The 288,358-nt window shown below is 38.2% G+C and overlaps 2 protein-coding genes, 2 long non-coding RNA genes and 2 pseudogenes across 9 annotated transcripts; 2 read left to right on the top strand and 4 right to left on the bottom strand.

Moving 5' to 3' along the window:
* Positions 1-39,543: 39,543 nt before the first annotated feature.
* LOC110216687 (ras suppressor protein 1 pseudogene) lies at positions 39,544-44,737 on the bottom strand (annotated as a pseudogene). The gene is made up of 2 exons (XR_013487496.1): positions 44,605-44,737; positions 39,544-41,704 (listed from the first exon to the last, which is right to left on the bottom strand). The product of XR_013487496.1 is annotated as a ras suppressor protein 1 pseudogene (transcript).
* Positions 44,738-110,564: 65,827 nt separating this feature from the next.
* Positions 110,565-202,495, top strand: ABCD3 (ATP binding cassette subfamily D member 3). Of its 3 annotated transcripts, none has more exons than XM_020999359.2 (23): positions 110,565-110,784; positions 136,006-136,042; positions 150,464-150,562; positions 154,546-154,634; positions 162,175-162,244; positions 171,160-171,257; positions 171,672-171,795; positions 177,225-177,281; positions 178,989-179,131; positions 181,222-181,291; positions 183,211-183,280; positions 183,383-183,480; positions 183,565-183,656; positions 186,480-186,571; positions 186,654-186,726; positions 186,860-186,923; positions 188,865-188,942; positions 189,037-189,102; positions 189,201-189,290; positions 190,764-190,883; positions 196,390-196,494; positions 198,908-198,964; positions 201,024-202,495. In XM_020999359.2, the coding sequence occupies exons 1-23, from the start codon at positions 110,648-110,650 to the stop codon at positions 201,099-201,101; spliced, it is 2,007 nt and encodes a 668-aa protein (XP_020855018.1). In that variant the 5' UTR covers positions 110,565-110,647; the 3' UTR covers positions 201,102-202,495. The 3 variants fall into 3 exon arrangements, with proteins under 3 accessions (XP_020855018.1, XP_020855022.1, XP_078011132.1); XM_020999363.2 differs by lacking the exon at positions 162,175-162,244 and adding an exon at positions 160,746-160,815; XM_078155006.1 differs by lacking the exon at positions 136,006-136,042 and having other exon boundaries at positions 110,699-110,784.
* On the bottom strand, positions 111,415-164,936 carry LOC144457527 (uncharacterized). Of its 3 annotated transcripts, none has more exons than XR_013486891.1 (3): positions 164,858-164,936; positions 159,650-159,717; positions 111,415-111,522 (listed from the first exon to the last, which is right to left on the bottom strand). It is a non-coding gene; the product is annotated as an uncharacterized LOC144457527 (long non-coding RNA). The 3 variants fall into 3 exon arrangements; XR_013486893.1 differs by lacking the exon at positions 111,415-111,522 and adding an exon at positions 157,497-157,573; XR_013486892.1 differs by lacking the exon at positions 111,415-111,522 and adding an exon at positions 158,548-158,626.
* A 1,726-nt stretch (positions 202,496-204,221) lies between the features above and the next one.
* On the bottom strand, positions 204,222-220,444 carry LOC110216306 (argininosuccinate synthase pseudogene; annotated as a pseudogene).
* On the bottom strand, positions 219,410-233,005 carry F3 (coagulation factor III, tissue factor). Its single transcript, XM_020999398.2, has 6 exons — positions 232,906-233,005; positions 231,108-231,219; positions 226,500-226,690; positions 223,969-224,147; positions 222,692-222,851; positions 219,410-220,580 (listed from the first exon to the last, which is right to left on the bottom strand). Exons 1-6 carry the CDS (start codon positions 233,003-233,005, stop codon positions 220,444-220,446), a joined length of 879 nt encoding a protein of 292 aa, XP_020855057.1. The 3' UTR covers positions 219,410-220,443.
* Positions 232,417-278,575, top strand: LOC110217190 (uncharacterized). The gene is made up of 3 exons (XR_002326982.2): positions 232,417-233,492; positions 237,657-237,757; positions 275,331-278,575. It is a non-coding gene; the product is annotated as an uncharacterized LOC110217190 (long non-coding RNA).
* Positions 278,576-288,358: the final 9,783 nt, after the last annotated feature.

Raw genomic sequence — 288,358 nt, 5'->3', positions numbered from 1 at the left:
TTTCATTACTTAGTAACTTCCTGGCTGTTGGTTATTTGTACCTCCTGTCCATTTCCCTTAGAAGAATATAAAGAGTGCTGTGTTCTTGCTCATTCATTCAAGAAAAGAATGTTCAGGGACAAGAAGGAAAGAATCTTCTTCCTGATTTGCAGTGAGCCTTGGAGGAGAGGAACCCTGAGAACAAGGGGCCCAATCCCTGCCCCAGAGATGAAAAAAAAATGAGAATGAGGAACCACAGGGAAAGGTGTCTGGAGTTAACAGCAACAGCTGTTCCTCTACAGGCTTCTCTCAGCAGCAAATGATTAAGCCAAATCACTTAACCTCATTTCTCTTTGTTTTCTCATTTGTTAAATGGGATTGAATCCCCTTTCATAAAGGGGGTGACTTGTATCACACTACCATACTACTTAATATTACAGCATGTTGAAACCCAAGGAGCTCAGAGGTCGTATACTCTAGTGCCCTCATTTATAAGAGGAGCTATCTGAAGATGGGGTTGTCCAATGGTTTGCCCAAAGTCTAATACCTAGGTAAGTGGCAGAACCGGGATTAGTACTCTGGTCTCCTGGATTCCAGTCTCCTGCTCTTTCTACCACACAAAGATGAGCAAGTAGAAATTTTTTATATTTTTTTTGTTGTTGTTTGTTTGTTTGCTTGTTTTTAAAAAAAAAGGTTAAGTGACTTGCCCAGAGTCACACAGCTAGTGAGTGTTATGTGTCTGAGGCCACATTTGAACTCAGATCCTCCTGACTCCAGGGCTGGTGCTCTATCCACTGTACCACCTAGCTGCACCTAGAAATTTTAATAAATATGAAAATGGCCTATGACCTTAGGATTGTAAATGGTATAGGAAGGAAGGAAATAAGCATTTATCAAGGGCCTTTTGTGTGCCAGGCATTGTGCTAAGCACTCTACAAATTTTATTTCATAGGATCCTCACACCAATCCTGGGAGGCAGGTGCTATAATTATTGCCATTTTACAGTTAAGGAAATTGAGGCAAATTGAGGGGAAGTGACTTGCGCAGGTCACACAAGTATTAAGTCTCTGAGGCCAGATATGAACTCAGGTTTTCTTAACTGCAGGCCCAGTGTCTTATCTGCTACAACACCTAGCTGCCTTCCCTAAGGGAAGCAAGCTGGTTGGGGAATCAAAGGACCTAGTAGTCCTGCACCTCATTACCTGCTTGACCTCAGGCAAGTCTCTTAACTTACATCTCAGTTTCCTTAACTGTCATATGGGTTTGGTTGGATTGACTGAATTCCAAGGACTCTTTTAGATATAAATCTGTGATCCTATTCACATCTCTAGCTAGTTAATTGCCTCATCAAAGAACACTAGGAAAATGTGGGAAGAGGTGGCATAAAGTTAGTTGCCTAGTAAATTTTGTTAGTTGGAAGGTTTTTTTTTTAAACATGTCTGCATGGTATTATTAAAATAATCATACTAGTTACACTTGAGAGACAGTATGATGTCAGTGCAAAGATTTTATTTAGATTTAGAGGACCTGAGTTCAAATTCGGATCTGCCACTTACTGGCTAGTACTGCTAGGTTACTGGCAAGTATTGTCTCTAAGCCCCATCTTCCTCATCTGTAAAATGAGGGGCTTGGAGTAGATGAGCAAAATAATCCTTTCCAGCTCTTGTTCCTATGAACGCATAAGGAAGAATCATTAATGTCAATATCATTCATTTTTCTTTCTGTCCCTCAAAAAAGCATTCGAATGCTCTAGTAAATTTTCAGTGCTTATAAGAGACTAAAGTAAACCTATATTACAGTATCCCTATCCAACCTCACAGGATTATATTAGCATGTCTGAGAAAAGGTGGTAAACAGAGTTCAGCAGAGCCTTTTCTTTTCCTGAAAGCCTTACTGCCTACCTAGTAGTATCAAACTCAAATAGAAACTGATTCCTGTGAGCCACATCTTGACTTAGAAAACCACAAATTAGCATTATCTATGCTAATATCTATATTGTATTTTCATTTATTTTGTTAATATTTATTTTGTTTATAATCTGGTTCTGGCCCCACTTGGAAGTTTCCAGAAGTTTGCCCCATGGAGATTGACTTTGCAATTTATCAAGGAGCCTCTCTTTATTAACTATTTTCTTTTTCTTTTTTTTTTTTAAACTAGGCAGTGGGGTTAAGTGACTTGCCCAGGGTCACACAGCTAGTAAGTGTCAAGTGTCTGAGGCTGGATTTGAACTCAGGTCCTCCTGACTCCAGGACCTGTGCTCTATCCACTGCACCACCTAGCTGCCCCTTTATTAACTATTTTCAATCAGCCTAGCTTGCTTTTTATGATGCTTTTGGTTTTGGTTTTTTTTTTTAACAAGTTTTTCCCTTTTGAATCTACTCCTATAACAAAGAAAAATTTAAACAAAAGCAAACAATTTTGTGACTGTGGTAGCCTATGCAACATTCTGCTCAGTCAGTCCCCCACCTGTCTAGCAAGGGAAGGGAAGTTTGTTTCATCATCTGTTCCCCAAGATTGGTCATTATACTGAATCTGATCCTTTCATCGTTTAGCTTCCCAGTATTGTTTTATTTACATCATTGTAGTCACTACATAATGTTTGGGATTGAAGACGTGAATTGGATGAAAAGACTTAGGCAGTGAAGTGATGGAGTAGATAGAATGCAGACTTGGAGTCAGGAAGACCTGAGTATATAATCTGGCTTCAGATACTCACTGTGACCTGCTAAATCACATTCTCTGTCAGCCTCAGTTTCCTCATTTGTAAAATAGGGATATCACTTACCTCTCAGGGTTATTGTGGGCATCAAATGAGATACTTATCAAGCACTTTATAAGCCCTAAATTGCTATGTAAATGTTAGCCATTTAGGTGTATACCTTCCCATGTTTCTATGGAAATAGATAATAAAAATCCCATACATAAAGGGTTTGCATTTGATGGCCTCTAAGTATACAATGTTATGATTTCATATACCCTGATTAGTTCATCCATTTTCTAATCAAAGGCCACTTTCACTTTACTCTCTTACCACCCCTTCTTCGATAACTTTGCTGTTCAGACCAGAGATTGTGCTCTATAGAACTAAACCTTTTTATCTCTGAAATTTTGGACCTAGGGTTTGCTGTAGTGGTTGGAGAGTGCTTCGAAAGGCGCACTTTATAAGGCCAAGTTGGCTCCAGCTATGCTTAAGTTTACTTTCTGGCCATCGCCTTGTTGATGCTTGAATATTCTGTTTCTACTTCAGAAAACATTCAAATCAGTCCACTCTTCTAAGTCTCTTCTCACCAATCTGGTAACTGTGCAAAAATACCCCCTTCCTGGTCACAATTCCTGTTTATATGATGAATCCCCTATTACAATGTAAGCTGCTCGGGGGCAAAAATTGCCTTTTCTTTTGTATTTTTATTCCAATCCCCTAGAACAGTATGTGGCACATAGTAAGTGCCTAATAGATGCTCTTTCATTCATTCATTCATTTACCTACTTTTTTTTCTAATTGTTTTTTGCTGCCACCAAAAAAAAAAAATACTGTTTTGAATATTTGGGCATACGTGAGACCCTTCTTTCTGTCTTTGACCTTGGAGTACGTACCGAGTAGTGGAATCACTGGGTTAAAGGATATGAACAATTGGGGGATAATTCCAAATTGTTTTGCAGAAATTTGTTCAGTCCCTAGCTTTTCTGATAGTTACAGTGTACCTGTCTTCCCACAGCTCTTCTGAAATCAGCTCCTTCCATCTTTTCCACTTTCATGGGCATGAAGTACAAAATCAGAGTTGTCTTAAAATGAATTTATTATTAGAGATTTGGCACAATCCTTCATATGACTGTTGATACCGTTTTGCCTTTTGAAAACTGTAAATCATTCAAAAAAACGATTATCCCTAACCTTTGAGCACTTATCTTTTGGGGAAGGGTACTTATTGTTAAACATGTCTTACCTTGTCTGTTGATGTTGGTTTAGTTCTGACATCATACTCTGCAATAGCTAAGAGTGATCATTTGGAGTTTCAGCTCCATCCCATCTTCTCCAACAAATTTCCCCCTCTTAGACTTTCCCGTCCCCTGGTCACTGGTCTTCAATCTCTGCTTCAAGCTGCTTCCTTGTTGCCTACAAACACATCCATATCTTCCCCCACCCTCAAAAGACCTTCAGTTGATCCATCCATCACCAATTAGCTATCATCCCATCTCCTTCCTTTGTGAGAAAGTCATCTACAGTGGGTGTCTCTGCTTCCTTTCCTCTCATTCTCTCATTCTCTTCTTAACTCTCTGCAGTTTGGCTTCCAACCTCATCATTCAACTGAAGTTGTTCTCTAAAAAAGTTACCAGCAATTTCCTAACTTGCCAAATCTAATGGCCTTTTTGTCAATCCTCATCCTTCTTGACCCCTCTGCAGGATTTGACACTTTTGATCACCCATTTCTCCTTGATACTTTCTTCTCTTTAGATTTTTGGGACACTTCTCTATACTGGCTGTCCTCCTACATCTCTGACCATTCCTTCTCAGTATCCTTTGCTCAGTATCCTCCTCAGCAACACACCTTGCAAGTGTTTTCTTAACTATGAGTATCCTTCAAACATCTGTCCTGAGCCCTTTTGTCCTCTATGCGATTTCACTTGCTAATCCCATCAGCTCCCATGGAAATAATTGTCATCATTATGCAAGTGATTTATTTATAGGTCTATTTATCCAGTCCTAACATTTCTCCTGATCTCCAGTCTTGAATCTTGAACTACATATAAAACATTTCAAACTTGATGTCCTCTAGACATCTTAAATTTACCATATCCAAAACTGAATGCATTATCTTGCCCCAACCCCAACACTACCCTACTTCCTAAGCTCCTTATTAATGTTGAGGGTACCACCATCTTCCAAATCAGCCAGGCTCCAAAACTAGGTGTTATCCTTGATTCCTTACTCCCTCTCATCCTTCATATCAAATCTGTTGCCATGGCCTGTCAATTCTACCTTCATAACATCTCTGGTACAGACTGCCTTCTTCTTTCCTCTTATACTGCCACCACATTGCTACAGGACCTCATCACCTCACCCTTGGACTATTGCAATAGCCTTCTGGTTGGCCTCTTGGCCTCAAGTCTTTCCTTCTCCAATGCATCCTTTCACTTAGGTGTCCAACCGATCTTGAAGTGCAGGTCTGACCATGTAATCCCCCCAGCTATCAACCGTCCAACTCAAGAAACTCCAGTAGTTCCTTATTACCTTCAGGATAAAACATATCCTCTGTTTGACTTTGAAAGCCCTTCACAACATGGCCCCTTCCTCCCTTTCCTGACTTCTGATGCCTTACGTGTACTCTGTGATCCGATGCCATTAGCCTCCTTGCAAGTCCTCATGCTTAGTACTCCATCTCTCAACTCCAGGTATTTTCACTGGCTGTCTTCCATGCGTGAGATGCTCTCCCTCTTCCTCTCTGCCTCCGGGCTTCCTTCGTGTCTCGGCCCAAATACTCCCATTCTGCATGGTGCTTTTCCTTGTCATTTGTTGTTCAGTTGTTTCAGTCATGCCCAACTCTTCGTGACTCCATGTGGGGTTTCCTTGGCAAAGACATTGGACTGGTTTGCTATTTTCCTTCTCCAGCTCATTTTACAGATGGAGAAATTGAGGCAAACAGGGTTAAGTGACTTGCCCAGGGTCACAGAGCTAGTGAGTATCTAAGGCCAGATTTGAACTTTCATGGGTCTCCTTGATATGAGAGTCTTCCCTTTGAGATTATCTCCAATTATCCTCTATATAGCTTGTTTATAGATACTTACTTGTGTGTCATGCCCCCATTTTGGTTGCAAATTCCTTTAGGGCAAGGATTATTTTTACCTTTCTTTATATCCCCAATGCTTAGCAAGTGCCTGGCACACAACAGGCACTTAATAAATGCTTATTGACTTGGCTACTTTAAGTGACGCACATCAACACATTTTGACAGGAGAGGATTTTCAGCTTGTTCCTTTCAGTGGAACGATTGAGCCCATTGTCAAATTCTGTTTTCTCTGCCTTATAGAAATCTGAAAGGGAAACACACATACACACCCCAGACCCACCCCAAATGTGTTTTGCAGATGGGTCTATGGGAAGCCAAAGTAATTGTGCAAAGTAGGAAACATTTCAATTTTTTCTCTGCTGAGATTTTAATAACTTCAGGGGAATTTTTCACCCACAATACCCACTTATCAGAACATTTGTCAGGGATTCCTCCTTAACAGGATCTGGAAGCAGCCCTTTCTCAAAAAAGCCTGCTAAAAATTATAAATATAATTTTCTCAGCACTTTCCTACTTTGGTTCTAAAGTCTCTTTTTGTCTTTTCTTGGGGGCTGGGATAGGGAACTGGAGTAGAAATGTAGAGGATTAGTTGGAATAAGGATGCCTAGTATTTTTTTTTTTCAGATGACAATCCTCAGCTTAAGTACACACTATGAGAAAAGCTTGATCTGAGATTCATGGAGCTAGAAGGAATCATAGAGATCTAGGTGGATAAAGATCTTAGGTAGATACTAGGTAGAACCTGAGAGATCTAGGTAAGACTTGAATTCAAATCCTGCAAATCACTGTGTGAACCTGGGCAACCTTTTTTATCTTTCTTAGTCTATTTCTTCATAGATAAAAGGGGGATACTAATAGTACCTACCTCACAGGGTTATATTGTGAATATCAAATAAGATGCTAAATGTAAAATGCTTGGTAAACCATAAAATACTATATAAAGTTAGTTATTACTATTATTAATCAAATCCTATCATTTTATAGATAAAAAAACTAAAGTCCAGAGAGGGTGTGACTGTCTCTATCTGTGATTTCATCGGAGCACAGAACTCCTCTTATGAACATACCCTCCAGCAATGGAGGTCAATATCTTATTTGTAATATATAGTTTAAGATTGCTGATGGGTCACTGAGAGATTTGAGTGATTTGTGATCTGGTCACACAACTAGTGGTTGTCAGGTCAAGTCAGCAAACATTTACCAAGCTCCTACTAAGTGCTGGGCACTGTACTAAGAGTTAAGTATACAAAGAAAGGCAAAAAAACCAGTCCCTGCTCTCAGAGCTCACAGTCTAACGGGAGAGACAATGTGCAAACAGCTATATAGAAACTAGCTGTTGACAGGATAAATTGGAAAAATCTTAGCGAGAAGGCACTAAGACGAAGGAGGACCAGGAAAGGTGTCTTTTAGAAGGTAGGCCTTTAGCAAGTAGTATATGAACCCTGGGTCTTCCTGACTATAAAGCCAGAACCCTAACCGCTACGCCATCCTGCATGTTTTTGCTTTTGCTTTTTTTTTTTTTTTTTGGCAAGGCAATTGGGGTTAAATAAGTTGTCCAGAGTCACACAGCTAGTGTTATGTGTGTCTGAGGCCAGATTTGAACTCAGGTTCTCCTGACTCCAGGGCCAGTGCTCTATCCACTGCACCACCTACATTCTGTATTTTTAAACCCAAGGTTATACAGGTAATTGGTCATAAAACTGGTATTAAAACTTGGCTTCCCCAACTCCTGATCTAATGCTTCTACTATACAACGTTGTTATTTCAAGTCCTAGAAATTCATTGGGCCAGCTAGGCGTTCCAGTGGATAGAGTGCAGGGCCTGAGTCTAGAAGACCCAAGTGCAAATCCAATCTCAGACACTCACTAGCTGTGTGACCCTGGGCAAGTCATTAAGCTCTGTTTGCCTTAGTTTCCTCAACTGTAAAATGGGGGTAATAGTAACACCTACCTCTCAGAGTTGTTGTGAGGATCAAATGAGATAATATTTGTAATGCACTTGGCACAGTGCCTGGCATATTGTAGGTGCTATATGTAAATGTTGGCAGCCTGGTGCAACTTGGGAAAATTTGCCTCCCAGCTCTCTTTTATGGCTTTAAAGCATTGCCATTGGACTTTCCCTTTTCCTTTGGGTTTGGGGAATGTTTCTGAAGGAGAGAGAGAGAGAGAGAGAGAGAGAGAGAGAGAGAGAGAGAGAGAGAGAGAGAGAGAGAGAGAGAGAGAGAGAGAGAGAATGAGAAACCGAGAAGCAGAAGGGTTTCTGATGAGTCTGGTACAGAAGAAGAGTGACCTCCTCTCTTAGCCCACATCAGGACTGAGTGATAGCTTATTTCACAGAAGTAGAAGTCACTTGTACAAATAAGGAGGCATCATCCGTATGCTGTGACATCTTTGAAATTTCTGCCTTCCTTCTACTGCCCCTGGGATTCAAAATTACAGAAGAGAGAAAGGAGCTGTAGGAGAGGGATAAACACCTCAGTAGCAGCTAGCCCAGATGTCATGGCGCCATATGAGTAAGATGCCTGAGAAATGTGATTGTCAAATTTACAATGTGAGCATTGGTACCTTGGAAATTGGCCAACTCTGTGAATCAGGGCTTGATTTATTGTCTCGTTGATTGTGTAGACTTAAGAGAGTGATGTAGAAAATGTTAATAATTCAGATTAAACTTATAAATGTGTTGTGAGTACAAGTCCCCCACCCCCCAGCTGGTTGTTAAACATTTACCGACACGATCCTCCTGGAAGCCAGTTCAAGCACAGAGCCAGGAATCAAGAGCTAGGAGGAGAACAGAACCACAGTTCCAAGAGAATATATTGAAACCATCTAGAGCTGTTGAAACTTTAATATAAAATATTAGTTTTGGAATCTCTAATTCAAGACCTTAATATGTGGATGCAGGTATAGAAAAACAATGTGAAAAATAAACATTCACATACAGAAAAAAAAAAGTGCAGCAACCTCTCGGATTAGCTGTTGTGCTCTCTCTGTGGAGGTTTATAAAGGACCTGACAACCATTTATTAGTTATTAAGGAGGGGATCTATCAGTTCAAATAGCATTCTTCTGAGAAGGGATGTTTTTGTGTAACGAGCTCAAGTTTATCCTTGCTGATTCTTAGTATTGGCATGAAATTCCCAAATGTGGCCTCACTTGAATATTTTTTTTCTTAAAGATGAGGGTGGGGAAGGGCCTGGACCTGTGATTTAATCCATTTAGGGACAAATCAGATTTTTGAAGCATTACAATTTCCCCTGCATAGTTTTTCTATGGCCTAGAGTGATATTGATGGTAATAGATAGGAAGGAACATTGTAAAGGAAAAACTAACACAACTCAGTGACCGATCAAACATCAGAGTCAAAGACAAGCCTGATATTTATAGAAGTAGGAACATCAGGAGGCAGAACTGACTTTCACCTGCCCTCCCCAGTACCACTATTGAATACTCTGTCTGGTTTATGAGAGGAACCTTGATAGCGATGAAGAAGAAAATGAAGTGTGCAGAAAAACAATCTGAATATGAAAAGCAGATGGGTTTGTGGTGGTGATATTAGGGAGGGTGAGGTTGCTGTCTCTATTTTAAATTTTTGTAAGGGGAGGATGAGGTTGGCTGCCCGATGATGAATATCTTGGCTGAAATAGCTCTTGGAGATAATTTGTTTGGCTGTGCCGGCAGGGAGTGAAGGGAGTGGCCACAAGAACCTTGAAGGACTTTGGGGGGAGTGAGTCCAGCAAGAGGAATGAATGTGCTTTGGGTCTAGAAATCCTCTTCCCTTTGGGTTTCCTGATTGGTTCTGATCTGGAGATGACCCTTGACCTTGGAGCTGGAGGATCTGGGTTCAAATGTGACCTCCTCTGTTTTACTGCCTGTGTAACCCATGAGGAAGTCGCTTTCCCTCCGGGTCTCAGTTACCTCTTTTGTAAAAGGAGGGGGTGAGACTAGATGGCTAGTGAGATCTTCTCCAGCTCTGGATCTATAATCCTCTGTTCCCGTGACCCTATAGGTCTTAGCTCTTTCAGCAGTCTGCTGCTTTTGCTCCAGGGGCTGAATGGTTCATTTAATAGCACTGAGTTTTTAAATTGGAGAAATCCCAGAGATGATTTCTGGAGAGGACAACAAATTACTCCTAACAAGTTCTGTACACATGGGGAAAAGTTGAAGCTACATTTTCTATCCTTGAAAGAACATTGAAGAGAAAGGGTTTTTAAATGGTACCATTTGTTATGGTACGAGAGTAACAAAAACTCCACTCTTTAGTATAGTGATAAGTGTCAGATCTGTGATTTTGTTGATATGGGAAACTGTCAGGTGAGGAAACTTCTTCGCCCAATACGAATCAGCATCTTCTGAGCAACATAGTCACACCAATTGCCTAGAGCACCAAGAAGTTAAGTGGTTAGCCTAGGATCACACAGCAGTATGTGTCAGTCAATAGTCAACAAGCACTTATGTGTCAGTGTGTGCCCGTACTATGTGCTAGGCACCGTGCTAAGCACTGGGAACATAAAAATAAGCAGAGAGAAAGATGATACCTGCCCTCAAGGAGCTTACATTCTATTGGGGGAAGACAACACGTAAAACAGGGAGTTGAAGGTGGGAGGGTGGGATGTGTGTGAAGGTATCCAAGGGAATGTGATAGAGAAAGTTAGCAGTGCAGCCTGGAGAAGGATGAAGACATGGCTAGATGGGACCCCCTCCCTCAAAATGGCAGCTCTGGGAGAGCCAACCGATCCTTGAGAGGGAGAGGTCAAAGGGGTGGCAGGGTATTTCCAGTATGAGAAGTAGTCCAGGGGTTGTGAGCTTCCAGAGTGAAGAGTTTTCTGTGGCATGGTAGAGAAAGTCCTGTCATATGACAGAGGAAGGATTTGAATTCAGGTCTTCCTTGCTTATACCACAGTCCCACATGGCCTCCCAGCCTCTCTAGGTTTATGCACCAATTAATCATTCATTGGGTCAGCCAACAAACATTTGTTCAGCACTTATTTTGTGTCAGGCATTTTGTTAAGTGCTAGGAATACAAAATCAAAGAAGGAAACCACAAGGTCAAAGAGAGGAAGAAAAGCCCCATAGACGCCAAAATATTTAAAGAGCACTTCTCGTAGCAAAGAACTGGCCACAAATATGCCCTTTACTTGGAAAAGAGCTAAACAAATTATGGTACCTTATTGTCACAGACTATTACTGTAACCATAGGAAACGATGACTGTGAAGAACTCAGAGAAGCATGGGAAGACTCATATGAACTGATGATGCCAAGTGAAGTAAGAAGAACCAAGAAAATAATACACACAATGACTACAACAATGCAAATGGAAAAACCTAAAACCTAAAACTGAATGTTTTATAATTAAAATAATTAAGCTTGACTTCAAAGAAGAGATAAGAAAATGGACCATCCTCCTTTCTTTGTGTAGGCCCTCCCACCCCTTTGGCCTCTCCTTCTGGTTGATTGCCTGGTTCCTCTCAGAGGCGCCATTTTCAGGAAGAGGTCCTGGGTAGCTAGGCGGATAGATTGCCCGGTCTTATAAGTTCCCATCTATCCTCAGACACTTATAAGTTGTGTGACCTGTGTAAGTCACTTGACCCTGTCTTTTTCCTCCTCTTTTTCTTTTTTTCCCCCATTCTGAGTAACAAACGATATATCTCTGAGAGGTGAAGGGATATGTCTAGAAATGAAGGTGATCTAAAAATTAGACACCAATAAGTTAAAAAAAAAACTGGTACAGTTCCTTAAAAGAATCAATCTAGCCTCATGTACTGCTCTTTTCTCCCTGTCTTATGGGGGGAAAGTATCTATATTTCTTTTAAAACTAAACCTTCTTCTTGATTACATTCCCTCAAGGACCTTGCTCCCACAATTATCTTCCTTTTCTCATTAGTCTTCAACCTCTCCCTCTCTTTTGGCTTCTTTCCTCTTGACCACAATCATGTTTAGGTTTCCCTTACTCTAAAGGAAAAAAAGATCTTTCCTTGATTCTGGCAGTCAAGCCGGTAATAGTCACATTTCTTCTCTTCACAGCTAAATGTCTTTTAAAAGTGGTCTATAACATGATTCTACTTCCCCATAAACCACTGTCCTCAACCTCTTAGGCTCTGGTTTCTGTTCGTGACACTTCCCTGAAAGTACTGTTGGTGGCATTACTGATGACATCACTAATTATTTCCTATTTACCATATCTTTTTTTTCTGAGTCCTCACTCCCCTTGACCTCATTCTCTAGAGAGCCTAATACTCTCAACTACTTACCTTTAATGCTTTCTCCTCTGATTTCAGAGATATTACAATTTCCTGTTTCACTTCTACCTCTCTCATTACTCATTTTTCTTCTTTTTATCTCCTCATTCTCTTCTCAATCTCTTAATGTGAGTGTACATCAAGGCTCTACTCTTGGCCCTCTTGTCTTCTTTCTGTACACTCAGTTCTGGCAATGTCATTCATTGCCATCATTTCATCTATCACTTCTAGGCAGATAATTCCCAAATCTGTATCCCAAACTCTGACCTTGCTCCCAAGGGCTTCTTAAACTCCTTCCACTCTAAACTCCTTCAGCATTTCTGAAACTGTGGGTCATGGTCCCATGGTGTCTAGACAACACCAACGACCTACAGACCACCTCTATTTGGAAGTCCCACCTACATCTCAAGTTTATGTCCAAAAGTGAGCATATCTTTCCCCCTAAAGCTACTGTTCCTTATTGATTCATAATGTGTTTTAGGGGCATTATCATTCACCCAATCGATTGCTTAAGAAAACTTGGTATTTTATAAATCTTTCTTCTCTCTCACCTCTCATAGTTAGTCACCAAATTCTATTAATTATATCTCCATAGTATCTTTTACATACAGAATCAGAGAATTTCGAAATTAGATGGAATCTCAGAGGCTATTTATTCCAACTTGTACCTTTACAAGCATTCCTTCCACAACACCCTCCAACAAGTGATCATTCAGCCTTTTCTTGACAACCTGAAGGGGCTGTCTAGTCCATTTTTTCTAATTGTTGGAAGTTTTTTTCCGATGTTGAGCTGAAATCTGCCCATTTCTACCCATTGTCAGTTCTGTCCTCTGTGGCCAAGTAGAATATATTTATTCCCTCTTTCACATGACAGCCCTTCAGATATTTGAAGACAATTATCCTGTTTTTATTAAGTCTTCTTTTATTTGGACCAAAGCTAACAGATCCTTCAATTCATTCTGTACGGCATCCTATCGTGCCCTTTAATTATCTTGCCATTCTCTTCAGGACACTTTCTGGCTCGGTAATGCCCTTCCTAAAATGAGCTCCAGATGTGGTGGAACCAGGCCAATCTATCGCCTCCTTAATCTTTGTGCCGCAATTCTAGTACAATCTTTCACTGCTTACCGCCTGAACATAATACTTGTCTTCAAGGAGTTTTCAGTCTAGTAGCAAGACAAGATATGCATACAAATAACTTGGATTACTCATGTGAGAAAGGTCTGTTTGTGATGACTAGTCAAAACAAGCACTTATTAAACGATAACTGTATGCCAGACATGGCTACTAAAAAGAGTTTATTAATTGTTTAATAAGAGCTGGGGAGTTCTTAGTTAACAAAACATGAGTTTAAGTAAATAGGTCAAACAAAAGGGTGAGAGGTTGGGGATGGTTGGATTGTTTTTGTTTTTGTTTTTGTTTTTCAGATGGGGGAGATTAGGGTCAACTATCTGGAACAAGCAGCTCCTGAGATAGATCTTAAAGAGGATTTGATGAGAGTGAGATTTGGAGTAAAGTGTGAGAGGATATAGCCTGTTCAAATTCCAGGAAAAGGCAAAATGAGATTGGGGAACAGCTAACAGTTCATTCTGATTACAGTGTAGAGTTCATGAAGAGAGTCAACAAGTCAACAAGAACTTATTATGCTCCTACTAAATGCCAGGCTTTGTGTTAAGAGCTGCATTCATATGCAATAAGGCTGGAAAATAAGGTTGGGGCCAGATGGTGGAGGTATCTGAATGCCAGGGCAAAGAGTTTACATTTTATTCTGTGGGCAATGGGGCACTACACAGTAGGGGCCCAAAGCAAAAGTCCTGAATGGGTGACTCCAGGATAGATGTTTTCCATGGCTGTGTAATCAAGAGATTGGCTGCTAGGTGATAGATACAATGGATGCAATGGATACAATGGATACAATGCAGGGTCTGAGTCAGGAAGACCCAAGTTCAAATCCAACCTCAGAAATTTACTATCTGTGTGACCCTGGGCAAGTCATTTAACCTCGGTTTGCCTCAGTTTCCTCAACTGTAAAATGGGGTTAATAATAGCCCCTAACCCCCAGGGTTGACATGAGGATCAAATGAGATAATATTTTCAGAGTGCTTAACATAGTTCCTGGCATATTGTAAGCATGATATAAATGTTAGCTATCATTACTCTCCTCCTCTTCATCATCATTATCTGTTAACAACAAATCTTGTGCTAAAAGAGTATAATCTTCCTTAGAGCTTCTTTTAATTGAATTCTTAGAAAAGGGCTAGCCAGCATAACACATTTTTCTTTTGAATAAAATCCAAGAATTTACTTAAAAAAAATCTGATAAGGAAAGTAAACATTTTCCTCCCCAGGGCAGTCCTGAGCCTTAGCAAAGAGAGCCAATAGGCAAACAGACCTTTCTCTCGTGTGAATAATTCAAGTTATTTTTAGCTTTGTAGAAACAGGTGAGAGAAACCGAAGTTGGAATCAAGGCACCCACTCATTTCTTGAGGGAAGTCACCTTAAAGTTACCACAAATTCACTAAATATCAGTAACTCAAAACTCCTTGAGAGAGTCTAAGTTTAATAGTATGTCACCAGTTGGTTCTATATCATAATTGTAGCCAGCCATCACCAACTCCAGAGCAGAGAGCAGTTATAATCTTTCATGTCATCTTTTAAAATGGACAACTTGTCCCATAGGCTACAGTGCTCACATTCTCCAGGCAGGTTGAAGCCAGTGCATGTATTAATCTCCAGCCATGAGCAGGACGAGTAATTATAACATTAATAACAACCAAGTTTGTTTCACCAGAGTTTGCTGCTCAAAAGCTAATGGTCTTTCAGTTCTCCCAAATGACTACATATACCATTGTGCTTGAATACCAAATACAGCACAGTTGATACAGTTGCCTTTTGGGCTATTTCTCTTAATATTGCAAAGTTCTGAGCTGCCAGGAAAAATGTCAGAAACTAAGTGGGTGACCTTTGTCTCTTGTAAGCTCGTACTTTGAGGCATCATCTATGCTGTTATTGTTTGTCCTTTGGTTTTGAAGAGAACCAGTGACATCATAGGATGATGTCTTGACTTGTACATGAATTGGATTAAAGCAAGGCAGAGTTGCACTTCCATAGTCATTGAAGTCCAATGGCAAGACGAAAGTCAAGATGACTGGCTATGGCCTGGAATGTAATGGATGATCCTGGTGTCTTTTGATGTCTGACCAACCTCTAATCACCCCACAGCACCTGCTTCAGCCATCTTCATGGCCCTTGGAACAAATAGCTTAGGGAGTATCACCTATGCAACCCACCTATCATGGAGGGGTTAAAGGTTCCTCTTAAAATCTCTGGGGCTATAGTATCTGCAACTGTCTTCTAGATAGCTGGAGGAAAATGTATAGAAAGAATAGAGGGATTTGTGAAATTTCCTAGATGATGTCACCTGGACCTAATTAGGTTTGGAATAATAGGTTACCAAACCAGCAAGCATGTTGTGAATTACCCAGCATCCTGAGTGTTCTGTAGTGTTCCCTTCCTTCTACTCTCAGTGGGAATAGAAACAACATTCAGTTTCTTCTGTATCAAGACTTGAGACTTGATTATGTGAGCACAGGACACTGATGATGGAAAGCACAGGTTGGTCTTTTGTTAGATATATAAGATAGGGGCTGGAAGTGTGGTTTTATTGGCATAAGAAACAGATGAGAAAGCTCCCTCTACTAACATAGGTCTGCACCTTTCCTCAATTTTTAGTCGTGAGGGAGGGATGTTTCGTTCTGGGGAGGTGACAAGGGTGAGGGGAGGCAGCAATGTTAATTGCTGGATGGGAAGCTAAAGCATTGTCTGTTATATAGGGCCAGACAACAGATACAATGGTCTAGGTGGCTTGGTTTATACATAGTCCACACATTTAGTTTACAATCCAACTTGGTTGCGCCTTATGGGTGGAAGTTTCAAAAGGAAACGTAAGCATTTATATAGCACCTACTGTATGCCAGGTACTTTAAAAACATCTTGTTTGATCCTCACTATACCCTGGGAGGTAGGTGTGGTTATCATCATCATTGATATCATAATAATTATAATAATATTATCATCCTTATTATCCTCAGTTAAGGAAACCGGCAGGCGAGAGTTGAGTGACTTGCTCAGGGTCACACGGCTAGGAAGTGTCTGAGGCTATATGTGAACTAAGATCTTCCTGACTCCAAGCCCAGTACTCTATCCACGATCACCTAGCTGCCTTCAAAAAATGAGTGGTTTATCTTTTATGGGGACTAGGGCCCGGATTCTGAAAGAAAAACTGTAGTATAGAGGTCCAGGTCTCAGGTCCAGTGGGGAGTGTGCTGTTTCAGGTGGGGAGGAACAGGTCAGTGGGGCAGGCAGATGGTGGGCAGGTCCTGGGCAGATGGCTGAATTGAAGCTGAAGGGATGTATTCCATGATGCAGGCTCCCCCTACTCGCCTGCAGGGCATATATTCTTTCCAGGATAGAAGAATTGTCCTTTCCTTGGGCCTCTTTGGCAGCTAGGTGGTGGAGTTGCTATAATGACAGACCAGGTGTCAGGAAGACCTAGTTCAAATCCAGATTCAGACACTTGCTGGCTGTGTCATCCTGGACAAGTCACTTAATTTCTGTTTCCTGAACAGTAAAATGGGGATAATATTAATACCTATTCCCAAGACTATTGTGATGATAAGATGAAGGTCAAATGAAGTTATATTCATAATGCACTTAACCCCGTGCCTAGGCCATTTTAGGCATTAAATAAATGTGTGTCCCCTTTCCCTTTCCCCTCTTGACCTAACTGAGGGCCACACCTACCTCTGTCAGGATAGAGGATGATCCCCTGCCCAGCGACCCAGCCCAGGCAGCACATATCTCACTCCCAAGTAAATAGGCCTTATGAATTCCAGGAATGCAGCCCTCCCTTATCCAGGCTTGGGCCCCCCTACAGTCTGAGAAAGGCCAGTCCCAGAAGACTATAGCCTTCCCTCCTCTCCTCCCCACCCAATGTCTGCCGCAATTGATCCAGTTTTTGAGAAGACTAACTACAATTCTCTGTGTAAGCCAACAATAGGAAAAGGAATTTTGTTCACAGCAGATTTGTCTGTTTGGAAAACTCCTGATCATCTTGGTTATCTGTAACATTTTAAAAAAAGAATTATTCTCAGCTAGCTTTCCCTCATAATTGTTAAATTTTGGGGATACCTCTCTTGCACAACTAATACCAACTATAATAATAAGCAAAACACACTTAGGAAGGTAAATCTAATAGTTTCATTGACCCCCAAAATCCCAACATGAATTTTAAAGTCAAATATTTCACACTAGATGCTAAAAAAGTTTTATATTATTTATTGTTTTGGGCCATCTCCATTATGTTTGACTTTTCATTTATTAGTATATATAGTTGAAGATTGACTAGGAAAGAGAGAAAAAGAAAGGAGCTGATAGAGAAAGGGAGAGAGAAAAGGGGAAGGAGTGAGAGAGAAAGAGGGAAGAGAAGCAGAGGAAAGTTAATGGAGGAGAGAGAGAGGAAAGAGAAAAGGAAAGCATAAAAGAGAAAGAAAGGAGAGAGATAGAAAGTGTAGAGAGAAAAAGAAGATCAAGAAGGGGGGAGGGGGAGATAGGGATGGGGAACATTTTGGACTAATGACTGGGGCCTTAAAATGTTGGTCAAATATTTAATCTGGCCTGTTTTCCACAACCAAGAACTCTGTAGGGAATAGGCCTCACATAAACTCCTGCATCATTTTGATGATTTCACTTTAAAAAATGCAGGCTTGGTAAAAGCTGTCAATGTGAGCTATACTTAAGGTATGTGTTTTCAGGTTGAGAAAATATTTTGCACACGGTTTTAGAAGTTTTATACGTGACAATGCATGGAGAATTCAGCACAGTAATCGTATTGTTTTAGCTGTTGCTTTTATAATTGCTCATGTGTTGTGACTGGAAAAAAACCTAATGGTGGGTTGGGTTTTCTTTTTTGTTGTTGTTTTAATTTCAATTTGGGATGAATTTCCCCTTCCCCCCCCCCCACCCCCCACCAACAATGCCCGTTGGCTGCACAAATATTTTTATGAAATTCAATCTAAATGCCACCAAACCATCGCGGTGACCCAAGTTGGGACTTTGTTTTGGATAAACTTTAAACTGAACTAAATGTGATTACTCCTACCAATGAAATCCCCAAAAAAGAGCAACAGGGATGTAAAACCACTCCATCAATCCAAAGTAAACAGAGATGGAGGAGAAAACTCCCAGTAGAGGAAAAGGGGAACATTTCTTTTTGTTAACTAACCAAACAGTTTGCAAACTAAATCAAAGTGGCAACTTGTGTTACATTCCTGCTTTAATAGTCACTGGTGAAAGCAGATCCAGTGAGTGTTAGAACTGGGGAGGATCAAGTTTCTCAATGAACGATGTCAGGTGTAACCAGAGCCCTTGTAGTAAAAGAGAGAGAGAGAGAAAAAAAAAAGCTATCCTTTCCAGTTCCCCCAAACTCCAGAGAAGGGTTCAGTTCTGCACCCATCAGTAGTATAAATTCAAAAGTATCATTTCTAGAAGAGGGGGGAAAAGACCTGTGTGTAGTCTAAGAAATCTCAGTCTAATTTAGAGCCTGGGTATAAATGAGCAAAGCTCTGTTTTTGTTGTGGGGATTTATTATTTGATAGAATAAAGGGATGCCCAGCAAAGAGTGCTGGTTTTGGCACTCAGAGAACCCGGGATTAAATACTGCTGCTGCCACTTACTCCATGTGACTTTGGGCAAGTCACCTAAGTTTTCTGGGCTTCAGTTTCATCACCTGTAAAATGAGGGATCTGGACAAGTGACTTCCAAAGTTCTTTCCAGTTCTCAATATATGACCCCTTAGCCAACAATTTGGAAAACTCGGTTTGTCCTGGTGAGGGGGGGAAGGGAAGGCAGAGGCAGATAACCTTCAAAACAACACCCTTCTCCCAAAACAAAGAAAACCCCAGACCACTGCACTTGACCTCTAGAATATTTGTGATCAAGGAAATGGGGCTCTCTGTGCAATACGTTATGTCTTTTCTGGGTCATCATGGCTTATCCTGATGGGGAAAAGAACACACCCCAATGCCTATTATTTGGCTGTGCAAAGATACGGTGTATTTTCCAAAGGTTCACAATATCAGTCTCTGTCAGTGAACATGCCCTATTACAACCTTAGGAAAACTTAAAAAAAAGATTCTCGGGTGAATTCCTGAGTCAAGTGAAAACAGAGGCCAAATAGACCTGAAGGGTAGGCTAGGAAGAATAAACAGGCAGCTGAGAGCTAAGGAGAAAGAAGAAGAAACAAATGATATGTAGCCCAGCCGGTCAACCCGGGAGCGGGGCATATGGAACTAATTGGAGCAGGCATTTTAAACACCAGCATCTGCAGCACTTGCACAGTCCTTGGCATGAAAGGCTCTCCAAAAATGCTCATGGTTAATACCCACTATTGCTTTGTAAGAAAAGGAAATGAAACTATTCCCATTTTAGTGATGGGCAAACTAAAGTCCAGAGGAAACTAAGTCTCAAGAGGTCACAGAGTGTGTCGAGACTGAACCAGGAATAGGTAGTTCAGAGAGAGACAAGGAAATGTAGACATCGGTGATGATGAGATAGCATGAGGAAATTAAAACCTAGTAGTGTGGGAAAACCCCAGTCAGCCAAGAAAAAGGAACAGGAAGGAATACAGAATGACTTACAATAAGAGGAAACGAGGCACCAACAAAAGAGAGGGAGGGTGGTCTGGTGGGTTTTTCAAAGAAGTGACTGGGGAATGCAGGTTTTATTTCTGGTTTTCTCACTGTCTTCTTGTTGGATAGCTTTGGGCACATAATTAACCCCTTGCTGCCTCCAGTTTTTCCAAGCGGCAATGCAGGGCTATGTTCCAAGGAAGAGCTCTTGGAGATTATAAAAGGTTGTCAATGCTAAATATGGATGGCATGTTTAATTAGTTAATTTAATTAGTTATTTTAATATTTTATTTAATTCATTTAACTAATTATTTTAGGAAAGCCTAGCAAGAAATGGGAGAAATATGTTATGTGAATGTAATGGAATATTATTGTGTAATAATACGAATATGATGAATTCCGAGAAATCTGGGAAGACTTATATGAACTGATGTATACGCATACAAAATGACTGCAATAATACATGTGAAAAGAAAATAAGAGCAAGCTAAACTCTGAGTAACTACAATGAACCACGTTGGGCACAAAGAATAATGGAATCATAGATTTATAGCTGAAACTTAGAGATTATCCAATGCCCTCGTTTCATAGATGAGGAAACTGAGGCTTAAGTTAATAATAGGCCACATTTATATATTAGTTGAGGTTTGCAAAGCACTTTACATACTTTTATTATTTGATCCTTATTATTATTATTATGCCCAATTTTTATAGATGGGGAAACCAAAGCTCACAGAGATTGGTTGACTTTCCCAGAATCACATATCTGAGGAACAATTTAAACCCAAGATTTCTTGATTCCATGTCTAATACTCTACTTGTTTCCCTATACCTTCTTCCTCTCAGCAAAGTGGAGGACCATGTGGGCAGAACATTGACTACATGATCATTTGAGGTTAGTATCAGTTGTTGTTGTTGTTCTTTGTTTTGGGGTTTTTTGTTTGGTTTTTTTTTTTGCTAGGCAGTGGGGTTAAGTGACTTGCCCAGGGTCACACATCTAGTAAGTGTCAAGTGTCTGAGGCTACATTCGAACTCAGGTCCTCCTGACTCCAGGGCCAGTGTTCTATCCACTGAGCAACCTAGCTGCCCTAGTATCAGTTGTATTTGCTTAAATGTTTTTTCTTTGTTACAAGCAAGGGTTCAAAGTGAGGACGTATGGTGAGAGAGGGGCCTATCTGGAAATAACTTCAGTATAAAAACAAAAGTCATAAGTAAAACGTTTTTTAAAAGAAAAGAATGAGAAAAGTAGTGAAACAGCCCATGAAGAAACCTAGAGTGAACAGAAAGGAAACTAGGATAAAAGGGTGGAGGGACCGTAAGATGAAGGGTGAAACACACACACACACACACACACACACACACACACACACACACACACACACACTCCAATCAAGTAAAAAATATAGTGTTAAGGAATAGTGCCCTCAGAATCTTAAAGAAAGTGATGCAATAATCTACAAACTGTTGAAAGATTTGGACCCTTGTCCCTCCCCACACTATTTAATAGTGGTTAACAAAGTTGAGAATTAAGTTTAATTTCTCATGATGGTATTTTTCACCCAAGGAGGCTGACAGGACCAGAAAAATCTTACTGCAGGCATAGCATGAAGTTGTTCTCAGACATACAATCATGAAAAATCAGTTGGCAGAAAGATAAGAGGAAGCCCAGTCTGAATCATCTGAGATGGACATTCTCCAAGGCAGAGATAAGTAGAAGAGTAAACCCTAGAGACCCCTGAAAAAGCTGGGAGTGGGCAGGATGAAGTCATTGCACAGAATCAGAGCATCTCTGGAAGGAAGAATCCCAGATAATCATGAAGAGCCAAGAGAGTTAGTAAAAATGAAGAATTTTTTAAAAATTAAGCCTCTTTAAATAAAAAGAGATGAAACTGCTCAGGCAAATACCACAGAGGAGTAATAGCATAAGAGAAAACTGGCAAAGCTGGCATGGGAAACACCGAAGGCCTCTGAACTACAAAAATGCTGTCCTACAAAGGGGATGAAAACAGGGGAGGTTATAAACAAAGCTTAAAGGGTATAAAAGTTAACCTAAAGCATCAAGCTGCCATTGATGGAAAGACAGCCCTAGAATGAGCCAAAACAATAAAAGATTCTTTAAATACCTCACCAGGAAGAGATGGGTGGGGGAAACGCTGACGGGCTTGAAAAATTAAACTACTTTTTTTCTTTTCTATGTTCTTTGAACTGAATCAAAAATGATTTTCTTTACATGTCAGAAGAGTGATAAATGAAGGCCTCTTAGGTATCCCCCTCCAACAAATTCAGATGATTCAAGAGAAGCCAAATTCTTCAGCTTTTGTAAAAAGGTTGAATGTAAGGAATACTGCCACAATGCAGAGTTTGGCTGGATCCTTGGATGGTTGATTAGTATAAATGAAAATGAAAGACATCTAAAAAACTTTTAAGAAATGTTTCCAGTGAGGAAAGAGAACAGTACTGGCTATTATATCATGAGAGCAAGTGTTGTGCTAACATCTACAAAACGCGAAAAAGAACAGACTAGGGGGTTCTTAATCTTTTGTGTGTGTCACGGACCCCTTTGGCAGTTTGGTGAAGCCCAAGTACCGTATCTCAGAATAATGTTTTGGAATGCACAGTATAAGATTTGCAGGACTACAAAGGCAATTAATGATATTGAAATCCAAATATCAAAATAGTTTTTAAAAAGTTTATGGATCCTGGGTTAAGGGCTTCTGAAGGAAAGGAGGGTTCTAGTGTACAGCATAGATCTTCCATGGATAATTTACAGAAAAGCATGGACAAAAATTGAACAGAAAGAGAGAGTATGTGGGATGAGTTGCAATCTGTACCATTGGACAGAGCACCCATATGCTGGTAATTTAGTGGAAACATCCCTATATTTGGAGTCAGAGGGCCAGGATTTGAACCAAGGCTCTGGTACTTGTGACCTGTAAGACTGTGGGTGAGTAACTTTTTTTCTCTGGGCTTCGGTTTCCTCATCTGCAAAATTGGGGGGCTAGGCTTACATTGTCTCTAAGGTCCCTTCCAGTTTGAAATACTATGATCCATATGAAATCACACCTGTCAAAATATCTAAATATATACTCCTTCCGTGATAAATAGGCTTCTAAAAGCTTTAATACAGGTGGTGGTGATCACTGTATAACTAGAAAAAACTTGCTCCAGGAAGTTGAATTCGCTGATTTTAATTTGCTAAAAGAGTTTTACTGGATTTAAAAGGTGGAGATATTCATTGACTATGTTGACTATACAAAAGCACCAAGCAATTTGAAAATACATTCCAAATCAAGAGTTTAACAAATTAACAATATAAATATTATTAATTATTATAATTAATTATATAATATATACAATATAATTAATTATAATATTAAAATTATCAAATTAATAATAATAATAGCTAGAACTTATATAGTGCTTTAAGGTCTAGGAAACACTTTATGAATATTATCCCATTTTTATCCTCACAACAACCCCGGGAAGTAGCTGCTATTATTATCCTAATTTTATAGATGAGAAACTAAGGCAAACAGAGGTTAAGTGATTTGCCCAGGATCACAACTAGTCAGTGTTTAAGGTTTAATTTGAACTCAAGTCTTCCTGACTTCAAGTACAGAGCTCTGTCCACTCACTGTGCCACCTAAGAACCGTGACTTCATTGATGGAGTTATTTCAGAAGTTCATTGATTTAGAGTTGAAAGGGACCTTCGATGTCCTCTAGTCCAATTCACTCATTTCCAAGATGAGGACATTAAGGTCCAGAATGATTGTGACCTGTCCAAGGTCAGGAGGTAGAGGTGGTAGGGCCAGCAGAAGAACCCAAATCCTCCAAAGCCAGTGTTCTTTCCATTGGACCACACTGCCTTTCCAATGACACAAATGGTAAGCCATCTATGCCTGCCTATTGCTATTGCCTATGTCCTTTAGTAAGTTAACCTATGGACTTTACCCAATAAGCTTGAGTTCTCCCTTGAATTCTCTTGACATCAAGAGGATAATAGGGGAGCACCCAGTTATATCTTTCTCATGCCACACGACTGGCTCATGTGTTCATACATTTGCTTTGTGTACATACATTTCTTTGACAACCTCCTTTAAGCTGCCTCCACAATGTAATAACCTGCTCAACCCTCTGATCTTGCTCACAGCAAGAATGTTAAGGTGGGTTTAATTCACTTCCTCTACTAGAATATCCATTTGGAATATCACAACTGATGGTCATCATCCTGATAGTTTTTAAATGCCCCTATGATATGGTTTTGCATTAAGTACTTAGAGAATTTCGATATGGAAGGAATCTTAAAGATCATTTAATCCAACTCACTCATTTTATAGATAAAGAAAATGACATCCAGAAAAGGAAATTACTTATATTGGTTTGAGCAAGGGGTACAGACCTATTTGGAGCAAGTCAACAGGTGTGATTCTTGTCCTCTGATATCCTAAAGTGGATGACATCAATAGGGACCCTTTGAAGGGACCATATTGCAGAAAGATAAAGAAATTGCACAGAGATCAAAATATGGCAGAAGGATAAAACTTTTTGCAGAAGGATAAAGCAAATACACAGAGATCTAAATATGCCAGAGAAGAAAGCAGTTATTTCCCTGTTCTCATCCTACAGAATAGTAATAATAACAATATTTATCATTTACGTAGTGTGTGAAGTTTTTTAAAATTAACTTTAAATATTATTTATTTGGCTGAAAAACCATGAACCGATTGGGTTGATAAGCTCTCTGGCTGTTGGTGTCTAGGGACCCTCAATACTGGCTGAATTAGCTTGGAGAGCAGGGAGGCGTGTGTTAAGTTTTGCAAAGTACTTTATATGTGCTGTCTCATTTGATCCTCATAGTAATACTTTGAGGTAGGTGATATCATAATCCCCATTTTCACATGAGGAAACAGAGGCAAGTAGAGGTCAAGTGACTGGCTTGACCGTGCATTTAGCAGTGAATAGTATAAAGAAGACAGTAGGGAAGAGCTTCCATCCATCTGCTCGGAGTGTGCCTATTAGAAGAGAGAGGCATTGCTTCGTTGACTGGCTGAAGAAAATGCTGGAATGGGTACTGAGAAGCTCGTTGGAACAGAGCTGCATCTTGATGCTGTTTGAACTTACTGTTCTCTGTTGAAAATGAAGAAGGTTTGTATCTCACATCCATTTAGGCAAGAAATTTCATACAGTGCCCGATACAGAGCTGGGACTCAATAAATACCTGCTGACTTGGGACTTGTTCTGCAACGTTCTAATTCCAGATGAAGCAGTTAGGCCTAAAGACTGGTGTCAATTTTATTCTCCCCACCTGCATGCTATAATACCCTATAATAATTAGTTTTATGATTTTTCCACAACCTATTTCTTTAATTACTTTAATTAAATTGTTCACTTAAGTTGTTTGCGCGCACTTTAAAAATAGTGTGTCAGTAAACAGAAGATTTAAACTACCTCCTTGTAGAAAGTTGGGCAATTTTTACTACCCAGGCCATAGGGTGGCTTCTTTGATCTGTTGGTAACATGGACTAATTTATTATTGGTGGGGGTGGGCCCTAAGGAGAAAGAGATTCACAGGATTTCAAGCTAGAATGGACCTTAAGTAAATAAACAATCTCAGTGGTGTCAAACTTAAATAGAAATGGATCCCTGACTGCTGCATATTGATTTAGAAAATCACAAATTCACAGTATCTATGTTGTATTTTTATTTTGTTAAACACGTCTTATGTTTAATATGATTGCACTTGTATAGCCTGTATCAGGTTGCATGCCATCATGGGTCAAGGGGAAGGGAGGGAGGAGGAAAAATTTGGAACTCAAAATCTTATAAAAGTGAATGCTGAAAACAAATAAATAGATAGATGAATGAATAAATTAATTAATTAAAAAACCAGCCGTTTCTCAATCACAGTTCAATCTGTCTCAGGTGGGTACATTTGGGAGTTTCTGCAGCTGGTGAGTCTGTTGCCTCTGCTTTAGCCTACCTCCTACCCTAACTTTTTGTAGAGGAGGAAAGCTAGGCCCAGAGAGGTAAGTGACTTCTACAAGATCACAAGGGTAGTAGGTAACAGAGGTAAGATTCAAATCCAGGTCTTCTGGCTACAAATCCAGCACTCTTTTCATTGCAGCGCCCTACCACCAACTTAGTCATGGTCCTGCCTTATTTAGGTCTATGGGCTGTATTTTAAACTGGAATCATTGATTGTACTCCAGGCAAAATCCAACAATGTTCAACTCTTCTGCTGCTGCTGGCTTCTTCCAAAAATGATTAAATAGTTAATGTGGTTCCTTGTGAGGCAGCTAGGAGCTGCCACAGCTCACAAAGTGCCAGGGAGTCAGGAAGACATCTTCCTGAGTTCAAATCTGGCCTCTGATGCTTACTAGCTATGTGACCCTGGGCAAGGGCAAGTCACTTCACCCTGTTTGCCTCAGTTTCCTCATCTGTAAAATGAGCTGGAGAAGAAAACGGCAAACCACTCCAGTATCTTGGCCAAGAAAACCCTAAATGGGGTCATGGAGAGTCAGACATGACTGAGAGGACTGGACATATTATGCTGTGAGCTCATGTTGCCCTCTTCTGGCCAATGGTTCCTCCCAAAGTTTCAAGCTTTGGAATGGAACGAAGCAGGGACTGAAACCAGCAACCTAGCCTTATTAGCACTATGCTTTAGTCAATCGGGTCATCTAGATAACAATTTCTTTAGCTCTTTTGTTTGCGTTTATAACACAATTTCCCGTTTCTGAAGCTTCCAAAAACAATAATTTGGCTCCATCTGGTGGCAAGTGAAGGAACGGAGGGGATAACTCCCTCTGTCCCCATAGCATCTTGAACATGGGATCTTAACATGCTACAAATAATAATAATAATAATAATAATAATAACAACTCACATTTCTAAAAAGTGTTTTCAGATTCCAAAACTACGTTCCCCACAACTGTCCTGTGAGGTAGTGAATGCAAATATTATTATCTCCATTTTGCCAAGAAGTGAAGAGACTGAACCCAAACACTGTCACCCAGCCTGGTATCCTGCCTCCAAATTCGGTGCTCTTCTCTTTTGCCACACTGCTTTTGGTGTGTATCTCACACATATTGGACAATGAGGCTGAATTCTTTTGAATGATCGTGGGTCTCACTCTGGAGGCTTTGCAGTGTTCTAGGTCTTGATGCAATCTGCAAACAGGATCATCTGGAACATCTCACCATCCTCTTCAATCTGGACTCTTGGCTGGACATTCTCCAGGACAGTGGTGAGCACTTCTGGCAGGGAGACGCCACTCTGTTTTATACTCTGCTTGATAATGCAATCTGCTTGTCAAACTAAGTTATTGCTTTTGTTGCTTTTGAGCAATCTGCTATGACTTTTGACATATACATGAGAAACAGTTTGTTAGAGAACCTTTAAGACACCATTATTCTTCTTGTAATGTACCTATTTTTCCCTTTAAGCTCCTTTTCAGCAGTGTTTTTCCCTGAGAAGAGCAGAAAAATGATTTTTTGTGTAAAGGAAAAGATTCAAATTAAAAGCTTAAAGGTATTAGATATTGCTGTTGTTATAGAAGAAAATGTTGATGCCTAAAACAGTGGGAGTAAAGAACTTTGTCTTTAATAAAAACTCACATATGTATGAAGAAATATAGGTTCCAAATGAGATTTGAGTAGTTTTATATAGAAAATGAACCATGGTTCAAATCACCTACTGGATAATATAGAATAATAACTTGTACCAACTGTCTTTTTTTTTTCTTTCTGGTGAGGCAATTGAGGTTAAGTGACTTGCCCAGAGTCACACAGCTAGGAAGTGTTATGTGTCTGAGGCCGGAACTAAGGTCCTCCTGACTCCAGGGTCACTGAATGTTGTAAGGCTATAGGAAGTATAGGATATCAGCTTAGTCTCAAGATGGCAGGGGAAAAGCTGGGAAGAAATAGCAGACGGTCAGAAAAAAATTTGTTGGATCAGAAGGCTTTGGCTACATGGTTCTTGATCAACTGAATGAAGACCACAGTTTCTACTGTTTTTTTTCAACACTGACTAAAGCTTAAGTGAGTTGAATCTTCTCAGATGTGTATGTTGTTCTCTTTTCTCTTCTCTGATTTGAGAGGGAAAAACAGAAAGGGGAAAGGCTGGGCTCATTAGCCTAGAGAATTAGCCCCGGGCTGTTTGCTATGAACTCTTCTCTAATGATTGGATGATGAAGCATCATGGTGAGTGAATAAATCTCTGGAGAATTGAGAGGATTAGGACAGCAAGTGATTAATTGTGGGGTGATAGTGTGTGAGATTGTGGGAAGGTAGGGCCATGAATTCCAGACATCCATTTTAGAAGATACCTCAGCTCAGCTCCTCATTTCTCACCTGGCTACAACTGTTAATTGTTCAGTTGTGTTCGACTCTTCATGATTCCGTGAACCATACTGTCTATGAGGTTTTCTTGGAAAAGATAGAGGAGTGCTTTGCCGTTTCCTTCTTCAGTAGATGAAGCAAACTGAGGTTAAGGAACTTTGCCCAGGGTCATACAGCTATTAAGTGTTTGAGGAGGGATTGAGCTCAGATCTTCCTGACTCCAGGGCCAGGGCACAATCCACTAAGCCATCTAACTGTTATCTAGTGCTTGGTTGCACTACCTTGGGACTCCTCTACCATTAGATACTTCTGCCTGCACCCTTCATCCACCGCTTTTCAGCTTCGTTTTGTTTTGTTTTCCCCTATTAGACTATAAGTTTCTTGAGGGCAAGGACTGTCTTTTCATATTTGTATCCCATTACTTAGAACAGTGCCTGGCACATAGTAGACACTTAATAAATGTTTATTGACTATTGTAGGAGTGTCTATGCCATAGTCACATTAGAGGCTAATGACTCAAATGGCTGTATAGAAATGTGTGCATGCACGTGTTTATGTATGTATGTGTGTGTGTGTGTGTGTGTGTGTGTGTGTGTGTGTGTGTGTGTGTTGATGATTTTGATGATGTGGGGAACTCCTAATGATGAATGTCACCAACTGCTCAATAATTTAGGTAACCCAGGCTCAAGCCTGGTCATTTGCATAAGATTCTTCTCATTGGTTATGAGAATGATTTCTTGATACTCCACCTGCAGGAAGGGCACAGTGGTAAGAAACTTTGGGAGAGGAGAGACCTTCCTTCCTTCTTACTTCAAGAGAAGTTGAAGCAGGAAGGAAAAAGTTCCTCTTTCAAGCTCTTGGGTCAATTCTGCCCTTCACACATGATGGAAGCATCATGATCTCCACCACTGAGGAGAGACTTATGCAAACACACCAGGGCTTGAACCTTAGGTTGCCACGATAGCCCTAGAGGGCCTCTCTGAGGCAGAGAGATTAGAAATAACTGCTATAGCATATTATTTGTGAGAGCCTCTCCATTCCCTTCTCACATCTTCTTTAAGGATAGCCTTACTTAGTCTTAGAAAGATTTTATAGAAATGGAAAAGCAGTTATAAGGATAAAGAATTAATGGCATTCCTTTTGGTGCTCATGTTCAGTTCTTTGTGAAGCAAGTGTTCATGATATATGTAGATAAAAAGTTTATTTGTAGTCTATAAGCCTTTGGCTACTGTCATTCTCACTTTTTGCTTCTAAACCATATATTCCAACATGTCTTTCACCATTGTCCCCTATGCCTATTTTTTAGAGGAAGTTAACCAAGTAGAAAGTTAGATGTTGATTTCATTTAGAGTCTTATGGAGTCCTTCCCTAGAATTTCACTACCTCCTTGTCCTCCACAACAGCTGTTGGCATGTATGCTGCAATTATTTTCAGATTGATCTTTATTTTTTACAAATGCTGATCTAAGGTACTGTCTGTTTTATACGTGGACATCTTTTTTTTGCAAAAAACAGAAAAAAGGACATCCATGTGAGAAAAACACCTTGAGACAGTGCTGAGGACCTAAGTGAAAAATGCCTCTCAGATAAATACAGTGTCCTAAAAGTCTTAGTGAGGCTACAAGTTTAAAACTGGCAGTTAGGTGTTGCAGTGGATAGAGTGCTGGGCCTGGAGTCAGGAGAACCTGAGTTCAAATCTAGCCTCAGACATTTACTAGTTGTGTGACCCTGGGCAAGTCACTTCACCCTGTTTGCCTCAGTTTTCTCATCTGTAAAGTGAGCTGGAGAAGGAAATGGCAAACCACTCCACTATCTCTGCCAAGAAAACCCCAATGGGGCCACAAAGAGTTGGACGTGATTGAACAACAACAAGCTTAAAACTATATAATTGAGAGGACCTGTTTGAAAGCACCTGAAAGGCACCAGGACAATGCTGCAAGACATTGTTGTCTATCGGTTCATTTACAAAAGATTGGGATTTGGGGGGGAAGGGGTGAAGGACATAACTAAGAAACCATAAATCACAAAATTGTCTGGAAACTAAGGGGAAAATGTATATTGTTTGTATTATACCTACTTGAACTACGGATTTTTTTTTTCAACCTGAGTTACAGATGTGTCACTATTCAAAAGGAGACCTTAATATGAATCTTTGGAAGCTATAGAAGAGAAATGGAAAGACAGAAGGAAGAAGATGTGGAGACTTTCCCCGTGCTTGAAAAAAGCAGAGCTGGAGAATTGGAAGAAAAGAACAGCTGCTTCCCATGGAGGTGGAATGCAATCATAATGAAGTCAGCTTTGGAGAGCTCAGGGGAGGAAAGCTGAATCCTTCTGCTTGAAGGGCTGGCTGAGTTTAGCACCTTCAGCACCACCTACGTCTGATAGAGTTGGAAAACCCACTCCTGGGATTATCTCTGTTGCCCTTTTTAATTTTCCCTAGATTGAGAGGGAGAAAGAGCTGGAGAAAGGTTGCTTGCCTTATTACTACCATTTGAAAGAGGGAAAACTTCTCTGGGGCTGGGGAAACCTTTCAGATCTCATAGAGAACAGACCTGATTAGCTTGGCAAATACCAGACTTAAGGAATCTTGTACTTGACTGAAGGAGTGTAAAGCTACCACTGTATTAAAAGAGCTTACAGCTGCTGCTGTAGCCCAGAGGAAGACCACGTGACACTCCTTTCGTGGGCCTTATTGTTTGCTTTCTGTGGGCTGGAAAGGCACAGTGGTGAGAAAGCCTGGCTGAGGAGATACCTTCCTTCTTGCTCCAAGAAAGGTTGAAGAAGCCTTCTCAATGGATACTGTGTGCACTGAGGGGAGAGTATGACCCAGGTTTATGAGTGGATTGCTATATTTTAGTTCTTCTTGATTTTGTCTTCTATTGAATAACAGGATGTTTTGATTATTCCTGCTTTTGCTTTTTGTTTAATTGGTCAACAAACACCTATTAAGCACTTATGTGCTAAGCACTATGCTAAACATTACAGATACAAGATAAAGCAAAAACACTGCCTCAGGGCGCTAACATTCTAAAAGAGGAGACAAAATATAAACAAATAGGTACATACAAGATATTAATGGATGTAATACACAGAAGGTAATTTCACAGGGAAGACACTAGGACCTAGAAGGACCTGTTTAAGAGGTAAGATTTGAACTCAGGTTGTGTGTGTGTGTTTTGGTGAGGCAGTTGGGGTTAATTGACTTGCCCAGGGTCTCATAGCTAGTGTCAACTGTCTGAGGCTGGATTTGAACTCAGTTCCTCCTAACTCCAGGGCTAGTGCTCTATCCATTGTGCCACCTAGCTGCCCCAATCACTGAGCTAAGTTTTGAAGGAAACCAGGAGGTAGAAGCAAGGAGGGGGAATATTTCAGGCATGGGGAAAGAGAAGGAGTCAGGAGATGAGAGATTTCATGCAAGTACCAAATAGGCCAATGTAACTGGGTTAAAGGGGAGTAAAGTATAAGAAAACTGGACGTGTAAGAGGGGACCAAGTTATAAAAGGTTTTAAATGCCACCAGAAAGAGTATTTTATTTTTGATCTTGGAGGTAATAGGTAACCACTGGAGTTTATTGCATAGTTAATGACATAGAACTTAGATTTAGGAAAATCACTTTGGTATAAAGATGTATTAGAATGGGGAGAGATCTGAGTCAGGGAAACCAATCAGAAGATTGTTGCAATGGTCCGAGATGATATGATAAAGGTGGGCACCAGGGTGCCACCAGCTGTGGGAGTAGAGAGAAGGAGAGTTATGGGTGAGATGTTGCAAAGGTAGAAACAATAAGACTTGGCAACAGGTTAGATATGTTAGGTGAGTTCTACTAAAGGGTTGAGGATGACCCTGAGGTTGTGAGCCTGGATAATGGAGAAAGTGGCAGTGCTCTCAATACTGATAGGAAAGTTGGGAAGAGGAGAAGGTTTTGGGGAAAGACAATGAGTTCTGTTTTTACACACTAAATTTGAGATACCTAGGAAACATCCAATATGAGATGTCTAAGAGGTAGTTGGTAATATAAGATTGGAGCTTAGGAGAAAAGAAAGGCCTAGAAATATAGTTCTGGGAATCATCTGCTTAGAAATGATCATTGAACCCATTATCAAGTTTTGAAATAGTACAGGTGGAGAAGAGCACAGGATAGAACTTTGGAGGATATCAGAGTTAGTAGGCATGACATGGAAGAAGGCCCAACAAAGGAAAAATGAAAGGGAATGGACAGAAAGGTAGGGGGACAGCCAGGAGGGAGCAGTGTCACAAAAACCAAGACAGGGGAGAGTATTCAAAAGGAGGTGGTGATCAACGATGTCAAAGACTGTAGAGAGGTCGAGGAAGGATGGATGAGTATAAAGGAAAAGCTATTCGATTTGGCGATTAAGAGATCATTGCTAACTTGGAGAGGGTAGTTTCTGTTGAATGATGAGGCTGAAGGACCAAGTTGTAGAGGGTTTAGAAGTAAGGAGGAGTAAATAGTAAGAGGAGAAGAAATGGAGGTACCTAGTATAGATGGATTTCTCAAAAAGTTTAGCCAAGAAGTGGAGGAGACCTGTTGGATGATAGTTAGAAGGAGCAATTGGGTCAAATAAAGGTTTTTTAACTATGGAGGAAGATGGCGTGTTTGTATGTAGCTGGGAAGTTAAATAGGGAGTGTATATAGGAAGAAATGGAAGATTAGGGAAAGAGTGGGGAAAACCTTATTGGAAAGAAAAGAGGATATGGGATCAAGGGTGCCTTGATAATGAGAAGGTAGGAGATAGTGGGGAAATAGGGATAGTATCTGAATGATGTGACATGAGAAGGGCAGAAAGGGGAGCCCTTAGCAAATGGCCTCAATTTGGGGGGGGCTATGTGTGAAGTAGGAGCTGTGGTCTTTGGCTGAGAGGATAAAGAGGTTGGTTGCCATGGGAGATGAGAGGAGAAATAAGTTTGAAACAGCTGCTATAATGATGGGATAGTGAAATAATTAAGGTGAAATCTAATATTTGCTTTGCTTCAATGACAGTCAAGATTAGGTGACATAAATTTAGAATAAACCCAATTATTATGTCACAATTTTTTTCCAGCTCCATTCTGAAGCATATGAATGGAAGTGAAGGGGTGGATACTAAAGTAATATAAGGTTAAGGTTTAACAAGCTATGATTGCCAGTTTGGACTTGAATTAGTTCACCAACAGTTCAAGATAGGAAAAGGACCTGTCGCCCACAACCAGATAGTACACCGAACAGAGAGGCATGAAATAAGACATGAAGTGGGACCAGGAGGAGCAGAAAACTGACTCAGTCTATTTTTCTGAGGGTACAGGATATATAGAGAAAATCCATCCTAACTTCAAAGAGTCCTCCCTGTGAGACATTCCCCGAAACATCTGCTAAGGATGTGATAACATACATTTCCTCCTTATCAGAGTTCCTAGATAGAGTTGTAAATTCCAAGGCTTTTTCCTGGTGCCTGTATAGAGGAGTGAATATGTAAATCTAAGGTTCAAAGAGTGAGAAGGAATGTCTCAGGAACCTGCTAACAGGGAGAGATTGGAGAGCCATACCTCTTAATCATTGAGCCCTTTTAGGTAAAAGCCTGGCCAGAGGTCAAACTCTGCCCTGGATCTTAAACCCATATCAGACTCTTAAGATCAGCCCTCAACAAGCTCCTCCCTTTACGAATTAGCAAGCAGCTTGAGGCGGTAAACATCATTCCCAACACTGTGATCCTTGATTTAATTAAGGTAACAATACAGGGGATAATAACACTGCCCAAGAAAATGCATGAAGTAACAAGGCAGGTAAATTCTTAAATATATTGATTGCACTTAATTTCTCTAAGATCTCTACAGCCAGATTTTTTGGGTTAATCCCTGGGGAGTGACTATCTGCAATCACCTGGGTGGCATTCAGAATTGTGCCAGGCCCCCAGTAGGCAGGCACTTGTCTTGTCTCATGAGATATTAGGATCTGAAGCATCATAGGGTAGCAGGATAATGTAAATATGTGAATATCTGTAATCACATTGCAATAGCAACCTTGTTTTCAAGGGTTCTAACTTATCTGCTAAATACAATACTGATTGTTCTAATAAATTGACTTTATACAATGTATCAATAGCTTCTTGTGCATTAAGTACTAAACATATTTTTTGCTAAGTCATATACAAATTATGCAGTTTAGATTTCAGATTGTAGCACAATAGATGAAACAGCAGTAGATACAATAAAAGAAGCAACAATGATTAAACCAATAATAGCGAGACAAATAAATTGTTTTGATTGACTTAAGGAGGAAGTAATAATTTGAAGAACACATTCACCGCAATTCTGAAACTATTCATATAAAACGTTGGTAGGGAAAATAGCAAATGATAATTGTTCTACCAAAAATACAATATAGTCATTATTATCAATACATTGTTGGAATATAATTGACACAAGCAACATACTATTCAAAAGTAGTATTAGATTGAATAAAAGTTACATATCCATGAGACAAACTGGTATTAAAAACTGATATAACAAGGAAAAAACAGGATTCAATATTGTTGCTAAATTTCGAAAAACATATAGGTGTCCTGGATGCTAGAGATCTGAGGGCAATTGTAATCTTGACTTTATCCTGGAGATAGGGATCTTCTTGTCTTCCGAATATACAGGTGTTATTAGTGTATGTATAGTCCCAATTTGTCCATATATGTGAGAGATTGCATCCAGGGTGGAAAAGGAAAAATAAGTCCAGTGCTGAGCAGTCGTACATTACACACTTGAGCAGAAAGTAAAGCTACTATTACTAAAAATACAAGTTCAGGAGTCTTTTATCACTCGATGAGAGGGAGCTTTCATTGGACCCCATGTGGGAAGGCGACTTGTCACTGTAGACTGGCTCCTTCTGCACTTTCCCTGAATTGTCATACTCTGTATTCAAGCTGTGAGTTGTTATACATGCTCTGACATCTTTTTCCGGTATCTGGACAGGTTTATCAAAGTTTTCTGAAAATATATGAGCACACTCTCATCCCCTTGTTAGTAATGGATCCAGTAATGGATCTGGGCCTCTGGATGTTTTTAGGCTGGAGTGTACTCATTTTTGTTAATATTTACAAACTTAATAGCCAATTATAAAAATTAATAGCCAATTGTCAAATTCATAACCAATTATCAATGAGGGGGAGTAGCCCAGATTCCCCCTTCTTTTTTTTGAAAAGAATAATTTTAATATCTTTGTTTTTAATAATATAAAGTGTTTGTGATCAGAGAAATGTTATAAAAAGCATAAAAGGAAGAAAATGTTTTGCTAATGGAAGCTCCTCAGGAGCATTATCCGTTTTGATTCATTTAAGTACACTCATAACTGTGAAGGCTTGTAAAATATGATTGATCACATATTTAATGTACCACTTGTTTGTAAAGTGGCAAAAATGAAAGGAAAAGTATCCATTATAACATGAGTATAAGAAAGCTTTTCAAAAGAAGGCATATAGGTTACATCCAATTGCCAAATGTGTTTGGGATAAAAGCCTCTTGATACGTTTGAAACAGGCTGTTAATTAAAAAATAATCATTATTCTTTATACTACGTTTCTAATACTGTAGGAGTTTATTCAAACATAGTCACAAAATGTTTTCTTCTCTACAGTTAAGGTTGTTGTATTGGCAGAATATAGTTAATGAAAGGCTCAATGAAAGCTTAATAAAAGTTAAGTGGCAGCATTGTAGTTAGGAATCAATAATGCCATTGCTTTCAGTATATAATTGTGTACTAGTAATATATTTTAACTTTGCCCTCTCTATATTCTGAGAGACATAAACAGATTACTTGTTATCAGAAACATTAATAGGCTCATAATATCCTGCTATACCTGTACTTAACCCACCGATGAATGACATGGGTGCTGAAGGAATGGGGTTAAATCTAACAATCTTTTTGAAATACCTGTGAATAATTAGTAAAAAAGGTTAATATCTTAAGAAATGGTAAGTAATTATCAATATCAATATGACCAGAAAAAATAGTAATAGCAATTTGCCAATTCTTTAAGAGGAAACAAGAGTGTCTATTTGCCTTTTATTATAAGGTTAATTAATAACAGAAAGTAAATTTCCTGTAAGTTAAAAATTGTAGGGAACCCTGGAGTACTAAGAATAGCACCTGGTACCTCTTCATTTAAAAAAATATGGGTGAGTTGAGCTTCAGGAATTTTTCTGTTTGACTAAATAAAGCTCCTTTTTTGCTTCAAGAGTTAATGTCCTAGGGGAATTTAGATTAGGATCTCCTCTAAATGTAAAAAAGAAATTAGCCAGTTGTTCTGTAGTAATTTGGAATGATGTTCAAAACTAATTAATTAGTGTCCTCTAAAAGTTTTTGAAAATCATTAAGTGCTTCACTGTTGTTTCGGTGACAATATGACCTAGGTAGGAAAATGGAGATTTTTCTTAAACTTTTTCTTGGGCTATAATAAGCCCATATTCTTGTAAAGCTAATTGAGGCTGAGGAAATAAATGTGTGAGTTTTCAATGCAACAGCTATAAAGTATGTCACTATATAGTGTATTATTTTTGCATTGAGAAATTTTTTCCTAATTGGTTGTATAGCTTTATTAACAAAATTTTGACACATTGTAAGGCTGTTTTTCATGCCTTGAGGAAGGACTTTCTATTGAAACCTGGTTGCAGGGTGTTCTACATTAACACTGGGTAAAGGAAAACAACATTTGTCAGCTTCTTACAGTGGAACAGTAAAAAAGCAGTCTTTTAAATCAATAACTATCAAAGGCTAGGAAACAGAATTCATAATGGGTGAAGGGAGACTTCATTAATAGCTCAGAGGTCATGAAGCATCCTCTATTTTGCTGACTTCATTTTAATAACAAAAACAGGTGAATTCCAAGGATTTGTAAAGAATTCTGTATGTCCTTTTAAAAGTCTTGCTCAACTAATTGCTTTACTGTAAAAGGCTTCCTTTTTGTCAAAAGCCACTGTTTTACCCAAACTAACAGCTCCCCTTAGATGGAAAATATCTTGCCCCCACAAATTAAAGGGAATTAATTGAGTTTCAGCTGTCCATTATTCTAGTTAGTTTAAATTCATCTTAAAATAATTGATTAGTGGTGATCTACTAGGCAGGCTAAAGTTAATTAATATCCTTAAGAGTTTTTAAAGAATCTTGCCTATTTTGGGGGTCTAATTGTAGACTGTGAAACAATATGTCTAAAGCAAGCAAAGGGTGGTTTCTTTTGTGCCTTATCAGGAGTAATTATAAATCTTTGAGACTGAAGAGCTTGTTAAAGCTCATACATTAATAAGGAAAGTTCGCTAAGTTTATCATCCATATAACAAATTATTTTTGTCTGGGAATATTTTTGCCCAACAGGTTTAATAGTGTTATGAACAAAATTTTTGCACATGGTGGAAAGCATTCCTTAATAGGAAAACTTCAAATACTAATTTAATAGAGATGACTATACCCAAATTAAAATTCAAAACAAAATTAGTTATAGTCCTAAAAGTCTTTTACCGTAAGCAGTAAGTTTCACTAATTGTGGCTTAAAGCCAGATATAGTTAATTTTACTCTCACGGAGTTGTAATAAGTAACAAAGATTTACCATGAGTCACATACATAAGAGATTTCACTTAACATCTTTCTATCTCAAATTTAAACTTTTTCTGGTAAAAAAGCCAATTATTAGAAATCATTTCATATAGTTGCAGCTTCTCAGCAAGCTAGATTAATTGTTTAGGAACTGCATGATCCTAACAAGTTCTCTCTCTCTCTCTCTCTATCTCTTTTTTTTTTCCAGGGCAGATGACCTTGCCCACAACAAATAGTTTTCAGGAGCCCTGGCAAATTTACAAAGTAGAGGGAATTGCCTTGTGCCCCTCCTTTTCACTCCTAAGTTATTAAAAATTCTAGGTTTTAACATTAAAACAGTAACTTCAAATAACTTAATTAACAATCTGGTAATTTTCATAAGTGATAGTCAAATTGTTTTAACTATAGGCTGTTTTTTAATTACAGGTAAAGATTGAAATACCTGACTTTCTAATTGACAGTTATAAAACATTACAAAGCAAGATTAACCAGACTTGATAAAATAATTTAGCTGGATTTACACACTACCTTTCTCACTACCTTTCAGTTTCTTTTAGTTCACATTTTAATAACATCAAAATTATTAAAAATTACTTGATATAACACATAAAAGTGTATCAATTTGTAATGAGACTAGATTTTTAAAACTTGAAACATGCATATTACTAATGTGAATGAACTAAATTATCTTTAGACTGTGTTCCAATACTTAAAAACTTTTCTTTTTGAATTGAAGAGGAAAACTCCTCATCTTCTCCTTCTTTCTCCCCTACCTCAACCTGGCCAGGGTTGGAATTTGAGAGAAAGGAAGAGAATATTTTAAACATAATCTTTCAATCTTACACCCACAGCTTTGCCCAGGGCCTTAGAATGCAAAAAAAAATAAAGAAAGAGAATTTTTTCCTAGCAATTCTCAAAAAGTTTCAAAACCTTTTTACTTTCAAAACCTTTAATCACACTGTGCAAATAAATTATACCTTCCTTAAGCTTGGTATACATACTCCTCTCTTCTACATGCTTAAACTTATTTGCCTAACTAATTTTAAGTCCATGCTCACTTCTTCCCCTCTGCTTTCTGCCCTTTGTATCACCTTTTCTAACAAGCCCTTGTATTTAAATTTTCTCCTAGGCAGTTGTTTAACTGAAGGTAAATGTACATCTTTCTGTTGCTCAGGGGAACGCACATCTCTCTGTTGTTTAACAGAATGAACATCTTCCCCAACCTCTTCAACTATGCTCAACTGTTCCTCAAAGGCCTTATGCATTTCTTCTTCCTCTTCTGTTCCTGGCCCCTTATCTACCCGAATCACTTTCTCAGCTACTAGTAGTTGCTTGGCTACAATCTCCCATTTCTCTAAATCAATTGTTCCTTCTTGTGGAAACCATGGGCAGCATTTTTCTACACTTTCTAAAAATTCTTGTAGCTGACTGTTTGGAATAACTAAACCTCTTTCTTTCACTATTTTCTTTAGTAATCTTAGGTAATAATCTCTATCTCTTTTTCCACTTTGTACCTGACCCATACTTTTGATCTTAAGCACGCCTCTTAAGACCGAAAGTATGTATGTGGGCTTTTCCAAAGAGACACTATTTCTTATGCTCTAAGTACCGAGCCTGTTTCTAAACTTTTTTCTAATCAATTTCTTGTAATTTATAATCTCCCCCATAAGCCTGGTGATTGTTTTTCCCCCTCTTAGTCCTAATATTTCTAAGGGGAAACCTGTAATGACCCTCGTTCCCTTTACCTTAGTACCGCAGTGTCCAGCCACTTAAGGACCTTGTTTCCTGGCATAGTAGCCAGCAAGGGTTTCTTTTCCTCTGGAGCGTTCAAGGGAACCATCCTCTCTCTAACTTTGTCACTGTTTGAGGCGCCATTTGTTGCCCGCAACCAGATAGTACACTAAACAGAGAGGCGTGAAATAAGACATGAAGTGGGACCAGGAGGAGCAGAAAACTGACTCGGTTTATTTTTCTGAGGGTACAGGATATACAGAGAAAATCCATCCTAACTTCAAAGAGTCCTCCCTGTAAGACACTCCCCGAAACATCTGCTAAGGGTGTGATAACATACATTTCCTCCTTATTAGAGTTCCTAGATAGAGTTGTAAGTTCCAAGGCTTTTTCCTGGTGCCTATATAGAGGAGTGAATATGTAAATCTAAGGTTCAAAGAGTGAGAAGGAATGTCTCAGGAACCTGCTAACAGGGAGAGATTGGAGAGCCGTACCTCTTAATCATTGAGCCCTTTTAGGTAAAAGCCTGGACAGAGGTCAAACTCTGCCCTGGATCTTAAACCCATATCAGATTCTTAAGATCCGCCCTCAACAGGACCAAAGTGACAGGGTGATAATCTGGGAAAGATCAGATAAAGAAATTTCAGAGTTCATTGACATGAAAATAGAATAGTTATGGCTGATGGCAAGACTGTAATCATGTGGGTAGCTAAGGTAGAACGGAGGATTAGGTCATGAAAATTGAGTGGAATTAACAAATTTCATGTTTAAGAGTTAATGTAGCAAGGTGGGGGGGCAGCATTATTAAGTGCCTATTATGTGCCAGGAATTGTGCTTAACACTTTTTATGAATAAAAGATTTTATTAAAATCATTTATAAGAAAAACGATCATAATATTTTGGTAGTACAAGGACACAGATGAAAGCACAAGGGGTATATATATATGTGTATATATATATTTTTATATACACACACATATATACATATATGACAATAGAATAAAAGCCATTAAACATATGTTAATATACATATAAATAGAAAAATGAGCAGTGTTAAATTATGGTAAATGGTTACATAGCTTTAATTTTTCTTGATCATATGGAACTCATTCATATAATAATTATTTGTATTCAGGGATTTAAAATGGAGCCTTCTTTGGAATTTGCAGTCAAAATAGATCTTGGCTTCCTTTATTTGGCACCTCTAATAAGACACACAGAAACAGGTATTTGCAAAAATCTAGCATCTTCCCAAAGGACTAAATGCCAAGAGAAGAGAGGAGAGGTTAGAGAACTAGAAACAGAAAGCATGTAATGCATGTGTTTGTGTGTGTATGTATGTGTGTGAGAGAGAGACAAACAGAGACGCTTAAATCCTTGTTTGTTTCCAGCTGATCTTCTTTGATTTGTCATTATTGTTCTTCAGAGCCATCTAGTTATAGGTGCTCTGGAGGAGAGAGTGAGGCTGGTGACTTTGCACAGCCCTCACTTGCACATCATGGCGTCATCTCCCTGATGTCATGGTCCTCTGAGAACGAAGGACAAACAACATTCTTCTTCCGGAGCTCTGGGTTTGCCTGCATGTCTGCCATAGAGGTATTTGTATGTTTCAGAACAGATGTATTCACAGACATGAGACACTCCAAACTGGAAATGGCCTGCAATTGGGGTAATGCAGGATTATTCTCTTCTTTGAAGATGGGCTTCTGACCAGTTAAATCCAAGTTTTCAAGCTCGGGGGCGGGGAAAGAGTCAGGCAGTTCCCCTAGATCTGTAGTTCCTTCAGTTGTGTAAGTTCTCCAGTTTCTTTTGGCAGTGATATTATTATATGGCCAGTGATCATTATCTCTAAGACTGAGTATCTGCCACTTTCTGAGCTTCCCAGTACCTGGTGGCAGGATTTCAAAATTGTTGTCACTTAGAGAAAGTACATGCAGGGTGGTAAGATAAAAGAAATTTCTAGGAAGAGAATTTTCATTTAAGTTGTTTGTAATACGTCAAGTCAAGGACCTCCAGGGCTGGTAAAGAGCCAAATCCTCGGAGCAAAGTATTTAGGCTGTTTGTACCAAGGTTCAGGTGTTTGAGTTTCTGGAGGCTGCTGATGTGCGTGGGCAGCTCTTCAATTTGGTTATTGAAAAAGTTCAGCACTTCCAGAGTCTACAGGCTGCCAAGTTTGGAGACACAGCTGTGAGCTTGTCATAGCTGAGAATCGGTTGTACAACGTGGGGTAAAGTAAGCAAGCTGTGGACATCCAGCATGTTGGAGACGCCTTGCTCACACCAGTCCACCTTGGGCTGGTTCTTCTTCCAGCTCTCCTCCATCAGCTTCTTCAAAGACCTGGACATGGTTGTGGAAGGCAGCAGCACTGGGGGAACTGTACCAATAAGTCAGAAGGGAAGGTATTTGGGCTGCCCAGAAGAGTAAATACGCCATCTGGGCTAAGTACTTTAAATGTACCTCATTTGATCATCAAAAAAACCTTGGGAGGGAGGTCCTATTATTATCTCAATTTTACAGCTGAGGAAACTGAGGCAGCCAGAAATTAAATGACTTGCCCAAAGTCACACAGCTGGGAAGTATCTGAAGCTGGATTTGAACTCATGTCTTTTTGACTCCAGGCCCAGCATTCTATCCACTACACCACCATCTGGCATTAAAGGAATAAACAGATAGATAGATAGATAGATATAGTCAATCTGACCAAACCAGCCTCTAACTTGCAGATAGTCAGAGCCACAAACAGAGCAGGCCAGAGACAGCAGAGTCAGGAATCAAATGAAAGTTTAATTTCAAAGTGAGGGCAATGGCTTGTAAGCAAGGACATATGTGTTGGCAACCCCCCCCCCCAGCTTGGGGAGGGGACCTGAAGCAGTATGGGGAGATCTCGATACTTACACCAATGGCTACCCAGTGAGCTATAGCCCTGACAATGAGAGGTAACAGCAAAAATGAGATAAGTGGGAGTCATAGCATAGTTCATGACCAGAACATGGGTACTTGTCTGGTGCTTGTCTGAGCTCAGAGAATACCTGGTACTAATCAAAGCAATACAATAATTACATGATTTTGCCAGAGGATGAACACAAAGGATTTTTGTTATGCCAAGCTCAAGGCACAGCTTGCTTGATGGGTCTTAGCTCTGGAAAACAGGGTGTCTCCTAATATTCTGACACACTCTCTGTCTCTGTCTCTCTCTGTCTCTCTCTACATATATATATATACATGTATATATATGTATATGAATAAAATTTCTATATAACTTTTCAGGAACAAAGTTGCCTATAATATGGCCTACACGTCAATTCATTTTGCTTGACTATTTGATTATACGTATTTTCCTTGGTGAGAAGAAGGGGAGGTACACAAGAGTCATATTGTTGAAAATTAAAAAACTAGGTTATGAAAGACCTAGGTTATATTCCCATATTTGCCTGTGAAGTCGTTAGAGTTATCAGAATAATGACTGCTGCCATCTTCTGAACTTAGCAGGGTAACATGAGGATGAACAAGGTGCTCTTTGTAAACAGAATAATTTAAATCTCTGGAGTACTAAACCCCAAGTGTGATTCTTATAGGGAAACTGGAAGTCAAGTTGAGGGAGACAGAAGAAAAGAAATACAGGACTAGATGCAGGTATCTTGGCTTCCAGTGCAGTGTCATGACTTTGTGACCCTATGCCATAGAATTCCCTTCAGTGGAATGTTGGACCTTCAAGGCAGGAACCGCTTTGGTTTTTGCTTTTGTATCCAAACCTACCAGGGGAGAATTTGGAGGAGGGGAGGATGAGTAGCTATGTGACTTTGGGCAAGTCACTTAATCCTATTTGCCTCAGTTCCTCATCTATCAAATGAGCTGGAGAAGGAAATGGCAAACCACTCCAGCATCCTTGCCAAGAAAACTCCAAATGGGGCCACGAAGATTCAAACTTGACTGAAATGAATTAACAACAACAAATTATAGTAATGCCAAAAATAAGAAAAGAACATCAGCAAAACATTAAAAAAAATACAAAAAAGAATAGAAAGACTCAAGAGAGGAGGGACACAGCCAAGCAGGAATGTGTTAAATTTAATATGCATTTTAAAAAAAACAAACTCTAGGGGCAGCTAGGTGCCACAGTGGATAGAGCACCGGCCCTGAAGTCAGGAGGAGGGGAGTTCAGATCCAGCCTCAGACCAAACACTTGACACTAGCTGTGTGACCCTGGGTAAGTCATTTAACCCCAATTGCCTAAAAACAAACAAAAAAAACCCAAACTATACACAATAGAGAAGAATCTTGGATTCATATACAGTCTTTTCCTGTTCTTTCTATTTTAAAATGTTCATGTTTGTTAAGTTCATACCAGACAATTGAAAATTGAAAAAAAGGGGTCTATGCCTAAGACATCCATTTCCTCACTAACTCACCACCTCCTGAGCAACTTGATATCTGGCTTCTACTCCACCAATAGAGAACCACTGAAACTTCCCCTTGAAAGGTCACCTCTGACACCACAGTAGGTGCTGGGACCTACAGCATGATCCTTATCTGCAATTGGCACCAGAACATGTACTATCCGACAAAGCTTTTCATCCCACTTAGCATGCACCATCCAGCACCAGACCAAACTCTAGGGTAACTGCCAAGCTCTCTATACATATCCAGGACTCAGAGAAAAGAACTGCTTCTTACCCATTGGCTTTCTTCTTTTGTGGGGAGTGTCTACATATTTGTCTACCTAAGGGTATGGGTTGCTGTTTCCACCTGTCAGATCATGGCTCAGTCCCCATTCAACTTGCTTCTCCCTCCATTCTTTACCTCATGTTTTCCTTTAGTGAATTTTCAGCTATGCACATTTATAGCCTTTAAAAAGCTTAGAAATTTGAACCAAAACCAGTTAACATCAATTAATCCAGTCCATTTGGGGGAAAGATCTTTCCTTAGTTTTTGCATCAATCCCCAGGCAAGTCAGAAGCCTTTCTTCCCCTTTGCCCTATTTCCCTCCTTGCCAGTGGAGAACTAGCAAAGACCTTTTCTTAGGGCTTTTCACTCATGACAAAATCTCCATGATAGAATAGTATGCAGGCCATTAACACAATATATGAACTTGGAGCACTCTTCTGGTAAGACAAGGGCATGGGAGGCACAGGCAGAAGGACTGTATCTGGCCAGCCCCCTGCTCCTCTCCCATCTCCCCAAGCCTTATCAGGTGAATACATTAAATTCACATCTCTGACCTTTGTACCCAAACTATCAGGCTATCACTGTCCTGCTAAACCAGCTCTCCCATACCTGTTGTCGTTTGCTACTTCCTCCATTCCAATTGTCCCAGTTCAATTCCCATGCCTTTATGTTCTTTTAGTAAATGAAGTGCGATATACTGGGAAAGTGCTGGAATTGAAATCAGACCTGGGTCCAAAGGAATCTCTGACTCATTGCCTGTGTGACCCTTGGGACAATTTCCTCATATGCAAAATGGGTAGGGAGGATTGGATAATCCCTGGTGTCCCTTCTGATTTTAAGTCTATGATCCAGTGGTTATTTGCATAGTGGCCCTCATTTCTGCTTAGACCTAGGGTTCTAGGGGAGAGGCATGAGTACTACATACCAATGACTGAAAGGTCACCAAATTCAGTGACCTTCTAAAAATACTCATCCTCCTTGACCTTTCTGCTGGTTTCAATGAGGCTGAACCATCCCTTCCTTCTACTAGATACTCCCTGCTTCCTTGGCTTCAGAGATGCTATATTTTGGTTTTCTCCCTACTTTTTTTACCCAATGCTTCTCTCTCCTCTTTTAGACCTCTGAATTCCACAAACGTCTGTCCTTGGTCACATGATGTAGGTAAGCTTCTGGGGGTATCTCTCCTATTATTTTTGTATATTGTAATTTACTAACAGAATCTAAACTCAAGGGTGGGAACTTAAATTTCCCCCACACACACACACTTATCTCCCTATCTGATGCCTAGCACATTGAAGGCTGTTGATGAATATTTATTGAATTGAATTTATTTTGTTGCTGAAATATAGAGATCACATTTTTAAAATAGCTCATAGGCAGAATTATATGAGAAGATTTTGAAAACTAATAAATGTTCCTAAAAATTACTTAAAAATTTAATTGTTTAGAAATCAAGTTATATATTTAAATGTCTAGGAAACCTATTTAAAGGGACAGGCAGTAATTCTTTGGGATGCAGGGTTTTACGTGATAGCACATGTATAAATTATATCAAACTGCCTACCATTTTCAGAAGAGGGGAGGGGAGGGAGGGAGAAAAATTTGTAACTTAAAATCTTGCAAAAATGAATGTTAAAAATTTTCTTGACATGTAATTGGAGAAAAAAATAAAATACTATTTAAATTTTTTTAAATATAGGTGAAGGACTTTTTTAGGATTATAATATTTGGAAGTATAAGGTGTCTTAGAAATCTAGTCCAGTCTTCTCATTTCACTGATAAGTGAACTGAGACCAGGAGAAGTCAATTGACTTGTCCAAGGTCACACAAGTACTGCATAACAGACCTGGTAAGTAGCTTAGCAACTTCACACATTGAGACTCTTGTCAAGTTCAGTCAACCATTATGATCTTCTCGGCTTTGGTCTTGAACCTTATCTTTGCTCATGATGACCACCCTTACCCCCATCCCACTGTTACCTCCAAGCTATTAAAGTCTCTGCCTTCTTTTTTTAAAGTTCACCCCAGGTGTGACTTGTCCTATTAAGTTTTTCTCACCCACCCTTCATGTGTTTGTTGTTGTTATTTTATTGGCAACTTTTGCCTTTATATGATAGTCATTTGTGAACATATCTGTCCCATACCAGTCAAGCCTTCACCTATATTTTAAAAAATTTAAAAAGTATTTTATTTTTTCCCCCAATTACATATCAAGAAAATTTTTAACATTCATTTTTACAAGATTTTAAGTTCCAAATTTTTCTCCCTCCCTCCTCTCCCCTCTTCTGAAAATGGTAGGCAGTTTGATATAATTTATACATGTGCTATCATGTAAAACATACTTCCATATTCATCACAGTTGTGGAAGAAGAAATAGATAAAAAGAAAATAAAACCATGAGAAAGAATAAAGTGAAAAGATATGATTCAATCTGCATTCTGAGTCCATCAGTTCTTTATCTGGATATGGACAGCGTTTTCCCTCATGAGTCCTTTGTACTTGTCTTGTATCATTATGTTGCTGAGAAGAGCTGAGTCATTCATAGCTGATCATTACACAATGTTGCTGATACTGTGTACAATGTTTTCCTGGTTCTGCTCATTTCACTTTGCATCAGCTTGTTTCCAGGTTCCACCATATGTTTTTATTTAACTTTTCATTTATTTTTGATTTGTTTTCCTAACCAGAGTTTAAGTACTTGGAGGGCAGGAATAGTGTGCTGCACATAGCTGGTAGTCAATAAATATTTGTCAACTGATTGATTATTATAGATAGGTCATAGTAGACTCTTCTCTCCTTTTATTGTAGTGTCTTTACCCACATTTCTATTTTGAAAGCCACAGTATTCTCACACTGGCACTCTGAAAGCAAACTCTCCAAAAAACTGCCTTTCTTGAAAAACTTGAAAAAACACCAAATAAAAAATGCCTCGAAGCAATGGTCACTGAGATGGGAAGGAAAACAAGCAGGCAGAGATGACATTCCGAGCATCTAGCTGCTGATAATCATCATTTCTTGCTTGGACTATTGTAATAATCTGTTGGTTGATCTCTGCTGAAAGTCTCTTCCCACACCAGTCTACCCTTCTCTCATTAGTCAACTGATCTTCCTAAAGCTCAGGTCTGACCATATTCAGTTAACTCCAGTGGCTCCCTATCTCCTCTTGTATCATATGTCAAATCCCGTTTGCTATCTGAAGCCCTTCCTAACCTGTCCCCTGGTCCTGTTCTGGTCTTCTTATACCTTACACCTCTCCACATACTCTATAATCCTGTTATGCCAGCCTATTTGCTATTTCTTGCACAAGATACTCTATCTCTCTACTCTGAGCATTTTCTTGGGCTGTTTCCTATGCCTGGAATTCTTTTCCTCCTTATCTCTGCCTCCTGGTTTCTCGGTCTTCTTTCAAGCCCCAGCTAAAATCCTACCATAATTATTTCCAATTTATCCTGTATATAGTTTGTTGTATATAGCTGTTTGCATATTGTCTCCCCTATTAGATTATGAGCTCCTTGAGATCAGACTGTTTTTCTTCTACCCTCAGAGTTTAGCACATTACCTGGTACATATTAGGCACTTAATAAATACCTATTGGCTTAGGCAGCATTTATTTTGTTCTAAGCACTATGCAGGGATTCTGGGGACACAAGGAACTTATATTCTAATGGGGGAGATAACTTACGTAAATATAGGTATATACAATATATTTACAAAATAAAATACAAGGAAATTTGGGTGGAAGGCTGGCACTAGCAGCTGAAGGCAGATAGCAAGTCCTCATTTAGGAGGCTGGTACCCACAAACACCTGAACACCTGACAGCAGATACCTGCCATGTACCAACATTCCTTTGTGAATCAGCTGACCGCACACCAACACACCTGACTTACCAGTCATTGCCTTTCAGGTCACAGGATTCCATCTCCCTTGCTCATGGCAGAATTTTCATTGCTAATGTTCTATCAAACCAATAAGCTCCCTAGAGGCCCCAATCTCCCCTAAGGCTTCAGCTTTCATGTTAGTCCATTGCATGAGAAAGACTACCTTGAGACAGTCATTTATCCATGTACCTAAAATTTCCACAAAATGCAGAAGTACTTTTCCATTCATGCAGGCATGTAGCAGCTAGAAATACCTTCTGCTGAAGGCTAGATATCTCTGTGGACTTGGCAGAGGGAGTTGGCTACTCAGTGGGCTAAGTACCAAGCCACATAATAGGCTTGGAAGAGAGGTGCAAGATGACTATTTCATAATGATTTCATCTCACAATTTAAAAATAATCTCTATGAAGAATTTCTAAAGAGATTAAGAAATTTGCCTCTCTGAAGGCAAGTATTGAGGCTTAGGCTCTTTCCTGTCTGACTGGTCCTAAAAAGGAAGGTGATGCTGAGAGCCTCTGGTTAGGGGAGAAGCTTTAGGTCCTCCCTTACCTGGAGCCCACATGATGTTCAGAGCAAATGCCTTTCCTTTTTTCATCTCGGTTGTATCCATTCTTCCCTGCTTTTAGGTGAAGGAATACTGGAGATGGCTATGACTTTGTGAACATTAAAAGATCAGAAGAATGAGCTACCAAAAGTCTGGCAACTGGTATCCTTGCTGGGATTTGCCAGAAGCCAGACAGTAAGGATTGAAGCACCAAGGGTCTGACCAGCAGTAGTAAAGCTATAGATTCATCCATCTATAAGCTATGATGATGCTTTTGGAAGTGAATTTGGTGGGACCAATGCTATGTAGAAACTGCTTTCAATTGACCCCTCTTCTCTCAGAGACTAAGTTGTTATAGAGAAGATTGTGCCCCCAGATGTTTGGGGGGAATGTTGATACTACAGTTCCTGCTACATCTCAGAATATTTCCCTTTGTAAAAATTTTTACAAAGTGTTACATTATCAAAAAGACCTTGGTTTTACTCCCATATTAGACTGGGAAGCTATTAGATTTCTTTTTTTTTTAAAGTTTTTAATTTACTTTGTTTTTCATTTATCAAAAATCTATTTTCTCTCCATATTCCCTCCCTAATTAAAAAAGAAAATTCCCATATTGGTCAAGTCCAGAAATACATCAATCAATCAACAAACCAAGTCAATAATCATTTATTAAGTGCCTGCTATGTGCCTGGCACTGTGCTAAACACTGGGAATACAAAGAAAAGAAAAAATCCTTCTGTCAAGGAATTCACAGTCTAATGGGCGAGACAACACTCAAAGAACTATATGTACTCTGTGTGTATATACATATATACATATATATATATATGTATATATATATATATATGAAATGGGAGATGATCTCAGAGGAAAAGTACAGGCATTAAGAGGAACTTGGAAAGCCTTTTTGCAGAATATAGGATTTGAACTGAGAAGAAAGAAGCCAGAGAAGCCAGGAGATGGAATTGAGAAGGGAGAGAATTCTAGGCATGGGGGACAGCCAGTGAAGACACACAAGTCAGGGAATGGAGTGTCTCATGAGAGGAACAGCAAAGAGGCCAATGTTACTGTGTGGGACAATGGCCACACTAGAATTAAAAGTTCGGAGGCTGAGTAAGAGATCAGAAAAGGTTTTATTTTTTCTCATGAGAAAAGGCACAGCCCTCGTCGTTCAAGCAGCAATATCCAGGGAGTGCAAAGTCTGTTAGTGGGGAACAAAGTTTTATAGTCCTAACGCGATACCCCCTCCCCATTCCTGAACACTTCTTCCCATTGGCTGAGTTTCAGGGTACACAATCTAACTGAAGCTGTGTAAGACCCTTAGTACAATAATATCTTTATTTGGAAATATTTGCCTAGAGACAAAGGCTCAGGAAGACTTTTGATAATCTACTTAGAAGTTCTTCCCAGAGTCAAAGGATCCAGAAGACTTTCCATAATGATTTAGAAGTTCCTCCTAGAGACAGATAAGCAGGAAGCCCCTGGCGGTTAAACTAGCAGTCTTTGCAATTTTTACCTTGCCAGAGGAATTGGAGCACAGGTTAGCTCTTGCTTAATGCACAGCAAATGTTTGCAGATTTCATAAAGTTTTACTGCTTTGGGGGTACAAAGGGAATTTATGAGTTTTAGTACTGAGGAAACTTCATGTATCTCACTCATTACCAAAGCACAAAACAAAGTTGTAAGAAGACTGGAAAGGTACGAAGGGACCAGGTTAAAAGAATTTTAAAAGCCAAACAGAGGATTTAAGTACTTAGATGTGCCAGGCACTGATGCTATCTTATTCTACATCCTGAGTCCATCACTTCTTTGTCAGGAGATAGGTAGCAAAACTATTTTAGAATTCTGAGAGTAAAAACTTCTACCACTTTCTGAACTTGCAAGGGTAACACAAAGATGAACAATCTTTATTCTCTTTTAAAAGAAAATGATTTTAAGTCCTGGGATCACTAACTTCAAAACATGATAAGGATAGGGGTTCATAGAATGATACTAGCTCTTTGAAGGTGGGGACTTTTGGTCTTTTGTCTTTGTTACCTGATTTATATCCCCTAAAAAGCCATGAATAAATACTTGTTGAATTGAACTTAATTACTTCCAGGGCAAACAAGAGCTCTTAAACAACAACAATAACAACCACATCTCATTTTATTATCTTTAATGAAGTGTTTGTTGATGCATCTATTGGGGGGGGGGAGAAGGGAGAAAGTCATAGAAAATTCCATTAACAGGCGTTCACTTCAGGTGAAGCTTTCTCCTTTGTTTCAAGACCTAGATGAGAAAAGAATGGGTGGAGGAATTTGAACTGACAATCCTTACAGCTTCTGTGCTGGCTTTCACCTACGAACACAACTTAAATCCTATTTCCAGGCTTGCTCAACTTTTATTGCTTCATTTATTATCTAGGTTCTCACATTACAAGTGCTGCTATTTGGAACATCTTTAGTATGTAATCCCTTCTTTTTGCTGGCACTGCAACCACTCTTGCATATGATCTCATCACTTGACAGCTGGGCTATTAAGATAGCCTCCTAATTGGTTTCTCTTGCCTCATCTCTCCTCATTACAATCCATCCTACCAACCCTAGCATGCACAGATATTCTCTGCTTGCTTCTAGTTATATATAAAGCATATCTGGGTTGAGTAACCTAAGTGATTGTTGAGTAAGAAGAGCTGATGATGTGGGTTGCCACTCCTGGTAGAAGAAGAGGAAGCTTCTAGCTGGCATGTCTCTTGGAGGCAGCTTTTGAGAAGACAATATACATATTTGTGTCTACTGGTAGCCTTTTCTAGGGTGGGGGGCAAGGGGAAGGGAAGGGAAAAAAAGGGAAAAAAAGAAAGCTACATGATTATTATATATTTAAAAGGAATAACAAGTTGTACACAATACATTTGCAGTTTTGTGTACACTCATCTTTTTTTCTATTCTACTGTTATGAAAATGCTTGTTTTATACTTGCTTTATTTCTCAAGTTCAGAATAAAATAAATAAAATTAAAAACAAAGAGATAGAGAGAGACAGGGAGGGAGAGAGAGAGAGAGAAAGAGAAGAGAGAGAGAGAGAGAGAGAGAGAATATAATATATGACTGCAGTGGAGGAAGGTCTTTCTTTACTCTGGGTCAGAGGGCTCTGTACCCAATGGTGAATGTGAACTCAACTAGCTGGGATTGTACCAGGGGCCCTGGCTTCCTTGTCTCTCCTTTCGGATTTCTGTTCCTCTAGCATCAATGTTGTGAATATCAAAAGGTCTTGCAAGGATTAAAAGTGCATGAGACCACAGCAGTAGGATTGAGCTTGTGACAAGGAAAACATCAACAATGGAGAAGGAGGCCCAGGAAAGAAGATCTTTCTTGGAGTTTAATCAGACTGTGCTCAGTGGAGAGGAAGTATGAACTGACTAGCAGACTTGCAAAAATTCTTCATAGCCCAGTAAGGCTTAAATATTAACTTTCTAATTCAATAGTATCAGTGATGATAAGTTAATGGATTCTGTGTTAATAATTCTCTTTCCTCATCACTTAGTATTCCATTTTCTGTGAGGGAATAAACTCCATGTTGAATGCATTCCTACCCCAAACTCTGTGTGTGTGTGTGTGTGTGTTTGTGTCTACCCTCCTTTGACCAGTTCATATGAAAATGAATTTTCAGTGATGACTGCTCCTTCAACTATTTCCTCATTCATACAGCTTTCTCCTTGCACCCAAATGATGTGAGATAAAAAGTTTCTCTCATTCCTCCCCTTTTCCTTTCCCTTTCTTTTATTCTTTTATGATCATTTAAACATAACAAAATCACTCCTAAACCCTCTGTCTTATTTGACTCCCTTTATAATCCTTGATGACATTAAGGTTCTTAGGGGATACTTGTATCACGTTCTTCAATAGAATGCAAACACTTCATTCTTATAAAGTCTTTTCTGATTGTTCACTTGTATTTACATGTTATATATTTTATTTCATTAAAGATTCATTTTTTTTCCTCACCTAGGATTACACTTAATTTTGCTGGGTAACTTGTTCTTGATTATAAGCTTATATTTTTGCCTTCTAGAATAGCACATTCCATGTTCTCCACTCCTTTGTAATAGTTGTTACTAGATCTTGTGTGATTCTAGGTGTGGTTCCTTAGCACTTGCATTCTTTTGGGATAGTTGGGGTATTTTTCTTTAAGCTGCTAGCACTGGATTTTGGCTATTAGATTACTGAGAGTTTTCATTTAGGGGCTTCTTTCAGGACCCATGGATTCTTTATATTTTTCACTTTACCTCTTGTTTTATTATGTCTGGACAATTTTCCTTCATGATTTCTTGAAATACAGTATTTGCACTTCTTTTTGGGTCATGATTTTTAGATAGTTCAATGATTCTTACATTATCTCTCCTTAATCTGTTTTCTGGGACAGCTGTTTTTTTATATGATTCTTCTATTTTTGCAACATTTAGACTTTGTCAAAAGATTTTATTTTGTCACTCTTTTGACTTTTTACTATTTCTTGATGTCTCATGTAATCATTATTTTATGCTTGGGCCATTTTACTTTTAAAGAAATCTGTTTCTTAGGTAAAGTTTTTTACCTCTTGTGCTAAGCTGTTATTTCTCTTTCCAAGTCTTTCCTCTAAAATTATCATTTCTTTTCTAGTTCTTTAGTGATCTCATTTCATTTATAATATCATTTTTAAAACTTTAACAAGAAAACTCTTGCATCATTTCTTCTAAGAATTCTAATTAATCTTGTGGCCAAGATTCATTGAGGTACTGCAGAGTTATTCCCTTCTTCTGGGTTTGTGTCTTGGGCATCTATGGTATCATAATAGTTCTTTATCTTTTTTTCTAGCCTTACTTTCTGGTGACTTTGTTTAGTACAAGCCTCTGAGCCCCTCTGGTGGGACTGCTGTGGCTGTATGATCCTAGCCTGTCTTATTTAAAATCCTACCACTGGATTCTTTGAGTATTGAGTGCTAACATAGCACTCTTTAAGGATCATGGGGCAGCTGTAGCCACTTTGCTACACACTTCCAGTGTGCCCTATGCAGTCAGATCAAGAGCATGGTCTAATCAATGCCTCCCCAGGCTTTTTAGGCTCCTGACCCTGGTTTCTATGTAGGTGACATATACTGAAGACCTACCCCTGGGTGGTGCTGTAGAAGATAGTACTTAACCCCAGTCTCTGTCAGCTAGCCAAAAGGCCCAGTAGGTTCACTGCAACTGCGCTGCTAGCCTTGCCCTGATTTGGGCTTGGGGCTACACCCTAGATCTAGCCTCTCTGGAGACTTGGGACCTAGTTTTTCGACAACCGAACTTGTACTGCACTACTGCCCCAGTCTTGTTCAGAGCCCTGCGTAATGAATCTATATTTCCATGCTGTTGACCTGGGTCTGGGACTGAGTCCAAGACCCCAGCCCACACTATTCCATCTGCTTTGGTTACTTGCCTGTAATTTTTTTTTAAATCTTGGGCTAGAAAGACATCCCATTGAATTTTCTCCTCAGATTTCCATATCATTACCTAGTCTGTTTTGCTTAGATCTTTGTTGGAGGACACATACAGAAAGTTGGTCTGTACTGTTTTTTATGACTCCACCATCTTGGCTGGCATCAACTTAATTAACTTTTAGCAGAACAACTTACTTAAGATGATATAGTAAGAACAGCTGCTATAAAACACTACTGTCATAAACCTGGAGCACCTTTATCCACAGATATACACAGTGCTTGCAAGAAGAAGAGGATCAAACAGTATATAGTGTGGCAGTGAGGCCCATATGCAGGATACACATGTAGTAAAGGCAACCTCCAACTCCTTGGAGTATGGGACCCAGAAGCTGTTTCATCTTAGAGTCCTCATGCTGACTTCCCAGTATGAGGACACTTTCCTTTCTGCAGACCTACTCTTCATTGTCCAAATCACAACCCTTAAGACTGCTTCCTTGTTCAAGTGACCATCTCTCTGTTTCCATGTCTATCCAGAGTGTGTCTCTGCTCCCCACTGGATGCAGTGTCTGTTACTGGTCCAATAGCTCCCATGTCTTGGCCAATGAGAGGGAGAAGGAAAGAAAAGATTTTCTTTCCTTGCTTCCCTCTAGTAAAGCAACAGGGATCTCTTTTCACCACTGTCTTTAGCTCTCAAGTGTAAACTCAAACTCTTCAATTTCACTGAGCTTCTCAGGATTTAGTTATTTAAAATTCCCAGAGGTATGGCCAATTTATTTTCTTAGCTAATAGCATTACTTCCTTTATTAACTTAACCAGAGAGGCTTGCAACTCATAAAGGGAACAGGACTTATATGTATCTTGTATACACATTACAGCCTCATCACAGACTCACTAGATGATGGAGAAGCAGAAATAATGGTTTCAATAACTATGTTCTATAAACCTCCAAACATAAAATTTCATATAAAATTCTTATGTGTTAAGAACTGCTGGGAAAACTAGCAAGCAGTCTTAGACCAGTTTTTTATATCACATTCTATAATAAGTTCAAAATGGATATATAACCTGAATATTAAAGATCACACCATTAAAAATTAGAAAAAAAGCTGATCATATGGTTTTCACAGCTACGGGCAGCAGATGAATTCTTAACCACATCATGGATAAAGACAATTATGAAAGATAAAATGGGTAATTTTGGTTGCATTCAATTGAAAAACTTTTGAAAACAAATAAAATTAGTGTAGCTAAGATAGGAAGGGAAATGAATACAGGGGGGAAAATCTTTGTGTCAAATTTCATGGATAATGGTTTGGTACCCAACATATATAGATAACTAACAACTAACTAATATAAGAAGAAAAGCCATTCCCCAAAAGATAAATGGTCAAAGGATTTGAACAGTTTTAAAAAAAATTATAAACTCTTAATAACCATATGAAAGAATGTTTCAAATCACTAATAATAAGGAAAATGTACATTAAAATATCCCTGAGAGTTTACCTCACAACCAGCAAATTGGCAAAGATGACAAAAGATGAGAATAATCAATGTTGGAGGGGAACATAAGCCCGCAATGCATTGTTGGTGGAGCTGTGAATCAGTATGAACATTTCGAGAAGCAATTTGGAATTATACAAATAAAGTAGCTAAAATGTCCATACTTTATGACCCAGAATTTCTACTACTAGGCATATACCATAAGGCATATAAATGATAAGAAGAATGTTCCTATATACACCAAAATATTTATAGCAGCACTTTTTATGGTAGCAAAAAATTGGAAACATAGTAGATGCCCTTTGACTGGGGAATGACTAAACAAATTGCAGTATATGAATGTAATGGAATGGTGCTGTGCTATAAGAAACAATTATTATGAATACAGGGAAGCATGATTCGATATAGAGGGAAGTAAGCAGAACTAAGAAAACAATATACATAGTAACCACAACAATGTAAATGGGGAAAAAAAACCCAAACACAAAACATCAAAAGTGAACATTGCAAAATTAAAAGAATAAGCATGGCTCAAAGGAGAAATATGAGAAAACATCTCGCCCTACTCCTTTGTACACATGGGAAGGCCATAGGTGTGGAACATTGTATATACTGTCAGATTTTTTTGGATGTATTATTCAGTCTTGCTGACTCTTTTCTCTTATTCTTTTTCTTTTAAAAATATTCTTTATGATAAGAAATGGCTCTCTGAGAGGAGATGGAAAGGATCCAGGGAGGAATTGAAGAAATTTTTAAATGAAGTAAAAATAAAAACGTATCTTTAAAAAAAGGAGGTATGCTCCTTGACAGGGATATGATTGTCCCTGTCACTTAAATAATTAGTAAATGTTTAAAAACAAATGTCATTTCTAATTGCATCAACTGAGAGGGGTGTGTGTGGCAGGGGGAGGGGGGGTTGGCACCACAGCCCTCCTGCCTACATTTTATATTATTCTCCTATGAATATATATTTCATATCCTATGTGACAGATTAGCTAAAATTACTTCCACTCTTCATTTTTATTCTTTCTTCTGAGCCAAAATAGCTACTAAGTATTTGAGCGGTATAAGTAGTAGTTTATACAAATTTTTAATTATTTGGTGTTTTATCATCTCTTTGGGCCTGTTTTTGTCTTTTTCCTTTTCTCTTTCTTACTTTAATAAGTTGTTTTAATCATTCCACTGTTGATAGTGTCTCCATGAGAAATTGATTAGGGTCAAGTATGGAGCCATAACTAGGGTGAGGTTACCAAAGTCAGCCCAATTATTTTGTCCCTGTCTAATGGTGGATGAGGTGTTGAGGGATTTGGCTCATCGTCTTGGCCATGAAATCAGGCTGTAATGTTTAGGGAAGAGATTATAGCTGATAAAAGTGGAGGAGACGGTGGCCTAGAGCCCTTGCCAAGTCTGAGCTATGACAGTTCAATAGGAACTCTGTCAGTTCAGGGAAGGGACACAGGCAAGAAGCGCTGAGAAAGAAGTAGGCCAAGCATATTGCCTAACTAGCCAAATGCAGAATAAGAGTCTAGGTCAGAAATAATAAATTTTGCAGAGATCGGAAAGGTTTTGCAGATCTGGCAAGAATGAAGAAATACTCTGAACCCACACACTCAGCTGGCTTTTCAAGTCTGTCCTGCCTACTAAAAACTAATCTACAAATGAGTATCAGTTGGCACTGATACCACCCCCATCTTGGGTGTCCCCCTTTGGCACCAGTGACAGGGCCTGTGTGGTCTCTGTTGGTGGACACAGTAGCTCCAGTGTTCAAGTGGGTTTCCATTTGTATGCTTTGGGTCCTTATCAGAGACTGCAGAGGTCTGCATTGTCACCTGAAGTCAAACACCTCCCTTATCACAAATTTATCCCTGCTGTCTATTCCTATCAGGCTAGTTGAGGAGGGGCTAAAGGAGCGTGAGATCAATGTGGAACTTTGGAACAATGATTTTTCACAGAAGTAAGAAGTTCCAGTCACAACATTCTAGGACCAGCTTGGTGGTTAGGCAAAGCACTAAGGCTGCATGGAAGATTCCTTTTGTTTTTGTTTGTTTGAATAAAGTTTCTTGTATTTTTGTTCTATGAATTACTTTTTCAATCGACAAGAACTGATTTTATCTCTCCCATTCCCTCTATCACTGAAAATAAAAGAGACCTATAATAAACACATGCATTAATCAAACAAAACAAATTTCCTCACTGGTTGTATCCAAAAATATATCTCATTCTGCACCCAAAGTCCATCGCCTCTGTCAGGAAGCAGATAGCATGCTTCATCATCAGGTTGGTCATCACAGTAATTAGAGTTCTTACAGCTTTTGAAGTTGTTTACTTATACTGTTGTTTTTATTATATGAATTGTTGTTATATAATATTATTATACAAAGTTGTTATGCAACTTTGTTACATTCACCTTATTTCACTCTGCATAATTTCATACAAGTTGCAAGATTCCTTTTGGATAGCCACACCCTGTTTCCAACTTGCATGGGCTCATTTGCATCTGTTGGTGACCTCCAGCCTGCCTGTGAGTTGTCTTAGCAATATGCAGAATGGTTTGTAGGTCTGCTGGTGTGGTTTCTAGTTCTTCCAGGTAGAGGTGGGCACGGATGTATAGAGTTTGAGATCAGGACAAAAGTCAAGGATGAAAACTATAGCGTATGAAGAATGGTGGGTTCTGTGTGGTGGTGTTCTCTCGGTTCTTAGAACACAATCTTGTCATGGCAAAAATAAGTGGTACAGTTTTCTTAGGGGTGGGAAATGTAACAACAAATATACTGTTAGAATATCTTATCATCCAAGTGGGGTGGTATTCAGTGGATAATTATCCACTGGGAGCAATTTGGGGCTACAGCATATATAGATCTTTGGATCTGGAGTCTGGAACACATAAGTCCAAATTCTTTTTTTTAATTAAATTTTATTTTATTTTCAAAAATCAGCCTTCTTTGTCTCCCATTTCCCTCAACCTTCCCCACACTGAGAAAGCAAGAAAAACAAAACCCCCATTACAAACATGTATAGTCAAACAAAACAAAGTTTTTCACTGGCCATGTTTAAAAAATAAAAGTCTTAATCTGCTTTCAGTCCATCACCTCTATGTCAGGAGGTATGCAGTATGAATCTTCTGGGATTGTGGTTGGTATTGTGTTGAACAGTTCTCAAGATTTATATGCTAGATATATGTATATGTATGTATATATGCACACATACGTGTGTTCAGTCAAGATCCAACTTCAGTCAAGATCTGACTTTTCATCACCCTCAAACTACCCCCTCCCATTTACAAGAAAAATAAAACTTGTTATAAACATGTGCTGTCAATCGTAAAAAATTTCTACACTGGTCACGTATTTAAAAATATTTGTCTTATTTTGCATTTAGTCTTTCATCTTTCTATTAGGAAGCAGGTAACATATTTCCTTATCAGTCCTCTGGAATTCTGGTTGGTTATTATGCTGATAAGAGTTGAGCACAATAGTATTTCATCACATTTATATACCTTTAACTTGTTCTTTGATTCCCCAAGTTATGGGTACCCTCTCAGATCCCAATTCTTTGCCACCTCAAAAAGACCTACAGACATTTCTGTACATCCTTAAAATTTGTTTTGCTTAGTATTAATTCCTCCCTTAATCTACTTTATCTCTAATTGTCCCTTCCCACTTCTCTTTCCCTCCTATTTCTTTGTTGAATGAAATATATTTCTGTACTCTTTATGTGTATATGTGTATTCTTCCCTCTTCAGATCAGTTCAAATGAGAGTGAGGTTCAAGTGTCAGCCCCTTCCCCATCCTCTTTATTGGTATTGCTATCTAGTTGTGCACCATAATTATGCGAGATAATTTTCCCTAACCTTCTTTTCCCTTCCCCCACAATATATTCCTCTTCCCCTCCCTTTCCATTCCTTTCTTAAGATCATTAAGATATGAGAACCACTCCCAGGACTTGTCTGTTTGGACTTCCTATATGAACTCTGATAGTGATTGGAATCAGAGGGGACACATGTATCATCTTTTCATATTTGAATGTAAACAGTTTATCATTATTTAGTCCTTTATCAGTGTTCATTCACGTTTACCTTTTTATGTTTCTTTTCACTCCTGTGTTTGTACTTCAAAGTTTCTCTGCAGCTCTGGTCTTTTCATCAGAAATGGCTGGAAATGCTCTATTTCATTAAAGGTCCATTCTTCCCCTCACTACCTACCCTGCTGGTAACATTATACTCAATTTTTCTGGGTAAGTTATTCTAGACTATAACTCCAGATCCTTTTCCTTCTGGAAAATCATATTCCAAGTTCTCTGCTCCTTTATAATGGTGACTGGTAAATAATGTGTGATCCTGACTGTGGTTTCTCAGTACTTGAATTCTTTTGCTCTGGCTGCTTGCCCTATTTTTTCTCTGACCCAGAAGCTCTCATTTGGTTACGTTTCTAGGAATTTTCATTTTGGTGTTTCTTTCAGAAGGAGCGGATCCTTTCTATTTTCACTTGGCACTCTGGTGCAGAGATCTGGACAGTTTTCTTTCAAAATTTCTAGAAATACATCCAACTTCTTTTTTTGTTGTTGTTATGTCATTCAGATAGTCCAATGATTCTTAAACTTTTTTTCTCCTCAATCTGTTTCCCAGTTCAGTTGTTTTTTGCTCTGAGATTCCTTATATTTTTCTCCTTTTTTTCCTTCAATATTTTAACTTTGCTTCAATATTTGTTTTTGCCTTGTGGAGTTTTTTGCCTTTCTTTGTATCCCCAGCAATTCGAACAGTGTTTGGCACATAGTAAGCACTAATAAATGCTTGTTGGCCAATCAACTTGGAAACTGTATAAAGGATAGATAAGAGAGGTAAGGGAATGAAAGCAGGGAGACTCACTAGGGGGGCTATTTCAATAATCAGTGAAAAGTAATAAGGGTAGACAGGAGAATAGATAGAAAAGATATTGTGGCTGTGGAATTGACAAGACTTAGAAACCATTTAGATATAAGGGTTGAGGGAGAAGGAAGAATTAAATCTAATTCCAAGGTTGTATTCCTGAGTTATTAAAATGATAGTGCTCTCAAGAGAAATAGGAAAATTTTCAGGGGTAAGAGAATGAGTTTAAGGCAAAATACAGTAACTTTTGGATATATTGGTACCATTCAGCAGGGGGCTGTCTTTGGTAAGAACCCAGGGGCTACTATTTGGGGGCACAGTGCTATATCTTTGAAAGGTGCCCTACCTGAGGAAAGGAAGGCATTATTCCCTCCATCTTGTGGGAAAAGGACTACAAAAGGGGAGAAATGAAGTTTGGAAGCACTGAAAATGTCACCAATCATTCTGGCCTGGCCACTGCTACAAACTAGTGGGTAGGGTGGAATTTCAAAGATGCTGAGTCATAATCTTGGCCAGTGAATTGGTTTATCATGTCAGGCATGGCAAACAAAGGTAATAAGCAATGAGGCAGGCATAGGACAGGAGAGCCTGCCAAATCCAAGCCTTAGTTTTTCAGCAGGTGATCTATAGATACCAGTACAGGGAGTACATATGAATGGTGATAAGAAGGGAAAAGCCCAGGGAGTCTGTGAAATGAAGGTCCAAGATATTCAAGAGTTCAATGCCGCTAGAATGGGTTCTGTGGAGATAGTAGCAGTGGAGATGTTCTTTGAATGCTCCAAGAATATGAGTAGCTGTATGTTCAGTTCTGTTCCATCTACATGAAGCTGACCTGCAAATGAGCAGAATCTGGTGTGAACATTTTCTTTTTCAATTCACTTTCTTCTTCTTCCACTGCCCTGCTACTTATTCTTTAATCCTGCCAGTAGACCATGATCATTGCTGACCCACACAGTTTGTACTCAGGACTGAAGAGGCTCCTAACCTCATATCCAAAGCATTCTCTCAAATTATTCAGTCCTTACTGCACCCAGCACAGTATTCACCACATATATATTTTCTTCGTTGAAATTTATTCAGCATTGCAGAAACTACATGCTCAAAAGCTGCCTGATATTAGAAGATCTGGGTCCAAATCCCATCTTCAGTGTGTGAACTTGGGAAAGTCATTTAACTCTGTTTGCCTCAGTTTCCTCATCTGTAAAATGAGCTGGAGAAGGAAATGGTAAACCACTCCAGTATCTTTGCCAAGAAAATCCCAAATGGGATCACAAAGAGTTAGACACAACTGAAAAACAAACTAAACTAAACCAGTGTTAGTCAGTCAACAAGTATTTATTATGCTCTTTCTAAATACCAGGCACTATGCTTAGCTCTGGTAATAACAAAAAAAGGTAAAAATATTTGCATGACTATACATATATAACCTATATCAAATTGTTTGCCTTCTCAACGAAGGCGGGTGGGGAGGGAGGAAGGGAGAGAATTTGGAACTCAAAGTTTTAAGAATGAATGTTAAAAATTGTTTTTGCATGTCACTGGGGAAAAACAAAATATTAAAAAAGATAAAACACAGTTCCTGCCCTAAAGAAAATCACATTCTAAAGGGAAAAAGAATGAGCAAGGATATACAATACAAGCTTTATACAGTATAAATGGAAGGTAGCCTTGGATAAATCACTTAATCCCTGTGGGCCTGTAAACTGTAAATTGAAGAGATTGAAACGAGGTCACTTCTAGCCCTAAATCTATAATCCTTTGATCCTAATCATGAAAGCACTTTTTAAGATAGGAACATGAATATTTTTCAGACCAATTAATGATCTTCTTTCATGATGTTAATAAACTTCATTATGGATGATGAGTGAATTATTGTATAGCAAAGTTCAGTTGGCAAGAGGTAGAAACAAACTGGAGTCACAACAGCTTCTCTTATTCTGTCCCAGTCTTAGAAGCTCCAGTGGATCCACAACGAAAGTTAGGTTTAAGGATACAACCAAGATGGCAGAGTAGCAGGAAGAAATACATCAAGCTTCCCCCAATTCCCTTCCTCCCTTTCTACAACTCCTTCAAACAGCTTTAAAAAATATACCAGACCAAATCCTGATTAGAAAATCCAATAAAAAAATCACAAGGAATCATTTTTCCATGATGAGTGAACAGAAAGGTCTGTGGACATTTGGGATGGGGTCTAGCTAGGACTGGCAGTTGGAGCATTTCAAAAGAGAGAGAGGTTATGCCCCAGGGCAAGAAGAAGTCCCAGATCCAGTAGAGAGGGGTCTAACAAGTGCCAGTTGGCAGCTCTGATATTTACAATTCATTTTTAGGGTACAGATCCAGGGCTGATTGAGGAGGGCACTTGCACTGAGAAGTGGTATTCTAAGGTGAAGAGCTGTTGTTAGCCCTAGGCATTGTATTGAGAAATAAACATGTTCAAAATCAAACAGGAGCTCTGTGGTTCTCATTCCAGTAGTGGAGTGTGGTCCAGCTTCCAGGACAGTATAAAGCCTGTAGTAGGATAACCAGAATAGAAATACTAGACTAAAGTGGAACCTGTAGTTCTGTCACTCTTAATCAGCAGTACTTTCTAGCTACCTGATAGTGGCTGAGTCTAGCAAAAAACAATCTACTGGAACTCCAAAATGTTTAAGCCCACAGGTATGTTGCTTACACTCAAAGCCAGGTCGAACTTGCAGAACTCAAACTAAGAGAGCCATGATCAGACTTAACATTGGATCAGACCACTTAAAGGCCCCCAGTCTGAGCTATCCCTGAGATTTTAGAATAACACAACATTCAATACCCCCAAGAAATAAAAAAACAGAACCATCTCAGACACTCCTTCCAAAAATGTATAGAGCCCAGTCCTAACATAAAGTCCAAAATTAGGAAGTAGAATGGAAGAATGAGCAAACAAACAGAAATCCCAAAATAACCCACACAATTGTTGTGGCAGAACTCTTAAAACACAAATTCAGAATAAGAGTATGGCCCTAAAACATCTACATAAAAGATCTCAAAATAAAACATAGTTTGGGCACGAGTTCAACTAGAATCCTTAGAAGAAATTAAGCAATAGTTTAAAAAAAGAGAATTAACTTTTTAAATGAAATATGAACACTAGAGGAAAAAAATTAGAAAGTAAAGAGAGCTATGGAAAAACAAATTAGAGAGGGAATTAATAGCTTGGCACAAGAAAGGTACAAAAGGTACAAAAAGGTACAAAGGTACAAAACCTTTGCTAAGCAACAACTCCCTGAAAACTAGAATGGACTACATAAAAGGTAATGACTCCATGAGTGTCATTAGAAAAAGAACGTCAGGCTCACTAATCTTAGGCAATGCAAGGTCCTAAATTCCCTTTTAAAGTTCTACTTCTTGGAACTTATAATTAGAAAAAATATTGGATAAATGACTTGTAAAATATATCCTCAGTTAGAGTCCCAACCTACTGCCAGCTCCCCAACCATTTACTAGTCCAGCAGCTAGAAGCACTTCCCACTGTCCTTTACCTTTCCCTCTCACAGTTGGCTTATCTCCACTTCTCCCTCTCTATGAGCATTCTATTAAGATCTAAAAATTACAATTAATAAGTATTTGGCTTTCTTTTAATGTTATTTTTGATGACATTATTATAACTATTGTGTATACTGTTCGGGTAGTTTGGAATACTTTAACTTACATCAGTTGAAACACCTTTATGTGTCCTTCCGAATTTCTTATATTTGTCATTGTTTATAGCACAATAATATTATATTGATATAACACAATTTGTTCAGCCATTCCCCAACCAACAGACACCTGCTCTGTTTCTAATTTTTACAACCATAAAAAAGTGCTGCTATGAATATTAGATACATATCATTCCTTTCTTTCTGTATTTGACCTCCTCTATGTTTATATTAATAGGTATTTGCCTATCAATAGGATTTCTGGGTCAAAAGGTATGAACAAGTTAATGATTTTTCCTATAAATTCAAATCATTTCCCAGATTTGGGGATCAATTCATAACTCTGCCACCAGTACATTAGTGTTTCTGTTTTTCCATCCAACATTATTTCTCTTTTTATTATCTTAGCCACTTTAAGGATATAAGGTGATATTTCAAAGTTGTTTTGAATTTGCATCGTTATTATTATTGCTATTTTGGAGCATTTTATATGTTTGTTGATCATTTGCAATTCTTCTTTTAGAAACTATTTGTTGATCTAAGTCACTAATAATTAGAGAAATGCAAATGAAAGCAATCTTGAGGTACTGTCTCATATGCATCAGATTGGCTAAATTAACACACACAAAAAAAAGAAAATGACAAATGCTGGAGGTAATATGGGAAAATAGATATGCCAATGCACTATTTGTGGAGTTGGTTCAATAATTCTGGTGTGGTGGGTGAAAGATGAAATGACTGAGAAAACAAAGGTTCAAACTTCTGATCATATCGATTTATTAATCAACGAATGCCAGTTGCCCCACAATAGGGACAAGTAGCCTTCCTCAGCTTTGGTACTGGATCCCAATATAGGGAGAAACAGATTTTTATACATTAAAAACAATCAAATAAGGCCAATAAATTAAAATGAAACAATTAACCTGGATATAGCATTAGGTAATCTGATTTCTTTCCTTTTTTTTTTTTTCAGCTGAAGACAAGGTTTATTAACGATCCACCATATTGGCCAGACTCTTATGGAATCTGAGCACCTGTGAGCTAGTGGCTAGATTGTAAAAATCTGAGCAGTGGCTAGATTATGGTAATCTGATTTCTAATGGAGGAAGATTAGGTACTTTCCAAACTGGGAGGGGGAGAGTGAACAGGTACAATTCCCTGAAATCTGAAAAAGAGGTGCCTCATTCTCCCCCGAAGTATATGTGAACAATCAAATGAACATGGAAACAATAATGGATTGATCAGTATCGGGCCAGTTTTCAGATAAGATATATGGGTTGCTCGAGACACATAATTGTGAAAAAACTCCTTGTATCAATCTTTGGATCTGACTGGATTTCTAGTCATCATATCCTAAGTCCTTAGTTAAGGGTCTCTCCAGCTTCCCAGCCAAGCACAGCTAGGTTCAAACAACACAATAAGGTTTTCTCCCAATTCCCACAACTAAAGTAAGTTTTCACACAAGATAAAATTCTGACTAGACCCATAAGTGAATAGAAAAAAAATGAGCTAGCTCCAGAATTGAGTGACAAGATTCAGTCAGTATGGTTCACTTACTTCCCACAATTAACCACTTGCTGTCCTAATCCCCTCAATTCCTTCACTGGGGAGCAATTTGCAACTATGTCCCAAAAGTTATTAAACTACATATACCCTTTCACCCAGTATTGATACTACTAGATCTATAACCTAAAGAGATTTTTAAAAAAAGAGGAAAAGGGCTCACATATACAAAAATACTTACAGCTGTTTTTTTTTTTTTTGTGGTGCCAAAGAATTGGAAACTAAGGGGCAGCCCATGGATTGGGGAATGGCTGAACAAATTATGATATATGAATGTGATTATATATTATTGTGCTAGAAGAAATGATGAAGGAGATGGTTTCAGAAAAACCTAGGAAGACTTATATGAACTGATGCAAAGTGAAGAGGGAGCAGAACCAGAAGAACAATTTATATAAAACAACATTGTAAAGATAATCAACTCTAAAAGATGTAAGAATTCTGATCAATACAACCGACACAATTCTAAGACTCATGATGAAATGTGTTACCCACCTCTAGATACAGAATGGATGGACTCAGAATGTAGATTAAAGTATATTTTCTTCTCTTCCTTTTTTTTTCTTTTTTTTTTGGACAGGTATGGCTAATGCAGGAATTTGTTTTGTATAATTACATATTGGTAATAAAATTTTTCTTATCTTCTCAGTGGCTGAGGTAAAGAGAGGAGGGAGAGAGAAAATTTGGAACTGAAAGTAAAATAAAATTGAATATAAAAAGAAAATTATTTGCATTTTAGATCACTTTTTTGTTGGAGAATGGCTATTGGTTGTATGAGTAATACCACCTCTGAGGCCCCTTTCCCAACTCCCACTTGAATTGTCAGGCTGGGTTCCCAAAGAATGATTATCTCTCCTCCTACTCCTAGGGTTCTAGGGCTAAGTGTAAGGGACTGGTTTTCTTTAGAAAAAAAATATTGCTTCTCATAAGCCCCAACCAGTGTACTTTCCACTGATAACTAGTTCTCATCAACTTTTAGAAAGAATATCTACTAAGTAGTACAGCAAGGACAGTTGTTTAAAAAAACAAACCCTCTCAAACTAAGAGTGCACACACAATGTTTTTGTGGGTTCAAATTTAAAACACAAGTGTAATGAGGCATGCATGAAGAGAATACATGTGGCAAAGGGGCAATTCAACTCCTGACTATTGGGAGCCTTTTTCTCCCTTCATAGAGCCCTTATGAAATTCCTCTTACATGTAGCTCTCTGCATCTCTAAGGATCAGGGCTTTTCTAGTGCCTAAAGGCCAAATTTCTCTCCACCTTGAGGGGTCATGATCCCTAAAGCCTTTTCTCAGTCTGTCGAGGTGTGTATTTGTTATATTTCAGCTCCAGAGATGTTAACATCCCTGGTTGCTATTCCAGAGACACTGCTACCAAGCAAGTCCAAATCTTCTAACCTTTTAAAGTTCACAACATTGGCCACTGGGGGATAGAAACGGGAAGAGAGATGTAGAAACTCACTTCTCTCCTCCCAAGGATAATTCTTTCTCTGTAATCCTTCACAACTGTCTTTATTCAATGATTTAAGCACTTTATTCCTCTCAAATTGATTATGTTTGTGTTAGCACCTAGTTTAAACTTTGATTGAGTCAGTGCAACAATTTTGGTTTTCTAGGATTAGTTGATGTAGGGGGTAAAACCCCATCCTTACATATATATATATATATATATATATATTTATATCAATTCTCAATATATCTTGGATAGCAGATGCTTTATAAGAGGTATTTATTATTTATTAAAAAGGTTTTCTCCAAATAACAGTTTCTCTTCTATTTATAGCTACAATTTTGATCACGCAAAAATTTTTAAATTTTATGCAATTAAAATTCTTATTTCATTCTTTATAATTATCTCTATATGCCCTGAATGGTTAAGAATCTTTTCCCTACACGTCCAGTTACAATGGATACCAGAAAGGTCTAACAGGAACCCAGATTTCCTACATACAGTTCAAGAAAGATCTAAAAGGGGACTAGATTAAAAAGATGAAATAGAAACAGTAGTAAGTTCCTCCAGCTACTCTAAGACAGCATAAGAAATGACTAAGAGCAGTGGGAGAGGTTCATAGCAGATGAAGTAGAAGGAAGCATTGGCTGGGGTAAATGACTAAGTCTGCTTGGAAAGCAGAGTTAGAATCGAAGACAGGGATCTGAATAGAGCCTTCTTTCACAAAATGTAAGGCCTGTGCATGGTTGATATGATCAGAGGTGTACTAAGGATGATCTGAACCCAACCCAGATCTCATAGGGCCTGAAAATAGGGGTGATCTGAGTATAGATACATCAGAGAGGTGGAAGTCAGAGTGGCTGTCAGTATTTGGGGCTTGAATTTAGCAAGATGTAAGCCCTGGCTTGTCTGAGCTGCAGCAAAGGAAAGAGCCAAAGTTGATTTGGCAGTGGAGAGATGTTAGAAATACATGAACAGTTGGCTAAACTTACAAAAAAAGAAAAAGAGAAGAAAACCAAATTACCAAAATAAAAAATGAGAAAGGAATATGCACAACAGGTAAAGAAGAAATAAAGGAAATCATTAGAAAATATTTTGCCCAATCATTTGCCAACAGAACTGAGATGAAATGGATAGACATTTACAAAAACATAAAATACCCAGGTTATAGATGTCCCAAACTGAACTTATTATCCTTCTCCTCAAATTCCCCACATCCCCCATTTGATTCCTTCCCTATTACTGTCAAAGGCACCACTATCCTCCCAGTCCTGTGTCATCTTCAAGTCCTTATTACTTTTCACTCTCCCCCATAATCAATTTGTTTCCAAGGCCAATTTCATCTTTGTAACATCTCTTGATGAGAATGTCCTTCTGTCTTCAAATACTAGTGCAGGTTCTCATCTCCTGAAGCCTGGACTATTATAATAACCTACTGGTTGGCCTACCTGCCAGAAGTCTAGAGCTAAGAATTAGCATTGTCTGTAATAAAGGAATGCTAGAAGTCTTTCCAGTAATATCAGGAGTAAATCAAAGATGTCTATTGTCACCTTTATTTGATATAATTTTGGAAATGCTGAGTGTAGCAATAAGACACACATACAAACTTGAGAGATAAGCATAGGCAAAGTATAAATAAAATTATTGGTTTTTGCTGATTATCTGGTGGATTACAGAGAACTCTAAAGATTTAACTAAAAATGTAATTGAAATAATAAAGTAGCAGGATACAAAATAAACCCAGAAAAATCATCAGACTTTCTGTACATTACCATGAAAACCCAGTAGGAAAAGAATTTCCTTTTTAAAAAAATTAGAGTGCATTAGTATCTGATATAAGTATAAGCCCTCCATTACTTAAATCTAATTCACTTGCTTGTCATGGCATCACCTCCTTGATGTCATAGTCCTCTTCAAGAATGAAGGACAAATAGCACAGAGTGTATAAAATATCTGTGAATGCATCTACCAAGACACACTACCAAGACAACATATATAACTTACATGTCATTTGAATAGCTGTATGGTATAATAGATAGAGTGTTTGACTTAGAGTCAGGAAGATCCTGAGCTCAAACCCTGCTTCAGATATTTACTAGCTGTATGGTACAGAGCAAGTCATTTAACTTCTCTCAGCTTCAACTTTCTCATCTATTAAATGTGGATAATAAAGCACCTATCTCACAGGTTTGCTGTGAGGATCAAATGAAATAACACATGTAAAATGCCTTGCAAACCTTAAAATGTTAAAATAAATGCTATCTATAATTACATGATTATATCTACAAAATACTTTTAACTGAAATACATACAAATAATTTGAATGATATTGTTAGTAGTTGGACCATGCCAATATAATAAAAATGACAACAACTTGAATTAATTTATAGGTTCATTGCCATACTAATCAAACCACCAAAGAGTTACTTAATAGAACTGGGAACAATAATAGCAAAATTCACCTAGAGGGACAAAAGATCAAGAGTTTCAAGGGAAATAATGGGGAAAAATTTGTGAAGAAAGAGGGTATTTCAGTACCAAATCTCAAACAGTACTACAAAGAGATAATTATTAAAACTATGTGGTACTGTTTGAAAAAAATAGAAAATTTTATCACTGGAACAGATTAGGTACACATAAGACCCAAAGAAAATCAAATGCAGTAGCATAATGTTCATTAAGCCCAAGGCTTCAACTCTTAGGATACAGGCTTACTAACATACAAAAACTATAGGGAAAACTGGAAAGCAGTCTGGCAGAAATTAAGTTTATACAACATCTGACGCCATTTGACACAATAAGTCCAAATGGAAACACAACCAAGATATAAAAGTTCAGATTCTAAGCAAACAAGAGGAGCTTGGAAAGAGATACAATTTACAACTATGAATAGGGGGAGAGATCTTGTCTAAATTAGAGATAGTGAGGATCACAGAAGTAAAATGGACAATTGTGGTTGCACAAAATTGAAAAAGTTTTGCATAAACAAAAGCAATGCAGTAAGAATTAGAAAACAAAGAGTTAACTGAGAGCAATCTTTTAAACAAATATCTTGGATTCAGATCTTCAATCCAAGAGATTTGGGAATTCCTGTAGATGCATAAGAACAAGAAAATCTTCCATCTGAATGATCAAAGCATATATACAGGAAGTGTTAAAAAGAAAAAAAAATGAAAGCTACCAACAACCATGTTAAAAATACTCCAAAACTTTACTGGCAAGAGAAATGCATGTTAAAATTGCTCTGAGGATCTGCCTTACATCTGTCAGATTTGCAATAATTGAAAAATTACACTTATTGGAGAGGTCAAAGAGGAGAGGTATACTAACTTATTGTGGTTACAGCTGTAAAATGGTCGAACTATTCTGGAAAGCAAGTTGAAAATATGTGCCAAAAGTAATGACACCAAACTGTCTGCCCTTTTAATAGTTGAAACAGCTACTAGGCAAATTCCTGAAATAGAGGGCAAAAAGTGAAGAAAAGGACTCAAATGTACAAGAATATTTATACCAGCCCTTTTTGTTGTAGCAAAGAATTCAAAACAAAATGGAGTGCATCATTTGGGAAGCAACTGAAGAATTTATGGTATATGAATGTAATTGAATATTATTGCACCCCAAAACAGTGGTATCAAACTCATTTATAAACAGGGATTATTAAGCTGTAAGGAAAGATCTCTGTGGGTGCACACAGTTATAAAACCACATATTAACATTATCTATGTTTTATTGTATTTTTATTTATTCTGTTAAATATTTCCCAATTATATTTTAATCTGGTTCGGGCACTCAGGAGTGTTGTAGGCCACAACTTGGCAAAGTTTGACACCTCTACTCTAGAAATGATGAAAGGGATACATTTAAAAAGCCTAGGAAGATTTATATGAATATATACAGAGTGAAGTAAGCAGAACCAAGAGAGAAACTTTAAATCGACTGCACTGCTGTAAAGAAGGACAACATTCAAAGATTTAAGAATGCTGATCAATTCAATGACCAATCATGAATCCAGAATACTGATGGAGAAGTATGTTACCATCTCTTGGGAGAGAGGTAATAGACTATCGGTGGAGAAAGATACACATTTCTAGATATGAGAAATATGTTGATTTGTTTTGCTTGACTATAATTGTTTGTTACAAGTACAATACCATGGTATAATAATTAGCTCATTTTTTAAGTCTAGAGGAAATATAATGAGCCCTCAAGTCCACTTGGTTTCATCTTCTGCACGTTTAGGAAGTTTACATTACAATAAAAGTTAGGAATGCCATCATAGTCAGTTCCCAGTTATGGAAATTCCTAACATTTAGCAAAAAGTTTGGATCTCTGCCTTACTTTTCATTTATATTTAGTTTCTTGCTAACCTCTTGGCCTCTTTGAAGTTGAGGCAAAATTCAAGTTACTGGAAATATTAGGGTAAGGAAGCATCTAAATATGTTGTAGTGTTTGTTAATAGACAAGGATTAGGAGGGGAAGTTGGGGAAAGGGCAGACATTTTTGTTTTTATTTTATTTGTGTGCATGTGTGTGTGTGTGTGTGTGTGTGTGTGTGTGTGTGTGTGTGTGTGGCAATTGGGGTTAAGTGACTTGCCCAGGGTCACACAGCTAGATGGGCAGACATTTTCTTGGAACTTCCCTGAGGCCTTGAGGAAGCAGGTACAACTGGTGGCATCAGCCCAAGTTTTCTGCTCTGAGATGCCTGTAGGGCTGATGGCTCTCCTCAGACTCTCCCTTCTTTGCCATAATTATCTTACTTTTTCATTCTCCTTTAGCTGGTTGCCTTTGTGGTGCTGATTTTTTCCCAACTTAACTTTTGATGTGCCCTCTCTTTCCTCTCTGCTTCGAGACCCTCAAAATCTCTCCTTGGTTTTGAACTAGCTCTACCTTTGATACAAACTTCTCAGGATATGACCCAGTCCCTCCCCCAATCAGAACAGACCTTTGGTTTCACCTAATTTGAATATTGATGATTGATTCAAGGAGTTGTCCAGGCCTTATACTCTCCTGGGACATTGATACTTACAACATCAAGAAATGATACAGTTTGAGGGACTGTTAAACAGGCATTTCACATCTTCTCTTAGTTCTGTATTGTCCAAACACTATTCTTCAGGTTTATGTCTTCTGATAAGTCAGGTCAGGACTTGAACTCATCCTGTGGCTGGTGGTCATCTTCTCCCAGAAGCACTGTTCTGGATGTTGAGAGGGTACCTGCTGCAATGTAGCCAGTAACCACGTAGGAAGCAGGATCCCGAGACCTCTCAAATTCAGAAGACTGCCTCCAAGGCTGGACATGTCCATCTCGAGACCCCTGTTTGGTCCTCTATGCTCAGGTAAGGAAGTATAAAACAGCAGAGGCAGGTAGGAATCTCAAGGCCCAGGCTAAGCTCACCTAGTCAAGTCTCTGCTTCAGCTATGATTTTCTTGCAGCTGACATGCTGTCAAGGTATGGGAACAAGTGCTTCCTTTTCCCAATTTCCTCATAGGAAATCTATGGAGGGAGAGCAACTTGACCCAAAGGAGAATCAAAGAAAGAGAGGAGGCCAGGTCATTCACTTTTATTATTATTATTACTTAAAAAGTCAATTACCAGTGAGAACATATTTTCTCCAATACAGCTTTCTACTTTTAACTTCTTTTAAAAAACCCCCAAGCATTTATTTTGTCTTCCTCTTCCCATGAATGCACAATTTAGTGTGTTTGGGGGCACAGTTCCAAATTGTTCTCAAGAATGGCTGGACCAATTCATAATTCCATGAACAGTGCATTAATGTGCCTATTTTCCCACAGCCTCTTCAACATTTATCATCTTCCTTCTTTGTCATCTTTGCCAATTTGATAGATGTGAGGTAGAATCTCAGAGTTGCTTTAATGTTGTTAGTCATGAGAAATAAACCTCAAGAGAATAATCTGAAACAGTCTTAAAAATAAAATTTTTAGGTCATTTGGTAGGAGAAAGAGCCAGAAAGAAGGGGTGGCTCCCCTTTAAAGTGTTTGTGAGATTATATTATATAGAGTTCAGACAAGAACCTAAGGATATTTGCCTGATTAGTCTTAGGTAGACAGTAGCTATTCTCCAGAAAGGCAGTCTGAGATGTGTATCAGCAGGTAAGTCAATCTAATTTGGGAAACCTAAAACACAAGCTTTGGGTAGACCCCAAACCAGCACCGCGTGGGACCTATGCATTCCTTACAACCATCCAGCTTCCCTGGAGTGTCTCTGAGGTCAGCCTGGTCTCAACAGTAAGCCTAACTTTTTGGGTTAGATAATTTCCAGCCACAAAAAGCTAGTTCAAACAATAATGTTGTTGTTATTATTCACTCATTTCAGTATGACTCTTCATGACTCCATTTATGATTTTCCTGGCAATGATATTGGAATGTTTTGCCATTTCCTTCTCTGGATCATTTTACAGATGAGGAAACCAAGCTGGGTTAAGTGATTTGCCCAGGGTTACACAGCTAGTGTCTGAGGCCAGATTTGAATTCAGGAAGATAAGTCTTCCTGACTCTAGTTCATATTTATAAACAGGGGTCATATAAATTTATATAATTTTATTTAATTATTTATTATATTATAATTATGTTATGATATATTATTGTTTATTATATTATATATTTCTATATAATTATAATTAATTATTTAATATAAATTTATAAGCAGAGGTCATATAAAGAGTGTTTTATCCACTGTACCACCTAGCTGCCTTAACCAATATTAATAAATGATAAATAACAAATACTTTCTCCACAATATGCATTCTTCTAATTATTAGTGATTTAGAGCATTTTTACATGAATGTTGATAGCTTTCAATTTTTAACTTCTTAAAAAAAACAAGCATTTACTTTGTCTTCTCATTTCCTCATTCTGCTTACCCACTTGTTTTTTATTTTTTTAATTATTTTTATTTTTTAGGCAATGGGGGCTAAGTGACTTGCCCAGGATCACACAGCTAGTAAGTATCACGTGTTTGGTCTGAGGCTGTATTTGAACTCAGGTCCTCCTGACTTCAGGGCCAGTGCTCTATCCACTGCGCCACCTAGCTGCCCCTGCTTACCCACTCGTTACAACAGAAGGGGGGGGTGTACTACTTGTTTTCTTGTAGCTGACATGCTGTGAGGGTGTGGGAAAAGGTGCTTCCCTTCCCTCATTTCCTCATAGGAAGTCTATGGATGGAGAGCAACTTGACACAAAGGAGAATTGAAGAAAGAGAGAAAAGACCAGGTTACTCACTGTTTAAAATTATCATTACTCAAAAAGTTAATTACTATTAAGAACATGTCTTCATCAGTACAGCTTTCTATTTTTAACTTCTTTTAAAAAAAACATGTCTTCCTCATTTCCTCATTCTACTTATCCATTAAATCTTCTGTTGTAACAAAGAAAAACAGTTATTCCAAACTGACTAACACAATGATCATAGAGTCATAGGTGTATGGCTGAAAAGGACATTAGAGATCATTAAGCCTACTTCATTTTTTGATGAACTGTGACACAGATAAGTTAAGGAACTTGTCCATAATCACATAGCTACTAATGTGTTAGGCAGGATTTGAACTCAGGTCTTTCTGATACTAAGTTCTGCACTCTATCTTCTCTATCATTTACCTACCTGACTCTCTGTAACAACGCATATAATATTTCATTCCCCCTCTTCTGAGAAGAAAAAATGTGTTTTTTTCTCTATCCCCTTGGACCAAGATTTATCCCCCAGGTTCTTAAAGGTGATGCCAGTGGAATGCAAACTTTGGCAGGTTCTACGAATCTGGAAAGACTACAGGTACAGTCCTAGCAAGCAAACTAAACCTTGTGAAGAATGGAGAGGTTCATTACCAGTAGGTTGGCTTGTAGGGCAATAATTCTTTGGACATGATAATTCACAAAACGAAATGATCTTCTGCTCTGAGTGGCACCTTCTACTTTCTATGATGGCAAAGGCAGAGAGGTAGAAAAAGAAGCCAAAAGTGCTAAGAATAGCACAGTTTTTAGATCACCTGTACACATTACTTTAATGTTCACATTAAATGTTTAGAATACTTAATTAGTGATATAGCTAATTAACTAACTAGCTAATTATTCTAAATGTGACATAATTTCCACTGATCACTGATTTGACATCAATCTTGACATTCTTGTTATAAGTAAAACCAGAAGATATAAGGATGTGACAGCTAAATGGAAAGACCCCTTCAGGTTCTTCTTAGAAATATAAACAAAGGAGTCAATGGAAATGTCTTCAGCATGACCCAAAATAAACAAGAAATATTTCAAGGGTTGACTGGTTCTTCTGGATTGTGTGTTCTCATGATGAACATAAAGTGAAGATAATTATGAACACAATGAAGATAATTATAGTTCATGCACCAACATCTATTGAGGCAGAGAAATTTCAAAGAAAATTTGAGGATTTTCACTGGCCAAAATATAATTCCCTAAGCACTCAAGAATCAGTGCTTACAAACATGCATAATAAAGACTGAAACATAGGCTAGGTGGTAGAGCCTCCTCAACCTACCTTTTGTTCTGATTCAAATACAGTACATTTATTGCTAAGCCAGAAAGGACTTTGGGAATGTGTAAGCTTATATAAACTCCAAGTTTATCTGTAAGCTGCAAACCTGTAAAGTTTAGCTATAATTATCTGTCACAGAAGGCTTTGATCTTTGTTCACACATAGTGGTCAAAAAGGCCCTCTCTCTGGCTTTTGTTACCTGGGTGGAGTGGCTATGACCCAAGATCAGTCCACTAGCCACTGTACTCATCCTGGCCCTGAAGAGATGAGCCCTGAAGAAAGCAGCAAGGAACAACACCCAGCAGAGAGGCATTGACACTTGCAGAGTAATGTGTCAGTGGAGAATTTTGTGGCAAGAATGGCAGAAGTTACTGCAAAAAAAAAATGTCAGCAGAAACATTGTACCCAGTGAGAAGCAGACCTACCGAGAGACCTTACCACGGATCAAGGATGCTGTAGGCTCTGAGATATGACTTGCTTCTTCATTGTGGTATCCCTCACCCATGATCCCTATGCATGTTCACTTTCCCCATAAGGTATATTTTTGGGATATTGTACCCCCATTTGGGAGGGGCACATTCCATTGAAAATCTTGTTATTTGATTAATATTAATCAAATTTGATTAATATTTGATTAAATAAATTAAATTAAATTACTTTAAATTATTAGTCAACCAATAAGACTTTATTAAGTACCTGAGGCTATCACCAGTCATCCTGACTTATGTCTTACCACTGGACTTTGATGATTTTGGAGGAGAGAGTGAGACTGATGACTCTGTACAACTCTGCCTCACTTAAATCCAGTTCACTTGCAAGTCAAAACATCACCCTCTTGATGTCATTGGTCCTCTTCAAGGATCAATCCAACAACAACAACAACAACAACAACAACAACAAAGTGCCTCCTGTATGCCAGGCACTATGCTAAATGTGGAACATACAAAGAGGAGCAAAAACAGTCCCTCCCTCTAAGGAGCTGACAGCATGTATACAGCTATGTGCACACAAGCTCTATACAGACTAAATTAGAGTTAATCTCAGAAGGAAGGCATTGGCATTAGGAGGGATCAAGAAAAATTCTTGCAGAAGGTGAGATGTGAGCTGAAACTTGAAGGAAGCCAGGGAAGTCAGGAGGTGAGAAAAGAGAGCTTTTTTTTTTTTTTGGCTAGGCAATGGGGTTAAGTGACTTGCCCAGGTCACACAGCTAGTGAGTGTTTTGTGTCTGAGGCTGGATTTGAAGTCAGGTCCTCCTGAGTCCAGGGCTGGTACTGTATCCACTGTGCCACCTAGCTGCCCCGAAAAGAGAGCTTTTTAAGCATTGAGGAAGCCAGTGAAAATACACAGAATCAAGAAATGGAGTGCTTTATGCAAGGAACAGCAAGATGCCAATGTAGCTGGATTGTCAAGTATGTGGAAGGGAGAAAACTGTAAGAAGAATGGAAAGGTGGGAAAGGTTCAGGTTGTGAAGGACTTTAAATGACAAATAGGATTTTATATTTGATCCTGGGAAGTAAAAGGGAGCCACTGGAGTTTATTGAGTGGTGTGTGTGTGTGTGTGTGTGTGTGTGTGTGTGTGTGTGTGTGAGAGAGAGAGAGAGAGAGAGAGAGAGACAGAGAAAGAGATGGTCAGACTGGTACTTCAGGAAAATCAGTGAGAGCTAAATGGAAGATAAACTGGAGTGAAGAAAATGTTATTGCAATAGCCCAGGAGTGAGGTGATGAAGGCCTGGCCTAGGGTAGTGGTAGTATCAGAGGAGAGAAAGTATCATATATGGGAGTTGTTAGGAATGGCAAGACTTGGCAATTATTTGTATATAGTGGATAAGAAAGAGTGAGAATGATCTCAAGGTTATGAGCTTCGATAATTGGAAGGGTGATGGTACCCTCAACAGTAACAGGGAAAATAGGAACCAAATTTAGAGGTTTGGGGAGAAAGATAATGAGAGAGAAGAAGAGTAATGGACAGTGTCAAAGGACAGAGAAATCAAGAAGGAGAAGGATTGAGAAAACATCATTGGTTCTTGGCAATTTAGAGATTGCTATTAACTTTGTAGAGAGCAGTTTCAGTTGAATGATGATATCACAAGCCAAAATTCAGAGAGTGAGAGGAAAGGAAGTAGATGTACTTATTGTAGATGGTTTTCTTGCAGAGTTTTCACTCTCTTCTTTCACTCTGAATTTTGCCACCATGCTTCAGTGGCTTTTCCCCATCCCTCCTGGGTGAGTTTTTGGTGAGTTCCTTCTTCTTTTGGTGATTTCTTCCTGGAACCTCCATTTTGTGGAAGGGCCAACACCAGCTGTCCTTCATTCTCCTGATTTTGCCACCATGTCCCTCCTCCCAGGAAGGAAAGAAGAGGAGTATTCTAAGAAGTGGAGGTGAAAAGAAGTATGTTCCAAGTATGCAGGATTGCCTGTACAAAAACAAAGAAGCAAGAGATGGAATGTCAAGTTCAGGGAACAACAAATAGACTATTTTTGCTGAAATGAGGAATGCATGAATAGGAGTACTGTGAAATAAATATGCAAAAGTTGGCTGAAGTCATACTAGGAAGAGCTTTAAATGCCACTCTACAGAATTTGTATTTCACTTGATACTGAATGAGACTAGAAACTTTCAGGGGCAAAGCCAAGATGGCAGAATAGAGAAAGAGCTAAGCTGAGCTCTCCCAACATTCCCCTACAAACAACTTTAAAATAATGCCTCAAATCAAATTCTGGAGTGTCAGAGTCAACAAAAGGTCAGAGTAAGACATCCTTCCAGGCCAAGAAAACTTAAGAGTTTCAAAGGAGAGAGCCATGACATGGGATGGAGGCTGACCTGAAGTTCATGTGGATGAAACATCAGTAGTGGGACTAAGTGATGGTGACAGAAGCAGCAGCAGCTTCAGATACACTCAAGCCGGAGATGGTAAGGGGACTTGGCAAATGGTCAGAAAGAGATTATAGGCTACCCCTGTGCTAGCACTGGATGTGGAACCAGAGGCTGTTTAGCAACTATATTGCCTATACCTACTTCTGTGTCATAGTTTAAGGGCAGAAAGGAGCACTTCCAGTCAAGGTGGAGTGGGAGAACCTAAGGCGTAAGTTTTTGGCAAGTCCATTGCCTATACCTACTTCTGGGTCACAGTTCAAAAGCAGAGAGAAGCACTTTCAGTCAAGAGGGAGTAAGAGCCCTGAGAGGGCTCTTGTGCAATGTGAATTGAACAAAAGCTCCATAAGATTTCCTGGCAGAGCTAAAAAATGATTTTCAAAATCAAATAAGACTAGTAGAGGAAAAATTAGGTAAAGAAATGATAGCAAAGGAAGAAAATTATGAAAAGACAATTAGCAGCTTTTGGTAAAAGAGACATAAAAAATACTGAAGAAAATAACACCTTAAAAATAAGAATTGGCCAAATGGAAAAAGAGGTACAAAAACTCAGTGAGGAAAATAATTCCTTAAAAATTAGAACTGGACAAATGGAAGCTAATGACTCTATAAGACATCAAGAAACAATAAGACAAAATTTAAAAAATGAAACAATAAGAAAAAAAGTGAAATATCTCATCAGAAAAACAATTGATTTGCAAAATAGATTGTGGAGAGATAATTTAAGAATTACTGTACTACCTGAAAGCCACGATCAAAGAAAAAGCCTAAACATTATGTTTCAAAAAATTATCTAAGAAAACTTCTCTAATATCCTAGAACTAGAAGGTAAAATAGAAATCAAACGAATCCACTGATCATCACCTGAAAGAAATACCCAAATGAAAACTTACAGAAATATTATAGCCAAATTCCAGGGCTCCCAAGTCAAAGAGAAAATACTTCAAGCAATCAGAAAGAAAATATTCAAATGTTGTGAAGCCACAGTCAAGATCATGCAAGATTGAACAGCTGCCACATTAAAGGAGTGGAAAGCTTGGAATATAATAATCCTGAAGGCAAAAAAGATAGGATTACAAACAAGAATAACCTACCCAGCAAAACTGAGTACAATCCTTCAAGAGAAAATATTAGATATTTAATGAAATAGAGGACTTTCAAACAGTCTTAATGAAAAGAACAAAGCTGAATAAAAAATTTGATTTTCAAATATATGATTCAAGAGAAGCATAAAAACAGTAAACATCAAAGTAAAATGAGAAGGGACTCAATAAGGTTAAACATTTTACCTTTCTATATGGGAAGATGATACATGTAACTTCTAAGAACTTTATTATTATTAGGGCAGTTAGAAAGATTCTATATAGAAAGAGAATGTGGAAGTGAGTCAAGTATATTGGGATGATGTAAAAAAATGGATAGGTGAGAAAGAGGGATGTCCTTGGAAAAGGGGGAAGGAAGAGGAAGAATGGGGAAAATTATCTCACAAAAAGAGACACTCAAGGAAGAACGTTTACAGTGGAGGGGAAAATGGGTGAGGTAGGTAACGCCTGAACCTCATTCACATCTAAATTGGTTCACATACCCCCACACACAAATGTGTGTTTATAGATAGATAGATACAGATATGGATATATATATATACATATATATACATATTTATATCTATTTTTATATATATAGTTATATCTATTTATATATACATACTCAATTGTTATTAGAACTCTATCTTGTTCAACAGGGAAATAGGAGGGATAGGAAATAAAAGGAAGGGGGAGTGATAAGATGGAGGACAGATAAAATAAGTCATCAGAAGCAAAACAGATTTTAGAGGAGGGTCAGAATAAACAGAGAGAAAGGTAAACAGAAGAAAATAGGAGGTAGGGAAATGAATAGTTAGTAATCATAACGGTGAATGTGACTGTATACCTCAAGTTGAAGTCAATCCCTCTCTAACCAAACTTTCAACTGAAGAAGGTTTGAATGTCATCAGGCTCCTCTCATGTGCAAAGCATCTAGTGCTGATTCCATCTCAGCAAAGATCTACAAGACAGGAGGTCCACTGCTCATACAGGAACTGACTGAAATCTTCTGGATTATATGGCAAAAGGAAGTTATCCCCTCGGGATCAAGGATGCCTCTATTGTCCATCTCTACAAAGGAAAAGAAAATAGGTTGACAATCACATGGGAGAGGGTCTCTCTGTTAGTCATTGCTGGCAAGATTCTTGACGATGTCTTTCCTTAATTGCCTAATCCTTCACTAAGAGCCAGTATGGCTTCAGAAATGGTTGAAGGATGGTCAATATGGTGTTTGATGCCCAGCAACTCTAGGAGAAATGGCAGGAGCAGAACAGAGGTCTGAACAAAAAATTCATCAACCTGACCAAGGCCTTTGATATTGCCCAGATTAAAAAAAAAGAGGAAATAGAATACTTAAACAACCCCATCTTAGAAAAAGAAATTGAACAAGCCATAAATGAGCTCCTTAAGAAAAAATCCCTAGAGCCATAGGGATTTACAAGTGAATTCTACCAAACATTTAAGAATAAATAATCCTGATACTATATAAATTATTATATATTTATAATATTATAATTTATAATATAAATTATATATTTCAATATATCTATTGAATAAATAGGTAAAGAGTCCTACCAAATTCCTTTTGTGACCCAAATATGGTGCTTGTACCTAAACCAGGGAGAGCAAAAACAAAGAAGGAAAACTATAGACCAATTTCTTTAATGAATATTGATGCAAAAATTTTAAATAAAATACTAGCTAGGAGATTACAGCAATACATCACAAAGATCATACACTAGGACCAGGTAGGATTTGTACCAGGAATGTAGGGCTGGTTCAATATTAGGAAAACTATCAGCAATAATGGACCTTATCAATAACAAAAACAACAAAAATCATGTGATTATATCAACAGATGCAGAAAAGGTTTTTCATAAAATACAATACCTATTCCTATTAAAAACACTAGAAACTATAGAATTCAATTGAACCTTTCTTAAAATGGTAAGTAGTTATCTATCTAAAACCAAGAGCAAGCATGATCTATAATGGGCATAAACTTAAAGCCTTCCCAATAAGATCAAAGTGAAGCAAGGATGTCCATTACCACCACTATTATTCAATATTTTATTAGAAATGCTAGCTATAGCAATAAGACAAGAAAAAACTGAAGAAATAAAGAAGCAATGAGGAAATAAAACTATCACTCTTTGCTAATAATATGGTGGTATAATTAGAGAACCCTAGAGAATCAACTAAAAACTACCTGGAACAATTAACAACTTCAACAAAGTTGCAAGATATAAAATAAATGCATATAAATCACATTGGGGGCAGCTAGATGGTGCAGTGGATAGTGGGTCAGGCATGGAATCAGAAAGGCTCGTCGTCCTGAGTTCAAATTTGATCTCAGACCCTGATCAAATCATTTAACCCTATTTCCCTCAGTTTCCTCATCTATAAAATGAAGTAAAAAAAGAAATGGCAAAAGGCTCCAGTATCTCTGCCAAGAAAATTCTAAATGGGGTCACGAAGAGTCAGATACAACTGAACAACAACAAAAAAAGTCATCAACATTTCTATATGCTACCAACTAAATCCAGCAGCAAGAGATGGAAAGAGAAATTCCATTTAAAATAACTGCAAACAATAGAAGATATTTGGGAGTCTACCTGCCAAGACAAACCCAGGGATTATGTGAACAGAATGACAAAACACAAATAAAGATAGCTCTAAACAACTGGAGAAATATTAATTGTTCATGGGTAAACCGAGCCAATGTAATAAAAATTATAATTCTACCTAAGTTAATTTACTTATTTAGTGTTATACCAATCAAGCTACCAAAGAATTATTTTATACAGGTAGAAAAAATAATAATAAAATTCATCTGGAAAAAGAAAAGGTCAAGAATATCAAGGGAATCAATGAAAAAATGTGAAGGAAAGAGGCCTAGTGGCACCAGATCTCAAACTGTATTATAAAATGGTAATCATCAAAACAATCTGAAACTGGCTTTGAAATAGAGTGGTGGATCAGTGGAATAGAGTAGGTACACAAGACACAGTAGCAAATGACAATAGTAATGTAGTGTTTGATAAACCTAAAGATTCAAGCTTTTGGGACAGGAACTCACTATTTGAAAAAAATTGCTGGGAAAATTGGAAAGCAGTTTGTGAGAAATTAGACATTGACCAACATTCACACAATTTAACAAGATAAAGCCAAATGGATATGTGATTTAAACATAAAGGGTGATATAAATAAATTAGGGGAGCATAGTAAAATGTACCTGTCAGATCTATGGATAAGAGAAGAATTTAGGAACAAATAAAAGATAGAGAGGTTCACAAGAAGTAAAATAAATAATTTTTATTACATAAAATTGAAAAGCTTTTGCACAAACAAAATTAATGCAGCCAAAAGTAGAAGAAAAACAGAATACTAGGGGAGAAAATTTATAGTGAGTTTCTCTAATAAAGGCCTCATTTCTCAAATATATAGGGAACTGAGCCAAATTTATAAAAACAAGAGCCATTTCCCAGTTGGTAAATGGTCAAAGGATATGGAACAGGTAGTTTTCAGAAGACAAAATCAAAGCTATCAATAGTCACACAAAAAATATTCTAAATCACTACTGATTAAAGAAATGCAAATTAAAACAACTCTGAGATACCACCCCATACCAATTAGATTGGCTAATATGATAGAAAAGGAAAATGACAAATGTTGGAAGTGATGTAGAAAAAAATCAAAGAAAAGGAAAAAGGTTCTACATGTACAAAAATATTTATAACAGCTCTTTCTATGGTGACAAAAAATTGGAAATTGAGGGGATGCCCATCAACTGGGGAATGGCTGAACAAGTTTTGGTACATGATTGTGATGGAATACTATTGTGCTATAAGAAATGATGAGCAGGATGGTTTCAGAAAAACCTGAGAGGATTTATATGAACTGATACAATGTGAGGTGAAGTGAACAAAACCAGCAGAACATTGTACATAACAACCATATTGTAAAGATGATCATTTGTGAAAGATGATCACTTTAACTACTCTGATCAATACAATGATCCAAGACAGTTCCAAAACACTGTATTTTTCTTGTTTTATTTTTTGTCTCTGTGTGTGTTGGGTTTTTTTCTTTTTGCAACATGGCTAATATGGAAATGTTTTATATGACTTCACATGTATAATCAATATCAAATTGTGAGTCTCCTCAAGGAGGGGTGGAGAGTGGGAGGGAAAGAGAAAGATTCTGAAACTCAAAATTTTTAAAAATGATTGTTAAAATTTTTTACATGTAATTAGAACATATTTAACAAAATAAATAAAAATCAATTTGTAAGTTTCTTTTTATCCTAGTGGCAAGAGTGAGGGACCTATAGATGCTTCTTGATAAGGAAAGGAACCTGTACTTTAGGAATATTATTTTGGTTGGTTTTTGGTTTCAACTCCACCTCTTTCAGCAATTCCTGCAACTCCTAGGACAGAAAAATCAGAGAGTGAGAAAGAATACCACCAATCATACTAATTAACTTCAATTGTATATTATTGTAACCATTTCACATAGCATTTTGTATCTATCTTAAAATATAATGTCTAAATGTGAATCCGTACCTCTATTAAACAATAAAAATGAATTTTTAAATATTTAGTCACTCAAAAGCATCATTAAGAGTCTACGATGTACAAGACACTGTACCAGGCACATGGTACAAAGGAAAAAGAAAAAAGAAAAAAATCCCTACTCTCAAGGAACTTACATTCAAGTTACTCTATTTATTGAAGAATTTATTAAACACAGTCTCAGAGACAAGAATGTGGGGACAGTGGTTAAAAGAGTGACAAGGACAAAGACCGAAGAATTAGAGAGAAACACACAAGGAAACAACTATGTATATACAAGACATATATAGGGGAGATGGAGTATAATCACAGACTGAAGGCAGTAGTATTAAGGGGAATGATAAAAGGTTCTTGCAGAAGGTAGGATTTTAGCTGAGATTTGAAGGAAGCCAGGAAAGCCAGAAGATAGAGATAAGAATGGAGACCATTCCAGGCATAGAGGATAGCTAGTGAAAATGCACAGTAGGTAGATGGAAAGGAAGAGATGAAAAGGTACTTATGCAAGCTCTGTGTATATTTATTATTATGTATGTCCGTAAAAAGACCTTGCTGAGCTAGTCTTTTGGTGAGTGGGTTAGTGGCTTCCTGGGCCATCCCCTCACCAAACCACAATAAGTAGAAAATAAAGCTGTACCAGATGACTAAAATATCCGGGTTACTCTGTCTCTATGAGCAGAGCTGGTGTGGGAGGGAAGGTTAGGGAAGAAGGGACTAAATAGAAAATACATCAGAGATAACAGATAATATTTTGGGGAGATGTGTTTACAAATGACTGAATGACTAGACCCATAGAGGGGCAACCTAGAGGGTGGTCTTGAGTGGAGGAACTCAAAGTTCTGACCATGCCCTGAATTTTGGTAAATAGATGTTCACCAAGTAGATGTTCAGTGATTATTAGTTGGAGAGTTTTAAGAATTATATCCATCACTTTGCTGAAGACAGCAGCTAATTCCAATGTGTTCAATGTTCATACATTTCTTGTCATATTAAAATGTTGGTGTACTTATTTATTTGAATGTTTTTGCCTTGCTTGACTTCTAGATCTCACAAAAATATTTTGCTCATATTAGAGAATGAACTTGGAGTTATTGGGCCTGAGGCAAATTTAGTTGGGGGTGAGGAGTATATGGAAAATAACCTCACTATGAGTGCAGTTATGCTGGGAGAGGTGCAACCCATACCTCCAAAGATCTTGCCCTCACTCTCAAAGGGGAAAAGGCAGAAAGGTGGACTCAAGGAGAGATTCAGTGGAGGACTTCAACTTGATAGATAGGGACAATGATGGCCATTGGGAAGGTGTTGGTATCATGGGGAAAAGTACCACTTGCTTCATACCCCTGCTCTGTATCATACAAACCCATACATTATTTTTTTTTATTACTATATTAGTCATGTTGTGACAGAAGATACTGACTCAAAGGGGAAAAAAAAACCTACAAAAATACAGAAAGTGAAAAATAGTATGCTTCAATCATACTCATCAGTTCTTTCTCTGGAGTTGAATTTTCTATCATGAGTCCTTTGGAATTGTCTTGGATCATTACATTGCTGAGAGTAGCTAAGTCATTCGCAGTTGATCATTACATAGTACAGCATACACACACACACACACACACACACACACATATATATATCTGTTACTGCATACACTGGTCTTCTGGTTCTGCTCAATTCACTTTGCATTAGTTCATATAAGTCTTTCCAGGTTTTTCTGAAATTAGACTGCTCATCATTTCTTATAGTACAATAATATTCCACTACAGTCATATACCACAATTTGTTCAGTCATTCCCCAATTGATTGATATCCCCTCAATATCTAATTCTTTGCCACTACAAAAAGAGCTGCTTTAAATATTTTTGTACAGAAACCCATACATTATTACAAAGTTTAAGGCATTTTAGCCAGTGGAGCTTTCCAAGTGAATCAGTTCAGGACGCTAGGAATTTTCTTTTTTAAAATTTTTTTTAAAAAATTATTTATTTTTAGTCTTCAACATTCACTTCCACAAGACTTTGAGTTTCAAATTTTCTCCCCATCTCGTCCCTCCCCCCCAGATGGCATGCATTCTGAATACCCCTTCTCCTAATCTGTCCTCCCTCTATCTCTCCCCCCCTTCTCTTATCCCCTTTCCTTTCAATTTTCCTGTAGGGCAGGATAGATTTCTATATCCCATTTCCTGTATATCTTATTTCCCAGTTGCATGAGAAAACAATTTTTAACATTTGTTTTTAAAACTTCGGTTAGGAATTTTCTTAATAGCATGTGTAACAAAAGCCTATGAGCAGGAGAATCTAGAAATCATGCCAAGGTAATTTATCTGCTATTCTTAATTACAGATAACCTAACAGTTGTGTTTAGAAATTAACTATTTATGTGTTCTACCAGCACTATCAGATAACTAGGCAGTTGAGGTTGAAAGATGTTCAACATTACTTGGACTAACAAAAAAGTGGAAAAAAGTAAATGTTCAATATTTGGGGAAGAGCTGAATAAACCACAGACTATTACAAATATGACAAGAATTCAGAGAGATATGGGAAGACCTACGTGTATGAAGTAATGCATATGGAAGAAAGATGCAGCAAAAGAATACTATACTCAGTGACTACAGCAATGTAAATTAACAGGGAGAGACAAGAAAACTTGGGCCAAATACGATAGACAACATTGATACCATTCTATCAGAATTAAAGAATACAATAGGATTGACTCAGAGAAAGCTAGGAAAATTTTGTAAAATGAATGGACAGAACCAGAGCAATTTTTGAATTAACTACAATATTGTAAAGAAAAACAACTTTGAAAGACTTAAGAACTCTACAACCAATGTGATGAACAATCACAGCTCCATTATTAGACTGATGATAAAGCATGTTTCACACTTCCGAACAAAGAAGTGATAAGCCATAGGTACAAAATGGGACAAACTTTCAGACATGACCTATGTATGAATTGGTTTCACTTGACTATACTTATTTGTTACAAGGCAGGGCTTTTATTTCTTAGGGTGAGAATGATTTCATATAGGTTGGGAATACTGATAGGGATACAGAAAAAAAGAAGAAAAGGGAAAAAATAACATCAATGAAACATTTTTAAAAATACAGAAATGAGTAAAAGGAAGCTCAGAAGGGGGCAAGGGCAATCAGAGCACCATTTGTACTACATGTCAAATTTAACATACTAAAAAAGTTACATGTAATAGATTGTTTCATATACAATCCTGGTTTTTTCTTTTTATTTGTATCATGAGATTTTCATGTGTGTCTAGTTTCATGTATGTACAAAAATGTTAAAGCACACATCCTTTCTGTTAACTCACTGGCAAATTACTAAAGTGGAAAGTGATATGTATTATCAGTCTTAGTCATGCTATTAGGCAGTTGTACTTAGCTGTATTCAGGAAATGTACTTGGGGAATTATTTGGATTTGTTGGGAGTGGATGAATAAAAAAAGCATTCATAAAGTACTTACTAATGCAGTACCCCTTTTACTCAAAGAGTAAAAGGAATGCAGCTGAGACAGCTGTCTGCAGGATAGGACAAAAATCTTCAATGTATTCTCATTGAAGGACTATAGGATTGTGAATATGTCTGAAAAGATAATCTTCTCTCATCTTAAAGGAGAGGTACAGCTGAAATCTCATGAGAAGGTAGAAGTGAGCATGCCAAGGGGATGGATAGAAGGTTTTCCCATGCAATCAGAAGACAACAGGAGAGGATGAAACCTGGCCTCAATCAAGAGGGAGACGCTGGGAAAGGACAATAGCTGAAACATGTGGAAGTCACACAGCATATGCAGAATGGCTGGAGCTGTATTTGTCACTGAGAATGAATTTAAAGACACTATAATTTTCCTATTGCTTGTTATTGCTCTGGTCTTACGCAGAGCCTATAACTCCAGCCTTCATTTTTAAAATAATTAGTTCATTTTCTCTATTTACCATATATTTTCAGAATCGACTGATTTCTCTAAGATATTGTTCATTGTTATATGTGTCTTTGGAGGATTAAATGAAGAAGAGAGGGAGGCAATGATCAGTGAAGTACAAAGAGAAATAGATTCTCTATATCAGAGGCTCCCAAACTTATTTGGCCTACTGCTCCCTTTCCAAAAAAAAATTACTCAGCACCCCTCTTGGATATCTACTTTAACTCTTTAATGGTTTTTTTAAAAAAAATTTGTGTCATTTCTAAAAAAATATTTTTAAAAAAATGATGCATCTTAAATTTAATAATTTATTGTAAATGGTTTTTTTCTCTCTATTGAAATTTTTTTTCCATTGAAATTTTTATGATGCAATATTGTGTCACATAACCAAATAATACTGCATCGTAAACAAATCATTACACGCATCATATTCCTGCTGATGCATGATGGACTTCTCAACAATACGCAACATGGTCACCTGCCAACACTTGCTTGTTAAGCCCTGTTGGTAGACTTGATCACTGATCAGTTATAACTTACATTTTGTGTGGTTTTTTTGGAAAATAATGTAATTGCTACAGCTTTAACTCTGTTACACAACAGATGAAACATGTACCAATGGTTTTTCAAAATTTTCTTATCTTGTCTTCTTTCCTCATACTTCCACCACCCTCTTATTTTTATTCAATGCCCCTCAATTGCACAGGAGGCTATTACCACCCTCCCATCATTCCAGCACCCCCCAGGTGGCAGCATCACCCACTTTGGGAACCTATGCAAGTCTATATAATCTACTAGGACTACCAGCTGAGGATTCAAGCTGAATAAAAGACCTATTCTGGCACATATAATTCCATCAAAGCAGAGAAAAATAAGTGAAACTGGATTGTATTGGACATGTGATGAACCAGCAATTTTCTGGTGGAGGTTTGGTAAGTGAGTGGAAATTAGTCCTATAAGAGATAGCCACTTCAGCAACTTCCCTTTTCTTGGGAAGTTTTCAGACATTCATTCCCTTTGAAGGGCAGAGTGAGAGTATTAACTAAGGGAAAAGTTATATTCAGAGGTCGTCTAGAAGGGAGAAGCTGAGAAAGAGTGGTGCTTCCCATTAGAGAGTGAGAGCCAGTGACAGGGAATAGCTAGTTCTCCTGCTCAGCCAAAAGGCTCCAATCCCTGACCATCGATAGACTATATGCCAAGTGTAGAATTAAACTTTGAGAATACAAATTTTAAAAATTATACAGTCCCTGCTCTCAGTAAGCTTATTCTAATTAGGGGAGACAACACATTTAGGAGGGTTTAGCCTCAGGATAGATGGAAAGGACTGGCAGGAGGGTTCAGCATAAGGACAGATAGTAGATAAATAAAATTAAAAGCTGGTTCTTTGAAAAGACTAATAAAATTGATAGACCCTTAGACAATCTGATTAAAAAGCAGAGAACAGAAAATCAAATCAGTAAAATAGCAAATGGTCAAGGTGGAATGACAGCAAAACCAGAAAATTTTTTTTTAAATTATCAACACAGCACAGTCATATGTTAACAAAACTGAGTACACAAACGAACTAGAGAAACATTTTCAAAAACAGAAAGTACCCAAGCTACCAGAAGACCAGATAGAAATCTCAAATAATTCAATCTCATACAAGGAAATAGATCTAGTGGTAAAGGAACTAAGAAGGGAAATAACTCCTGGACTTGAGGAATTCACAGGAGAATTCTATCAGACTTTCAAAGAACAGTTAATACCTATCTTAACAAATTATACTCAAAAATTGAGAAAGAAAGCACTCTACCAGAATCCTTTTATGAGATAAATATAGCCATAATATATCTAAGCTAGGGAAGGATGGAACATGGAAAGAAAACTGTAGGCTAATATTATTAATTAATGCAGACTCAAAAATTGTAAACAAAATCCTATCAAACAGATAGATTATAGTGATTTCTTAAAGAAATCATGGGCAGCTAGGTGGTGCAACGGATAGAGCACTGGCCCTGAAGTCAGGAGCACCTGAGTTCAAATCTGAACTCAGATCAAAACATTTGACACTTACTAGCTGTGTGACCCTGGGCAAGTCGCTTAACCCCAATTGCTTTAAAAAGAGAGAGAGAGAAAAGTAGGAGAAAATGTTTAAAAAATAAAAAGAAATCATTCATTTTGATCAAGTGGGGGTTCATACCAGGGATGCAAAGATAGTTCAACAACCAACATAATTATTCATATTAAAAACCAAAACATCCAAAACCACATGATCATCTCAATAGATGCAGATCAACCTCCCAAAGCATACAAAAAATTTATATAGATTCAATTACAAAGTGCTTCTTAAAGAAATCAAGAAAAACCTAAATAGAGGAATATTCAATGCTTGTGGCTAGGCTGTGCTAATATGATAAAAATGACAATACACCAAATTAACTTATATTTTTAATGTCATACCAATTAAATCACCAAATTTATAGAGCTCAATAAAAGAATAACAAAATCCATTTGGAAAAACAAAAGCTCTAGAATGGGAAATGATGAAAAGAAGGAAGGACAAAAGAGGAATAGTACTTCCAGATCTCAAACTACATTATAAAACAGCAATGATCAAGACTATCTGGTATTGGTTAAGGAACGGAGAAATAGGTCAATGGAACAGACTTAGACAAGGGAGATTCAGAAAACAACAGAACTCAATAAATCACTGTTTGATGAAGCAGAAAACATAAGTTACCTAAGGAAAAGCTCTCTATTTGAGGAATAGCTCAACATCAATAACAAATCTTTTTATATCTACAAAAATAAGATCAATTTCACTTTTTCTGTGATGTTACTTAGTCTTCACCAAGTACCCTGCCCAATGATACTTTTCTCAAAGAAAGTATTCATAATGTAGAGATGGGGAGTTTCTTGGAAGACTGAGTCTTTGGCCTCTCTCATTCCTTATTTCTGACCCACAATTTTCAACATAATTCCCACCATCCTTACCTATTCCCATTTTTATGTTAAAGTCACTGAGAATAAAAGTAAATGATTCTTTAATTTGTAGAATCTTTATTGAATTCATTGTAGAATTTCCCCAGCTCTTCATTCTCTGCAACTGTTGCTAGCAGATAAGCTGTAAATATCTTCATGGTGTTCTTTTTACAAATACTTACCAAGAACACTGCAATATAAAATGACCAAATGTCCCATGAAATCATGCTTCTTATTGCCTTTGAATATATGATAAAATCTACCCCAACAGTTCCTTTCTTATCCTTTCCAAAAGTAGGCTGTGATGGCTCATTATGAGCCATCTTTGCATTTAGCTCCAATTTCCTTTATTCTTCTGGTTTTGTTTATAGTTGGGATGTCAGCATTGACACGTGTCTATTCTTCTAGTACTATATGTTCAGTCTGTGATAACTGGACAAATATCTGACATTTAAAGTACTAACAGCCAAGTTAAGATTTATAGACTATTTAAACAAGGGACAATTCTTAGCAACCTCTGCTCTATTTTCTACCACTCTGTGATTGTAACTACAGAGGCTTAAGTAGGCCACATAGAATTGAAGGCCATTTTGTAGTTTTCTTTCTTTTATAGGTTGCCATGACCAAATAATTTATCAACAAATAGCCAATCTGTTAGTGATGACCCTTTCCATTAGGCTTGTCCTCAGCACTGTAGATCCAGTGTGTTTCCAAGAACCAATCTAAAGCCTTTCTAGTATGGCAGAGAGCAAGCTAGGTGGCACAGTGGATAGGAATCAGGTCTGGAATCAGGAAGATCTGAGTTCAAAAGTGACCTCAGATACTTACTAGCTGTGTGACCCTGGGCAAGTCATTTAACCCCGTGTACCTCAGTTTGGCAAACCACTCCAGTATTTTTTGCCAAGAAAAACCCAAATGGGGTCATAAAGAATTGGACATGACTACAAGGACTCAACAACAGCGTGGCAGAATCTGCCAAAGCTTATACTTCATTGGCATAGCATTTGAGAAACAGGGTCACCTCCGTGTCATGATGAAGCATCAGAGCAAGACTTTGTGGAGGTTTAAAGAAAGCTTTATGAGAAATCCAACTAAGCAAAACTATCCTGACGGCATTTAAGGATGAAAATGGTAAGACGAAAAACTGAAGAAAAAATGGAAAATATCTGCAAAGACTTCTATAATAAACTTATTTAACTATCAAAGATGGCAAAGCCACCATATTTGGATTCTAATATTACAGTTCAGTTCTAGAAAACAGGGTGTCTCCTAAAAAGTTTACAGAGAGTTACAAAACAAATACCATGTGAGGTCTGATGGAGTACTTATAAAAAAGATATTCTAGATTTTGGAGGCTATTTATAAGGGTTGGAGAGGTAATCAGGCTCACTTGACCCTTCTCCAAAATTTAGCATCAAATATTCTCTAAATGGCTAAGTAACCTTGTGTTTCACCACTAAAAGGTGAAAACAAAAGCCAATGTACCACTCATGTATATAATAGTAGGCTTTGTTTGGGACACGTAAGTTATAGCTAGCCAGACTTTTCATGTGCGTAGCAAGTATAAGGAGTAAGAAAGCTGCCAAAGGTCCTTCAGATGTGGGACGCGTTCTTTATGACCTGTAGGGGACTTGGTCCTTTACCAGCCTTTTTCCATAATCATATGATGCCCAGTATACAGGTAGGGATCTCAGGATGAGCATTTGGCAACAATGAAACCTGAGACTGGATTTTTCTTTTTTTTCATATAGAAATAGCTATGCTTAACATCACTTACCAGTATGATCCCTCTTTTCAAACATTATTGAAGATATGACAGCACTAAGCTATGCCTTATAGATAGCTTTTTTTCTGCATTAACGATTAGACACACAGATTGGTAACATTCCTCAGTAACTTTATCTTAGACACTGTCTAAATTAATCTTCAATATATCTCACTTCCTTTCCACTTTAAAAATATTTCTTAGTATCCCATTGCTTACTAAATAGAATCCAAACTCCTTAGCCTAACACTTAGAGTCTTCTATAATCAGCCTCCAGACTACTTTTCCAAACATCTTACTTCACACTCTTCCCTCTCCACCATCTCTCTTTCACTTTCCCAACTATGCCTTTACAGGGAAAATTATACTCTCTAGATGGTAAGAGTCAATTATTAAATTTTTAGTGTAAGAATTGACACCTTGGGAAAGGACAAATGCTATATGCACATCAGGGCTCAACTGATTATTCTATTATTTTTTTTTAACTTAGTAAAGTGATGGAGAAAATATCAATAACAGATTAAACTTAAAAGTGCATCCTGCATTACAAGCCTGTTATTAAACATTTACCAGAATGCTGGTGATAACTACAACATGGTATGATGAGGGGATATTAGAGAGCGTCAAATGGATGGAACTGTTTTCTAACCTGTGGGTGCATGGGGCCTAACAGAGCAGGAGAGAGACAGGAGAATCAGGAATCAAACAGAAGTTTAATTTCAAAGTGAGGGGAAACAGCTTGCAAGCAAGGACACATGTGCCAGGGCTTCACCCCTAGTGCCGGTAGATCCGAGGCAGTGTGGGGAGATCTCAATACTTATACCAGTGCAAATGCAGTGAGATGGAGCCCTGACAATGACAGGTAACAGCAACAATGTGACGAGTTTGATTCATAGCAGGGCTTCATGACTGGAACATGGATACATCAGGAGCTTGTTTGAGCTCAGAGAACACCTGCTGTTGGTCAAAGCAACACAATAATTATATGAAATAATTCTGGGATTTTGCTGTGGCTGAGATCATCCAGAAGGTGAGTGCAAAGGATTGTTGCTGTGCCAAGCTCAGGGTATACAGCTTACTTGCAGGACCTTAGCTCTAGAAAACAGGGCGTCTCCTAATATCTTTATAGAGAGTTACAAAACAAACACCACGTGAAGTCTGGCAGAGTAAGATCGTTACCATCCAGAGGGATCAGGGAAGGTTTCACACACAAAAAGCTGCAAAGCTCCTGTACCAATCCTAAACTTCCCATCAAAGCAAAGACCCATATTTTTAATGCTAACATTCTACCACTGCTCCTAAATGGCAATGAGACGTTCAATGCATTTGCCTCTAACAGGGCAGCATTTAGCACAGTGGTACCTGGCAATAACAGGTGCTCAACAAATGTTTATGGCTTCCCCCCAGAGGGCAGTTGAGGTAGCATTTGAGTTAGGATTTATAAAATGGTTAGGAATTCAATACTGGATAAGGGTTGTCGGAGGAAGTAGGACATTCCAGATATAGAGATCAGAGCGAACAAAGACCTGGAAGTATAATAGTCCTTGCAGGGGTGTGCTAGATCCAGCTTGTTGTTAAATAAGCACTATTAGCATGTATACCTTAATTTTCAAGCTGATTATTAAATGATCAGTATGAGCATTCATACCTTAATTTTTGACAAATGCCACAAAATCAGGACATGACTTCTTATTTTGCTGATTATCTAGATTTAAGAAAGTGATGGAGAAAATGTTAACAACAGATTAAATTTAAAAGTGTGTCATACATAGATTTTTTTTTTTGAGAACTGGTCATTAAACATTTACCAGCACATCACTGGTTTTTGGAGGGCAGAGAAAAGTACACTTCAGAACATTATTACATTTTATCTTACCAATAACCCTGTGAAGAAGGCACTACAGGTTTTATTATTCCCATTTTAGAGAAAAGTAAAGTGAGATACAGAAAGTTACTTGCTTAAAATCATGTAACTACCAAGTGGCAGAGGCAGGAGTTGAACTCAGATTTTCGGACTCTAAATCCACTGTTTTTTCCACTGCACCATAGTTTCTTCCACATCTTTGTATCTTTCTGAGTAATTAGCACAGTGCTTTACATTTGTTGTTGTTCAGGTGTGTCTGACTCTTTGTGACCCCATTTGGGGCTTTCTTGGCAAGAGATCCTTCTCCAGCTGATTTTATAGATGAGGAAACTAAGGCAAACAGGGTTAAGTGACTTGCCCAGAGTCACATAGCTAGTGAGTATTTGAGGTCAAATTTGAACTCAGGTCTTCCTGACTCCCCTCCCTGCCCTCTATCCACTAAGCCACTTAGCTGCCCTTACCTGTTTTTCATGTAGTAGGCATTTAAATGTTTGTTGAATGTGTAGTCCTTACTAGCGATAGCCATTGCCAGTTGCCCTGACCTATGTCTTGCCACTGGACACCAATGACTCTGGAGGAGACAGTGAAGCTGGTGACTTTGCACAGCCCTGCCTCACTTAAATTCAATTCACTTGCAAGTCAAGACATCACCCTCTTGTTGTCATTGGTCCTCTTCAAAAACAAAGGACGAGTAACAACAATCTGTACTAGCACTTGATTGCTTTGCATTGTTCTCTAATTACATAGCATATATATAAGTATAAGTGTTACTACCCCAACAAAACTATAAACTCTTCAGGGGGCGGGAACTTACACTGGTTTGGCATCATCTACAATGCCTGTTTGACCTAATGCTAGTTACATAGCTGTCTAATTGGAGCCCAATAAATAGTCTTGACTGTGAAGAGCTTGCAATATCAAGTTTTTCTTTATTTTAAAAACGTATTCAAACATTTTATTTTGTCTCAACAGGCTCTTTCTGACAAATACTCAAACGATCTCACAATATGTTCCCTGAGAAACTGTTGGTTGCTTATATTAGTATTGAGAATAATATAATAATTTGTTGTTGACAGATACAAGGTACATGCCCTTTAACTTTGATAACATGGAACTAACCAGACTAGACCAGACTGGAGTTCTGTTGATTTTCCATACTGACTTTATTTACACTGCCATAATCAAGATTACCAACTAAGTAAAAGTCATCCCAAAGGCACTGAAAGATAAAAACAGAGGGAGAAATACAAACAGAAGAAAAAATTATAAAGATTTGCCATAACCATTTTAACAAACTTTTCTGCATCAGTAACAGTGGCACCATCACACTTGGACCCTAAACATCATAGTCCTGCATGTGTTTATGGAGAAAACAGAAATGGCACTGAAGAGAACAAAGATAGGAAAGGCAGCCATGTTGCACCAATTGTATATAGAAAATATTTGTACTAAAGGCAACACATTTGTGAGGATATTCAATATTCAATGTATATGAAAAAAAGAAGATATTAAAATCAAGGAAAAATCATGGAACTTGCTAATGAGAGAATATCAATAACTATTGACCAATAAGTTTACTCTCCTTTTTGTACATAATATTTGTGAGACTCATCTATACATGAATTGAGGGCATGCTCAATGAAGTCATCAGTAGGAATCAAGCCTACTTCTGCAACTGATATTCAACAATGGAGCACATTTTTGCTATGTTACAATCTGACTTAAAGATGCAAAGAATGTAAGATCTTATTATATTTTTTTATTGATTGATTATTGCCGTGGTAGAGTCCAGAGAGGAAACATTTTTGCCCAGCTCACCCAGCACTCTTTCTACAACAACCTAGAGAACACACCAAAAAAATAATTCTGATTGGGAAAGCCAAGAAAAGTCACAATAAGTAGTTTGGGGTAACTTAGGGAGAAGACAGAGAGGTTAGCTCAGGGAGACAGAGAGAACCCCCATAGGAGCTGACCAGGAGCACTCATAATGGCAACTGCAGTGAGGAGCATTCCAGTGTCCAGGGATGGAAAGGCTGAGACAGAGAACCAAGGCAGAAAGTACAGAAAGGGATCTTAGGGGATCTCTCAACTAGCACTGGGTGCAGGAATGGGGCTATTTGACAGCTCTATCACCTATCCCAGTTCTGAGTCATAAATCTAGGACAGAGAGGAAAGGTTAAAAGCAACTGTTGGCACTAACTGCATGCCGAACAAAGAACAACTTTCTCAAATGCAGCTATGTGCCTACGACCCTAGGAGCAGAGCAGTGACTCAGTTCTAGCCTTTAACCCAGGAGTAAACCTAGAATAAAATGGCCTGGGCAGGAGTCCCAGACCAAAGGGCAGCCAGCACGTCAATCACTCTGAACCTGCAGAACCTCCCATTGGGCTAAAAGTGATTGAGTCCAACAGCAGCCTAATGAAACCCAATCACACACAAGCCTGTTAACAGACCCAAACCTAGGTCAAGAACTTCCAGAGCTCAAAACAGGAGGGCAATGAACTGACCTATCCCCTCATCACACCACTTTGGGAGCACTGAAAACTGGCAGGGCCCCAGACTGAGCTGTGAAAGCAGAAGAACATAAAAGGACAGAATTCTAGCATTATCATAAAGTCCAAAGTCAAGAAGAAGGCTGGAAGAATGACTAAGTAAAACAAGAACTGAACCATAAAGAGCCACTATGGTGACAGGGAAGCTCAAGACACAAACACAGAAGACAGTGACTTGAAAACATGTACAAGCAGAGTCTTCAAGTAAAATACAGATTGGATACAAATCCAATAAGATTCATAGAAAAGTTAAAGGGGAATTAAAAAAAAGCAAAAAAAAAATTAAAAACCAAATGAGGATAGTAAAGGAAAAAATGGGGAAAGGAATGAGAGCTTTGAAAAAAAGAATATTAAAAGAGAATCAATATCTTGGTAAAAAGAGGTACAAAACCTCACTGAAGAAAATAACTTTGAAAATTAGAATTGGCCAAATGGAAGCTAATGAAATAGAAGAAAATGTGAAATATCTCATAGGAAAAGCAACTGACCTGGAAAATAGATCAAGGAGAAATAATTTAATACTCATTAGACTACTTGAAAGCCATGAACAAAAAAATAACCTAGACAGCATATTTAAAGAAATCATAAAAGCTGTCCATGTATCTTAGAACCATAGGACAAAGGAGAAATAGAGAGTATCCACTGCTTATCTCCTCAAATGAACCCCAAAACAAAGACTCCAAGGAATATTATAGCCAAAATTCAGAGTTCCTAAGTCAAGGAGAAAATACTCTAGTATTTTTTTTTAAATTCTCTAGTATTTTATCTAGCAGCCAAAAAGAAAAAATTCAAGTACTGTGGAGCCACAGTTAGGATCACACAAGACTTAGCAGACATTCATATAAAGAAATGGAGAGCTTAAAATATGATATTCTAGATGACAAAGGATCTCAGGTTACAATCAAGAATAATCTACCCAGCAAAACTAAAATCCTACAGGGGAAAAACATAGATCTTTAATGAAATAAAGGCCTTTTAAGTATTTCTGATGAAAAGACAAGAGCTGAGTAGAAACATGAATGAGAAATGATAAGGGACTAAATAAGGTTGCCCAGGGTCACACAGCTAGTAAGTGTCTGAGGCCAGATTTAATGAGTCTTCCTGTGTCAAGGTCCAGTACTCTTATCCACTGTGCCATCTACCTGACCCCACACAAGTAAACACCTATACAGATAAGGAGAGGGCACTGGGGAGGACAGCTGGCACTTGAACTTGAACTTTAGCCTAATCTGAACTTGTCAAAAGAACACACACACACACACACACACACACACACACACACACACACACAGAGTCAGGTACAGAAATATAGCTCACTCAACAGGGAAATAGGAAGGAAAAAGGAGAAGAAGGGAGAGAAAATTAAAGCGAGGGTAAAATAAGGAAGGCCAGCTAGGTGGCACAGTGGGATAGAACCTGGAGCTTGGAGTCAGGAAGACCAGAGTTCAAATCTTGCCTCAGATACTTACTAGCTTTGTGACCCTGGGGAAGCCACTTAACCTTCTTTGCCTCTGTTTTCTCATCTGTAAAAACGAGCTGGAGAAGGAAATGGCAAACTACTCTAGTATCAAGAAAACCCCAAAAGGGGTAATGAAAAGTCATCCATCACTGAAAACATCTAAACAACGATGACAACAACAAAAAATAAGGAAGAATTTTGTTGTTGTTCAGTTGTGTCTGGTTCTTCATAACCCCATTTGGGGTTTTCTTGGCAAAGATACTGCAGTGGTTTGCCATTTTCTTCTCCAGCTCGTTTTACAGATAAGGAACTGAAGCAAACAGGGATAAGTGACTTGCCCAGGGTCACACAGCTAGTAAGCTTTGAAAAAAGAGAATCAATATCTTGGTAAAAAGAGGTACTATGAGGATAGATTTGAATTCATGGAGCCTGATTCCAAGCCCGCTGCTTATCCACTGCCACCAAGGAAGGAATTGGTCCTAAGTAAAATAAACTGAAAGAATGTACAAAAATATTTATGGCTTTTTTTAAGGTGACAAAGAATGAGAATCTGATGAGGTGCCCATCAATTGGGCAATGGATGTAGGAACTATGATATATATATATATATATATATATATATATATATATATATATATGATGTTATACTATTTTGGTAAATTCTGATCAGTGTCTGACCAACAAGGATTCCAGAGGACTAAGGATGAAATATGTTGCTTTCTCTCCTGTCAGAGAGGCGAAGGACTCAATGCAGAATGAGACAAATTTTTTTTAGACACGGCCAATGTGGACATTTGTTTTGATTGTCTATATATATGAGTGTAATGGGTTTGTTTTTCTTTTATTCTAAATTAGGAGAGATGGTGAGAATGTAGATCTCGGCTGATTAAAACAAATTATATATGTGTGTGTATGTAGGTAAACACAAATATATGTGATCATACATGCATTTATATATGTGTATGTATGTATCTACCTCATCTTTTGATTAGTGGAATTGTGTCTTTGTTCATCTTTGACTACATGGAAGGAGAATCATTAATTACAGAGAATGGTTCAAGAGAGAATGTCAATTTGTTTGCCAAAGAAGTGTCTCTTAGTTATCATGTTTTAAATCAAGGTGGGCGGGGATGAGGTCAGGGTGCAGGGGGGTTTTATTAAACTCTTGGACTCTATCTTAGTTATCCAGAAAGACAGACCATACTTTTTAATTCTATTCTCCATTTCTATTGTTCTGTTTGGTGACTCAAACTTAAAATTAACTTTGTAACTTTGTACCCTAGCTTAATATTGACTCTGAGTTTTGTCTTTGTTTTCTGATCTCTATAAAATATAAAAAGATGTTGATTGTGAAAAAAATGTTTAATAAGCAGAGGGAATCTCTACCCTGATTTGGATCTTTATCTAAGCAATACTACTTGGAGATAATTACTGAGTTGTCTCTGACAGACATTGGCTGAGTAATGGAAGAGTACTGAGTTTTTTCCCCATACCATGCCTCTTTGGACCTCACAAAATCACCGAATTTAGAACTTAGAAGTCACTCAGTCTAAAACCCTAATTTTATAAATGAAGAAACTGAGGCCTAGGGACATCAAAGGTCATACAGATACTAAGTAGTAGAGCTGTGGTCCTGGTACCTAGGATAGTGCTTTCTACTCAGCAGGCACTTGATAAATTTCTTCTAAAGTGAATTAAACCCAGGTCTTCTGGGTTCTTTCTACCATTCCTTGCTGCCTCTGGAATTTTTAGATTACTTTTTAGTCAGCAACTTTGCATAGCTGAATTTTAAACCAAGCTTTAAAACCTATAATCTTCAATTAAGCTTGAAAAAAAAAACCCAACCCAAAGCTAAAAGACTGAGGAAAACATGCTAATTCTGAGCTAACCCTTGAGGGATCACTGATTAAGAATGAACAAAAGAAAGGATATGAACAAACCCAGTGAAAAATTTAATTTTATTTCCCAAGACTTCTTTTTTCCCCCCCAAAAGTTAAGATCATAACAAGTAAAACTGTAATGGTTCTCAAATATTTTATTGGGGGTAGGGGGGAAATACTCTGTATCTAGAGTTTCAGTAGTAGGCATTGTACATTGCTGAGAACACATTGTAGTCCCTTCCAAAAAAGAAAACTGTGAGCCTGCCAAAAATCCTTCTCTGAGCCACGGATTTGTTTCAAGTTACAGAACCTTCTTTCATGCTTTCACAGTAACAATTTCACATATAAAATGCTAAGAATAACTGATCAGTGGAAAACAAAGTACAGTAATAAGATGCTAGAAGGAATAATCTTAGACTAAAACAATAAGTAAGCCTCGGAAATAATAAGGTAGGCCCAGAATGTCTCAAAATATCTTCCTCTGTGGGGGTGGGGAAATGGAATAAAGTTGTTCCAGCTATATATTTAAAGAAAAACTGCAGTTAATTTATTAAAATTGTTAGATATGATATTATCTCTTTGTGTTTATCCTCTATCTGTTTTCTCCATTAGAATATTGAAAATAAGGATTGTTTCATTCTTTGTACATGTATTCCCACTGTAGCCCAGCACATGACAGGAATTTAATGCATATTGGTTGATCGCTATAAATATAAATTATAAAACCATGTTCATATTATTTTTTTTCATATTAAGAAATAGCTGTCACATGATCCAGAAGTACATACCATAGTACCTGTTCTAAGGTCCTTTATTTTCAGGTGATGATTTCTATAAAGGTTCTACAAGGAATTCAGTTATTCCATTGGGTAAGTGATTTATCCAGTTTAGTGCTCTTTTTGAATTTAAATGTGGGTAGCCAGATGCAGTGGTGAAGAAAACACCTGTCTGGCATGCTTTGAAGATTTGCCTGGAAACTTCTTTTTACTCAGGTTTCCCTCAGTCCTCAGTTCTAACCTCTTTGTCTATTCATTTCTTGCCCCAAGTGTTAGATTCATTACTGACTTCATTGGTTCTTTATTCTGAACCAGACTTCACTTAAGATGACTATTTTATATGACTTGGACCAATCTACGATACTACTGGTTAACATGATCATTATAAAATTTTCTCTAGCATTTTATCTCTAAACAGACCTGGTATGGTTAGCAGAAGAGCTGTCTTTTACATAGCACTTGAAGGTTTACCATGTAATTTATTGTTGTTGTCCTTCCTAGTCCAACTCTGTGACTGCATTTTGGGGCTTTCTTGGCAAAGATCCTAGAGTGGTTTGCCAGTTCCTTCTCCAGCTCATTTTACAGCTGAGGAACTGAGGCAAGTAGGATTAAGTGACTTGCCCAGAGTCACATGGCTAGTAGTATCTGGGGATGGATTTGAACTCATGAAGATGAGTCTCCCTGATTCCAAGCCCATGTGCTATTCACCGTGCCACCTAGTTGCCAAGATGTAGTAGATAAGGCATTGGAATTTGGGCCAGGAAGGTCAAGGCTTGAATGATATCTCATATACTTACCAACTGACCCTGGGCAAATCACTTAATTTCTCTGAGCTTCATGGGACCTAGAGGTGAAAGGGACCTCAGAAAACATCTCATCCAACCCCCTCATTTTGCGGATGAACAATCTGAGGGTCCAGGAAGGTTTTGCCCAAGGTCATACATTTTAAGTGTAAGCTGGGTTTCAACTCAGATCCTAAGTTTAGTGTCCTTTAAACTATACCATAATGCCTCTTTGAACTTCCTCATTTATAAAATGGGAATAATAATAGTACCTATCTCACATAGGGTGATTGCAAAGACCAAATGAGATAACTGTAAAGTGCTTTGCAAACCTTGATTTCCAATGATCCAATTACTGTGGATTTCATGGAAGAGAATGTAATATTGTTGGTCTCTATGCAATTAGGATTATATTATCCACTAATAGGAACATTTGGAAAACCTTATTCATAGTGTGTAATCTTCCTCCATGACTTTGGCAAACATCTTAAGGTAAACCCTGTTTTATACTTTGCTTGATGTTAACACTCACTGGTTTGTTGAATCAGGATATTATATAATTTTAAAATAAATTTGAGTGGGAAGTACCTTGTTTGAGAAGAGTCTTCAAAGCTGCATTTTGGTAAACTGGTGAAACAGATTAAAATATATATATATATATATATGTACATGTATATATATATGTTTTTAATGTATGTTTACATATGTTTTATGTATATTTTTATATGGGCAACTACTATTACAAAGAAGTAAATTTGCAATACATTTGTTAAAAGCTAATTTAGATCCATCATGCCTTAGATGTACTCCCAAATCAAATATGCCGACATTTAATCTTGCTAAAACATCACCATGTTAGAGATGGTGCAGTACAGTGGCAAGTGTGCCAGACTTTGAATCTAAAGAGACTGGATTCAACTTTCTGGCCATCTCTACAATATGCTGCCTCCATCTCCATAATCATCCCCAACTTCTTTCCACATGATTCTTGTACTCCATCTCTGGAACTGTACTATCTCTGAAGAGGTGAGATTTTGTCTCATCTTATCCAGATCCAGGCCTCCCTGTTACTTATCATGTCACCCCCCTCCAGCTCCCTTTTATGTGCTGTGTTCCCCCATTAGAAGGCAATCTCCTTGAGGTAAGGGACTATCTTGTTTCCTTTTATTTGTATTGACATCCTTCAGCACAGTGCCTGACCTGTAGTGGGTACTTAAATGTTCTTTGTCCATCAGTTGGTCTGTCCATCTATCTGTCCATCCATCCATCTATCCATCCATCCATCCATCTATCTATTTATCTATCATGAACTAGCTCTGTGACTATAGGAAAGTCACTGAAACTCAATTTGAAAGTGCCATAGTTTCTTCATCTTTAAAATTGGTAAAATAATACCTGAAATACTTACCTCCCATGGCTGTTGTGAGGATCAGATGAAATAATGTAAGTAAAGTGCTATATCAGTGGTATCAAACTAAAATAAAGGTGGGGAGCACTAATCCATACTTAAGGATCCCTGTAGGCTGCACATTGATTTAATTTTTAAATGTAATCTTATCTAGGTTTGATTATATTTTGATTTTATTAAATATTTCCCAATTATATTGCAATCTGGTTCAGGTGGCAGTATAGAGTATTGGGGGTAATTTTTGCCTCATCACTATATAAGCAGTAATTTTTTGCTCTTTTTGGTTTTGGCTAGGACCTCTGATTTCACTGACATGAGAAATCCATTTTGGAAAGATCTACTAAATAATAACAATTTTCTTTTTTGTTCAGACCTATGATTTCATTGGTATAGGAATCTCCCACTGAGCAAACTCTCTACCAAAGAAGACTGCCAAGTATTCTGTAATTAGTAGTCTTAGAGAGTTGTCTCCTGTACTAGGGAATTAAGTGACCTAGCCCAGGGTCATACAGCTAATATGTGTTAGAAGGGTTCAAACCCAAGTATCCATTACTTGGAGGCTAGCTCTGCCACACTACCTTTCCAATTATTATTATTATTATCATTGTTGGTATTACATTGAGAATAATAATATATTATTTGCTAAAATAGCATATTATCGAGGCTGATACATTCCCATTCACACTTTGGGGGATTTTTCACTTTCTAAAGGGTCTGTCTGCTCTAGCCCTTGTGGTAGGGGTGCAAGAGACACAAAGTATGGGAGCTGCCTGGAGAGCAGAGAGTAAGGGGGGGGTGCTATTACTTCAACTTTCTCCCAGCTTGAGTTTCAGCTCAGAAGCTTGGGAAACTCTTTCACCAGAGAGATAAGAATTGTTTAGTAGCTGTAATTGCTGGAAAGCCATTCTTTCTATTGTGTCAGAAAATGTGGGAGCCTAGTGGTGACAGAGTACCATCTGTCGGCTTCTCTGCATTAGCAGGTCGTGACAAGAAACATTACAGAGTAGAAGGGTATCCAAGTCCCTGGCACTAACATTAAGCTGTCACCATGAAGGTCACTGAGAAAGGCACGAGAGAGGTTGGGTGATTGGGGAGGAGGTGGGTAGTGTCAGTGGCTGATGATTATACTTCTTGGAACAATCACTGGCATTGTATGGGAAGCACGGTTGGTTCATCAGTGTTGGCGATTCTTCTGAGGCTACTGCTGTGATTCTAATACAAAATTTGAGAAAGTATGACTTAGGTACTAACTAGGAACTGGGGCTTGCCCATGGGTTAACCTGTTGGGTGAGTAATTGTGTGTTCCCTATGTGTTTTGTCCATAAGTTGGAACTAGAAGGGAAGAGTCTTTTCTATGTGTCTCTTTGAGAAAGGGGAGGTCTCTGGGGAATCCCCACTTGTTTTATCTGCCCATGGATTGAAGAAGTAAACTGGGGAAAAGACATAGGTAGCTAGGTGATATAATGGATAGAGTGTTAGACTTGGACTGAGGAAGATATGAGTTCAAATCATATTTCAGGCGCTTACAATCGGTGGGATCCTGGGCAAGTCATTTAAACTCTATCAGTCTCAATTTCCTCAACTGTAAAATGGGAATGATAAAAATAGCACCTACCTCATAGGGTTACTTATGAGGATAAAATGAGAAAATATATGTAAGGAACTTTGCAAACTTTAAAGCATTATATAAACATGAGCTGTTATTAAAACTGAATCAGTTGTCACCATCCCAGGAATGATGTTAGACTGATCACAGGTTGAGCTTAGTGGTATGCATTTTCAAAAAGACTCAGCTAGTATATTTCCTATGAGTTAGGCCAAAATAGTGGTGAAGCAGGGTTACCTGGCATACCGGGCTAGAATTCGTCTCTCTACAATTTCCATTCATTGATTCTACTTATGCCCTTTTGAATTACATAGAATAAGTCTACTTTCTCTTTGGCATATTACAGCTTCCCAGTTTTTAAAAGGTAGCTGTTATACTGCCCTTAAGATTTTCCTTCTCTATGCTAAATACATGTACCTCTCTGAAATATGCCTCACATATTAAGTGACATCTCTGGGGTAGTGGAAAGAATACTATATATTGAGTCAGAAGACTTGAGTTTAAATGGTAGTTTTTCCACTTATGAACTGCTGGATATTGGGTAAGTCACTTGACCTCCTGGAGCCAATGTTCTTCATTTATACAATGATGGCAGTGGACCAGATGCTCTCTAAGGTCCTTTCCAGCTCTAAATCTGTGAGCCAATGACATGCTTTTATCACAGTCCTCTGGACACTCTTAAGTTTATCAATGTGTTTCTTATATGATTGTCAGACTTGGTACCATAGCTAAGGCATGTTTCACTAATAAAAAGTATAGTTGAATTATTACCTCCCTTAATCTGGACACTATTTTTAATTAATAAGCCTCAGATCACATTAATTTTCTTAGCACCATGCTGACTCACATTATACTTGTGTTAAAATAAAAGTCCTAGTTTTTCCACAAGAACTACTATCAAATTAGATCTCTACTATTCTCTACTTACATAATTAGTTCTTTGAGCCTAAGTTCAGGACTTTGTATTTATTCCTTTTAAATTTCATCTTATTCAGTTCAGTCTATTAGTCTAATCTACTAAGATACAATTGGATCCTTTTCACCAATTTGACATTAGCTCTTTTGTATCATATACAGATTTGATTAGTGAACCTTCTAAATTTTCATCTAAGTTATTTATAAAAATGATAACTAGGTCATACATAGGCAAGATCAAAGTCCTATGGCAAGATAAATTTATGAGCCTCTTATAAACACTCTTTCTGGACAGTTGTTACTAATGAACGAATTATGAATCTGCCTAAACAGTACTATTATCTAGCCCCTATTAAATAAAAAATAAACTACAAAAATTTAAACTGTTTTGCCAATAAAAAAACCAAGCATTTATTAATACAAAGGGAGTTTATATTCTAATGGGGGAGATAATATGTAAAGATGAAGGTATGTGGAGAATATATGCAAAGTAGTGATATTAAAGAGATGCACTCAAATGAAAGCAATTTCAAATGCCTGAGAAATCTGGGGCTTATGGAATCCTTGGTTTCCTTCAAAACAGAGTTCAGGGATCACCATCTCTACAAGGTCTTTCCCTATCCCCCCCAACCCTAGTTGTTTATGCTGTCATATCTCAGAATTATTTGGTAATTTAGCATTTATTTATTTATATGTTGTATCCTCCTGGAAGGCAGGAACTGTTCTACTTTTTTTGTCTTCATATCCCCAGGACCTAGTCCAGTGCCATATGTGTGTGTGTATGTATATGTGTACACATGCATATATGCTATATATATATATATATATATATATATATATATATATATATATATATATAGTGTGTGTGTGTGTGTGTACATGTTATATATATGTATACATAACACACACATCTATATTTTTATATAGTGGGTTCTTTTTCTTTTTTTTTCAGTATTTTTTGGGTCCCCTTTAGCAAGCTATTGACTTGTTTTTCATGATTTTCTTGCATCACTCTCATTTTTCTTCCCAGTTTTTCCTCTACTTCTCTTACTTGCTTTTCAAAATCCTTTTTGAGCTCTTCCATGGACTGGGACTGATTCATATTTTTCTTGGAGGCTTTGGATGTAGGGCTTTGACTTTGTTGTCTTCTTCTGGTTGTATGTTTTGATCTTCTTTGTCACCAAAGTAAGATTCTATGGTCTGACTTTTTTTGCACTGTTTGCTCATGATCCCAGCCAATTACTTGAGTTATAAACTCTTTGTTAAGGTAGGGGTCTGCTTCCAGTGTGGAGAATGTACTGTCCCAAGCTTTGGGGCTTTTATGCAGCTGTTTTCAGAGATATTTCTAGGGACCTGTAAATTTTCAGTTCTTCCAAGGTGGTATGATAAGGGGCAAGGTGTTTACTCCTTTTCCTGGCCTGTGTTATGGTCTATGAATGACCACATGCACTCTCCTTTGCCTTTGCCTGTGAGGATGATTGCATCTTCACTGCCACCACAAGCTCTACCACACCAATGTTCGGCCTTGCCCCAGGACTGCCACCTAGAACTGTGACCCAGAGCCAAGCACGGGCAAAGCCAAGAGAATGCTGCCTCAGCACTAGCGAAGAGATCCCTGCAATCCACCTTTGATCAGCCACTTGATCCCCTCTCCATCTGTGGGCTGAGAGCTCTGGAAGTAGCTGCTACCCTGAAGCTACACTGGGATTGGAGCTGGGACCCAGCTTCTCTCTCATCTTGGTCACAGACCTTTCCTACTGACCTTCTAAGTTGTCTTTAGTATTTGTGAATCACAGCTGCCTGTGATTCAGTCCCCTGAGGTCTTGTCCAAGTTCACTGAGGCAGTCTTTTCATGGATGGCCCATGCTGAACTGTACTCCTTTCCCATCAACCATCCAGGTTGTCTTAGGCTGTAAATTTGTTTCACTCTGTCTTTTTGTGGGTTCTGCTGCTCTAGAATTTGTTTAGAGTCATTTTTTACAGGTATTTGGAGGGGTTTGGGGGAGAGCTCAAGCAAGTCACTGCTTTGATTCCACTATCTTGGCTCTGCCCCCAGGTACCACATTATATTGTGGGTTCTTAACAAGCATTTGTTGAATTGAATTGAAGAAAGCTAAGGAGTCCAAGAAGCAGAGGGGAGGATGGAAGATATTACAGGCAGGCAGGGCAGTCCCCAGTGACTTGAGAGACAAGAGTGTTGTGTTTGGGAAGATAGTAGGTCAATGTGGCCTATGGAAAGCCATTTCCTAAGAGCTCCATATTCATCCTTTCAGTTCATCTCAAAAAATCCCTTGATATCATTGCTCACACACTCTTCCTTTCCTCTGTGTTCTGTTAATGGATTAGATCTTGCCCTTCTACATGTGCCCTGGAACCTACCCCCTCTTGTCTTCCTCAGCAGATCGTCCCCTTACACATGCCTGCCCCCAGTGTTTAACCCATCTACTAATTCCTTCACTAGACCCTACTAATCACCTCAAAATACTTCATTCTATCTTTCCCCCTTTCTCAGACTCCTTGTTGTTTCCATTTCTTCTCTTTTAACTCATTCCTCAAGTCTTTGCAATCTGGCTTCTGACTTCATTATCCAGCTGAAACTTCTCTCTCATTAATTGCCAAAGGCTAATGTCCTTTTTCTTAATCCTCGACTTTCTTGAACTTTTTGCTTCTTTTGATACCCTTGACAACTCTCTGGTCCTGAATACTTTTACCTTTTTGGGTTTTCCTGACGTGATTCTCTCCTAGCTCTCTTACCTGTCTGCTCCTTCTCAGTCTTCTTTGCTGGCTTATCAACCAAACTACACCCCTGAACTGTGGGTGTTCCCCAAAGCTCTATCCTGGGTCCTCCTTTCTTCTCTCTCTATACTTTCTCTCTTGGAGACCTCATCTGTTCCCATGGATGTACATGATCATTTCTACGCATATGACTCCCAGGTCTACGTATCCAGCCCCAACCTTTCTCCTGAGATCTAGAGGCAATAGGGAGCCATTGAAACTTTTTGGGCAAAGGAGTATCAAGGTCAGACTTGTGCCCTAGGAAGTTTATTTTAGTGATTGTGTGAAGAATTGATTAGAGAGAGGTGAGAGTTGAAGACAGAGTAATTAAGAGGACATTACATGGTTCCTCCTTACCCTTCTCATATTCCCTTTGCAGCAGTCAGGCAATGACAACAGTATTTAGTACAACAAAATTTCTTTACTAGAAGCATGAAGATATATATGGACATAAACATCACAGGCAGGCAGTTACAGGCAGGGCCAACTGACAATGGAGTCCAATTATGGCTACCATAGTGGTTAAATCTTACCATAGATACCGACCTCTGCCTTGTCACCTGAAATCACTCCATTTCATGGCTCCACCAAGAAGTCTGAGCTCTCCTTAGTTTCACACTGTAGCAAAAATTCCCTAACAATCAAGATAAGCAGTATCCAGAAGAGCCAGTTTTGGAGCCAGGGAGACCAGAATTCAAGTCCTGCCTCTTGTATACATCTTGCCTGAGTTACCCTGAGCAAGCCACTTAAGTACCTCAGACAACTCTTTATGACAGTAAGTTTCAGATGCTGCTCTTCATTGGTAACAGTTACCTCTATCAACATAACCACTAATCCAAAAAGACATCAGATGGATACCACTGAAGGGCAAGGTCTTGGTGGCTCCTCCACATCTCTGTCCCTTACTGCTCCACAGCTCTGGTTCCTGCTTGGGTCAGCCCTTTTGCCATTCAGACCCACTCACCCACCAAGGCAGCCTGCTCAAACTCTTATGTCTGTTTAGAACTACTTTATTTTTTTGCCTCGATGACCACTTCTTCCAGGTCTACCCACTCTTAAGGAGTAGGGTGACAAAAATTTCTCTTATCGTTTCATCTTGCTTCCGGCTGCTAGGGCCAAAACTAAGCAATTCACCCACAGGCTTCATTTAGTTAAGACTGGAGAGGTGAGGTAAAGCAAAGGAATGACCTTTGTCCTACATTCTCTCGGGCATCAAAATGGTCACCTTCCCTAAGTGTATAGTCATTCGTGGCCTGGATGAAGTGTGATGCACTATTTACTTTTCTAAGCTTGCTTTCCACTATCCTCCTTCCTTCCACCCCGTTCCCATATGTTAAAAACAACAGCCTCTCTCGGAAGCTGCTGGGACAAAGAAGGCATGTTCTATCTTCGAAGTCTTAGGTGCTTCTTGGAGGAGGGCCAGGGAAAGCAACGAGGTACTGTGGTTACCTTTGCATGCACGCGGGGAACCCAGTCTCCTCCGCACGCAAATTTGTAGAGGGATTCTTACGAGACCACAAGGATGACCAGCGTCCTTTTAGCCTTTTTCTTGCGGTGTGTGGGACCGTACCTGGGGCTGGTACGGGGAGGAGGGGTCAGAATGAGTAGGTAAGGTACACTCCGCCTGTGCATGCTTTTCCAGTTCTCAAGAATGCCTGGGGAGTTGGAAGGGAGTGTCGGGAAGGTAGGGAGAGAGAGTGGGAGGACTTTCCGGGCGGAAGGGTTCAAACTCAGCCCGCCACCTTCACCAAGCAAGGGAGAGAGGTGGTCGCAAGGAGGGCGGGGCGACGGCTTCCTAAGAAGCGAGCACAGATGAAGGCGTGGCCAAGGCGGGCGCGGGGCGTGGCCGCGCGCAAGGCAAGGCGAGGGGCGGGCCCGCGCGGGGCACTGCCCACCTCCCTTCTCCTCCCTCCCCTCCCTCCCCCCAGCTCTACCCAGGCTTCCCAGCCTGCCCCGCGCTTCCCAGGCTCGGGCAGTCGCTGCAGCGGGCGCGCGTCCCCGTCCCCGGCTCGTTCCGTGCTATGGCGGCCTACAGCAAATACCTGACGGCGCGGAACTCTTCGCTGGCTGGGGCCGCCTTCCTAGTCCTCTGTCTGCTCCATAAGCGGCGTCGCGCCGCCGCCGCCGCCGCCTCCCGTGCTGGAGGCCCGCAGCACGGGTAAGCGGGTCCCGCCGCCCCCTCCTCCTCGGGCGCACCCCCGCGCCTCGAGCACCGCTCCAGGGTCCTGTCGGGGCCCCCTTTACCGGGGCCAGCATGAACCCGCTCGGCCTGTCCCCGCACCCCACTGATCTCTGGGCAGGGGTGTCCTCTCTGGCGCGAGCCCTTGACCTCCCCCCACCCTGTGCTCCTCCCCTTCCCCCGGTGCGCGAGTGCCCGCGTCCCCCTCCCTGTCCGCGCTCGCGGCCCATTCCCCTGCCCCAACTTTCCAGGGTGTCTTCGGATTCCTCTTCCTGTCCCCCGCGCGGGTGGGTGCAGGACCTGGCGCGGTTGGGGGTCCCGCCTGTGAGCTCCCTCTGTCCGTGCCCGTGACTGCCCCTGAGCCCAGGATAATCAGGGGTCTGCCCAAAACCATCAAGGAGGAGGGGGAGTCTTAAAACTCGGTTAGATCCACTTGGCAAAGGCTTGTAGGAAAGTGATTTGCGGACTTGGCCGGTGACTTGTCATCGAGACCGGCCAAATGTGTGACCCAAGAAGTTGATTGAACTGGCTGTCGCCTTCCTGAGGTATCTTACAGCTTCCTCGCGCTCCGCGGGTGAAAGGTGAAATCTCCTCCTCTCTAGGTGCAAGTCCACGCCGTTTGCCCTCAGCTTCAGAAGGATTTCGCTGGGGAGATTTAGCTTCTATTTTTAGGATTAGGGAAACTGGAGGAGAGGGATTCGGGGGTCATCGTGCATCCTGAAGGAGAGCAGTGGGAAGGAGGATGTTAGGACGACTGAGTTTTTTTTTTTATCTTAGGTAACTGGGTTTTTGTTGAAGTTACAGTCCAATGCCCTGTGCCTTCATCTTCATATTCTGTTTTTTTCAGTCACTATTTAATTAAAATTGCCGCCCCAAAAATCTGGGGTAAGAGGAAATTAAGTTTTATTCAATTGGAAGAAGTATGGCTAAAACTAGAGACCGTATTACCTGTTCAGTTTTATGCTGTTAACTGTAATTTCCAATAGGAAATAGTTCTGAATTGCCCAAAAGACTTAGTTTAGTAGGAAATTTTTACATTAAAATGAGCATATCTGAGGGGGGAAAACGTGACAACTCTTTTGTTAGGCACCATAGTTTTTTAGATAAAACAATTCCCAACCTTTTAAAATTTATTTGATTCTATTCCTCACCTAGAAAGTTATCCATTAAAAATGCAAAAATAAAAATATAACGTGACTTTCTATTAATATTCTCTCAGAGAGTAGTAGTGCTTAAATGAATAATAAATGCATTAGTGTTTAAAGAGTGGATAACAGAACTAGATAGGCCTCGATGAAAATTTTAGATATTTGATTGGAAAACAATTTAATACTAGCAGTAGAGTAATATATCATTTTTGTTAAAATCATACAAAAATGAAAATCCTTTTATTAGAAATTATGCAAAGTATTTTGAAATTAAATTGTACTCTGGTGATATATTTGAATAAGAAATCATTGTTTCATGATCTATTGAATGGAAATAAAGAGGAGATTTGTAGGTCATAGATTAAATTAGGAATTAAAATAAAACCAAACCATAAAACAAATGGTTATCCCTCAAAATATTTATAGACTTGATAAGGATTTTAAAGTGTTATTTTTGGGGAGGAGATGAAATGGTCAAATCAGCTTTATAAGGATGGTACAGGACCTGTGATTTCACTTGTAGAAATAACTCTTGAATGAGGAAATTCCCTCTACCAGTTTACCTTCTTTACCTTATTTTACCGTGTTTACCTTCTCTGCAGCTTAGGGTTGCCCCAGAGCACTGAGAGGTTAGAATCAGAGACAGGATTTGAATGCACATCTTCTTGTTCTGCTGTCTGCCATGCCAGGAGGCCTTTGTAAAGCTTTATAGGTGTACTGTGGTCTAAGTCATTTTAATTACCTTTCTGTAACCAGCTAAGATAAATGAATCTTTTGTGTTAGAGCTTTTGAAAACTGCCTATTTAATAGGTGGAGTACTTATATTTAACTGTCCTTATGAATCTCTTTGGGAATGGCTAATTAGATATATGTAAAGATGAATCAAAAAAGGCCAATAGTTATGCCTTTCCTCATTCTGTGAAGTTCAACATGTTGGACACCAGAAGCCTCTTAGAGTTGAGCCTCTTGTAAAGTAAGGTGAGAACAATTTTTTGTTAGAAAATGGGCTGACTGGAAGTTGGCACCCTTATAGAGTCTTTTCTATTAACCTTAAGCTCTAAGGGAAAGTACCTTGTCTTATATAAAGTTGTGTTTCCTTTAGTACCCACTTAGCCCTTAGTATACCCTAAGTGCTTAAGTACTTTTTTTTTCATTTATTCAAAAAGAATTTCTTTTGCTGAAAACAAAGCATCATATTCAATCCAACAAGTATTTGTGGAGCATTTAACCCATAATTACTTGATAAGAGAGCTACAAAAAGTATGTAAATGATAGGGTAGCTCCTGCCTTTTGGACATTTTCACCTGGATGACCTGTCTGTATCTTAGAGTCAACATGCCTAAAACTGAACTCATTATCTTTTCCCCCAAGCCTTTCCCTCTTCTTAACTTTACTATTACTGTTCTGGGGAACCACCATCATCTCAATCACTCAGCCTCCTACACTACGCGTCATCCTTAACTCCTTACTCTCTTACACCCTTCCTAATCCCTCAATATCTAATCTGTTACCAAAGTCTGTCAGTTTTATCTTCATAACATCTCTTGTATACACACTTCTTTTTTCTGAAACAGCTACCCTGCCTTGCTTTGTATCCTCATGTCTTAGCACAGTAAGTGCACATAACACTTAATAGTTATGATGTCAATAAAACAACCATTTTAAAAATGTAAGGTAATTTATGATTAGGTGACATTAGTAAATATATGTAATAAATATAAATAAATAATAAATGTTAATAGAATTCAGGAGAGATCAATATGAGTGGTCAAGGAAGGCTTCATTAAGGAGGGTAAGACTTGATTGGAGCCTTGAAGAAGGGATAGGATTTTAGATATGATTTTATACGAAAGAAATAAAATATTAAGGGTCATTTATTTCAGTTCTTATTGTGTTTATGAGTTTTGATGAAAGGAAGAAACTTTCTATTCTACTCCCTTACACACCTTTTGGGAGGATTATATAAAATCTACCATAAGGATAGGCAGATTCATGTACCTCAGGTTTGTTGAACCTAATTTGTAGGGGGAAACATTGATAAAGCATGAACAAGTAATCTGTCAGTTATGAATGATCATTATTAAGTAATTATAAGGCAAAATTCTAGTGGGATGGAATTATTAGATATGGGAGTATGTAATCCTAAAATACTTGGATTTCTCCTTTACCTTTATTCCTTCTCTGTTCCCCTCCATCCCCCAACTCCTCAATAAAAATGAGGAAATGTTTTAGAACATCTGAGAATAGCTAATCAAAAGTCAAGCAGTGTGTCTTGCCTTCTGTGATACTTTTCTCTTCTGGTTCTTGTACCTTTCTTACTATATACTTCCATCTTCAGCCTGTATATGTTACCCAAAGCTCAGTACTTGGCACTCGTATTTATATGTTTTCCATCTTAAAACTCATTTGTAGAGCTTTAGTGTTTTAGAGCTAGAAAGTACTATAGAAATAATTTAGTCCAATCTCCTTGTTTTACACCTGAGGAAACTAAGGTCCAGAAAGAAAAGTTAGATCATTGGCCTAAAACTTTCCTGGCTTCAACTGCATCTTATGAAGAACCTCTAGTCTTTTTGTCTCCTACTATTAGCATGTCCTCGTTTGAGTAAGCTCTCAGGATTACTTTAATTTCATGACAGCACGGCATAATGGAAAGCACAGACTCAGGAATCACCAGACTGAAGCTTTGGTTTAGACTTTGTCAACTTGTAGTGTGAACCATAGGCAAATCATTTCACTTCTCTGGACTGCAGTTTCACTGTCTTTTAAAATGAAGGGATTGGATAAGGCAGGTTCCTTTTGGTTGTAAGTCTTGAGTGTAACTCTATAAGCACATCATCTTTTCCCTGGAAATTTGTTTAATCTAACAGATTGTATACAGCATTTGAACAACTTTTCTTCCCAGGAGTCATCTTTGACTTTGCCCACTTTCCCCATGTCTAAATCTGTATGTTTTGTTAACTATTACAATATTTATCATTCATCTTTTCCTCATTATTTCCACTGTCATCACCTTCTAAACCCTTGCATTATAATTTATTACTAGATTACTGTAGTAGCTTTCTGCCAGACTTTTTCTCCTACTCTATTCAGGCACATGTTTACTGAGGGCTTAGTATTTGCAGGGCATTATAAGTGTCCTAGGGCAGCTATCTGCCTTCAGGGGCTTATGGTATAGTTGGAGATTTCACTTCATACCCAGCAAATTAGCAAAGATAGGAACAGTCAGTGATGGTGGAGGCAGGACTAAAGAAAGACAGGTACATTTCTACACTATTGGTAGAGCTATAAATTAGTCTAACCGTTTCTGGCAAGCAATTTGAAATACATGCTAAAAAGTGACTAAACTACTCCTATTCTTTGACCCAGAGATCCCACTGCTAGACATATGCCGCAAGGCTTGGTCAGAGATGGAAAGAAAGGTCCCGTATGACCAAAATAAGTAATTTTTGTGGTAGCAAAGAACTAGAAATACAGTAAATGCTCATCAGAATGGCTAAATAAATTGGTACATGAACATAGTGCTGTAAAATGGTGCTGTAAAATGATGGATCACAAACATACAGAATTAGAGTTGGAAGGAATCTCAGTGGCATCTAGTTCAACCCATACATGAAAGGAATCGCCACTGTTACATAATTGATAGTTGGTCATCCAGCTTCTGCTTTAACACCTCTAAGAGGGGGAATGTGAACATGAAGAATTCAGAGGAGTAGATGAAGGAAGTATAAATTGATCTAGATTGAAGAAACAAAACCAAGAAAAACAGTATATACAATGACTACAACAGTGTAAGTGGAAAGAACAAAATGATTGAAACTGAATGTAATTTTAATGTAATTGTAATTATAATTTGTAATTATAATTTTTTTGTAACCCATATTTGTAGTTATAATGATGAAGCATGGTTCCAGAGAATAGGTGAGAAAATATACTTCCCTCCCTTTTCAGAGTTGAGGGACTATGGGTGTGGAGCATCACATCTGCTTTCATATACAGTTCATGTGTTGGTTAGTTTTGCCAAACTTTTTTTTCTCGTTCTTTTTCATTCTTTGCTTGCTGGGAGCTTCAGAAATGAAGTTGATACGGTTAAAAACAAAAGATCAATAAATATTAAATAGTTTAAAAATATAGTTGAGGAAACAAGACAGACATGGAAAAATGAAATGAGGTAAGGAGAGGTTAATGCTATATATTTGGAGAGTGCTTCATATATGGTATTTTAAAGACCCATTGCAGTCTGGTGAAGTAAATAATAACAACAGTTTGTAGGGAGCCATAGCACTTAGAGCTGGAAAGGATTTTATGTTGTTTAAAATATTTAACATTTTACCTGTCTTAACAAGCACCAGAAAAAACCTCCAAGACCCCAAAGCAAAAAAGGACATTTCCATATACAAAGTAAAACAGAAAAAGAGGATCACACGTGAAATTGCAAATCTCTACTGTATGCCCCGTGCTTCTCCTATGGAAAGGACTTTAGAGAACAGTGAAGAAACTGAGGTTGTGACTTAACCTAGGGCCACACTGTAAATGACTGTTAAAGGCAGAATTTGAATTCACATCCCTTCTTACTCCAAGTCCGTCCATTGCCTTTTCCATTGTAGGCCATTGCCTTTAATAAGGACTTTGCTCATAACCATACTATGAAGATTATTAATCTCATTTGACAGGTGAAAAACCTGAGCTGAGAGAGGCAAAGTAATTTCAATCATTATTCCCAAGTCCTAGGAATACAAAAGGAAAAATGGAATAGTCTCTGCCCTGTAGGAGTTTTGTGGGGAGACAACTATACAAGGTAATTAAACTAGGAAAAGTAGGTTGGAGTCAGGTCTCCAAAGGCTTTAAATTGGCAAACAAGGGAGATTAAATATTTGATCCTGGAGGCAAAAGGGAGTCAGTGAAGTTTATTTTGCAGGGGAGCAATATGGTCTCTTTTATGCTTCAGTGTGTTGGACGCATCAAATTTTGGTCATTGAATCTGATATTTTTGACAAATTCATAGGCTTAGAGTTGGGAAGGACCTTAGAGGCCATCTAATCTATTTCTCTGATTTTCATTTTGTCACAAGGGAGATTTCAGTCTGAATGGGGAAGGGAGGTATTTAAAATTATTGTGGTATAAAGGCAAAAGTCATTAATAAAATATTCTTTGAAATTACATCGATTACTTTAGTTTTTACATCACCTTCATTTCTAAATGTATCTTTCCTCCTTCCCTTCCCCAAGATCCAGCTCTTATAACAAAGAATAAGAAAGAACGAGTAAATAAAAAGACTGTTCAGTGCTAACTAATACGTTGCTACAGTAGAAAGAACATTGGCTCTGAAGGCAAGATGTGGGTTCAAATTCTAGCTCTGACGTTTACCACCTCTATGATTGTGTGGAGGAGGTAGCTAGGTGGCTCTGTAGATAGAGTAATAGCAACATGTCCATTCAATCAAATGGACAAGTGAGTAAATCTCGGATCTGTTTCCTTTCCTCAAATGAAAAAGTTGGACCTACATAGTCTCTGAGGTCCCTTTCAGTTCTAGAGCTATGAACCAATGACATCAGCTGAATCTTGACACACTCGTAGTTCATCACTTTTTCCATCAGCTGCTCTGCTTGGTTTCTGTCCCAGGAATATCATGCCCTCTCTGCAAGATAAGCTGATCACTTGAAATCTCAGATTGATCCAACTTTGATACTGAACACCCCTTCAACACTCTTAGTTGCCTCTCCCCTCTGATGGGAGGGTAGGAGAGCAGAGCAATAAACTCCTGAAACACTTTCTTTTGTAGAGGTCTCAGAACTTTACAGTTAATTTCATTTCCATCAGCTGCTTGGCTTGGTTTTGACTCCATGAACATCATATATTTCCCTGCACTGGGTACTCTTTCTCACTTCCTTACTACCTAGTCACTCAAATAATCTTTGCATTCTGGATTATCAAAAAGAAATGATGTAGAGAGGCAGATTTTTGGATAAATGCAACGATAAATTTTCTAACCACTATAACTGTTACCTTTGGTTGTTAATATCTCAAAGTGGTGGGCTACCCAAGGATATGGTGGGCTTCTCTTTACTGGAGGTCTTAAAGCAGAGTTTGGGTGATGACTTGTTGCTTTTGTAGAATGAATGCAAAGATGCTTATTCAGGTAGGAATTGAACTAGATAGCTTCTGAGGTCCTTTCCAACTCAATCTGAGTAATTGAGAGTTTAAAAGTACATCAATAATTCAGGGACCTATTATTTTGTAACTGGGGGGGTTTGCCTCTAGTAAATAACTGAGCTGAATTTTGAACTGCAGATCCTTTGACTCTCATTTAATGAACTTTCTACTGTATGTTGTTGAATAGATGAAGAGACTGAAGCTGAAAGGCCCATTGCTAGAAAGTAGTAGAATAGGGAGGAGAGCTCAGGACTTTGAACTCCCAGAATTCTCTTCCCATGCCCTCACATTAAGACAACACACTTTGTCAGAGATTATATTTTTAGAATTATAAATAGTCTAGGCAGCATAGGAATTAAAATGTCATTTTGAATGAAGACAACACTAGATGTGTCATAAAATATAAAATATACATGTAAGAACCTTGGAGAAAAGAGAAAGAACAGAATGGCTTGAGTTAATATTTGGGATTTAGGGAATAAGATTCCTTTATACATAGAGAGAGGAAAGAAACAGACTGCAAGTATTGGAGCCAGGCACATGTTTGCTAGGACAGGGCCCATTCCAGGTCCTGGAAGAAGCATCTAGGGAAGAGACAGGTTCTTCTGGCTCCAGCACTTCTAGGAGATAGGTCTCTAGTAGCTATTTGTCATCAGGTGAGAATCCAGTGTATCCATATTTCTGACAGGAAATAGAACCCCCTTTTTGCAGATAATAAATGACTGAAATATTGATACTTGTTGCTTCAGTTAACTTACATGCTATACAACATACCCTTTAATAACATTTATAGCACTAATCACAATTTTGCTTTCTTTTGATAAAATAAATTTTGGGTAATGAATTTGATAAACTCAAATCAAGTTGCTTCTCCCTTTGATTTTATAACATTCCAGGGTACCTCCTATTATCTAGGGAGAATTGTATAGGGACTGGATCTGAAAGGTTAAATTACTTGTTATATAGTCAGATCAGTAGAGAATTAATATTGTCAATTTACCCTTTTCACAAATATTTGAGTAACTCTTAGTTATGTGTGTTGAATGTTTTGGTGTTACAACCCTTAACTTTTTTCAGTCTAGAGCTTACAGCTAGAACATCCATGGCAGTACACTTGTACTTCACTTTATTTGGGAGACATGAGATATATAAATGTGAGTTACTAAGTTTTAGAAATTATTTTGCTCAGAACAACCTTGTGAGGTAAGAATTACAAGTATTTTACAGATGAGGAAACTGAGGTGTGGGAAGGTTAAATTACTTGTCTGTAGTCACATAGTTTGAAAGTGTCTGAATCAGGTCTTCTGGCTTCAGGCATCTTGTTTTCTCTGTTTTCCACTGTAGCTCAGATAAGTTCCCAAGTTGTAAATTAGAAGGGGGAGATAAGATATGTGTGCAGATAACTATGATACTCTGATAAGTGTAATAGGAGAGATACAGGTATGCTGTTTTAGTTGAAAATGAAGAAATCACTTATGACTTTAGGAAATATTTCATGGAGCAAGTGGCATTTGAACTGAATTTTAAAAGAAGAATTAATGGTTGGAACTAGAGTAGGTTATTATGTAGATAGAGGAGAGAACCCCTCTCCAAGAAAGCTAGAATTTATCTCTCATTCCTCTGATTTCTCCTAGCACTTTGAACCCCTTTTCTGTAATCAATTAAACAAGATTAAATTTTGTTTCAGGTAAAAGATTGGAGGTCATAATTTTCCAGCCTAATCTCTTCCTCCTGTTCAATTCTGGGCCCAATTCATTGTCCATCTGCAGTGTCTAAGATGTGTACATTAATGGAACAGTTCTATAATCTGAAAAATAGGCATTTTTTTATCTAGTTGGTTTTTCCTATGTGGTTAGTTTTGAGCCAAAGTCTTCTAAGTGGTTTTTAAATCAGTGTTGATCAGCTTGATGAAGTCAACACAATGTCATCTTCTCTGTTTGGCATTCAAAGCCCTTTATAACCTTGCCCCCTCCTACCTTTCCAGTCTTCTTACTCCCCAACAAGTACTCTTTGATCCATTGACACTAGCCTTCTGGCTGTTCCAAGAACAAAATACTCCCTCTTTGGGCTGGGGACATTTTTTTTTGCCTGTCCCCCAACCCTGGAATGCTTCCCTCTTCCTCACCAACTAGTGACTTCTCTGGCTTCCTTTAAGTCCCAACTAAAATCCCACCTCTTTATTCCAATGCTTTCTTCTTTTAATTATTTACTATTTATCCTATATATAGCTTGCTTTGTATATATTTCTTTGCATATTATCTTCTCTCATTAGATTACAAGCTCCTTGAAGGCAAGGACTATCTTTTACATCTTATTGTATCCCAATGCTTCGCACAGTGCTTGGTACATACTAGGTGCTTGATAAATGTTTACTGATTGATTGTCAAATGGGTTGTATGTGGAGGATTAAGGTGAGGGAAGAATTAAGGGAAACAAACAAGGTTGAAAATCTGGGTGACTAAAAGATTGGGAGGTGCGCTCATCAGAAATAGGGAAGGTTGGATGAGAAATGGGTTTAGGATGAAGAAGATAAGGTTGTTTTTGGTCATGTTGAATTTTACATGTCCATGGAACAGTTAGGTGGATATGTCCCAAAATTACTTAGTGATTTAGGACTTGAGTTTAAAACAGTGATTCTTGTTGGTTATATAGGTTTGGGAGTCATCAGTAGAGAGCAGTGATAGTTGAACTCATGGGAGCTGATTAGTTCACCAAAGAAGAGAGCATGGAGAGAAGACTTTCGGGGGTGGGGGTGGAAGGGGAGGGAGTATAATTTACATGATGATCCAGTAAAGGCAGTTGAAAAGGAGCAGTCATCTAAGTTGGAGGGGAAATGGCAGAATCGCAGAAGCTAAGAGAGCAGAGAGTATCTGAGCGAATAGTTATTAGTGTCAAAAGAGGCAGAGAGGTCAAGTAGAATGAGAACTAAGAGAAGGCCATTGGACTTAGCAGTTAAGAGATCATTGGTAGCTTTATACTAGTTCATTCATGTGATTTGGTCGGAAGCCAGATTGTGCAGCTTTGAAAAGTGACTGGGAGGTTAGGAAATTGAAGTTTGGTTATAAAAGGAAGAGATGGGATGATAGCTTTGAAGAAATGTCTCTTCTGATTTTTTTTTTACAGATCCAGTATCAGAGATCTGTATGATAAGAAAAGGTGGATATTTTGTGGTGAGAGTGAAGGATAACTGATGGACAGCCTGTACACTTCATTGGTATTCATATAGTGTTAAGAAAAATAGAGGAAGGCCCCAAGTACATTGATTTAACTGTCTTTGGAGGATTTATGGAAAGGCATGAACAAGAGTCATAAGATGAGAAGGCACAGATAGGTGATGATCTGTCTCATTGTAGAGAGTACCGGAATCAATGAGATCACAGTTCACTAAAATGCCATGTTATTTGACTAGGTTAATTTGGAGCTGTAATTACATTAGGTGCCTTCTCTTGGATCTTTCCTTCTATTTCACTGGTGAATTTTCACCATTGCTTTAGTTTGTCAGCCTTACTGCACATAGACTGCTGGACTCACAGATTAGTCACTGCTCATTTCCTATTGCTAACCCAGACAAATTCATCTTTTTTGGATGTTCAGTGCTTGCTATATCCTTTCCAACTTTCTTCTTCATAACAAAAGTATAAGGCTCTTGAGTGTTGTTGCATGCCTTTGAACTATTTCCTTAATCCTGAATCACATTTCCAATTATATTTTTGGCCGTCCTCTCTTGGACCTGGTTTTATACTTAAGAACCTGAGTACCAAGGGATATGTATATAAATGTCATTAAAAAAAAACCTTTCTTTTAGCATTATGGCTGACACATAGTAGGTGCTTAATAAGTGTTTGTTGAATTGAGTTAGTGACCTTTGTATTTTCCTTTGTTTTATTGACACCTTGTATTAAAATTTTTACAGTGATCATTTATGAATGGGGCCACAAGAATAACTACTTAGCATTTGTACTGCCAGAATTCCATATATCTTAGTCATGAATGAATAAATAAAGTATGTATTGAACACTTACTATGTGTAAGGCATTATGCTAAGTGTTGGGGATTCACACAGGAAAGTAAAGTAGTCCCTCTGAAAGGCTACATTCTAATGGGGAAGACAACACACATGAAAGTTTTCAGTAGCATGTCAGTTGGAAAAGACCTATGGTCCTTGGGCTTCAGTGTTAAAACAGATGTTAGTGTCTCTTCTTTAATGTCATTATTAGCATTATTTAAATATTATTCTTAAATATTCTTAATATGAACATCACTAAAATTATTCCTGGGGCTCTTGGGTTCAGGATCCTGGGCTGTCTCTATTAGGGTCTGAGGAGAGTTGGTGGTCAAGGTGGTAGTGGTGGTTCGACTTGTCTGGCACATTCTTCCTTTTTTCTCTCTTTCAGGGTGCCTTGCTGCTTCAGCTAGCCGGAGTGGGAACCTGCGGCCTCAGGGTCACATGTGGCCTCTAAGTCCTTGGGTGTGGCATTTTGACTGAGTCCAAATTTTATAGAACAAATCCTTTTATTAAGGGGATTTGTTCTGTGAAGTTTGGATTCAGTCAAAGGACCACACTTGAGGACCTAGAGGGCCACATGTGGCCTCGGCTGCAGATTCCCCACCTCTGAGCTAGGCTGACTTGCCTACCCTTGTTTGTGTCAGTTGGTTGCCATCTTAATTCATCTTTATGACTCCCAGTTTTCAGATACTAGTTTAGAACTAAGAGAAGTGCCTGTTTGTAATGAGTTGCAGCTTTCCTCGTCTTTAATATTGCTCTGAAAATTGTTTATATCTATATGATTTAGTCTTCCTCTGTTTAATTTCTAACCCATTGTTTAGCCTTATAAATAAGTTGAAAGTATATGATCTAGTAACTAAAAAAAAGTTACAGCTCTAAAAGTTTCCAAATATTTATATTGTCAGAAAGTTTCATATACTTGAAATATTTTGGGTTGGAATTTGGTGTGACATTCTAACTATCAATTTTGCCTTTTTTTTTTCTCATTCTACCAATCTGGAGTAGAAAATCATCTCTCCTTTTGAAACAGTAACTGCTGTTGGCACAGCAAACTTTTGTCCATGCCAGGGCAGACAAAGAATTAAATTAAAGGATCAGGTGTCTGCTTACCACTGACTACAGGGAAATCATGTCCTTCACTTCCCTCAGTTGTTAGCATAGTTCTATATTTGGTAAATATTCAGCATAAATACTTGTTGATTGAATGAAGAGCCTATCATGGCTTCTTCACTAGTAACCGACTACTGACTACAAACTGAATTATCATTATTTAAAGCAAGAATTAATATAGAATTTTGTGTTAAATTAAATTCACAGAAGATTGAGGTATCATAGATTAGAGCTGGAAGGTACCTTAGACTTCATTTACTCTAACTTCTCATTTTACAAATGAGGAAACTCAAAGAAGCAACCTTTGCTGGGTCTCACTGGTAGTTAGTGGCAGATCTGAGATTTGAACCCTGGTGCTGTCGTTCTACATCCATAAATCTTTCTACTGTATCTTGTTAAAAGAAGCTTATGTGGTTGAGATAATGTCAGGAGTAAGAGTTTTTCATTAGCACAAAAAGTTTAAGGTAGGGATGGAGTTCCTGATACACAAAGTATTTTCCATCTCAAAGTATTAGATGTTGAAAGGTAAGAAATTTGCCTACTTAGGTAGTTAACTGTAAAAAGGATGCATAATTTGAGAGAGAAAAGTTTTGAACAAATTATGAATAGGAGTCAGGTTTCTTTGAAGATTCTGATGAGTGATAAATTGCAAAGAATTGATAGAGAAGCCAGACAAATGTATGCATGTCTAAGGAATCATGGCTGCTGATGGAGATGATATTTTAGATAAAAACAAAACATTACAGTTCTGATGGTTCACCTCATTCTATGAATATTGGCAAAAAAAAAAAGATGTGAACAATAATAGCTGGAGTGGTTGTGGGAAGACAGTTGCATTGTTGATAGAACTGCAGTGGTCCCATAATATATGATTTCATTTTGGAGTTATGCAAGAAGAGTGACTAAACTGGCAATACTTTTTGGCTTGGCAATCAGTCAGTAACAATTTATTAAACTTCTGTTATTCAGACCCAGCAATCCCACTGTTAGGCATATAACCTTAAGGAAGTAAAAAAAAAATGGAAGTCAAAAGTCTAAAAATAATAGCTAATATTTATATAGTGATTTAAGGTTTGCAAATTGCTTTACGTATCATCTAATTTAATCCTCTTGACAACTCAGTGACATAGGTCTGTTGGGGCAGGTCTAACGCCAGCACCTTTTTAGTTCAGATTTCACTTGGATGCGATGAGGAACTTGTAAGCCATTGAATAGTTAAATGGTTTACTTTGTCCTAACACAGCGAGCATATGCAACAAAGATAAAGTGGCACTTAGCATCTGTAGACAAAGGCTCATTATGGGTCTGGTCAAGTCAGCAGGGCAGAGTATAGTGAATTTAGTGGTCTTCAGGCCTTTTTAATGCCCTTAGATGACCAGAAGGAGTGGGTCAAGGGGATAATCAGGTCCCAGAGATAGCTTTACTTCCTTTTTAAGCCAGAAAAACAAGTAACCCTAGTTCTGTCACAAAGTGCTATTCTCATTTTGCACGTAAGGACAGTGAATGGTTAAGTGGCTTGCCCAGGGTCTATATGAATAGTACTAATGACTGGGCTAGTAAATTTCTTAATTCACACTCATTTTTTCTTGCTACCTTCAACATATATCAAAATAGTCATAGCAGTTCTTTGTGATAGCAGAGTACTGTTAACTAAATGGGTGCCTGTTGAGGAATTACTGAAAAAACTGTGGCATATGAATTCATATGAATGAATTTATTTCTGAGAAAATACTATGAGAATTTAGGGAAATGTGGAAAGATTTTTATGAACTGATGCAGAGGAGAATGAACAAAACTGAGAAGGTATGTACAAGGAATATAACAGTGTAAGTTAAAAAATCACCAAAAAGATTGAATTTTTGAGTGATGGGAAAAACAAAAGAAAACAGTGAAGCTCTGGAAAAGAAATATATCTCCTTCCTCGCAGTAAAGAGGTAGGGTGCTGTTAGGATAGAATGATACATTGTTAGACAAGATTTCTATATCAGATATGTTGTCCTTAATTGCTTCCCTTTGACACAGTTTTTAGTGTAGGGATGGGTTGGGGGGGTGGAGGAAGGTTACTATGAAGCAAAGGCAAGGGTATCAATAAAATGTATTAAAAAACCAAAACAACCAAACTACCAAGTATCAAAGTTTGCAGTGGAAAACAACATCTTTGAAACCTAGAGCAGGTGGCATAGTACAGTGGCATTTCTGGCTGTAGCACTTACTAATTGGGTGACTTTATACTTCTTTGACTCAATTTCCTTATCCTATAAATTGTGTATAATGCTTCTTAGATTACTAACTGCTAGGTTCCCCCCTCCCCAAAGTGCTTTGTAAACTGTAAAAGGCTGTGTAAATGTGAGCTATTATGACTGAAAATCACATGTGAATACAGTGTTGCTTTGTTTCTTTGACCTTGGAATTTTCTGAGGGGCAATCAAGTTAATTATGTATCTGTTCTGAGGTATTTGAGAAAATCTAATTTAAAAGCTGTGAATTGTGGTTCAGTGATTGCTTTCTTCATTGTTGATACTGCTTTGGGTCACAGATCTACTTTTTATGAAAACTTTTCTTTTTTAAACCAGAAAACATATCACTGAGTTTAGTTACTCATCCTATTCATCAAATTTGACTCCAAATTACTTTGGCTGTTCCAAAAACCAAATGTTCCTCCACAGGATGACAATTTGCAAAGGACTTGACTACCTTAAATGGTATAACTGACTATTAAATTATTTTTGGATGTATAATTTTAAGGGTTCAGAGTCTGTCCTGAACACAGATTCTTGTATGGGTGATACTTTAGTGTTTCAGACTAGGTTGTGGCACTTAATGGTTTATAAACTCTCAATTCAGCAAGCATTTATTAAGTGCCTACGATGTGCCAGGCATTGTGTTAGGTGCTTGGAGTACAGAGGACAGTCCCTGCTTGACCTCAAGAATACTTTCCTAGGTGGAGATGAGCAAGCTGTATACAGATAATTATATACAAATAGAATTTCGTTGAGTCAGCATAACACTAAGAATTGAAGAGGGCTGTGGAATTGATGAGGTCTAGAGGTTTAGGGGTGCTGGGACCCTGAGATCATGACCCCCAGGTCCTGCCCAAAAGAATTCAACCCAAGCTTTCTTTCAGCCAAAGACAAGGTTTATTAAAGATATGCCATATTAGCCAGACTCTTGAGGAATCGAGAATCTGTGAGGTATTGGCTAGATTCTAAAAATCTGAGGAGTGGCTAGATTTTAAGAATCTGAGGCTCTTAATGGAGACAAGTTGGACCTTATATACAGAAAGACTATGGGAGGGATCTAGGAGTGGCCAAGTAGTCTGAGGTAATAGAACTCCAGGGGTGGCCAAGGGAGAATGGAGCCTAGAAAGGATTAAGGGTGGGAAATGGCTGGAGTAGCGGGGGGGAGTGGCCACGGGGAGATAAAATAGTGGAGGGCCAGGCTAGGTTTAGAGTAACAGATTGGGCATGGTTACAATGAAAGTTGATGGGATTATAATCTCAGGGGAATGCCAGAGATTAGGCCATGTGAGAAAGTCCAGGGTTTTTCCTTTTTGGGGTTGAGCTCCCATCCTCATCATAGACTATTAGAGGTTTTACATTATCCCACTCTTTTTACTCCGTAATTTCCAAAGCCTCCATTCACTGGGAAGAAATAGGAGTTGTCGTTGTAGACCCTGACACATTGATTTTTGCTATTTGACATGCTGCTGTCATTGTAGCAAATTATCTTGATTTGGCTGAGGGTTACTATGCAAGGTTAGTGAATTTTTTTTTTCTTTTATGTTAAGTTATTTGAAGGTGCTTTAGTAGGAAGCTACAGTGTATTTGGTATAAGGCAATCTGTTATCCTAGTTTTCTCCGTTATTTTGTCAGGGTCCCATGACTTCTTGTATGTAGGAGAGTATAGTGAAGGCTTCAGAATGTATTATCAAAGACTTGGTTGTTGCTGACCTCATTATAGTTATTGTTGCCCAATCAATGTGTTTTCTGTGCCTAAGGTCTCAGGTTGTCGAACAGTCCAGTACACAATTCAGTTTACTTAAAATCTAGAATTTGTTTTTAGAGTATGGTGTTAATTTGTAATCTTTTGATGCTTCTCTGTATTCATCACATTCATTGTTTCTTATAGCACATTACTATTCAGGTATCACAATTTGTTTAGCTATTTCACGATTGATGAACATTTGCTTTGTTTGCAATTCCTTGCTGTCACAAAAAGTGTTGTTATAAATATTTTGGTGTATATGGGGACTTTCTTCTTATGAATGGCTTCCTGGGGTATAAGCCCAAGGAATATAATAAAGTCTCTGGGTCAAATGATATGGATATTTTAGTTACTTTATTTGCATAATTCCAAAGTGCTTTCCAAAATGTTTGTACCAATGCACAGCTCCACCAACAGTACATATATATATATATCATTCCACAACCTCTTCAGCATTGACTATTGGCATTTTTTGTCATCTTTGCCAAATTGCAGATGTGAGGTGAAATCTCAGGGTTATTTTGATATTCATTTCTTTTACTATTAGTGACTTAGAACATTCATGTATTTATGAATACTTTACAATTCTTTTGAGAAACTAGCATTATCTTCTTTTTGGAGTACTTACTTAGTAGCCCTCTTCCTCTTCTATTCTGGGAAATTTTCTGAGTGTCATAAGTAGTAGTAGATATTTTATGGCACTTTGTAAGTTAATCTTTTAAATCTAGTTATAGAAGTTTACCTTTGAAAGAATTAAAGTGGCCTACGTTATTAGGCATATGGAAGGAACTGATTTAGATTTGAATAGCTGTGTTATTTAAGTTAGAGAGCTCTATTTAAAAAGAAACTGCTGCAGTTTTGTAGGTCAAGGAATGAGTATTTATTTCCACCAGTTAGTCAAGTATTCATTAAATATTTATCAGTCATTCCCCAACAAGTATATATTAACTACCTACTATGTGCTGCTATTGTGCTAGGCTGTAGGGGACACAAAGAACAACATGAAATAGACTTTGTCCTCTAAGAGCTTGCATTCCATTGGAAGTTGGGGTGGAGGAAAGAGAACAGTAACATACACAGCTGAGTCAGGAAAAGCATGTAAAAAATAAATGCAGAATAGTTGAGGGACACTACCAATTGGGAGAATCTAGAAAGGGCTTTTGAAGGAGGTGGTAATTGAACTGAGTCTTGAAAAAAACAACAACTGGATTCCAAGTATTGGGAGGCAATGTGGAATGAGTGTTAGATTTGAAAACAAAAAAACTTAAGTTTGAATCCTGGCCTTGCCTTTTATGAATTGTTGTTACTTAATTAGTCTGGACCTCAGTCTCCTCATCTGTAAAATGTGTAGATTAGATTAGATGATCTTTTTAAGGCTTCATTCAGCTTTAATTCTATGATCCTGTGAGGTGAGGAGAATATCGAATATATTAGGGATAATGTACTGTCCCCCTGAAAAGATAGACTGGGGCCAGATTTTGAAAAGCTTTTGCCCTTTTACTTTCTAGGGTACCACAATCCTTCTAGTTACCTTGGTTGTTTACCTTGCTGTCATCCTTGATGCCTCACTCTCACCTCACATTTTAGGTCAGTTGCTAGATCTTGCTGTTTCTTTCTCTGCAGTATCTCTTACCTTCCCTTCTTTCTACTCACATGGCCACTCCCTCATTACATCTCACCTTGACTATTGCAATAAACTCCAAATTGCTCTTACTGCCTCAGGTTTCAAACTTCCTCAGAGCCACCAAAGTGATATTCTCAAAGCATAGATCTGACCATGTCACCACTCCTCCATTCTCCCTCTAACTTAAACTACAGTGACTTCCTGTTGCCTTTAGTATCAAATACAAAATGCATACTCCTCTGTTTGGCATTTGAAGCTCTTCACAACCTGGTCCCTTCCGTATCTTTCCTGTCTCTTTACACATTGTTCCCCTCCATGCGCTCTGTGGTTTAGGCGTAACTGGTCTACTTGCTGTTTCTCACCTGACATGTTATTTCCCATTTCCTTGCCTTTGCACTGGCTTGTCCAATGCCTAGAATGCTATTTCTCCTCACCTCCAGCTTTTAGAGTCACTCACTTTCTTCAAGAGTCGGATTAAATACTACTTTCCAGATCAGACTTTCACAGTCTCCCAAGTACTATTCCCTTCCCCACTAAGGTTACCTTGTTTCTTGTCTATATATATCTTATAAATACCTACATGTCCCCATCTTGTGACCCCTAACATGTTGTCTCCACCATTAGAATGGAAGCTCTTTGAGGGCAGGAACAATTTTATCTCTTCTTTGTGTTGCTGTCATTTAGGTGCATGGCACATAATAAGTGCTTAATAAATGTTGATTTTAGTTTTGTCCAGCTCTTTGGGACCTCTTTTGTAGTTTTCTTCGCAGAGACTGGAGTAGTTTCTCCAGCTCATATTACAGATGAGGAAACTGAGGCAAACAAGTCTAATGACTTGTCCAGGTTCACACAACTAGTAAGTGTCTGAAGACAGATTTAAACTTAGGAAGATCAATCTTCCTTACTGCAGGCCTGGCCTTTTTTCCACTGGGCCACCCAGCCGTCCCTGGGATAAAGAGGACTGGGTTTTGGGAGAAAGACGAGTTCTGTTTTGGATATGTTGAGTTTGAGATACCTGTGGGACATCCAGATGGAGATGTGGGGCTGGAGCCAAGGAGATGAATGACGGTTGGAAATAGAGATTTCAGTCAGTCTGCATGGGGCAATATGTAAAGTGCTGGCAGGACATGGGGGAAAAAGAGAAGACATCTGTCTTCTCAAAGCTTATCTTTTTCAGTTCTTTTCATCATTTTGGCAGAGCATTAATTTGCCTTTTATCTTGAATATCAGAAACTGTTTGCCTTATATGGGCAAAAACATGGGTGCAGTTGTTGAAACCTCAAGCCCACTAAATGTTTGAATTTGTTTGGCCTATGGTTATAATGCTGGCTGTCAGCTTTACTCTCCCTAATCTTTGTAACTCACTGGACCTAAGTACCAGTAGAAGTGAACAAATGACTCATCAGTTTGTGATGGGGCCCAATGTTTAGTGCCTATCTTAAATTGTGTTATGGAACTATTGTCATTTGAACGTGCGCACCTGGAAGCCAGAGTTAAGGAGAGGTTTGAGAATGAAACAGATTCTTGGAAGATAGCCTGGGATCAGGGGAGGTGTGGAATGCAGTGGCTAAAACAAAGGCCAAAAGGTTATAGCTAAAATGAATATTAGAGCAGTTAGGTGGAACGGTGGATAGAGTGCTGGGCCTAGAATCAGGAGGACTCTTTCTGAGTTCAGATTTGGCATCAGACACTTATATCACGGACCTGTGTGACCCTGAGCAAGTCACTCAACTCCCTCATCTGTTAAAAAATGAGCTGGAGAAGGAGATGGCAAACCACTCTGGTGTCTTTGCCAATAAGACCCTAACGGGCGTCACAAAGAGTTGGATGTGACTGAAAAATGATAAACAACAACAAAATGAACTTTTGGGAACTAAGAAGTATACCTCAATCATGGTTAAGATATAACACTGAGCCCTAGCCTTTGGAGGAATACAGGATTGATGGGAAAACATAAGGCCAAGATGGAGTAGCAAGTCAGCAAGTCCAGGCGGGCAGGTAGGAACCAGCGCTCACTCAAAAACAAAGGTTTGACAGGGCGGTGGACAAAACTAAGTCTGTCAGAAGAGAAGCACACTGTAGTGAAAAGCTCATTGGTGTTGGAGCGAGTTCAGGTGAGTTCAGTTCCCTTCTCTGACTAGGTAGCCCTGCTGAGCTTCACTTTCCTTAATTGCTAATTAACATAACAGTAATCCTGCTGCATGAAAGGGTGGTTGTGATGCACATGCTTAGCTTAGGAAAAGCTCTGAAGCATGGATGGATTTGTTGTCAGCAGCTTGGGTGCCTTTGATACTTGCTACGTGACGAAGGCAATCACTTAAACTCTTCTTATTTTTCTTATCCATAAAATGTGATTTACACACGCACACGCCGTTGTCTACCTTACAAAATGGTTTTATGGATCAAATGAGATAAGGTTTAAAAAAGTGCTTTGTAAACCTTCAAGTGTTTCATAGACGTTGCTGTTGTAATCTTTAAAATATTAGTGTGATGTACTGCAGTTTGGAGGAGCAAGATGAGAATATTTCAATAATTTTATATACTCTTCTGTAATATAATATAATTTCAGACTCTCCACTGAAGAGAGGGATTATTTTACCTTGAGATGGAAAGTGATTAGATTCCCTAAATGAGGATTGAAGAAATATGTCTCATCGCATTTTAGACCAGCCAGTAGTGAGGAGCTCCTGGGTAAGCCCATTGAACATCAGGAAAAGAGATCCTTAGGGCAGAACAGTGGTTCCAAACTTTTAAAAAAAAATTAACAACAGAGGCAGCTAGATGGAACAGTGGATAGAGCACCGTCCCTGGGTTCAGGAAGACCTGAGTTCAGATCTGGCCTTAGATATATACACTTACTAGCTGTGTGACCCTGGGCCAAGTCACTTTACCCCATTGCCTCGCAAAAAAAAAAAAAATTAACAACAACAAATGTTGGGCCCTCCAGATAAATCTTTTCATAAAGCAGTTTGTACAAATACTTTTCTTATTTATTCAGATAAGATTAAGAATTTATTACATAAGATGTAATCTAATTTATTACTTCATTACATAATGTTACATAAGCAAATCTTAAATGTCAACGTGTTTAGTTACTGACAATCTTTACACTTTTTATATTCCTAACAAAATATTAAATAGTAATAAATGGGTTGATTTGGTTTTTTGGGCACAGAGTTTCTTGAAACAGGTCATTAATATTATTGATAATTCTTTTTCAAACAATCAGAATTTATAAAGACAATATAATATGTATCAGCCGAAAAACTTGTTTTGTACAAATTAGATATTAAAAGTAGCAAAAAATTTGTACATTTTATCTAATAAACCAGATAAATCTTTATTAATTTATAGGCAAAATGTAGTGAGATTTGAGAGTTACATCTACAAGACAAGTCTGTTAACCATTCCTGCTCAGATGAAGCAAGACCAAATGAATCATATTTGTACGTGGCAGATGGGTGTTGTATCCATTCATACTTAGTTATTTCTAGATCTTTGAAATAAAATGGGAATTATTTTTGTATCTTGTCAAGTGATTAATAAGGTCTTTACTTCCATTTTGTCCAATGGGTAGGAATTTTTAAAATCAGAAAAATAAAATACTATGTTGTAAATTTATTCTCTATGAAGGTCTAATTTTTTTCATTTCAGGATCACAGTGAATTTTGAGGACCTTGTATTTATTGATTGATTGATTTATTTAAAATATTTGGTATTTTAAAAATATTTATCAAATGCATTTCAGGAGGATTTTTTAATATATAAAATGAGTTTGCTTCATCTTTATCATTACTCCTAAGAAAAATGAAATTTCTTTTACTTCAATGTTCTCTGAAGTATTTTGGCTTGAGAAAGTCATTGTGTTTCACGATAATATAAAAGTGCTCTATGTTTTGCCCACATATTTTAATGTAATTTTCCAAAGAACCTTCCTTTAAATGGATTCTTCATTAATAAAGTTAATTGTACTTGTAACAACAGGAAAAATTGTTTCTATTTTTATTTCTCAGCATAAGTGATTGTGAAGCATGTCGTGTTCGGATTTCATGAGGGGCCACATTTTTCAGCAGTACTTATTGATCTATGTTTCATACTGATTTTGTTTGAGTTCTCAGTGCAATGTCCAATACAGTTCTTCCACCTCATCATTTTCATTCAAAAAAAAAATCCCTATCAGTTATTTTGAAGATTTCTTTCGCTGTGGTACTGTCAGCAATAAATTTGCATAGTAACATGCTATGTTTCATTTAGCCATTATACTTGTGTAAACAAAAGAACCTTTTTTTTAATATCTGTTGTGTCATCATACCTTTTAGTACAAAATAGGAGGATTTTAGTTCTCATTTAATTTGTAGCACATGCCTTCAGACTTAAGGATATCGCTTCTCACCATGATATCTGTTAGGAGGCATTGTTTCTGTCTCATCACTCACTAGTTGCAGGTAGCTCCAGCATTTCCCCTGTCTGCTCAGAGTATTTATATTTAGCAATTCTGTAATCACGTTTAGACAATGCAAGGAGTTATTTTGATGTCACAGACATGGTTTTTGAAGTTTATTTTTGCTTATTTAAAAGTATCTTATTTTCTCTGGAAAAAAATAGTATATTAAGTCATTTCAATTAATTAGGTTTTGTGATGAGCAGATAAAATATTTTTACAAAGCAGATATGGCAGTATTTCCATTTCATCATAAACATAAAAGATTATGTTTCCTGGATTTGGGCTTTTTACTCTTATTTTGATAATTTCATTATTTATGCTGTCTCTGTTGTCTTTGTTTTACTTTTAGCTACTCTAGTGGATTTTCTCTTTCTAAGGAGAAGGCTTAGAAGCAAATGCTACAAAACCAATAACCAACAAAAAAGAAAACAAATAAACTATTATTATACCCATCATTTCAGTATGGATTCTAACCATAACCTATGGCATGAAAAACCATCGTTGTCTTTCAACTACAAAAACTAATGACCAATCTACGTAAAACACACCCACTCATAAAAATTATTAACAAAACCTTCATTGACCTCCCAACACCATCCAGTATTTCTGCCTGATGAAACTTCGGATCCCTACTAGGAACATGCCTATTTTCTATTTATCTTCTACAAAATATTATGAACAAAAATTTGAGACACATTTTAATTTTATTTTAGAAAACTTCAAATAAGTATATCTCTCATTATTTCAGTTTTTTAAAGTTGCATTTTGTGGGGGAAATGAGCTTCTTATATTGTATTTGTCATAAACAACATTGAAAAATGTGGTAGGTGTTATGGTACTTTTAATTTATAGACAGTTTTAAAAATTTGGACTTTACACCCTTTGTGTTCAGATGCAGCAGGCAGTTGAAGATATAATTTATTTATGTTATGAGCCTACTACACCCACTAATAGTGATGATTGGTTGGCTAATCATACCCCAGTTGAGATTTTGCACCAACTGAATCATATTTGAACTTGCTTCTGTATGACATATTGGCACTGAACCACATTAGTCTTCTTTTTGTTGGCCGTGATTTACTGATTACATTGAAAAATGTGGATGTGGTTAAAGAGGAATTTCATGAAAAAAGTTAATATTAAAATCTCATCATCGCCTATCCTTATTTTGTCAGCATAATCAGAATTGATGTTTGCTATAAAACCATTATATTTTTTAGTAATCAAGGGGTATGGTAGCTTCTGCTTTGGTTCTTTCTGGTTCATCCATCAGCCAATATTGTGGCCGCATTGTATGAAGAGAGCTTTGGAAACTCAGATTTAACTTTATAGTCAAAATATACTTCACTCAGCTGAGATGGCTCTACACGGTAGAGAAATAACAATTTCACTTGCAACATATTCTGACTTTCTCAGTTCTTTGCTTCTGCAGTTGCTGCTGGTATTTCCTATTGTGAAAGGGCAGAAATAAGAAGGGTGCCAGCTACTTGGTGGGAGCACCTGTTTAGAGCCCTTTCCTGGGAAGTGAAAATATAAATTTAGATAAGACGATTTCTACTGTGAAAGAATTTACAATCTAATAGGAAGATAAGACAGCAACATAACTGTAACATTGTAAATGCATTTTTTTGTGAAGTCTGAAGGGAAACATTACCAACTAGGAAGATAAGGGAATGCATCTTAGTAGAACTGGATTTTGAGTTGGGCATTAAAGTATGGGTAGTTACTGCCTGAGTGAATTGGGGAAGGGAGGACATTCTAGGCAAAGGGAACCTGTAAGCAATGGCCGGGAATCAAGAGAATGCAGTGCATGTTTACGTGTACAAAGTCTGGGTAGTAGATTTGTGAGAAAAGAGGGGAAATTCATATTTAGAATGTTAGTTTATTATTTGATATCTTTGGAGATAATAAGTAAAATAACATTTAAGATTTACAAAAATTCAGGTAAAATATTAATGGTGAACAAAGTTTACAACAATAAAATGAAACAAATGCAAGCAAAACAAATACACATGCATATGTACATATGTATATCTCATTTTCTATTCAAAATCTATCATGTCTCTAATGGATAGCTGCATTTATGTATATGTGTATGCACACATGCATATGTACATACATACATATTTTACTTGGGATTGAAAGCGATAAATATTTTGTTCATTTAAAAAATTAGAGATAGGAAGGGTGCTATAGATGCAAAAATGGTGCACACACTTTCAGATGGAGTCATTGTATTATTTTACTTAATTTTATGTTGTTAAAAGAGACGCTTATGAATTGGAAGTAATCTGTGTTTGTAATGTAAAAATAATCCATACCAATAAAACATAAAGAAAAGAAAATATTTCAGAGATAGAAAGATTTGTATGAACTGATTTAGAGTGAAGTATGCAGAATCAGAAGAGTAATTTGTGCTGTATAACATTAATATTATTAAAGCAAAACATTTTGAAGTCTTCTAAACTGACAGGTGGGTGGGAGTGGGAGAGTGAGAACACAGATTTCTGATAATTAAAAAAATAAAAATAGAGATGGTTGGGTGCTTCAGATATGGAATGTTGCACGCACTTTCAGATGAGGTCACTGTAATGTTAATTTTGCTTAATTGTTTGCTTTGTTATAAGAGACTTTAGAGGTGAAGGTAATCTTTAAATGCTTTAAAAACAAAACATATCAGTAAAATTTTTAAAAATTCAATAAAGTAAACCATTCTTTTTTTTTCCCTCTGCAGTAAGAAAAGTGGAAAACCACCATTACAGAGCAATGAGGTAATTCTTTAATATTTTCTTTGAGGTAATTTCTTAAGAAATTTTGAAATTCAAGCATAAATTGATAGAACTCTAGAGTTGAACCTAATGTTCACCCAATGCAGTTTCCATTCTAATATAGGAATCCCTGCAAACATCATCCCTGACAAATGGCCATCTAGCCTTTGCTTGATTGTTTTTTGGAGTTATGAGATGTAAAGACATTATATTATACTCTTAGATAGCTCAAATCATTCATTAGATTTCCATAGGTTGAGCTCAAGTCTGCCTCTCTCAATTGTACTCATTTGTATCAATTCTGCCTTGTGGAACAACACAGCTAAATTGTACTCCTTTTCCAGATGGCAGCCATTTAAATATTTGATGGCTAAATTCAAAGCTTCTTGTCATTTGCAAATTTGATAAGTATGGCATCTGTGTTTAACAAATCAAAATCAAGGGCTGTACTGGAGCTCCCCCTCCAGATTGATTTCAATCCATTCAATTACCACTCTTTCAGTTGAGCTATTCTGAATTCCCTAACTCAATTTGTAATCCAGTTACTATCTTTCCATGTTGTCCATGAGGATACCATGAGAATCTTTGTTCTTGAACAATGACTTGTTCTTGATGAACCCATGCTAGTTCTTAATGCTCACTGATTCCATTTCCAAATGCTCAATAACCATCCCTTTCACATTACCTCTTGTGGTTTTTCCTAGATATTGAGTTTGCTCTCATTGGCACGTAGTTTGAAGGATTTGTCTTATTACCAACTTTGGATATAATGTCATTTTTAAGTCTTTAATACCTTTCCTGTAATTCTCACATTTCATTCTGTTTTGAAATTCATTGACACCACCTAATTCTGTCACATTTGTAATTCTTCGGTCTCCTCATGTGTAGTTTTTGTAAATCCATTGACTTGAGCTCATTTAGTTCCTCTCTTACCATCTCTTTATACTTATTTTGAGTTTTATTTCTTGTTAGCCAATTTTATTCTCTTTTCTAACTTTCATTTTGGCAGAAGGAACATTAGTAAAGTAGGAGTTAAGTAGTTCTTTCTTCTCCAGGGCCAGTTATTATTTCCTTTTTATCCCAAGAAAGGTTTCTTTCTTGCTTAATCATCTTCTTTCCTCTAGCATTTCTTTAGTTATCATCTTTTTTTTTTTTTTGATGGGCGCAGGGGAGACAATTGGAGTTAGGTGACTTGCCCAGGGTCACAAAGATAGTGTCAGAGGCTGGATTTGAACTCAGGTCCTGTACTCTATCCATTGCACTACCTAGCTTCTCCCCTCCCTTTTTTTTTTCCTTTAGCCTTCTTTTTAAGCTTCAGCTTATTTGGGGATTTAGCCTTTCTGATATTTTTACAGGATCATTCCAGTCTTTAATAAAAGCCATTTCCAGATCTCTGTCCTTGCATTCATATTCTGTCTTCCATGTCTTTTTCAATTCTTAGTGGTTTCCTTGTGAAACCATATAATTTTCTTTAAACTAGAATCTTTTTTTTTTTCATTAGAATTGTCAATGTTGAAAACCTCTGGTCTTCTCTGAGAGGATTTTCCTCGTAGAATTATAGACTGTGATATAGTTCCTTTCCTTGCTCTGCACTCTTGGAAATATGTTCTCCTAAAGTCTAGAGTACAAATCAGACTACCTTCATTAACTATGTTATATAAGCAGTTATGTCTGCTGAGGATAAGATGACATGATTATTTAGGTTCCTGTGACCCTAAGAAAAAACTAATTGTCTTAGTAAAAAAGACAACTTTGATTTGTTCAATAATTCATCAATTCTTCCTTCTGGCAGGACAGCCTATAAAGTGCTCCTGCCATACGTCTCCATACTAGATGTTTATAGCTTGTGTACATAATTGAATGAAGTGCTAAATTTCAGTTAAAAATTAGTGAAAATTAAGATGTATTTTTTTCCCCCATGAAAGTCTATGGAACATTCTCCCCTCCCCCACATCTATCAGTGGACCTCTGATCAGTGGAACTCTTGTTTTGGAAAAAGGTAAACCTTGCCAATTCCAGTAATTCCACTAAATTTCAGTGATACCTATGAAGTCATAGTTATCTTGGTGTGTTAAAGTGTGTTAATAAAATGGTATATTAACATAATTTAATGCTTCCTTGGCTCTGTAATCTCAGCAAGGTAGGTTTTTCTTCCATTAATACAGATTATCATCCATCCACGTCTCTCATCCTGTACAATTCATGTCCAGGTCCTCCAATAAATTCTCCACGATGGATTCATCTAATATTGAGTACTTTCTTCTAGATCTGATAACATGATAACCACTCATCAGTCTTGCTGTATGACTGACCCTCCTTCTTTTCTGATTTTCTCTGGTAATAACCTTTGTACAACTTCTCCTGCATAGTTGTTTTTTGGAAGCATTACCTCACTATATTTCTCTCCATTAACTTTTGAGTGACCTACAACTAATTCTTTGGAGACTGGTATATATAGCATTGCCAAAATTATTGTTAAAAGATGAAATTTATTTCAGGGAAAAGCTTGAGGATATTAAAAGTTTCCTAAAGTCAGTCAATAAACATTTTAAATACCTATTATTGCCAGGCACTATGCTAAGTGCTAAGGATACAGAGAAAAGTGTATATAGTCCCTGTTCTCAAGGAGCTTATGGTCCAATAGGGTAGATATTTAGCTATGTCCAGGCAAGATAAATTAGAGATAGTCAACAGAGGGAGGGAACCACCATTATAAAGGAAAAGTTTCTTCAATAAGATGAGATTTTATCTGAGACTTGAAGAAAGCCAGGAGACAGAGATGAGGAAGAAAAACATTCCAGGCATGGAGGACAGTCAGTGAAAATGCCTGGAATTGGAAGATGGAAGGTCTTGTTTGAGGAATTGTAAGGAGGGCACTGCCACTGGGTCACAGTGTATGGAGTGTGTCTCTGTGTGTGTGTGTGTGTGTGTGTGTGTGTGTGTGTGTGTGTGTGTGTATGTGTGTGTGAGTGAAGTGTAAAGACTAGGCAGGGGAGAGAGAATAGATTATGAATGGCTTTGAATGCCAAACAAAGAATTTTATATTTGATCCTAGCTAGAAGTGTGAGTCATTGGAGTTGATTGGATAGGTGAGTGACGTGATCAGACTTGTACTTTAGGAAGATCACTTCAACAGCTGAGTAGATATGGATCATAGTGGTGAGAGATTTGTGGTAGGCAGTGTAATCAGGAAGCTGTTTCTCCAGTTTGAGGTGATAAGGGCCTTCATTGGAATGGTGGCAGCATCAGCAGAGATATGGGAGCATATATGAGAGATGTTACAAAGGTGAAATTGACAGGACTTTGTAATAAATTGAATATGGGGGATGAGAGAGTGTGGAGCTGAGAATCACATCTAGGTTGTGAGCCTGGGTGACTAGTAAGATGGTTGGTGCCCTTGACAGTAACTTGACAGTAATAAGAAGTTTGGAAGGTGGGGGAGGGTTTTGAAGAAACATGATAAGTTGAGTTGAAGATATCTAGAGGATATTTAGATGTCCAGTAGGCAGTTGGAGATGTGAGAGTGGAGGTCAACAGAGAGCTGGATAAGTAGGTCTGAGAATAATCATCGTAGAGATGATAATTGAATCCATGAATGCTGACAGGATCATCAGTTGAAGTAGTCTAGATGGAGAAGAGTGTCTAGAACAAAGCCCTGAAACACTGATAATTGGTGTGACCTGCACAGAGATCCAGCAGAGGAGGCTAAGGATTGAGCATATAGGTAGGAAGAGGACCAGAACAGAGTGATGTCAACCTAGAGGAGGGAGAGTATCAAAGAGAAAAGGATGATGAAGTGTCATGGTCTGCATAGATGAAAGACAAGGATTGAGAAAAAGGCCCATTAAGGGTAAAAATTAAGAAATCATTGGCAATTTCCAAAGACAGCAGTTTTACTTGAATGATGAAGTCAGAAACCAGACTGAGTTAAGAGAATGAGAAAAAAGGAAATGGAGGCATTGATTGTAGATGGTCCTCTCAAAAAGTTCAGTCACTAAAGGGATGAGAGATATTGGATGATAGGTAGTCAGGGTGGATGGATCAAGTGAAGGTTTTTTGAGGATGGGAATGACATAGATATTTTTATAGATAGTAGGCAGCCAGCAGACAGGGGAGAGATGGAAGATAGGTGAGAGAGGATGATAGAGGAAGCAATCTGCTTGAGAAGTTGAGATGTTATAGAATCAATCACTTGTGCATGTAGAGGGATTTGTCTTGGCGTGGAGAATGGCTGCTTCTTCATTTGATCCAGGGATAAAGAGGGAGAGGGTTGCAGAATGCATTTGGGTGATGTGAAATTAGGAGAAGGGGAGAAAAGGGAGTTCTTGGTTCATACAAGTCTTCTCAGATTTCTTTGAAATTATCCCTTTTATTATTTCTTATGGTGTAGTAATATCCCATTACATTCGGTGCCATAATGTACTTAGCCATTCCCCAATTAATGGCACCCTATTAGTTTCCAGTTCTTGCCACTACAAAAAGAGCTGCTGTAAATATTTTTGTCTCATTTTCCTCTTTCTTTGTTTTCTTTGTGGGGATAGGCCTGAATTTCCTTCTTTCCTTCACCTCACTGTCAAAATTTTCTTTCTCTCCAGATGAGTAAACCAGGTGTCATTAGAACAGCTTCATATTTATGTGTGAATGATGGAAATACATAGTTCTTCCTGCAGATATTAAAGGGGCTTATTACCCAAATGAATCTTTTATTGCTTCAATGTTTGGGATTTTTTTTTAACTTCTCGTGCTTCTTGCCTCTTTCAGAAGACCCCTGTCTCCCCACTCAAAGTAGCCTCCAATAGTAAAATAAGTGGGATTATAAGTGTTCAACATCATGTAGCCATTTACCACCCTTAGCACTGTTTTCCATCCTTGCAAATAACTACTCTGCAGGACTCAGTAAAAACAGAATGATTACTAATTACTGAAATACAACGATTACTTCTTTGTTTTTAGTGGCAGAGGAAAGTTAATGCAGGATTAAAGATTTTATGCCCTGAATAAAAATAGTCCATTTCTGTTTGTACATGGTTGTTTTGCTGAGTCTTAGGGAATTGAACTTTGTTCATCTGGTGTTTTCCTTCAACAGAGGTCTATAAAATGGTTCTTGAGTCCTGGAATGTTACCTCATTTTACTTTCATTCCATTTCTGGATTCAATGATATTCTGTTGCCATATCTTAAGTTTAAAGTAAACAACTGGTATTTCTTCATTTGTTTTAGTTCTTGACCCTATTTTTAATCTTTAGGTAGTTTGGATGGGCATGCTTCTTGGCAATTTAGTTTTCTGGTTGGGTGTCACTTCCTAGTCTTTATTCTTTGAATTGTTTGGGGTTTTTTGTACATTTTCACCTTTGAAGTCTTTCAAATGGTACTTCATGACAAGAGTTTGCTCTCCTTCCTCTCTTCTCTTTTCTTGAATGCTTTTCTTTAAATTATGTGAAGATTGTTCAAATACAGGGTCTGCCATAAAGGCAGAAATAGGACATAAACTCCAGTTTGTATTTGCTTGGATCCAACATAACGTTTTCTAGGAAAAGGTCTGATAGCGTTCTTTTATTGATTTTGCTATTCTGTAACATCAATTTTCCCTTCCCCACAGTTTCCCAGCACTTTTATTCTACATCTCTAGGAACAAAACAGTGAAGTTTTGATAAGGCCAGAGATTTACACTTTTGTCAACAACATTCCAAATGTATATTGACTGTATTGTTGAATAGATTGGATCTGATATTTTGTACCCATACTTTCACTTCTGCTATATGAATTATAACATCATAGAAACTTAAACTTGAAAAAGAATTGAGGGAAATGCTATTTTACTGCTACTTGTGCTTCAGGCATGTGCTTTAAGATTATTTTTGTACCATCCCTAGTAAATATTGTAGTTTACAAGAAAGAAAAAAGGATTAAAGTGCTGTCTAGCAGCCAGATTTTGTTCTCAGCTAAAGGTGCTTGAGTACCTTTTGCTTTTTCGTCCCCCAGTTTTGAATCTTTCAGTTATTAAGCATGTGTTTTTGATTCTGTGTCAGGTGCTAGAGATTAGAAGATAAAAATGAGACAGTTCCTGTCCTCAGTGAACTTATATTTTATCAAAATTGGAACTAGCTGTATAACTCTTTTAAGTCCCAGTGCCTTTTTGACTTCATTTTTTTTTCTTTCAATGACAGCTCTAACCAGTTTTTTTTGCTATCTTTTGCTGTATTTGCTATGTTTTGCTAAATTGCTTATAAGCATTTTTTTCCTTGGCATCCTTTCCCTTTTCTCTTCCTCTCTCCTCTTGTCTCTAAGGTCAAATCTTACAATTTAATACTTAGTAGATGTCCCTTCAGTGGTACAGTTTTCATGTTTGTAAACCGTGTGTATCACTTCATCTTGTACAACTGTTAAATAACGGTCCTTCCAGAAATCCATGATGGAGGAGGGTTCATCCAGTGTGTTAGGAGACCATACTGTAGGTCTTTTCACTTCTGTTATATGTTGAGACTAATGTAGCATTGGAGCTGTCGATTATCCCTCTTTGCTACAGAATTGGTCCACTTTTTTCTTTCCTGATGATGTATCTCCTGTGGATGATCTTTTGTGTTTTTTTGTTGCATTGCCTACAAATAACCATTGCTTATTTACTGTAGTGTATTTATGCCTGCTTTAATGTCTCCATTGTTTTTTGTGTCACCTCCAATTTTGATTTTTTCAGAAATTGTGGTGTTACAGAGTTCTGTCAGCTCATTGTTACTTCTTTTTCTTCTTGTTTTGAGGCAGTACTTATGATACTTTACCATTTTCCTTCATAGGTTATACAAATAACTTTCTGTTATTTGTATAACAGCAAGTGTTGCCTCTTACTTGCTATGTCTTTAAGCTTGGCAAGAGGTTCAAGTGTTTGCTGGCCAAGGTCTTAGGCAATTGTGACAATTCACATTGATAGAACTTTCATAGGAAATGGTTTTAGTGTATGTTGGTGTCAGTTCTTACTTCATTTTCCCATTTTTTGGAGTCAGTGACATATTTGAATAGGTAGGATTGAAGCTATCTTCTCAACTTCATCCTTCGCATTGGTGTTGGTTTTCATCCTTAACTCTAACAAATCACGTAATAAACACTGCAGATCTGAAAATGACTCCTATATTAATAACAAGTCATGTTCAGTCTTTTATGCTATCAAGTAGAAATTTAATTTTTGTTGTGTTATTTTTTTGCTTGCTATGACCATCACCTTCTGAGTATTCTTGGTGAAGGTATTAATAATATAGATGTGAGATTTTTCTTGATCCTGAGCCATATTTTCCAACTTAGTTTTTAGATAATATCCACCTTTGCATTGAATTCACTTTATATTAAGTTATATATCCCTTAGTCTAGAGATTGACTGCATTCTTTATAGAAATTTTCTACCTACTCATTCCCTGAAAAATATTTTGGTATGTAAGCTGCAATAACTACTTTATGATGGTCTTTTTTGCCTATGCTTATTTGAATGCAAAATGACCAGCTGTCTACATGCAATTATTTCTTGTTGCCTTTGGATGTACAATGAAACTAACTTGACCAACTTGTTTCTTTGACCTTCCAAGGGGATAGTGAGTTATCTTTATTTCTGTTTAGCTGTAATTTCCTTTTCTTCATGTTTTAAGGGAAGATATTGCTATTGCTGTTGATATCTGAATTGGCAGGAACCTCAGAGGCCATCTTGAACAGGAATTCATTTTGCAATGTATGATTCAGTTCCAAAGGCGTACAAACCACTTCTTGAATATTACAATCTAGATTTTACCAGGTAGTCTCACTAACCTTTATAGTATGAATATCATAGTTCTTTCAGCAGCCCTAATCAGGTTTCCTAACCTTTCCTTAATATTCTGCTTGCTCTCAACATAACATTTTTTAAAAATCCTTTTTATCTGTAGCATTTATCAGAAACATCAGCTCATAGTTTTCCTGATAACCAGTCTCAAAGGGTCTTGCCTTATGCAGTAGTCTTCAGTTGCCAGCCCTCTCTGCATCCCCTCCCCCCATAGCTTATATATCCTTGTAAAGTTTTCTATCCAGCCTGTTTAACCTCATTAGAATCCATTGTAATTGCATTGACAGAATTTCATTTTTGATTCTCCCATTTCTCTTGAATCAACTTCCTTTTAAAAACCTTGTAAGAATTTGCCTAGCTTATATCTAAACTCTTTGAAGTTTGCTTTGCTAAAGGCTATGGGTATATGGGTTTGTATTAAACTATTTACAATGTTCCCTTCTTTATCTCTCATGAAATTAAAAATCTCAGGTTCACCTAGTTCTTGCCATTTCTAAATCTTCTTCTTATTGTTCTTATTGCTCAGTTTTTTCTTATTGCTTATGATCAAGTTCAGAATAACAGTCCTCTATTTTTCTTTTGCCTTTTGAGAGATAAATTATCAACAAGGTAAATAAAAACTTTACAATTGTCCTGTTTTCTAGCAGAGGGAGAGACCACGGGCAGATGTCTCTGTTTTATTGCTGTCCCCATCACTACCGTGATTACCTGATTTTTGCCAGCTTTGTGATTTATGCCAGAATTCCTCATCCTATTTTTCTAGCTAGCCCACCACATTGCCTCAGTTTCTCCCTACTTTGAGCTTCTTCCTAATGCCTTTCACCTTACGTTCCTCCACTCAGGTTAGTTGATTTCCACCCAGATCTTTTTGGTATACAGTGTTGCCTAACATTGCCTAATTGCTTATATTTGAACAAAGCTAAAGTAGCTTCATTCCTGTCCTGAGTTGTATCCTGCCAAGTTTCAGTGATAAGTAAATTGGATTTTGTATGTGAATGGAGCTCTGTAGCCTTATTAGAGCTCTTAAGATCACATGGCAGATTTGAATTTCTAATTGCCTATTACCTATTGGATATCCCTACCCTAAAGACCTTCTAGCAACTCATATTCAAAATGTTTAAAACTAAACTATTTTTTCCATTTAAACTTGTTTTCTTCTTGATAACTTTCTCTCTCTCCATTGTAGCAGCACTTTCCTAGTGACCCATACTTGAAATCACTGAGTCATCCTTGACTTCCTGTCTCATCTTATATATCAAATCTAATTATATATAATATCTTTTGGATTTGTATTGGAAGTGTCATCATTGACTGGTGACTGTTCAAGTTAGTATTCCTTTAAAAGTTCTTAATTCCTAAAATAATGTACAACAAATATATTCAAGAGTTGAAAACAAAATTCTGTATGAAGTTCAGGGGAAGAAAGTTTATTACCTATTGGAAGGATCAGAGAAGGCTTTGTCATATTTGTATTGGGCTTTGAAGGATGAGTGGGAATTTAATAGGTAGATGGAGAGGGAAAGAAAATATTTCAGTTAATAGGAAATAGCATGAGCAGAGAAATGAAGGTGGGACAGTTCAGGGCATGTTTGGAGGGCAAAGTATTCCAGTTTGTCTGAGTGTCAACTGCCTGGGCAGGGTGAAGCTGATAACAGGTAACATTGAAAACGTTGGGTTAGGGAAGCACCAGGTTTGGAGGGCCTTGAGTACCAGACAGATAGGAGTTTGGACCTCACTTGTTATATAATGGGATGCTACTGAAGATTCTTGAGTAGAAGAGTTTTATGATATACCTAAGAAAGATAAGGCTGGTAGTTATATGAACTGTAGTTGGGAGTGGAATGCATTAAGGAGTCAAGCTATAACATTAGGAGGCTATTGGAGTAGTGCAAGTGGATAAGAAAGAGAGGTGGGAGAGATTATAGAGTTAAAATGAATAGGGCTTTGTAACCAAATGACAGTGGAGGAAGAGGGAAGAGTCAACTATAACCTTAAGGCTTCAGGTATAGGAGACTAAGAGTATGTTGGTGGTGCCATTGACAGAAACAAGGAAAAGCAGATTTAGGTGAAAAGATAATAAGTTTGATTTTGGTTATACTGAGTTTGAGATGCATATGAGATACCTGGGTTTCTTGTCCTTTAGGTACTTTTAAATGTAAGCCTTGGAAATCAGGACTGGAGATTTAGATTGGAAAGCCATCTACACAGAGGTGATATTTCAGGAATAGCATGAATGCAATTTCCAAGGGAGAGTATAGAGAAGGCAGAAAAGAGGGGCAAGAGCAGAACTTTGGAGAACTATCTGCCTTAAGGGGTTTGATGAGGACAGTGAAAAGATATTTAAAACATACACATACAGACTTTAGTTAATAAAAAGGTAATTTTTAGAGGACAAATTATTGTTGGCATTGTGCATGTTGTTTTCTTGGCTCTGTTTACTTTACTTTTTGTCTGTTCATTTAAAGTCTTTCCATGCTTCTCTATATTCACCGTGATCACTGCTTTTTATAATACAGGAAGTTCCATCACATTCATATACCATTTGTTTAGCTATTCTTCCAATTAATGAATCAGTCTACTTTTTTAAAAATAGTTTTTTGATACTGTAAATTCTGCTGCAAATATTTCTACGTATATGGAATCTTTTTGTCAGTTACCTTCTTGGAGTGTGTGACTAGCAGTGGAATCTCTAGATCAAAAGATATAGATAGTTTAGCCATTTTATTTGCATAATTTCAAGTTGTTTCCCAGAAGAAGGGCCAGGACACACCCCTGTGAGATAATTGCGAGATATTTTGAAATAGTAGCACGGTTGCAACAGGTATCAAATTATTATAAGTTTACAGTTTTTTATGTGATATGGAATGCTGAATTTGGGGAACAGCAAGTAGATCAGTTTGGCTTAAAAGTAGTACCTATGAAAGGGAGTAAGTAATATGTCATAAGGTTAGCCTGGAGAGGTGCTTTTTATATCTAGATTGTGAAATGCTTTACATGTCCAGAACAGGAGATTTGTATTTTATCTTTCTGGCAGTAGTACAGCACTGTAATTTTTGAGTGCCACGGTCACATTGGTGCCATAGGAAATTTATTTTGGCAGCTCTGTAGAGGGTATATCACAGAGAGGAGACAGTAGAAGAAGGAATACCAAGTACCAGGCTTTGGCATTAAACCAAGGGAGACATGATTAGGGCTTGAACTAGAATAGTCAGTCAGTAAAGAAAAGTAAATGGATGTAAGATTTCTAGAGGTAGAATCAATAAGACTTAGCAACTGACTGTATCTTGAGTTGCCAGCCACTAAAGACTCACATGCCCTTGAGCCTTTTCTGTTTTTAAGATTTGTATGATTTGTTTTTCAGAGTTTGTCCTGTCATTATTAGTCTTAGACACATGAAGATAAAGTAGTTACTTTGGGGGCAGTTGTGTTTTATCCTTTTTACTATGCAGTAGCTCGCAAGTTTAGTTTTCCTATGGGATTATATGTAGCTGAACATCCCCTTGATTTCCAGTTCTTTGGAAGCACAAAAAGAGCTGCTATAAATATTTTTAAAAAAATTTTAAATTAATTTATTCTGATTTATCAACAATCACTTCCATAAGCTTTTGAGTTTTAAATTTTTCTCCCCCACCCTCCCCAAGATCTGCTATAGGCTGTATACATTCCTGTTAAACATATTTTCATATTAGTCATGTTGTAAGGAAGACTTAGAACCAATAGGAGGAACCACAAGAAAGAGGAAATAAAACAAAACAGAAGAAAAAAATAGCAAATAGTATGCTTTGATTTGCATTCAAACTCCATAGTTCTTTCATCATGAGACTTTTGGAGATGTCTTAGATACTTGCATTGCTGAGAAGGGCTAAGTCTATCAAAGTTAGTCATCACACAACATGGCTGTTGCTGTGTACAATTTTCTCCTGGTTCTGCTCACTTCACTCAGCTTCAGTAGATACAAGCCTTTCCAGGTTTTTCTGAAGTCGCTTGCTCATCATTTCTTATAGCACAATAGTATTCTATTACATTCATATACCACAACTCGTTCAGCCATTCCCCAATTGATGGGCATCCCCTCGACAAATATTTTTATAAACAAAGGTCTTTTTCTTTTTCTTTGATCTTTTTGGAACACATACCTAGTAGTGGTATTGCCGGGACAAAGGGTATGCATAGTTTTCTAGCCCTTTAAGTAAAGTTCCAAATTGTTTTCCTGAATGGTTGGACCAATTCACTAATCTACTATTAGTTCATTAGGGTACTTATTTTTCCCTCATCTCCTCCAGCATCTGTCATTTCTGATAGGTATGAGGGGATACCTCAGAGTTGTTTTCATTTGCATTTTTCTAATGAGTAGTGACTTAGGAAATTAAGGGGATGCTCATTTAGAGAGCAGCTGAACAAGTTGTGGCATGTGTTTGTGATAGAGTACTATTGTGTTGTGGGAAATGATGAGGGGAGTGGATTCAGAAAAACATAGCAAGACGTTTATGAATTGTTGCAGAATGAAGTGAGAATCAGGAGATCATTGTGCACAGTAGTGATGATGATCAACTATGAAGGATTTGTTTACTCTGATCAATACAGTGATCCAAGACAATTCCAAAGCACTTATGACGAAAAAATACTCTTCTCCAGAGAGAGAAATGATGAACTTTGAGTGCAAATAGAAGCATAGTTTTCTCATTTTTAAATTTTTCTTGCTTTTTAAAAAAATATGGCTAATATGAAAATATGTTTGGCATGATTTCACATGTATAATTGATATATTTCTTGCCTTCCCAAAGAGTGGGGGAGGGGTTGAAAGGGAGGAAGAGAATTTGGAACTCAAAATTTAAAAAGTAAAAAATGCTATAAATAATGAATTGGAACAGCTGTAGTATTTATCTGTGCTTTATTCTGAATTTCCTTCTGTTCTCTTCTGTGCACTAAAAAAAAATATTTTAGTGGTCCTCTTTTTCTTTGGCATCCTTTGCTCTTCTTTGCCCACTACCCCAAGCCTCCCCCCAGTTAAAAACTAAGAGGAAGGAAGGAAGAATAAAAGAATGGGAAGAAGAAAGGAACTCTTGTGAGAAGTATAGTCAAGCAAAATAAATCCACACAGTAGCCATGTCCAGAAGTGAATGTCTCATTCTGCACTTTGTGTCCTCTTTGTCAGAAAGTGAGTAACATGCTTAATCAAAGGTCTCCTGGAGAGAGAGACACACACACACACACACACACACACACACACACACACACACACACATTTATACATATGTAATTAGTCATTACTTTGATTAGTTATTTTTCTTTATGGTGTAGCTGTACTTGTATAAATTGTCCTCCTGGTTCTGCTCACTTCACTTTGCATCAGTTTATACTTGTGGGATTCTTTCAGATTGTCACTTTCATCATTTCTCATGGCATAAAAATATTCCATTACATAGACCAAAATTACTTTAACCATTACTTAGTTGCCTAAGAGGCAGCCTGAGAGCTGAGTGGCAGGTGGACACCAAAGATGGATGAGCATCCCTGAAAAGGGCTTGGCAAGCTGGAGTTGCTTGTCTTCCTTGGACACATGGCTCCAAGAAGCTGTAGCATGTGCAGTGGCCATACCCTGGTAGAACTGTTTTGGCAGATGGGCTAAACCAGATTGAGGATAAATGATAGGCCTCAGACCCATTGGTGATCCCCTGGTGGAATGAGCACATGAGAACAGTTTGTTTCAGTAGCCATGAAGGCAGCTGAAGTAGGTTCTGTGGAGTGCTTAAAGCTTGGTTAGACTTCAGAGCCATCATGGTCATCCATTACATCCTGGGCGATCGCCAGTCTTGACTTTTGTCTTACCATTGAACTTTGATGACTCTGGAAGAGAGAGTGAGGCTGATGACTTTGTGTGATTATGCCTCGTAAATACAGTTCATGCACAAATCAGGACATCACCCCTGATGTCAGTGGTCCTCTTTGAAAATGAAGGATGAAGGGCAGCTAAGTGGCGTAGTGGATAGAGCACTGGCCCTGAAGTCAGGGGGACCCGAGTTCAAATGCGGTCTCAGACCAAACACTTGACATTTACTGTGTGAACTTGGACAAGTCACTTAACCCCAATTGCCTTAAAAAAAAATGAAGGCTGAACAACAGTGTATAGTTGTAAAATTGATAAGTATTTGAAAATAGAGAGGTGAAGTTTTTCATTCTGAATCCCAGGAAACGGTAGAAAAAATGAAGAAAGAATGGTTCAGGGATTTATTTCAGTGTTCTTCCTGACAATCATTCAGTCAATTCATGGTAACTGGGAAGAGGTTCTTTCTTTTCTATTAACTTTATATGTCCTCCTAAAAGCTTTTGGAATTCCTGCCATTTTTGTTACAAGTGTTCCAGTAACGATTTCCAAGTAAATCAGCCCTTCAAAACACATCATAACCTTTGATTATCTTCCTTTATTAAAATTTTTCTTAGTTTTCTTGTGCTAAATTGTTTTTGTCATATTGTAGTATGTAGGAGTAACTTGCATTCTTACATAAATATAGTAAATAAAATGTTAACTTGGACGAAGTTTTCTGATTAGTTTTATGATTAATTTGTGATATAACCCTATCTAAAAAACTTAACTTCTTTTTCCTTCTGTTTGATCTCATGTAGAAAGAAGGAAAGAAAGAGCGGGCTGTGGTGGACAAGGTGTTCTTTTCAAGAATTCAACGAATTCTGAAAATTATGGTTCCTAGAACGTTCTGTAAAGAGGTAAGTCTTATTTTGGAAAAATAGATGTTATAAAGTAACTTTTGATAGGTGTCATAGAAAGAGTGCTAGGTATGGAGTCAGAAAACCTACCAGATTTGAATTTGGTTTCAGCTACTTGCTTGCTGGATGGTCATGGGCAAGTCCCTTAACATCTTTTAGCTTCAGTTTAATTTGTAAAATGGGCATAATGCTTGCATTATTACTGGACAAGGTTGCTGTGAAGAAAAATGCTTTGTCAGCCTTTCACCATTTTATTGACATGATACATTACATCATCTTTTCAGATTGCAAGTCAAATGGTCTATGTGGACATACTAAAGAAAAGGGCATTTCTTTGATTTAACAGGCTTGTACAAATGCTGTCCCATTTTTCCTTATGCCATCAGTGACGTCTTTCTTAGAGTGAACAGACTAAGCAGTGTTATAAGCAGAACTGAATAAAACAGAGTAGACAAAGGCATCGCAGCAAATTTTGGAATGTGGTTGAAAGGAGCCACCTGAAACCTGAGGGGCAAAGAAAATAAAAGCACAGTGTGACAGAGTTAGAGCACTGGCCCTGGAGCCAGGAGGATCTGAGTTCAAATGTGGCCTCAGACACTTACTAGCTTTGTGACTGGACAGGTTACTTAACCCTGATTGCCTCCAGAAAACAAAACAAAACAAAAGCATGCTTTGGAAACTGCCAGTTCTTCTGTGTGCAGCAGGACTGAATTGGGCAGCACATGTAACTTGTGGCAGCACATATAACTGGACTTACACTGCAAGATTGTCCCTCGCAACTTTTATTTTAGGAGGGGAGCTGATAGTGAAAAAGGAAAAGTGGATTCATTAGCTTTTCTGCCCTTTTCCTTATTTTAAAAACATTGTCATCATCAGAAACACAAAGAATTTTTACATTATTATCACTGTAACCAGAACATTTACTTGCATCTTGACCTGTAAGAAGGGAAGGGGAAAGGAATAGACATTTATAGAGCACCTACTCTGTGCTAGGCACTGTATGCTAAGCATTTTACAACTATTAGCTCATTGGATTCTCACAATTGGAAAGTAGGAGCTATTATTATCCCCATTTTACAGTTGAGGAAACTGAGGCAAACAGAGGTAAAGTGACTTGCCCAGGGTCACACAGCTAGTCAGTGCCTGAGGCTGGATTTTAACTTGGTTCTTCCTGAGTCCAGTCTCAGCAGTCTTGTCTACTGTACTGCCTGACTGCACCTATTGTGCATATAAATACATAGATTCATAGACTAAGACACCTTTATAACTTGAAAGGGACTATAGAGGTATTTTTATTTTTCAGATGAAGAAACTGAGTCCCAGAGAAGTTAAATGATTTGTTCAAGACACACAGCAAGGCAGTAACATAGTTCAGCCTAGAAACCCTCGTGTCACCTGAGTCCTTGCTCATTATCGCTAGAATTAAACATAATTTCTCCTCTCTAGGAACCTGTGGTCCAAAAGGAAAAAATAATATTTTGAACATATATTTAGTAATATGATACAAGGCTTGTTTGTCCTGGATGGTTTATCTAGAGTGGTAGTTCTTAACCTTTTCTGTTGATGGACCTCTTCAACAAATCTAAAATTAATATTCTTAAATGCACAAAATTTTTTTTAAAAATCAGATTACAAAAGAAATTGGTTATATTAAAATACAATTAGAAAGTATAAAAAAGTTCACAGACTCAAGGTTAAGATCAAGAGGGATTTTGTTATGTTAGCTAGGGGATTTATCCATCCCCTTTATTAACAAGGTGTTAGATGTTGGCAGTGCTTTCTGGTTACCATGTCTTCAGTCTTTAACATATGCCCTTAAAAAGGCATTTGAAAGAGGGATGAAGCTCTTTGAATCTATAGATAGATATACCTAAACTATATAGTACAGTTCAACTGTGTGTTCCTAATTAAGTGGCAGCAGATATATGTAGTTTCCGTATCAATGAATGAAAATGAATTAGTAGGGAATTGCAAGGCTCAAACCCTTAAGGAATTCACTCCCAGATAGTATGTTCCTTTGTCTAGGATACTTTCTTAACCCACTGCAAGAGGGATCAAGGGAAATGGGCTTGCTTAATTGACATGTTAACTAAGGTTGGAATGATGTTAATACTACATAAAACTGGAAAAACTACTGATGGAGCTCTCCATGTATGTAATGATATCTTTGTACAGGGTAACTTCTTTTTGAGCAGCCTAGACCTTGGGAGAGCATTCTTCTGATAATTAACATATATTTGCTTTTTTCTTGGAGCTTGAAGAGATTGAAAGGTAGTGCTGTGATATTCTGCTACATTTATATACTACAATTTTATTATTGATTCTCCACGTAATGGACATATACTTTGTTTCCAGTTCTTTGCTACCATAAAAATTACTGTAAAACATACCCACTTTCATGGCTTCATCTCTCACTTCTCTGTTAATGTCTTCTAAATGTATACTTTCAGCCGACAGTAATTGGTGGAGAATTCTGGCATTATCTCTAATTATAATAAACCTTGCATGGTTTCATAACAACTACTCACATTTAAATAGTACCTTAAGGTTTACAGAGACTTTCCCTTATCCTCTATTACCCCTCCCCCAAATCCTGCAAAGCGTATGCTATGTTTATTATAACCATTCTGTAGACGAGGAATCTGTTAACTCAGAGAAACTGTCTAATTTGCCCATGATCAGATAATCTGTAGTGCTCATTCTTGTCTCTATGCTTTTATTCAGTGATGTTCCCTTATAGTGCCTTACTGCTGCTTCTCAATCAATTCAGATCCTTCCTATCCTTTAAGATCCTTTTGTTGTTGTTGTTCAGTCATTTCAGTCACGGCTGTTTCCAACTCTTTGTGACCCCATTTGGGGTTGTCTTGGCAAAGATACTGGAGTGAGTTTGCCATTTCCTTCTCCTACTCATTTTATAGGTGAGGAAACTGAATCAGATATGGTTAAGTGGTTTGCCCAGGTTCGCACAGCTAGTAAGTGTCTGAGGCTGGCTTAGGCCTGGGACTCTATCTACCGTACCACCTAGCTGCCCCTTTAAGGTCCTTTTCAAGTTTTGCCTTTTATAGGAAGTTAAAAAAAAACAAACAAACACAAACCAGCCTGTTTTTGTGCACATCGATCTCTTCCTTCTCTGTTTTCTTAAGAGCACTTAGAGTTTATACCATATAATTTTAGCTCTAAATTCTGTAAATATCTTAGGATTAAAAAATAACATAATGTAATATAGAATTACATTAAAATGATAATATAATGTATATAATAGGATGATAAACATAGAATAGAATATCTATAGAATGCTATGTAGAATAGAACGATATAATATAATAGAATGATAAAATGGGGAAGAGATTGTCTGGTGCCAAATACTTTTACAGTTGAAGAAACGAAAGCTCAGGAAAGGAAGTTAATTTGCCCAAAGCCAAAGGACCAGTTAATGACCAGCACTGGGACTTAGAAACCACATGTCTTGACTTCCAGTTCAGCCCTCTTTCTGCCGTACGATAGTATTGTTTTTCCATTGTTTGTTCCCCACTTGAGGTAAATTCTTCAAGTATAGTAACTGCAACTCTAATGATACCTATTAGTAGTACTGGGTGAATACTGATATACTCACTACTTCTTGGCTATGGAATATTGTATTGGGGGTTGAGAGTAGAGAAAAGGCAGTTATTCATTGATTGAAAAAATGAAATTTAACATGAAGAGTATTTTACTGGCAGGATTATGATCATTGTTCCATTATAAAAGTGCTACCATTAGCAGACATTGCATGAATTCCATCTTGGAAAAAAATGTCAACCATAAGGTAAGAAAGCAGGTAGATGTTTGGGTTTGTATAATAATGGTATTTGTTGCCAGTTGTACCATTGATTTTTAAAAATGGAGAATGCATTCTTATGATAAAGGGAAAACAAAGCTCAGGATTATTTAACTGCTCAGGGTTTTTGGGCACTGTTTAATTTGTTGTGTGTATTTTTTTCTAGACAGGTTACTTGATACTTATTGCTGTTATGCTGGTTTCTCGCACATACTGTGATGTTTGGATGATTCAAAATGGGACACTTATTGAAAGGTATTTTTCCATTCACTTCTATTATGTCAAAACTACTTTGCCACCCATTCAAATTTATTGTGTTATCAAGAAAGAATCTGAATTACTACTAATTTAACTCTAAAATGATATGTAAATCTTCGGCCTGAATATTTACAGTTGATCAGGCAATTATAAATAAAACATTAAAAAAGTTTTCCATATATTCCATCAGGAAGCAAATAATCATTAGAGGTTATCACTAGAAAAAAGTAAACTGCTAAGCATCTTGAACCTAACACTTTTAATATATTTTCTTTATTCTTTTTCTGCATATTGAAGTATATTGGATTTGAAGCGTTGAGACCATTTTGAATTAGAGTTTTAGCTTAGAAATTAAAAATTGAAGTGTCCTAAGAAGTTTTTGTATTGATTTTCTTGTAAGTTAAGACTTTTTTTCTTCTTCTGTGTTCTGCTTTTAGACGATCCTAACTTTAAATGTCCAGTAGTGTTTGAGGTTGTTTAATTTTTTATGTTCTTCTTACTAATAAAAATATTTACAACAATCATATTTACTGAAATATTAGATTGAAAGCTGTACCAAAGGCTTTGAAATGAAAACATTTTTTTCCTCTCAGATACTTTATGTGTATCTTGGAAAATTTGGTGGGAGATGGGGATGCCAAAATTGTTCATTTTATCAGCCTCCCTTTGAGGGTGGAGGAAATCAGCATTGCTTTTTTTAAAAAATGGTATAACTATTCATATTATTTTTACTCAAAAGGTAGGCTATTAATTCATTTTGCTGACTCACTCCAAGCAATCTGTGCTTTATGAAATGTTGCAGTTTTCTGCAGTACTTGTTGATTGTTATCTAGCATTTATATATCACTTATCTTTGCATTTGCTACCTCATCAGTTTCTTTAGTAGAGATCTATACTGTTTGTCTTGAGACATAACAGGAATGGGGAGAAAGAACTGACTATCTGCCAGTGTTGAAACAAAGTTTTAAAAACATTCAGAAACCACAGGGTACGTATTTATGCAGTCAGCCCATGCATGCAGTTTTCACCAAGACTGTAATTGCCACTTCTTAAACTTCTCTCCCTTTATTCATCTGCTCTCCCTTCCTTCAGCCTCCCTCAGCCTGATCTTTTATGCTTTCCTCTTCAAACCTGCCCATGATTTTGAGGGAGGGGGAAAAGGGGGAAAATCAGAGAAGAGACCATAAACAAAAGGACCACTTCGCAGCACCCCATGCCCTGAATCTTGCAGGATAGCGCAATAGAAAGAACAGTAACTGAGGTCAGAGGACCTGGGCTCTCATTTCACCCTTGTATGCTCATATCACTTTGACATGCTGGCGCCTCAGTTTTCATGTTTCTCATAAAATGGAGGATTGGACCAAGTGGCCTGTGCGGCTGCCCCTGTGTTCTCTAGTTCTGTGATCTTAGGAATAAAACCCTTAGTGAGATCTTCAGAGATGGTTGCGTGTGGGTATGGTTTGTGTGCTGGATTTGGTGTCCCAGGACCTGGCTTCTCAGGCTCAGATTTCACACAAGTCACATCTCAGACCTTCTGTTTCTTCATGTTCAAAATGAGGTAATTGGATTAGGTGTGACCTGTGATGTCTCTTCCAGCTTTAAGTCGGTCCTGTCATTCCAACTTTGATTGCCTCTGTAAGGTCAGTGGAATGATTCTAAATGCCTCTTTAAAATTAAAGAAAACCTTACGCAGAAGAGTACAAGGCATCAGTTATTTTAACTATTTTAACATAGTCTATCCAGATCACCTCAGAAGAACCCTTCCAGGTTTTATGAAGGGAAGCAGATTAGTATAATGGGAAGAGTTCTGACTTTGGAATTAAGAGGACATGGGTTCAAATGTGATGTTTATGTTTATTACCTCTGTGGCCTTGGGAAGAAACAAGCCTTTATTAAGAGCCTGCTCTGTGCTAGGCATTAGGCTAAGCTACAGTATGATCTCATTTGATCCTCACATGACCCCTGTGAGATAGGTGCTATCATTATTCCCATTTTGCAGTTGAGGAAACTGAAGCAGAAAGAAAGGGTAAATGACTTGTCCAGTGTCACACAGATAATAGGTGTCTAAGCCTGGATTTAACTCAAGGCTTCCTGACTCTAGGCCCTGCACTCTGTCCCCTGCACCACCAGATGCCTCAGACAAGTCACCTAATCTCTCTGGACCTTAGATTCTTCATCTATAAAATGAAGGGCTCTTTGGTCCCTTCCAGCTCTAGAGCTATGATCCTATAATATAAAATTATTACTTATTACATTTAGCATTTTAGTTTTAGGTAGATGAATTTCATGATATATAGTGTTGTGGTTTTTGCATGATGTTTAGGGTCTCTCATATTATCATTATATCCAGGACATTTATGCTTATTTTATAGGACCTGGAGACTATTTTACTGTTTTAAATTATTATAGATTTTTATGGTTGTGTCTTTGCTTTTATGACATTATTTCTCAAATACTTAACATATTTGATACTCTATTCTTTAGACAGTCCAACCCTTGATTTAACATTGTTCTTTGGAATAACATAATCCACTTTACCATGTGGCTTTCAGTAATGTGTAGCAAAAACTACAGAGGAGAACCATCCCATACACAGCTGAATTACAATGCTTTCTATGCAGAATTATCTTATATCTTTGTAACATTTCATATTTATAGTAATGTGCTAAGTGAGTTTGCAGGATGTGATAAAAATTGTAGAAAAGTTAAATGTTTGTTATCAGTTCTTTATTTACTGGGACTGTGGAATATTCTTTTCATAAATTTCTATCATTTTCTACTTCCTAAATATCTTTGCATCTTGTTCCTTTCTAGTGCAGTGATATCTCAATTAAAGAATCATCATATGGGAATGAAGCTCTTTCATAACCTTGTTTGTACACTTCATACGTTTCAGGAAGCAGTGTTGATATGCATCACGTTGTTGCTCCTTGGCCCTGTGAAACAGCATACTTTTAATTAAAAGAGCATTGGGCCTGAAACCTGATTCTGAGTCTTAGCCCCACTGCTTAATAATTATGTGACCTGGGATAAGTCCTTCAATTTCTGGGACTCTCCGTTTCCTTGCCCTACTGAGGCAGCACAGTGCAATGGGAGGAATCCTGCATTTGGAGTCAGAGGACCTGAGTTCATATTCTGCCTCTGCTATGTAATCCTTATGATCCTGTACAAGTCATATCCCCTTACTGAGTCTCAATTATCTTATCTGTAGAAGAAAAGGGTCAGACCAGATCACCTGTGGGGAAATTTTTAGCTCTGCATCTGTGATATTTGGTCTATAAAATGGTGAGTGTGACCTAAGGACAGAGTGCTGGACCTGGAGTTGAGACCTTTATTCGGATCCTTCCTCTGACATGTTTCATTTCGCTTTTGTGAGCCTCAGTTTTCTTTTCTGTAAAATGGGGGTGGTAATAGGACCTACCTCACAGAAGTGTTCATGTAAAGTGATTTGCAAACCTCAAAGAGCTATATAAATAACAGAATTAACTATTATTTGTGTATGTGAAAGTTCATAAAGCACTTTATAAATATAAGCTAGTAAAAATATCTCCTAATGTGTGTGTGTGTTTGTTCAAATCTTCTGTTTTGACACACACAGTTCAAGGTAAATAAAGCCTTATTGTGCTCCTCTTCCTTTCATCTTCTCCTTTGCCCTATTTTCCTTCTTTCTCTTGTGCTGTACCCCTACTTCCTAACTTTGGGTGCCCATACCTCCATTTTACCAAAATTCAAAATTAGAATAACAGTTTATGATTTTATGCTTGTTGATTTGTTAGCTCAAGTAGGAATTTGAATTTAAACCTTTATTTCTGTTTATGTTGAGAATATTTTGTCAGTTTTCCAAGAAACTGTAGACATCAGGAAGTAGATAGAAGAATTTTTAAAATTTTCTTTTTTTGTTTGAGTGCTGGTGATCAAGGAGGCCCCTGAAATTTTGTTATCCGTAAGCCTGGATTTTAAGATAAATCTGGTTCGTCTTCAAAGGTAAACTGAGGGGAGGAGAAATGATTAAACATAATTTTGTTAGTGATTTTTCCTAGCCACTTGGCCTCCTGGCTTTATGAAGAGGATGAGTTGGAAACTAGCTTAGCTGTGGTTATTGGGTATATTGGAGATCATTTTTCAGATGAAGAAAGAACTAATTAAGTCATTTGGCATAGGTGACATAGCTTGTTAATTAATAAACCTTGTGCTAGAGGGTGAGGGTGGAAGAGTGTGCATCTTCCAGGATATGGCACTTGCACCAGCACAGGTTGAAACTCTGGTGCTAATCTTTAGCTCTTCCTATTCCTCAAAATTCATAGGTGTCCATCCACATTTTGTTTTCTTGCACATTTGATGTGCTACACATAGACAGAGGTATTACTTGTACAGAGGTATTTTTACACTAGGTTATATAAAACCCACAATGAGAGTTTAATATTTACCAGCTTTATGTTGGTACCTTAGATTATCACCTTGTTCAGCTCCTACTTGCAGACTGTTCTTTTTCCCCCAGCTTTGTTGTATGCATAGTTATACTCACCTTCCTTCAGATATTTATATCCTGAATCATGCTTGTATTGCTTAAATTGAATTATATTTTGTCATTTTCTTATGCTTCCTTTCATTGCCCTTATATTTCTTCCTTTTCTTGCTCTTTGTTAAATATATAAAATACTTTCTTCTGAAATAACATATTTCTTCAGATCTAACCCTAGCTTTATTTGCTTTAGACTTCTTTCCCATTAGCATGGAATCATACAGTTTTATAGTTAGAATAATCTTAAAATATAATCTAATCCAGCCCCTTCATTTTTACAGATAAAGAAACAAAGGCGCTGAGGATTAATTAAATAATTTGGCAGAGGTTACACAGCTTGTTAGTAATAGATACGTACTAGAACTCAGGTCCTCTGATTCCCAGTTAACCTCTTCCACCTGTACTGCTAAAGACTAGGGCTTCTCTTTGCATATGTCTTAGGAGATTATGTTGGAGTTGGCAAGATTCTCAGGAGGTGATAGTTACTTACATTTGTCATTAAGTTTTTGTTTCAGGGTCTTCTGGGTTTCAGGTCCTTCCTTTTTTGTGGCAGTGACCCTGTAAAAACATAACGTATGTGAGCTAAGTCCTTAGTTTGAACCACAGTACCAGATACTGCTCTGCCAGATTGAGGAGGGAAATGGGGTTATCAGTTATTGGCTTGAAGATAAATTAGGTCAGACTTAGAGATCATTAAAGAATTAATGATTTTTTTGGGACCCCTGTTGTAGATGTGAGATATCAGAACTTTTCTTACCTTTTCAGATGAGTTTTTAAAAAGGATTTAGTGATACTTTTCAAGTATTCTGTGAATTCTTATAATAGTCATTTTGAATTCACTTAAGTTTTTCAAATCATAGCTATGAATTTCTGGCTTCTGACACTTCGAATTTTGGTTTCATTAAACATTACAAGTTTTAAAAACTTGAGAATTTAGACCATTGAACAGTAAATTATTTAGGGGAAAAAATATAGAAAGCTAAGGTTACCTGCTATTTTAAACAGTGGTTCAAATACTTTTAGTGATTTTTTTTTGGCCTCTTTCAAAGAAGATTAAATTGCTGTGGACATAAATGCCAAAAAGGAACTTGACATAGGTCTTGATATACCTTGTTTTAATGTCATGTTCTGTACATCTTTAGGTTTCTTTGTCAACAGCTTGCTAATGCTTTTGCATTATGGGTAAATCTGGTAATTTAGAAAGAATCCTTTTCAAAGAAATAAAGTATTATTCTTTTCAAATTACAGAAAATATCCTGAGTTCTCTACTGCTTTTGAAATTTCCACGCATTTAAGTTGCAGTTTTTTAATGGGGCATTTTACAAATAAATAAACTGGAAAGCTTTTGTTTTAAAATTAATTTTTGTTGGTATAATTTGTTTTTACGTCACCTACATTTTGCATCCCTCCCTCTTCCACAGAGCAATTTTTATAATAAAAAATAAAAAAGAAGGAAAACCAAAGTTCAGCAGCAACATATTAAAAGAGTTTGGTATTACATGAAGTGAAACTAACACTTTAAAAATGATTATTAGAACACCTGCAGGATTTTTAAAAAATTAAAGCAATTATTTTTTCTTTTTCAGTGGAATTATAAGCAGAAATAAGATATCATTCAAGAAACAGTTTGTAAAGTTTATAGCTGCCACTCCAATGGTAAACCATTGCTTAAAAAAAAGCATGCATTTATTATATTTTATAATAATGTGTGTTTCACAGCTTGAGCATCACTAAGGCACTTTGCTTTACATAAATTCCAGCCAAAATTGTTCAGCTTTTTGTTGTCTTCAGTGTTTCATGTTTCTAATGTTTTTATTAATGTAAATAACATTGTATTCTCATTTATTTTATCAGTTTTCATCACAGTCAATGTATTTATGTTTTTGCATTTTACTATTTGAGGAGCTATTTTAAAATTTAGTCTTTAATTTTAACCTTAGTCCCAAAGATTTAGCTTCTGATATAATTTATAGATGATTCTAGATGATAAACATTTTTAAACTAAGGATTCCTATTAATCATCTTAGTACTGTCATTTTTGCTGGTTACTTTGTTTTCACAAAGGTTTTGATAATTTTATGGCTTTCAGTTCCAAAGGAAGCTACTAAATATAATTCTTCTCTGAAATACATGCTAACTTAGGAGATATAAACTATAGTTTTTTCTTAGCTAATAATGTTCTTAGATACCACACTGAGTGAATTCTTTAATTCTAAAATTCTGCCACTTCTTTGACTCATTGAAGTGGAAGGGACATTATGCTGGTACTAATCTAAAATTCATTTTACTGCCTTTCATCCAGGTAGATGAAAATCCATATTAAAAAAAAATCTCCATAAAAACAATTTTCTTTTGTCACTTAGTAATCTGTTCCCATGCTTAATAACTTGATATGATGTATTTTTCTCTTTGAATCCTTCTTAAAGTAGCTTATTTCTTTCTGTACATTCTCCAGTAGAAGTTGGGAATAACTGGTTGTCGCTCTTGTTATATAGGCAGCCAGGTAGCACATTGGTAGAACTTTGGACTTGGAGTCAGGAAGACCTGAGTTCAAATCCTGCTTCAGTCACTTATTAGCTGTGTAACCCTGGTCAAGTCACTTAATCTTCTGCCTCAGTTTCCTCATCTGTAAATTGGTGATAATAATAGCACCTACTTTATAGCATTGTTGTGAAGATCAAATGAGATGCTTCTAAAGCTTTGCAAACCTTAAAGCACTATATAAATGCTAGCTATTTTTTATTGTTGTTGTTATTATAGTTGTTTTCCCTCCCAGGTAAAAGCTCTTTAGTGAGGAGCTATCTCAACTGTTTGAATAAAATGTCAGCATCAAAAATTGTGACCAGGTTTTTTGTTTTGTTTTTTTTTTTAAAGAAAGTGTTTTCACATCTTTTTACTTATGGATTCTTTGGATAATTAAAATTCCCCAAAGTAAATTAAAACAGTGTACAGAGACTGCTTACTATGATGATTTGCTTCATTTGCAACTAACACTCTGCATGTGGTGGTTTGCAGTGGTATCATTGGTCGCAGCAGAAAAGATTTCAAGCGGTATTTGTTCAACTTCATCGCTGCCATGCCTCTCGTAAGTGTACTTCTTTAAAAAAAAATCAGTTTGTGCATATATTTTTAAAATGATTTATTATAAATAGAACTTTTAAAATCTGTTCAGACTTAAAGCCTGAATTTTCATCTCAAAAAGAATTATAATTCTTGTTGTATTAACCAGGAAAATTGTAGTCCTTCCAGAACAACTTACGCTTCAGTTTCATTTCATTGTACATAAAGGATAGGGCCTTAAAATTGATACTTTTTATTTAATGTAGCCAACTATGTGCTATAAACCATACAAATCTCAAAGCTGATTAGTTTTTGTAGAAGACTCAATTGGAATTTACAGTCTAATTTTATTTAACTACTTGAATAAAATATAACTGGAATGTTTTGGGTATTAGACTTGCCAAATATTTTTTCTAGCTCCTTTAGTGTTTATTTAGTGATTCTTTCCACTGTGGGATTTTAACATTCGACTGAGGGTAAAAGAAGAGACTGCCTATAAGATATCTATTTTAAAGTAGAGTTTTAAATTGTTGGAAACCTAGATTTAGCAAAAATTGGTGGGGATTGAAAAGTAAATGGGAAAATAATTTTTTAAACCCTTATTTTAAAAGTTGAGTAAGTATAGACCAGGTTTAGAAAACCTGCGGCCTCAAGGCCACATGTGGCCTTCTAGGTCCTCAGGTGCTTCCTTTTGACTGAGTCCAAGTTTTACAGAACAAATCCTTTTATTAAGGAGATTTGTTGTGTAAAGTTTGAATTCAGTCAAAGGGTGGCACTTGAGGACCTCAAGGGCCACATGTGGCCTCGAGGCAGCAGGTTCCCGACCTCTGGTATAGACACTATTAATCTCAGGATGAAGGCTCAGCCAGAAGATTAATATTTAGAATTCATACCTTTTTTGGGGGTTTGTGTGGTAGAAAATAGAATTTTCTTGAGATCCAGAAAGCATATTACAGTTATCCCCTAATAACATAATAACCTGATATATGGAATTTTACTTTAGGGTAATTGATGAAATAGGAATGAACTTAAGTTAAGCTTCAATGAAATATTGAGATTTTCCTTGGGGAGTTCAACTTTAAAGTATTAAATTTTCCTCTTCTGTCAGGGTTGCAGGTGGATATATTGGAAATATTGTAGGATTCTGCTGTCATCTTTCTTGGTTACTGGAAAAACTTTTCAACATTTTACTGTGGTTCACATTGAATTAATATGACAGCATTGTAGTCAGCTATATGGCAAGAGAAATGTGGGGGCATAATAAGACATATTTTGCTATGTCTTTGCTGTCTACTTTTTCCACCTCTTTCTCTGTATCCTCCCTATGAACCATATCTCAGAATTTGTAATGAAAATGAGTAGGAAAATAAAATTGGACATGCAGAATTATATTTTGCTCCCCATCTTCATCTATTGATGTTGTACCCATATTTCAATGTGCAGCTTAAATACTGCCTTCTCCATGACATTTTCCTTTATACCCTAACTAGAAATTATCTCTTTCTTCATAGATGTCATTTTTATATGAGTTTATATTCTATTTTATCTCATAGTTGCTTGGATTTCTCATTTATGTCTTGTTCTATATCATAAATTCCTTTAAGTCCAGGACTCTGTTTTTTATCTTTGTGTAGGCTTTAGCATCTAGCATGGTGCTTAATAAATGTTGAATACAAATCTGAGGAGCAGGATCATCTTTTGAAATTCATACCCTCTGAAGATAGACACACAAATACACTGTTAGTGAAGCTATGGATCACAGATATTTTGTAAATAAAATGACTAAAATGTTTGTAGACTTTGACTCAGAAATTCTCTTACTAGGCACCACAAGGAGGTCATTGATAAGGATTGCCCCCGTCTACACTAAAATAATTATAAGTAGCTTTTTTTTTTTTGGTGGTTGCAAAGTAGATGCCTATAGATTGGGGAATGGCAAAACAAATTATGGTACATGAATGTAATGCAATATGCCTCTGAGGAAAAATAGGACAAATATGATAAATAAGGAGAAATATTGAAAGACCTACATGAACTGATGCATAGTGAAGCAAAAGTGAGAAAACAGTATGTGACTGCAGCAATGTAAATGGAAGGAATAACAACCACAAGACAATTACATGAATGTTGCAGAATTACATAGAGCAAGCATGGTTCTAAAGAAGAGATAAGAGAAGATACATCTTCCTTTTGAGAGGTGGGAGGTCCGTGAATATAGGTCATAGCAGATATTTTCAAAATTTTTCCATGTATTGATCAGTTTTGCTGATATTTTTTTCTCATCTTCCTTTTTGTCTTTAAAAAATGTTTTGTTATATGGGATGGCTTGGGGCTGGGGGAGGAACACTAGGAGAGATTCTTGTGATGTAAAAAGAAAAAGATATCAAAATTGAAAAAAAAAATTATGCCCTCTGGTTGTACTGCCAGCTTCCCAATCTGACCATAATATTCCAGGTACCTCTTAGACATTTACTTTTTCAATGACGTAAGTACCTGACAGTAACCCCTGCTAGTTATCTTGACTTTAGTCACTTTGTATAGATACTTCTTCTGATTCTCTGGTTTCACAGGTCCTTGAACTCAATTCCAGTGATCTAATTTTCCACCCCCATTTCACCCACTCACTGGTGTCCCATACCTCCCAGTTACTTGGAACTGTTCCTGTTCCTTGGCTTCTGTCCAATACTTTTTCTTTTCTTTTCTTTTCTTTTTTTTAAATTCCAAATGAAAAACTTCACATTCATTCCTGTTAAATTTCATCTTGTTAGCTTCAATTCTCCGTTCTCTGTCAGGATAATTTTAGATCTCAGTTCTGTCATCTAGTGTGTTAGTTTTCTTTCTGGCTATGTCATTAAGAAATTTGATTAAACTTGTTATCTATGACTTTACTTCCCAGAGTTTTTTGTACGAACTGCACTGTATAAACATTAAAGTGCTATGTAAATGTGAGTTTCTGGTATTGTTACATCACAAAACTCCTCCTCTGATCCTCATTGTGACATGGAGGTAATCCTGGGTTCTCCCTGGGGACACAAGAACTAGAAGTTGCCATAGACCGGAGAAGATTTGAAGAATGGACTATATTGACAAACTTTTCTGTACCAAGAGTGTGGCAGGAAATTACATTGATGCTTATCACCAGAGGGTTGACCCTCTGGCCATGAATATTTTGGGGTCATGACAAGCCACAAAATAGACAAAAATAGACAGAATTGCCATTTGTTCTGTGTGGTCCCTTTCTGTCTCCACAGTGGAAAAGCAGATAAAAGGAGGTAGAACTACATAATTCTTGGACTGTCTGTGGTCATTAATTTACCTATTGGTGTTCTTGATATGTAATCTTTGTCTGATGACCATTGAGTTGGTGCATTACTGGAAGAACTTAAAACTGTTAGCTTTTTGAAAAGGTTGAGCCCTTCCACCATTGTGCTGGGTGTGTCAGGAAGGTAGGAAGTAAAATGTGTCATTGATTTCTCAAGAAATCTTGTACAGTATTACTCTGGTATTATAGTAGCAGTATTAGATTCAGAGTTAGAGGATTTGAGTTTGTCCTTGAACTGCTCAAGGGCTCAGTTTATTCATTTATAAAATGTCATAAAAGGCCTCTGAGGTTCTTTTTAGCTCTGAATCTATTATCTAGATCTTATGACCTTTGTAGATTCTAAACATAAGGCTTTTTTACCAGAATGTTCTTAATGTTCCTTTTCACAGATGTCATTATACTGTATTTGCGTTTATCCCAGGAGCGCTACAGAATATCATCAGAAACAGTCCCTAGTCATTAGACAGCAATCAGTTTAACCATCTAGGATGGAAAAACAAAGTGGATGAAAATACAAGAGCCCAGACTGTATGATGTGAGGCTAGATTAGCTGCTTATTGGATATTCCCTTAAAAGTTTTTTTGTCTTGAATGGTTGAAGATACAAATAAATTGGGCCAAGAATTAGGTCACAAGTAGAGTTCTAACTGAAATTGAATGACATTTTCACTGATCCCAAACAGCTTCATTCTTCAACACCAATATTTTTATGATGATGGTATATGTCTCTGAAATAGAACAGTGATCCCATAATCAGATGTGTCTGGATATAAGTAGGCTATAGCATATTAGTAGTAATGACTTGCACTCAAGAAGTGACATAGAATAAATAATGTCAAGGACATGTGTTAGAAGCGGGGGGAGGAGGTGCACTAGGTATGTAATGAGAATGAGAGAAATCAGATGGGCAGAGTCCAAAAAGAAACAGTAGAATGTCTTCAGTTCATTGGATTGGTCCCTATTGAGGGGATTTATAGAAACAGTGACAAAAATAACAAGATGAGAAATCATGGAAGGAATTGCAATCTAAAATAGAGTAGGGAAAATACACATTCGTGATGTCTAAAATTCATCTAAGTACTATTATTGCAAAAATGTTGAGTAGAACAAAAGAAAAAAAAAACCACTCTGGCAGACTAATACTACTGTTGAATCCTGTCATTCAACAAATTCTTGACCTGCATAACTGAAGTATTATCCAATCTACACCTCTCTCTTGTCTTCAGTGGTATTGTTATGTGAGACTGTCAGATGTTTTGCTGAAATCAAGTAAAATGTAGTGGAAAGAGTGCTGAATGTGAAGTTCAAAAACTTGTTTTCAAATCTGGGCTCTGGCATTTAATAATTTTATGACCTTGGACAAATCATTTATCCTCTCTGAGACTCATTTTACTTATGTGTAAAATAGAAATAAGAGTACTTACATTATTCACCACATCTAATTGTTGAGGTAATTAAAGTAATGTGTAAAGTGTTTTGTAAACTTTAAAATGTAAGCTATTATATACTTTGTCCCTACCACACATCGAGTAGTAGCAGTAACTCTCAAAAAAAAGGAAATGAAATTAGTCTTCCATAGCTTATTCTTAATGAACTGCTAACTTCCTCCCCTCTTTAGTAATGCTTTCACCACTTTCTAAATGCTCTCCAATTGTTCTTTTAATAATCTATGTTGAGTTTTACCAGGAAATTTACATCAGTTTCACTGTTTCATAGTATCTCTCCCCCTCTTTTTTTTGAAATTCAGGGTTATGTTTGCCTTTCTCCAGTTTTAGGGCACTTCATTCATTCACCATGATTTCTCAGAGTTCGCTGACATAAGTTAAGCAGTGTGTTCAAGTTCTTTCAGTGGTGTCCTTGAATGTATTTTGTTCATGCCCAGTGGCTTGAGCCTAAAATTAGACCTAGTAGGGTTCTCTTTTCCATCCCACTTACCTTGGGTTGCCATTCCCCTCCTCCTCTTTTTTTTTTAATCTTCTCAGGTTTTTTAATCTTCTCAATCTTTGGGAGAGAAAACTGAGGCAAAATGGGACCTAACCTAGTGGCTCTTTTTCAGAAGCCTTTCTCTTTGACACTTACGCAGCATCTATTATGATTGACCAATTTCTTCCTTCTTTGAACTCTTTCTCTTTTTCCTTGATGTTCTGCTTTTCTTCCAGTTTATTTCTTTTTAGTTTTCTTCACTTTTTCCATTATCTCCCCTGGTACTATGAATGTAGTCATTTCCTAATGCTTTGTTTTCTGTTTCTTTATGCTGTTTCCCTTGGTAATCTTGTCTACTTTTATGGCTTCAACTCTCCAGTCATACTGACCTACTTGTTGCTTCTCAGACTTAGTATTCCGCCTTCTGCCACAATTAAGTTTTTTCCTCAGGCTGTCTTGAATTCATGAAATACATTTCTTCCTTATCTTTACTTCCTCTTGCCCCACCCCTTAAATCCTTAAATTGATTCTACACATAGCTGCCACATTAGTTTTCTTGATTGGCACATTGTTGGATTATAAAACTAAAATTCTCAGAAGTATCTCCAATGGCTCCCATTTGCCCATAAAATAAGGACTAAGCATTTAGCTGGATATTCAAGGTTTTCCGTGTTTTGGTTTCAGTTTATCCTTCCCATTTTACTATAGTACCTTTCATGTACTTTATGTTTAAGAACTGAAATATTAACTGTTCTGGGGCATGTGTGAATCCCTCTGTGCCTTCCCTAATGCCAATCAGTTATTCAGCAAATATTTACTAAGCCTTGTGATTCAGGCATTGTGTTGAGGGTTTAGGAGACAATGGAGCTTAAATTCCAGTGGGAGAGGCAACATGGGTGTGTAATGAGATGGAGTAGATACAAAGTAACTTTAGGGAAGAGATGAGCTGCTGGAGAGACCAGCTGAGTGTTTAAGGAACCCAGGGATTCTTAGGTGAGATTCCAGGCCTAGGGACATAAATGCAAAGGTAGGGAGATTGAGCACCATGTGTGAGGAACCACAAGTAGGCCAGTATGGCTAGTTTGTAGAATGTGTATAAAGATTTGCATATTGAGTTGTTTATGCTAGTTTGTGAAGAGCTTTAATGCCAAACAGTTTATACTGGTCCTAGAAGTAACAGTAAGCTACTGGAGTTTACTGAGTTGGGGGAAAGAGGGGAGGGTCACATGGTCAGGCTTGCACTTTAGAAAAATCACTTTGATAGCTGTTTCGAGGATGGGTGTATTTCAGTAGGAGAGGGGAAAGATGAATAATTGAACTAGCGATTGTGGCACTAGAAATGACAGTATCAGATAGTTGATTGAATGTGTTGGGTAAGTGAGATGAAGAGTTGAGATTACACACTTGGGGTTGACTAGAATGGTGGTGGTGCCCTTGGATTATACTAGGGAAGTTTGGAAGAAGAATATGTTGCAGGGGTGTGTAGATGATGAGTTCTGCTTTGGACACACTGAGTTTCAGATGCCTTTGGACCATTGTTTAAAAATGTACATTAAGTAATTGGTAATGCAGGACTGGAGCTTAGGACAAGAGTCTAGAGCTGGGTATGAAGATCAGTGTCATCTACATAGAAATACTAATAGAACCCAGAGAAGGTGAAGGGATGAACGGGTGCCAGAGTATGGAGGGAATATAGAAGGCCCAAGACAGAGTTTTGTCAGCATGCATAGTTAGTGGTTGTGATGTAGATGATAATCCAGCAAAGGAACGAGAAGTGGTCAGGCCAGTGAGATGTGTTTTGGGGAAAATTCCATCAAATTTTATTGAGTACTCTGTGTGTGTGTGTGTGTGTGTGTGTGTGTGTGTGTGTGTGTGTGTGACACACATGATAATTGTTGAATCGGAAACAGCATCTTTGTTAAATAACTAGTCAGGTATATCTATGAACACATCTGTGTTAGAAAAGCTGTGGTTTAACTGATTTAATATTCTTGTCAGCAAAACAGTATTATTAGGGGCTTAGCCTTGTCAATTAAACAAGATGATATTTATGGTAGCTATTACAGGGAGATTCCACTTATATTCTGTGTGTCGAGTAATGCTGCTACATGATGGCAACTTCATGAAGTTGCAGTCTTTTGGAACACTGATTGTTTTTTAACCCTTGCAGTTCAACTTTATTTCAATAATTTAAGTGATTCTTAAAACTTTTTTTGTTCCACAGTGCAAAGACCTTATCGATCATCTATCCTTAACCCACTCCCACTTGCCATTCTGTTTTTAAAAAACAAAAATACTTCACCAGGATTAATAGAAAGAATAGCATTTCATTAAAAGCAGAACAAGTGAACAATATTATAAGTATTAATTTTTTTATCAGAAAAAGTATAAAGTTGACAGTTATATAGGAAAGACAGGATGATATGATACTTTAAAGTATAGAGAATAGTGATGTTTATTCCCTTACCCATAAGTCCTGCACATAATATAGCCTTAATAAGTGTTTTGTTGAATTAAATTTTAAACACTGTCCTGAGAGGTAGAACACCCAGGTTGTAGTCATGATGATACTGGGGAAGTTATAATCAAGAGGTTGGGTTGAATTTTTCAGTCCCTTCTAACTCGAAAATTTTATGATTTCTTAGAGTGATGCCATATTAATGTCATGTAATGGGAATACATTCATAGATCAATAGCCCAAATGCTTTATTGGTTTCTTAAAGCTTCTAGGTGAACCAAGGGAAGGCCTCTAGCACAATATATTGGTCTCTAGGAAGGATTTATAGAAGGGTATGGATAAAGGGCTCTGGATGGAAATGTATGGAGAGCTACCCACACTGATAAGATCATAAATCCTTCAAGTCATAATATAGGAGATTACCTGGGAGAATTCTTGATTAACAGTTGACAGATTTGTATATTTGTTTTACTAGTAAAAGAGGGCAATAGGAGACAAAATTATAACTGGGAGGAGGGGACTGGATGTATGTGGTATTTGAAAATTGGTGGTGAAGTTCTAAGTAAACTCTAGCAAGGTCATGTTAGTGGCCATTTTCACATCTTTGTTAGTGCTTTATACCTTGGATTTAGTGAAGTTATATAGCAAGGCAGCATTGAATAGTGGATAGAGGACTGGCGTCAGAGTGAGGAAGCCCTGGGTTCATGGCTTACTTCTAGACACACAGTGCTTGTATGACTATAGACAAGTCATTTAACATTTTTTTTTTGGCAAGGCAATTTGGGTTAAGTAACTTGCCCAGAGTCACACAGCTAGTAAGTGTTATGTGTCTGAGGTTGGATTTGAACTCAGGTCCTCCTGACCCCAGGGCCTGTGTTCTATCCACTGCGCCCACTTACCTGCCTCTAAGTCATTTAACATTTAAGGACTCCAGACAACTCTCATAATACTTAAGTTGCTGAATAGTTTGCCCATTTGCATTGGTGGAGGGAATTTACTTACCAGAAATCACCTACACTAATGAAATCTTAGATCTAGACTAACAAAACAAAGCACATACTTTTAAACATTCTAAATTTTAAAAGTTTGAAAACAGATTTATATTGATTTGAATAATGTCTCATTCTGCTGTCCAGTTATAAAAGTTTAAGATTTGGAAACAGAGTAAAGAATAGGGATCTAGTTATGTTTAATAATCAGAAAAGAAACAAAACTAATGGATTGTGTTTTTGTTTTAGATCTCTTTGGTGAATAACTTTTTGAAGTTTGGGTTAAATGAACTTAAGCTGTGCTTCCGAGTAAGACTCACTAAATACCTCTATGAGGAATATCTCCAGTAAGTGATAACCTGTTTTACTCCTATTTTAAGCTACCATGCAATTAAATTAAACAGTTATGTCTAATTCATATCAATTGAGATTTGTTTTTATTATTATATTTTTCAAGAAAAACGTTCTCAGAAACAGCATTATGCAGAACAATACATTGCATTAGCATTGCACCAAGAGTCAAGAGACTCCAGTGCTGCATCCAACCTGCCATTGCCCAGCTGTGTGACCTTGGTCAAGTTTGTTCACCTTTCTTGGCCTCAGTTTTCCTTATCTATAAAATGAATGGATTGGATGAGATAATCTTCAAGGCCTTCTCAAGTTCCAGCGTTTTGTTTTTCTTTGGTTATATTTGAGTTTGGGAAAATAAAATGTTTTTGCTTTTTTGTTCTTTTTAAGTCTTTGTCTTCCTGTTGTTTCAGAGCTTTCACTTATTATAAAATGGGAAATCTGGATAATAGAATAGCTAATCCAGACCAGCTGCTTACACAGGATGTGGAAAAGTTTTGTAACAGTGTAGTAGATCTCTACTCAAACCTTAGTAAGGTAAGATTCTGAAATAAGTTTTAAACTTTGTAATTTCTGTTGCTGAACTATGTAGTTCTTAGTGAATTTAATGTTCTACAGCAGCAAATTAGTATTTAAATGTTTTTATGTGACATAGTTGTAGTAAGATGAAATCACTGTATGAGGAGTTTCAAATTAAAATTTGAACTAGTGTTTAATCCTTTTATTTTGATTTTTAAAACCACCATTTTCTCTTTTTTTAATATAAATTTATTTATTTTTAGTTTTCAACATTTACTTCCACAAGATTTTGAGTTCCAAATTTTCTCCCCATCTCATCCCTCCCCCCAACCCAAGATGGCATGCATTCTGAATACATCTTCCCCTAGTCTGCCCTCTCTTCTTTCTCTTATCCCCTTCCCCTTCTGTTTTCCTGTTGGGCAGGATAGACTTCTGTACCCCATTTCCTGTATTTCTTATTTCCCAGTTGCATGTGAAAACATATTTTTTTAAACATATGTTTTTAAAACTTTGGGTTCCAAATTTTCTCCCTTCCTCCCTCCCTACCCACCTTTATTGAAAAGGCAAGCAACTCAGTATAGGTTATACATGTGCAGTTATGCAGAACACTTCCATAGTAGACATGTGAAAAACTCTGTTTCCCTTAATCCTATACTGCCCCCTTATTTATTCTATTCTTTCTTTTGACCCCATCCCTCTGAAGTATTTGCTTCTGATTACCCCCTTTCCCAATCTGCCCTCCTCTCTATCATCTGCCTGCTCTCTTGTCACCTTCTCCCCGTATTTTCCTGTAGGATAAGACAGATTTCCATACTCAATTGAACATGTATGTTATTCCCTCCCTAAGCCAAATCTGATGAGAATAAGATTCACTCATTCCCGCTCGCCTTCCCCCGTTTCCCCTGCACTATAAGAGCCTTTTCTTTTCTGTTTTTTTGTGAGATAATTTACCCTGTTCTACCTCTCCCTTTCTTCTTCTCCTAGTATAATCCTCTCTCATTCTTAATTTTATTCTCCAGATATGACTCCTTAAACTGTATCTCACCTTGTGCCCTCTATCTGTCTGTCTATATGTCTGTCTATCTGTCTCTCTGTCTGTCTATACATACATATAATTTTTTCCCTCCAACTATCCTAATACTGACAAAGGTCTCATGAGTTATAAATATCATTTTTCCATGCAGGAATGTAAACAGTTCAACCTTAATAAGTCTCTTATGATTTCTCTTTCCTGTTTACCTCTTCATGTTCCACTTGAGTCTTGTATTTGAAAGTCAGATTTTCTGTTCAGCTCTGGTCTTTTCATCAAGAATGCTTGAAAGTCCTCTATTTCACTAAATGACCATTTTTCCCCCTGAAGGATTATGCTCAGTTTTGCTGGGTAGGTGATTCTTGATTGTAATCCTATCTCCTTTGCCCTCTGGAATATTATATTCCATGCCCTGCAGTCCTTTAATGTAGAAGCTGCTAAATCTTGTGTTATCCTGATTGTGTTTCCACATACTTGAATTGTTTCTTTCTGGCAGCTTGTAATATTTTCTCCTTGACCTGGGAACTCTGGAATTTGGCTACAATATTCCTAGGAGTTTTCCTTTGGGGATCTCTTTCAGGAGGAGATGTGGATTCTTTCAATTTCTATTTTGCCCTCTGGTTCTATCAGGCAGTTTTCCTTGATAATTTCTTGAAAGATGATGTCTAGGCTCTTTTTTTGATCATGGCTTTCAGATAGTCCAATAATTTTTAAATTCTCTCTCCTGGATCTATTTTCCAGGTCAGTTGTTTTTCCAATGAGATGTTTCACATTGTTTTCTAATTTTTCATTCTTTTGGATTTGTTTTACAGTATCTTGATTTCTCATAAAGTCACTGCTTCCAATTGCTCTATTCTAATTTTTAAGGAAGTATTTTCTTCAGTAATCTTTTGGACTTCCTTTTCCATTTGGCCAATTTTTTTTTTAGGGCATTTTTCTCCTCATTGGCTTTTTGGATCTCTTTTGCCATTTGGGTTAGGCTATTTTTTAAGGTGTTATTTTCTTCAGTATTTTTTTGGGTCTCCTTTAGCAAGCTGTTGACTTGTTTTTCATGATTTTCTTGCATCACTCTCATTTCTCTCCCCAGTTTTTCCTCTACTTCTCTTACTTGCTTCTCAAAAATCTCTTTTGAGCTCTTCCAAGGCCTGGGACTGATTCATATTTTTCTTGGAAGCTTTGAATGTAGGAGCTTTGACTTTGTTGTCTTCTTCTGGTTGTATATTTTGATCTTCTTTTTCACCAAAGTAAGGTAATATAGTCTGACTCTTTTTGTGCTGCTTGCCCATGATCCCAGTCAATTACTTGAGTTTTAAACTCTTTGTTAAGGTCTGCTTCCAGTGTGGAGAATGTACTGTCCCAAGCTTCAGGGGTTTGTACAGCTGTTTTCAGAGATACTTGTAGGGACCTATAAATTTTCAATTCTTCCAGGGTAATAAGGGGCGAGGGGTTTGCTCCTTTCTTGGCCTGTGCTCTGGTCTATTAGTGACCACAAGCACTCCTTTCTGTCCTGGAACTGTGAGGAGGGTTTCCTCCTGACAGCCACTACAAGCTCCACCACACCAACGCTCCTCCTCGCCCCAGGACTGCTGTCCAGATCTGTGACCTGGATCCAAGCACAGGCAGAGCAAGAGATTCCTGCCTCAGCACCGGCAAAGAGATCCCTGCAATCCCCCTTTGATCAGCCACTTGATTCCCCCTCAGCCTGTGGGCTGGAAGCTCAGGAGGCAGCTGCCTCCCCGGGGCCATGCTCTAGGGGAACTGGAGCTGAAACCCTGAGCTCCTTTCTCAGCACCGCAGAAACAGACTTTTCCCACTGACCTTCTCAGTTGTCTTTTTCATTCGTGGGTTGAGAAGTCTGGAAACCACCACAGCTGCTGCGATTCAGTCCTCTCAGGCCTGCTCCAGGTTCACTGAGGCCTGTGTGCCCATGCCGAACTGCGCTCCTCTGCCAGCCCGGCACGATACACCTTTCTGATCATTCATCCACGTTGTCTTGGGCTGGAAATTTGCTTTACTCTGTCTTTTTGTGGTTTCTGCTGCTTTAGAATTTGTTTAGAGCCACTTTTTACAGGTATTTGGAGGGGTTTGGGGGAGAGCTCAAGCAAGTCACTGCTTTCACTCTGTCATCTTGGCTCCGCCTCCAAAAACACCATTTTCAAAGAAGGTTTTTTGCCACATATATCTAAAGTACTTTTGCTTCTTATAGATATTTACCTTCCAGGTTAATTCATAAGTTAAATTTTTGGAAGCAGTTTTCTAAACCGTTAAAATTTTGAAATTTAAGTTCTTGGAATTATATGCTTTCCATAAAAGATTATATATTAGCTATATAAAGCTGTTTGCCAGCTTTCTTGGTTTCATTCGTAGAGCTACAACGCAAGTTTAGGACTCAGTTGCCTCATAATTACATTAATGCAGTAATTTCTTTACTGGATCTACTTTCTGTTTAGTCTAATTTTTTGTCTTTCATTTAATGGCAAAAATTATATTTGTTAAAAATATTGTTTAATTATCAATTGATAAGTCATAACTACACAGTTCTCTTCCTAATTTTGCAGTAATGTCTAACTCTGCATCAAATAAAAGATGGGCTTCAAAATCTTCTGCCATTTATTATACAGCTTAATCTCATCTCAGTGACCTACCCTCACTCATCTTCTTTCTAGTCCTAGTCTACCATCTCTCTGAGTAATTTAAAAACTGGTTTGTAATTACCTATGCTCTACTTTCTCTCCATATCTCTCTTTAAACCATATTTCCCTTGTTAGGAATACATCTCTTTAGCAAACTCTGCTCAGGATTTATCTCCCCCAAATCCTTTCTTGAACTGACTTAAAACTTTAGTATTAGAATACACTAATAATTCACCCTTGCCTCCTCTGACCATGTGTATTCTGATATAGTTCATGTATATATGTAATATGTATTATTATGACAGTCTTTATATGTCCTTGTGTATTCTTTAAACATTTGTCACCACTTTGATTATTGTTGGGAATAGTTTTTAGCAGATTGACTAATATAGTCACATGTATCTTTTTTTTTTGGTAATGCATGGGAAAGCAGAATAAATCTTAACTCCTCTTCTGTGACATCCTTTCAGATACTTAAAGTTGCTATCATGTCCTTATATAATTATATAATTTCTCCTCAAATTAAATATCCATTGTAATTTTCAAAATCATATCATATGATTTTGAGATGTTTCCCCATCCTGGTTGCTTATTTCTGCATACCATCCAGCTTATTTACATCCTTTTCCAGTTTGTCTGAACAGGGTTGAGTGTAGTGGGACTCTTCCTTCTCTCTTTCTGGGCATTGTGCCTCTTTTAATGTATTAAAATTTTCCATTAGCTTTTTTTGGTTAAACATTTCACTTTCAGATGAATTGATATCTTGCCATCATTCTTCCATCTTGTACTTGTGAAGTTGATTTTTTGAAGATTCTACATTTATCCGTACTGAATTTAGTCATTTTAGATTCAGCCCAGTGCTCAATTTTGTTAAGACATATTTGAATCCCACTTCTGTCATTTAATATATATTAACTCTCCTCACCAATTTTGCATCAGCTGCTAATTTAATAAGTATACCACCTATGCCTTTATGGAAGTCATTGGTAAAAATATTCAACAGCTTACAGTCAAGCTATTGGTGTAGAGACAGAGGTCACTGGGACAGTATGTGAAAGATTGCCTTTCACGTTGACCATATGTCCATCTGGTGATTCAGCCACTTCTGAATCCACCTAACTATTCTTTTGTCTAGCTCACATCTCTCCAACTTGTCCTCATGAGAGACTGTCAGATACTACCGATACCATGCTAAAATGTAGGTAAACTACCTATAGTTCCTTGATCACTAATCTAGTAACTGTCAGAAAAAGAGATAAGTCCAGTATGGCACAAGCCATACTGGTTCTCTGGTATCACTTTTATGGATATTAGCTAACTATCATTTTAATAATACAATCTAGACCTTAGTAGTATGTCCTGGAAATTTTTCCAGTAAAACTGAGGCAAATAACTTGCTTCAAAATGGCAAGAACGAGGACTAGAATTCAGGACTACAGATTCCTAGACTAAATCATTTCTACCCATTTGGGTCTTATTAATTTATCAAATTGTTTATCATGATAAAAATAATAAATGTGCCTTTTTTTCCCTGTTAGTGGATGTTAACCCTTTGTTCAGTCTTTAATGAACCTTGTTTTATCTTCTCTTATTACATTGTAATTTAAGGACAGGAACTATACATTTCACCATTGTAATTCCTTTTCTTATTATAGTTTTATACATATTAGATTGCTATACATGTTGACAGTTTTACATTGAATGCTAAACGAAAGTAAATATTTTCTCAATTATTCAGCTACTCATCCAGATAATGTGTTCTAATGATAATTTTTATTTTACAGCCATTTTTAGATATAGTTTTGTATATCTTCAAGTTAACAAGTGCAATTGGAGCTCAGGTAAGTTTGAGTTGTAACCTGATATTACTTATTGTATTTTATTATAGATTCTTTAGTGGTCTGAGTAAGCGAATGTACATTTCAGAGTACCTAGATTGCACCCAGGGATTGTAATGTAGTAGTGGTGGAATCCTAGTAATAGCTGCGTGGCCCTGCAGTTATAAAGATCCTTGGATTTAACTTTTAATGCCACAAGACTAGCAGTCAAATATGTGTTCACATTTGAGGGTTATATTAGTAAGAACTGTGAACACAAATGAAAAGCAGCAGCTGTCTTTTCAGAGTAATTTCTGAATAAAGATTTTTGGAAAGATCGTATTGCTATGAGAATTTCAAATGCTGAATTTTTAATATTACTTGTTGAATATTTCCAAATGGCTTTCACAGTCTTTCAGAACATTAAAAACCATTTAGCCTGCCTTTTACCCAGAGGACAACTTACCTTGTATATCCTGGCCTCATTGTTCTTTGTACTGTTTGATAGCATGAACTTTTGAACGTTGAAGAATTTAGCATTAAAGTTTAGCTTTAATTAGCTCAATGTGTAATGGTATTGGGTTACAAGAAAACAATAAACTAATATACTTCATAATGTTTTACTTGTTTGTATTATACTTGTGATCCAAGGAAATGCTGGGAATGAAATCTTGAATCTCATGTAGACTTTGCTTTTTGTTTCTAATGCCTTGCTTTCCCTGGCGACCATATTTAATTTCTTTCTCTTCAGTTTAAGAGAAAGTAGTAGCCATTTTTAGTAGCCATTTAAAATTCTTATTGACATTTAAAATTTTTACATTCTGCATCACCTATATTTCCCACAATGACCAACCCTTATAATAAAAAATGGAAAAAAGGAGAAAAAAAAATCAAAAGTAACCAATATATTGAAAAAATCTGTAGTTATATGTATTTTTCTACATCTGTGATCCCCCACTGTATAAAGAAGTGAGGGGGAGATATTTTCTTTGGGGTCATTGTTTATTATAATTTCAGTTTTCTGTTTTGATTAGTTTATTATTGTTTTCATTTTCATTGTTGTAGTCATTGTGTTGTGTTTTTTTCCTTTTTCTGCTTATTTCATTTTACATCCATTCTTATGTCTTTCCATACTTTCTGTTTTCCTCATATTTATTGTTTCTTGCAGTACAATAATATTCTAATATATTCAAGTAGCACTTTGTTTAGCCATTCCCCAATCATTAGGCAACTTAAAAATTGTTACTGGAGGGGGCAGCTAGGTGGCACAGTGAATAAGAGTTCTGGCCTTGGATTCAGGAGGACCTGAGTTCAAATCCAGCCTCAGACACTTAACACTTACTTGCTGTGTGACCCTGGGCAAGTCACTTAACCCCAATTGCCTCACCAAAAGCAAAAAAACCCCAATTTTGTTACTGGTGACTATACATAAAAACTTTATGTTTATATGATTTTAAGGTAAAAAATGTAAATTTGAATAATACTTAATTTTTTGGATATGGATTATCTATTTAACTTTTAGCATAAACATGGGTAACTCAAAATTTTAGTTGTCAACAAAAATTAACCATTATTATTTTGCCATTATTATTTTCTCCTTTCTACCTAGTCCCAGTAACCACTTTTAAAGTCATTGTAGGTGGTAACTTCAGATTTGTGCAGTAGTTTTCTTCTAGTGAAAATATCATGATTTTTTTTTTTAGTGTTTATATTTTTCCCTGACAATTACAGGGACCGGCTAGTATGATGGCCTATTTGGTTGTCTCAGGCTTTTTCCTGACCCGCCTCAGGAGACCCATTGGTAAGATGACAATAACTGAACAAAAATATGAAGGAGAATATAGATATGTCAATTCTCGGCTCATCACAAACAGGTAAATGGAATTTTTGATTAAAGATATGATAAATGCATCTTTACAAATGTAGTTGGAAAAGAACAAGACCAAAGATGACTGATAAACTGCTTATTGAGAATTTTAAAAAATTTTTTAGCCTGTTACTGAGATTTTAGAGAGCCTTTCAAATTCCCTAGTACTATTTAATGTGTAGTACCCCTGACAGTGACTTCCATATCTTACATAGTTAAAGTTAATTTTCATTTCTTAAGTGATATCAAATTAACAAGCATATATTAAGTGCTTACTATATGCCAAGAGCTATGCTATAAACACTGGGGATATAAATACAAATGAAAATAAAAACAGTCCTAGCCCTCAATGCACTTAAATTATTATGGAGGAAGGCAGCACGTAAAAGGTAGCTGAAAAGGGTCTTGGAGAGTGGGAAGAGGAGGTACCCTGGTGGGGGCATGGTGACGCCAAAAGTCCAGAGAGTCACCAGTGGAGCTAGGAGAGAAATGGAGACTGGCTGGCCTAGGACCTTCTTCAGGATGGAGATTCAGGGAAGAACTAACCAGTGAGATGGAGGGATCTTCCAAGGCATAGTGGCAAAGTCCTTTGCCAAGAAGATTGGTGAATATTTTTCTCATATCTTTTCTTTTAATCCAAGCTTGGTCATTGTAATTTTGAAGTATTTGATTTCAGTTATCTTGTTTTTGATGTTCTTTCCATTCTTAGGATTATATATTAAATTTACTGTTAGTATAATAGTAATACAGTGTTCTAAAGATATACAGATAACAAATTACAATAAAGTCATAGCACTTCAAGGGAAATGTTTTTATGATCTTTTCTTAGCCTGATCCATGATTTACTTTTTTATTTTCAGAATAAAATATCATTTGTAAGATAAATGAAAATTTTTCATAATTTGCTCATAATTTATCCTCTTCTCCCCTCCCCTTCCAAATTCTTTTGACTCTAAATGAGGCATGAGGAAACTACATGAGCATGTAAATCTGCTACAAGTTTTGATAAATTTTATTAATCTTGGAGATTCTAAATCTCATAATGTTCTTTCCTTCTACTTTTCATGATTTTATAAAGTTTCCTTGAAAGTGAAAGATTAATTCAGTTTAGCAAATATTTATTAAAAATTCTGTTTTTGTAAAAGAAAAAGAGGTTGAGTAGGTAGATGATTTGCAAAGTGATTGGTTCTGGTTGTACTAGCAGTTTGTCTCATTTTGAAGAATAAATACTTTTTGGTCTAGGCATAGCGAATAAGTATATATAGATGTATTTACTCATCTAGGGTTGGAGATTGCCTTGCATACCAGAGGAAATAGAAAAGAGAAAAACGTTCTTTTTAAAGGACTACTTCTTAAAATTAGTCTTTTGTTCTGATGTAGACAAAATTAATTTTGGTTAGAGAAGAATCTGCTGGTAGAAGTGATTTAACACAGCTGTATTACCTGTTTTAATGTGGAAAACAATGTATGTGGGTAAAATTTGAAGAAAATATTTTTCTTGACATTATTTCATATGGTGCCTGGACTGAATATCCAAGTAAATTCAGAAACTATGGACACTTCTCTTAGAAACTTAATTCAATATTTAGGTAGTACTGTTTTCTAATCTTAATTAGACTTTGATGAAAATTTATTGCTACTGTCAGCACTCCTTTTTGAAAAGTAAAAAATTTGGTTTAATAATTTGTAATATGTTATTGATGTCCCTGATATAATAAAAGGGGAAAAACAGATTGAGGTGCATTTTAGTGTTGATATTTCATTTGTGACTATTTGAAATAAAGTTAGGCTACCCACAATGAACAGGAACCTGCTTTCATAAACAGGAATCAAGACTTTTGCCGTAATGTTGTACAGATTGTGGATAGGTGGCCTTAGACCATAGTTGTATAGAAATGTGTTATTTTTATGAACAGATAAAAAGGATGAGGTCATTTTTCTCAAAGGTTGATAATGAATTAAGCTGCCAATAATATAATAGTCACATACTGGGTAGGCTCTTCTTAGGCACAAGAGATACATTTGAATTCATTCATACTGTGCTTTCTCTCAGGTTGAGAATATATATTAATACTCTTTTTTTTCCCCCTTTAATAGTGAAGAAATTGCCTTTTACAATGGGAATAAAAAAGAAAAGCAAACAATTCATTCAGTCTTCCGTAAACTGGTAAGAAAAAAAGAAACTATGATTGACTTATTAAAGAAAAATTTTATTACTTTGTAATTAATATATGTTATGACATATGTTGATAGTTCAGTAGATCTGCAGTCATAGGTGTGGCTAGTCCTTTCAGCAATGTAAATTACGATCTTTATATGCCCTCTCATCCTATAAAACTCTTGTCCATGTCCTCCCATAAATTATCCAGTGGTTAGGAATTGGAGATCCACCCAAAATGTTGGGGGTCTTCCTCTAGGAAGCTTGACATTGTGTGAATACAAGTGAAACAGACAGCCACCTCATCAGTTATCCCTTATTCTCTGTACATGACTGGTGTCCCTTTTGCAGGCATACATATTTATGATGATGTATTTTATGCCATTTTTCTCACAGAGACCTTCATTGGTAACGTGTTTACTACCTAGTCTAGCCCATTCTGTACTTCTTTGCTCTTTTGGTAACCTTCACCTTCAGTACTTAAGAGATTGTGGTGTCCCTTGACTCAAAACCACACAGTATCATAGATAGAATATTGTTAAAACTTTGGGCCATTGTTTCAGGGAGGTAGTTTGGAATAATTGAAAGTATTATGCTTTTAATTCCCAGGGCGTTCTAGTCCACTCTGTGGTTCAGTACTTGGATTAGCTCATTTGTCCAGTTACTGATCTGTCCAAAATATAGGTACACACACAGCCACATACAGATATGTGTATGTAGTAGTAGTCAGAAACTTCAGGCATAAAATTGGTGAACACCAGATAGCATGAAAATTGATTATTTTTAACAGAGAGGGAGGCTTAGAGACTATCTTGTCCAAGAGATTCCCCAAAACAGTCTCCCTCAGCCATATATTCAACAAGTAGTCATTCTATTTTTGCCTATGAGGCATCATCCATAGATTTAGAGGTAGAAGGGACCTTAAGTGTCATCCCCCATGACACCCCTTATAAATGAGGAATAGGGAGGTTAAAATAAACTGCCACAGGTCACACAGGTGACAAATTCGGAATTTGAATGCAGGTCTTCTGACTCCAAACTGATGTACTTTCTCCATACTCCCAGGGAATTTCTTTGGCTCTCCATACTTCAAGTATAAAGTTCCCAGAGCAGGGAGATAAGGGAGGAAGAGAAGGAAAAGGAGGAGATGATAATAGGAAAGTAGGTGGGTGAGTTGGGGAGGGGATGCTTCTTGGAAAGATTGGTAGTGGTGGATGGTGGAGCCACCTTCCTGAGCTCCTTCGTATTTGGAGTGAGGTAGGGTGTCAGCACCAGTTTTTTTTGGAGGATCTTGTCAGTGATTCTCTTGCAGTTCTTTTGGATGGAGGGTGAATTGGATCCAGTCATTCTTTCCAGGTCTAAATTTATGATCCTCAGTTCTGTGGCATAGGCATTTTAATTATTTTCTTAGCATAATTCCAAATTGCTTTCCAGAATGGTTAAATCAATTCATAGGTTCCACCAACAGAATATTGGTATGTCTTATAGGCTATAGTCTTCCTGTAGCCCTAACAACATTGATTATTCCCATCTTTTGTCATCTTTGCTGTTTTCCTGAGTGTGAGGTGAACATCCTAGCTGCTTTGATTTGTATTTCTTATTATTAGTGATTTGGAACAATCTTTCATATCATTAATAGTTCATCTGATTCATCTTTTGAAGATTGATCATTTCCCTTGACTAATCCATTGGGAAATAGCTTTCAATCTTAAATATTTGTTAGTTCTTTATGCATCTTGGATATCAGACCCTTGTCAGAGATAGTTGATGCAAGTTTTTCCCCCAGTTTTCAGCTTCCTATCTTATAGTTGAATCGATTTCATTCATCTTTTTTCATATCTGCTTATTCATAGCTTTTTAATATCATCATTTTTAAGACATGGGAAATATTAATAAATATTGTATGTTTCGCTTTTATGTTTGGCCAGGTGGAACACTTACATAATTTCATCTTATTTCGATTCTCCATGGGATTTGTTGATAGCATTATTGCCAAATGTAAGTATTTGTAAGTAATTTTTTTCTGATAGGATGAGATTTTAAAAAGAAGACATCAAGTATTTATTTTTGAACATTTTAAGTATAAATATTATGTTACAGATTTTGCCACTGTGGTTGGTTACCTGGTTGTTAGTCGTCCTTTCCTGGACTTATCACACCCTCGACATCTTAAGAGTACGCATTCAGAACTTTTGGAGGTAAACAGTTTGTGAAATAAGCCAACATAATATCTTACCTAATTAGACAATGAAGGTGAAAATAAACTTTTGTTTCTGCTTAAGGATTACTACCAAAGTGGAAGAATGCTTCTGAGAATGTCTCAAGCTCTGGGCAGAATAGTCTTGGCTGGTCGTGAAATGACCAGATTAGCTGGGTAAGGACTTGGTAATGGACGACAGCAAAAGTCTTTTTTACCTGTATATTGTTGTTGATGACACCTAGGTAATTTATTTAGCAGATATTTGTTGATTGCCAGCACAGGGGGGAATATAAAAATCTATATAAGAAATGGCAGTTCTCTTCAGGAAACTTAGTCTAATGGAGTGTGCAACACGTTTATAGAGATAACTAGGTAAGAGAGATTATGATAAATGCTGTACAAATAATTAAAACAAATTGATATGGAAATTAAAAGGAGAAAGAGATGACTTTCAGGTTGGGGGAATCAAGGTAGGCTGCAAGGTCGAAATGAGGTTTGGGCTTCAGCCTGTAAGAATGCTTGGGATCTCTATAGGTGAAAATGGGCAGGGGTAAGTACTGCTTGCAGAAGCAGCAACCTCAAGAGTGGCCTAGAAGCAGAAAAAGGCAAATCTTCCATGTGCGCAATGAAATACTTAAAACATTGGTTATCCAAGGGCAGATTTTCTTCTACCGATTGCTCTTGCTAGTCTGTTTTCACTCTTGTAACTGGTATCAGTAGTGAATGTTGCTAGGTTATGACAGTTTTTCTCTTCCATTGCAAGGAAAACAACTGTAAGTCGTTTAGTCAGCAAGTATTTATTAGGCACCTAATTCTGTAGCAGGCACAGTGCTAAGTGCTAGGGATGCAAAGAAAGTTAAAAATATCTCCCTGCTCTCAAGGAGCTCACAGTTTAATGGGAAAGAGGAAGTGTTCTAATTTCAGCTCTGCCATTTTCTAGTTACTTTGGGAAGGTCAGTTGTCCTTTCTGAGCCTATGAGTCCTCATAAGTGAAATACAAATGCTAATCCCAGCCCTGCCTATCTAAGAAAACTGTTGTACCAAATATGATACCATGTGAAAACTTTGAAAACTCAAAATCATAAATTATACAAATATATAAACTTCTTGAAAAGAGTGAGGTATATTCACTGCCACAACTTCCTCCCATGCACTCATTTCTTAACTTCTTATGCTCTAGTTGTCATCTCTAATACTGTACTAAATGTTTTCTCGCAGAGGTCACCATTATCCTCACAACCAAATTGGATGTTCTACTAGATTCCGTTTAACTGACTAGTTTACTTACAGACTTTAAGCTTCAATTAAGATAATATTTGTAAAGCACTTAGCAAGACTCTTAATAAATGCTTTTCCTGCACTGCTCCTCTCTCCCTCCTCCCCCCTTTCTTGAGGGCAGGAACTATGTCATGTCTGAACTTTAGATTGTTAACAAGACCTAGCACAGTAGTCAGTCAGTCAACAAACATTCATGAAACACATACTTTATTCCAGGCACTGCTAAGCAGTGGGAATACAAATACAAGCAAAAAGAAAAACAATCCCTGCCCTTGAGGAGCTTTCATTCTAAAGGAGGAGACAGCACATAAAATGAAGCTGAAAGTGGGCAGGGAGGAAGGTATCTGGCATGATGGAGAAATCTGGAGGAGTGTAACCTGGTGGGAAATGAAGAAATGGCCGGTCTGGGCACCCTCTTTAAATGGAAGAGTCAGAAGGAGGGCCCCAGAGGCAGAGGGTAGTGGAAGAATAGGTATCTGGGAACTCATAGAGAAGTCCAGTTAGCTGAGAAATGAGGAGACACCGCTCCATATATAATCACTTAATCATCATTGTGTTGTTTTGTTGTGACTATTTTAATAGTTATATCTGTAAAATGTTGTCTTTAGAGTATTTCACTCTGTTAACCACAATTAGGCTGTGTAGTTCCGTGAAAAGAAGTCAGAATTGAGAGTCAGGGGACGTAGGGCTGAGTCCTGGCTCTCTGTCACTTTCTACCTCTGTGTATTGCCTCAGGTCATTCACTTCTCTCTAAGCTTTAGTCTCCCCATATCTAAAGTTATGGAGTTGGCTCAGCCGGCCTCTGAGGCCCCTTTCCACTTGAACTCTGTGTGCCTTTGATGACTGTTCTTTCCTTTGACTCCTTGTGCTCCCTTGGATTCCTTGACACCTCGGTGGCCTGATTCTTTTTGTTTAGGAATAAATCATTTCCTCTTTCATTTGCTATCTCTAGAGGCAGTGCTTTTTCTGCTAGTCAGCCATCTAGCATGTATTATGTGCTTATTATGTGCCAGGAACAGTACCAAGCACTAGGGATACAAAGAAAGATTAAAAACAGTCTCTCCTCTCATGGAACTTAGAGTCTGATGGGGGAGTCTGCACACATGCAGACAGCTGTGTACAAACAACACGCACACGTACGTGCACACCCACACACATCTACATACAGGATAAATTGGGAGTAGTTTGACAAAGAAGATGCTAAGATTAACAACTGGGAAAGTCTTCTTGCCTTTGGTAAAACTTTAGCTGACACTTAAAGGAAACAATGAATCCAGGAGATGGAAGATGAGGAAGGACCGAAGCAACCATTGTTTAGGACAGTGGGGCCCTAGACAGTAGTTTCTGGTGTTGAGAAAGGTTAAGGCACCAGGAGCCTTATCTCTGATTCTGGTGGCAAGGCATGTGGGAGAAGATGGTGAGAGAATGAAGTGAATTACAGGATCAGAAACCTCACAGACCACGTCAGAAATGAGTGAATTGAGGCTCAGTTGGTTAAATAGCTTGCCAAAGGTCACGTAGGTGTAACAAAAGCTGAGATGCTCTGCCTGTAGAATCATGGCTTTTTATATAACCATACTGATTTGATACTTTTAGTTTTTAATTTTTTTTCTTTTGCTCCAATTCATAAACTTAAATTATTTTTATGAAAATGTACAAAGCTTCATGGAACTATACAAATCCAAAAATGTGATGATGTTTCTTTAATTTTTGGAAAAGTTTCACAGCTCGGATTACAGAATTAATGCAAGTACTGAAGGACTTGAATAATGGCAAATATGAACGCACAATGGTATCTCAGCAAGAGAAAGGTAAATAAAAATTAGTTCATTTATACAATTTCATATAATTAAAGATCCATCATTAACCTTTGATACTTACTTGTCATTTAAGGTACTGAAGGAGCTCAAGTCATTCCCTTGATCCCTGGTGTAGGAGAAATCATCAATTTAGATAATGTTATTAAGTATGTACAAAAAACTAAACATTATAGAGCTTTTATTGGCGCTTTTACATCATGAACTTTATAATGCCCTCCTTTCTTATGTACTTTAATGTGTTTAATACGAAGTTTTCTTGTGTGTGAATTTTCTTTGTAGGTTTGATCATGTTCCTTTAGCAACACCAAATGGAGATATCTTGATTCGTGATCTTAACTTTGAAGTAAGTTTTTATACTATCATATATAAAACAAAACCACTTAAAATATGAACTAGAAGATAAATATGAAAATTTATTATTTGGTTCCATCTCAGACACATGATGAGGTCCTGGGCGAGTCTTTCAACTTACTGAAATATCATAGTTTTAAGATATAATTTTGCTAAAATTCTATCAGACAGCTAGTTCTAACCTTTTATTAATAACATTCTTTGTTTTGACTCCAAAGATTGGAATGATGGCAAAGCTGCACTATAAATAATTTGTCACGAAGGTCACATGATATCCAATGCCAACTTCATTTTAATAGTGAATTTTATTTTCTCTCTGTCAGCTAAATGGGAAGAACACTGATTCTTTGTTGTTTCTAAATTTGTTGTGTTTATTTGCAAAATTATAATAGGTTAATAGGGCAGACTATTTTTTTTTCAGATTTTATTAGTTTATTTATTTTTAGTTTTCAACATTCAGTTCCACAAAATTTTGAGTTCCAAGTTTTCTCCCCATATTGTCCCTCCCCTCACCCCAAGATGCTGTGCATTCTGAATACTCCTTCCCCTAATCTGCCCTCCCCTTTTATCTCCCCCCACCTTATCCAACCTTCTCCTTCAGTTTTCCTGTAGGGCAGGATAGATTTCTATACCCCATTGCCTGTATATCCTATTTCCCAGTTGCATGTGAAAACAATTTTTAACATTTGTTTTTAAAACTTTGGGTTCCAAATTTTCTCCCTCCTTCCCCACCCACCCTCATTGAGAAGGCAAGCAACTCGATACTGGTTATACGTGTGTAGTCATGCAAAACACTTCCATGATGGTCATGTTGTGAAAAACTAGGTATATTTTCCCTTCATCCTATCCCACCCCCCATTTATTACATCCTCTCTTTTGACCCTGTCCCTCCTCAGAAGTGTTTGCTTCTGATTACCCTTCCCCCAGTCTGCCCACCTCTCTCTCTTGTCCCCTTCCCTAGGGCAGGCTATTTTAAGGGTTACTTTTTGCTTTATTTACATGAGCATTTTTATGTTTAATTATAGAGAAAGTGTGTCTCATCGTTACATAGATTTTTTTGTAGGAACATTAAATATAGTTTGGAATCTTGTACCAAAGGTGTACGACTATTTGGAGTCAGAGAACCTGGGCTCAGATTCCAACTCTGCTTTCATGTAGAGTACTTAGATGACCTTAGATCATAAGCCGCTTTCTTTTCCTGAGCTACTTTCCTCATCTCTAAAATGAGGTAGTTGGAGTAGAGGTCCTATAAACCCCCTTCCAGCTCTAAATCTCGTTGTTTCAGTTGGGGAAGTATTGAAGATTGTTGTCTGACCCTGGTGTAAGTAGTATTCTTCCTTAAGAAATCCAAGCAGAAAGTGCAGTGCTCTTCTTGCCAGCTGAGGGCTGCTCAAAGAGGCAGCTAGAAGCGTGGGCACTCACGAACGGATCCAAACAGAGAAGCGCAGCTCGTGAGAGAGGCCCGGAGTCTGCGTTTGTTTACTGAGGACGAGGGCAATGAGAACCTGGACTCGATTCTGTCTGAGGATAGAGAGATGGGACAAGAGCCTGTGGTCTAGAATTGGACAAAGAAAAGAGGAGCAGTGGAATGGAATCAGATGTCACCAGGTTGTTTTGAGGAGCAAATGAAAGAATATATGTGAAATTCTTTGTAAACCTCAAAGCCCTGGTATGAATGTTCTCTGTTATCTTTAAAGAGATCCCTAGCATGGAGCACACTCTTTAATACTCTCTTTTTTGTAAAGAGGGGAAAAGGAAGTGAAGAAGATGAGGTGGAAGAAATCCATAATTAGCCGTCATAATTGGATATGAATGGGATAAACTTATCCTCTTCACTCAGTAGTAGCTTAAAATTCAGCAATAAATAAACATTATCGAATGACAATTATATTTTTGTGGCAATGTAGTGACATCCCCCTAATTTGTATTTTAGGTTCGATCTGGAGCAAATGTTTTGATTTGTGGTCCAAATGGATGTGGAAAAAGTTCACTTTTTCGTGTTCTTGGTGAAGTAAGTTCAATTTAAGTTCAGAATGTACAGTTTTACCTTGTATTGCCAAACTATCAGAGTAAGTCTGAAATTTTTTTTCTCCTTTCTTTTTCAGCTGTGGCCTCTCTTTGGTGGGCGTCTGACTAAACCTGAAAGAGGAAAACTGTTTTATGTGCCCCAGGTGAGACCCTGTTAGAGTTATTTCATAGTCTATTGTTTGAAGAGCTTTTAAAAAATCACTGTCTCATTTCTGTTGACCTTTTCTTTGTCGTAAACCAGAGACCTTATATGACGCTTGGAACACTTCGAGACCAAGTGATTTATCCAGATGGGAAAGAGGACCAGAAAAGGAAGGGGATATCTGATCAGGTAAGAGCGTGTTTATAGCCTAGTCCTGCTTAAAACATCATCTTACAGATTCTTTGTCTCATTTGGCTGATTGCTTCAATAACGCTGAGGTTAGAGTATTCAGTAGGGCAAAAATTTGAGTACATGAAAATCTCTGCTTTATTCTTTTCAGTTTTGGTATCAAGTTGTTCATTCCAGTTTGTCATCTCTGTCATTCAACAAGCTTCTTATCCAAAAAAGTGACCATTTCATACTTTAATATCTCGGACTTAACTCTGAAATTGTTTAACCGTTCTAGAAATGTTATTGCTTCTTGTTTTCTCATTACCCCTACTCTTCATTTAACTGTGCACAGTAGCATTACATTCTTCTATAAGCTGCTTAACATGTTATTTTATTTTTTTTAGTTTTTAACATTCACTTCCTTAAGATTTTGAGTTTTAAATTTTCTTCCCTTCCCACTACCCCCCCTCAAGATGGCATGCAATCTGATATAGGCTCTACTTATGCATTCATATTAAACGTATTTTCCCATTAGTCATGATGTAAAGAACAATTAGAACTAATGGGAGGAACCATGAGGATGAAGCAGTAAAACAAAACAACAAAGGAAAAGGAGAGCAAATAGTATGCTTCCATCTGCATTTAGACTCCATAGTTCTTTCTCTGGATGTGGATAGCAATTTCCATCTTGAATATTTTGGAATAGTCTTCAGTCCTTGCATTGCTGAGAAGAGCTAAGTCTGTCAAAGTCAGTCATCCCACATTTCACTCTGTATCACTTCATTTAAGTTTTTCCAGGTTTTTTTGAAGTCTGCTTGCTCATCATTTCTTATAGCACAATAGTATTCCATTACATTCATATACCACAACTTGTTCAGCCATTCCCTAATTGATGGGCATCCCCTCAATTTCTAGTTCTTTGCCACCACAAAACCAACTACTATGAATATTTTTGTACGTGTGGGTCCTTTTCCCATTTTTATGATCTTTTTGGGATATAGCCCTAGAAGTGGTATTACTGGGTCAAAGGGTATGCATAATTTTATAGCCCTTTGGGCATAGTTCCAAATTGCTCTCCAAAATGGTTGGATCATTTCCCAACTCCACCAACAGTGCATTAGTGTTCCAATTTTCCTACTTCTTCTCCAACATGCTTAACATATTTTTGATGTGATAAATATTAGATAAATTGAAAATATTCTTTAAAAAAAAAACCAACTTGTGGATATCTTTGGCAATAGAAGAGTGTTCCTATTCTGTTCTTTAAAAGGGGAAAGATGGGGGGCAACTAGATGACGTAGTGGATAGAGCACAAGCCCTGGATTCAGGAGGACCTGAGTTCAAATCCAGCCTCAGACACATAACACATACTAGCTGTGTGACCCTGGGCAAGTCACTTAACCCCACTGCCTAGCCAAAAGAAAAAAAAACCCAAAAAAATAAAAGGACAAAGATGAAGTAGGCCTTAATCTGTAATAATTTTGCTCACAGGTGCTGAAGGAATACTTAGATAATGTCCAGTTGGGTCACATCTTGGAACGGGAAGGAGGCTGGGACAGTGTTCAGGACTGGATGGATGTACTCAGTGGTGGAGAAAAACAAAGAATGGCGGTATGTCTGTCTTCCAGAAAATATTGAATGAATACTTACCTATTCACTGAAAGTCACTCTTGTATAGACTAGTATTTTTATGATCAAGAATGTAAATTTTGTTTTAAGTTTTTAGGAAATTGTTTTTTACATTAATATACTTAGGAATATAAGATGACTGATGCCTGTTAATGAATAGTATGTACTTCACATGTTTGATCGGACAAAAAGAGAAACAGCAGCCCTTGAGGCTGGCACCTTGCAGGATCACTTTCTAAAAATGTTGTCAGAGGAGTTTGGCGTTAGGCTAGGTGTATACAATTATGGTGATATAACAGCCAGAATGAAAATTAATCACCTTCTTTTTCTGATTCCTTATTTTCCTTCGATCTGATGCTTGTTCTCTGACCCTTTTCCTACTCTTTCAAACTTCATTTTTTTCCTGAGTCCTATTGTTTCTGAATCTAATCTAGTACTCTACAATGACATAAAATTTTTCAAAGCCCATCCTAAATAGAGGTGTTATGTCTTAGTGGACAAAGGATGGGCTTTGCAGTAAGGAAGATTTGAGTTCAAATCCTCTCATTGACACAACTAGCTGTGACACTTAGCTTCTCAATGCCCCAGGGAATTCTCTTATAGAAGATAAAGCTGCAGATCTTCATATTTGGAAGGAGCTTCCACACGCCAATGAAATCACAGGTCTGAAACAAAGCCTCATCCTCCCCCCGCCCCACACAGAAGTGTTTGAATTTTTGATACTTAAAATCAAAAGTAAAAGAATCTGATACAATCTGTGCAGAATTTGGTGGATTCTTTTTTTTTAAAAGTATATAAAGTCCCAGTATAATAATGGTAAGTCAGATAAGCTTGACTTTTACCAAATGTGAATATATTATGATTAATGGTTTGGTGAGTCTGTTAAGATGGAGATAGATTTTAAATCAATGGCAAACTCCCATTTACATATACCAGAATTTGAGCACCTAGTTTAGAGTAGAGAGAGCAATAGCTGGAAGGATATAGAAAGAAAGCATATTTTGACCCAGTAAATGACTCAGCGTGCATTTCTGAAGTTCCTACTCTGTGCTGATCATGGCTGTGCTAAGGATACAAAGAGAGCATAGCAGCCTGTGAACATGTACAAGGGGGCTCAGGAAGTGCCTCGTGGAGGAGGTTCTGAGAGTCTGCCTTGTGTGTTTGTGAGGAACAGGACTGCTGGTGGATTGGTTGTACCAAAAAGTAAAGTACAGGCAACTTGGGGCTTTAAATGGCAAACAGAAGAGAAGGGAGAAGAGAATAAACATTTGTAAAACATCTTCTGTGCTAAGCACTTTACAAGTATTCTCTTTTGATCCTCACAACAACTCTGTGAGGTATAGGGGCTGTTATTATCCCCATTTTACAGATGAGGAAACTGAGGCAGGCAGGTCAAGTAACTTGTCCAGGTTCACATAGCTGTAAATATCTGAGGGCGGATTTGAACTTAGGTGTTCCTAACTCCAGGCCCAATTCTTGATCCACTGTGCCACCTAGCTGCTTCATAATAGTATCTGGTATTTATATATCACTTTACAAATATCTCAGGTTACCATCTCATAACCCTGGGAGGTAGGTAAAATTATTATCCCCATTTTACAGATGAAGAAACTGAAGTAGAGATCAAGTGACTTGCCCAGGTTTACATAGTATCTGAAGGCATATTTGAACTCCAGGCGTTCCTGACTCCAGGTCCAGCACTATCTACTGTGCCAAATCCTAGAGGCAATAAGGTGTTATTGGAGCTTATTGAGAAGGTGAATGAAATGGTCAGCCTGTGTTTTAGGACTATCACTTTTTCAGTTGTCTGGGCTATAGATTTGAGAGGAGAGAGACTTGAGGCAGAGATCCAATTAAAAAGCTGTTTGATAATCCAGCAAGACCTGATGAGGGCCTGAACGAGAGGAGTGGCTTGTGTGAGCAGAGAGAAGGGAACGGATTAGAGAGATGCTGTGGAGGTAAAAGAGTTGGCAAGTGAATGGGTATGTGAGATGAAGGAGAGTAGGGAGTCAAAGGTAACTGAGGTTGTGAACCCTGGGTACCTGGAAAAGGAAACTACCCTATTTTTTATCACCATTATCCATCTATTATTTACCATGCCTACCTACAACTCTGTTCTCCTTTTTTGTATATCCCAATTTCCTGATCATATGTGATGAGTTCATTTGCCCTTCCCCCAAAAGAAGATGGTCTGTTCAAGTTATAATCTGAACCTATGATGTGGTATGTGCCTATCTAATAAAACATGAGCAAATTAATTGTTTTTGATTTCTGATTAGCATGATAGGTCATATAGATGAGAAGACAGGCAAGTATTAGCAACTAAAAGTGGTAGCTTATTTGAGGGATATCTTTGGGATTATTAGGTTTAGCAAAAAGAAGTCTGAAATTTTTGTTTTAAAGGTGACTTCGTGCATATAAAAGCAAATTAAAATTGTCATGAATGATGTTGCACAGCTAGGTGGTGCAGTGGATAGAGTACCAAACCTGGCATCAGGCAGACTCATCTCCCTGAGTTCAAATCTGCCCTCGGATACTTACTAGCTGTGTGACCCTGGGCAAGTCACTTAACCCTGGTTGCCTCAGTTTCCTCATCTGTAAAACGAGCTGGAGAAGGCAATGGCAAACCACTCCAGTATCTTTGCTCAGAAAATCCCAAATGAAGTTATGAAGACTCAGACACAACTGAAAAATGACCGAACAACAACAACAACATGAGTAATGTTAAAGAAAATGAAATGCAGAAAATCCAGGCTGTGAAAAGTTGAGAATAGAAACCAAGAACTACGTATCTGCTAACATAAATATATTTTATATTTGGGCAGGGGTGAGATATTTTATTTCCTTTAGAATCTTACTTAGAGTTGAAAGAGGTCAGTTTGAGACTAGGAAGACCCAGTCTTCTAGGGGAAAAAAGGCTGTCTCTGTGACATCTTTTGTCTAAAAGGCAGCTAGCTTTGTCACATGACCAGTAAGATGGAGAGCTAGATATTTTCCTCTACTCCTCATTAACTCTCAGAAACCTCAAAAGAAGAATTATGTTCCAGAGTTAGAACAATTACAACTGAATTCACAAGTCAAGAAAGAAATCAAGGTGCCATACAAGTAACAGCCTAATCTCTATCATTCATTCAGTACCCTTCTTTCCCCTTCCCACTGGCCTCCACCACTTAGAGAGCAGAAACCAACTCACACACTTCTGTGTTGGGACCTACTCAGGTATTTCTCTCCTGCAGCAGTATCTGCTGGCACACTGCCCTCATCCCCTCCCCTTCACGTGGGCATTGTTGCAAAAAGCAGCAGACTTCAACCCTGCCCAGCCCAGTCTAGAGAAGGAAAGGACTAAGAAGGGGATAGATACCATGATTTTCTTGGAGTAGCACCTTGGTTAAGGAATCCTATGGTGGCAGAAACTCTTTCAGAATACCTAGTCCATCCTCCTCCAAGCCTGAAAATAAGTGGCATATACTCAGCGGAGAACTAAAGATAGAAGGGATTGAACAGTGGGCCATGGTATGGGGCTGCAGTAGACCTGATAGAAAGGACACTGCCGCCTAACTGGAGCCAGGCCTTTCCTCCCAGAAGTGGCTTAGAGTGGGAACAAAGGCCGGTAGAAAGGGAATTCCTTACAGTGGGAGGAAGCTGAGACAACTTTAAGGTTCATCCCCAAAGGTAAACCCACTGTCAAAGAGGAAATGCAGCAAGGCAATATAAAGGGGAAAAACACTAAAAAAGAATCCGCCAAAGATCTCAAAAGGAAGAAACACAAAACAGTGTGGGTTCCCCAGATTATGTGGAACTACAAATGGAAGACATGTGATGGTTCAGTAGACACATCAAAACCTCGAGAGAAGGCGTTGAGGGAACAAATGGCAGAACTTATTAGAGGAGTAGAGAAACATGAATCCACAGTAGAGTCTCTCCAAAGAAGTGAAAGAGAGAACAACAGATTAGAAACACAAATCCAGAAATATAGTAAAGGAAATGTCTAATGGACAATTGGTAAGGTCAGGTTGAAGGTTGAGGGAGATAGTGTCAGTCAGTCATCAAGGATTTATTAAGTGCATGCTGTGTCCCAGGAGTGTTAGAAATCAGGCCTGCCCTCACATAGGTGATAGTCCAGTGGGAGACACAGCATGGAAATGACTCTGTGCAGACAGATATGTATACAGGGTAAATTGAGGGTACTAAAAAGAGGCAAATAATTAGCATTAAGGGGAATTGGGAAAGGCTTCTTGAAAAGGATGGAATTTTAGATAGAACTTGAAGGAAACGAAGGAAGCCATGATGGAGATAAAGGATAAGCATTCCAGGAATGGAGGACAGCCAGTGAAAATGCCCAGAGTTAGGAGACAGTGTCTTGTGTGAGACATGGCAAGAAGGCTAGTGTTACTGGGAATCATCTCCAGAAAGATGACAGTAAAATGCTTTGTGACCCTTAAAGCGCTGTAAGTGTGAGCTGTGATAACAGAGTTTTCCTTTATATTGAGCCAGCATGTACCTACCTGTCACTTCTCTTCATTGTCCCCAGCTCTGTGCTCAGCAGCAGTGAGAAGATCCCTTTTCTGTGTGAGAAGACATAAACCCAGCAATTACTCTTCCCGTTTACCGCCTCAGTCCCCAATTCACAGAGTGTTGTAGGTAGAAGGGAGTTTGGAGACCATCCGATCTAACCCATACCAGAAGCAAAGTGCCCCCTACAGCATGGCCAGCCAAGTCATTGACTTTTTCACGAAGATGCCCAGTGAGAGGAAAGCCACTTCTTCCCAAGGCAGCCTGTTCTGCTTTGGGAAAGTTCTAATTTTTAGGATATTTTTCCTTATATAGAAGCTAAAAATATCTCTTCACAGACTTCCTTTCACACATTGAAGTAGTGGTGGCTGACGTTTACATAGCATTGTAAAGTATCTAAAGTTTTTTACATGCATGATCTCATTTAAATCTCATAACAGGGCTGTGAAGTATAAGTGCTTCAGGTTTTCTTATCCCCATTTTACAGATGAGGAAACTAAGGACTAAAGTCTTTAAAACATGTTCAGAGCAGATTAAACATATCCACTGTAATAATATAATCATTATTTGTAAAGTGATTATCTTCATGATAAATGCAAAGGTAAAAACTTCCACTGGTATCATCGTAAATTTTAAATTATTTAAGCCCAAATTGAGATTTTAATGTACTTTTATAAGTGCTCTGTATATGAATATTTGAAAAAATGTGCATTTGCCCCTTTAAAAAGGGCTCTTCAGTTGCTCAGGTTAAGTAATAAAATACTACTTTTAAAAATATTCATCTTCAGTGCCTCAGCTCCTATCTTTAATTCCTGGAAACAACATTTTTTTGGTATAGCTTACAAATATGTATTACTATTGTGTCTTTTAAAGAATAATTACATTTAAATAACTTAGACTAAATGTACTTTGTACTGTTGTATTTTAGATGACTATTTTGACTCTTTTCTTATAATATTTTTGTTTCCTATTTCAGATGGCAAGATTATTTTACCATAAACCCCAGTTTGCCATTTTAGATGAATGTACTAGTGCTGTTAGTGTTGATGTAGAAGGCTACATTTACAGTCATTGCCGGAAGGTAAGAGTCAGAGGATTCTTTTTTTTAAATTTTGAGTTCCAAATTCTCTCCCTCCTCCCTACCCTTCTGTTACCCCTTGAGAAGGAAAAAAAGAAACATAAAGTCAAAAAGGGGGCACTTCAATCTGCACTCATTGGTTATTAATTCTCTCGCTGGAGGTGGATAGTATTTTTCGTTATGGGTCCTTTGGAATTGTCTTGGATCATTGTGTGAACAGAGTAGATAAGTTTTTCATAGTTAAATATTGGTACGATATTGTTATATATACAGTGTTCTGGTTCTGCTCACTTCACTTTGCATCAGTTCATGTAAGACTTCCCATGTCTTTGTAAAACTAGCCTGCTCTTCATTTCTTATAGCACAGTAGTATTCTATCACATACCATAACTTGTTCAGCCATTCCCCAATTGATGCGTATCCCCTCAATTTCCAATTCTTTGCTACCACAAAAAGAACTTCAGTAAATATTTTTGTGCATAGTTCCTTATCTCTTTTCTTCGATCTCTTTGGAATACAGACCTAGTAGTGGTATTGCTGGGTAAAAGGGTATGCACAGTTTGAAAGCCCTTTGGGCGTAGCTCCAAAAGATTCTCCAGAGTGGCTGGATCAGTTCACAGCTCTAGTGGTAGTACATTAGAGCCCATATTATTCCATATTCCTTCTAGCATTTCTTATTTTCTTTTTCTGTCATGTTAGCCAGTCTCATAGGTGTGAGGTGGCATCTCAGAGTTGTTTTAATTTGCATTTTTCTGATCAGTAGTGATTTAGAGCATTTTTTCATGTGATAATAGATAGCTTTGATTTCTTCTGAAAACTGCCTATTTATATCCTTTGATCACTTATCAACTCGAGAATGGCTCTTATTTTTATAAACTTGGCTCAGTTCCCTATATATTTGAGAAATGAGTCCTTTATCAGAGAAATTTGCTATAGAACTTTTCCCCCAGTAGCCTCATTTCTTTCTGATTTTGGCTGCAATAGTTTTCTTTGTGCAAACCCTTAATTTCATGTAATCAAAATTATCCATTTTACTTCCCATGATCCCCTCTATCTCATGTTTGGTCATAAACTCTTCCCTAATGCATAGATATGACAGGTAAAATTTTCCACGTTCCCCTGTCTTACTTGTGATATTATCCTTTATGTCTAAATGATTTATCCATTTCATTCTTATCTTGGTATACAGTGTGTGATGTTGATCTGTGTCTAGTTTCTGCCAAACTGCCTTCCAATTTTCCCAGCAGTTTTTGTCAAATAGTGACTTTTTACTCCCAAAGGTTGGGTTTGTCACACAATAGATTTTCTGTGATCATTTATTACTATCTACATAATCTATTTACAAGATTATTTTCATGATCACCACTTTGTAATATAGTTTGAAATCTGGTACTGCTAGGGCTTCCTTCCGTCACATTTTTTTTTCATCAGTTCCCTTGATGTTCTTGATCTTTTGTTGTTTCAGATAAATTATGTGATATTTTTTAGAGCTCTATATAGCGGTAATAGCTTTCATACTCATTTGTATATTATTACACTGAACTGAGAAATCTAATCAGATGTATTTTCAAACCTAATGATAAGGCTTGATCAGTAGCAGAAATTTCTATTGATGAAAATAGCTATCAAAATATCTAAACAAAATAACTGGTTTCGAAGTTTACTTTTCAGGGAAAGTAATTTATTGGATCTTCTGAAATGTGATTGAAAGAACTTAGTGCACTTAGTAGATTAAGACCTGACACTTTAGGACTTCTTATCTGATCTTAGATTTTATCTGTACCACCTGAAGCTTTCTTCACTTTTAGCCAACAGTCCGAGAAGTATAGTGGACTGAGAAGAGCGTGGGATTGTGTGTACATCTGAAGACTTAAGTTCAAGTCCTGGCTCCAGCCCTTACTGGCTCTGTGACTTGGAATAAATCACTTTACTTCCCTGGTCCTGTTTTCTCATTTGTTAAATGGGAGTAATAGTGTTTGTGTCACTTAATCACAAGATTCTTTTGAGGAAAGAATTTTATAAATCATGAAGACCTACATCAGTATGAATGTTGGTAATTATTGCAGTGGCTATGTTGTCATTACAACAGTGGAACTGGAAAGAGATCTAGAAGTTGTCTGATCCAGGGATGGGGAACCTGCAGCCTCTATGCCACATGTGGCCCTCTAGGACCTCAAGTGTGGCCCTTTGAATCCAGACTTCACAGAACAAAGCCCCTTAATAAAAGGATTTGTTCTGTCAAACTTGAACTCAGTCAGAAGGCCACACCCAAGGATCTCCACATCACACATTTAGTGGCAGAACTGTCATTAGAATTTAGGGCTTACACTTTAAAAATTCAGACTCTGTGCTGATGCTAGTTTATTAATGAAGTTGTATCATTTTTAAATACATAAATTATTTTTCTTGATTTTAGGTTGGTATCACTCTTTTCACTGTATCTCATAGAAAATCCCTCTGGAAACACCATGAGGTTCGTATTTTTTGTTTTTAGCTCGCCTTGAAATTTTATTGTTTCCAAATAAAAATGGTTTCAGATATTTTGAGTTATTTCATCTTTCTCATTCTTTTAATATGTTCTATAAAATTCCTTGGAAAATGGTCATTTTGTTAATATTTATTAAATGCTGTGAATTTTTTTTAGTGATCTTGTGTTTTTAAAAACACAGTTACCCAAAAGATATGTACAATCCCAAATTACTTTCTTTGTGGAAACTTAGAGTTCATATTATGTGTAAGTCACTGTGCTAGGAGATGGGGGTATCATGACAAAAATGAAACAGCTCCTCTCCTCAAGGAACTTGTATCCTATTGGAGGTGTAGAACCCCACAACAGACTAGTGTGAAGTTTATATGAAGCTATAAATGGATTTTTTGTAATTTCTAATTTAATAGTGATTCTAACGCCTATAGGAATGTGGCTAAATACAGCCCTTCTTATTATCTGGTTTTGAGAAAAGAGATGGACTATTAAATAGGAATTTGGGGAAGGTTTTGTTTTCATAGTTATGAAAAGATGTTGATTGCTGTCTCCTGCTTTTTTTCATTGCACTGTAAAAAGTTTCTGAGTAGAATGATTAAAGTGTGATCTTTATTGTATAAAGTTATGTAATATTGTAGTGAGGTCAGCATGTTGTGTTTCATTTGTCTCTGTGCTAGAGTGAAGTCGTTGGTATGTTAGAGTAGAGCATCAGTGGTCCCTGTCGCCAGAAATGCACCTGAAACTCTAAAAAAGTTAATTAATTTGAATTCACTTATATTTTAAGATTAATTTATGTTACATATTACTTTTAGGATAAGAGGGAGCTATGGAAAAATGAAACAATTATTGAGCACTTGATAGGAGCAGGTCTCCTGCATTAACTGTGAAAGACACAAAGAAATATATCATCTACCTGGCAAGATAAGATGCATAAATGTGAAAAATTAACTAAAAATTACTTCAGAAATATTGGAAATAATTGCTGAATGTCCCTAGTTTAGACCTTTAAAGAGAGAAAGCCTCAAAGTGTTCTTTTTGAAGTTATTGGTACTGGAATACAGTTATCTTGGCCTAATTAAGCTAAAGATTAGCTTTTAAAAATAATTTCTAATACATATGGATTTTATAAAGCCTATTTTTTCTTGAATAGAGATAACTGTTCAAGTCAAAGTTTCTGTAAAATATACCCAAACATTTGTGTATATCTACAGCTTATAAATATTCTAAGCAATTAAAAACTTTCTTAAATTTTTTTTTCTTGGTTTAGAAAAAGCATAAGTAAGTTGTATTTAGGCACTCTGAATAAATAATGAAATAATTGAAAGGCAAGGCAGAAGAGCATGCAGGAGTCTGAAAAATTAAAATCTCACTAAACATGGGATTATAAAAAATAAAAAAAGAGAGAGACTGCTATTCCAACAGGTTCTGCTATTTACCAGTCATTTTTATTTCATCCTTGAAGAATTTCTTATATTCCTTCAAGAAACACTGTTAACTTGCCTAAGAGAAATGTGTTCCTCCAGCCCTTTTAGTTTCTCCTCTAGTAATCTATCATTTTGTATTTTCATAGATATTATATAGTATTAGCAGAAGTAAACAATATATTCTTCAAATTATAAGAAACATCTCCTTGTCCTCCATACTACTTTTGCTGCCTTCGTAGCCCTTGTTTTGGCCAGCTCTGTAGCAGATATTTAAACACTGAAGACAGAAATATGCTCTCTGACTCCTTTGTGATACCTTGCCACTACTACTGAGAACCTTTACTTTCTTGGAGGCTCATCTTATATGGTGAGGTTTTATTAAACAGAGAAGATCTTTTTTTAAACTATCTTCAGGATAAAGCAGCAGTTGAGTTCAGTTTAAAAGTTTTTTCCCTTTTCAGTGCATTCTGTTTTTCTCGGTATAGACTTGACTTGTAGAATCATCTGCACTAAAAGTTTGAGTTGTAGTGGCATGAAATATGCAAAATTTTTAATGTAATAAGTAAAAGCTTGCTGATACTAGGTAGACTTTATCCTAGTTAATGCATTTTCCTTCTTTCTTACAGTATTATCTGCAAATGGATGGGAGAGGCAATTATGAGTTCAAGCAGATAACTGAAGACACAGTTGAGTTTGGCTCGTAAAATTTGAAGAATTAGAGCTGCTTTCTTGAAATAGGTTCAGAGCACCCATGGAAATACAAAGTACCTTGTAAAATAAAGTTATTAAGCTTGTTTAAAAACAATTAACTCTAGGTATAGAATAATCCAAAACAAGCGATTAAAAAACATTTAATATTATGTAGGATATTGCTAATTGTGTATATGTTGGTTTAATTGTTAATATGTACTAAGAATGTCCTTATTCTTGTGGTTAAAAACCTGCCTGAATTAAATTGGGCTTAAATCAGTGTAACCTGATTCATCCTGGGATGTAAACCATTTGAAGTCAGCTAATTTGACTTTTGTGGACCTTCCTTTTCCTTCAGTGAAGAGCCCTATTTAAAATTGGGGTCATCACCTGTCCTGTTCTAACAAGACAGTCCTGGGTTTTCTTTGCTATCCCAAGGTACTGGGGAACACACAAAAAAATCATAGTGTATTATGAAAATCTTTCACACCATCACATGATCGCAGTTAGTTGCACAGTGACAGATTTCTTTAGCTGCCACATTTACACTCATTCCTCGTGTCTCAGAGGGCTTTTGACTCCATGAAAGCTTCTCTGACCTCTCCTCTTCTAAATAGCAAATGTGCCCCATCCTTTTACAGTGTTGGATTAGTTTGGGAGTTATTTTTGGAGATGTAGTGACAACATCCACTTTGTCTTGCTTACAAGGGTGGTTATTATCTGCCTTACCTTCTCAGTGTTTGGGAAGGTCTTTAGAAATCAAGTTCTACTGTTCAAGAGATTTTTTTTTAATTTTTTTAAAGAGTTGGACACATTTCTGTATCCTAGTAGACCATTCCTTAGAAGTCTGGTGGTTCTGTAGTGTTAACATCTAAGGTATCCTAGGAATGCCCTGTGTGAGGGTATTGCACTAATTGGCAATGTGGTCTCTCATTCTCTTACCATGATTTCATGTTTTTAAAAAAATGGTCTTTTACCAAAACAATGTGCACGTGGGAGAAATCATCTGCGTCCTAGGGTCTAGTTTACCTGTGTGGATTCTGAATGCCCTTTTATTATATTTGGATCATTATGTTAATTACTCTATGCTGATGTAGAAGTTGATTGCCCCTCAGATATTGTTTCTGCAAACCCGCCCTTAAATTACATTTATTAATTTACGCAATGAGAACTTCAACTAGCATAATCGGTATAATTAGCATAATCAATTTTATCCAAACTGGGCCTCAGAAAGGCGCTTTTTGTATTCTTGTCCCAGCATAATTCTGCGGATCATTGGCTACTAAAGTGAAACTTGGATGTACTCATTTCATGAGATATAACAATATTTTTACCACTTCTCTTAGAAAAAGTATCTACTTCTCATTTATTTTCTGTTCAAATTAAAAAAAAATCAGATCTCATACAATGACTTTTGTTTGTCCTTTTCACTTTTGATTTGTAATAAGTGTGTTAAATACTGTGTGGTTTATATAGTGGTGATTTAAATAGCACCCAGAGAATAATATAAGTAATCATATGCTCCCCAAAAGGCTTACTAAAAACTGGTGGTTTTCGGTTGAGTATATTTCAAGTACTCTTCCTATATATCTCTGAATCTAGAGTTGCATTTCTTTTTCTTTTTTTTTTCTTGGTGAGGCAGTTGGGTTAAGTGACTTGCCCAGAGTCACACAGCTAGTGAGTGTTATGTGTCTGAGTTTACATTTGAATTCAGGACCTCCTGACTCCAAGGGCCATTGCTCTATCCACTGCGCCACCTAGCGGCCGCTAGAGTCATATTTCTTAAAGATGTTCCTGGTATTGAGGAATTCCTACACATGAAGTTTTACTTTTACATATTAATAAGTCCTTGAAGTGTCTTAGTGTGATAATAAACTAAGGTTAGGAAATATCTCTGTTGCTGACAGTAGACTCCTGCTACAAAGAAATAGCTGATTTCTTTTTTCATTTCAATTGGATTCTTTATTAGCTCCTCTTTTATTAGCTAGGGTACACCCAACTATGCTGTATGCTTTGAGAAATGCTCAAAAGTATAAGAAAAGGTTCCAGCTCCTTGGAAGCTTAGTTTATTCAGTGTTTAGCATTGTTTACATTATTCCAATTCATATCATTTATTTAGTGTTTTTCTCTACAATAATACCTTTGCGAGGAGCTCCTGTAGTTTATGAATTGTAGAGGTAGAGATAAATGACTTTATGTCATAATATAGAAATAGTGCAGCCATTTACACAGTGAAGGTTTATAGATTTTTATACAATTCTGTGCAAATTGATTTTCAAAAACTTGACTTCAAGAATAAAGCCTGTTCATGTGTATTTCTGGGTCCTGATATAACCTCATGCTGATGGTATACTTTGTTCCCAGGGAAGATGCTGATTTGGCCAAGTATAGAATATGGTGTTTCAAGGGGAATGACCTTTGGGACTGCTCTTTCACTGACAGACTGTGGGTGGCTTTCAGCCACTCCTGTCTCAGTGAAATAAAGCCGCTTCGGAAGGTCCTTGTGCATCTCTAAACTCTAAGCTATGAGTATAATGGAAACATTCTATAAATGGCAAGAGAAATTGGACTACATTCTCTTCTCACGGCTGATACAACTTCACTTTGGCTCATCACACAACAACATTTATCTTCTCACTACATGAATCATTTATCCTTTGGCACACAATCTGTGTAGGGCCTACCTACTTACCCAGCCTATGTAAGATGCCAGCAGATGAAGTCTGATATTAGTGCCAAGTTCTAGTCCAAGAACTTGATGCTGGAAGTGAGAAACAAAGATCTCATAGGTTAAGAAGTAAAGCCAAAAGAAGAGTTACTCCATCTATAGGACAGAACCTCAGTCAAAAACAATGTCCTGGCCACAAGGACCTTAAGAATAGCTAGAAGCAATGAAGCAAGGTAGCCTTTTATTATTGTCATCTCTGCACGCGCGCGCACACACACACACACACACACACACACACATTCTTTCCCTTTATTCACAACTTCTGCCTGCCACAGGAGCATGAAACAAGGCCTGTCTGGTCGGCAGCCCAAAAGAAAAAGATGACAGTTACATAGCAGTATCACATTCAGTGCCATTATTTGGGGAAATTAACAGTGACATGGGGAACTGCTGTATTGACAGATGCTTATTCTGTTTGGCAGTAACTGCCCCACAGATGAGGCTGTTCCTTTAGTCTGAGGAAATTGATGTTGATAAAGCCAGTGGCATCAGAGGGCTCAATCACCCTTTATGATCACCAGCTCTTCGTTGTACAGTGACTGGGGGCAATCCCAGCCCAAGACATACATCTGACTCGTGAAGGCTGAAACCCGGACCTTTCCCTCACCTCCTGCCTAGGATTTGGCAGTGAAGTGGCCGATGAACACACCCTCAGGGCTGTGCTAGAAACAAACTGTTGTACATCAATTCAGAGAATTCCAAGCTTAGGCCCTGTGTGATTTCGCACACTTCCCAATTCATTGTGAAAGCTTCAATTTCTAAATGACTGTATTTAGTCATTATCGCTGGGTCTTGTAGATACCTCTGGACTTTATCCTAATGAAGTGATTCTTCACAATATCTATTTGGCCAACCCTGTTTTCCTGCAATTTCATTCAGGTAGGGGAAGAGCTCCAGGGAAGTAGAGTGGGATGTGCTGTCTTTGACACTGGACACCTGCATGAGATATTCCACGTTGCTTGGCATACCACATCAGGTCATTGCATCTTTTGAACCTATTATAACATTCAGGCATCCTCCAAGAGTGACAATTTTAATCTGAGAGACCAAGGAGAAACAGGTAAGTTTAAACCACATGTGGTCATTCCACTTCCCTGTAGCTCCATGGGACTCATGATTGGTTCCTTCTCAGTGCAGTTTCTGACGGTTTGTGGACAGTGCAGGATCTGTCAAAGGAGGTGTCCAGGAGTTAGAGATCCTTACACAGGGCACTGAATTAGCTGGGCAGATGAACTCCACAGATTCCTTACTGACATCTTTCCCCCCCCCAGCTTCAGTGCCTTTCTCCTGGCCTCTTCAAAGTCCTCCTGTCCACTGTTGGCTAGGTAAGCAATAACCTCACGACTTTGCTCCTGTGGCCACATCAGGATTACAGGATGTGTGCAGGCTTCTGCTGTAACCAAGAGCCACAGTACAGCCTGACACCACACTTGGCGAGTATAGAAACAGGACTGGCAGTAGAGGTGTGGAGGTGGAGGCTGGACCCAGTCAACCAGGAGTTGTGTGTTGTTTTTTTTTTTTTGATGGCATTAGAACGGAAATAACTCTGAAGGGGAAAAAAATGGAAGGAAAGTAAATAGAAGGTAGAAAACCTTACCCAAATAGAGGACTCCCTAGAAAGTAGAAAGAGGCAAATAAAAGAGTGACTCAAATCAAAGATTAAAAGAACATAAGAAAATATCTACCATCAAAAACAAACTAGTATGAAAAACAAGTCAACCAGTGGACTCTGAAAACCATCACTAAAAAACAACCTGTACATTATATGTTTTTAAAACATATGTGGTATAGAAATATGTAAGGAGAGGGAAAAAGGAAAGAGGCCAAAGTAAATGAAAGAGGCTCAGGAGTACTAGATCTCATAATTTAATACAAAGCAATAATGTTCAAAATATCTGGTGCTGGTTAAAAAAGAGAGAAGTTGATCAGTGTACCAGATGGGTGCGCAAGACCAGAAGCAATCGGAGATGATAGTATACTGTTCACTGAACCCAGTGTCTTGGCCAATCATAATTTTAGGGAAATGTGCTGAGGCCAACTCATGCTAATTCCAGAGAGAGCCAGTTGTTAAATTTTCAGTATGAACATTTATTTCTTGTCGTTCAGTCATATCTGACTCTTTGTGACCCCATTTGGGGTTTTCTTGGCAAAGACACTGGAGTGGTTTGCCATTTCGTTCTCCAACTTGTGTTGCAGATGAGGAAACTGAGGCAAACAGGCTTAAGTGGCATGGACAGAGGCATGGACAGAGTCACAGCTAGTGTCAGGTGTTATTCGAGGAGCAGTGCTCTATCCACTGTGCCACCTAGCTGCCCATGAACATATATACCTCAGAAACGGGCAAACCTTACAAATGAAGGCTTGGTTTAATGTTTTGTTGAGTGTCTAGCCCAGGGGTGGGGTTCCTGTGGCCTGGAGGCCCTCTAGGTCCTCAAGGGCGGGCCTTTGAATCTAAATTTCCCAGAACAAATTCCCTTAATTAAAGAATTTGTTTTGTAGAACTTGGACTCAATCAAAAGGCCACACCCAAGGACCTAGAAGGCCACATGTGGCTTCGAGGCTGCAGGTTCCCCAGGCCTGTCCTAGACTCTAAACTTAAGAAAGGGACAGGAATAACTTCTAATAATTCAAGTTAAAGCATACAATGCCTTTTCAGAGAGCTAGCTGTTAAACATTTACCAGCGTACTCCTGAATGCTTCCCTCAGAAATGTTGATAAACTAGATGTGGAAGGAAGCCAAGCTACTGATTTATTTGGCTTAACTGGACTTCTTGTCGGTAAGAATAAGCAGGGCAGAGGAGGGGATTGCTTATGGGGGAAAATGCCTTTGAGAAATGGTTGGGATTTTTTAAAGAGCATCAATAAAACAGATAATATATATCTATATATGTGTGTGTGTGTGTGTGTGTGTGTGTGTGTGTGTGTGTGTGTATATATATACACACACACATATATATATAATGTATATATGTATTTATAATCATATATATGTATATATATATATAATAATATATAACACATATAAAAGTAAAACATATTTATATACATATGTGTGTGTGACAATCCAAAGCTATGTGTCTGAAGACTTAGCAAGCCTTAAAGTGCTGCTATAGAAATGTGAGCTGTTATTTTTTCGACCTCATTTTGTAGAGGAGGGCCAATTGTGGATCAGGAACTCAATCTCAATTGTGACCTTAAAGCCATCTTTCTTTTCACTATGACAGAATGAACATCACGGCCTAGAGAGAACGCTGCTCATTGTTCCCACCCATTCTTGTCTATCACAACCTTTTGTTTTCACGGTCTGGAAGTCCCTTTATTGCTATATTCTCTTTTTTGAATGAAGCTGCATATCCCTCCCACTTCCAAACTGAAGGTGGCGCTACATCCTTGATCATAATTTGGGATTTATTTTCCTTTTTTTTTTTGGGTAAGGGGGGGGATTGGTTTTGGTTTTGGTTTGAGTTTTGGTTTACTTTCTGTTTTTCAGAAAAACTGCTTGGCAAACTCTGACTCCAACTGAAAAACAGAGTAGCTTTTCTTTTCTGAAGACGGGGTCACAAAAATAAAACTTTAAGTTAAACCTATTTTCTAGGATTCACCAAGGCCAAGACTTTACACTTTAGTCTGGAACATACCAAACATAATATAATGGGGGCAGCTAGGTGGTGCAGTGGATAGAGCAACCGGCCCTGGATTCAGGAGGACCTGAGTTCAAATCCAACCTCAGACATATAACATTTACTAGCTGTGAGACCCTGGGCAAGTCACCTAACCCCACTGTCTAGCCAAAAAAAAAACCCCATAATATAATGATAGGTGGTACAGTAGAAAGATCAATGGATTGGGAGTCAAAGAACCTCTGACTCTTACTATCTATGTGACCTTAGGCAAGTCACTTAACTTCCCAAGGGACCTCATTTTCCTTATTTGTGAAATAGATTAGACCAAATGAATTCTAAGATCCCTTAAAATTCTAAATCTTCAATCTTGGATTATAGGAAAGTTGATTTCATCTTACCTGATATTGCTAAAGGGGCATTTTTCTCTTATTTTTTGGTGAAAAATCACAAAAGTAGAAGGCAGGTAGGTGGGCAAGTGGAGAGTGGTTGGCCTGGAGTTCCGAAGACCTTGAATTCCAGTCCTGCCTTAGACACTTACCAACCATATAAACCCAGACAAGTTACTTGTTCAGTTTGCTAAGTCTGGCTCAATTTCCTTATCTGTAAAATGGAGATAATAATAATACTTCCCAGGGTTTTTGTGAGGCTAAAGTGCTTTGCACACCACAAAGCACTGTATAAATGCTAGCTATCATTATTAATATTAGTATGAAAGAGTTGAGGAGATGATACTGGAGGGACAGAAGACTTGGGTGAGGAATCTATAGAGATTTCCTAGGTCCATATTTGTAGAAATTAATCCTTCAGATGTAAATTCTATTTTTAAAATCTATGAACTATTGAAATATTTCAGGGGGACAGGATTGTCACAGCATTTCAGAGCCAGAGAGGCCTCAGAGGTCGCCCCATCCAACTTTTACTGGACTAAGAATCCCCTTTATAAAAACTGATGTCTCTGACCTGAAAAGAATAATTTACTTTTAAATTGCATTTAATCCATACCACAAGAAAGAATTCAATATAAAACAATAAATTTCCAATTCAAGAAAACCTATATGATAAATACTGCACATTATATTCAAAGCTACCCAGTTTTTCTTTGCTTCCTTGTTGGTTTTCTTTTGTTCTCTGCTGTGCGCTTTTTACTTTATTTTTTTCCCGTCCGTCCCCCTGTTACCTTAAAGAACACTACAATTAAGCATGGATGTATATACATATATACATAGATAGCTGTGAACATTTTATACATATAAATATATATACATATATATATGTAAGACCATACTATGCTTATTTCCTCCTGTCATCTGTTTCTCTGAAGGTGGATGACATCTTCCTTAAATCCATGTCTTTCCATGTTTTTCTATATCAACCAACTCATCATTTCCTATACCATAGCAATATTGCAACTCAATCACATCTGTGAAAGGTTTTTTCACCAATTTTCTGTATTCCTTCTATTCTTGGCTACATAGGTTTTATTTATACAAGAAAATTATAAAATAATTGAATTATCTTTTTTATACTTCAACAATGCTCTTACCTTATAATATAGTTTAAGGTCTGATACTGCTGAATCTACTTCCTTTGCATTTTTTTTCCTTGGTTTCTTTGAAGTTTCTGATCTTTTGTTCTTCCAAATGAACTTTGTCATTTTTTCCAACTTAGTAAAATAATTTTAGTAATTTAATTGGGGGAACACTGCATAAATAGATTAGTTAGGTAAAATTGCATTTTAAAATTATATGTTGGCTTTACTTACCCATGAACAATAAATATTACTTCAGTTATTTAGATCTGAGTTTGTCTAAAAAGTGTTTTATATTTGTGTTCATATAGTTCCTGTATCAGTTTTGGCAGGTACACACTCAGGTATTTTATACTGTCTAGATATTTTAAATGGTCTAAAACAATATTGAATAATATTGCTGACACATAGTATAGTTTCTTTGTTTTAAATTTTTGATTGAATCTATTTTAGCTTTAAGTTTGTCTGAGATCGTGATTACTATCCCTGCATTTTTTACATACTAAATTCTATTCCTACCCTTTATTTTGTCTTTGTGTGTATCTCTCATTTTTATAATGTTTCCTGAAAGCAACATACTGTTGAATTCAAATTTTTAAACTACTAAATTTAAATCTGTTTTATGGGTAAATTCGTCCTATTCGTTCTGTTCCTTGCTTGTATATTTTCCACTGTTGCCAATTCCAAGGCTTTTGCTCATGCCTGCAAATGCCAGACTTTGGACTTGATCAGTCATGCCCTACCAGTCCTTTGACATCTCCCCTCTTTCTGTATTGGGAGAAGTAGCTGTGAATCTTGTAGATTTCCTAAACAAACACTGGACTCCTCATGTGGTCTGATGAGGGGAATATTTAGCAGAGCTCTCCCCCACTTGCTCTCATCATCATGTCTGCTGCCTGTTTGCTGTGGTGAGAGACAGTGGTGGGAGACATTGAGACAAATCACCATTCGTGGTCACCTTGTGAATAGACCCATTTCTTTCTTCCCTGAAGTGGGTGCCAGGCTGTGAGCAATGATATAGGGCCAGGCCAGCTGAACCCATTACCTACTCCTGGAGATTGGAAGGTGGTTTGATTTGGGAAGTGAGTTGAGAGTATTTACTATTTAATGTATTTTTCTAATATTTCCCCTGTGTTTACTTTTAAGTAAAATTTCTTTGTTGCTCTCACAATGTGCATAACTCATAATGTGATTATAAAAAGAAAGGAGGCTCACATCCCATGGAGCATGTGTGAGGATGGGTCTGTGGAGTGGCCCATTCCATTGGGATGCATGAGTTATGGTCTCTTGTTAAAGGGCATGTGCAACCAGAGGTTCCTAGTTGGTCACATGGTTGCCATGATGGCAGGAAGTTTATGTCAGAGAGACCTGGTTATTGAGCCAAGAAGAGGATCCCACTCAGGCTTTAATAGGAGAATATGGAGTCTCCACCTTCCTCTTGCCTCTTTTTTTTTGAGTGCATCACTTGGGACTCTATTCCACTTACCCTTGGACTTCCAGCAAGGAGAGGGGAGGTTATTTCTATCCTCCTTCCTATTCCCTCTGCCCCAATCCCACCCAGCAGCAATAGAGGCTGCAAGCACTAGGCAAAAACAATTTGTGCTTGTCTAGATGATCCTGAGATTGGATCTGAAGTCCCCAACTGCCTATTCTGCTTTCTGTTTCTTTCCCTAAGTGTAATGTCAAAGAGAGCTTGAGAGATGAATGTTTCCAATCTTGGTGGCTACTTTGTGAGCTCAAGAATTAAGATGTTTAGGGCCATTAACTCACATGCTGTTGGTCCAGAGGGAAAAGCTCTCTACAACTAGAGCCTTCTTGGAACAAGGTGACCCCAACCATGCCTGGCTGGCCAGAAATTACAGAACTTCAGTTTTTGATCAGTGAAGACAGGTAAAAATGCAATGTCTATCTGTTCAAAAGCCACACAAGTTTCCCCAGCAGTCTTTGCCTCCTGGAAGAATATAATAAAAGTGATGGGCTTTGCATTTTGTTTTTTTTGGTTAGACAATGGGGTTAAGTGACTTGCCCAGGGTCACACAGTTAGTAAGTGTTATGTGTCTGAATCCAGGGTCAGTTCTGTATCCACTGTACCACCTAGTTGCCCCATTTTGTTTTAAATATATGTTTATAGCCATTATAGACCCTAGGGATCAATATCTCACTCCCATTTGCACGGCTAGGATGGGTCTTCAGAGTGCAGGTGGCTACATCTCTCTTGGGTCCTAAAGGTTACCTGAAAGGGTTGGGGGGAGGTTTCCATTAATGCTAGTGTCTCCAGCCCCAGTTCTGGTGTATGTTCTCCCCAATTTCAATCACCTAGTGCCAGTTAATGTATCCTCATTATCATCAAGACCATTGATTACTGCCCCATTATCACTATCACCTCAATTAGTAATTAACACCAATTTGCTTTTACAAAGGGATATTTGCTGAGAAAATATAGCAAGAACAGAAACATACATGCATCTTCCCAAACGAGGGGCATATTCTCCCTTCTACAGCCTTGATCCCTAGGTTGTCATTAGGCAGAACTAATTGGGCATTAGGCACATGCTCCCAGGATTGAGCCGTCACCTGCCAGTCCCTTATTATGTGTTGATGTGCTTTTGATCTTTTGTGTTTTAGACATTTCTTAAATGCTAGAGGAAATAAATAGCTGTCCTGTGTCTGGTGTTTACTACTTTGCATACCAAATAACTTTTCCAAAAGGGATCTTATTAATCTTTTGGGGGAGACTATAGATATGAATCAAATCCAAACTTTAAGTGATTTTCCCAGAATTCTACTCTGGAGTAGAAGGGTGGGGCATGATGAACTAAAGAGAATAAGAGATTGATGCTGTCTTTTAGGGGTTGGTCTTTCTCAGGCCTAAATTTAAGGAGAAAGAAGGGAAAGGGAAGATAACTAATGGAGTTACTGTAGGGAAAGACCCTGAGATCTAATTGGATGATACAGAATCCTGGTGAATGAAGAGCCAACTGGGTTGCTTGCCTTGCCCAAAGAGTCAATCTAACTCTTTTGCTGTAAGCTTTGTTCTAATTAGATAAGATAGCATCCTGTTAAATGAATAACTGACTGGGTTTCCAGTGCCCGGGAATGGCCAGCCTGTTGAGCCTGAGAGGGAAAACCAGGTTTAAATTCCAGGAGATGGAAGGAGCAGAAAAGGAAAGGATTGATCCTATCAACAATGGAGCAGAGGTCTCAGAGGGTAGAGTGAAGGAGACAGTTAGGGCTCAGGTGAAAAGGGATGAGGTTATAAAAGGAGATAACAGGAGAAAGAGGTTTTCACCTAGGTAGGAGGCAGTTCTGAATGACAGGGATCAGAGAAGCAAGAGGTTGTGACTCAGTCATAGAACAGTCAGATTAAGTTTAGAGTTGGCAAAAGCTCACAGAATAAATCTGCCCCTAGGTACCCATTAGACTGTTAGTTCGATGGTGACTTAGTCATCCTACCTCACAAATGCTTTTCACAATTATGCTTTGTATTTCCATATCTAGAATGGGTCTCAGCACACAGCAAATTCTTAATTAGTATTTGTTGAATTAAACAACCTTTTAATGTAGCAGTTTCTGATAGGAAACTACTTCTTTGCTTACATTTCTGTGGTTAAATTTCACCTAGCTCCAGTGTTCCCACATAGCTCGAGGTAGTCATAGAATCTAGTAGCTTGTAATCATAATAGCTGGAGAAAGATTCAGACTTTCAAAGGGCAAACTTCGCTTCTTTAATATTTCAACCTGAGCTGCTGCTGCATGTTTGTTCCTGAGTCATCCAATGCTGTGATGCATTGAGGGGACCTGTTCACTGTTTAGATCTCTTTCTTTGGTAGAAGACAGAAGGTAACCTGCTTAAGGAAAGATTCATTTGGTTGCTATTTGAGAAGATAAACATTCAAGAGACTCTGTCTGCCTCTGCAAAACCATGCTGCTATGTCAGAGAACAAAGAGATCCTTTGCACAGTCCTTGGGAAGAAGAGAAGGAGCCAACCTATGGATAATGTGTTTCTCCGTAGCTAGTTAAATTGGTTCTCATAAAATATTCTACGCTCTCTAATATCACTAATAATGGCGAGAAATATCATGGGATGTGGATAGAGAACTGTCCTCAGAATCAAGAAGACCTGGGGTCAAGTTTCACCTTTGACATATAATGGCTGTGTGGCACTGGGCGAGTCACTGGACCCTTGAGTGCCCCTAGACAACACTCTAAGTTATAGACCAGGTGACACTAGCAGAGAAAATTACCTCACAGAGTGTTTTCTGTAACATCACAGGTTTAGTTTAAAAAAAACCAAACCCACAACACAATAATAACAAACACTAACTTGAAAGAATCCAAAGGGTAATGGAGAGACAAATGGTGGGCCTAAACCAGTCATAGCGTATTACCGATGATAAAAAGTGGCATGGAGATTTATTGGGATGGGAAGTGGGTTAGTCCCCTTGTCTGCTAAGGTGCCCCCAGAAATACACATACATGTGCATATATACGTATATGTTTTTCATTTAATATACATACATATATATGTATATAGACTTTGTCATACATACTTGTAAATACATATGTAAATATATACATATGTATAAATATTGTGTATATGTTGTTTCCTTTGACAAAATATAAGCTCCTTGAAGGCAACCCTCCCATACACATATTTACATGATAACTAGAGGGTAAATGGAAAGACTGGACAAATGGGAAAGGAACTAGATTTGGAGTCAGAAGATGTGGACTTGAAACCTGGCTCTGCTACTTCCACTGGCTGACCTTGGGCAAATCACATAACCTCTCTGGGCTTCAGCTTCCTTACCTGTAAGAGGAGAATTGGATGAGTGATCTGGAGATAATTCTAAGTCCTATACACTTACTTTGTGCCAAGCACTGTGCTGTGAGCAGGGAATGCAAGTAGGAAAAACTAGATATCCCTGCTTAAGGAGCTCCCACCCTAATTGGAAAAGACAAGGTATAAAAAAACCCAGTTCAGCTGCAGGGTGGATAGGAAAGCCTGGAAGTCTTAAGGGGTTATTAGGTTAGCTGACAGTGCCAAGGGTCTGCATGGCATAGGGGCAGGGTGGATGGTAAAGCCTCAAGGACCTTAGGACACAGTGGCTGGGCAGATGGTGGCCCTCATCAGAAGGAATAGAGGTGGTAATTCCCATCTCATCCAAGCCATGTGTAAAGGAACTGGGCTGGTTTGGCCCAGAGAAGAAAAGACTCAGGGGGCACATGATGGCTGTGATGAAGTTTCTGAAGGTTGATGCTATGGAAAAGAAAGCTGACTGATTCTATTTAGTTCCAGGAAAGAACTGGTATAGAAGGTGGCATGAGCTGAGCTTTGAAGGAAACTAGGGTGCTAGAGAGGAAGCAATGAGAAGGGAGTGCATTCCAGTCGTTGGGGACAGTCTAGACCAAGGCACTAGAGACAGGTAGTTGAAACTTTGCCTTCTTTACCTCTGATACATGTCTTAGTCTAGCTGAGGTTCAGTCCATCTGGACATACCGCCATCCATCTACTTCTAATGCTCTGATCACACTGCTTGTCTTTGCTGGTAACAAACCTGGGGATATTTCCTATGAGAGTCTGTCTGCAAGATTCCTCAGGATCCTAGCCCTGGCCCAGCAGAAGTACTGAGAAGATGGACATCCTCTGGGATGGATTGCATTTTACTTCTGCTCAGGCTTAGCTGCTGGCTCCATCCCTTCCTTCTTGTCTCAAGAGTACTTATCCTTAGAGTCTAACGTCACAGTTTTACCATATTCCAATATATTACACAAGCTTTAATAACATAATTTCCACCCTATTGTTTGAGAATAGTCAGATCATCAAAAGGTCCCAGAGAACCTTGGGAATCTGTGGCTGGAAGGAAAGAAGAGGAGGAGGAGGAGAGCAGAGGAATCCCAGATAAATTCAGAGAATATTGAGGAAGGGGGTGGGGGTGGGAAGTGTTTCTGGTGTTCTTTTCCTGGTGGTCATTTTGAGGGACTCAGGTCTGGGACAGCCTGCACCAGGGGCCACATTATAGAAATACCACAACCAGATAATCTCTTAACAAAACTTTTTATACTCCCTTATGTAATTCAATAAGCTCTTTGTCTCAAGTAGCCTCATCTCACGTGAGCAGTGATCCTAGATAAGCACATAATTACATTCCTTTCAGGACGTGCCTGTGGGCACCAAGCTCCATTGTCAAGAAGGGAGACTGCCAAGCTGGAAATCTAATCCTCTCCTCCTGTTCCCACCACATTAGAAAGGAGCCACAGGGCTGGAGTTTAAACCCTGGCTCTGCCTAGTGTTTACTGTGTGACCTTGGGCAAGTCACTTAACCTCTAGGGGACTTCAGTTACCTCACCTCTAAAAAACATTTTATTAGAGGAAACAACAAATACACATATTTACACAATAAATAGAAAGCAAGTGGAAAGATAGACAAGTGGGAAAGGAACTGGATTTGGAGTCAGAAGATATGAGCTTGAAACCTGGCTCTGCTGCTTCCACTGGCTGACCTTGGAAGATGACTTCTAAGATTCTTTTCAGTTCTAGATCTATGATCCTAAGAATTAGACCAGATCCAGGTACAAGACTTTGCTCTGACCAGAAGTACTTTTAATATCCCATGACAAAAGATTGGAAGGACAGCAAGTCATTAAGTGGCCATCAGGAAGATTATGAATGAGTGGGCCAGGTGAGTGCAGATTCATAGGATCACATATTTGGAACTAGAGGCAAGCTTCTATATTATCTAGTGTAAATCCTATTTTTTATATGTGAAGACCTACAAGCCCAGGGATAAGGGTTCCCCTCGCCCATGAAAGGGTCCCAGATTAGTACTTAGGCTATCTAGGCTCAGCGCAGAAAGAGTCTAACCCATAGGGGCACTGATTGGTCCCTTTTGCACTCTGGTTCATTTACACCCTATCCAAGATACACCCAGAAGCCCCAGAAAGAATTGTTTTTTTAAATTTAGGAATGACTTTTGTATAGGATCTCCACAAAGTGGATTAACAGAGTCCCCTTTAGAAAGGTACTCGAGGTCCACAGTAGATTGGGAAAAGAACAGCTATTGATTTCTTCCACTACAAAAGAAGTGCTTAAGAAACTGAAGACTTATAAGCATTCATTGCCAAATACTTTTAAAAAACCATAATGCGGTAACTTATGGTTCCTATTATACTCTTCTGGGAGATAGATACTTAAAACATTAAACAAGACATGCTTTGTGGGGCTGTTTAACAGTTTGTGGTTTCATCTCAGCTCTGCACTGCCTGAGAAATGTACTTAAGCTTCATATTTTCCGGGGCATGGCTCATCTTCCTGGTGATGGTCATTGACTCCACTGAGAACCACTATAATAGTTTTAGGTCGCTAGGTGATACCATGGATAGAGCATTGGGCTTGGAGTCATGAGGATCTGAGTTCAAATCTGGCCTCAGACCCTTATTAACTGTGTGACCTTGGGCAAGTCACTTAATCCCTATTTGCTTTAGCTCCTCATCAGTAAAATGAGGATACACTGGAGAAGGAAATGGCAACCCACTCTAGTATCTTTGCCAAGAAAACTTCATGGACATGGGGTCAAGAAGAGTCAGACACAAAAGGAGGTAATATGTCTAAATTCATATAGTTAATAGGAGCAGAGTTAAGATTTGAACCCACGTCCTAACTCTAAATCCAACTCTCTTTCCACTATACCAACAATTATATTTGGTCCTGCAAATAGAGATCCATATAAATGCCTTGGACAGTACAGAAAAAATTTCTTTATTTTCATCCAAAGCTGTCACAGTTTCAGTTACTCCTTTGTGGGGGGCAGCTAGATGGTACAGTGGATAGAGTGCTGGGCCTGGAGTCATGAGGACATCAGTTCAAATGTGGCCTTAGACCCTTATTAACTGTGTGAACCTGGGCAAGTGATTTAACCTTCTTTGCCTCAATTTCCTTATTTGTAAAATGAGCTGGAGAAGAAAATGGCTAACCACTCCAGCATCTTTGCAGAGCCTGAAATGATTCAACAAAAAAAAAAAAACCTCCTTCGTTCCTGTTGACTGACTGAACACTAACAAATCCTACTGAAGGACTCTGCCCCTGTACCAGGCTTTTACACAGATGGAGAATATGCCCATAATAGCATCTGTTATGCCAGATGTTTTCTTTTGCAGGATTTACTGTAACCTGACTAATCAAAATTCTGTTACTGTGGATCATCACCAGGAACACGGAAATACATTTGTCACATATAGAAATCATTCTAAGTTTTTTTGTAATGATTCTACTTAAAGATACAAAATAAAATTAGTATCTATTATATGTATTTGAGTCAATACAGACAGGCTGGACCTGTGATTTCATTGGTATGGGGAGCTCTCTGGTGAGGAAATTCCTTCTGCCAGTATAAGTCAGTGCCTTCTCTGCAACTCAAAAATCTTAGAAAGAGTTGCCTAGAGATATGAGGTGTTAAATGACTCTTCCAAGGCCAGTATATATCAGGGGTAGAACTTAAACCCAGGTCTTCCAAGCTTTAGGGCCCACAATATCATGCTGCCTCTATTTGAGTCAAATAGCTTGAGAAAATTTTGTAATATATAGCCCTGAAATTCTTCAGAGATCCTTAAGATGTAAACTGAAAGGACAATGGAAAAGATTCAAAGGACCTGAGTTCAAGTCTTACCTCTGATACCTGCTACCTGGGTGACCTTGGATAAGTCACTAAACTTTCCTGGGCCTTAGTTTGCTCTTCTGTAAAATGAAAGGGTTGAGGGAGCAGCTAGGTGGCACAGTGGATAGAGCACTGGCCCTGGAGTCAGAGGGACCTGAGTTAAAATCCGGCCTCAGACACATAACACTTACTAACTGTGTGACTCTGGGGAAGTCAATTCTAATTGCCTTGCAAAAAATAAATAAAAATAAATTTTAAAAAATGAAAAGGTTGAACTATATGACCTGGTCAATCCAGTTCCAGATCTATGATCCTAGAAATGAGTACCAAGAGAATTTGATTCTATTCCTAACGTGGTCTTGACTCACTGGATGCCTCACATATACTGTTCCTCAGTTTCTCCCACTTTTGGAAAAAAATGTGTATCAGATTTACATTTCATGGAATGGGTGAACTGAGAGTGTGTACAATATATCAGAATATCTTAGGAGTTTTTGTGGTTCAGTTATGTCCAGCTCTTTATGACCTCATTTTCTTGGCAAAGACACTGGAGTAGTTTGCCATTTCCTTCAGCTCTTTTTACAGATGAGGAAACCGAGGCACACAGGGTTAAGTGACTTACCCAGGGTCACACAGCTAGTGTCTGAGGCTGGATTTGAACCCAGGTCTTCCTAACTCTAGGCCAGGCACTCTATCTACTGCACCACCTAGCTGCTCTTCTTAAGGGCATCATGTTGCTTTAGTATCTTATGTGACCTTTTTACCCTACTTTCCTTCAAAACCAGAGTTCATTGAGGACAGGTTCTAAGGTTCTTTTCTGCTCTAAATATATAATCCTATATAGGGATGGGATGGTGTACTACAAAGGTGTCAAATGCTGGCCATGGGAACCAGATTAAAATGGAATTGGGAAATATTTAACAAAACATAAAAATGCAAGTAAATATAGATAATGTTAACATGTGGTTTTCTAAGTCACTATGTGGCACCCCTCTCTGTCCCCCAGGATCCTTATGTACAGCTTGGTGGCCCACATATCTATCTGAGTTTGAAACCACTGTTGTAGTGGATAATGACCAAACTTGGAATCAGCTAAAGCTAGGTTCAAGTCCTGACATCAATAAATGTTGGTTGTGTGGCACTGGCAATGCCTTGAAACCTTTCAATACCCCAGACAATTCACTAAGGTTACAAATGGCAGAACTGTTGCCAGTCTGTATTGGTAAGGGAAGATTACTTACCTGGAATTCTCTGTGCTGATGAAATCAGAGGGTGCTTAAGCAATAATTATTTATTCAATGCCTACTAAAAGGTGCCTGGCCCTGTGCTAGGTGCTAATGTTTGTCAGATTGGATTGAATATCCGAGAATAAAAGAAGGCAGGGCTTGGGATAGATATAGTGCTAAAAGATGGTCAAAGAAATTTAACCATCATTTTACAGATGAGGAAACTGAGGCCCAAAGTGAAGGGGGAAAGGGAATAAGTATTTATTCAGCACTTACCGTGTGCCAGGCATTTTATAAATATTATCTAATTTTTATCTTTATAACAACCTGGGGAAGTCGGTGCTATAAAAATCCTCCTTTTATAGTTGAGGAAAGGATACAAACAGAGGTTAAGTGACTTGCCCAGAATCACACAGCTAATAAATATCTGAGGCCAGATTTGAGCTCCGGTCTTCCTGACTACAGGTCCTATGCCACTGAGCCACCAGCCACCTCTGGTGACCTCTGTCTCTAAGCATCCCCTTTTTCGAGACTGATCATAAATGATTGAAAAGCAAAATAATCTTTTACTTTCATCCCATTCACCTTTATTTATATAAAAGCATATTAAATAAATTACTGCAATATATACAAATATATATTATAGACATAAATAGAAATCCCCAAATACAAATCCTTTCCATAAACACAGACAACACATATAATAGACACTGACCCTGAGGGCCTAAAGTACCTCAAATCATAACTGAGATGGTTCATTTATATAGTAGTCTTATTACAAAAATAGAATATCTATCAAGTGTTTAAGCAACATTACTTAGGTCTGTTAAAGTGCTAAACCTTATGGCATATTAGAACACTCAAGCCATTGGTTTTAAAGTGTCCGTAACAAACATGTTAATGTCAGTCTGGTCCATATGCAGCATTTGCAGTAGTCAAGAGTTGTGTTGATGCTTCCGTTAGGTTTATGGAGAGTTTTCCTTCCCCTCGGGTCTAACTTTTCCTTTCCTGCACTTACAGAGTGGCAGAGATAGGAAAAGGAAGAATGTAACCAGCACAAATACCACAAGTCTTATTGTAAAAATGCAGCTCTGAAAACCTCTGCCTTTCCAAACTTGCAGGATGGGATGCAGAAATCAAGATTGACATGTAGTAGAAACAGATCTACCCACGGCACGGCATGCCTTCTTGCACGGTTTCATGTCAGCTTCTCACTGATGCTTCCAAATTCCACCCAGTGCTTCAAAGACCTGGAGACCAGATTTCAACTTGCAAGAAGATTATAGAGTCTAAAATCTGACAAGTTCAGGAGTGGTAGTGTTAAAAATAATAATAATAAAATAAAATTTGAGACGCTGGCTGTACCATTCACTGATTTCCAAAGTGAGTTAGGGAGATAACTTAAACAAGAATGATGAGTGCAGTAAGAAATAGAGAAACAGGATTTTTCCCCCTTTGAACTTGAAGGCTACCTTCCCAAGCTCCATCACAGCAATTCTCCCCAGAGTGGTGTTGTCTTCTAAGTACCATCAGCTTTCCCATCACAGTAAGATGCAGCTTCTGTAGCAGTCAACAGTGGTAGTAATGGTGCCTCCATTACGCAATGTTAAGTGGTGAGTTTTCCATCCTGTTCCTTTTAGCTCTTGCTTTTGAGCATTTGTATAGTGTCACAGAGAGGATAATGACAAGGATGATGATGACAAAAAGCACAGCTCCAACTATGAAAAACAATTCTGAAAGGAAAAGAAGAATATTACTTGCCTACATAGTCAGAGAAGACTTTTTTTTAAAAAATTCTGAATTTAAACACCAAATAAAATAGAAAAATATTTCCATTTATATGTATATATATTCATATACATATACACATATGAATATATGCATATATACACACATATAGTATGCTGTATATGTGTGTATATATATGTATACATACACATACATACATATATTCAGAACAAAAAAAGATTGTATATAAAATCATGGATCTCTATTATGTACAGCTTACTTAAAAACACACCTATATATACACACATGTATATGTATGTGTTATATATGTATACACACATATATAATAAATTCAGTATATAACTTTCAAGTCTTGCTTGCCCAATTCCTTCTAGACTGCCTTCTGTTCTCTTCTATACATTACGAAAAGGTACTTTAAAATTCTTTCTTTCCTTTTCTTCTTCCTTTCTTTTCTTCCCTATCTCTATCTCCCCTTCCTCCTACTTATCACCCCTTTTTCCCAAACTGAGAAAAAAAGAATCAGAAAGAAAGTTGGAATAGGCTTTCCCTGACACTGTTCATTCATGGCTGCAGCTGAGGACAGAGCTCAAAATTACTCTGTTCTCCTCATGGCCAGCCCAAACTTTCTCCCCTCATTTCAAAATTCTTGGTTTATGATGAGGTCTGACCCCACTGGAAAAAGACTAGGATAAATTACAATGGCTACAATGGTGAAAAACCTTGAATGGGATCTTGTGATTCATTGTAAAGCATTTTATATCTAGAAAGGATTTTTTAGAACAATATTGCGGGAAGCAAGAGGAACAATGTTACTCAGGATCCTCGGTCTGGTGCTACAAGGACCTTGGAGAGTCCAAGGCCCTCATTTTACAGATGAGCCAAGTGACTTGCCCAAGGTCACAAAGTTAATGAGTAGCTGAGTCAGGACACGAATCCAGGTCCTTGGACTCTACATTCAGCACACTACTCCCTAAGTCGCTGGACTTCATCCCTCTGCCATAGGCAGTTAGTAACTGGAAAGAGCAGACTAACAATCTCCTGTAAAGGTCTGCTGAAATGAAAAAGGGAACTAAATCACTGGATCCGTTTGTTTCCCTTGTAGTTCTTAAAATCGGCCTCTCCAAATCTCATCCTCCTCCATGAAACCTGTCATCTTGGCCCACCTCTTCTGGACTCTCCCTCCAAGTTTCCTGAATATGTTGAATCTACTTTCTCCTTTATTTGGCACTTTTTAAATGTTGGTCTTAAGCTTCATTTCCTCGGCGAGGCTGTAAGCCTGCCACTGCAGGGACAGGACCTGCCTTACACATCTTCTCCTTCTTCTGATGCTAATCAGTTTTTAATCAAGGCTGCAGCTGCAGAGAGTTATAGTTTCTTATGCCTAGTTCTACACTTAACTGGAGAAAATGCTCAGAGAGTGCTCTGGTACCAAATACAGGCCCATATATGCAAAGAAACTTAGCCTAGTGTTAATCCACCAACCAACAAACATGGATTAGGTGATTACTATGTATCAGGTGCCGGGAATATAGACACAATAGATTGGGGGTCCTTAAACTAGGGCCTATAGATAAATTACAGGGAGTTGGTTAATTAAAATATTTTTATGTATTTCAATGAATTTGATGAACTTTGTAATCCTATGTATTTTATTTTATGCAAAGTCAGCTAGGTAGTTCAATGGATAGAGGGCTGGGCCTGAAGCCAGGAAGACCTGAGTACAAATTTAGCTTCAGACATTTAGCAGATGTGTGACCCTGGCCAAATCACTTAACCTTTGTCTGCCTCAGTTTCTTCATCTGTAAATTGGGAAACCTAATTCATAGGGTTGTTGTGAGGATTAAATAAGATACTATGTGTAAAGTGCTTAGCACTGGGAGTGGCACATAGTAGGTGTTTAATATAGAATTGTTCCCTTCCCCTGCTTCACCAGACTGCTTGGATGGGTTACTGACTTCAAGAACCCTGGCAATGACAGTTTCACAAGGAGATTCACTGGGGTCACAGAGGTAAAATTGAACTATGGAAATCATCCCTCTCTAAGTAGCGAACAAAGGCACCTCTTATACCAGACCTAGCTCCAGAGCACACTCACCTTTAAACACAACTTTGTCTTGGCTGGTACAATGGATTGCACTTTCTGGACTCTTCTGCTTTGCTCTCCGAGATGGAATGACTGCCTGAACGTTAAAGCAATAACTTTCTCCTTTGTCCACTTCAACCAAAAATTCATTTGTGTCCGTATTTACTGATTTCTATTAAAAGAGACAGATCATAGGACCATAAATTTAGAGCTGAAAGATCATCACATCTAATTGCTTTCATCTTACAGATGAAGAAACTGAGGTTTAGAGATACGGAGTCGTTAGTGCAAGATCCTACAAGGAGAAAGTAGATAAGCCAGAGTTCTCACTTAATTTTGTGGAAGTTTTTATTGCAGACTAGTGTGAAGTGGCAATTAGAATTTGATCTCTTGTTGCAGGTCTTAATTTTCTTCCTTTACCAAGGCTAGTGTGGGATGACTAGAATTTATTTGATACTCTTGGTCCAGGGGCTGGCTCATCTCTAGGCATCCCTGGACTTTCATGGTTAACAAAAGATTAAAACACTGAAGTGTGGAGGTAACCCATTCCAGGCAAAGGTAGATACCAAAGTGCCAAAGGGATTCCATCCAACTGAGGTCCTTGAAAAACCATTCTGAACCCCAAAAGGCTTTTCCAATAGAAAAACTTGTTCTGGGCTTTTAAATATGAACAAGAATTTCCAGAGGTTGAATAAAATGGAAAGGATCAATCTGTGGGATCCTCAATGTGGGCAAGAATTCAAATTTTAGACCTTTGGACAAAGGAACTTTTGACATGATCTAGTTCTAGTCTAGCCCTCTAATTTTACAGATAAAGAAACCAAAGCTAAGAGAGTTTAAAGCATCTTGCTCATGGTCATATAGCTAATAAGGGGGTAGAACTGGCAATACAACTCAGGCTCCCCGACTTCATCCATTACTTTGTCTACTATATACCATGTTGTTCCTTAACCAGTCTCCATTTTGCTCTCCCTCAAAGGAGATAAGTTGAAAATCTAGGAAGCTAGGTGGCACAGTGGTTAGAGTGCCAGACCTAGAGTCGGGAAGACCCAAGTTCAAATCCTGTCACTTAAAGTCACTTAACCTTTGTTTCCTCATCTGTAAAATAAGAATAATATTAGCATCCACCTCCTATGTTTGTGAGGCCAAAATGATATAATGCTTGTAAAGCATTTTCAAGCCTTAAAACACTATATAAATGCCAGCTATTACTAATATTTATTATTAATTTGCAATTTAAGAAGTCCTAATGGGCTCCAAAGTGAAGGGGGGAAGGGGAAGAAACTTACCTTTCCAGTACTTGAAGCCCTCCAGTAATAAAGTGTGTAATTTAGATCCTGGTGAAAAATCTGACGGAGGGTTTGGAAGGTCCCATCACGTCTAAACGATGTAATGGAATCTTGAACTGTCACTTTCAACTTTGCATCATTTTGTTCAAAACTTTGAATTCTTGGCTGCCCAAGGTTTGCTGAGACAAAGAAGACAAGAATGGTAGGAACCAGGGAATTGCAGTCAAAGTAAAAACCTGATCAGCTATCGTTTGACTTTTAATCATCCCTCCTCCCTACAAAATATAGCCCGGTGGTAGTAAGGTAGGTAGAGCATTGGGGTAGGGAGGTCACAACCAGATAGGTACTTGACTGCATCACCAAAACCCTACCTTTTCCCATGGTATTAAGGCTCTTTGGTGAGGGCAGATTGGGAACAATAAGAAAGGGAATCAATAGGTAATGGATCTGACATGGCTAAATTCCACATATGTTTTATGTTTTTCTGGCAACAGAACCAATAGGCATTTGTGGGATCAATGACTTTCTTTACTGTTGTACCTCTGGAGATAGTTCAATTCAGTTTTGGACAACTGTTAGTTCTATTCATACACAGCACTGTATTCTGATCCAGAGAACTACACTAGGCATGGGATTTGAGTATGAACATATAATAACTCACTCTTAGGGGAAAGGGAAAAGGTTTTTCCCTCACTTTCTAAAATTCCCATACATCTTTTTCTCTACTTCTTTTTATCTTGGCCACTTTTTATTAAAAAAAAAAAAAAGTAAAAAAATTTTATTTGGTTGTGTACCACACCTTATCACGGTCTGGAAAGCTCTCAGCCACGCCACACAAAACAATCGCAGAATTTGGGAGTCACAAGGGACTTCAGTGACCTCTTAGTCTAACCCACACTTGAAAAGATTCTCTATTATAATAACATTCCCAACAAGTGGTTTACTTCAGTCTTTAGCCATCCCTTGAAGTATTCTAGGGAGAAGAACCCATTAAGCCCATTTTACTTTGGGACAGACTGGAAAGTTAGCAAAGTTTTCTTGACATTAAGTCTAAATCTGCTAAGCTTCTATCTATTATTCTTGTTTCTTCCACTTGGGGTCCGATCTCTCTTCCACATTCCTCCTCTGTGTATGTCACAACTGACTCTGTGAAGGAGAGTGAGGTGGGCCACTGGAGGATTGGTGCAAAGAATTGAGGATGCCACGTCTGTGGATAAGAAGGCTCGGTAGAGATATGAGAGCCATCTTTAAGGATTCCAGGGCCTGTCATGTGGAAGACAGTCAAGCCATGTTCTGCTTGGCCCCAAGGGTCAAGAGGGAAGAGGAGGAAGAATAGGTAGGAGTTGCAAAGAGGCGAGTTTAAATCTGGACTTAATGGAAGAAGGAAAAAAAAACCTCACCACCAAACTTCCTTAAAATTAGATCTATCCACTACCTTTGGGAGGTAGTGGGCTCCACCATCACTGGAAATCTTTGAGCAAAGGCTAAGGACCACCTACTATGTGTGTGGTACAGTGGATTCTTTTTCAGATGTGATTTGGCCTAGACAGTTTCTGAGATCCCTTCCAGATCTAAGATTCTGTCTTCATCTTTATTTCCTTTTACTGACTACATGTTTGTTCAGGATGAAAAAGCTAAGATTGTGCTTTTTTTGTTTAATATCACACTTCCAACTGAGTTGATACTTAACACACTAAGTAACAGGTAAGGTAAAAAAAAAACAGAAGGAAGCTGCAGCCTATTCATGTAATATAGCTAGCTTCATTTTTCCTTAAAATATTTTTCATTATTCTTCTTTAAAATTCAATTTTATTTTTTCCAAGTTTTTTTTTAATTCTTCAACTAAAGCCTCCTGTGACTCTTCATCACAGTATAGAGGTAACCTTGTACTTTTGAAGGCAGCTATGTCAGGGGAGCCCTGGCAGGCCACAGCAATCTGGAAATCCTCTAAAAACAATCACCTAATAGATTGTGTATGCCTGTTGTCCAAGGACTTAATAGGGCAGTGGGGGGGGGCAGTTAGGAGGGAGAAAGGAGATAGTACCTATGATTTTACAGGGGAACTCTCAGTTTAGAAATTCCCTCCACCAAGGCAGATCAGTGACCTGTTGATAACTTCTAGGCTTAGAGAATTGCCTGGGTTGGGGGGTGGGGGGATAAGAGATTAAGCTACTTGCCTAGGGTCCCAGGCTTAGTATAGGACTAGATTTAGCAGGTCCTCCCGATTCCAAAGGTAGCCTTCTATCTGCTAGACCATGCTGCATCTTCCAAGGACAAGCCCTGCTAAATTTGGAAAGGTTGATCACCAGAGGGCTGGCCTTGGAAAGCATGATTTTTTTCTGTCACAGTAACTCATGACAGCTGCATCCAGAGTCACTGAAGGGTCAAAATTTCCATCAAGGGTGGGAGTACCAGTTTCTAGTGATATGAACCCAAGAAAAACCTCATTTATGGTGGTGCTCACTGGAGCTCCTAAGTATTTAACCAGAATTGAGGTAATAACAAATCCAGCCCCACTCTCCCTTACTTACTGTCTAAGTAAGGTGTGAAGTAAGGTGCATTAGCATGCAGGGGTTCTTCAGGATCTTCATCTGACTTTACTGCTTTTTCAGAAAGGATTCGAGCAACGTACGTTTCCCTTACATTTTTCATCTCATCTGTGAGATCACATTCTGTTTTTTTTATTTGAAAACATTTCTTTTTCCAGTCTCCCCATCTGGTACTAAAAAAAGAAAGAAAGAAAAGTGGTGATAAGAGAGAACATTACTTGTTTGCTTCCAAAAAGATATGTGTGTGTGTATGTGTGTGTGTGTGTGTGTGTGTGTGTGTGTGTGTGTGTGTGTGTGTAGTTGCCATATTGTAAAATTGGGCTGCTAATAGCTACAAAGGAAAAGAGCCATTTTCTGTAATAACCCAGCTGGATTACCTCTATAATCCTATCTATTTCAGTCAAAATTGGGACTAGGGGCAGACTACCTAAGGCACGACAGAGGACCTTTTAAATAGTCCATTTAAAAAATGCATATACAATAGCTTTAATTATACAACATTCCTCTCTCTATGTCCTCATACAGGTCTTGACCTTTGCTAATTTGAGGCATGTGTGATAACACAGGGCACAAAACCAATTCTGGACCCATAGTGTGTGTGTGTGTGTGTGTGTGTGTGTGTGTGTGTGTGTGTGTGTGTGTGTGCGCGTGTGCATGCAATTCTTCAACTGTGCCTGGGGCATATGATTAACAAGTACAGAATGTTAAGGGGGATGGGAGAGATCCCAGACATTTTACAGAAGAGGAAATTGCTGAGAAGAGAGGCAAGTTATAAGCAGAGGTCATCTAGTTCAGCCAGCTAATAAATGGTAGGGTCAGAATTTGAACCGAGGTCTTTTGACTCCAGTGAAATGCCTTCTCTTGGCTCTAGTAACCATCCAGGCTTCTTGGGCATCATTTAAGACCCTCAAACTCCCAAACTAGTTGGCATTGTTCTTAGTGTATTTAATTCTATTCTTTAGGAATGGGATAGTCTCTTGTAACATTACATCTCATTAGAAAAAATACAGCCTGTGTCTCTTATTCTTTCTTTTACATATATAGGGTGAGAGTGTTCTCTTGTTGAAAAATGCTTGCCAATAACAATGTAAGTGATACAGTACTAACAAAGCCCAAGACCCTAGAAGGCTACTAGACAAATCATCTTAACATGCATGTGTTTTCAGAAAACAACATCAGGTAGCTAGATTTAGTTTCCTAAACCTCAGCATAAAGACAATAGATAACACATTCCCTCAGAGCTGAGCCAAACAGGATTGGGAGCTACTATAGTCAGTTTCATTTTCAGCTCTCCCAAAATAGATTGATTTAGAAATATCTCTTTATTCTTTGCATCTTTTTTATGGGATCACAGATTTAGAGATAAAGGAAACTTCAGAGATCATTGAGTCCAAGCCCTCATTTTAAAAAAGGGAAAACTGAGGCAGAAAAAAGTAAGTAACATACCCAAAGTCACAAAGCTGATAAGTGCCAAGTCAGAATTCAAACTTGGATCCTCTCACCCCAAATCTACCATTCTTTCTACTGCAGGACATGCCCTCCCCTTAACTGCCTGTGTTGCAACTCAACGAGATTTTTTCAACCAAACCAGAATGGTGAAAATATACTTAGGCAGTGGAACCTTATTAATTATTTAAATTAGGAGAAAGAGTCATCTGAAGGAGCAGAACTGCTGAACAGGATACTAATTTACAACCAACTTTTCATTTGTAAGTCATGTGGAACTCAGAATGCCTTTTCCCTTAGAAACAATGTTCTAGTTTGCTAGGCTAGCTCATTAAAGTCTGTTTAACTCATAAGGTACCTGAAGAATAGCAATAATACCTTTCTGGAAACTCTCATGTCTGATCATGTTTCTGTGTGGAAAAAAAAAATCTGTCCTCACTTGTTACTTGGACACAAAAATCACAGAATTTGAAGGGTGGGAGGGACCTCAGTGGTCATCTAATCCAATCCATACACTAAAAGAACCTCCACTTTAACATGCTCAATGGATGGCCACACATTTAGCTGCTATTGCAACAAGAAAAACAGGGCAGTGAGGTACAGTGGGAAGTCAGAGGACCTAGGCTCATTCCAATTCCCCTTTGACACTAGTTGTGAGACCCTGGGTAACTATTTAATCCTTCCAGGCAGCTAAAAAAAGAGGGGGGTTAGACTAGATGACTTCTAAGCCTTCTTCCCAGCTCTCGAGCTATTATTCTATGATTCCTGTCTGCTGCTCAAAACTAAATAAATGGGCTCCTTTAACTCTAAGACGCTGGGCTTCCAATGGTCTCAGGAACAGGGATGGAGATTAGGAGTCTGGGAGCTAGTGTTTAGAAAGGCAGGAGAACTAGGAACAGGGAGGGAGGTTAGGAACCTGGGAGCTAGCATTTAGAAAGGCAGGAGAACTAGGAACAGGGAGGGAGGTTAGGAACCTGGGAGCTAGCATTTAGAAAGGCAGGAGAACTAGGAACAGGGAGGGAGGTTAGGAATCTGGGAGCTAGTGTTTAGAAAGGCAGGAGAACTAGGAACAGGGAGGGAGGTTAGGAATCTGAGAGCTAAGGCTTAGAAAGAAGGGAGGAATTAAGGCAGACTGGAAACTCAGAAGGAAGAGGAGGGTCATGTGACAGCAATAAGACCTCCCTCCTCCCTTTCCCTACCCAATTCTCTATCCCACCACAGCAGACCCTGGCACAGGAACAAGATGTAAAGCTGGGGAGAGTCAGGGTCCCAGAGAAGAAGAATGGGGTTTTCAACGGGAACTAGGGATGAGGGAGGAGTTTGAAGGATGGAAGAGGAATCTGTAGGAGCAGCATGTAAAGAAGATAGGTAAAAGCAAGGCATTTCTAAACTGGAGTCTATCTCCATTTTTTAAAGGCAGTTTTATCATTTTAGTTATATACCATAGTAGTTGGCAAAGGCATGCTTTTTATAAGTTAAAAATTCACCTGTGTACATTTTTCTCTGGAAATGAATTTTGCTAAGGAACTTTTAAAGTATATTCTTTGAAGGAGATAAATGACCCTTTCCCCATCATAGTGTTTATGCTATTAATTTTCATAGTAAAGCTTTTCCTCATGAAAAGTTAGCACAAAGGCAGACCAACTCAAGTTTAGTGAAATTTTCACAGATTGTGAATTACTAAAAGCCAATCCAATGGATTTCCTGTCAACTGGTATTGTCCTGAATTACAAAGTAGTCTACTGTCCCAAATTCAGAAACTACCCTGGCAAGTTTTATCCTCTTTTACCTATATCCCTCTTTTTAAAGAATATATAAGATGACACAAAAACATTTTAAACTCCGCCTTTCCCCCCTACCATTCCCCTTGTGAAATACTGGTGAACAAAAAAAAATGCTGCCACTGTTCTAGCACTGGTGTGGTCAAGGAGAATTGTATCTCTACCGCTTTCAAAAGTCTCAGCATAAACTAAAAATGGCACCTTTAATTTTAACTGGTGACACTTTTATGCCTTTGTAAAATTACTGGAAAGAAAGTATCATCTTCCCATAATGTCTTTTGGAACATTTTAGAAGGAAAGTGGGGGGGGGGAACAAAGAAAACACTAGTCATATTGCTAGCAGTATGGCTGAATTTATTTTAAATGGAGTAGAGAGGCATGTCTCTGAATACTCTGTGTTTCCGTACACAAAGTTTCACGACTGCTCAGGCAAACTATCGGTCATAATCATAGCCCTGCACTAGCCTCTCCAATTTGATTTTCTACTCGTCTGTTTCTGCCGGGCACATTTAGTCATTTATCTGGCACATTTGAAAGACATGCCCCGAAATGAATGCTCTGGATTTGCAGAGTATAAACACTTATGAATCAAATACTGCCCCAGGTGATTTAAACATTCTAAGCACTGGCCCCCTCCCTTCCTCATGGCTTATACCTTGCCCGAACGTCTAGACTGTTACCCAAAGAAGGGAAATTCATGCATATCAGGTAGACTAGATGTCATTGCTCCTGTAAGACTAATACTGAATCAGTGCCTCCATCACCTATTGGTAAAGATTTCCCTTTCTGCAACTCTCAATCCACTCTATGAAATTTGTGATCATCCCCAAAACAAGAATTATTCAATTATTAAAATTATTGAGTTAAAATTATCTGCCATCTTCAATAAGCCCCCTTCTCATTGTCTGTTATATTGTCTATCCTCAGAGCAGCTTCACATTCCTGATAGATCTGTGTGGTGCTTCAAAAATCACAGTGAATGCTCTCTTCTTTGTCATGTACTTCATGGCCCTCAGACAGCAGTCATCTTTATCTACCCCCTTATTGAATACAGAGAAATGGCACCTAGATGGGTCAGTGGCTAGAGTGGTAATTCTGGAATCAGAAAGATCAGAGTTCAAATCTTTTGTCAGATACTTATTATTGTATGACCCTGAGCAAGTCACTTAATCCATCTAGCCCTGTTTCTTCATCTGCAAAATAGGGATAATATTAGCAGCATCTACCTTCCATGAGCTGTTGTGAGAATCAGCTCAGTCAACACATGTAACTGCTTTGTAAACCTTAAAGACCCATATAAATGCTAGCTATTATTAAATAGTGACATCTCAGAAATCTTGTTTTTATCAAGATGTCTACTTACCTTATCTCAACTGAGTAGACGAAATTGGCTGGTTTGGGCTCCCATTCCAATATGGTCTTGAAGTCAATGGATTTCCAGGTTATGTTGTGTGCTAATACTACATCTGATGTACCTATGCACACACAAGAAAGAATAGCCATTACTTTAGTGATTCTAATGATTAGCACAGCTTCACTAACTGAATGTAGACTTAAATGCTCTCTATTTGATAAGCATAAAATGCCCTTAAGATTTTCCCCTTTATATCATACAGCATCAGATTTTTAAAAAATGATAACATATATTTTTTCCTTATTGACTAATTCGAATAGCCTTGTCCTAATCCCATTCTTGACTCAAGGTAAGCTGTTATCTAATAATTGATTTACACCACAACTCATAAAAACATACAAGGAACCTGTCAGGGAAAAAAAGTGCTACAGGAAAAGTCCCTGGGAAATCGAAATGGTGCTTAAAAATTCAAAATTGAAAACAAAACAAAACAAAACCAAGATCTTGCTTCTGTAACTCAGTTTGTAATCAAAGTAGAAATTCTGTCCTGGCTGGAACTCACAACTTCATATGATTGTTGTTTTTGAGTTGGAAGAGACAGCTTCTCTTGTTCACCTTCCTCATTTTACAGATGAGGAAACTGAGTCCCCAATCTATGGGTAACTTCCTCAAGGTCAGCGGTAAGCAGCAGAGTTGGAATCTAAGCTGCCCTGTACCACCTTTTCTTTACCGGAGCTGTTATTAAGAATTGAAGAAGAAAAAAAGAAAAAGAAATGAAAGGTATTGTAAAGACTGTGTGTGTAAGGAGTTAGGATTACCAAAAAAAAAACCCCCAACTCATCAATTCTTATCTCAATTAGATAAACGAGGCAGTGGGACATCCAGAGCATTGATAAGGATGCTAGCATAAGCAGGCTTGACATAAACATTCAGAATTTATCATAAATACATTAGATACATTTCTATACTTTACTACAGAAACTAGTTATGTCGTTACTTAACTCCAGTAAAAACCAGTGCAGATATGTGGTATGCACAATACTGTTCTTGCTCTATTCTAAGATTTTGCAATTTGATTCCTCTCTGTTCTCACACTGGAAATACTGAAGCAAATTACTCATTGTTCATCACACTCAAGGTACTCTCCAAGATTCTAGTTTGACAGTGAAGTGGTTCACATAATGTTCTTGAAAGGTAATATGCATCCCACCATTCCCTATGAGCAAAACAGACAGTGCTGTAGACCCCTAGACTTAGTCGACTTGTGAGAACTTTAAAAGGAAAAGCTGGCAGAGCATAAGAGTGGGTATGAGAAGGTCCAGTACTCAAGAAAAACCCTGGATCAAAGAGTTAACAACTGAGTGCAGGATTCGAGCCGGGCCCCAAGCCATCAGAAGAGAGTTGCTCCAGGCTTGGAATCCTACCTGCCAGCCAAGCCACCGGAACAGCGCAGCATCGGAAATGAGCAGAAACACAGAATTAGGAAACTAGCAAGCTTCCAGTTTCAGATCTCATTCACCGGAGCCAGGCCACGGACTACGGATGGCTCAGAGACTGAGGCGCGGCAGCTCCAACCCAGCCACTTCAGTTGGCCCTTCAGCCGCCCAGGTAAAGGTCCTGACGGCGCTTCCGACAGTCAGCGACCATTCCCGGGGCTGGACCGTGTTCATGTCTGCGTTCCCGGCGCTTGGGTCGGCCCCTCGCCTGGAGGACCAGAGCGCGCCGGGCTCCGAGTCCTCAGTGCGCTCTCCACGCGCTGCTGTGGAGCGATGAGCCCTGGCCCGAAAAGGCACTGGGAGCCACTCACCTGAAGCCAATGCCACCTGGACGAGGAGGAGGAAGCCGAGCAGAACCGTCTGGACAGAAGCCGCGGGGGCCACCAGGAGACAAGGGTTGGGGGGCGCCATTGTAGTGAGTCTGCTGCGGATTAGTCCTTGGAGTGTTCCCGGGAGGCCAAAGTAAAGGACGGGAGCTCTACAAGACGTGTGCTCGTCTGGGTTGGGGTCCTTGCTGCTCTTTGCCTCCAGGGAGCCTTGTGTGTGGGGGTCGCATGTTGGCTGCTCAATATAAAGGCTTGGACCGGAGCACTCCCCTCCTGCTCCCTCTCCCGCCTCTTTGGAAGTTGTCCGGCCCCTTTTCTGGGCTTGGTGTTCGGGCCACTTCCACACCCCTCAAATAGGCCCCCACATCGTTTAGGTGGGCGGTCTCTCCTCATCTCCCACACCCCTGCCCCGCCTCCTACGCCTGGGGCCCCAGTGGGCAAAGAATTGGTGACTCACCAGCGGTGATTCAATAACGGTGGGGAGAGTTAGCCAAAGAATTAGATGCAACCTCAGCTACTACTCCGGGACTTCTAGGAGAAGACTGCGAGCTCTCTGGGTTGTGCTCCTGCAGGTAACAGATACAGTCGGAGCCCTGATTTCTAGGCGCCAAGCCCGGGGTGGGCAGCAGTGGCCATCTTTCCAGGCCCGGAGAAAAAGAGAAGGGGAATTCCGCGTGTTGGAGGAGTCTAATTTGTTGTTGTCGATCAGTAGTGTCCGACTTTTCATGACACAGTGGACCATAGCACAGCAATGCTGTCCATAGGATTTTCTTGGCAAAGATACCAGAGTGGTTTACCATTTCCTTCTCCTAATTGTTTGGGAGCTATTTTCTGACCAGTTAGGAGGAGCTAGCTATGCAGAGAGACAAGGATTATTAACTGCTTAATAAAAGAAGTCTGATCTCCGCTGCCTGAGTTAGGGCAGGGATTTCCCAGGCTCATTAAATCCTTTGACCACCAAAGTACTAGAATATTATAATAATATGTACAGTGAACAAGAAAGAACTTAGGAACCAGTAACATCTGTTCACAATCATGAATCGGTAGCAAACATGCTTGACTCAAACGCTAAATCAGGCCAGCAGTTTGAAGGATGTTTAATGAGAACAGTGACCAGGAGACAACCACTAGCGATTGGCTTGTTCTCACGCTGAAAGAGCCATCTGTGAGATGTGGGGACGTCTATTCAGCCTTTGAGGTTCCTTCCAACTCTTCCGACATATAATTCTGTGAGTCCTATGTGTCCCGAAATGAAACTTAAATAGAAAGTTTGTCAGAACTAAATGCCACTGGATTTAAGCTCTGCTTTCCACCTATGGTTTTCTGAAAGTCTCTGGGCTCTTCAGGAAACTTCCATCAAAAAGATGCAGAGGAAAGAGCTTAGAAGTCTAGGCTGTGTGGTACTTAATTTTGTCATTTCACCTCTGTGGATTTCAGATTTCGCCGCTAGGTGGCGCAGTGGCTAGGGTGTTAGATTTGGGGTAAGAAATAACCGAGTTCCAATCCTGCCTCAGAAGTTACTAGAGGTGTGACCCGCCCCTCTCCCCAACCCCCATCCCTAGTTTCCTCTTCTGTATAATGGGGATAATAATAGCTTCTACCGCACAAGGTTGTTGTGAGAAGCAAATGAAATAACTGGTTAAAACACTTTGTAAAGAGCTATGCATTTATATAAGCTAGCATTTATATAGGTCTGCAAAGTACTTTACATACATTACCTCATTTAATCCTCCCAACCCTGCATGATAGTTGCTATTATCCCCATTTCACAGATGAGAAAACAGACTGAGAGCCCATCAAGTGACTCTTCCAGGGTCAAACAGCTAGAAAGTATCTGAGGCAAGATTTGCAATTACGGCTTCCTGATTCCAAGCCCACTGACACCTGTAAAATCAGTTAGCAGGGATGGATATGGCAGGAAGACAGACTTCAGGAAGCTCTGTGTGGAAAAACTTCCTATCAATTGTTGAGTCCAACTCTTTGTGATCTCATTTGGGGTTTCTTGGCAAAGATACTGGAATGGTTTGCCATTTTCTTTTCCAGTCCATTTTACAGATGAGGAAATTGAGGCAAACAAGGTTTAAGTGACTTGCCCAGGATCACACAGCTAGTATGTGTCTGAGGGCAGATTTGAACTCAGGTCCTCCTGAGCTCTATTCACTGTACCAGGTAGATGCCTTTCCTTTCAATAAGAGCTGTGCAAAAATATGTAATAGGGGCAAGTGGATATTTCCCAGTACTGCAGGCCGGATTCTTACTGGTCAGGAATATTATTAGAGGAGTTTCCTTCCTGATCAGGTCAAGTTGAACTAGATACCCTCTGAGATTTCTTCCATTGCTAAGATTCTGGGATTCTGTGCCTACACAATCTCTATCTCCATATTCTTCTTTCCCACCCTTTCCTGGAGAGTTTACACCCACATTTAGCTATATGACACCTACATTTTCTGTGCTGTTTTACAGTGCTAAACCCATATTAAAAGCAATAATACAAAAAAAACCATTCATTAATCACATGCTTCAGGCATGGCACACCTGTTCTTTACTGGGTCAGTTGATATATCCTGTGTTTTATTTCTTGGGCATCTGCCTGCTGTTATGGAACTGGACCAGTTTCATAGAATTATAGAAACTTTAAGTTGGAAGGGACCTTAGAGATCACCTCTCAGTATGGAGAACCTTTTAACAACCTACCTGCCATGGCCTTGCCACTTGAATACTTTTAGTGACAATTAACTGCTTCTCAAGGTTCCATTTTGGACCTCTGTAACTGACAAAAAAGTAACCCTCACATTGAACCAAAATGTACTTTCCTGCAATTCTTCCCCTAGTTCTGTCCTCTGGAGCTCCCCAGAAACAATCTGCTTCCTCTTCCACATGGTAGCCCTTCAAATATTACTCTTTGAAAGCTCTTTCAGTTCCCCAAACAGTGGAATTTGTGAAAATCAGGTTATGTTTTGCTCCCCTCTTTGTCCTTTTGCTAGCCTCTCGCAGTCTTCCTCCTCCATTCCCCTACCCCATTCTAAACTTCTGGTATCTATGCTATACCCTCCCCTAAGTGGATTCAAAGGACTTGTGGTCAATGCAACTCTATAGCCTGAATTCCATTTGGAGTCCTGGAACCGTACTGAAATTTTCACATTGTCATTGGGTGGTCATCCCAATAAGTGAATTTAACACAACAGTCTGAAAGAGTGGGATAAATTCATAAGGAAAGACCTGCAAATATATAAAAACACTGCATTCCTACTGATAATTGTGTTCATCTCTTTGTCTATGGCCTAGGCCAAGCACTGTGGATTCCTTCTTTAATTTTTACTCCGAATTTAACAAACACCAAATAAAAATGAGCATTTCTGTGTATTTTATAGAGCAGGGGTATTGTGCATGAAACTATAGACCTCTGTCACGTACAGCTTGCTCTATGAAAGTATTTAACAATTTAACATGTCACTTTCAAAGCTGTCCTGCTTGTCTGTGATTCCTTCTAGCCTTCTTTCTGTTCTCTGTTTTTTGAGGAGTGGGATAGGGAAAAACCCTATCCTTATCTCTTTTCTCCCCCCACCTCCAAATTGAAGAAAAAGACAAACAAAAGCAAAACCCTTGTAACATGGTCAAGCAAAGCAAATTACCGCATTGATCATGTCCAAAAATATGGGCCTCGTTTTCTGCATCTTGTGAATTTTTTTCTAAACAGAAGCTATCACATCTCAGCTCTGATGCTTATTACTTCGGTGACCTTCAGCAAATCATGTCCCCTTTCTAGGCCTCACTTTTGTCATTTATAACATGAGTGAAATAGATTAGATTATGATTCTATAAACTCAACTAAAAACTACATATAGCTAGGTGGTGCAACGGATAGAGTGCCAGGCCTAGAGTCAGGAAGACTCATCTTTCTGAGTTAAAATCCAGCCTCAGACACTTGCTAGCTGTGTGACCCTTGGGCAAGTCATTTAATCCTGTTTGCTCAGTTCCTCATCTGTAAAATGAGCTGGAGAAGGAAATGGCAAACCACTCCAGTATCTTTACCAAAACCAAACCCAAAGGGGTTATGAAGAGTTGGGTGAGACTGAACAATAAATACCTAACATAGGTACAAAGTAGGCTGTTAATAAATGTTTGTTGGGGGGCAGCTAGGTGGCACAGTGGGTAGAGCACCAGCCCTGGAGTTAGGAGGATCTGAATTCAAATGCGACCTCAGATCAAACACTTGACACTTACTAGCTGTGTGACCCTGGGCAAGTCACTTAACCTCAATTTCCTAAAAAAGAAAAAAAGAAAAAATGTCTGTGGGATTGGAAGGGGAAGAGGATTTTGTAGATATGTACAGAAAGAATGAATGAAAACTCATTCATTAAGCACTTATTATATGGCAAGCATTCCCCAGTGAGCTAGCAATACCAACATAAATGCAAAGAGAGTCCCCACCGACAAGGAGTTTGTGTTCTAACAGAAGGAGATTCACCCCCATTTTACAGATATAGAAACTGAGGCAGATAGCTATTAAGTGACTAGGCTAGGGTCAACAGCTAGTAAGTGTCTGAGGCTGGATTTGAGCTCAAGTCTTTCTGACTCCAGGACTAACTCTCTTTCCACTATACTACCTAGCTGGCCCAGAGATAGCACTGGAACTGAGCTTTAAATCTCAAGTAAGGCAGAGGAGTTAATCGGCTGCCGAATATGTCTGAAATGTTGGAAATGCTCTTGTTGAATTTCCTGGGTTTGTTCTGTAGGCGCAGATTCTGAAGGATGCATTTCATCATGGAGAATTATTAGAGGAAATGTGAATAGCTCAACACAGCCCTTCTGTTACTTATTACCTGTGTGTCTTTGGGTGAGTCATTCCTCTGGGCCTCGTTTTCCCATCTGCAAAATGAAGTATGTGAGTGTGTGTGTGGGGTGGGGGGGAACACTAGCTTTCCTCAAATGTTCCTTCCAGCTCTAAAATTATGAGTCTATGAACCACCATTTGAAAAAAATAGCCCTACAACTTACGGCAGTGGGATCCTCCACTGTCTCCTGCAAAAAGGTGACCCAGGACATTGAGTTACTTGGGCAGGTCAGGAGCCGGGGGGGGGGGGGGGGGGGGGGGGGGGGGAGGGATGCTTCCATTGTTTTTGGAGGAGCCCTGCTTACTGCCTGTCTCACCCAAGTCCTGGAGAGTAGGTGAGTCTGTGTGTATATGCCCAAACTTTCAGGCCTAATTAGGCAGGAGAGGAGTTCCTTTGCGTCAGCTTTTTGGATTATCGAAGAACAGGAAAGAAAGTGGGTGCCAATTGTTTGGGAGATGGCTAATTAGTGCAGTGTGGTGAATGTAATAGAATGTTACTGTGCCATAAGGAATGTTTGAGTGTAAAGATTACAGAAAAGCATGGAAAAACATATGAACTGATTCAAAATAAAGGAAGCAAAACCAGGAAAACAGCATCAATAATAACTTCAATGTAAATGGAAAGAACCACAGAAAAATGAATATGAATGCTGAGTACTTCTTTTCTTCCCCATCTACTGCCTCATCATCCTGGAAAATCCTTTGCCCTGAGGCCCTGCTCTTCTGGTTGGTACCTCTTTTCTCTGAAATACCGTTTTGGGAAGGATCCTAGCCAGGATTCACCTCACTCATGCCTCACTCTCCCCTTTTCCCTCACCTGCCATCTTGTCCCCTTTCCTAGGACTCTTCAATTACCTTATGTGTGTCATCTTCCTCCATTAGAATATAAGTTCCTTGAGGGCATAGACTGTGTTGTTAGCTTGATTTGTTTCCCTAACACTTAGCACACAAAACATTTTATAAATGTGGGTTTTCTCTCTCTCAAATCAAACTTTTATTCCTACAGTATCTTTGTAAGGAGGGATGATTCTCTGGGAAGCATATATATGGAAATGAAAGTGATGTGAAAAGAAAAGATGAACAAAAATTATTCTGATTAATTTAAGGATTGTGACATTCCAGTGTTCTATACATCTGGTAAGATTCTAACCAGAATCCTAGACCAGTTATGGCATTATGCTGTCAAATGTGCAGGTGTATAATTGCAAAATAATATAGGAGACATGTTATTCATTGCTTTGGAACAATATTTACTATGCTGGTTATTCATTAGCCTTACAAAAATGGCCCCGTCAGGAAAATTAGACTGATAGCTGACTATACTAAGTCATTGGAAAGTTACCGACACAATGTATTAAGTGGTTTTGTGAAACTGTTTTTATTTTTTTTTTTTTACCTTTATTACCAGGGATGACTCATTGGGTAGGATAAGAGGGAGGAATATATTCAGAAATCAATGTCATGTGAAAAAAATGTATCAGTAAAATGAGAAAAGTTTGCAAAGTACTTTATAAACAAAATCTCACTTAAGCCTCATAATGACCTGGTGTGGTTAATATTACTATTCCTGTTTCACAGAAGAGAAAACAGAGAATCAGAGATGCTAAGGCTTATCCGTGATCTTTGATCTGAACATAGGTATTCCTATGTTACATGATTCCAACTGCACCATACTTTCTACTATACCAGACTACCTCTCCAGTCAGTAAGAGTTTAAGATATACTAATATGGTCAATCTGGCCCATTTTCCATGACCAATGAGTAAAGCGTACTGTGGTAGAGAGGAGCGTTGGGTTTGAAGCCAAAGGACCAAGGTGCAAATTTTAGCTTTGTTCCACATTCCTTGGGTGACCTTGGACAAGCCACTTAACTGTTTTAGACTTGTTTCCTTACTCTGCAAAACAAGAGGTTGACCACTAAGCTCTCTTCCTGCTTTAATTTATTTTATTTTGTTTTTGGTTTTCTAGTTTACGCATGTGCAATCATGCAAAACATATTTCCATATTAGTCATGTTGTAAAAGAAAACATAGACCAAAATAAAAACCCAAGAAAAATAAAGAAAATAAAAAAGTATGCTTTGTTCTATATCCAGATTCCATCAGTTCTTTTTCTGGGGTTGGATAGCATTTTTCATGATAAGTCCTTCAGAGTTGTCTTGGATTATTGTATTGCTTAGAATAACTAAGTCATTCACAGTTGATCACCTAACAATATTGCTATTACTGTGTACAATGCTCTCCTAGTTCTACTCATTTCAGTTTGCAGCAGTTCATGTAAGTCTTTGCAGGTTTTTCTGAGAGCATCTAGCTCATCATTCCTCGTGTCACAACAGTATTCCATCACAATCATATACAGTGAAAAGTTCAACCATTCTCCAATTGATGGGCATCCTCTCAATTTCCAATTCTTTGTCACCAGAAACGATCTTCCAGCTTTAATTTAATTTGATTTAATATCATATAAGTAAAATTACAAGATGGGTCAGATCTTATTTAATACATTTTATATAGCCTCACATTTCCCACCATACTTGAAAATTGCCACTGGATAATATTTTCAATCTCCTATTTATACTTTTATACTATTTATACAATCAATTTATACCTTGAAAATTGCTCAAAGGGTTTGAAATGATCTACTAAAGTCTGCTAGACACAGGTGACTGAGCCTGCAAGAAGGCAACCAGGAAAATTTAGGGTCCCAGGCATTAGTCAATAATGAAATATGTTCTGATGAGAAGTCTGAAGATGATCGAGGCAGTGTACCCGGAACTTGACCAGAGCCCTACCCACGACAAAGATTTCCAGTGGTTTTGAGGAATTTGTCACTAAATACTATTGCCTCATGAGTGTTTAGTGGTTCACACATTCATGCTTAGGGATGTGGGAGAGGTTGGACTCTTGAACATGACTTAAGACCATGGATTCATAGACCATGGGATCACAAGTTCAGAGAAAGAGGGGACCTAAAAGCCCACCTAATTTAACTCTCACATTTTACAAATAAGGAAACTGAGGCCTCAAGAAGTTAAGTGACTTGCTCAAAATGATAGAAGTAGTAAGTGGTGGAGCTAGAGCCAAAATTTTAACCCTAGTCCTTTGGTTCCAAATTCAGCATTCTTTCTACTACATCATACTCCCTTCTACCTTCCATGCTCCCTTCTAATTTTGAGATTCTATGATTGATAAGAAAACAGAAAAATTGTAGAAAAAAAGGTAGCATGTAGAGCCAAATTAGTAGCATGTTCCAGACCGAACTGAAGGCACACAGCATATGGGCGCTTGACCTTTTGTAAGAGATTATTTATTGGCACCGTTGTTATTGTTGTTTAGTCATTGTTCAGTCCTGGCTGACTCTTCGTGACCCCATTTGGTGTTTTCTTGGCAAAATATTGGAGTGGTTTGCCATTTGCTTTTCTAGATCATTTTACAGATGAGGAAAATGAGACAAACAGGGTTAAGTGACTTGCCCAGGGTCACACAGCTAGTAAGTCTCTTTAAATTCAGGAAGCTGAGTCTTCCAGACTTCAGGGCTAGCACTCTATCATCTGTGCCACCTAGCTGCCCGTATTAACTCAGTGACCATGGGCAAATCACAACCTGAGTCTCAGTTTCCTCATCTATAAAACAGGGATGAACAACACTTGTATTACCTGCTTTGAAACAGCAGGGCTTGCTGTAGGCAGAGAATTTTGAAAAAACAAAGTGCTCTATAAATGTGAGCTATAACTCTGTTCTGCCTGACATGAAATAGTAGGACAGTGGAGTCTGGGAAGCTGGATTGCCTAACAGCACTGATGCAATACGTGGTATACCAGGCCTTTTCTAGCATCAGCTTGCATTTAGAGACTGTGTGATATAACACAGAGAGAGTTGAACTTAGGATCAGGAAGACCTGGGCATAAATCCTGACTCAGATGCTGACTAGCTTTGTCACCAAGGACCAATCACTCCATCTTGCTAAGCCTGTTTAGTTTTTTTGAAATCTGCACCGCAAATGGGAATAGAAACACCAACCTCACAGGATTTCTGTGAGTGTTAGATCAGATAATGAGGTTAACACACTTTGTAGACTTTTAAAAACTACATAAAATGAGCTATTATTTATTAAAAATTCAGCTCAAGTTGTTGTTCAGTCATTTTTCGACATGTCCAACTCTTTGTGACCCTATCTGGTCACATACTAAAGGAACTCTTTCTTGGTCCTTCAGACTTTCAGCTCCCCTTCCCTCACTCCCCCCAGTTACCTTAGATTTGTAGCATCAAAGATCCTCCCAGCTCTAAGGCTATTTGGAATGTGTTTTGCACATACTTTTACATGTACATATTATTTCTCCTGTAGAATGTAAGCTTCTTGAGGCCAGGGACTGTTTCATTTTTCTCTCTGAATCCATAGCACCTAGCACAGTTCCTGGCACATAGCTGCTTGGTGATTTTGTATTTTGAAGGGAAACCAGTCATAAATCAGGCCAAAAAATAAGTATATGTGCTCGTTAAAAAAAAAAAAATCTCTGATCCCTAGGATGAATCCAGTCATGCGCAATGATCAAATAAAGGCCTTGACTTTTTTAGTCAAGGAGGAAGACCTCAGCTTTCAGGATAATGAATTCCCCAGCCCTTGTATCTCCCAGAAGAGATAGAGTAATCACCATAGTAGGATGTTAGTGGAGATTCAGGCTTGGAAAATCTTAAAGGTAAATTAACTGCATAGAAAGGAAGGAAGGAAGAAAAAGAAAGAAGGAGGGAGAAAGGAAGGTAGGGAGAAAAGAATGGAAAGAAAGAAGACAAATCCAAGGAAGGAAGAGGCATGAAGAAACCATTTTACCCAAATTTCTGCTAATTAGAAAAATATGGGAAATGTTCAGGGCTATGGAAGGGATCAGATGGGAACAGAGAGTCCTGAGAAAAAAGTGACTCAGCAGAACATATCTGTCAGGGGATGGATAGTCATGGAAACACTGGCAATCATGACTGTGTGTTTTGTGACAGGAATTACACACCCATTGGATAGCTTATGTTGAGATGAGCTGAAATAGCTATAAACCTTCTAATTACTAATAAAATTCTAGCACCCTTCCACTGTTCTGTCCATTGCTAGCCAGGATGATGAGTTAGTGGCTGGCCAATTGTGGTCAAGCTAGAGAAACTTCCCACAGCTGAGGCCAGTCATTCAGGCATTTATCTGGCTACATCCATATAAGCCTATGACTGATCAGAACTGATATTCGTTTCTATTTTCATTGAATAGTAAATATAATACTCTTTATAAACCATATGCAGGAAAATATAAATTACAGAGGTAATAATGAAGTAATTTAAAACTAAGAATTTGGGAATGGTGATTTTGATTGGCTCTAAGTCAATCTGTAACATAAAAAAAAGCTTTAAAATGACTCCAAGTTAAGTTCAATTCAACAAGCATTTATTAAGCATCTATAATGTGCCCAGGATTGTGCAAGGTATTGGAGATAACAAAGATTAAAAAACAAGACAGTCCTTGCCCTCAAGAAACGTTTTCTTTTTGGGGGCTATAAGATATATACAAAATAAATAAAAGGTAATTTAGAGGGAGGTATAGGGAATAGCCACTAGGGCAGGGAGTCTTGACCTTTTTTTATGTCATGGACTCCCTTGGCAGTCTGGTGGACCCCCATAGAATAACATTTTGAAATGCATAAAATAAAATACATAGGACTACAAAGGAAACCAATTATGTTGAAATAATGATGTATTTTTTCCCATTAAAGTTCATAGACCACTGCAATTTATCCATAGACCCCTTGTTGGATCCCAGGTTAAGATCACCTATAGTAGGGAGATCACTAAAACCTCTTGTAGGAAGTAGTGATTGAGCCGAGCCTTAAAGGAGGTAAGGGTTCTGAGAAGAGGTGAGAGGAGAGCAATCCAGGCACAGGGAACAACTATGTAAAAGCATGGTGACAGGAGATGGAGTGTTGGGTACAGGTAATAGCAAGTAGGTGAGTTTGGACAGAATTTAGATTGCATGAGGGGAGGTAATGTGTAATTAGCCTGGAAAGACAGGCTAGAGGCACATCATATTATATATATTATATTATATTATATTATATTATATTATATTATATTATATTATATTATATTATATTATATTATATTATATTATATTATATTATACTATATTATGTTATGTTATGTTATATTATGTTATGTTTTATATATACATATATATAAAATATAAGGCTAGAGGCATATTATATTATATTATAGAAGCTTTAAATGCTAAACACATCAGTTTGTATTTTATCATAGAGGCAATTGGGAGCCACTGAAGATTCTTGAGGTGAGTGACATGGTCAGACATGCTTTAGGAATATCAGTTGGGTAACTCTCCAGAAGATGAATTGGAGAAAGGAGAGGTTAGATGTAGGGACACTAGTTAGAAGATTATTGCAATTGGCTAGGTCCTCAACAGGAGTGACTGTGGTGAAGAGAAGGGAAATGAGGTGAGAGATGTAGAGATGGAATCAACAAGACTCAGAACCCAATTAGATGGGGGAGGGGTAAGTGAGAATGTAGAACCTAGGGTGACTCCTAGGTTGTGAACATGGGTAATTAGAAGAATCATGGTGCCTTTGAGAGACACTGGGAAGTTAGGAGGAGGAGAAAGTTAGGGGGGAAAATAATGAGTTCAGTTTTTGGTCATGTTGAATTTAAAATGTCTAGAGGAATTCCAAGTGGAGCTGTCCAATGAGTAGTTGGAGATATGGGGTCAGAGCTGATGAAGCCAGTGATGGCTGGATAGGTAGATTAGAGTCATCAACATAGAGATGATACTTGAACACACAGGAGCTGAAGAGATCACTGAGAGAGGTTGTTGAAAGAGAAGAGGAGAGGGCCCAAGGTACACTCATGCACACCCATGCATAAGGGTTGGGATATGGATGATGACCCTTCAAAGGAGATGGAGAAGAATCAGTTAGATAAACAGGGGGAGAATCACAACAAAACAGTGTCATAAAAACCCAGAAGGAGGGATTGGCTAACAATTTCTGTACCTGCAGAAAGGGTAGGAAGGATGAAGACAGAAAAGGCCATTGCATTTAGCAATTAAGAAGTTATTGTGACCCTGCAGGATGCAATTTCAATCAAATTGTAGGGACAAAAGCTAGTCTTCAAGGGGCTGAGAAGTGGAAGGTGAGAAAGTGGAATCAATGAATATAGATAGCTTTTTCTAGGAGTTTGGCTGTGAAAGGGAGGAGGGATGTAGGATAATAGCAGGAGGGGATGGTGGCATCAAGAGAAGGTTCTTTAAGAATGAGGGAGATCTGGACATGCTTGGAGGTATCAGGGAAAGAGGCAGTGGATAAGCAGAAATTGGAGATTAGGGAAAGAGAGGCAGGGACCAAGGTAGCAGACTTCTAGGTGAGATAGAAAGGAATGACAGGGCAGCTAGGTGGTACAGTGGATAGAACATCAGCCGTGGAGTCAGGAGGACCTGAGTTCAAATCCAGCCTCAGACACTTGACACTAGTTTTGTGACCCTAGGCAAGTCACTGAACCCCAATTGTCTCACAAAAAAAGAGATAGAATGGGATGGTGTTAAGGATAAAAATAGAGCACTCAGTGCTTGCAAGAAAGGCAACCTCTTTGAGACTGGAACAAAGGAAAAGAGAATGGGCTGGTGTTAAGGCTATTTGAAGTGTAGGATTGGGGAGAAGAGGGAGCTCCTGACTTAATTTTTTCAGTTCAGTATGAGGTGAGAATTTCTCCTATGCAGGTGTGGTAAAAGTAGGATGAGGAGAAAAGAACAGGATTAGAATAAATGCTGTGGGAAGTATGATAGAAAAAACAATCAGTCAAAGAAGAACGAAAACATTGGTTGCTATAGGGAGGGTCCCTTGAGATTATATGATATAAACTCATAGTGGACCCAGTCAGCATGGTTGTGTGTTTAACTATCTGGTGAGATTAGTGAGGAGTCCCATGCCTCGCCCTAGGTGCTGGCACATGCCCTACTGGTCTGGAAAAGCTGATTAAGTGGTTCTTAGAGTTAGCCGTCTTCTACCCTTCAATCCTGCCTTTCTCTGTGTTTCATTGTGAAGGGGTGTGTGATTTATGAATCTACCCAGTTGGGACTTAGCTCTGAGTCTCTACCCTGTGGCCAGACCCCACCTTCTTTCACATGAGCTTGCTGTATTTCAATAAGCAGCAGTCATGTAAACTTGGCATAGTAGAGTCCACAGATGTAGGCAGCATTCTTGGATGCTATGTGTAGCACTTGTCCTAAGCATAGATTCAGTAAGCTCGTAATTGCGGAAAGGGATTAGAACTTTGATTTCATTGGCACAGGGGAGTTCGCTGGTGAGGAAGGTACAGGTTGGCACTTCCTATAAAACTTGTAGTCTTAAGGAGTTGCTTTCCCAGGATCACATAGTCAATATGGGTCAGAAGCAGGTTTTCCTGCTTCAAAGCTGTCACTTTATCCAATATGTAATGTTACCTCTCCATGATGCCCTAATGAGCAGTACTTAGTGACAAGGAAAAAGGCATAATAATAAAATATCTACCAAGAGACTGCAAGTATATTGTTCCCCTGGACCTTAGAAGCCCACAGGACATAGAATCTATCTGGACTCAGTGGTACTAGGTAAAATAAAGTTTGAATTAATTTAGTTCCTTGCTTTTGCTCTTCTTTAAGTAGGCAAGAAAGTGTTTATTCAGTGCTCTACACCCTGGATTAGGAAACAAAAATTCTGGAGGAAACTGGCTTGGTTCTCATGGCACATGGAACAGACTTGGTTTCTTGGTGAGTTAAGGAGAAGACTGAAGTTCTTATAGCAAGTGATAGTCTTCTTCAATCAATCAATTAATCAACAAATACTTATTAAAAGTCTACAATGTGCCAGGTACTGTGCTAATCACTGGAGATACGAAAGGAGGCAAAAGACAATTGCTACTCTCAAGGAGCTCACAATCTAATGGAGAAGACAACATATAAACAAATATATACAAAGCAAGCTATATACAAGATAAATAGGAAATAATTAATAGAGGTAAGGCACTAGAATGAAAAGGCATTTGGAAAGACCTGGTAAAAAATGGGATTTTTGTTGGGACTTAAAGGAAGCCAGGGAGGTCAGTAGGCAGAACAGAGAAAGGAGAGGGTTTTCACGAATGGGGGAAAGCCAGAGAAAATGCATTGACTGGCTTGTCCAAATCCTTATAGACACTCATCACCAAGCAGGTGAGTAGACTTACTCTCCACTATGCCAAGCTGCCTGTCTTAATTGCATGCATGTTCCTTAAACAAAACAAAGCATCATTAGTGAGCATTACTCACTGGGTTATTAGGAGCAAAGTGCTCTGTAAACTGTTAAGTGCTCCATAAATGTGAGCTCTTATCATAAAGTGTTATACTTTCATACCAATAAAGTATCTATAACTCTTCACAATTGTCATATAAAATAGACATGGTAAACAATTTAACTTTACTGTGAAGATTTATGTTCATTTTAAAAATATTTTACTTTCCCCAGCTACGTGTAAACCAATTTTTAACATTTATTTTTAAAATTTTTGAGTTCCCAATTTTCTCCCTCTCCCATTTCCCCCCTCATTGAGGAGGCAAGCAATTTGGTAAAGGTTATGTGCAGTCATGCAGAAAAAATTTCATATTAGTCATGTTATGAAAGAAAGCAAAAAAAAAAGAAAAAGAAAAAGAAAGAAAGTTAAAAAAAAATGAACAAACCAGTATTCTTTGATCCACATTCAGATTCTGTCAGTTCTTTCTCTTGAGGTGGATAGCACTTTTCATCATAGGTCCTTCAAAATTGTCTTGGATCTTTGTGTTACTGAGAATAGCTAAATCATTTACAGTTGATCATTGTACAACATTACTGTTATTGTGTACAACGTTTTTCTGATTCTGCACACCTCATTTTGCATCAGTTTATGTAAGTCTTTCCAGGTTTTTCTGAAAGCATCCTGCTGCTGCTGAAACTTTTAAATTTTAGTCTATGGGAGGGGAATAAAAAAGCTCATATGGAAACCTAGCTATGCAAAAGGGTAATTGGAAAAGAATAAGCAACCATGAATGGAATACAGTAGGCATAATGGAAAAGTTTGGTTTTAAAAAAAACAGCAAGAAGAGGCTCTTTATACACATTAATTTTCTGATCATTTATATTATATTGTATTATATTTATAGGTTGAATAAATGAACATAATAGTTCATTGTATCTATAATTTTTCAGTTAACTCCGCCCACTTTGACTCTGTGGTTTGAACTACTTAAAGGAGTAGTCTTTATATCTGGTAAAAAGTCTTAAAGTCTCTCCTTGAACCAGAAGTTTCTCATTCATGTTAAGATCATATGAGATTCCTAAATAAATACAACAGAGATAATCCATTGAATGGCCTTCTGATTATTAATGTTAATTGAGGCGTAAAACAAAGAGACAATGATTGTCAAAGGTTTTTGCCACTGTCATGGAGGAAATCTTTCATGACAATTACATGGAAAAGGAATTCCCTCTAGATGGAAAGGCCCTGCAGATTCTCCTGTTTGGATAATATTATACTAGTGCATTGGAACATTCCTTAAACTCCTCAGTGAGATAGGCTACTAATCCACACAAGAAAAACTAAATGGATAAAAAAAAATACCTTTGTCCAGACAATGACACTAGTTGGAATGCCAGTACATCTATTTGGGACAGGCACTGCAGATGACAATGAGTTGCATGCAACATTGAGTTTGAATCAGAAGTGGATTGTATTAGGAAATTATATAATGCTTTAATGATCACTGAGCTGTTTCTTGATGGAAAAATTCATCCTTTTGATAGAATATCTTCCTGATGATCTTGTATGGGCATGAATTTTGGAATGTGACAATTGTGGGTGTCTTCAGGGGCAAGATAGTGGGGGCAAGCAGGTTGAGGAACATTCCTTTTTAAATGTCTTATTGATAGCTTTTATTTTTTTAACACAGTCATTTTTGGATATAAACGTCTCTCCTCTCTACCAAATGAACCCTCCCTTGTAACCAAGAGTAAAACCAATGGATGTAGTGACTGTTTCTACAGTGTTTAACATTTCACATCAATAAATGCACAGCTCCTACCAAAAAGGAGAGAGATGCTTCATTTCTTCTCCAGGCCTGAGCTTAGACATCATAATTCCTTAGTATTTGGCTTTTTTTTTTTTACTCGTTCTTCACTTTTACATAGCCAATGCAAGTGTATTCTTCTTGTTCTGCTTAAGTCACTCTGCATCCGTTTATACATGTTTTTGCTTCTTGGAATCTTCAGAATTATCTTTTCATGCAGTTGCAGCATATTTCCCATGATGACCTACATTCAAGAAGCATATATCCAGGACTGTGCTGGTAAATGTTTAATAATCAACTCTCTGGAGGAAAAGAAGGGCATGTACAACATACTTCTAAATTTAATTTGCATTATTAACATTTTCTCCATCACTTTCTTAAATCTAGACAATCAATGAAACAATAAATCAAGTCCTGATTTGTAGCATTTTCTGATTTCCAAGGTATAAATGCTCACATAGAAAATTTAACCATCAGCTCTTGTAAGCTTGTTCAGTCTGGTTCCAGCACACCCCTGAATCTATCATAGATCATCCTACTTGAGGGGATCTGGAGGTCATCTAGTTTAATATTCTCATTTTTACAGGTAAGGAGATCTCTTCTTTACTTGCCCAAGATTGCATAGGTAGTAAGTAACACTTAGTATGCATCTGAAACTAGATCCTTGGCATTCTTTCCAGTATAGCATAATACTTCTCTGTCACTGAAGAAACATGTGATTAGAAAGGAAGCTGGAATAGTCATGTAGCAAGAGAACCAATGGATGTCCTAGGGTTACCACTGGTGTGTAAAGAGAATTAGAAGAAAAATTCTTGGGCAGTGGTGGAGGATCAGTAAAAAGTGGATAAAAATCATATTGGATGAGAAGACATGGATGGGTTATATTCTTGACCAATGGGAAGTAATATCCACATCAAAAAGATCACATATGCACTGAAATATTGAAACTTACATATTACAAGATGTCATTTCACAAAGGCAAATTCAAAAAAATCTAATGAAGTGAAAGTGAGATTTGAATCCACCAACCCACAGCCTTTACACCATCTAATCCCTTTGCCACTAGTGATAGATAAAGTTCTCTGCAGAACATTCAGTCCCTGATAAAATACAACTGTCAAGCCATAGAATAACTTCTTTCAGCCTCTCAACATGTTCACAGAACCTGAATGGGTAATTTAAAAGCTTCAGCAGTGGCAGGATGCTTTCAGAAAAAACCTGAAAAGACTTACATAAACTGATGCAAAATGAAGTATAAATATTGAAATTCAATATTTAACCTTACTCACTTACAGTTGTAAATCTACAAGTGGATTTACACTGCCTTCAAAGAACTAACATTCTACCAAAGGGATACAATATGTTCACAAATAAATACATACAAAATATTTACTTCAAAATAGAGAGAGAACCAATAACTGGAAGGGTCAAGAAGGGTCTTCTCTAGGGGGTGACACATGAGCCTTGCTGTGAAGGAATCTAAAGATTCCATCAGGCAGAAGAGAGGAGGGAGTGCATTCCAGGCATGGTGTGTGGGGGTGATATGGAGGGGGTTGAATCTTGTATAAGGGCATAACCGTGGGAGATGGAAAGTCATGTCTGGGGAAAGTGCTCTTACTCGCATTTTGTATATGAGGAAATGGAAACTCAGAGAGTAAAAGTCATTCAGTGACAGAATCAGGACCAGAACCCAAGTCTTATATGACTTCGAATTCAATATGCTTTTAAGACTCTCATATAATAGGTTACTTGTAAATAGTACTTGAGTTATAGAGTTTTCCCCCAAATAAAACTTTATTGAAATGTAAACATGAGTAAAAATAGAAGGCTCTTTCATTTTTCTGGCTACTAGTAGATCCAGAACTTTCTTTCTACATAATCAGATTTTTCCCTCTCCTTTATTGTTGTTTGTCCTTTGTTTTCAAAGAGGACCCATGACATCATGGGGTGCTGTCTCAAGTGAATTGGATTTAAGTGAGGTGGACAAAGGTCGGTCTCACTCTCTTTCAGGGTCGTCAGGGTCCAGTGACAAGACAAAAGTTAGTATGAGGATGCTATGGACAATCTTGGTGTCTTTGATGTCTGACCAAGCTCCAAGCAGTCCACACCACCTGCTTCAGCTTTTCATGGCCCCTGGAACAAATTGTTCTCATCCACCCATGGAGCAGGGGGAAGTCTTCACATGCTTGGGATAGACATCCCCCTAACTCACCGACCTTTTAGAGACCTGTTGTTTATCTTCAACCTGGTTTAGCCTGTCTGTTGAGATGGTTTTACCAGGGTGCGGCTGCTATGCATGCTACAGCTTCTTGGAGTCAGGCACAGGCAGAAGATTCTGTATCAGCAGCTATCAGAGAGAAAAGGAAAAACCAAACCCTGAATATTTTGCTCATTGATATCCCTGCACTTCAGTGTTTTAAAAACCCTGGCAACCTGAAATGAATTCTTCTGAGCCTCTTGTTTCTGAGAGATTCAGGTCATAGCCTGAGTCAGTAAGGTACAGTGCACTCAGGGAGAACAGGGAAAGCCTAACTGACTTCTTGCTTCTGGTAATAAAGCTTATCTTAGCTTAGTTCAGGTGTGGGGAACCTGCAGCCTTGAGGCCACATGTGGCCCCCTAGGCCCTCAAAGGGCCATATTTGAGGACCTAGAGGGCCACACATGGCCTCAGGGTCACAGGTTCCTCACCCCAGTTAAGCCTACAATCCAACAGCCTGCCTAAATACCTTTTCTTTCTTCTAAGAAGAGGAATAAATAAATAAACCGTGATAATGCCTTGTATTTGTATAATGCTTTGCAGTCTTCAAATTACTCTCATGTCCATTAACTTTTTGGATCTTCAGGCCGATTCTGTGAGGTAGACAGGGCAGGGATCTTCAAAAGAGTTAGGTGACTTGCCTAAGGTCACATAGCCAGGAAGTGTTGGGGCCAGGATTATAACCAGTGTCTCAAGGAGATATGAAATGATGAGAATAATAATGCTTTCTTCTACACCATCACACACTGCTCCTTATGAACTCTTTGTCACAGCAAAAATAAGCAACTGAGGGATTAGGGAAAGGTTACGCATAGACCCATTTACCTTTCCAGGGATTCATTTGAATGAGGCTGGGATGAGTTGGTTTGAACACTGGCCAGAGACTCAGTGAAGACTGCTGAAGATTAGGGTCATTTTCTATTGGATTGAGATCTCTCTGCACCTGGATAAGTTTCTGGAGTTATTTCTTCCATGTTCCCTTTCAGAGATCTATCCTGGTGTACCTTGTGTGTGTCACTTAAATCCTCTTCTTATCTGTAAAATGAAGGACTTTGCCTCCATGGTTCGTATAAACTCTGATTCTATGTTTTGGTTAAACTTTTTATCAAAGAAGTAAAAACAAGATGGCCACTTTTTCCTGAAGGTCTTATAGTTTTCTGGTACTGCTGTACCCATTGGATCCCATGGTCCTAGGTCATGGTGGTGCTATTTGAGGGCTGACCATACATGATATAAGCCTCCAAGGCCCACCAGCTGCCTCCCAGGAGCCCTCCTTCCCCAAATGGGGTGCCTAGGGTGATTACTCTGATGCCAGGTATGGCCCAGATTCAGAGATAATTCTGAGCGAAGCGGATGGAAGTGGGGAAAGGGCACAAGCATTTACATAGAAACTACTATGTGCCAGGAACTGAAGTAAGTGCTTTACAAATATTAACTCTTTCCATCTCAGACGGAAGGTCTTCCTCCTTTCCCTGCTTGGGAAGATGATTATTTCTGTGTTCCTGAGGGCAGAGAGGAGATTCATTGTAGGAGGTATTAATCTATATTGGTACCCAAAATGCTATAGTTCTTTCAACAATCTTCTCTCCCTTTCAGCAGCATTGGGCATGATTGAAGTATTATGGCTTGGGAATGAAACAAATTATGTAATACTGATTGAGGAAAGATGGAGGCTATGTACTGGCCAACTACTGTCACCAAGAGTGTCCCACCCTTAATTGCCCAAGAGTAGCTGCTATTGTCCTTGTTTGGATTCTGGGGCAGAATGGGCCAGTGAGGTTGCCTTGCCCATAATTCAGGTATGGGATTATCATTTCTTTATGACGGCTTCTGGCATTCCTCCCAGATAACTCCCCTGGCTTCACCTCCATAGCTGAGCAGCTTCTATTCTGGTTTTGTGAAGTGTCTACCATGAACTTTCCCAGGAACCCTGACCTAGATCTTGACTGCGGCTGAGGAAGATTGTACATGGCTTCTCAATTGGGCCTGGGACTTTCATTAGACGCAGAACTAAATGCTGTAAGATTACAGGGGGACCGTTTTCCACCCTGATATCTGCCACTAGGCATGCCTTCTCCCAGGATGCGGGATTAAGGGGAGGAGTCAGCATGGTGTAGGGCAGTTCTTGACCTTTTTCATGTCGTGGACCCTTTGGGGAATTTGGTGAAGCAACAGAGCCCTTCTCAGAATAATGGTTATAAGTGAATAAAATAAAATACATAGGGTTATAAAGGAAGCCAATTATAATGAAATATCATTATCAAAATTAAAAAGAATGTTTATGGACCCCTCAGTTAAGAACCACTAGTGTAGGGACAGCTAGGAGATGCAGTGGATAGAGCACCACCCCTGTAGTCAGCAGGACCTGAGTTCTGGCCTCAGATTCTTACTAGCTGTGTGAACCTGGGCAGGTCACTTAACCCAATTGCCTTCCCCCCAAAAAAGCCCACTAGTGTAGCGGGAAAAAGAATGGGTTTGAAGCTAGATGACTCAGATTCAAATCCCAGGTCTTCAACTTCCTAGCTGTGATGTTGAGCAAATCACTCAACTTCTCTGGGCTTCACCTTCCACATCTGAAAAATGAGAAGGTCGAACTACTCTAAGCCTCTATGGGGCAGCTTTAAACCTAGCAGGTCTAAGATACCAGCGTACAGTAGATTAAATAAAATCACTCTGCATTTCTCAAGCCATGCAGCCTCCAGGATAGTAATTGCTTTTTTTTTTTTTAACTAGACACAAATTATAGAGCCAAAGCACAGGAAACTTTTTTTTGGGTCTATTGTTTCCAATTTAACTGTACTGGCTTTTTGTAGACCATAAATATATACTTATTTTCAAAACTGATATGTCTTTACAATGAATATTATATCCAGGTTTCTTCTGAAAGGATCCAATGGGTTTCTTGTCCTCTTATAGGGAGTATGATCATAGAAACAGAGTTTTCATTTACCATCTTGGCTTGGAGCATCCAAAGAACAATCAATTTCATACTGTATTTACTCTTCCAAATCATACGTTACTTTTTATTAATGTAGCTCAGTGGAGAAAGAACGAACTTGGAATTAGAAGACTTGGCTTTGCCATTTATTGCCATTTATCCCATGTGACTCTGGCCAAATCAGCCTCTCTGGGTCTCAGTTTCCTCATCTGTAAAACAAAGAAGTTGGGTACTATGGTCTCTACAATTCCTTCCATATCTAAATCTATGCTCCTATGATTTCATGGCTAAAGTTATACTTTGGACAACTGCAGTTAAATGAATGAATGAATATTTGTCAAGCTCTTATTGTGTGCCAAGAACTGTAGTGTATTTTCAGAGATCTTGATTATATAAACATATAAACCATTTTATTGTTAAAAAAGGTTATTTTATTGTAAATTGTCATTTTATTGTAAAATTGTTAAAATTTTATTAGATTTTTAAGTTTATTAAAAATTAAGAAATTTATTTAAAATATTAGGCTTTTTGTTTGTCTCTTTATATTTTTGCTGTTTAGCATGGTGCCTGGAACTGAGGAGGAGCTTAAAAAATACTTGTTGACTTGACTTAAATACAATTATTGCAATATTAGCATGTTATATAATAATTTTATTGCAACCTCAGCATCTTAGCCAATGGTTGTTGCATGAGCACATTCGCTTATTCTTGAGCATCAATCATGCAGTAAATAAAACACAGGACAGAGCCGAGCTGTCATCATCTAATAATCCAATGAGGCAGTCAGGTGAAGCAATACATTAATAAAGGGAGTGGATGGATAAAGCCTGTAGGCAAAGGTGAGGTGAAATTGTATTTCAAAACTAAGATCTGAGTTGTCCATCACTTTCTGTTTCAAATGGCTTCGTGCTGTTATGGGAAAGGCCTTCTGGAAGGATGAATTTATAAAGGCAGATCTCAATGTGAGCTGCAAAATGCTTCCCTTCATGTCCATCTGTCATTGCCCCTAACACCCTTCCAGCCAACTCAGTCCCTTGAATCTTCTGCTATCCTCAATCCCCATTCGCTTACCCACTCTTAAAATCCCATTTCTTCTACAAATTATTTGAAATAGGGATGATGATTCTCCCCAGCACATGCTCATCCTAAGTCCCTCAATGCTAAGCTGCTTTCCTTATGGATAGTTCCTCATTTGATTGAACATGGCATAAGGTAGGTGGAGAGAGGAAGAGCTTTGGACTCAAAAGAGCTTGGGTCCAAGTCCTACTTTTGACATGTATTAGTCATGTGACACTGGGCAAGTTACACAATGTTTCATTGCCATAGGCAATTCTCTAAGACCGTAACTTAAAGATGAGTTATTGATCTGCAGCTATGTGAGGCAAGGTTCACTTCCCTGCTGAAATGGGAGATCAAGATAAAAAATACATCCTTTGGATATCCAGAAAAGGAGATGAATCAGTCATGTAGAAAGGTCAGGGGATAACAACTGGATCATCCATCCCATTACATCAGTAACAACAAATTATTCAGAAACCTAATTAAAACCTCTCACCCCTAAATCAGGTAAATCTCCCATAGAGGGTTTATGGAAAGACCTGGATGTGAATGGCGCACAATGAGGAAGAGGACGAATAATCTGCTCTTTGCCTTGGCTGCCCCCCACCTCTTTTTGCCTGGAATGCACTTCCTCCTCCCCTTCACGTCTTAGGATCCTTAGTTTCCTTCAAGGCTCAGCATCAATGCCACCCCATACATGAAGCTTTCAGATGCCTCTAGCCCAGTGGTTCCCAATATCCTTGGTTCCACAAACCCCTTTCAGCAAAAGAAATATGCTATGACATCCTGGAGTTATTAAATATATTACTCCTAATATTCTTTTAGCTTTATTTAAATTCGTTCATGAAATACTTCCAACAAATACAATGATAACTTTTGCCCCCTAAATCTCCAAATCACTGCAGAAACAAATGTATAATGCTTCAAACATGCACATGCTTGTTGTCACAGAGGGAAAATATATTTGTAACATAACTGGGTGATTATTTACTGCTTGAGGCACCATTAAAGGATTCTTAGCATGAACCTCTTGGACCATTGTTCTGCACCTCTAAGGGGTTCTAGGACTACTACTGAGAATCACTGCTCTGGCCAAAATACATGATATCTACTTATCTGGGTATCTTCCACCATTCCCATCCCCCCCCCATATAAGTTCTTTGAGGGCAACAATTGTTTTATTTTTTCCTTGTACACTCATTGACCTACACAGTGCTCAACACATAGTAGATGCTTATTACACATTTCTTCAATGAATGAGTGGATTCTCTCTCAGAGAAGCACCCACACACAGATCACACATCCATGATAGAGGTCATGTGTCTATCAAAGTACTGAGGTATCCGGCTCTATGTCCTTAGTATTTCTGGCCACATCATGACTGTCTGAGCTTGGTGAAGTCCATTTTGATTTTTAAATCAAAGTATTATACTTTGGTAAGAGTAAAATAACTATTGAAAGAAAAAATTCAATAGACACACCCACCCAAGGTAAGACTTTCAAAATAAGGGGAAATAACAGTAAAAAGAGATGACATGGTTATAGCATTTCAAACTCTGCATATATTATTTCCTTAAGAAATATCTTTACAAGGAGGAGTTAGAATTATGTGCATTTCCTGGAAATTCAACAATAATTTTCTCTTCATAAGATCACAGATTTAGAGCTGGGACCATAGAAGCCATCTAGTTCCATCTGGTCATTTTATAGATGAGGCACTGAGCCTCAGAGAGGTTGTGACATGCCCAAGGTCACACAGCAAGCAAATGTCAGAAGCAAGACTTGAACCCAGGCCTTCCTGATATATGAGGCCAGCCCTCTATCCACTGTGCCTGCTGCCCACTCCATGGTGACTGAGTGGCAGAGACAGCTTGTCTTTCAATTCAAGTTTTTCAAAGATTATCCATTCTTACCATAGCTGAATTAGTCTTTAGGCACAGCTGGTATTGCCTAGGTGTAATGCTACCAGGACCTTCCCTTGATGTTAAAGGTCACTCCACTAAGTACTAAATAGCAGGTTATAACCTCAGATGTACAGAGCGGAGGGGCACAGAAAATAAACAAAATACGTACCTGCTCTCCCAAGCATACACTGCCAGTAGATTAGTATGAGCGAGTGAGTGAGTGCTTGTTTTTACAATATCAGTTCCTTGTCCCAGTCACCAAATGAACTGCTGACAAGGAAGGAGAACATTCACTTGAGAGGACTCCAGGCTGATTAAGGCCTAGTCTACGCTTAAAAAGACTCCTTTCCTGGACTTGGTTGACTGGTTGAGACAAACAAAAAATAACTTTCCCAAAAGACATTGGCCAAAAATGAATGGTTCAACTAACTTGAACTTTTTTTTTCACTGAATTGACTCGTCACATCTGTGTAAATAGTTAAACCAATTGGTAGACATAGCTTAGGTTTGTTTTTCTCATGTTTTGGAAGCCTCCAGCATATAGGGTCACAGATCGTGAGCTGGAAGGGACTTCAGTGGACATTTGATCCACATTCCTCATATTATAGATGAGGAAATTGGGGCACATTTAGGTTAAATTATTTGTCCAAGTTCATAACAGTATGGATTTAGAACTGAACAGTATCTCTGAGGTCATCAAGTTCAATCCTTTCATTTTACAGATGAGGAAACAGAGACCCAAAGATGTTAAGTGACTTTCCAAAGATCACACGGATTGTCAGTGTGTGATCTCTCTCTCCCCTGACACTGCCACTACCTTGGCATAGGCCCTCATCCTCTCATGTCTTATACTACTGCAATAGCCTGCTGGCCAGTCTCCCTGCCTCAGGACTCTCCCACTCCAGTCCATCCTGCACTCAGGTAGCAAAGTGATTTTCCTAAGTGTGAGTCTTACCATGTCATTCCCATATTCAATAAACTCCAGTGTCTCCCTGTCACCTCCAGAATCAGATGTCAAAATCCTCTGTTTGGCATTAAAAGTCCTTCATAACCTGATCCCCTCCTACCTTTCCAGTTTTCTTATAGCATTCACACTCCACCCCCAACAAACACACACACACACAGACATACACACACACACAGATACACACACACACACACACACACACACACACGCACACACACACAGAGTGATCTAGTGATTTCTAGTTTTCTTGCTGTTCCTCTTAACAGGGCACTCTGTCTGCTTGCTCCATGCATCTTCACTGACTGTCCCTCATACCTGGAATTCTTTCCTTTCTCATCTCTGTCTCCTGGCTTCCTTTAAGTTCTAGCTAAAATCTGACCTTTTACAAGATGCCTTTCTCTATTTCCCTTCCATTAATTAGCTTTAATTTATTCTGTATATAGTATATTTACACAGTTAGTTTTCTCTTTCTCTCTCCCAATAGGGTGTGAGCTCTTTGATGGGGTTGCTTTTTTTTCTTCTTCTTCCCTTTCTTTAAATCCCTAGGGTTTAGCAGAGTGCCTGGCACATAGTAGGTGCTTAACAAATGCCTGTTTACCAAGTGTCCAAGTGAGGATTTGAACTAAGTCCTCTAACTCCAAAGTCAGTGCTATTTTTTCTGAATTGACCCATGTAAACCTAGAATTTGGGATGCTGGTCCACTGCTTACATCTAAATGAAAAGGAAGTCAGAGTAAAGGAAGATTTCAGAGGGTTTTTTTTTTGTGGTGCGGGAATGCTTTTTAAGAAGGAAGGATTAGATTTAGGCCACAAAGAATAAATTAAGTACTCTAGTATCTGTATTTGTTATCTTTAGAAATATGTTTCAGTATAAATAAACCAGGAGTTCAAAATTAAGGATAAATATATTTGTATCAGTTTGTATATACTTTGTATTTAGTTACCTGTCCACATATTATATGCCATGGTAAATTGTAACCCCCTAGAAGGTAAAGACTGCATCATTTTTTTGCCTACCAAGTCAAGGCTAGTCAAAAAGTATTCATTAAGCACCTACTATGTACCAGGACCGTGCACTGTTTACAAAGGTAAAAACAGCCCTTGAGAAGCTCCCAGTCTAACTGGGGAGACTATATGTAAACAACTGTGTGTAAACAAGATATATATTGGATACAATGGAGGTAATCTCAGAGGGAAGGCGCTAGCATTAAGAAGGACCAGGAAGGCTTCTTACAGAAGGTGAGAGTTTGTTATTGTTGTTATTTGTCCTTCATTCTTGAAGAGGACCATGAATGACATCAGGAAGATGATGCCATGACTTGCAAGTGAATTGGATTTAAGTGAGGAAGGGCTGTGCAAGGTCACCAGCTTCACTTTCTTCTCCAGAGCCATTTGGGTCTTGTGGCAAATACAGATCAGGACGAATTGAGAAGGCCCTCAGGAGTTTAAGTAGGAATTGAAGGAAACCAGAGAAGGATAGAGGCAGACATGAGGAAGGAAAGGGGCAACCAGGGATGATGCAAGAGTCAGGTATCATGTTTGAGGAGGTATCGTGTTTGAGGAACAGCAAGGACGCCAATGTCAGTGGATGGCCACATACATGAAGGGGAATAAGATGTAAGAATGGAAAGCTAGGAAGGGGATAGGTTATGAAGGATTTTAAAAATCAGACAATGGATTTTATATTTAATCCTGGAGGTAGCAGGGAACCACTGGAATTTACTGACTAGGGGAATGTCATGGCCAGAGCTGTGTTTTAGGAAGATCATTTTGGCAGCTGAGTGGAGGATGGCTTAGAGAAGAGGCTTGAGGCAGGGATGCCAACCAGCAGGCTATTGCAATAGACCAGGCTGGAGGTGATGGGGGCTTAAACAAAGGTGGTAGCACTGTCAGAGGACGGATGTTGCATGGTTGTTTAGCTGCATGAATGCATTAGGCCTTTTGTATGACTAGGAGTTAACATAGGACTCCAAAGTCTTTTGGCCTTTCTTTTAAAAGCAAGCATGTTTTGGGCACTGAATTAATTGTTTCTCCATAATCTGACATCTGATGGAGACTTTCCAGTATGTACGCTTAGTTAGGCTTTGGGAACAAAATTTCTCAAGCATTGACCTGTTAAGAAATGTTATATTTTATCATCAGGTAATTATGTTAGTAGTTCAGAAGGAGGCATGGGCAGGAAACAGAGATATCTAGGCAGGGCTGGTCAGGTTTAGGCATGACTCCTTTCCTGGTGCAGTAATTACTCTTGCTTTTTAAGAAGTGCAGAGGCAGCTCCAAGAACGTGGTTCTGAAGATTCCACATAGGTCCTCAGTAACATATCCAGCTTCCTTTTCCCTTCTTGGTTTAGAAGAGTACAGTAAAGTCATTGGCTTGGCCAGTCACAGAGGCTGCTTGAACAGTTTTTTCCCTACTTTTCTTGAGATTGACAGGTATAGAACTTGAACTTGTATCCCAATGGCTTCAGCTTGGAGTGTGTAAAATAGTACCTCCTTCCCCTCTTAGAAGAAAGTTAATGCAAGAGTGAATAGAATAAGATACCCAGACCTACTTGGCTTCTTCTAGGTCAAAAGAGAGCCATTCTTAGATATTCAAGCTGTGGAAAATTGAGGAGCTTCTTGTGGGCTCCCTGCCCAATTTTCCACCCTTAGATTATTATGGCTAGAGAAATATCACACATCAGCCATTGTGATTACATATGCTGTGTTGCATTAAATTTAAAAAAACCCCACTTTTCTACTTGTTGAAAATCTCTACTCATGTGTGAATGATTCAACCATTCTGGAAAGCAATCTGGAACTATTTTAAGAAAGTGATTAAAATGTCTATATCCCTTGACCTAGCATTCCCACTGGTAGGCATATAGGTATCAATTGGGAAATGGCTAAACTGATGGTGACATGAATGTCATGGGGTATTATTGAACTGTAAGAAACTACAGAAATTAAGAATACAGGGATGCATGGGAAGACAGATTAACTGGTGCAAAGTGAAGTAAGCAGAATGAGGAAAAGAATATATAATAATGTAAATGGAAAGAACGACATTCCCATAACTGAAACCAAATGCTGTGAAGCGATAATAACCAAGCTTGGCCAAAAGAAGCAACTATGAAAATAGACTACTGTCCTTCCTTTGCAGAGATGGAAGACTACAGGTGTGGAAAGTTGCATGTAATATTTGGTTAGTCTTGCCAAACAACTTTTCTTTCCATTTTATTTTTTGTCGTCCCCTAGTGATGGATTCTGTGCAAAGGTGTGCTGGAGCCAGCTCAGACAGGCTTCAATGTGAGCATTTATACTTAGGAAATTAACCAGCTAGGGCTTGATTGATTGTTTTGATTAAGAATGGGTTACAGAAACTTAAAACTGTGTGTTTCCTTTTGTTCCCCGCAGAGAGTCAATTGTTAAACATTTACCAGCACACTGTCTGAGGCCCTTACCTTAGTAGACATAGACATAGCCTGAGTCATCATTTCTTTTCCCATTTTTGAGAAGCCTCAAGATTGTGCATAGGTTCATAGAGCTAGAAAGGGACCTCAGAGGCCCCTTTTATTTTATAGATGAATAAACTGAGGCCAGGAGAGGTTAAGTGGATCTCCTTAGCAGCCACTGCTACTGATTGGCCAAGCCCTGAGGGGATCAGACCTTCTCCTAATCCTTAGTACTCAGACATACTTTGTTAAAAAGATTTCTGTTCCCAGGGAATTTGTTACTTGAGACACCAGAGAGTTGCTAGCATCCTCTCTCTGAACCTCCAGTTCCATTTTACATACAGCGCCTAAAAAGGCTCCTGGGGATTGAAGCTTTCTAGATCTCATATTATTCTTGGCCGAGGCTGGAAGTCAGAAAGATCTGAACTCAAATCTAGTCTCAGATACTGTGTGATGATGGGCAAGTCACTTGTTTGCCTCAGTTTCCTCAACTGTAAAATGGGGATAATAAGAGCACCTACTTTGCAGGGTTGTTGTGAGGATCAAATAAAATAATATTTGTAAAGTACTTGGCACGTAGTAGGCACCATATAAATGTTAGCTCTCATTATTATTCCTATTTTCTCCTGGACTGTCACAATTTTCTTGAAAATGGTGCTTCTGGATGTGCATTAACAAGAAGGCATACACCAGGTGGATAGCGTGTCGTCAAAAAGTTCACTACTTGCATTAGAAATAAACACTAGAAAAGATAATGGGATAGAAAATTTCAGGGGAATGAGCTCTACCCAGATTACTTCAGCACCATGAAAAGGACACTCTCCCAGCAAAAGAAGTAAGCAAACAGAAGTACAAATTTTCTGGAGAAGGAGAGTTATAAGAACTGCTTACTGCTTGATGTGATCCTAGGGGCTTCTCCTCCTCTGCACTCCGGGAGCGCCCAGGTGTCCCCACCCACTCCTTTCTCATTGCCTGAATTGCTTTTCTTCTATCTCACCTTCCATCTCAGACCCAACCTAGTCAGAACCACCTTCCTTTCCCAGCTGGAATCTCTTGGCCTGGATGGAACCAAGTTGAGGGTTTTTCTGGACCATTCTTGAAGCTGCTAAACCAACTTTGAACTTTTTTGTAAGTCAGATCCACAGCAGCAGCCAGACAGCATACAAAAGATCCCCTCAAGAGGCTGTCAAGATCTTTTTTTCCCCCCAACCTTCCCTTCAGTTTCTGTCACATCCTTTAAAAGTAATACCTTGCAAAAGCAATACAACTTACCTCGAACCTCTGATAAACCTCAAATGGGTATTTAGCAAAACTGAAGGGAGGAGCAGAGGTGATAACCTTTGTTCTCAATTCCAGCCATTTCATCAAAGATCTTTGTCCCTTTTGCATCCTCAAAAAAAAAAAACCCAACAAAACCAAAGAAGTCCACAGACGATCCCCCCCCAAAAAAAATCTTCTAAAAACAAATAATTCCTGTATTACATTGACCATTTATAAATATGGGGAAGAAATCAGGCTAATGAAGTGTCCATTTGAAAACCTGGCAAAGATAAAGATTAAAAAATATATAGATAACTTGCCCTAATGAAAGAGTTGTACAAACAATTGAATAAATATTAACTAATGGAATATATTAATATGTTAAAATTATTTGCCATCAGGTTTTATATCAGGTGTTCAGGACTAAGAACCATTAAAACAATATCACACATAAACAACCCTAAAAAACTATAATAATATCAATAGATTAAAAAAATCTATAAAAAGATTTTATAGAATATAAAATCCTATATTTATTCACAATTTTTACAAATAAGGAAAATAGTAATTAAGTGATGCAAAAAAGATCTAAATTTTTTTTATAGGATATAAAATCCTACACTTGTTCACAACTTAAATAAATAAGGAAAGTAGTAATAAAGTGATTTTTCCCTTGGGGAAAAAAAAGCTATCTACCTGAAATTAATAGCTGACATACAATGGAAAACACTTAGAAGCATTTCCACTAAAGAGAAGGTATGAGATGAATATGCCAATTTTTACCACTTCCATTTGAAACAGTTTTGGAAATGCTAGCAATTGCAATAAAATAAGAAAATTTATTAAAGAGGATTGCATTGCAAATGAAGGGGTCAAAACATTATTTGCAGACGACATTAAAACATATCTAAAAAAATCTAGCTTTCATGAACAAAAAACTAACTGAAATGATGAGTCTAACCAGATTATAAGGTGCAAGATGAAACCCAAATATGAATTGAATTCTCATATACTAACAATAATAAATTGAGAAATGATCACAAAGAAATAAATCCCATTTATAACCATAAAAACCACTAGATATTTGTAGATAACATGCTTAGATATGTACCCAGTCTTTATAAAGACAAATATACAACTATAAGGACAGAAATAAAATGTACCTACATTTGGCTGTAGTCACCAAGAATAGAGACAATTGGGAGCAGAGGAATTATTTATTGTGTAGGTTAATCTGCCTAGATTCCCAAGTTTTAGGGTCTACCACGATTTTTGATTCTTGTAGGGTATTGTGGGAAATAGAAGATGGAAGACAGAAAAAGAAGAGAATCCATCTTTCTGAGCCACATGGAAGCACCGGGCACGTTGAATTGTAAAGGAGGTATGCCCTGGCATAGGGGACCCCCATTGCATGATCCACCATGAACAATAATGATTAAATAAAAATGAGAAGTTTTCCTACAACAAAATCAAAGCAATTAAAGGAAGTTGCTAACTAGAGAAAGTCTTTGTAGCAAACTTTTCTGATAGAGGTCTGATATGCAAGATACGTAAGGACTTAATCCAAATATGTTAGAATGAGAGCATCTCCTCTAGTAGGTAATTGGTCAAAGAATAGTACAAGGAAGTTCTAAAAAGAAGAAATGCAAGCTATAAACAACCATATGAAAAATGTTTCAAGTCATTAATAATAAAAGAAATTCCCATTAGAAGTACTCTAAATTATATGTTATACCTACAAGATTGCTGCCTCTTTACATAAAAGATTATATCTAATAAACCTATGGAAAACAAAATTGGCTGGGTATATTGGTATGTGCCTCTATAATCCCTGTTACAGGGAGGCTGAAGCTGGTGGATTACTTGAGCTCAGGAGTTCTGAGCTACAGTAGATTAAGCCAATTTGGTGTCCACACTAAGTTGGGCAACAATATGATGAGCCTCCTAGATTGGGAGACCCCCAGGCTGCCTAAGGAGGGGCAAAATGGCCCAGGCTGGAAATAGACCAGTCTGGGGTATATAAAGCAATGGAATCAGGCCTAGGAGTGGCCACTACACTTCCTGCCTGAGTGAAATAGAGACCCAGTTTTTATTTTTATTTTAATAATATTATTTTCCCTTATTACCTGTAAAAACAATTAATTTTTTTTTTAAAGTTTTGAGTTCCAAATTTTATCCTTCTCTTCCTACCTCCCTGTCCCCCTCCTGGAGACAATAAACAATCTGATATAAGTTATACATGTGCAGTCATATAAAATATTTTCATATTAGTCATTTTGTACAAGAAGACTCAAAAAGAAAGAAATTTAAAAAAGAAAGAAAGAAGGAAAGAAAAGAAGGAAGAAAGAAAGCAAAGAATAGTATGCTTCAGTATGATTCAGACAACATCAGTTCTTCCTCTAGAGGCAGATAGCATTTTTCATAATGAGTCTTATGGGATTGTCTTGGATCATTGTATTGTTGAGAATAGCCAAGTCATTCACAGTTCTTCATCATATAATATTTATGTGTTTAAATTCATCTACTCGGATGTAATTGCTTGTGAAGAAATTTGAATTGGTTTTTTTGATGTTAAATATTAAATTTACCTCAAGTGATTTATAGGAAAAAAAAGATATGGGGCAGTGGGAGGGGGGAGGAAAAACAATGGAAGAGCACTGAATTTTGGGGTCAAAGTACTTGGGTTTGACTCCTAGCTCTGCTAATTGAATGTGTGACTGTCACCTATGTGAACTTCAACCTTACTGGGACTCTTTTTTTCTCCTAGAAAATGAAGAGGTTGAATCATGATCTATAAGATTTTTTTCTAGGTTTAAGTCCTAAAATCCTATGATTTCTACCAGAGGTAGATATGAAAAGGTAGCTCAAGCTGGGTGTCTTTGCTCTTCCTTGAGGCATTAAGAATATATGGTGGTGGGGTTTTTGGTGTGGAAGTAATCAGGAGCCTTGATTAGGGTGCAATGCTGGTTCCAGGCCCCATGTGCTCATGATTGACATGTCCAGGATAGCCCCAACAATCACCCTGAGCTTTAAAGGGAACATGGAAGAAGCTGTTTCAGTCTCATCTACTGGCCTAAGTGCTACTTCGGGGGTTGATTATCATTGGAGATTTTTCTTCAGTGGGGGAAAAACAACCAGGCCCTTAGACATGGTTAATGGTTTGTGGTGTCTAGGCCAGCAGTGGGGAAACTGCAGGCTCCAGGCCACATGTGGCCTTCTAGGTCCTTGGGTGTGGCCTTTTGACTGAGTTTAAGTTTTATAGAACAAATCCTTTTATTAAGGGGATTTGCTCAGTGAAGTTTGGATTCAGTCAAACTTGAGGACCTAGAGGGCCACATATGGCCTTGAGGCCGCAGGTCCCCACCCCTGGTCTAAGCCCTGCAGTTGAAAGCTGGCTTTTCTCTCTTTTCCTCTTATTATTTATGGTCTATTGGAACACCCACCTATTCAACTTTGGATATGAGCAGAGGTACACACAGAGCAGATCTCACCTGTCCTATTAAAAAAAAATCCACCTGATTTTCTTTGTTAATTTCTTTTCTGTGTTTATTCATCTCATCTTTTGGTTATATGTACAGGTAATCGTTTACTCTTTGCAGTTCTGTTGATATCATCTGTTTTCTTATGTAAGCTACTAAGGGGTGGGGATTAAGTATGTTTAACTGGCATTGTATAGCCCAGAGTACACAACTAGGTGCATTAGTTAAGTAAATGTTAGTTGATAAAGATGATAACAAAGATCCTAAAATCAGAAGTTTGGGGAAGTTAGTGACAGATGTTTTCCATGACACAAGACTTTACCTTTTGATCTGGCTTCTCTTCCAAGTGATTAATTCCTATTATTCTTCATGATGAATGAGGACTTATTGAGGATGTTATTTTATTTAGTAATCTCTTAGGTTTTGTACTGCACCGTCAGAAATGCCTTTGGTCATCAGTTACATTTTTTATGTGGGGGAAAAAAATTAGTCAGTGATAATCCATGTTATCATTTGAAAAGAGTAGCCCGGGTATGGGATGGTGAGAAATGCGGGGGAGGAAGCGTGCTGAGCTTTGCGCTTCCCCATCAAGCATTTCTTTACTAATTTCAGAAGCACAAAGTAAGTGACCTAGCAAAGGACTTGAAACACATCATTACTTGAGGCACCACTCCCCAGTTGTGCTATGAGATAAAGTGGCATGTGGAAGAGCTTGCTATCAAACCCTCCATTATGGATACATTGGGAACCTTGCCTTGAGAGGTGCTGAGGTACGTTGTTTTGATACAGCTGAACTTGCCCTCCTGCTCTGGCGGAATGTGGAGGGAGAGTTGCTCTAGATTTCATTTTTTTCAATTCAACACGTGTTTTTAAGTATCTATGACATGCCATTGCACATGCTAAGTCTAGGGATAGAAAGATGGAAAAAAACAACACAGTCCCTTCCTTCATGGAGCTTATAAGCCATCTAGCAAACATTTATTAAGTGCTCACAGAGGGAAAGCTCTTTGCTAGACACTAGGAGAGAATTAGAAGCAGTGGGTGTAAGTTACAAACAGGCAAAATCGGGTTTGATGTAAGTAAAAGCTTCACCAACAATTGGAGCTATCCATTCAGAAGTAGGACTACATTCAGAGGTAGAAGGTTTCCCTTCCCTGGATATCTCCATTTGCTGAGCCTTTTGAAGAGAGGATTCCAGTTCAGGTGTGGGTTGAAATTCCTTCAAACTGAGATTCTTCAGCTCCGTGAGGGATAAATCATTGATATAGGGCAGAAGAAAATAGCATTTCTTCTCTCACTCTGTTACTTATCCACTCACTTCCACCCTAGGTAGCCAAGCTTTCTGATGGTGTGAGACCGTGAAGAACCTGGAAAGAACCATGGATCTCAACTCCAAACTTCCAAAGGAAAAAAAATTTTTAATCCATTTAAATTAATCAAATACTCGTAAGTTTTATGGATTGTACAACATGGGCCTAGTACAGAACTAAATACTGCAGGATACAAAAGACCCATAAGACATGAGCCTAACTCAGAAGTTATGTTAAGCCCTTCCCTTGATGAAATGCCACATATTTCTTTTTTTGTAGATTTTTTTATTCATTTTAAACTTAGACACAAAATGAGAAAAGAAAAAAAATTTCTATCTACACGACAGAACATGAGAGGATTCAATATATTCAGTGTTTCCTTGATGAAACACTGTATTTTTTTTAAAAAAATTGATATTGACTTTGAGTAGAAAGTAGTCAGAATAGGCAACCTGCTATAATGGACAGAACACTACATTTAAAATCAGAAGATCTAAGTTAAAATTATAGCTCTGCCATCTCCTGCCTGTGTGACCTTGATAGATCACTCTGCCTGTCCAGTTCACTCAATATCCTTCACCTCTAAAATGAAGAGGTTGGACCAGATGACCTGTCTTAATCCTCCACAATCCTATGAAACCAAAGAAGCTTAGGATTCAAGGAAACCGTAGCAATCATCTTAACTAGCCTGGATGGGGAGTCCTTCGTTAACATCCCTGAAAAGTGGCCGTTCACTAGCTTTCTGAATCACAAGACTTGCGATCATATCCTGCCATTTGTATAACATTACGCAAATCACGTAACCTCTCTGGGCCTCAGTTTCCTTGTCTGTAAAATGAGGGGGTGGACTACATAGCCACTGAGATTCTCTCCCACTCTAGCTCTATGGTCCTGGGATCCTTCAATTGTGGAGAGCAGGAACCATTGATCTCCCAAGGTAACCCGTTCCATCTTTTGATAGCTTCTAATTATTTCCAAGTTTTTTCTTTACATTTAGCCTGAATCTCCCCTTCTACAACTTCTATCAATTATTTCTAGTTATTCCTCTGGGGCCAAGCACACTGAATCACAGGATAAGACTAATACTTTTTCCATGTACTTGAAGACAACTATCTTGTTTCCTCTGAGTCTTTCCGTCTTCAGTTCCTTCATTTTGTGGCATGGTTTCTAGTCTCCTTACCAACCTGGTTTACCTTTGTTTGGACATGCTTGAATTTGTCAATATGTGATTGGAAAAGGAAAGGTGTTAATTGTGAAGAAAGAGGAGATAACATGTGGACAGACTAAATGCATCACTAGTGCTGATGAGATGAGTAAAGACCTAAAGGAAGGTTTTGGTGCTTGGGTAGACTGGCTGTATCAGATTTATGGGAGGTTTTAGAAAAGAGTCACACAGACAAGAAGGCGAGGGTGTCCTGCTGTCTGCACGTTGGAAGGGCATTCCCACATCAATGAGATCATGACGCTACTAAAGTATCAAAGTAAACATCTTGCATATATTTAGGGGAAAATTTCTTAATATATAAACATTAATTTAGAGTCATGCATCTCCATGTGTTTCCACTGAAAACAAATATGTGATGTAATGTCGATCCATTGGAAGTCAAAATTCTAACTAAATCTTAAACAAAGTCTAAAAGTTTTAGTTCTTGCAACCTCTAGTCATTTAAGTGACATCAAAGATTCATCAGATTTAATGAGCGTTCTTGTTAACTGTGCCATAAAGTGGTCAAAGATGAAGCCATTTGCAAAGTGGGTCCCTCTTCCATTGGAGCAAGGACAACACTGAAGACCCAGAAGAAACATCAGAGGGCATTTAGGTCAATGCTTGCCCTCCGGGAATCCTTTCTACAAGACCTTCAGCACATAGTTGTGCTCCTTATTTTTTAAAAAATCTAAACATAGACACTACACCTCCAAAAGAATATTTCCATATTCAGAGCAGAACACACAAAAAAGCATTGTATGGGAAACAGTGAAACTCTGTTTCATGCTGCTTAGTTAAAAAAAATAGTACAATACATTCTGCAAGTTCCTTTCAAAATTATCCTGCTTGTCTACGCTTGCTTCTGAATTTCCTTCTGTTCTTGTCTGTACATTTACAGAAATTTTAGAATGGCCCTCTTTGGGGTGAGCATCATTATTGCTACCCTCCCTTCTGCCCTCTGTCCACTGAAAACTCAGAGAAAGAAATATAATTAAGCAAAATGAATCCACAAAGCAGCCACGTCCAAAAAATGTGTATATCTTTCTGTACCTTGCTCTATCATCTGTCAAGGGGTGAGTAGTATACTTTATCCTAGGTCCTCTGGAGACATGGCTGGTCTCAACCATTGATCAGGGCTCTGAAGCCTTTCAAAGCTGTTTTTCTTTACAGAGTGGTTGTCCTTGTATAAACTGTTCTAATGCTTCTATTCACTTCATTCTGTATCAGTACATATACATTCTACCCAGAATACTCTGAAATCACCTTTTTTGTCACCTATAACACAAAAGTATTTCATTGACAATGTTTTTTAGCTATTTCTCTGTACTCTTTATCTTGAAGACCTCTCACTATCTCTAGATGTAGTGATGATACGTTTGGACACTTCAGTCATAATTTTCCCTTACCATTAGGCCAAAGTGGTGTTTCTTTCAGTTGTTTTTCCATCATGTCTGACTCTTTGTGATTCCATTTGAGATTTTCCTGGCAGAGATACTGGAGTGATTTGCCATTTTCTTCTTCAGTTCATTTTATAGATGAAGAAACTGAGGCAGACAAGGTCAAGTGACTTGCCCAGGGTCACACAGCTAGTAAGTATCTGAGGCCAGATTTGAATTCAGGAAGATGAGTCTTCTTGACACCAAGCCCAGCACTCTATCTACTGCACAAATCTAGCTGCCTACCAAGGTGGTCTACTCAGCCTTAATAGAATACCCATGGCTCATATTCATTGTACTCTGTGGCTAGAAAGAAGAAATCTAATTCCTCCTCCCATAATACCTTTTCAGATAGTTGAAGATGAAAATCACATTCATCCTTACTCTTATTGCTAAGCCTTCTCTTTTTTGAACCAAACAACCTGTGTTCCTTTTTCTGTGCTGTCTATGGTATATTCTCCAGTCTTCTCACCATCCTGGTTACTCGCATCTGGATGAACTCCAGCTTGTTTCTGTCTTTCCTATAATGTGATACTTAGATGGAAACACAGTTCTCCAGATGTGGCCTAACCAAGGCAGGGTATCATGGAAAAGCACCTCTCTTTCTCTAGGTAATAAGAGCTTTTAATACAGCCTAGTGTAGACTTAGCTTGTTTGGGCCACCATGTTACTTTGTTGATGCTAATTAAGCTTGCAGACTATTAAAACACCTCGTATCTTTTTTCTTTCATAATTTTATTTTTTTTAATTCTGAAGTTAGGCACCAAAAAAAAAGTACTTCTGTATACACAGTAAAATGTATAAAGAGAATTATATAGGAAACTACAAATCTTCATTTCTTATCACTTACTTCTTTAAAAAGTATACATTAATTCTTCAGGTTACTTTAAAAATTGTACTGCTGTCTGTGCTTCTTCCTGTCCCTTTGTGTGTATTTTTTAAAATGTTTCAATTGCCTTCTTTTCATCACTATTACTAAGGGAAGAGGGGAGATAATAAGCATTAATTATCTGCTAGTGACAGGCACTGTGCTATTATAATCTCATTTGATTCTTGTAACAACCCCAGGAGATAGGTGTTATGATCCCTATTCTACAGCAGAGGAAACTGAGGCAGACAGGGGCTGAATGACTTTCACAGAGTCACATGGTTACCCCCCTCTACTTCCCTCAATTTAAAAACCAAGAGGAAAAAAACCCCATAAGTGTGATCAAACAAAACAAATCCACACAGTAACTATGTCCGCAAATGTCTATCTTTTTCTGTAACCTTAAAGCTATCATCTTTTTCAAGAGATGAGTATCATGCTTCATTGTAGACTTGCTGTAGATATGGTTGGTCATGGCATTGATCAGAATTCTTAAGTCTTTCAAAATTCTTTTTCTTTACAATGTGTTCTTTTATATGTTGTTCTGGTTCCTTGACTCTGCATCAGTTTTATAATTCCTAGGCTTCTCTAAGATTATCTCTTTCATAATTTCTTATGGTCTATTAATACTCCATTATATCAATATAACACAATTTGTGTAGCCATTCTTCAACTGATGGGCACCCTCCCTTAGATTGGTATTCTTTTGACCCTTACTTCCTTTTGCCCTCTTCAAATGCTCAGAACAGAGCCAATCAACCCCCCGATCCTGTTTTTCTTATTTAACTTCAGTACCCTTTTGTAGACATTCAGATTCTTCTGAAGGGACACTTATTTTTTCTTCAACTTGTAGAATGTTAGCTCTACATCATCACATAGGCCCTTGCCATTGTTCCAATAAATTTACCTTTCTAGTTTTCTCTTAATTCTTGTGTTTACATTTCAAAGTTCCTACTGACCTCTGGTCTTTTAATCAGAAAAACTTAAAATTCCTCTATTCCTCTAAAGATCCATTTGCCCCCTGTAGGATTACACGGTGATGCTAGCTTTGTGACTCTTAATTTTTAAGGCAACGCACTTTGTCTTCTGGAATGTTGTATTTCAATATTTCCCTTTGTTTATGATAGAAGCTTCCAACTTTGAGGTGATCTTGACTGAGCTGCTTTTTTCTGGATGTTTGCAATATTTGGTCTTTGCTATAGTTCTGGATTTTGGTTATGACATTCCTGGGACTTTTCCTTTTGGAGTTTCTTTCAGGAGATGGCAAGTGGATTCTTTCTAGCTTTACTTTGCCGTTTGTTTCTAATAGATCTGGGCAGTGTTCATTTATATTTTCCTCAAATGAGAGGAATTAGAAAAGGGATTCGAAAAGCTTCCTCTTGGCTCCAAACTTTATAATCCTTTAAGTCTTGACTCTTTTCCCAGATTCTTTCATTTCTATTGACTCCTCACCTATTTCGGGCATATCTCCTGAGGGGAAAAAAAATACACATCTGATTTTGATCTTATGTAAGCATTGTTAATTTGCTTTTTCAGACTTCTAAATTTGTCTGTTTGCTAGTGATTCCTGTTTATAATCCTCTATGTTGTTTAAAACTTGATCAATACTCTCTGTCAGGGAGTCCCAGAATCCTGAATCATCTAATTGTCCTTTTCCTTTATTGGAATTTACAGATCAGGCTCAGGAATGCAGGGAGGGTCTTACTTCAGTGATTTCCTAAGGTCACTGGAATTCAGAGTAATTTCCCTATCAGGATTCAGGTTGCATAGTGTGGAGGGGTTGTTGCATAACCATCTTCCCTTAAATGGAGCAAGCTGAGCTCTGAGTGGCTTGGCTGGTCAGAGTCCATTGGCAGAACGTTCCTAGCCCACAAGTGGTTCCTGTTTCATCTTTTCTTTTTCAATGGAAATCAGGGCTATTGCTTTTGAACTAGCCATCTAATTCTTCTCATTGGCACTCTCAGTTCAGGCTGTTGTAATAATTGCATTGTCTTTTAATTACAGTAATTACAGCAGAGCTTTTGCTCAAAGTTGCTTTCCCACAAACACTGATAGATTTAATTATTTAAACATTTATTAAGTACCTGGTACCTTTCTAGCCTTATTAATTAGTCTACAAATATTTATTAAGTGCTTACTATGTGATAGGTACCATGTTAAGTTTGGAGTGCAAACCAAGGCAAAAAATATAGTGTCTGCCCTCAAAGAGCTCATATTCTAGTAAAAGATACAATATGTAAAAAATTGGGCACAGACAAGATAGAAGATAATCTTAGAGGAAAGGTATAACAGTGATGGGGGGTGGATTGGGAGTGAGGGGTACCTGGAGAGACCTGGACAATAAGTTTGGAAGTGGGGAGAGGTGAAGAGGGGGAGTTGTTATGCATCAATCTCCTTCATTCAATCTACGGTTCACCCAAACTAGGCTTTTTGCTGCCTATCTCCTTACCTTAGCACAGGCCGCTTCCAATGCCTGGGATGTTCTCCTTCCTTACCTCTATCTCTTAGAAATGTTGGTTTTCTTCAAAACTTGGTTCACATGGCCCTTCCCCATCCCCCCAGTTGCTAGTGCCTCTATCCTAAATTACTTTATTTTTATTTTGTATCTATTTATTTTTATTTATGGGATCATAAATTTAGAGGAAGAAGGACCTTAGAGGTTGTTGAGGTCAACCTTCACATTTTACAGAAGAAGAAACCATTTTCTTTTTTTTTTCAACATTCATTTCCATAAGATTTTGAGTTTTAAATTTTCTCCCCCCTGCCTTTCCTGCCCCCTCCCCAAGATAGTGTGTAATCTGATATAGGCTCTACTTATGCACACATATTAAACATATTTTCACATTAGTCATGATATAAAGAAGGATTAGAACTAATGGGAGGAACCATGAGAAAGAAGAGACAAAACAAAGCAACAAAAGAAAAGGAGAGCAAATAGTGTGCTTCCATCTGCATTCAGACCCCAAAGTTCTTTCTCTGGATATGGATAGCATTTTCCATCATGAGTCTTTTGGAGTTGTCTTAGATCCTTGCATTGCTGAGAAGAGCTAAGTCTATCAAAATTAGTCATTGCACAATGTTGCTGTTACTATGTATAATGTTCTCCTGGTTCTGCTCACTTCACTCAGCATCAGTTCATATAAGTCTTTCCAGGTTTTTCTGAAGTGTGCTTACTCATCATTTCTTATAGCACAATAGTATTCCATTATATTCATATACCACAACTTATTCAGCCAATCCCTAATACATGAGTATTCCCTCAATTTCCAATTCTTGGACACCACAAAAAGAGCTACTATACATATTTTTTGTGCATGTGGGTCCTTTTCCCATTTTTATGATTTCTTTGGGATATAGCTCTAGAAGTGGTACTGCTGGGTCAAAGGATATGCACATTTTTTATATGCACATTTTTTATAGCCCTTTGGGCATAGTTCCAAACTGCTCTCCAGAATGGTTGGATCAATTCCCAACTCCACCAACAATGCATTAGTGTACCAATTTTCCCACATCTCCAGCATTTATAATTTTCCCATTTTGTCATATTAGATAATCTGATAGGTGTGATGTGGTACTTTATGGTTATTTTGATTTGCATTTCTCTCATCAATAGTGATTTAGAGCATTTTTTCATATGACTGTAGGTAGCTTTAATTTCTTCCTCTGAAAACTGCCTCTTCATATCCTTTGAACATTTATCAGTTGGAGAATGAACTTGTATTCTTATAAATTTGACTCAGTTCTCTATGCATTTTAGAAATAGGGCCTTTATCAGAGACACTGACTGTAAAAATTGTTTCACAGCTTTCTGCTTCCCTCCTAATCTTGGTTGCATTGGCTTTGTTTGTGCAAAAACTTTTCAACGTAACATAATCAAAACCCTCCATTTTGCATTTCATAATGTTTTCTATCTCTAGTTTGGTCATAAATGGAGGAAACTATTTTTGAAGAGGGGTTAAATGATTTGATTTAGAGGCAGTTAAGTGGCTGGAGTGTTGGATTTGGAGTCAGAAAGACTTGAGTTCAAATCCAGCCTCAGACACTTACTAGCTATGTGACCCTGGGCAACTCACTTAACTGTCTGTTTGTTTCAGTTTCCTCAAATATAAAACTGGGACGATAATGGTACCTGTCTTGTCTGGTTGCTTTGAGTCTTCTGACTTCCAGTGCTCTATCCATTTCCAACACTCTATCCTAAAACAAACTTGACAAGTGGTTGTTCTTGTTTGTCTTCCGTTTTGGAAGAGAATCAATGACATCATGATGTTGGGGTAAAATAGTGGATGATGGGTGATGTCCTGACTTGTGAATGAAGTGGATTTGTGAGGCAGAGCTGCACAAAGTCATCAGCCTCCCTCTTTCTTCCAGAGTCATCAAAGCCCAGTGGAAAGACCAAAGTGAAGATGATTGGTGATGGCCTGGGATGCAGTGGATGACCTTGGCATCTTCCAAACTCCAAACGTTCTGCAGTTCCTACTTCAGCCACTTGCATGGCCATAGGAACAAATTGTTCTTCTCTTCCCATTCCACTAGGGGGAAATTCTTAACATGCTTGAGGTAGACATCCCCTCAAATCATTGACAGGCTTGAGGCCTGTCGGTTACCTTCAACCTGGTTTATCCCGTCTGCCAAGATGGTTTTACCAGGGTGTGGCCCTGTGCATGCTACAACTTCTTAGAGCCATGGGTGAGAGTTGGGTGAAGGTGGACACCAAAGGTGGATGAGCAGCCCTGGAAAGGGCTCAGCAAGCCCTCACACCAGAGGTGCTAGTCTTCCCTGATCACCCCTCACACTCCCAATACATGGTAGGATCTCTAAAAATACTTGTTGATTGATGGATTGATGCTATATATAATATCCTCCACTGAAGTCATATGTATTGCTTAAAACTGGATCAATTTCCACCCTGAGTCCTAAACCATTGAATTATCCTTTTCCTTCATAGCAAGGGTTCCTAATGTGGGGTTCGTTAACTTTTAAAAAATTGATAACTGTATTTCAGTGTAACTGGTTTCCTATGTAATCTAGGTATTTTATTTTATGCATTAAAAATAATTATTCTGAGGAGACCATAGGCTTCACCAGACTATTTACATATAAATCGTCATAAATGCCTCTTTATGGGGTGACGGTGACTTTTTATTATTGAAGGCTTTGCCAGTAGAGCTCAGATTCTACCAAACTGGAGGGGACTGTAGGACTGACCAGGCATAGTGACTTCCTACAGTGGAGGTCTGACAACAACATCCCTTTACTCAATAAACTCCAGAGGATCATCATATCACTCCCAAGATCAAAAACAAAATCCTCTGTTTGCCTTTCAAAGCCCTTTGTAAAGTGCCCCCCTCATCTTTCCAGTCTTCTTACGTGTTACACCCTCCATATACTCCTCTCTGGTTGTCCTCCAGGCCTGAAAAGCTCTCCCTCCTCATTGCCTTCTGGAATCCCTGGCTTCCTTCAAGTTCCAGCTAAAATCCCACCTTCTACAGAGCCATTTCCCAATTGCCCTTAATTCTAGCATCTTTTTTCTGCTGTACCTAGTTGTTTGCATGGTGACCACCCATTAGACCATGAGTTCTTTGATAGCAGGGACTGCCTTTTGTCTTTCTTTGTATCTTCAGAGCTTTGCATAGTGCCTAGCACATTTGAATATAAGCACACAAAAGCGTGAACCAGTTGCAACACATTACAAACGAGGAATTAAGCAGAAGTGGTGTGATGGATGTCATTAGACAAACAATTGACCAAGAAAAAAAGAAGATAAATCAGTCACTTTGAGAGAGTGAAGAACAACCAACTGTTAACTTAAACCATTGATATTTAGGAAATTATAGAATTAGAGAAAAGCTGCCGGCAAACTGGGTGGACTCTGTGGCAAATCGTGTGGGAAGACTTGGACAAAGAATCACATAGGACGGGCAGAAATGGATGGGTTTCAATCAGAATCATTGGAGGGAAGGTCCACATCAATGAGATCACAGATCTATTGGAGTGCTAGTAGGCATACAAAGACTATACAGAGTACTGTAACAGCAGAAAATCAATCAGTCTGTATTTTTGAAGCACCTACTAGGTGCCAGGCACTGTGTTTGACTCACGTTTATTAAATATGATAAATGAGACAATCTCTGCTCATAAGGAGTTTAGATTGTAATTTAACTACTTTGTATTTATTCACTTTATTTGTATTCTGCACACATATATGTGTGTATATATATGTGTGTGTATATATATATATACATATATATATATACTTATACATATGAACACATATACATATATATATATATATATATATATATATATATATATATATATATACTTATACATATGAACACATATACTTATCTATAAGTATATGTATAAGTAAAAAGGGCAGCTAGGTGGTGCAGTAGATAAGAGTTCCTGCCTTAGAGTCAAGAGGATCTGAGTTCAAATCTAGCCTCACACTTACTAGTTGTGTGACCTTGGGCAAGTTACTTAAAACCCCATTTCCTTCAATTTCCTCATCTGTAAAATGAGCTGGAGAAGGAAATGGCAAACCACTCGAGTATCTTTGCCAAGAAAACCTCAAGTGGGGTCATGAACAGTGGGACATGACTGAAATGACTGAATAACAACATAAGTACATACATAAATAACATATATATATATGCATATGCACATACACACACAGAGAATACATATAAAGTGTATCAATACAAAGTAGTTAAATTCCAGGGATTTGCAGAGGGAGGGTACTAGCAATTGGAAGAGGATAAAGGGTAGTTTCATGCAGGTGAGGGCATTGGGGCTGGATTTTGAAGAGTAAGACATCAAATAAGCAGAAAAAGTAAAGGAGGAATTTTAGGTGGGAGGAAAAGCATGAGTAAGGGATGGAGAGAAGGAATTAAAAGGTTTGTCTGAAGATAGCAATAGCTAGGGGCAGCTAGGTGGCACAGTGGATAGAGCACTGACCCTGGATTCAGGAGGACCTGAGTTCAAATGTGGCCTCAGACACATAACACTTACTAGCTGTGTGACCCTGGGCAAGTCACTTAACCCCATTGCCTAGCCCTCCCCCCCCAAAAAAAGAAGAAGATAGCACTTATACAGCACCTACTATGTGCCAGGCACTGCGCTAAGTGCTTTACAAATATTATCTCATTTGATCCTTAAAACCACCCTGGAAGATAGGAGCAATTCTTACAGAATACATTCTTATGGAAAAAAACTAGGGTAGATAGAATTTTAATGACTTGTGCAGGATCTGAGTGTGGATTTGAACTCAGCCCTGACTCCAGGCCCACCCTATTGACTGTGTCACCAAGTTGCCTCTAGTGTAGTTCCTTAGCTATAACACAGAGCCCATGAGGGCAGCATTTAAGAGCCCATGAGAGCTAAGATTTAAAAGGTACTTTGAAGCCTGAATATGTAAAATCATGAATGCTAGGCTAAGAAGTTTGGAACATTGAGGAACTATTGAAGAATTTTGTTTAGAAGGATGAAAAGATCATCCCTATAGCCTCCAGTAACAGTAGCAGGGGCTCATTGAATGGAATGGGGAGCTGGGACTAGTCTGAAGTCTTTGTGGTCAGAAGAGATTTTCATTTATTAAAACTATCTTTTCCTCACTGTGTATAAATTGGTGTGGTTTTGCTATGGCATATATTTCTTGTGAATTTGTTTTAATTTCTATATTCAGAGGTAATAGATATTTCCCAAACATTGATGACCTAAAGCCAAATAGTTTTGTTTTACTCAGTGTCTGGATATCCAGTTTATAGGCTCTAAATGAGTCTTCCCCAGAAGAATGTTTGTTCCCAGCAGGCTGCCAAGTCAGTGAAGGCTCCAGTGTTTTCACACAGGTAAACAAATTATAATTTCCTTCCAACTCTAAATCCTATGGTTCTATGGATGGAATCCCTTTCCCCCCATGTTAGTCAGTATTATTTGGGACTTTCGTACTTGTGTAAACTGGTATGTCTGTGATTCCCAGTTAAAATAGGGTTGCTCAGAGGAAATGTGTCTGTTTCCTATTTTGATAGATCTGGGAGTTCAGGGTGAGGACGTGCCCATCAACAGAAAGTACAGACTAGTGAAACAGACTTAAATTCCTTAAAATCTAGAATAGAGCATTACTGGGATGGTGTGCACCTAGGAAAAGAGACAGCAAGACCCCAAAGTGCTGGCATGGCTTTATAAAGAAAGAACATGTCATGGATGCAATGATCATCTCTATGCAGATTTCCAGTCTTGCATTTCTAACAACTTATTGGATGTCTTGAACTGGATGACCCATAGACATATCCAGAGTAGAACGCCCTTTTCTGAACTTTTTTTATTACTCTTTGAAAGACAGTGCACCATAATTCTCCTAAGCGCCCACGCTTGTGACCTTGCTGTCCATCTCACTCTTCACTTAGATTCTCCCCATAAATCTAATCTGTTGATAAGTCTTCTTGTTCCTACTATCACAGGGTCTCTCCTAATTCCCACAGTCACAGTCCTAGTGAAGGCCCTTATCAGCTCATCCCAGGACTATTGCAATAGCCTTCTGGTGGGTCCCCCTGCCTCGTTTACCTACCCAGTGACCAATATGATCTTCCTAAAGCATAGGTTGGACCAAGTCACCTCCTTACTCAATAACTCCAGTAGTTCCATATTACCTGGAAGATCAAATATAAAATTCTCTGTTTGTCTTTTAAAGCCAAATTATATAACATTGTTCCTACCTACAAAAACTCTCACCCTTCCCTCATTTATTCGTTCATACATTTAACAAGTGTTCGGTAGGTGCCCCGTACATTCCCATTACTGTACTAGGCACTGTAAGGGATACAAATGACATAGAAGACATGATGCTACCTTCTAGTAGCTTTCAATAGAAACAATTAGAAGGCAACCTTCAAACAAGGGCCAGATGGCATCTTACAGTGTCTGGAATGCTTTGGGGACAGAACCAAAGATTGTGGGGGTAGAGTTTGTGAATCCTCAGACGCTTCCTATCATATCAATAGGGTTTCATCATTGTGACTGGGCAAGTCACTTTTCTCCTCTGGGACCCTCAGTCTCCTCATCTATAAAATAAAGGGGCTGGGCTTAATAACCTCTAAGCCTCCTTGCAGCCCTAAATCTATGATTCTGTGTTATATTTCTTTTCTCTCTCATCAAGAGATGAGAACCTTGAACTTCCTGGCCATGAAGTTCCTCTTATTTTTTTTAGGGGGTAATATATCGAGCCTGAGAGACCTAAATGAACTGAGTCTGGCAACCAGAGAGCTAAGAAAATTTTTCTCTTAACTAGCCCACGAGGCAGGCAAAGTTGAGACTCACACAGTTGAAGTGAGTTGCCTATGGATACACAAATAAGTGTCAGAGGCAAGATGTAATCTCAGCTCAGATCTTCCAGACTCTTGCTCCAACATAACTGGTCACTCTGTAAAACTCCCCAAGCAAATTTGAACTGCAGTTAGTCATTTAATTAGTCAATAAACACTTATTAAGAACCTAGTATGTGCCAGGCACTACGTTAAGTACCAGGTCCACAAAAAAAGACAAAAGGCAGTCCCTGCCCTCAAGGAGCTCATGTTCTAGCAGGGCAGACAGCATGCAAACAACCATATATAGTGTGAATTGGAGATAATAAACAGAAGGAAGACATTAACAATAAAGGGCAATCACCTCCTCTAGGAGGTAGGTTTTTACCTGGGACTTGAAGGAAGCCAAGGAAGCCAAGTGGCAGAGAAAAGGGAGAAAATCCAGCCATGAGAGATAGTCAGTAAAAATGTCCAGAGTTGTGAGATGAAATGTCTTGGGTTTTATTTTTTTTTTTGCACATTTAATTATTTTATTTTTAATTTATGGAATAAAACAAGCATTTCTGTAACATAAAAAAATAAAAAAGATGATTGCACACGAAACTGCAAATCTATTATATACAACTTGCTATTCTTTTTAAATATATAATAAAGTTATCATGTAAATGTATTTTTCACCCTTCCTCTTGCCCTAGAGATAGCTACCATTAGACACAAATAAGTATGTATGTACATGTATGTATATATATATATGTGTGTGTGTGTGTGTGTGTGTGTGTACATATGTATATATAATATATATTATTCTATACAAGCTATCAGTTCTTTCTCTGGATGTAGGTAGCATCTTTCTTTATATGTTCTTTATAGTTAATTTGGATATTTATAATATAATAGAGACGGAATGTCTTGTGTGAGGAACAGCCAGGAGTCCAGTGTCACTAATCACAGATTACTGGGGGGAACTGGGAAGGGAAAAGTTAAAGTGTAAGAAAAGTTAGGGGGGAGAGGTTGTGAAGGGCTTTGAACACCAGGGGATTTTATGTATGATCCAAAAGGTAATAGAGAGTCAGTGAATTTTATTGAGTTGGGGGAGGGAGGAGGGAAATGATATGTATAGACCTGTACTTTGGAAAGATCGCCTTGGTATGACTAGCTTCCAAAAGTGCCATTCTTACAATTCAGCTCAGATTTGGTCGATTGTCTGGTGACATCTTGCCATCTGCCCTGAAGCTCACAAGCTTTCTCTCCACCTGAAACATCATCCTGCTGAGCAGACCTTCAGAGATTTCAGAGCCTCATGAAATTCTATTCAGGATGGTTTGTTGTTTCCCACAGGCTCTGATATAAATTCTTTCGTTTTCACTGACCTGCAAATAAATGTTCTTCTGTTAGTGTTGGGGAAGCATACACTTGTAAGAGGAACTGGTGACCTGCATAGAGAGTGGTGTCAGCTAGGAAGTTTTCTAATTTTCTGGTTGGGAGCAGTAAGAAAGAGAATTGTAAAATCCCTCAAAACCATACCTAGTCCTTCATGTTAAGTGAGAGCTTTTGACACCAGAAAGGCAGGCAAGGGAGCAACAAACCGTATGTGCCAGGCACTGGGATAGGGAAGCCCTGGGGATACAGATATAAGCAAAAAGATAGTCTGCCCTCCAGAAGCTTACGTTCTAAGACAGGATGACAACACATAAAAAGAAGTCAGGGAGAAAATACCTGTGTTGGGGCATGATGGCAAAGTCTGGAAAGTCAGAAACATATTCAGGAGGGGAATGAAGTCGGGCCAACTTGGACCTGATTCACAATGAAGACCTTGGAAGGAACCCAACAAATCCCACGCACTGGAATTACCTCTGATCATAGGTCTAGAGCAGATATCTTTATTTTACAGTTGAAGAAACTGAGCCCTGAGAGGTGAAATGACTCCAAGAATTTAACAAGCATTTATTCATATGCCAGATATGGTGTTAGGCAGTAGAAAAACAAAAATGGGACAGTCCCCACTCTTAGCCTTCTACAATGGGAGACATCATTTAGTCAATCAACAAGCATTTATTAAGCACCTGTCATGTGCCAGGCACTGTCGTAAGTATTGGACAACATATATTTATGTTTGTGTGCATATATTTTACATATGTTATATGTATTTGTATATGTTATGTGTGTTTACCTGCATACCTGTATATGTCTAATCTAACCTATCTAGTTGGAATGTAGCTGGGACAAAAGCCTATGGGACAGGGTAGGAATCATCAGCATATTCTGATTCCAGAACCACTAGGGTCTTTGGCTATCATGGGAGAAGATAGTCCCCTTTTCCCTTGGTCTCAAAAGAAAGGGGGAGCTAACATCTCAGGAGCGACAAGAAGTAAGCATTATTCTCCGGCATGGCTTGCCTGGGGGAATGGCTGCTGCCCAGTATTGTGGCTGACACTTGAGTGGCTGCTTCCATGATTGAGAATGGGAAGAAAGAATGCTAGGAGGAAAGGGAAACAGACTGCAACTGCTCCCTGGCCCTGAGACTAGCGACGGTGAACCGTCTACCTCCTCCCTCCCTACCTTGAATCGGCTGTCGTCGAACCTCCTTCCCGTTCCTTCTTTCTTCCTTTATAAAAAGAAGAACAACTGATACTTCATAGTGCTTTAATCTAATTCATTTTTTCTTATTTTTCAATGAATAAAAAATAATTTTTCTCTCCCATCATTAAAAGAAAAAAAAATCCTTGCAACAAACATGCACAACTAGGCAACACAGATCCTCTCATTGGTCGGGTCCAAAAAAATGTGTGTCTCATTTTGTGCTCTGAGCCCCTCATTTCTGTCACGATATGTTTCTGTCAGAGTGTGCTTCATCACCGGTCCTTTGGAATCGTGAATAATCATCTCATTGATCAGAGTTCTTAGGACTTTCAGAGGTGTTTGTTTTCATGGTGTTATTGTCAAATAAAGGAGTTTATAAAGAGACTATTTCTGAAACTTTGGATTGCAAGGCTCCAGATTAGTTAAACTGTTGTTGGCACTGGTTTCTCCCAATTGATAAGTAACAGAAAAGTTTCTTGTATCATGTAAAATTAGTATCTTTTTTTTTTAGCATTGTATGGAGAGTAAATGAACGTAAATCTGTAAGCTAATTAATTTCACTGCATCTTTTTCCAAGTTCATTCCACCTTTCCACTTTCTTCTATATATTGCCCATTTCGAATTTTGTGATTATACTGGAACTGTGCAGACCTTACTGAGAGATGGGACCTTTGTTTTCTTGATTCACTCAAGAACCTAGGGTATCAGAGTCAGTCAAATGTATGGACAACGGACCGTACCAAGTTACCAAACATTTATTAAGCACCTACTATGGGCTAGGTACTGTTCTAAAGGCTGGGGATACAAGAAAGGCAAAAAACAGTCCCTGCTGTCCAGGAGTTCAGTCTAATGGGGGAGACCACATTACACAACAAACAACCACTTACAAACAAGATGTACTAGATAAATTGGAGACAATTAACAGAAGGAAGGTGCTCACCTTAAAGAGAATGAGAAAAGGCTTCTTGCAGAAGGTGGAGTAAAGGGGGCATAAATGTGAGATAGGACTTGACAACAGTTTGGATATGGGGGAATCATAAGGAATAAGGAAGCCTAAGGAATCAAGGCTTATACTTAGATTGTGACTTAGAGGACGGTTGGACCCCAGACAGTCATAGAGATGTTAAGAAGGAAGGAGGGTTTGGGGGAAATGATGATGAATTCAGTTTTGGACAAGTTGAGCTTAAGATATCTCCTGAGATTAAAATATCATGCAGTTCACAATGTCTAATAGGCAGTTAGAGATGGAAAAATGGAGATCTGGAAAGAGGTTAGGGCTGGATAAATGCATCTAGGAATCATCAGCATAGAGATGACAGTTAAACCCACAGATAGTACATGAGATCATCAAGTGAAATAGCATCTAAAGAGAAAAGAGAAAGGTCAAGGACAGAGTTTTGGGGGACACTCAGGGTTAGCAGCAAAAGAAACAGAAAAAGAGTGGTAAGACAAGGGAGGAGAACCAGGAGAGAGCAGTGCCTCAGAACTTGAGAGAAAGGAGATAAGAAGGTAGTCAAAATGTCTTTAAAACATCCCCATGTAGTTGCTGAAGTTTTCAAGTATTTTTTTCTTTTTGCATGACATAGAAGGAAGGATGGATGAATGTAGTTCCTTCGGGGCTGTTGAGCAGGATGGTAACAAATGAGTGCATGAATTCATCTCTTATTGTGTTCTACAGGATTTGTTTTGAAAATATATTGTTTTCAAACCTAGATGAGAAGTTTCAAAGATATTTTGGCTTCATGAGAAGGAAGGAGGCTTTTCAAATGTTAGGAGTCTGATAAAACCCAAAATGCACATAACCCAAGTACTTTTTCCTTTATTAAAAAAATAAACAAACAACAACCATGTGTATTAAGGGAAATTTAATCCATGTGTTTAAACTTATAGCATCACATTTGTTTTGAGGGGCTTTTATGTGTCCAAGAAACTTACTGAAGCTTTAAACAATGCCCTTTAAACTTCAAAAAATAAAGATCTTTTTGGCCTAGAGGGTTACATGAACTTGAACATCCAGTGATCTGAGTTTGATCTTAAATTCTTAAACTGGTGAATCTGTCATAAATTCTCTGCCTGGCAATGATAATTTTCCTTACCCTAGGGGTCAACACTGTTTTATGCATTTTTTCTTTTTCCAGTACCGCTTAAAAATCTGCTTTATTCTTGACAGTTGTACTTCCTTCTTGATTTTATTAAAATGTCTCCACTTCTAACTTCACTATATGAAACAATGAGGTATTCTTCCAAAATAGGAAGTGCTTGCTTTTCTGATTAGTTGCTGACAGTGGGATTAGTTAAGGAACAAATAAGCATTTATTAAGTACCTGCTACAAGCTAGACACTGTGTAAAGTGTTTTATAGCTAGTATCTGATTTGATCTTCACAACTCTAGAAAGTTGGTGCTATTTTACAGTTTAGAAAACTAAGTCAAGAGAGGCTAAGTGACTTGCCCAAGGTCATACAGCTAGCTAGTGTTTGTGGTCACATTTGAATTCAGATCTTCTTCAGTTAGTCCACTAACATTTATTAGGTGTCCATTATGTAACAGGTACTGTGCTAAGTGCTAGGAATACACATAAGAATACACACAAGGAGCGTACAATCCAAAGGGGAGAAACATTATACAGAAGGGAGCTGAAAAGGGATTGAGGAACCAGGGAGGGCCCGACTTGGGAGAATGATGTCACTGGGAGTGGAAACCAAGTAGTGGCCATGATGGAAAATGAAGAGTTATCTGGGTAGTTCTGAAACCTCAATAAAGGAAGGCTTTGGGAGGAGCTTTCTTCATTCCAAACACAGTAACATATCCATCAGGCCACCTCGCTGCCTGTTAACACAACAGTAGCAACATTGATGTCCACTTAAACATAGTGCCAAATAGTGACTCCCTTTAGCCCACTGAGTCATGTTTAAACTCTTTAACCTGACAATCCAGGCCCCACACAACCAGATCCCAATCTACTTGCTACAGCTAAACTTGGCCATTCCATCCCATGCCACCCACCATGAAACTCTGCCTACTGACATCTTTGAAGGTCAATTCCTCCAAGAAACCTTCTTTGACTCTCCTCTGTTGGAAATGAACCCTTCTCCTCTGATCTCCCAGCACTTCATGCTAGTGGCCTGGGTTTTTCTTATTTTGGTATTCCCTCAGTCCTCAGTATATTACATATTGTTATTGTTGAGTCGTTTCAGGTGTGTCTGACTCTTTGTGGGGTCATTTGGGGTTTTCTTGGCAGAGATCCTAGAATGGTTTGCCATTTCCTTCTCCAGCTCATTTTACAGGTGAGGAACTGAGGTAAACAGGGTTAAGTGACTTACCCAGGGTTACACAGCTAGTAAGTGTTTGAGGTCGGATTTGAACTCAAAAAGTTGAGTCTTCCTGACTCTACACTAGCCCTATATCCACTTTGACACCTAGTTACCCCAACATTACATTTGGTAGGAATTTAATAAATACTGTAAAAAGAAAGAAAGAAGGAAAAAAAGAAAAAAGAAAGAAAAAGAAAGGAAGCAAAGATAGAGAAATAAAGACAATGAGAGAAATGAGTGAAGAAAAAGAAAGGAGAGAGGAAAGAAGGAAGAAAAGGGAGGAAAGAGAAAAGAAAGAATAGAAATAATAACAGAAGGAAAAATGAATAAAAGAAAGAAGAAAAAAGGAAGGAAAAGAACGATTAACCTCTTCCATTTCGAGTTTTCACTACAGTTGTTTTTGGGAAATAATCTATCCTGTTGAAAGAAGAATTTGAGGGAAAATATTTTTAGTCTCATTATTTCCCCTTGTCCTTACAGACACACACACACACACACACACACACACACACACACACACACACCCCACTTCAGAGTGATTAGAAAAGTAAGTTGCAATGCAAGCAAGCAATCAAAAAGTATTTATGAAGTGCCAGGCATAGTGCTAAGTGCTGCAGAGACAAAGACAGAGCATAAGGATGTCCCATCCAGAGTGGATGCAGGCTACCATAAGGGTCCGATGCCAGCAGCTGGGGGACTGGAGGAGCTCTCCTGGGGCAGGTAGTATTTGAACTGGGTATTGAAGGAAGCTCGGATTCTAGGAGACCAAAGAGAGTAGTGGAAGCGTTGTAGGCATGGGAGGCATCCCAGGCAAAGAAAGGCACAGAGGTGGGAGATGGAATATTTGAGCACCAGCAAGCTGGCTAATATCACTGGACTGTAGAGTACATAGAGGGGAGTAATGTACAAGAAGGCTGGAAAGGTAGGAAGGTTATGAAGCATTTTAAATACCAAGAAGAATTTATATTTGACCCTATAGCAGGGGTTCTTAATATTTTTGGATCATGGAGACTTTTGGCAGTTTGGACCAGTTGCTTATGGACCCCTTCTCAGAATGTCTTTAAATTATTGAAGGAAATACTAAATTTGAGTTAGAGGTTAGGAAAATAAGGATGTAGGGTTTTTTGTTTGTTTGTTTTTTTGTCCATGGACCACCTAAAGTCCTTCCAAGGAGTATTGGGAATCTATGGATCCCAAGTTGAGAACCCTTGCTCTAGCAGGTAATAGAGAGTCATTGAAATTTATTGAGTAGGAAGGGAATGGTACAATCAGATCTACACTTTAGAAGAATCACTTTGGCAGCTGAGTGGAAAATAGATTGGTGTGGAAGAGAGACTTGGGGCAGGGAAACCAGTACAAAGAGCTTTCTAAACTATGGGAGAAGAAAATAGATAAGACCTTATCACTACATGACATAAATTGCTTCCTTGATTTTAGGCTGCAGGCTTCTGGTCACTGAAAAACTCAGAATGAGTTCTCAGCCCTGACCTTTAAGGCTGTTCCCAGTGACATCATTATTGACCAGATTACACTGGTATCAGTCAGAGATGGTCTCAGAAAGAATGGGAGTGGAGTAAATTCCATTCCTGCAAAAAAGTAAAAGAAGTGGCCTTGTGTAAGCTTGTTACATGGCTTAAGGCTGTGAAAACCATGTCCCTGCCCAGGAGAGTCTCCTTTTACATTGCTAATATTGCCGTTCTTTGCATGGAATCTTATTTTCCTGTTGAATGCTTTGGGTCTTTTCTGCAGTAAATATTTAGCTTGAGAGTTCACTGAAAGTTGATTTCTTTCTTGCTTAAAAGAAAAACTTTTCTATATAATTGAAAAATTGTGTAATGAGATGACAAAAATAAATAAAACAGATTCAGCAGCTCCATTTCTTTCCTGGCTTTGCATTTTGCCTTTTTGAAGTTATTTTCTCTCTACTCAAGTCATGTTGTTTTGTCTCATCTCCTTTCCTGTCCCTGTCTCTGTCTTGTCCTTGAATGTCATGCTAGTACATTCTCATTTCAAGGAAAAGTTTGGCAAACTTTGGAAAAGTCTTGGTCTCATCCATTGGTAAAAGGGATCTGGACCTCCAGTGAGATGGGTCTTGAGACTGAGAACAAAGCATGGGGTCCGTGGGGGTACAGAGGAGTTACTGAGGCACTCAGTGGAATGCTTCCTATGCACCAGACCAAAAATATAGTGCTGATGGCCCACTGA

Source organism: Phascolarctos cinereus, unplaced genomic scaffold (genome assembly GCF_003287225.1).
Source record: "Phascolarctos cinereus isolate Bilbo 61053 unplaced genomic scaffold, phaCin_HiC Scaffold_5;HRSCAF=322, whole genome shotgun sequence".
Lineage (NCBI taxonomy): Eukaryota > Metazoa > Chordata > Mammalia > Diprotodontia > Phascolarctidae > Phascolarctos > Phascolarctos cinereus.
Note: the sequence above shows the minus strand (reverse complement) of the source record. Positions and strands in the feature narration are given on the sequence as shown.

Excerpts from the sequence above, each read along its gene's own strand:
- ABCD3 (XM_020999359.2), top strand. The coding sequence starts at position 110,648 with ATGGCGGCCTACAGCAAATACCTGACGGCGCGGAACTCTTCGCTGGCT. Across the intron at positions 162,245-171,159 it reads TCATCGCTGCCATGCCTCTC|ATCTCTTTGGTGAATAACTT; the intron begins GTAAGTGTACTT and ends TTTTTGTTTTAG. Across the intron at positions 181,292-183,210 it reads ATTCAGTCTTCCGTAAACTG|GTGGAACACTTACATAATTT; the intron begins GTAAGAAAAAAA and ends ATGTTTGGCCAG.
- F3 (XM_020999398.2), bottom strand. The coding sequence starts at position 233,005 with ATGGCGCCCCCCAACCCTTGTCTCCTGGTGGCCCCCGCGGCTTCTGTC. Across the intron at positions 231,220-232,905 it reads CCAGGTGGCATTGGCTTCAG|GTACATCAGATGTAGTATTA; the intron begins GTGAGTGGCTCC and ends GTGTGTGCATAG. Across the intron at positions 220,581-222,691 it reads AGACAAAGTTGTGTTTAAAG|AATTGTTTTTCATAGTTGGA; the intron begins GTGAGTGTGCTC and ends TTTTCCTTTCAG.